At 36.7% G+C, this 288,358-nt stretch overlaps 1 protein-coding gene and 1 pseudogene across 8 annotated transcripts; both read right to left on the bottom strand.

Annotated features, from left to right (window-relative positions):
* Nucleotides 1–51,784: 51,784 nt before the first annotated feature.
* PPP1R12A (protein phosphatase 1 regulatory subunit 12A) lies at nucleotides 51,785–212,444 on the bottom strand. 8 transcript variants are annotated; one of them, XM_019455198.2, is made up of 26 exons: nucleotides 211,959–212,443; nucleotides 159,876–160,006; nucleotides 135,270–135,388; nucleotides 126,162–126,321; nucleotides 121,487–121,631; nucleotides 114,986–115,060; nucleotides 114,234–114,322; nucleotides 113,923–114,080; nucleotides 107,977–108,098; nucleotides 99,529–99,744; nucleotides 97,470–97,564; nucleotides 96,566–96,667; nucleotides 95,506–95,673; nucleotides 94,935–95,111; nucleotides 87,821–87,911; nucleotides 86,335–86,535; nucleotides 85,935–86,103; nucleotides 83,541–83,662; nucleotides 72,457–72,522; nucleotides 67,613–67,629; nucleotides 66,413–66,548; nucleotides 64,391–64,495; nucleotides 58,991–59,038; nucleotides 57,281–57,311; nucleotides 56,501–56,551; nucleotides 51,785–53,975 (listed from the first exon to the last, which is right to left on the bottom strand). In XM_019455198.2, exons 1-25 carry the CDS (start codon nucleotides 212,193–212,195, stop codon nucleotides 56,520–56,522), a joined length of 3,012 nt encoding a protein of 1,003 aa, XP_019310743.1. In that variant the 5' UTR covers nucleotides 212,196–212,443; the 3' UTR covers nucleotides 51,785–53,975; nucleotides 56,501–56,519. The 8 variants fall into 8 exon arrangements, 7 of the variants coding, with proteins under 7 accessions (XP_019310743.1, XP_019310742.1, XP_019310748.1 ...); XM_019455196.2 differs by lacking the exon at nucleotides 57,281–57,311 and adding an exon at nucleotides 55,445–55,614 and having other exon boundaries at nucleotides 53,871–53,975; XM_019455199.2 differs by lacking the exon at nucleotides 51,785–53,975 and adding an exon at nucleotides 55,501–55,614.
* Nucleotides 212,445–266,753: 54,309 nt separating this feature from the next.
* On the bottom strand, nucleotides 266,754–267,061 carry LOC109270279 (small nuclear ribonucleoprotein G-like; annotated as a pseudogene).
* Between the last annotated feature and the right edge of the window lie 21,297 nt (nucleotides 267,062–288,358).

Below are 288,358 nucleotides of genomic sequence, written 5' to 3'. Positions count from 1 at the left end.
TCTTAAACAACACAACTTTATCATTGTATATAGTTCCGTGCCAGATGTCCCACCTGGGTCTCACTGGTCAAAAATGAAGGGACTGGCAGGGCTACATTCCTTTCAGGAGGATTTCTGGAACAATCTATTTCCTTCCCTTTCCAACCTTTAGAACCTCCCACATTCCTTGGCTTCAGGTCCTCTTTGCCCATCTTCAAAATAAGCAATGTTGTATTTCTCTGTGCCTTTCATAATCACAAATCCCTAGGATTCTCTTTTCTGCCTCCCTTTTCCACTTTTAAGGATCCTATGATTGCACTGGAAGCACTTGTATATGCTAGGATAATCTATTTTAAAGTCAGCTGATTAGCAACCTTGACACTATCTTCAACCTTGATTCTCCTTTGCTATAACTTAGTATTTTCACAGGTTCCAGGGATTAGGGCCTACGAACTCTTTGGGGACCATCATTCTTTTTTTTTTCTTTAAGTTTATTTATTTATTTGGAGAGAGAGAGGAGAGAGAGGGCACGAGCAGACTTGGGGAGAGGGCAGAGAGAGACAGCAAGATTCCCGGCTGGTTCCGGGACAGCAGGTTCCCGGCTGTCAGCACAAGAGCCTGCCATGGGGCTCGATTTCACCAACTGTGAGATCATGACCCGAGCAGAAATCAAGAGTCATACCTGAACCCACTGAGCCACCCAGGCGCCCCAGGGGAACCATTGTTGTGACTACCACACCCTCTTAAAGCAAAAAAAAGTTCCCTTGACTCTGGAATCTAATCTGGTCAATGTCTCATTTCTCTTTTGGTGTTTAGTCAAAATTCTTGAAAGGGTCATCTTTACTCACTGCTGCAGTCTTGAGCCTGGGTCATTAACCTGTGGGGTCTGTGCTAATTCCAGGTAGTTAGTGTTACAATTGAATTGTAGGACATCCAGTTGGTATTCAGAGAGTGGAAGAACTGGTTAGTGTCAGAACCCCCTCCCCCACCCCCCCCCACATTTGGTGTCAGAAGTGTTGAGAGTAAAGGAATACACTATTTCCCCTTTTATCCAGTTAAGTTGAAGATGTGATTTTCTGATAATCCAGCGATTGTACTCTTAGGTACCTACCCTAGAGAAACTTTGACATGAACACAGGGACACATGGACGTAAATGTTTATTCACTGCAGCACTTATTGTAATAGTGAAAAAGTGGAAATGTACCTATAGTTAGCAGGATGGTGGATATATACAGTTTATTAGTGCAATGGAACATTTATAACATCTCAGAAACGTCATTAAAAACAGATTCAGGGGTGCCTGGGTGGCTCATTTGGTTGAGCATCTCACTCTTGATTTCGGCTCAGGTCATGATCTTGCAGTTTGTGAGTTTGAGCCCCACATTGGGCTCTATGCTGACAGTGCAGAGCCTGCTTGGGATTCTCTCTCTCTCTCCCCTCTCTCTGCCCCTCACCCACTCTCTCTGCACCCCCCCTCAAAAACAAAATAAATAAACTTAAAAAAAATTAAAACCAGTTTCAGGGGTGCCTGGGTGGCTTGGTCGGTTAAGTGTCTGACTCTTGACGGTCATGATATCACAGTGGTGGGATCCATGCTGAGCATGGAGCCTACTTAAGATTCTCTCTCTCTCTCTCTCTCTCTCTGCCCCTCTCCCCTGCTTGCTTGCTCTCTCTCTAAAGCTAAAAAAAATAATAAAAAACAGTTTCAAATGAATATGTGAAGTATACCAGTCATATACATTTCTAAAATGTATAAGAAGTAAATATATGTATATATTTGACAAATACATACAGTAAAGCCTTGGTTTGTGAGCATAATTCATTCCGGAAACATGCTTGTAATCCAAAGCACTTGTATATCAAAGTGAATTTTCCCATAAGAAATAATTGAAGCTCAGATGATTCGTTCCACAATCCAAAAATATTCATATAAAAGTGATTACAATACTGTACTATAATACAGAATAATAAAAAATACAAAATATAAAGAAAACTAAACGAATTAACCTGAACTTACCTTTGAAAACCTTTGTGGCTGGTGTGAGGGAGACAAGAGAGAGGAGGGTTATTGTGTAGGACAACTTCCACTATCACTGACGGAATTACTGCTATCTATTGGCTCAGGGGAATCTTTTTCTTTTCGTGCAACTTTAACAAGGAACCTATCCAATGACACTCGCTTTTGCCTCCTTTTGAGGATTTTGCAGAAATGTGACAATGCGTTGTCATTAAACAGATTCATCACTCGCACTGCTACAGCCTTATTCAGGTGGTGCTTTTCTCCAAATTTCCAAATGTGTTTCCCACATTTACACATATCCCTAATCTCATTTGAATTGGCGGATTCCTCTGCCTTTTTCGTCTCCTCCTCCTCTGCAGATGAGATGCAGAAGTAGACTTCTTATAAATTCTTGCAATTTTGGCCACTTGCACACCTCATTCGTATTTTTCAATGATTTCCTTCTTAATGTCCGCCATAATCGTCTCCTTCTTACCACCTTTCTTTTCAACCTTTTTCAGCATGGGGGCCATTGTATATGCTTGCACAGATGTTGACTACAGTACAGTATTAATAAACTCTTGTCCTATACTGTATTTAACGTAACTGGCAATAAGGCATCAGAGGAAAGGGTCTATATCTGCAGGCAGCCTGACCTAGAATGAAGCAAGGCATTCCTAAGCTTCCCCTTGTATGGAAAAGCAAAGGACTGTCCATACATGCTTTGAAGTGACAAAAAATACACTAGTGCCAGTTGTGGACACTTGCCAATGTTCTGAAAAATCATTGATTTCTGCCAAACACCACAGCCTGAGAACGAGCATCCGAGCATGGGAGACAATCCCCACAATCCCACAGCAAGAGAGAGAGAGAGAGAGAAAGAGAAAGAGAGAGAGAAAAGAACCAATGGCTCAGTTGTGATCACATGACATTTGCCATCACATACTACTCATATTGCAAGACATCACTCATTTAGCAAGTTAAAATTTATTAGAAATGTTTGCTCATCTTACAGAACACTCGCAGAACAAGTTACTCACAATCCAAGGTTTTACTATAATTTTGTAATATAAACACAAACACACCAAATTCAGTTCATTAGTTACTCCTGACGACAGGTGGGAGGAAAATATAGACGAACTGTAATTTGCTTTATGTTTTATCTCTTTAAAAATAAAAGAAAATCTAAGATAAATTTTGCAAATCATTAACATTTGTTAAATCTCAGTGGGGGTGGTAGGCTCTTTGTTCTATTATTTTCTGCACTTTCGCATGTTTAAAATATGCTAGAATTTAAAGTAATTTGGGGGATGCCTGGGAGGCTCAGTCGGTTAAGCATCTGACTTTGGCTCAGGTCATGATTTGACGGCTTCTGAGTTCAAGTCCCACATTGGGCTCTGTGCTGTCAGTACAGGGTCTGCTTCAGATCCTCTGTCTCTCTCTCTACTCCTCCCCTGCACCTTCTCTCTCTCTCTCTCTCAAATAAATAAACATTAAAAATAAATAAATAGGGGTGCCTGGGTGGCTCAGTTGGTTAAGCGTCCAACTTCAGCTCGGGTCATGATCTCGTGGTTGTGAGTTTGAGCTTCACATCGGGCTCTGTGCTGACAGCTCAGAGCCTGGAGCCTGCTTTGGATTCTGTGTCTCCCCCCGTCACCCCCACCCCCCGCCCTTTCCCTGCTCACGCTCTGTGTATCTCTGTCTCTCAAAATAAACGTTAAAAAAATAAATAAATAAATAAATAAAATAAAAATAAAGTAATTTTTAAAGGAAAATGCTTGGACTTGGATAAATTGTTTCATAAGAAAATGCTTCATTTTAAAGGGCCAAAACTTTAACAAAATTGGACTTGCACATCATGTCTTGGGGCAACCTTAAAACATCCCTGGTTTTTTATGCCAAGCAAAAACACACAAAATTGTAGAAAACTGAATGAAGCCATGTACCCTGGAAATATTTGAAATGGTTTACTGCTTGGGGCAAAGGACGAAAACTGAAGACATGCCAATTTCAAAAGGCATGATCCTCTTTAGGGGACCCCCTGATCTTTCTTCTAATATCCGGAAACAAGTCCGTAAACCGGCTCCTCAACTGCTTTCCTTCAATAGGCAAACAACTGGATGAAACTGCTGATGCCTCTCCTTTCAACCAGCTCTGTCATTCTTTATTTGCACACCGGTACCACTCAAGAAGTATTCCAATTTTTCGGATCCCCTTTTGGCAACTTGACAAGCCATCATCATTTTCCAAATGGTAAAAAAAATGTCTTCGTCAAGGAAAACTTTGTCTCCAAGAACAGAGCGTTTGGTTCTCTGGACTCAGTAACATACCTGGCTGGGCGGCTCTGCTGAAGGTGTACCATGTGTCGTCATGACTCATTGCCCTCAGCATCAACAGGAATTGATATGTGCCAGCAATTCTCAAAGGAGTCTTGTTTACTGCTGTGAGAGTCATCGACTTCATCAGAGCCTGGTCTTGACCTCGGCCCTTTCAAGAAATTTTGACTAGAAAAGAGATCAGAGTAGGAAGCTATCTCTGTTATACCCAGTCCACTAACTTTCCAAAGAACTCATCTTAAAAGTATGTGATTGTGGGGCGCCTGGGTGGCTCAGTCGGTTGAGCGTCCGACTTCAGCTCAGGTCACCATCTCGCGGTCCGTGAGTTAGAGCCCCACGTCGGGCTCTGGGCTGATGGCTCAGAGCCTGGAGCCTGCTTCCGATTCTGTGTCTCCCTCTCTCTCTGCCCCTCCCCTGTTCATGCTCTGTCTCTGTCTCAAAAATAAATAAAACTTTAAAAAAAAAAATTTTTTTTTAAATGAAAAAAAAAGTATGTGATTGAACTTCAAGCTTAAGTTGTTATGTGTGCTCTAAAGAGAGAAGATAGAGACAGAAAAAGAGGGAGAGAGAGAGAGAGACAGAAAAGGAGACAGAGACAAGACTCTTCAGAACAATTTAATTGAGAGTTCATTCCTGGTTGTGTTACATAGGTATTTTTGACCATAAGACTGAAGCAAAAATTTTTTTAAGTTTATTTATTTATTTTTGGGATAGAGAGAGAGAGAGAGAGAGAGAAAGAAGGAGAGAGAGAGAAAGAGCAGCAGAAGGGCAGAGAGAGAGGGAGAGAACCCAAACAGGCTCCATGGTCAGCACAGAGCTGACTTGGTGCTTGATCCCATGACTTTGAGATCATGACCTGAGCCGATATCAAGAGTCAGACACTTAACTAACTGAGCCACCCAGATGCCCCTAAAACAATATTTTAATTTATGGTTCTACATAGGGTATTATGGGTACTGCTGAAAGGAACCCCCCAACTCTTAAGGCCCTGTGCCATTTCATGAAGCGAAGACAGAATGCAAGTAACGATGTAAACTTTTCAGTGAGGATAAGGACTTTCTGTGGTCTAAAGCCCATTGAGAAAGTCTTATTAATTTCTCTACAAGCAGGAATTTTCAAGACCCCAAAACACGAGAGAATTCTTTTGAATGTTGCTTCTGCTTAGATGACTTTAAAATTAAAACATGAACTGGGATGCCTGGGTGGCTCAGTCGGTTAAGCATCCAACTCCTGGTTTCAGCTCAGGTCACGATCTCATGGTTAGTGAATTTGAGCCTGTGTGGGGCTCTGGGGCTGAGGGCACAGAGCCTGCTTAGGATTCTCTCTGTCCCTCTCTGTCTGCCCCTCCCCTGCTTGTGCAATTTTTCTCGATCTCTTTTTCAAAAATAAATGAACAAACATTAAAAAAAAATTAAGACACAAATTTATCATCCTTTTTTGCCCACAGAAAGCTTCAGTAATATACCTAACAAAAGATGGTTCCGTTGTTTTACAGTGGTGATGATGAACCATGAATTCAACTTAGTCTCGGGGTATGTCCTGTGACCTATACAAGCAAATGTTTTCAGTATTTATTGCCATTAAAAGAAACTGAAATCAAGTGGATGACATGTATGACACAACTCATTTTTTTTTAACATAACCCAACTTCTTATTCATATCAAAAGCATCCTTTCACTGGAGTTTACTACTGGGTAAAGTTAAGGTTGCCTTTTATTTTATTGGCATTCAAATAATGAAGACAATATTTTGCTTACTTACATTTATAGCAGTAATTCATTGGTTTCCACACATTAAGGGCTGTACTATTACTTCATATATAATGTCTAATAATTCTAAACAGTCCTATGAGAGGAGCACTAATATTCCCTTTCACAGATCAGAAAACTGAAGCCTAGAGAGAATAAGTAATTTGTCCACTGTCACACAGCTGGTACATGATAAAGCCAAATATTTCAGCACATATCTGTCTGATTCCAGAGCCCATCTTATATTAATTACATGGCAAATGAATTCATTTTCAATGCTATAAAGTAAACTAAATGCAAACAGCCTAGTTTCTGTGCATTTTTCCATGAGAGATTTGTTTCAATTTCATCAACATTTTAGGACTTCATGATCAGTGATTCTTAGAGCTCAGAACAACTGGACTAAAGAAACCACAGAGCTTGGGATGCCTGCGCAGGCCCTTCCCTCTCTGTCTTTGCATCATAGTGTCTGGCATACAGTAGGGGTTCTATGTATAAATATTTGTCAAAGGCATGCAGGCAGGTTGGCTATCCTGAGGTTGCCCTGGAAGTAAGCTGTGTCCCAGGGCTTACTTGGGAGGTGGAGACAGTTCTGGTTGGCGACGTATTCCTTGGTGTACGTACCATAACCAGCCTTTGATCCTCAGCTTTGCAGATTCCAAACTCTGCTTTTATCAGCAATTAAAGAGCATATTAATTTTCAACAACACAGTCACACTAACGTAGCCTGATGTCTAAGCGCCAAGTAACTCATTGATTTATAATGAAAACTATGAAGGTCAGAAACAGGAATGTTAAAGTCATCACCAACAGCATGTGTTCTCCAAGAAGGCCGACCTACATGGGAGTGAGCGCATAACTGAAGGTTTACTTGGTAAATATGGAAAAGGAACAATGGAGGTTAATTAGAGGAATCCAGCGTTTATTGGCCTCTGGTAGGAGAGCCAGAGCACTCATCCCCACAAACAAGGAGAGTCTTGCCAAACTGAAGAGAACAGAATGGCTCTCCCCAGGACCTTTGCATTCCATCTCTTCTTGGTTAAGGAAGTTGTTAAATTGGCTGGTGATGAACACATTCTTTCTTTGTATATACTAACGTTTAATCCGGTTATGGTCACCTTTTATTGGTGAGACCTCTTTCAGGTGAATTTGCATATCTCCACAAAATCCATTTATTGAACTTTTTAAGAGTTTAATTCTCCCCGGGGAATGTTATTGGTGGGCATTCTACTATAACCTGAGTGGGCTAATGACTAACATTCTCTCAGGCCACTCAATAAAAGTCTGAGTCCTTAGATCTTCCAATAGAAATTGTTCCTAATTTTAAAGTGAATATGCAAGCTACATGAAGAAAAGGATTGTGGTCATTCATAAACATTTTGGGGATGTACCTACTGTGTGTCAGGCTTGTTCCATGCAAGTTACTGTGTAAACAATGGAGAACAACGATGAATGACAGCTCTTGCCTTCAAGGAGCATGCAGGCGTGTAAACATACATGTAAACAAAACCAGATACCATAAAAGAGTAAAAAGACTTGTAAACAGGGCACCTGGCTGGCTCAATCCAGAGAGCATGCAACTCTTGATCTCAGGGTTGTGAGTTGAAGCTCCATGTTGGGCATGGACCCTACTTAAAAACAAGCAAACAAACAAACTTGTAAACAAAACAATGGTGTTTAGTTCTAAATAGAAACAAGAACCAATTGTTGTGGAAACACAAACAGGGAAGAGATGGCTTCACCAAGAATGAATAGGTTTTTTAAGTAGACAAGGGAGAAAAGTGCATTCCAACAGCTGGAACCACCTAAGCTAGAGCACAGACATGTCAGGTGCCCACCAGGAATGGAAGGTTGGGATTGGAGACAAGTGGAGATCTAGGGGACAGAGGAGTAGGGATGAGGCTGCTTGAGCTCTTCAGGGCCAAAGGTGCAGGAGACATTTCCTCCCTCTCTGACACTCCTTCCCTCATCCCTGACTCTTGCACCTCTGGTTATTAATTGTCTGTCTCTTTCAGAAGCTTTTGTTTTCTCAGTTCATTCTTTAAATCAGTAATTTTTAAAACTTGGGGCACGTGGCTGGCTCAGTCAGGAGAGCATGTGACTCTGGATCTCAGGGTCATGAGTTTTAGTCCCATGTTGGGAGTAGAGATTGCTTTAAATACATAAATAAAGAATTTTTTTAAGTTTATTTATTTTGAAAGAGAGAGCAAGCAAGCAAGACAGAGGGAGAGAGAGAGGATCCCAAGCAGGGTCTACGTTAGCAGGTAAATATTTACATGGGGGTCGAACTCACGAACCCTGAGATCATGACCTGAGCTGAAACTGAGAGTAGGATGCTTAAGACTGAGCTACCCAAGTGCCCCACTGAGCCACTTATGCACCCCAGTAATTTTTAAAAAATTTTTTTAATGTTTTTATTTATTTTTGAGACTGAGAGAGATAGAGCATGAGCAGGGGAGGGGCAGAGAGAGAGAGGGAGACACAGAATCCGAAGCAGGCTCCAGGCTCTGAGCTGTCAGCACAGAGCCTGACGCGGGGCTCGAACTCACAGACTGTGAGATAATGACCTGAGCTGAAGTCGGACGCCCAACCAACTGAGCCACCCAGGCACCCCTGTACCCCAGTAATTTTTTAAAATGAGTTTTTTAATTATGTAATACGTGTTTGTGGAATAATATCCAAGAACTATAAGGGCAAAGTATGAAAAATCTAGTTTCTCTCCCACCTACAATGACCATACGCACAACTCTGCTCTCTGCTCCCAGGGACAACCACTGGCACCAGATTCCTACATATTCTTCCAGAAAGTCCCTGGATAGGCAAGCATTTGTGTGTGTGTGTGTATACATTTGTGTAAGTATATAATTTTTTACACCAAGAATAGAATACTACTGCATTCTGCTTTCTTCACTTTATTTTTTTTACGTTTATTTATTTTTGAGAGAGAGCGAGAGCATGAGCAGGGGAGGGACAGAGAAAGAGGGAGACACAGAATCCAAAGCAGGCTCCAGGCTCTGGGCCATCAGCAGAGAGCCCGACGTGGGGCTTGAACTCACAAACCGTGACATCATGACCTGAGCTGAAGCCAGACGCTCAACCAACTGAGCCTCTAGGTGCCCCCTGCTTTCTTCACTTTAAAATGGATTTTAGGGGTGCCTGGGTGGCTCAGTCGGTTGAATGTCCAACTTCTGATTTCGGCTCAGGTCATGATTCCAGGGTTGTGGGACTGAGCCTTGTGTGGGGCTCCATGCTGAGCATGGAGCCTGCTTGAGATTCTCTCTCTCTCTGCCTCTCTCTGCCATTCACGTGTGTGCGTGCTCTCTTTCCAAAATAAAACAAAATGGATTTTAGAGATCTTTCCATATCTTTTCATTCTTTGATTCATTCACCTGACAAGTATTTATTCAGTGTCTACCTTGTGCCAGGCACTCTTAGATGGTAAAGACTTGGCAGTGGGCAAAATCTCTACCTTCATGGAACTTACATTCTAGTAGAGGGAAACAGGGAAGACAGACAAATGGCAAACAAGCAATGAAATATGTATAATATGCCAGATGGTGATGAGTGCTGTGCAGAAAAATAAATGCATAGATGCAGAGTGCTGGCATGCTAGAAGTTGGAGAGTGGCTGCAGCCATCTAAAGGAGAGAGAGAGAGAGAGAGAGAGAGAGAGAGAGAGAGAGAGAGAGATTGGGGCCTGGTTCTTTTGTTGGTACAATAGCATTCTGTCAGATGAATACACCATAGTTCCTTTAATCAATCTCCTACTGACATTTACTTTGTTTCTAATATTTTGCTGTTACACTACTGCAAATCTTACACATAGGCCATTTGACACATCTAACAGTATATTTGTTTTTTTTTAAGTTTATTTATTTATTTTGAGAGAGACAGAGACAGTGCAAGCAGGGGAGGGGCAGAGAGAGGGAGAGACAGGATCCCAAGCAGGCTCTACAGTGCAGAGCCCGATGTGGGGTTCAAACCCATGAAGCCATGAGGTCATGACCTGAGCTGATACCAAGAGTCAGATACTTCACCGACTGAGCCACCCGGGCGCCCCTAAAAGTATATTTGTAAGCTAAATTCCTAGAAGTGGAGTTGCCATTTTAAGTGTCTGTGCGGTTTTATAATTTCAACAGATATCGCTAGATTACTTTCTGGAAAGTGCCAATTGACAGTTCTTTCGGCAATGAATGGGAGGCCCACACCTTCACCAATCCTGTGTTGTCAAGATCTGTGATGTTTGCTTATCTGAGGAGAAAGCCATGAAATATTTTTAGAAGCCTAATTTGCATTTTACTTTTTTACGATTGAAGTTAAATGTCCCCTGTGTCTAAAGGCCTTTTTTACTTCTTGTAAATTATCCATGTCCTTTGCCAAATTTTCTACTATGTGTGTGAGGAGTAGGGGTAGTGGTCACTTTGTTTTGCTTATTTCTGATTTGTAGAACTCTTCTTAGTAAAGAATTTACAGCCTTTGGGGATGTGGGTAGCAAATGTTTTACCCAATTTGTCAGTTCTCTTTGATTGTGTTTATAGTAAATGGCTTTTATAATGCAGAAATTTTTACCATTATATAGCCCAATTAAACTACCTTTTTATGGCTTCAGAAATTATTTTTTTTAATTCCCTGTTTTTCTTCTAGTATTTTAACAGTTTGTTTTTTAACTTTTAAATATTTGATTCATTTGGAATTCATACTACGTAAGGTGTGAGGCACAGCTCCAGTTAATTTTTTTCCAACTGGTTACCCAGTTGTCCTAAAACCATTTATAGAATAACTCCTCCTTTCTTTTTTTTAATTTTTTTAATGTTTATTTCTGAGAGAGAGAGACAGAGAGAGAGACAGAGCGTGAGCAGGGGAGGGGCAGAGAGAGAGAGGGAATCTGAAGAATCTGAAGCAGAATCTGAAGCAGGCTCTCCAGGCTCTGAGCTGTCAGCATGGAGCCTGACGCGGGGCTCGAACCCGCAAACCGTGAGATCATGACCTGAGCTGAAGTCAGACACTTAACCGACTGAGACACCCAGGTATCCCACTCCTCCTTTCTCCATGACTTTTTTTTTTTTTAAGATTTTAATTTTTTTTAAGTAATCTTTACACCCAACATGGGGCTCGAATTTCCAACCCAGAGATCAGGAGTCGCATGTTCTACGGACTGAGCCAGCCAGGCGTCCCTTCATGACTTTTCTTTTTATTTCTTGAGAGAGAGGGAGAGAGAGCACAAGTGTGCGAGTGAGCGCGGATGAGGCACAGAGGGAAAGGGAGAGAGAGAAAGGCTCTTAAAGAGGCTCCAGTCTCAGCCCAGAGCTCAATGTGTGGCTTGATCTTATGACCCTAGGATCATGACCTGAGCCAAAATCAAGAGTCAAATGACTGAACCACCCAGGCGCCCCACTCCATGACTTTTGAATCCCACTTTTGCATGTGATAAATTCCAATAAGAATATGGGTCCAATTTGCGTTTTCCAGACAAGCCCATTGATTTCACTGTTCATCTTTTCAACGATGGTCTATTTACATGCCAGGCACTGTTCTATGCAGGCATTAGTAACATTTTTAAATGTTAGAGCTTATGAAATAGATTTTACAACCTATCTTATTTTTCTTATTCTTTTTAGACTTTCCCAGGCTCTTTTTATTTGCTTATTTTCCACTTGAACTTTAGAATCAGTCTGTCTAGTTCCAAAATAAATTATCTTGGTGTTTTTATTGGGATTACACTGAATTTACAGATTAATTTAGGGCAAATCGACATCTTTGTCATGCTAAAATTTTCTGAACAAGAGCATAGCATGTCATTTGGTACATTTTTGTGTGTGTCCCTCAATAGTGTTTTAGTTTTCTTCATATAAATTGTTCACACTTTCTGTATATTTTAACTTTTTTCAGTTTCTTTCCTTCTAACTGGCTATATAAAAGCTTTTATGAATTTTGAACTCTCTTATTGTTTCTAACAGTTTTTCATAGGATTCTCTTGCTCTTTCTGGTAAGCAATCATACCATCAGCAAAGAATGATGATTTTACTTCACTTTTTCCAATTTTTATTTTTATTTGTTATCTGCTTATGTTGGCTAAATAACAGTGGTGAAAAAGAAGACTCTACTTATTCCTGGTATTAATGGGAATGCTAGTCTAAGATAAGCTTCTTTGTCATAGCTAGAAGCAGAAGTCTCCATTCAGAAGGTTTTAATCATAAAACTCTGGGGTGCTTACCAGAGATCAAACTTTTAAGTTTATTTATTCATCTTGAGAGAGACACAGAGACACACACACACACACACACACACACACACAGAGAGAGAGAGAGAGAGAGAGAGAGAGAGAGAACAAGGGGGGGAGGGGCAGAGACAGACGCGGGGAGAGACAGAATCCGAAACAGGCTCCAGGCTCCAAGCTGTCAGCACAGAGCCCGATGTGGGGCTAGAATTCACAAACTGAGATCATGACCTGAGCTGAAGTCAGCCACTTAACCTACTGAGCCACCCAGGTCCCCGCCCCCCCCCCCCCCCCCCCACTTTTTAAGTTTATTTCCAGAGATCAAACTTTTGGAAAGGGAAGAAAGAGGTTTATGTATACATTCTTTCTAGTGATGGGGATTTATCATAAGGATATTTGAGAAAACAAGGGATATAAAAAACCATGTCAGCACAATTGCTAATTACTCTTTGCTTCATTCTTTTTTTGCTAACCTAACACTATACTAACATGTTTAAACACGTGAGGTTGTTTGAAAGTAACCTCCTCAGGGGTCACAGGCTATGTGCAGAGGCAAAATGCCCCAAAGAAAACCTGAGTGATACAAGCTTCAGTGTCTTGCTCTGAAATTGGTAATTCTTTAATGGATGTACTGGAGGAGAATAAAATTGCCAAAGAAAAAGAGTAGGAAGGGAGTATGAGATCCAAATAACCCAACAGGATGCTAACTCATCAGCCTCTAATTAGCCAAAACTTGGCCTTAAATTAGAGACTATTTCTTTTTTTTCCCCTCAAAGGTAAAAAAAATCTTGGCTTCTGCTTATCTAATCAATACTCAAATTTTCCCATTTACAAAAATTGCCTTGAGATTGTTCAAAGGCGTTCATTTATCCTCCACAATGCCTTAAATATAACAGATGTTTCAAAAGATGTGTTGAATGAGTGAATGTTAGGTAATCAGCACACTCTGTGTGGTTTTATACTAGTGATATAACGTAATGTCTGTTGAGCAAAGGAAAGGCTTTAGTTAGTCTGACATAGGCATCAGCTTTTTAAAAGTTTTTTTTTTAAGTTTATTTATTTATTTTGAGAGAGAGAGAGCAGGGAAAGGGCAGAGAGAGGGAGAGACAGAGAGAATCCCAAGCAAGCCCCTCAATGTCAGCACAGCGTGAGATCAGGACCTGAGCCAAAACCAAGAATCAGATGCTCAACCACTGAGCCACCCAGGTGCCCCGGCATCAGCTTTTAAAAGATGATGAATGTAGATAGTTTGAAAATGTCATATTGCTATGCAAATATGTTTATGGATTGCTAACAACTGGATTTTTACTGAGACTTTATCAATCATTATGGTTAAAATTTACCCTATCTTTTGCTATTTTATTTTGTTTTTCTTTAAAACACCCAAAAGCCATTGTAACTCTGTAAATCGGATGTTAATTAACAACATGCATGTTAAGGTAAGGACATTTCTAAAGCCCCCAAATGCTGTCTTTTTAGAGCTTTCAGACATTGATTATTTTTAAGTGGCAATGTAGGAGTTAAGAGTTGAATAATGTATGTACTACTCTACATGGGATAAGCTGAAACCAGGAAAATTTTCATAGTCTGGAAGAGGTTTGTCAAAACAACCCCTTTGTTTTAAGTCCCTAAGCTTTTTTTGGAAGATCTAATTGGTTCAGTTGTCACAATACGGGATCACTGTCCTGTATGGGTTGATTCTTACCTCAAGTTCCTGGCTATCCTGTGGGTCAGCAGCTCTCAAGCATTTTGACCACGATCCACTGTAATAAATGTATTACATCGTGATCCTATGCATACGTGCATATACGCTTATGGCTTCTTAAGATACCACTTAAGCCATCTCCATGTTTTATGGTCTGATCTTTTCAGTTTTTAATCTAGTTTCTCCTATGCCATTCTGCTCTGTTCATTTAAAAGTTTGCTAGCTGTGACTTGCTAAATTGATTTCATAATTCTACAATTTGAAAAACAATGCTATAAATCAGGGCTCCTCCAATTGCAATGCTCATCCAAATCACATGGGGATCTTGTTAAAAATGCAGATTCTCATAGGACTTCACTCATATGAGGACCTTAAGACACAGAACAGATGAACATAAGGGAAGGGAAGCAAAAATAATATAAAAACAGGGAGGGGGACAAAACATAAGAGAGTTAAATATGGAGAACAAACAGAGGGTTACTGGAGGGGTTCTGGGAGGGGGGATGGGCTAAATGGGTAAGGGGCATTAAGGAATCTATTCCTGAAATCATTGTTGCACTAAATGCTAACTAACTTGGGTGTAAATTTAAAAAATAAAATTAAAATACATAAAAAATAAAAAATAAAATCATAACAAAATTGTTAGTCTTTAAAAAATGCAGATTCTGTTCAATAGGGTCTGAGAAGCTGTATTTTATTTTATTTAAAAAAGGTTTTTTTTAACGTTTATTTATTTTTGAGACAGAGACAGAGCATGAACGGGGAAGGGTCAGAGAGAGGGAGACACAGAATCTGAAACAGGATCCAGGCTCTGAGCTGTCAGCACAGAGCCCGACGCGGGGCTCGAACTCACGGACCGCGAGTTCATGACCTGAGCCAAAGTCGGCCCCTTAACCGACTGAGCCACCCAGGCGCCCCTGAGAAGCTGCATTTTAAAGAAATTTTCAGGTGCTGCTGCTGCTGCTGGTCTGTGGGTCACACAGACCCACCACCTCTGGTTTAATTGGCCAAGGCAAGGGTCTTAGGCTCTTAGTCTAAAGCACAGAAACTATGCAACAAGGATCTTTGGCTGCTTAGTTGAGAGAGAGCTGTGGCCACGGTGGGTACAGCAGCATAGACTCTTATCTAGTACAGCGATATTCAGTTCAGATATTAAAGTCTATAGCATGTGTTTAATGAACACTTATTTATTTTATACTTACTATGTGCCAGGATCAATTCTAAGACAAGCTAAAGTGCTTCTTTTTGTACCTCACGTTTTATTAGGTGAGCGGTAAATGTATTAATTTCAGGTTGTGGTAAGTGCCATGAAGAGAAATGAACCATGTGAAGGAAAGATAATGGCCGTGTGGGGCATCTCTCCCTCTCTCTCTGCCCCTCCCCCACTCGCGCTTTCTCTCTTTCTCAAAAATAAATAAACTTAAAAAAAAACAAATGGAAAATAAAATAAAATAAAATAAAATAAAATAAAATAAAATAAAATAAAATAAAATAAAATAAAACAATAAATGGGCACAATCCTATCAGTGGAAACAGCAAGCCATGGCTGTCATGTCCTGGCCAGTCTCCATACCCTACTCTTGTCGTCTGTAGTGGATTACCACATATCCAGCGGTGTGGTCCTCTAACACTGAAATTTCATGTCATTTCTCTGCTCAAAACTCTCCAATGGATCCCATCACCCTTAGGACGAAATCCAAATTTACCTCAGCCAACCACATCCCGTACAGTGCCACCTACCTAACTGACTTGATCTTTGACTCTCCTTTCTTACTCCCCTCTAGGAAGGGTGTGCCTCGCTGCCTTCATGCCAACCCCGGACATACTACCAATGACTTTCCCCTCAGGATCTGTGCCCTCATTTGCTCTGCCCCTGCGGTCCCTCCTCTAGATCTCCCCTTAGCTTTCTCCCTTCTCCCATGTCTCTGTCAAGTGTCACCAACCCGGTCAGGCACTGTCTAAACACCCCATCTCCACACTGTCAGTGCAGAGCTGGATGTGGGACTCAAACCTAAAACCGTGAGATCACGACCTGAGCTGAAGTTGGATGCTTAACTGACTGAGCCGCCCAGGTGCCCCACCCATTTATTTTTTTAGAACAGGAGACAGATTCAGGCAGTTTGCTGAAGTGATACACAACTGAAAATACAGAGATGTGCATTTATATTATGAGCTTTGGTTGATATGTGATAACTAATAATGCAAGATACCAAATTCAACAAAAGATAAGTCAGTGAAAAATTACAATTTTTGCTCCATCCTTCCATAAACCCAGCTTTCCAGGTGAGCTCCGTCCTGCACACCATCACCTGAACCCCTCCATGTCCAGCTACCAGAACAATTCACCTGCCTAGACTAACCAAGCATCCCAGGTGCAGAACCGGAATGTGGCTTTTGTTGTAAATAATGAGGTAAATGTATAATGGTTAAAAGTACCATCTCCCTCATCTCTCATAGGTGATGACCTTTTCCCTCTTAGCCCTCCTGCCCAAATCTGACCTTTCTGCTGTATTCCTGACCTTATTTCCCATATTATACCAAGCGGAAGATGTCATCATGTGGCCAATGCACCATTATTTATTGTATCATGGAGTAAGAACAAAAATACTAAAAACATTAAGTAGACATATAATCGAATACAAGATGGGTCTGAATTTCAGTGATGTTTATATGTGAAAAAAAAATTGTGCTTTTTACAATTAATGAAATACATGTTGTTATTACCATCATCCATCCAGTCAGTTACCTGGAGGTAATTGTGCTCACCTCTCTCAACGTCCACATTCTATCAGTAACCACTCCCTGGATTCTACCTCCCAAATCTCTAAAATTCCTACCCTGGCTCCCATTTTGGAAACTCTTACCTGTTTTAAACTGGATGACTTATTTAACTACTAAGTCATTCTCCACAATAAAAGCAGAATGACATTTTATTCTTTTTTTTTTTTTTTTTGAGAGAGAGAGAGAGAGAGCGAGCAAGCATGAGCCTGTGCAGGCAGGAGGGGGGCAGGCCAGAGGGAGGGCAGAGGGAGAGAGAGAGAAGCTTAAGCAGGTCTCACACCCAGTGTAGGGGGGTGGAGGGCTTGATCCCAAGACCCTAGGATCAGGACCTGAGCAAAAATCAAGAGTCAGACACCCAACTGACTAAGTCATCCTGGAGCCCCCCAGAATAACATTTTAAAACATAAATCTGATGATTACACTGTTAGATTAAAATCCTTTGTTTGTCTCTACTGTGCTTCAAGGTAAAGTTTAATCTTAGCATAGCCTAAACATACTTTGGAATCTTGTCTCTGACTCCTTTTCAAGTTCAGGTACATACAAACAAACTAGCATAAACAAAGTTTATTCTCTCCTTCTGTAGTGGCTTCCTTTGCTCCCTTTCTGCCTTGAAACACCTGCTTATTCTTCATGAATCAGCTGAAATGTCACCTCCTCAGTAAACTCCCTTGGATTTCCTCTGTGTCCATTCTTGAGGAAGCTAAAGTGATTATTCCTCTGTAGTAGATGACTCACAGGCCCCTACTTTAGCTATCATCATATTTTGTAATTGTTTGTACTTCTGGATTATGAGCCCCTCAAGGTCAACCACCACATTTTATCCATTTTCATATCCTTTAGCATTAATCCTGGCATACAAGCAGGCACTTAGCAAATGTTTTCCAAATGAATAAGCAAATGTGAACCTGAAAAAGAACCACCCTTACTAAATAATATGAGATCTCAGAGGTATGAAATATCCATCACTCCAGCTTTGAATAAGGGGGCCAAAGAAAAGGCTTCGCTCTCTTGCCCTCCTCAGCCCCCAATATAAAGTCCACTGGTGTTGCATGGAGTCCCAAGAGCATGATGGAACCTTGATCTTGGGACCCTTTGTGTCTATAGTGTTCCTTGAACCCATGTTTGTGAGGCCTAGCAACCCAGGTGACCAAAGAACGTGGAATGTCTTTTTGTTAGCCATCTCCATATTTAAGAAAAAGGAAGCTACATTGATGGTCTGTTTATCTATATGGCTTATCATCAGAAATTATTTTGCAAAAAAAACATTTTGCAGAACTATCAACCACCATTTCAAAAAAAATCATAATTGGTAATTTGCAAAGTTAGTTAACAATAAGGTGAGAAAGCAGTAGCCCCTGGCAGATTTTTCTTTAGAACTCTCCCTCAAGGGCATATGGTCAGAAACCAGAAAAGTCTAAGAAAACCTTAATGTCTAAGTATATAGGCTCTCCTTTAAATTCATGCAGGACCAGGGGCATCTGGGGGGCTCAGTCTGGTTAAGTGTCTGACTTCAGCTCAGATCATGATTTCACGGTTCATGAGTGAGCCCCACGTTGGGCTCTGTGCTGACAGCTCAGAGCCTGGAGCTTACTTCAGATTTTGTGTCTCCCTATCTATGGACCCCTCCCCTGCTCATGCTCTGTCTCTGTCTCTCTCTCAAAAATAAAATAAACATTAAAAAAATAATAATAAAAAAATAAATTCTTGAGGGACCAATATGATATATATATATATTTTTTTTTAATTTTATATCTTTCTATACCTTAATGTCATATAGAGTGGCAGTACCTTGTGTGGATTTAATACATGTTGATTGAAAAATGTTTAAAAGAGAAACTGACTTTGAAAATTTTTGCAACTTTATTTTGACTTCTCTTGTTTTTTCAAACCCAGATAAATAACAGAGAAAACATACTCACTAGTGTAAACCACTAAAATAATGACCGGTATCCCTATGTCCTATGTTACTCAACATAAACGTTACAGTAAATATACAAAATAATGTCCAAAAGTAGCAAGTCAGAAGGCAATAGGCCTGTATTACAAGGAAGGTGCGGCCCAAATTTCTTATTCTTATATAGTATCATTCTGGTTGTATGTTCTACAGACTTGTAAAAGGATTGAACATTAAGAGGGAGTACATGGATATTTAAGAAGTCAAGGAACATGAAACAAAAGAGCTATATTGAGAAAGACAATATTAAAAATATATATTATGTACATATGACATTGCCATTTTTGTGAATGGTTGAATATCACCGATATCATATGGTTCTACCTAATAGCAAAAAGGAAGGGAAAATGGAGGGAAAGTTTTTTGTTTTTTTTTTTAAAGTAAAAGATAGGTTGATGCCATGTTAATGTTTTGAAGAACTCAACAAAAATGAAGATGGCTTTTCAGTATCAGAATCAGCCGGGAGCTGTGTAGCATATTGGTTAAGATATGAATTTATTTTTTTTTATGTTTATTTATTTTTGAGAGAGAGAGTATGAGGGTGGGGAGGGACAGAGACAGAGAGACAGAGGATCCAAAGCAGGCTCTGCGCTGACAGCAGCGAGTCGGATGTGGGGCTCAAACTCACGTACTGTGAGAGATCATGACCTGAGCCAAAATTGGAGGCTCAACTGACTCAGCCGCCCAGGTACCCCCAAGATATGCATTTCAAAGTCAGACTTCCTTTCATTGAATCCTGCTTATACCACTTACTGTGTGAACTTGGTCAAGTCACTTAAATACTTCCGCCTCAGTTTCTTCACCTGTAAGAGAGAAAAGTAGTAACCCTTCCCTGGGTTTTGGAGTAGAATGTTGTAATTTCAAAATGAGTACCACATAATAACATCAAAAATATTACTCAATGTAGCATAAAATCATAGCTGTAAACTTCTATGTGACAAAAACAAAAAAAGAAATAGAATGAAAGAAAGATGCTGTTTGGGTTTTGGTAAACAAAGGCCTATTTCATTGATCATTGTAATGAATGGAAGGCAAGGAAAGTGCTGACAGACTAGTAGAGGGGCGCCTGTATCTTAAGAGATAGCTCAGGTTCTATCTTCCTTTATCAAATCCCTATACAGCTCTGACATCGTGGTGTTGTCATAGACTTCAACTCTATGGAGATATTCTTCCAACCAGATGCTCTTAGAAGTGATACCATTTAAAAGGCCTGGAAGAAAGACCAAGATCATTTGCTGAAGTGGACTCAGACAATTTAGGAGATAAGCAGACAGAATATGAACAAGAAAAGATCAACTAACAAAATTACAAGAGGCGTTTGTTTAGAAAGACACTCCTAGGGATCCATATGTTCAAAGAGAAAAAATGAATTCAAAGATGCTATCATTGCAATGCAATTGATTAACGAAAACGATGACATCAATCGTTAAAGGAAAAGTACTTTTATAAAACTTGAAAAGGTAGAACTGATACACAACTTCATTGACCAGGAATGTATTTCCCCCTGAGTCTCAAGAGCTTTAAAGCCACATAAAATATTTCATTTTTCCTGTGATTCATAATGCTGGCACATCTTACATCACATTAAATTAAAGAACAGTGTGCCCTTCCCCACATCATCTTCCCATAGGGAAACTGAGGATCACTAAGGCAAGTGAAATTGTCAGGCATACAATGTTCACCTTTAGATTAAATATTTTTATTCATTTCTTGTTTGGTGTCTCCACACCTCACTTTGGAGTGTCTGATCCCAATCATTGTTTGCTCCCTTATTTTTTCAATATTTCAGTAGTCTACAATAGTTTCATTTTGGTTTCAACTAGGCAGATGGTGTCCAGAGGTCCCTTCTGCATGCATTTATTTTGATTCTGAGTAATGAGTCTTCTGTATGGCAGAGCGGTTAAATAACAGTATTTGATTTTGGATAGACTCAGCGCGGATGCAAGACATGGCTTATTCAAGTCTCTAAACCTCACTTTTCCTCAATGGTAAAACTTATGGCTGTAATAATGCTTACAGCATTTGGTTGTTGAGAGCATTAATTGCATATAAGACAACCAACATAGTGCCTGGTGCATGGTAAAAGCTAAAGGCATGATAATTATTTTTGAGCTCTTTATTAGAGAATGTTTGGAGAATTACAGGACTTAAGCGATGGCATTTACTTATTAGGATGGGAACTCAAGTCGTTTTTGCTTCACAAAGTGTCCTTAAGCTGTAACAATCTCTTCTGTGTTTGACACTAATTGCACATTTTGAGATACCTTTATTATTATTTTCTATAGTAAGGTAGAGATTATTGCCTCCACGTATGAAATAAAAAGACTAGAAATAAGACTTCTACTGCTGGAGAGAGGGAGTAAATATACTTTTCCCTACTTCTGCCATTAAATACAACTTATGACTGCACAAATATAAATGACTCTGAAGGGTGGAGAGAAGAAGACAGACAAGCTAGGAACCCGGAGCCCAAGGAATGACATGGTGGTGAATCCCCTGGGTTTCCTTTTTGTCTCGTTTATCCTGGACTGGGTGCTAGAGAAGCCCACAAAACTAGACACATCAATAGGCACAGACCGAAAACAAAAACACCTGCTCTCTCTAACCAAAGAACCAAGAAAATAGGAACACAGTAAGATAGAAAACTTTGAGGGGGCGCCTGGGTGGCTCAGTCACTTGAGCATTCAACTCTTGATTTCAGCTTAGGTCAGGTCGTGAGATCAAGCCCCATGTCAGGCTCTGTGCTGAGGGTGGAGCCTGCTTGGGATTCTCTCTCTCTCTCTCTCTCTCTCTCTCTCTCTCTCTCTTTGTCTTCCCCTGCCCCTACCCCACCTCTCAAGAAATAAAAAAATATTTAAAAAAAGAAAACTTTGAGAAAACCACTCTATCCCAGCCAAACACCAGAGAAAAATCTCTCTCCACCCCTACCTACACCAGGAAAAGCAAAATGGGGAGTCTAGATTTCCATCCTCTTCAGGCTGAAATAAAACACCCCAACCGCTCCAACAGTGTGATAAAAAAGAAAGTGAAGGAGGGAGCTGGAACTTTACCCACATTAGGAAATGATGTGCTCCACAATGACCGTATAAATCATGTGGGGAGCCTGGACTTCCATCCTGCAGTAATGTGATGTTTTTCCCATTTCCGTTACGGTGGTGTCATGGGAGACCTAGTGGAAATACAAGAACTTCGCCATTGCACAGGGACAATGGCTACAAGGTCACTTTCTCCACCCCACCTTGGTGTCAACAGAAGTCACATGGAGAGCAGTAACAGGGCACTCCTCCTTACCCCAGCCATGGAGATTTCAGTGGAGGTCTAGCAGGAAGCCAGAACACATACCCCTGCCTAGCAATAACAAGGAGCACCACGGAGCTGTAAATAGAGAACTCCTACCCCCACCTGAGAATAATGAGGTAGCATTCCCATTTGCACCTTTTCCTTGCTGGAGTGCTATCAGAAGAAGCCAGCTAATTCAGAAGGTTTAAATAAGATTCAGAGTCTTTTTCTTTTTAAAGTTTATTTACTTATTTAGATAGACAGAGAAAGTGAGCAGGGGAGGGACAGAGAAAGAGTGAGAGAAAGAATCCCAAGCAGGCTCCGCACTGTCAGCTTGGGACCTGACACAGGGCTCAAATTCACGAACCAGAAGATCGGGACCTGGGCTGAAACCAAGATTTGGAGACTCAACCGACTGAGCCACCCAGGTGCCCCTCACAGTCTCATAATACTTCAAATGTCTCCATTTCGACTGAAATTCAGTCAACATACCAAGAACCAGGAAGATCTCAAACTGAACAAAAAAACAGGTGCCAACTACCAGAAGAACTAATGCCAATTAGACATAAATTCTTGTTTCTTCCAGAAAATAGAAGAAGGAATGCTTTCTAAGTCATTTTATGAAGCCATTACCGTGACACCAGACCAGACAAAGACAGTACATAAAAAGGTAACTACAGAACAATATACTTCATGAATGCAGATATAAAGATCCTGAACAAAATATTGACAAAATTCAGACATCCACATATATACACATGTAAACATACATCTGCACACATATATGCATACATACATATAGATATACATAGAGAATTACAGACCATACCAGTGGGGTTTATTCCTGGGAGGATGCATGATTGGTTTAATATTTGAAAATCAATGTAATTTGCCATATTAACAGGGTAAAAATGAGGAAAAATGCATGATAAAATCAATTGATGCAGAAAAATCATTTGACAAAATTTAGTACATATTTATGATAAAAATGCTCAGAAAAACATGACTAGAATGGAACTTCCTTCATTTGATCAAGAGCCTCTACAAAAAACCTACAGATAACATTATACTTTTTTTTTAATGTTTATTTATTCTGAGACAGAGAGAGAGTATATGCATGTGTGCTTGTGAGCAGGGACTGGCAGAGAGAGAGAGAGAATCCCAAGCTCTGTTAGTACAGAGCCTGATACAGGCCTCGATCTCACAAACTGTGAGATCATGACCTGATGCGAAATCAAGAGTCAGATGCTTACCTGACTGAGCCACCCAGCTGCCCCTAGATAAAATTAAACTTAATGGTGAATGATAATGCTTTTCACCTAAGATCAGGAACAAGGTAAGAACATCCATTCTCACCATTCTCATGCAACACAGTGCTAGAGTTTCTAGCCAGAGCAATAAAGCAAGAAAAGAAAAAAGCATACAGATCAAGAAAAAAAATGAATAAATAAAACTGTCCCTATTTGCAGATGACATAATTGTCTACATAGAAAATCCTAAGGAATGTACAAAAAACCTCCTACAACTAATAAGTGGGTTCCTTTAGGTCACAGGATACAAAATCAGCATATTAAAGTCAACTGTTTCTATCTACTATCAATTAACATGTGGATTCCAACATGGGGCACCTGGGTGGCTCAGTCATTTAAGCATCCGACTTTGGCTCAGGTCATGATCTTGAGGTTTTTGAGTTCAAGCCCCACAATGGTCTGTCTGCTGTCAGCACAGAGCCTGCTTTGTATCCTCCGTCTTCCTCTCTCTCTGCCCTTCCCTTGCTTGTGTTCCTTCTCTCTCTCAAAAATAAATAAAATTTAAAAATAATAATAGTAAAATAAAATAAAATACCATTGGGGTGCCTGGGTTAAGTGTCTACTCTTGACTTCAGCTCAGGTCATGATCTCACAGTCATGAGGTGGAGCCCCTTGTTGGGGAAGCCTGATTGGGACTCTCTCTCCCCTCTCTCTCTGCTCATTCACATGCTCTCTCTCTCTCTCAAAATAAATTTTAAAAGCTACCATTTATAATCACTCAAAAAATTGAAATATTTAGGTGTAAACATCACAAAAACAAGTACAGGACTTACATGCTAAAAACTACAAAACACCGGTGAAAGAAATATAAGATCTAAATAAATGGAGAGACAAACTGTGTTCATGGATTAGAAGACTCAACATAGTAAAGATGGCAATTTCCCCTGATCTTATATGAAAGTTTAATGCAATTCCTATCAAAATCCAAGCAAGATTTCTGTAGATATAAACAAGACCATTCTAAACTGTATATGGAAAGGCAAAAAAAAAAAAAAAAGAATAATTAAAAAAAATTCTTGATAAAGAATGAAGTAGGAGGAATCAGTCTTTTCCATTTCAATACTTTTTTTGTATACTTTACTAATCAAGACAGTGTGGTATGGGTGAAGAGACAGACACACAAATCAATGGAATAGAATAGAGAGCCAGAAATAGACCCACATAAATATGCCTAGCTAATTTTTGACAAAGCTACCAATGCAATTCAGTGGAAGAAAGATTTTTTTTTTTAAAAAAAACAAAAACAAAAACAAAAACAAAAACCAGTGCTGGGGCACTTGGGTAGCTCAATGAGTTAAGTGTCCGACTTTGGCTCAGGTCATGATCTCATGGTTTGTGCGTTCTAGACCCATATGGGGCTCCCTGCTATCAGCACAGAGCCCGCTTCAGATCCTCTGTCTCCGTCTCTCTCTGCCTCTCCCCTGCTCACACTCTCTCCTCTGTTCCCCAAAAATAATAAACATTTAAAAAAATAAATAAATAAAAAAACAGTGCTGAAGCGACCTAACCCTCAGACCTTACCCAAAAGTTAACTCAAAATGGATCATGGACATATATGTAAAATAAAAAATTATAAAACTTTTAGAAGAAAATATGTGAAAAATCTTTGAAATCTAGAGATAAGAGTTCTTAGACCTTACACCAGAGACATGATCCATAAAAGCAAAAATGGATAAACTGGATTTCATTAAAATTAAAACTTTTGCTCTGTGAATGATTCTGTTAAGAGGATGAAAAGACAAAGACTAATTTTTGGAATATATAAAGATGTCCTAAAACTCAACACTTAAAAAACAATTCTATTGGAAAATGAACAAAAGGCATGAAGAGACATTTCACCAAAAAGAATATACAGATGGCAAATAAGCACATAGGAAGATGTTTAACATTAGCCATTAGGAAAATGCAAATTAAAACCACAATGACATATCACTACATACCTACCAGAATGGCTAAATTTTTTTAAAAAGTAATGAAAACACTAAATTCTGGTGAGGATGGGGACAAACTGGATCCCTCATACATTGCTGTTGGGAATGGACAATGGTATACTTGTTCTAGAAAACAGTTTAGCAGATTCTTAAAAAAACTAAACATGCAACTACACAGTGACTCAACAATTGCACTCCTGGGCATTTATCCCATAGAAACAAAAACTTATGTTCATATAAAATCTGTACACAAATGCTTATAGCAGCTTTCCTCCTAAGAGCCAAAAACTGAAACAACCCAGATATTCTTCAATGAGTGAATGGTTAAAAATCTGTGGTACATCCATAACATGGAATATTCTTCAGCAATACAAATGAATGAACACTTGATACATGCAACGGTATGGATAAATCTACAGAGAATTAGTATGAGTGAAAAACTAAATCCTAAAAGATTATATATGGTACGATTTCATTTATAAATCATTCTTCTTCTTTTTTTAATGTTTATGTATGTATTTTGAGGTGGGGGGGAGGGGCAGAGGAAGAGGGAGAGAGAGAATCCCAAGCAGGCTCCATGTTCAGCGTGGAGCCCAACACAGGGATCTATCTCACGACTGTGAGATCATGACCTGAGCTGAAGTCAAGAGTCAGACACTTAACCAACTGAGCCATCCAGGCGCCCCTATAACATTCTTGACATGACAGAATTAAAGAAATGGACAACAAATTAGTGGTTCCCAGGGGACTACAGAGGGAAGTGTGTGTAGCTACAAACGCACAGCACAGGAATTTCTGTGGTGGTGTAATTGTTCTGTTTCTTGACTGTGTTAGTGTCAATATCCTGGTTGTGATATGGTACTTTAATTTTGTAAAATGTTACCATTAGGAAAAACTGGGTAAACAGTACATGGGACTTCTCTGTGTATTTTTTATAACTGCATGTGAATCCTTACTTTTATCAAAACAAAAAAGTTTAATTAAAAAAAAGAAACAGGGGCGCTGGCTGGTTCAGTCAGAGGATCATGTGGCTCTTGATCTCAGGGTCATGAGTTCGAGTCCCACATGGGGTACAGAGATTACTTAAATAAAACACACACACACACACACACACACACACACACACACACACACTTTAAAAAACCCCAAAAAACAGAAGTCCTGGATGCTGACTCTATGTTGTCCAGGTGATTTTGGAAACACGTTAATTGCTCAGTCTCAGTTATTCATTTGTAAAATGGAATTAATAATATCTCCACTATATCCTGGAATTGAGCAAATATAATTAAAAAATAAATGTTTAAGAAATTGCACCTAGCTATATACTTGGATCAGACTTCTGGAACAGAGGGGACCTTAGTAAATTTCCTGCTTCATTGGTTTCCAAGTAATTTTTTTCTGGACATAGCATCCATGAGTTGGACACTGCAGAGCGATGAGAAGCAGAGCAGGATGTGCTTCCCAAACATCTTTCTCCTTCTCACACTCCACCCATTCCCCCGCCCCAGCCTTGTTTTCATTTGTTTCCAAACAATTCTGAGAGATTCTGCAGAAGTATTTTTTTACTTAAGCCATTTTGATATCAACTCTCTGGTCCTAATCTTTCATTTTACTAACTGGAAGCTGGTAACCAGAGAGGTTTAGTGACTTACAGAAGACGTTAAGTTACTTGGTGGTGGAGATGAGACAGGAACCAGGGCTACTGACCCTCAGTCCACCATTGTGTTACTAAAGCATGGTATTTTGATTGATTGCTCCATATTTTTGTCAAAAGAGCAGTCTCTTAAGCAGCTAGTAATTTGCTAAAGTAATAACATTTAAGGTCGTCTAGAGCTATAACTTTATACAGTCTTCCTTAAACAGATGGGTTGAGTTTGTGGACGTGTTGGTAGTGATCGTATCAGATATTGTTCATGGGTGGATGGAATTCAAGTATCTTCAGCGCACATCCATTACTGTACATATTTGGAAAAAGCTTGTTGGTGCCACCTGGTGGTTTGAGGGATAGATATTATACTGTGGTAGTAATTGAGAAGACATTTTAGAGCCCCCGTTTTGTTAATGCTATTTCAATGAATATACTGGTACTCACTGCCAACTTTCTCAGCCACTTTATTTCTTTGATGTTTTAGGTGAAAATGCTTTTCAAAATACAAAGGAAGAGGCTCATTTTTGGTTTAGTTATCCAGTTTATCTCTACCAATTAAAACCTTTCCTCTTCATAGAGAAAATTACTTAGATGAACTTTTCTCTCTCTCTCTCTCTTTTTTTAAAGGTTTTATTCTTATGTAATCTCTACACTCAGTGTGCGGCTTGAACTCACGACCCCGAGATCAAGAGTCAGATGCTCCACCAACACAGCCAGCCAGGTGCTCCAAGATGAATTATTTTCAAGCCCACATTACTTGTTAACTGCAACTAATTTTCAAATCAGAACAGTGAATTCTTAGCACATATCTTAGTATTCTTGCAAAGTCAATAGTCAGGTTATAGTAGGGGCTGAAAAAGTACTAACATCTTCTTTTTGAAAAATCTACAATTCAGGCTTTTTATGAAATCAAGTATTACTCCGTGTAAAATAAAAATCTGTGACCATGTTAAAGATTAATATCATAAGGGCTACAGTTAGAATTAAGTGCACAATTTAAACATTAGAAGGGATTTAACTCTTTGAAGTTTTCTAATGAACATACATTTCTTTCAGTGAAAACTTAGATACAATCCTTGTCCTGACACCAAAGTAATAATTTGAGCAGACCAAACCCATATCAACAACTACTGGATGTTTAAAACACTTACTTGTTTCTAGTATCACCATAAAACAATTCTCTTCCTTTATATATATAAGGGGTCATGAAAGGAATGAATCATAAAATAATTTGTTTGCTCAAGGTGTTACTAACTTTAGAAATTGCTGGTCTTCTGGGTTGGTCCACTTAACAAAGTTGTTTTTAGAACAATGACAATAATGACTAAACTCAAGTACACGAAAGATATTTGGTAGACAGGATAAGGGAAGTTGTTAACAAGTCTTTGGAGGGAGGGAACCTAAATAAATAAAGACTAGCAGGACACAAAGCAGCCATTGGGAGGAATGGGGTCAGTGACAGAGAAGAAAGTGTTAGGAACAGAGGTGAGGTTCCACCATGGCAAAAGCAAAGAAGGTCTCCAATAATGCTTGAAGGGACTGAAAAGTTAACTAACAGGATAAGTTTGAAAAACAAATTTAAGTTTAAAAGTTTCAACCTGCGCAAATTATGCTTTCCATTGTTCCAGATTTATTTTATTTATTTTAATTTTTTTACCTTAAAAAAATTTTTTTTAACATTTATTCACTTTTTGAGAGACAGAGACAGAGTGTGAGCAGGGCAGGAGCAGAGACAGAAGGAGACACAGAACCCGAAGCAGGCTCCAGGCTCTGAGCTGTCAGCACAGAGCCTGATGAGGGGCTCGAACTCATGAACCGTGAGATCATGACCTGAGCCAAAGTCAGACGCTTAACTGACTTGAGCCACCCAGGAGCCCAATTTTTTTTAACTTTTAAAAACATGTTTTATTTATTTTTGAGAGAGAGAGAGAGAGAGAGAGAGAGAGAGCACAAGTGGGGGAGAGGCAGAGAGAGATGGGAACACAGAATCCAAAGCAGGTTCCAGGCTCCGGGCTGTCAGCACAGAGCCCGACACCCGCTTAAACCCATGAACTGTGAGATCATAACCTGAGCTGAAGTCAGACACTTAACAGACTGAGCCACCCAGGAGCCCCTCCAGATTTATTTTAATAACTGAATATTTTTTAACCACTGACTAGCGGTATATTTTCATATGTCAATACAAAAAAGATTAAGAAAACATGGTGTTAATGTAGCCCATTCCCACGGGCTAGGATCACAGATGAACTTTATGGGTAGCTCTCATTAGTTATGTCAGGCAATATTAAGTTTTTCATGTAAGTCACCCACTGACAAATTGAAGCTATTTCCTTTTTTTTTAAATTAATTTATTTATTTTTGAGAGAGAGAGAGAGAGAGAGCAGACAGAGGGGCAGAAACAAAGGAAGAGAGAGAATCCCACGCAGGCTCTATGCCAAGTGCAGAGCCTGATGCGGAGCTCAAACCCACAAACCATGAGATCGTGACCTGAGCCAAAATCAAAAGTCGGAAGTTTAACCAACTGAGCCACGCAGGCGTCCTGAAGCTATTTCCTCCTTAAAAAAACCAAAAATCTGAACACTTTTGGGATACCTTCAGATCTTTGCAGTTAAAACAGTTCAGACTGATGGAACAAAATAGGTTTTGAAGAAAAGTCCGGGAGGCCTTTAAGGTTTTTTTTTTAATTTTTTTAAAGATTTTAAAGTAATCTGTGCACCCAATGTGGGGCTCAAACTCACAACCCTGAGATCAAGATTCATACACTCTTCTGACTGGGCCAGCCAGGTGCCCCCCAGGGCCTTTTATGTTGACTTCTTAAAGGTACATGAAGTGGAATACTGTTCAGATCCTGGCTTCATCGTTGATGCCCGGAGTTCATGGCCGGTTTCTTGTAAACTGGGAATCATACTGCCGTAATCATAGATATATTGTGCATATGGTACTTATGAACACTTGGCACGCAGCAGGTGATCAAGAAACGTTACTTTCTTTTTTCTTTGAGACTAAATAAACTAGACAATATTTAGTAAAGCAATCAGCAAAGAATTCAAAGTTTTTTCCCACGGTCTTTGGTTTCACTGGCCGCACAGACTTGCACTGGCAAAGAAGTCATGAGCTGTTTTTAATAGGTTTCACATAAAATTCTTAATACCCTAAGAATCTATTAATACACACAATTATAACAAATAGATTCTGTGCCTGGGGATACATATTTTTAAATCTTCTAATAATTACAAGATAGTGAAACTCACTTGTTCCATTTTAACTTGAGACTACAAATTTCTTAGTTTAGAGCCAACATGTAGCTTTTTAAAGAATAAGGGAATACTAAGTATGTAGACTACAATAAGAGCACTTCTATATTTAGGATCAGGATCAACCAAATGTGAAATGGTGCTGGTGTCAAAAGAGATTTTTGCACCAAGGTTTGCGAAAATACTCTTGTTTCTATTAACATTTGCAAAGATGTGTAAATGAACAGATTGTAATTTTAAGGATGTTATTCAAGATTCACTACCCCTTCCAATACTATTACTATCCAATACCCAGAACATAAACATGCTGTAATTGATAAAATGTCACGATTGAGATGCAGGGACCCTTAACAACTGTTTAACATTAACACGCTCTCACATTAATCACTTGTCCTTATAGATAAGTACATTTTTAACTCAGGTTTACGGATGAACTTAGCAAAAGCAAAGGTTGGCATATTGGTAAAGGGCAAATTCAACCCTTTTAAGAAAACCTGGCAATATCTGAAGTGAAATTACAATGAAAATTTAAAATAAACTTTTAAAACTTTGACAATTAGTTATATGTAAGAAATAATCCTTAAGTACACCTAGGTATAGAGGTTTGCCATTTGAAATATTCCTTAACATTTCCCTTATTTAGCCACTCAACGTATTTTGTCTCATTTTTTTCCAACTAGATAATTTAAAATCTTAAAGCACCTCAATATTTTTCTTTGCTTTTTCAAATTTATACTGTTGTCTCTTCAGTTACCTCTACTATTATTCTACCTAGATCTTTGATCATTCATTCGTTCACTCAATTCCGGGTGTGTCTGGCTTTGCCTCTGCTCCTAATGCATATATTCTAGCCAAGGGAGCAGGAGAAGCACTTAGAAGTGCATTTCGTTCTTTCCTTTTCCTTTCTTTCTTTTTTAAGTTTATTTATTTTGAGAGAGAGCGTGAGAGAGCGCAAGTGGGGGAGGGGCAGAGAAAGGGGAGAGAGAATCCCAAGCAGGCCCCACAGCATCAGCACAGGCTCGAACTCACCGACCGCGAGGTCATAACTTGAGCCCAAACTAAGAGTCGGACACTTAACCGACTGAGCCACCCAGGCGCCACAGAAGTGCATTTTTCAAGTGTACTGTCAGCAGTCACCGGAACTTGCCTTTAGCGTAGTCTCGTACTTCTCTCTCTCTTCCTGTCTCAGGCGAAGAAGTACGGCACTGGGGACAGGAGTTTCCAAACGTTCCAACGCCCGCGATCCAGACGTAAAAGAAGGAGCGCACGTAGAGGGGACGTGTACGTGTGAGCTCCCCACATACGGCCACGAGCGTACGCAAGGAGGCTCCTGTGGGGCGCGGATGGAGAGGCCTCGCTACGCCTGTGATCCTAGCTCGCTCACGCCTCCGCTCTTGCTCGTCCTTCCTTCTGCTCTGAGGCGCCCTCGCCCACTCGCCCGAGGATTCTCTGGCCTGACAAGCAGAAGCCGACTGCAAGGCTACAAGATCAATCCTAAGTCTGCCATTCTGTGATGTTCACAAAATCTTTGTATTCAGTTTTATGAATGATACAATGCTTCATTAAACTTACATATTGTTGGGCTATTTTTTCATTAGACTCAAGGAGCATCTTTTTTTTTTTTTTTTTTCCCGCGTCACGGAGCTAGTTTTATCTCCTAGCATAGCATACATATTGTTCTTTTATGCTTAAAATAGCCTCGAAAATGGATTCAATTTATACAAGTGTAAGGGGAAGAAATGACTCATATCAGGGCCTTAGACAAAAATAAGATGTGCTGCTGACTTCTGGTCTGGTGGGAGGAATTGATGTACTCACAGCCAATTATAACTACTGTGGCAGAGGCAGAAAGTAGCGCCGTGGGAGCCCAAGAAAATCGGGCTTCACCAGAGGGAGGCTGTGTTAGCTGAGTCTTGACAGCTGCGTAGCAAACAGTATAGGTCGTGGGCGAAGGCCTGGAAAGTCTGAGGCCTGTTCCAAGAGTGCAAATATGCTAGTGCGGGTGGAGCATGACGAGGGGCAAGTCAGCGTGCGGTCAGAGAAGCGGGCCTGGCACCGTGCGTGGCATACAGCAGGCGCTCAGTCAACGATGGAAGGAACGAAGATGGATTATGCCACTCTCATGCTTCAAATCTTCCCATCTTACTTGTAATACAACCCTGGGACCTTACTGTGGTTCACAAGGCCCTACGTTTCCCGCCTCCTTAACCCCCCCACCCTATTTGTTACCTACCCTGCGTCTTTCTACTCTCTTTTCCCTTCCTCAAGCATGCTAGATCTGTTTCTGGCTCAGGATTGACATCTGCAGTTCCCTCTGCAAATACCACTCTCCTTCCACATATGCACACGGCTCATCGGTCACTTTCCTCAGGTCCTTCCTCAGAGAGGCCTTCCTCGGCCACCTTACCTGGAATAGTCATCCCATGCTCAGTTACTATCTACTTACTCTATTTTGGTTTCTCCATGTGGTGCACACTACTGCCTGGGAGTGCTTCCTTTGCTTACTTGTTAATATTCTTTCTTCCCTACTAGGTTATAAACTTAGTCACTGAGGATTGGGACTTCATTTTGTTGACCACCATATCTCCAGTGTCTCTACATAGTAGGTCTCAATATTATTTGAAGAAGGAAAGGAGAGAACAAGGGGCCAATCGGTGGAAGGCTTTGAATAGCATTTCTAATTATTCTGCAGGCACACTCTCAGAGGCCATACTTATTTATCTCTGATGAATACGTTCTCCTTGTCCTTTTCTTCATTAAATAGGAGTATATTTTAAAAACTGAGAATGTACTTAATATATTATGATGCATGAGAAAGAAAGAAATCAACGGACAACAAATATTTAAGTCAACAAATATTTGTTGGACACTTTTTATTGCCAGGTGCTGGGCTAGGTGGTGGGAAGAGAGCAATGAATAAGCAGGTGCATTCTCATTGATCTTAGAGGCAAGTAGGGAGAGATACAGTGAGGTGTGTTGAGTGTTTTATAAAAGGGAAAGCATAGGTATTCTTGTCTAGTGGATGAAAACTTATAAATAATGTTCAAGTTGAGGGGCGCCTGGGTAGCTCAGTTGGTTAAGCATCCAACTTCACCTTAGCTTATTATCTATTTCATAGTCTGTGAGTTCAAGCCGCGCGTCAGGCTCTGTGCTGACAGCTCAGAGCCTGGAGCCTGTTTCAGATTCTGTGTCTTCCTCTGTCTCTGCCCCTCCCCTGCTCTCCCGCGCTCTCTCTCTCAAAAATAAATAAACATTAAAAAAATTAAAAATTAATTAAAAATAAAACGAATGTTCAAGATGAGACCTGACAGGTGAGTTAGCTGAGGAAAAGGAAAAGGATGAAGACTCTCTCAGAATGTGCAAAAGGAGGTGTGAAGAAATCAAAGAAGTTGATGCCTGAGGCCTTGAGCTCTCAGTTTTCCAGTACTCATGTGCCAAATGGACAGACAATGGACATTTGAGACAGTTGTAAAGAATTCATGAACCTATAGGAATAGGGCCAGTGGTTATAGTACCGAGTGAAGTGGATCTTCAGTCCAATGGAAGAGGAGAGAAATGAGGGCAGAACGGGGGCTGAACGTAACTGCCATCTTCAGGGAGCAGAGGCATCTGAGCAGAACATGGAGAGGTGGTTGGGATGTGACTGGAGGTCACATTATAGGAAACAAATATGAGGTGATAAAAGTATGCAGGATAAACTGGGTAGAAAGGTTAGTACTTCGAGCCAAGAGAAAGGGATACACATGAAATACTATTTCAAAGTGGGGAAAGAAAAAAATAAAAAAACCTTGAGTGGTGATTAAATATGGTGAACAAGGCAAGACAAGAGTTTTGGATCTTTGCTTCATTTATTTTCCTACCTTCCAATCTGCTTATCTCAGTACTGAGAAGTTGGTCTGAAGTTACGACTTTTAAGGAATTGAGTATTGAGTGAGCCTGATAGGTTTCAGGTTATTAAAAAAATCTCAATTTATTGGGGTGCCTGGGTGGCTCAGTTGTTAAGCATCTGACTTTGGCTCAGGTCATGATCTCATGGCTTGTGAGTTTGAGCCCCGTGTCAGGCTCTGTGCTGACAGCTCAGAGCCCGGAGCCTGCTTCGGATTCTGTGACTCCCTCTCTCACTCTGCGCCTCCCCTGCTCATGCTCTTTCTCTGTCTCTCAAAAAAAAAAAAAAAAAAAAAAGTTAAAAAAAATCTTAATTTATTTTACAAACAATGTTATGACAATTTAAGTGATTTAAAACAAGAAATCTCTCTGTTGCCTTACATGGGTGTCTTACCTAAACCAGTCATGAACTGTGTGATCAGTAAGTTGTAGTAATTAATAGTTGAAATAGAACCAGTACATTGTATATGGTAGGTGTTTAGTAAATACCTGTTAAATGACTGAATATTTTCTAATTATTTAAGTTAGAACAGAATCAAGGTTTTCTGGATAATAACATTCTCACTTACTTGAATTCTAATGTGTGTGCATTCCTGAGTGGAAGAGGAAAAGTGGCGGAGGGGAATGTCTTACTGCAGGCCAAAAAAGAGTTTCCCATAATCTCTAGTGTGTTCTTACTTGTGCCAGAGGCCACTATCTAGGAATTCCATGGGAATGTGAAAGTCACCCATTTTGTGTGTCCTGCGGGGAAAAAATTGAGATCTGCTGCATTAAAAAATCACCCCCAAATTTCATTACTCTACAAGTTAGTTGTTTTCCTTTTTCAATAACCTTTTATGATTTGCATGAAGATGCATACAAGTTAGTTGTATATGTCTGTTAATTATTTTATGTAATATTAAGTTGGAAATTTTATTTTTTGATTTTATTTTATTTTTGAAAGAGAGAGAGAGAGAGGGTGCAGGTGGGAGCAGGGGAGGGGCAGAGGCAGAAGGAGAGAGAGAATCTCAGGGCTCAATCTCATGACCATGAGATACTGGCCTGAGCCGAAATCAAGAGTTGGATGCTTAATCAACTGAGCCACTCAGGCCCCTCTGGAAATTTTCAATAAAATGTTTAAGGCTCTCTATGGCAGATTCAGTTATTCTTCTACTACATAAGGTAATCCAGCAGGTTTACAACTCAAGCTCTTTGGCAATGAGTTGAGAGAATTGCCTTTGATATGGCAGAGTTTTGTTTCTTTACACTTCTCCGCCCTTGCAAAACCATCCTGCTCCCACTCAACAGCTGACCCAAAGATGACTCATGTTCTTCACATAAACACACCTTTTACTCTATGTACTTCCTACTATTTGGAATACCTCTCCTTCTCCATGCAAGTTGTATCCACTAAAAAAAAAATGTTTAATTAAAAAAAAATCACATTACAGAAAATTTAGAAAATAGAAGATAAATATTATCTATAAAACTAATCTCTAGTACAAAATGCTATAGTTTGGTCCACTGGTTCTAGTCTTTTTATTTTTTAGTTAATTTTTTTAGTAGCAAAAATTAATTTTGGCTCTCAGTAAGAGATACTAGGGCACACATTAATTAGTCCTACAAAATCAATATTCATTTTAAGTATAGTAACAGAGGAATACAGTTGTCAAATTACAACAAATAATCCTGCAATGGCATAACGATGTTGTAGAAAATAAACATCCTCTGTGTAGAGTGTAATGTAAGATTTGTTAGGTTTGAGACCCTGCTTAGCTCCATTAATGGCACTTGACTCTAACTAGGTCCACATTATCTCATTAAACCCAATTATATAATAGTAGTATATAATATTTTTGATCACTTAATAATTGAATACATGTACTAATTCATTGAATCCTCATAATACTATTAGGTAAATTTTATTATCAGTTGCATTTTATAAATGAAGAAACTAAGAAACAGAGAAGCTTGGTAAATTGCCCACCTCACTCAGCCAAGAAATAACAAAGTGAGGATTCAAACCTAGGAGCCAGAGGCTGACATTAACCACCATCTCTATTTGCCTCAATAATCTATTAGAATAATCCACAGATTATTAATGAGACTATTAGGGACGTCTTGAAGCACAGTCTGACTGTGCTTTTTACCATCTGATACATCAAATGCAAGTGTTCTTCAATAATTTACCAAATTCCACAGTCCACTCTTATTTTCACCTTGTACAGTTTCCATATTAGCAACAGGATCATCTTTGTGTCTTGAGTCCTACACCTTCACAGGTCCTGTTGTGAATACAAGTCAATTGGCAAAATTCAATAGTGATTGATGACATTTCTGCATTCTCTTCCTATGACTTCCTACATACAGAGCGATATTACAGACACTCTAACACTTGACACTGTAACATGTATTTCTGACGTCTAATTGGGAAAATTGTATTTAATATCAGAGATATTACCCATATGTTACTGTCTGACTTGATTTCCAAGTTAATAGGTATACAGAAGAGCCAACAACTGTTCCAAAGTTATCAACAAGGTCTGACTGACAAGGCAAACACAAATGTTACGTAATCCAGATCAGGTCTTATTATCTTTGAGCCTAAAACTAATGTACTATTTATTTAGAATAATATCAGCGTCATCTTAATTTTTATTTTTTTTTCCATACTACCCATTAATTAATTAACTTTTACATTGTGGATGTGCTTTGGGGGGAGGCACTGTTTTCTGAGGGGGGTGTCTGGGAGGTGTAGGTTTGGGGGTTGGACGGCAAATGAATTGCAAGGTTGGAGGGTTGCACTGGCATCCGAGCAGGTACCTGCTGCCCCCACCACTGCCTTCAGTGTGGGACTACTGGTGAGTGTGCTCCCACGTGTGTATGGTACGAGAGTGTGCACCCACCAGGGGCCACTGGGTGCACATGTTTGGTTCAGAGAGAATGAGGCAAAATCTATTTTTCTTAAGATTTTATTATTTTTATGTATTTTTAAAGTCTATTTCTTTATTTTTTAGTAATCTCTACACCTACCATGGGGCTCAGACTCACAATCCTAAAATCAAGAGTCAAATGCTCTACTGACTGAGCCAGCCAGGTGCCCTGGTTCCAGCCTTTTTAAAAGTTACTTTTTAAATTATAAAAGTTATATGGAGGTTTTGCTTCCAGTAAAGGCAGAGTAGTTTATGTTGGACTAAGCCTCCCACAGATAACATTTCTGGGCTCTGGACAAAATGTAAAAAATAGCTGGAGAGCAACCAAAAGCAGGCCTAAACTACAGAGGACTCAACCCTGGAAAAAGGAAACCACACTTGGTGAGAGCCATGTTTAAACAGTTTCACCCCTCTGAGGGCATTGCCCAGTGAGTGCAATAGAGGGTAGCTAGAACTTAAACTGAATTAAGAACTTAAACTGAATTAATCTTACTGGATTAAGGCAACAGAGAACAGAGTTTCGGGCTACCAGAAGATCTGAAATTAAGGGGGGGAAATTCTGGAAATGAGAGTCATAGAGATGGGAGTCCCAAAATCTATGAACAAATTTCCTTCAAATATTTGTATGAATTGCATACACCTGGTTTAAAAAAAACAAAAAAAAAAAAACACCAAGGAAGGAACAGTTAGAAAAAATGGAGCAGAGATTTCAATTGTTGTCAACACAAAAGAGGCAGAGTTTGGATATTGAATCCTACTGTGTTAGTCCAATTTGGCCTACTGTAACAAAAATATCACAGTTCTCACAGTTCTTTTTCTTTCTTTCTTTTTTTTTTTTAATGTTTAGTTATTTATTTTGAGGCTGGGGGGGAGGGGCAGAGAGAGGGGGAGACACAGAATCCCAAGCGGGCTGTCTGTATGGAGTCTGACGCCAGGCTCAATTTCATGAACCTTGAGACCATGACCTGAGCCGAAATCAACAGTTAGATGCTTAACCGACGGAGCTACCCAGGTGCCCCTATTTCTCACAGTTCTGAAGCTAGAAGTCCCAAGATTGAAGGGCCAGCATGGTGGGTGAGGGCCCTCTTCCAGGCTTCTTGTATCCACATCTGATGGAAAGGGCTAAGGAGCTCTGTGGCGTCTCTTTTATAAAAGCACTAATCCATTCATAAGTGTCCTATCCTCATGACCTAATCACCATCTCCGAAAGGCCTCGCCTCCTAACACCATTACATTTGGTGTTAGGATTACAACATGTGAATGTAGGGGAAACAGACATTCAGACAATAGACCTACCAAGTCAGTGGGGCTTGGTAAACATTTCAAGCTTTTCATCAAAACTCAGAAGGGGCTACACCTTTTTGAAGTATTTCCTGGGACTAAAGATTTGCTCTAAGACTAAGAGTAAAATTGAAATAGAGCCATTCTAAAACTATAAAGAGTAAGCTTACACAAGTTCAAAGTCATAAGCCACTAAAGCCATCAATAACTTAGCTCCCTGCTAGAACAGAAATTAGAACCCTTCAGAGGAAGATAAATTCATGTGTTATCCACAATGTCTAGGATAAAAAATATTAAACATGTAGAGTGCCTGGCTGGTTCAGTTCGTGGAGCATGTGACTCTGGATCTCAGGGTTGTGAGTTCGAGCCCCATGTTGGGTGTAGAGATTACTTAAAAATAAAATCTTAAAAAAATAATTAGGGGTGCCTGGTGGCTCAGTTGGTTAAGTGTCTGACTCTTGATTTAGGCTCAGGTCATGATCTCACGGGTTCGTGAGATTGAGCCCTGCTTGGGATTCTATCTCTTTCCCTTCCCAACTTGTGCGTGCATGTGCCATCTCTCAAAAAATAAAAAAAAATTTAAAAATTAAATGTTTAAGAGAAAAAAAAGAATTAAACATGTGGGGCACCTGGTGGGCTCAGTCAGTACAGCATGTGACTCTTGATCTCAGGGTCATGAATTCAAGCCCCATTTTGGGTGTGGAGCTTACTAAAAAATTTAAAAATTAAAAAAAATTTAAAAATTAGGGGTGCCTGGGTGGCTTAACCAGTTAATGTCCAACTTTGACTCAGGTCATGATCTCACAGACCATGGGTTTAAGCCTTGTGTTGGGCTCTATGCTGACAGCTCAGAGCCTGGAACCTGCTTTGGATTCTGTGTCTCCTTCTTTCTCTTCCCTTTCCCCACTCACACTCTCTGTCTCAAAAATAAACATTAAAAAAAAATTTTTTTTTTTAAGTTAGACCTGTAAAGACTTAGGAAAACATGACTAAGATTAGAGAAAAAGTTGTCAATAGAAACAGACCCTGCGATGATCCATATGACTTTAAAGGACTTTAAAACTGTTATAAATATTTTCAAAGACTTATAGAAAATATAACCATAGTGAGTGAGCAGATAGAGGAATTTCAGGAGAAAAATGAAAACTACCAAAAAAATGAAATTCTAGCACTGAAAAGTATAACATTTGAAATGAAGAATTCTTTGGATGGGTCTAACATCAGATTGGAGATGGCAAAAGTATCAGTGAATTTGAAGAAAGATCAACAAAAGTGTCCAATCTGAAGAAAAAGAGAAAAAAGATGAATAAAACAAAGCCTTAGTAAGTTATTAGACAATATCAAGCATGCAATTGTAAACCAAAAGGAAAAGAGGGAAAATATGTAATGGGGAAGAAGAAATAATAGCTGAAAATTTACCAAATTTGGTGAAAACATCAATTTACAGTTCCAAAACTTTCAGTGAACTCCTTGCAGCAAAAGCACAAAGAAAATCACACCTATGTACCACCAAACTGCTGAAAAACAAAAAAAGAGAGAAAATCTTAAAACAACCAAAGGGAAAAAATTATGTAGGGGGAAAATGAAACGAATATTTCTCTCATGAGAAACAATGAGGACCAGAAGACAATTGTATGACAACTTTAAAGAGCTGAACAGAAGGAAATATAAGTTGAACAAGAATTCTATATCTAGAGAAAATAATCTCCATAAATTAAAGGTAAATACAGAAATAAAGATAAAAGAAAAATTGAGAGAATTCATCACTAGCCGGCTTCCACTGCAAAGAATGCAAAAAGATGTTCTTTAAAAGTAAATGACATGATATGACAATTTCAATCTACAGGAAGAAATAAAGAGCACCTGAAAAAGTAAATAAAAAATACTATCTATATTGGTTTCCTATTGCTGCTATAACAAATTACCACAAAGTGGGTTGAATAAGATAAATGGATTGTCTTAAACCGGGAGGTCAGAGGTCTGAAACGGGCTTCACCGAGCTAAAATTAAGGGGTTAACAGTTCTCCTAAGGAGGCTTTAGAGTAGAATCCATTTCCTTGATTTTCTACCTTCTAGAGGCCACCTGCATTCCTTGGCTTGTGACCCACTTCACCATTTTCAAAGTCACCAATGTCAAGCTGAGTCCTTCTCATGCTGCCATTTCTATTGTTTTTTTTTTCTGCCTCTCTTTCCCCATTTTAGGGATCCTTGTAATTACTCTGAGCCTAATTGGGTAATCTAATATCCCTTTCTTAAAGTCAATTGATTAGCATCATTAATTCCATCTACTACCATAATTCCCCTTTGACATGTAACCTAACATATTCACAAATTCTGGGGATTAGGACATGGACATATTTTGGAGACCATTATTCTACTGACCACATCAACTCTTTCCCCTTATTTAAAGGACAACTGATTATTATTATTATCACATAGTCCTGTGGTATTTATAAATAAGTAGATATAAAATGTATGATAGCAATAGCACAAGGAATAGAGGGTGGTAAATGACATAAACTGTTGCAAGTTTCTGCCATTTTACATAAAGTGCTATAATACTAACTTGTAGTGGACTATGACAAATTAAAGATGCGTATTGCAATTCCTAGAGTAGAGTTTCTTCACTGGGGCTCCATGGAACCCAGGTTTCTACAAGATGTGGCTCAGAGTTTTGTTGGAGATCATGGTTTGATGAACTGCCTGAAACAAGCAAAGGCCAAGATGTGTTAAACGTTTGTCTTCATATCTGGAAACAAAAGGTCTGTCTTTAAAAAAAATTTTTTTAATGTTTATTTATTTTTGACAGAGAGAGATAGCATGAGGGGGAAGGGGCAGAGAGAGGGAGATACAGAATCTGAAGCAGTCTCCAGGCTCTGAGCTGTCAGCATAGAGCCTGACGCGGGGCTCGAACTCATGGATGGTGAGATCATGACCTGAGCCGAAGTCGGACACTCAACTGGGCCACCCAGGCGCCCCAACAAAAGGTCTACCTTAAAGGAACTTGTGTTGGCATCTGAACTGATGATGCCCTATCAACAGCTGGCTGCAGCCTCCTGTTAAGAAAAAAAAATCCAGGTGTTAATGATACAGCATCTGTTTTCTTTACAGAGAGACTCTTGTGTCAAAAACTACTAGAGTTGAAATTTGGAAATTTGGAAAGATTGTATATCTAGGTTAAAAAAAACAAAAACAAAAACAAACAAACAAAACCTTGCCATTTTGCAACTGTGGTTTGATGTGGTTCATTAATTTTGAAAAATTCTTGACCATTATCTCTTCTGTCCCATTTATCTCTCTTTTCCTCCTGGGATTAAAATTACACAGATAGGAGACTATATGATATTGTTCCATAGCTCTTGTGTGTTGTGCTGTTTTCTTTTTCTTTCTTTTCTTTCTCTTTTTTTTTTTTTGAGCTTCACTGTGGGTTACTATTGACCTGTCTTCAATTCACTCTTTCTTTCTTTGACCATGTCAAATCTACTGATATGACTTTAGAAGGCATTCTTCCTATCCATTACCATAATTGTTCATTATTATTTCCATTTAAACTTTTATTTTTTCAGGTTAAAGTTTGTTTGTTTTTTTAAAGTTTTTTTATTTTGAGAGAGAGACAGAGAGAGTGAGCAGGGGAGGGGCAGAGGGAGAGAGAGAATCCCAAGCAAGCTCTGCACTGTCAGCTTGGAGCCCCATTCAGGGCTCAAACTCACAAACCATGAGATCATGACCTGAGCTGAAATCAAGCATTGGATGCTTAACTGGCTGAGCCACCAGGTGCCCTACATTTATTTGTGTTTTAAATAAGCTCTATGCCCAACGTGAGGCTTGAACTCATGACACCAAGATTGGGAGTTGCGTGTTCCGCTGACTGAGCCAGCCAGGTGCCCCAGTGTTCATTTTTATTTTTTTTATTTTTTTATTTTTTATTTTTTTATTTTTTAAAATTTTTGTATGTTTATTTTTGATAGAGAGAGACAGAGCACAGGTGAGGGAGGGGCAGAGAGAGGGAGTCACAGAATCCGAAGCAGGCTCCAGGCTCTGAGCTGTCAGCACAGAGCCCAACGTGGGGCTCAAACTCACAAACCATGAGATCATGACCTGAGCTGTAGTTGGATGCTTAACCAACTGAGCCACCCAGGCACCCTTCCAGTGTTCATTTTTTTTTTTTATTTTTAAATTTTTTTTTTTAACGTTTTATTTATTTTTGAGACAGGGAGAGACAGAGCATGAACAGAGGAGGGTCAGAGAGAGGGAGACACAGAATCTGAAACAGGCTCCAGGCTCTGAGCTGTCAGCACAGAGCCCGACGCAGGGCTCGAACTCACGGACCACAAGATCATGACCTGAGCCGAAGTCGGCCGCTTAACCGACTGAGCCACCCAGGCGCCCCCCAGTGTTCATTTTTAATTTATTTTTTTTTATTGAAGTATAGTTGACATATAACATTATAATATTTCCAAGCATACAGCATAATGATTCAACATTTGTATACTCTGTTGAAATGATCACCACAGTAAGTTTACTTACCATTCATCATGATACAGAGTCATAATTTTTTTCATATGATGAGAACTCTTAGGATTTATTCTCCTGGCAACTTTCAAGTATGCACTACGATATTTTTAACTATAGTCACCATGCTGTGCATTACACCCTCCTGACTTACTTATTTTATAATTGGAAGTTTGTACTCTTGACCCTCTTCACCCATTTTGCACACCTCCAAACCAACCTCTCCTCTAGCAAACACAGTTCTATTCTCAGTATCTTTGAGTTTTATTTTGTTCTTTAGATTCCACATGTAAGTGGTGTTTGTATTTTTCTGTCTGACTTATTTCACCAAGCAAAATTCCCTCAAGGTCCATCAGTGTTGTTGCAAATGGCAAGATTTTGCTCTTTTTCATGGCTGAGCAGGATTCCATTGAATATATATTGTGCATATATATATACACACACACCACATGTGTATATACATTTATGTATATTCCATTGCATATATGTGTGTGCACATATATACACACACCACATGTTCTTTAGCCAGTTATTCATCAGTGGAGACTTAGGTTGTTTTCATAGCTTGGTTGTCATCATGCTAAAATAAACATAGGGTTGCATGTATTTTTTTGAATTAGTGTTTTTGTTTTCTTTGGATAAATACCTGGTAGTGGAATTGCTGGATCATATGGCAGTTATACTTAAGTTTTTGAGAAAACTTCATACTGTTTTCCATTCTCACCAACAGTGCACAAAGGCCTCCTTTTCTCCACATCCTTGCTAATACTTCTTCCTTTTTTTTACACTAGCCATTCTACAGGTAGGTGTGAGGTGGTATCTCATTGTGATTTTGATTTGTATTTCCTTGATGATTAGTGATGTGGAGCATCTTCTCATGCATCTGATGGCCATCTGTAAGTTTTCGGTAGAAAAATGTCTATTTGGAGTGCCAGGCTGACTCAGTCAGTAGAGCATGAGACTCTTCGTCTCAGGGTTGTGAGTCCAAGCCCCACATTGGGTGTAGAGCTTGCTTAAAAAACGAAAAGAAAGAAAGAAAATGTCTATTCAGATTCTCTAATTTTTTAACTGGAGTTTGGTGATTTTTTTTGGTGCTGAGTTATATATAAGTGTTATACATTTTGGGTAAGTGGTTTACAAATATTTTCTCCCATTCAGTACATTGCCTTTTAACTTTGTTGGTTTCCTTTGCTGTGCAGAAGCTTTTTAGCTTGATATAATCCACTTATTTTATTTTGGCTTTTGTTGCCTTTGCTTTTGGAGGTCAGATGCAAAAAAAAAAATCATTGCTGAGACTGGTGTGAAGGAGTTTATTGCCTACGTTTTTTTTCTTCTTTTAAAAAAAATTTTTTAAAGGCTTATTTATTTTGGGGGGGCAGGGGAATGGGCATAGAGAATCCCCGATGAGGGGCTTGAATCACAAACTGTGAGATCATGACCTGTGCCAAAACAAGGAGCTGCCACTTGCCACCTAACCTACTCAGCCACCCGGGCACCCGCCTATGTTCTGGGAGTTTTATAGTTTCAGGTCTTGCATTCAACTCTTTAACATATTTTTTTAAAACTCTTTAATACATTTTGAGTTATTATTTGCAGTTGGTGTAATAGAGTGTTCTAATTTCATTCTTTTGCGTGTGGCTGTTCAGTTTTCCCACATTATTTATTGAAGAAACTGTTCTTTCTGTATTTTTCATAAATCTTTTCATAATTTTTTTTCATAAATTGATTGACCATATGTATGTGGGCTTATTTCTGAGATTCCTTTTCTTTTTTCTTTTCTTTTTTTTTTTAGTTTATTTATTTGAGAGAGACAGAGACAGTGTGAATGGGGGAGGGGCAGAAAAAGAGAGAGAGAGAATCCCAAGCAGGCTCTGTGTTGCCAGCATAGAGCCCAACACAGGGTCAGATCTCATGACCTGAGCTGAAACCAAGAGTCAAACACTTAACTGACTGAGCCACTCAGGTGCCCCTATTTCTGGGATTTCTGTTCTGTTCTATTGATCTATGTGTCTGGTTTTATGTCAGTACCATACTGTTTTGATTACTATAACTTTGTAATATAGTTTGAAATCAGAGTGTGTGAGGCCTCCAGCTTTGTTTTTCTTTCTCAATTTTGCTTTGGCTAATGGAACCACAAAAGACCCCAATTAGCCCCCTGAGCTGAAATCAAGAGCAGACACCCAACTGATTGAGCCACCCAGGCACCCCTATACTATCTCTTTTAACTGTTAATACAGGATACCCACATTCGGAGTTCTCAGAAGAGATTTCATTTTCAAATTCTCTATTTCCAGTCAAGAGATGGACAAGTGATATTATAATGCTGTATGTCTCAAAATACATATATCCCTCAACGAGCAGTATCAGCATCACCTGTTAACTTGATAGGAATGCAAATTCACTGGTCCCACTCCAGCCCCTAAATACTGAATTAGAAATAGGAGTGAAGCCCAAGATCTCCAGGTGACTCATATTTGAGAACCACTGTTTTAGAGGAATGATTAAGTTAACTATTCCTGGGACATTCCTAGGACAAGAAAGATGGTGGATACTACTAGTCGGCAGGATTAAAGTAAACTGATCTTTCTTGGAACTATGTCTTAGCAACTATAGAAGCACATTTTACATTCTCGATTTTACTTTTGAAAGCAGAAATAAAAAATGACCATCTGAACAAATGCTACAAAAAAGAGACATAAATGAAGGCAATGCATTAGGTGTACAGACCAATTGTAAAACCAATGGGAAAATTCTTTTGAGAACTGATCTAAAATATCAATTTTGCCCAAAGAACCAGTGTGCTTCTTTTAGGTAGTATTGATGTGTATAATAACCCATTTTTCCATTTCTAACTTGGCTGTCAGGAGTCTTAGCAAATGTTTTGCATTTAATTAATTTTCCCCTGAGGAGACTTGTTTCCTATTCTTCTCAATTAAAAATTTGCAATCTAATTCTTATTTTTAAATAAATAGTATTTGTAGTTTTTATTATAAAGAGCTACAAATTATTATTGGGAAAGGGCATAGATAAAAATAGTAAGGTTGCTGGGGCACCTGGGTGGCTTAAGTCGGTTAAGCATCTGACACTTGATTTCGGCTCGGGTCATGATCTCACCATTTGTGAGATCGAGCCCCACATCAGGCTCCTCACTGACAGTGTGCAGCCTGCTTGGGATTCTCTCTCCCCCTCTCTCTGCCCCTTCCCTGCTTGCACTTTCTCTCTCTCTCTCTCAAAATACATACATACATACATACATACTTAAAAAAACAGTAAGGTTGTTGAAGAAGCAAGTCTATCACTCAGGAGCAAGCATGGTATGTGGTCAATACATATCTAAACGAAGTCCCTAATTTAGCTCTCTGTTGCTTCTCAGATCTCTCCTAATCTTCTTGTTCACATGGCTGTAACATTAACCTTCTGGTTTGTCAGACACTCGAGAATACCTGCATCTCAAGTCCTTTGCTTTCCTAGCTCCCTCTGAAAAAGCTCTTCTCCAGATACCTGCAGTATTTTTCCCTTCTCCTTCTTCCAGTTTTGGCTCAAATGTTATTTTTTAAAGATTTTATTTTTTAAGTAGTCTCTACACCCAACATGGGGCTCGAACTTTTACAATGCAGAGATCAAAAGTCACACATTCTGACTCAGCTAGACACTCCTCAAATGTTACCTTCTCAGTGAGGCCTTCTCTAACTCGCCCTCATCCCTGAAATCTCTTGTCCTACTCTACTTTTTTTTCCAGAGAACTTTATCTTCTACAATAGTGTATTTGCCTACTTTCAATCTTTTCACTATTTGAATGTAACCTCCACAAGGCAGGCTTTTTTTTAATATACAGCTTTTATTTTTAAATTCTGTTTTCATGTTTATTTTTGAGAGAGACAGAGTGCAAGTGGGGGAGGAGCAGAGAGAGAGGGAGACACAGAATCTGAAGCAGGCTCCAGGCTCTGAGCTGTCAGCACAGAGCCTGATGTGAGGCTTGAACCCACGAACCGTGAGATCATGACCTGAGACAAGTTGGGTATTTAACCGACTGAGCCACCCAGGCGCCCCAAGACAGGGGTTTTATTGCTGCCTGCTTTGCTTCTCAGTGTATACCTACCAGGCAGGGCAGTGTCTGGCTTGTAAGGGTTAACAGGAACTTGTTGAGTGACCAAGTCTGCAGGAATCATAATGTTTATGTTCAATAGCTTAACAGACTTAAAAAAATCTAGAAGCCAGCTGAGATTTCTTCTTCCACAAAATGAATATATCACAATTTAATTATTTGGGTTTATTCTTTCCTTTTTAAAATATTCAGCAAACATCTACTATGGGCAAGGCACTGTGCTAAGTGCTGAGAACAAAAATGACAAAGACCCTGTTCAAGGAGCTCAGTAAAACAAACAGCTTAACAAAAATTTTTTTTAAACCAGAAAACCAAGATATGTATAGGATGTGGTACACAGGAAATAGTGAAATTTAGCTGCCTTCCCTCTGGTTTTTCTACTGCTGATTGCAGTAAAGCAGGTACTTGACACAAGAGGTGCAGTCTAGACAGGGAGCAAGAGTGAGAGGCAGGACTGTAAATTTCAGACAAAAGAACAGGGAAGATAATAAAGCTCTTCTGCAGAAAACCATTAGTCACAAGGTTAGTCCGAACTGAAGGCTGGTAAATAACCCAGATGACCCGAGGATATTTTATGAGAAGCATCATGTAACCTTTAAAAGCATCCAAAGCTAGTGATAATCCTGACATTTCAACAGGCATAAATTTTAATGAAAACAAGAAATACTGAGTAATAATTACCACCTATAAGTGTGAAAACATTCACTAGCCCATACTTACCACTTGCCTCTTCTGTATGGCAAATAAATTCTAGGTCACATATATAAATTCTCTGCCACTTTCCCCATCTTTCCTCTGGTAACAGCAACTGGGGTCCATAAGTGGATTAGTCACACCGCCAGAGTCAGTGTCCCTGGAATCTGTTGGCACAGATGTGGCATGGTTACACAGGTGTACCTTTTCCTTCTTTGCAATGGTGGAAGGGAAGTCCTCTGAAATCCACCTCTTATTTCTCTTTCTCCCTTCCTGATCCTAGAGTAAAAAATGAGGTGTTCATGGGAACTGGGTAAATTATTCCAAAATTTTGTTTTAATGTATTTTAAAAAGAAACAAACTTTTTAAATAAACACTACAAGCTTCTTTGGAAACTATCTTGGCAAAAATAAATTATATTCCTAAGTAAATTAGTACTTAAAAAAATCACAAATTAATGTAACTTCTTCAAAGTAATAATGTAATTGCAATTTTGAGCATCCACTGAACTCTAAGTATTCAAGGCATTTTATACAAATATGTCGTTTACCTGAAAACATTGAGCCCAAATGGTTAAGTAGTTGGACTAATGGCACACATAAAGCTGAGATTTACATCTAGATCTGACTGAATCCAAAGCTCTTTCCTCATCATGATTAAAAATATAGAATTAATAAGCAAGTGAGAAAATCATGCTGCTGTCATGCTACTGTCTTAGGCTTATTATTAAGTCTTGAGTAACTTCTTTTGGGGTGAGGTCATAGCTATTGAGTTAACATAAACACAATTTTTACCTGTTATATATCGACAGTCCACATTTTCATTGGGAGAGAAAAATTTGCTGCTAAAACCATAGCACTATCAATATCACCTATCTTACTTGGAGATAAAAAGGTTCTTGGAAATTAAGCTCTAATCATAAGTTAAAAATGTGTATTAAAAAAATTTTTGGGGGGAGGGGCGCCTGGGTGGCTCAGTCAGTTAAGCATCCAACTTTGGCTCAGGTCATGATCTTGTGGTCTGTGAGTTCAAGCCCCACATCGGGCTCTGTGCTGACAGCTCTGAGCCTGGAGCTTGTTTCGAATTCTGTGTCTTCCTCTCACTCTGCCCCTCCACCACTCATGCTCTCTCTGTCAAAAATAAACGTTAAAAAAAAAAATTTTTTTTAATGTTTATTTTTGACAGAGAGAGTATGAGCAGAGAGGCAGAGACAGGGAGTCACAGAACCCGAAGCAGGCTCCAGGCTCTGAGCTGTCAGCACAGAGCTCAATGTGGGGTTTGAACCCACAAACTGCAAGATCTTGACCTGAGCTGAAATCAGACGTTTAACTGACTAGACCAGCCAGGTGCATCTAAAAATGTCTATTTTTTAAGAATGCAGAAGTTCTTTTGCATGTGGGTGTGTGAAAATATTTTTAAAACTATGATGGTCTATTGGACACAGAATTCGTGTCAGGAAATCAACCAGCTGCTTGAGAATTAAAGCCTAAAAGTCTAAAAAAATTCCACTATAGGACAAAATGGTTTAGTAATAACAAGTTCTAAGGAAAGACGGAGAAATTTAGTGAATGCGGGATAAGGATGTGGAATTAGAATAAGTATGTGAAAAAAAAAATCAAGAAACACTACCCCTGAAGTATTTTAAGCCTAGACATATAAAATAGACCCACAGGTAATTTATGCAATTTCATGCAAATAAACCGTCCAACCGACTAACTGATATAGTAGATAAAGTCCTGCATTGAGAGTTGGGAAGAACAAGGACAACCACAACAAAGGTTGGGTAAGAGCTCTGCTTTGTATTAGCTTGGAATGCTAGATCAGTTATCTCCGGTTTCTCACTGAGAAGATGGAGATGGACTTTATTTACCCAGCCTGTTGTAGGTATCCTATTGAAATAGATTTGTATTGAATCAGACCTGTGAGAAATACTGTGTGAGAAAGGGAAAGGAGATAAATTTCTTCTTTTCTACTTTCAGTCTCCCAGAAACAGAAGCACAAAGGACAGGCCCTATTAGCTGTATCTACCAAAACAGAATCTACTAATAGTGATAATTTCTTAAACACTCCCTCCTTTTCATTAGCCTTTTATTATTTTTTTAAGTTTATTTACTTATTGAGGAAGAGAGAGAGAGAGAGAGAGAGAGAGAGAGAGAGAGAGAGAGAGAGAGAGAAACACGAGCAGAGGAGGGGCAGAGAGAATCCCAGGCAAGGTCTGTGTTGTCAGCACAGAGCCCCATGACTTGGGGCTAGAACTCATGAACTGTGAGATCAGGACCTGAGCCGAAACCAAGAGTTGGATGCTTGACTGACTGAGCCACTCAAGCATCTCTTTCATTTACCTTTTAAAATGAAAACATAGTTAATTTTTGTGACCTATATATTTATTGGAATTCAAGCAGTGGCAAGTTGTGACAGACCTGCTCAGAAAAGCTCACTTATAATAAACTTTAAACAACTTGTAATAAGGGCACCTGGGTGGCTCAGTTGGGTAAGTGTCTGTCTGACTCCTGGTCTTGGCTTAGGTCATCCCAACGTCCACGAGTTCAAGTCCTGTGTTGGGCTCAGTGCTGATAAATGCGGAGCCTGTTTGGGATTCTCTCTCCCTCTCTCTGTTCCTCCTCAGTCTCTTAAAAAAAAACCAAAAATAAACAAAAACATCTTGTAATAAAATTTCAAGTTATGGTAATAAGCAAATTATGTTACCTTATTATAATATCTTAAACTCCTGACTCCTCGATGTTTCTATTTTTATTTATTTTCATTTTTTATTTTTTTGAGAGAGAGAGAGAGGGTGCAAGCGAACAAGGAACAAAAGAGAGATGAGCGGGGCTCGAACTCACCAACTGTGAGATCATGACCTGAGCCGAAGTCAGATGCTTAACTGAGCCACCCAGGAGCCCTAAATTTATTGCTGTGTAATCTGGTCATTTTGTAGGCAAAGAACAGAAATAAGACACTCTCCATCACTTACCTCAGAGAAAGACCAATCTGTCATTTCCAAAGCATTTAACTCCAGAGAACCTTTCCAAAATGAGTCAAGCAATGTATTTAGGTATCTAGAGCTATACACAATAGGAAAAACAATTTTATTCTATACTCCATCCTTTTTGGACAGCAGCTTGTGTACACGCACTCATGCACAGAGATTACACGTATACAGTATAACACGTGGACATCACAGAAAAGACTGCTCATCAGTCAGACTTCATGTTTGTGGCCAAAGGTTTTCACCAATGGGTAGTTCATAGTTGTTAGTGGAGTCTGCTGTATTCTGCTTCTAATGATGAAGTGGAAGGCAAACTACAGGACTATTGTGTCCTAAGGGAAACACATGGTCCTGGTCTGAAGAGAACTGGGCTCTGGATGATTTTCTTCTTATGACAACTTATGACATGGAGAGTCATGACTGTTCAGATTGGCCAGGAAAGACTAAGTGATAACAAACTTCTAAGCAAAAGAGTAAAGTAGTCGAGTGGATTGGTAAATACCTACTTTTTGTATGAGACCTCTCTGACACAGTTCTATAGCTGCTTTTCATTTGGCTTTGAAGTATGTGCACGTGAAATTCTTTTATGCAGGACAAACAACAGTAATGTTCTTAGTTCTGTGAGCATGCTTAGGGAAAACAAGTACTGAAAATAGAAAAAATAGAATTCAATTCTTATATTAATGTAAACAAAGGCTTGCCACAAGTCCTTTACCTAAGTTCCCCAAATTAAAAGTGTCTCTTTTATGTAGTTATAGATGTGCAAGTAGATGAGGGGCTGAACTTGGGACAAACCCAGGTTGAGGAATGATGTGTTATTTTACATTTCAATGGAGTATTATCTTTATATGTATTCCCAAGCCTATGTCTGCAGCTAAGAAAAAGCACAGGTTTAATTTAGAAACCACAAAATGTCTATGTGAATGAAATCTCATGCTACAAAGCTACTATCTTGAAACTCGCTATTATTTTTTACCCAGTTATTATCATAAAAAAACTAGTTCTCAGATTCTGCATACAGACAGCTTTATGTAAAATATATAAACATTTGTCGAAATTGGTACACAGATTGCATAAATATGGCAATTAAGATTGCATTTACAGATGTGCATGTACAATGTTGTGCAAATTATCACAATATTACAATTTTGAAAATTATTCAAATTGGAATCCAAGTAAAGCAATTAGTGAAAAAATACCCATGCAGAATTTAAATATCTCAGAACAAAATTTAAGTGTCTTCAGTAAAAGGTCACACATTTAAAATAGTTTTATTCATTTTATTTGTATATGTCAAAATACATTTTTATTTCCAAAATAGTGGGTTTTGCAACTAGTTTCATGCAGAAACAAGGTCTGCTCAATACTACCAATAAAATCAATATAGCACAGTAGCTGTTCAGTTTTAGATACAAAGAATAAATAACCTAAATACAAAACACTAAAATATTAGAAACATGTATTTAATCATTCTTCACAGGCATCCAAACTTCACAAATATAATCCTTAGCATGCCTAACTGTTGTGCAACCAGAACATGTTGCAGTCACTCAAACTGATCAATTATCTGTATATTTTACGTCCACATAAGACCATGGAAATTCTCTATATTCAGACCCACCATTCATACAGTTCAAATATAACCAAAAATAAAATTCCCATAACTATCCTTGTACCTTTAAAAATCAAGAATCCTGAGCTTGGTAGTAAGAGCATAACCTTATATCTTCATAAAACCAATCAAGAGAGAGAGGACTTAAAATCCTGCTTACCAAAACACCCTTTCCCAGCCCCAAAGTAATCTAAAATAGGCAGTAGAACACAATGACCTTTTAAAATGAAGGGGTACAAATTCACATTTAATATAGTATACAATACAATCAATAATACAATTAGCTACTATAAGCTTTACAATGTACAATTTATTCAAATGGCTGAACTGTTCAGTGGTTAAGGAGACAGTTATGTGCCAGAAAGATGTGGTATTTTTTTGCATGGTTTGATGAAAATATAAAAGCTATTTGTCCAAATAAAAGCCATCTTCACTATGTACTTGGTTTTGCTTTTTTTTTTTTTTTTTTTTTTTAAAAAGGCCACTGAAATGTATAAAATGGTCTGAACATGATGGTGGTATCAAAGTCAATGCCTCTTCACATGGCAATAACAGTGCATTTAACATTAACTCACGGTTAAGTCTGCAAATGATTTCATAGCATTACTTTGGCTAGCACAACAGTTTTAGACAGCACTCAGATAAATATAGGTATGTGAAATGTGAAGCAATTATCTTATGCAACTTTAGTTGTGGTTGAATACTATCAAATGAAAACTGAAAATAAAAGTAAAAGCACTTTACAGTAGAAAACTTTTGTAAAGATAGGGCCCCACATAATGTGTTACTTTTTAAGTCTTTATATCACATTGTTAGCAAATTTTGTTTTTAACACTATTATGGAGTAGCCTACTTTGCATTAACAGACATTTGAATTAAGAAAATAGTCAAGCATGCCATGTGGTGGTCTAAAAATCAAAACAATACACTTATTTATATATACAGCATCACTCAGTACCTGCTAAAATGAATGTGAAGATTATATACTACAATAATAAAAAACAAACAAAAACAAAAAAGTGACCAACAAAGGCAGAAAATAGGACTTAAAAGAATCTAATCTCAATTGACTTTAAAGCATTCATATAAGAAATAAATGCATATTGCACAAACAGTGAAAGCAAATGTTCCACCAAGCAATTCAGTTCCAGGCGGAAGACAACAGAGCATTAGCCTAATACATGACAATGATATCAGGAGAACAGGTGTTCTTTTCTGTAAATGAGAAAGCTGTGAAAACATAGATGAGTCTGCCACATGAAGAGTTAGAAGGAAAAAATACAAACCCAAACTTAGATGTAAAGCAAAAAAATATCGAAAAACTGGAAACTGTGGCACATCAAAAAATGTTGAATAACTGTCTTCTGTGAGAGCTGAAAGTTTTTGTTGACACAAAAGTATTTATGTACAACTAAGGCTTACTGGTTAAATATCTCTGAGGCATATCTGGCCTTGAACACTTTCCTTAAATGCTGGAGCTGTAAACAAGTTTTCTCAGTCATTAAAAAAAAAAATCTTCTCAGCAGCTGCATTAACATGAAACAATGGTCTTGATACAAGAAAGAAAAAAAAAAAAAACAAAAACCCAGAAAATTAAACAAAACAAAATTCCTAGATAAGAGGGCATTTGGCAGGATATCCGAAAATGACAGTCTCCCTGGATTCTTCCCAGGCTTCCAGTGACTGTCAATTATGGTCCACTGGGTTGCTCATATGTGCAATTCCATTACTTGCTGCTTTTTTTTTTTTTCCTTTTTTTTATTTGGAAAGTTTGCTTATAACTCTGATCAAGGCCCCATTTTCATCCTTTAGCCTCTGGTTGTCTGCTTTTAGGTCTGGTAACATCTATGAGGGTAAAAATAAAAGAAAAGGTTTTACTTCAATAGGAAGATAAAAATGTTACCCTTAGTGTTTTTATATTTTCACCACAAGACACATGAACAAGCTTTGTCAGTTATATAAATTTCTAGTGGCTAAAACGTAGAAGAAAGAAAAAACTTGATTTGTGACGCTAATTAGTTTAATAAATGATGGAATGAGAAGTTTATTTTCCCAAAGTTATCATTTGGAATGTACTAAATCACTTGATATTATGACTCACAAGCACACTGTATTAGAGCAGCCAAGAAAATGAAGCCTGTTTTTGTTAGGATAGGCTCTCAAAGGGAGTTCCTCTAAGACTTCTATCAGCACCTAAACCAAAGCCTTTTACTTTATTTACATCGGACCTTAAATATTATTCCACAAGAAAACCAGCCTATTTAGGGAAGTTTTGAGGGAGTTAGACTTGTTCTAAATTATTAGAATTCCTTAAAGGATTCAACTGTAGTACTAAGCTTACGCATGTACTACAGTGTCTGATCCAAGATAGGTGCTCATTAAACGATAACAATTATTCCTATTATTGGAATAGTATAAAATAACTTATAAGCCAAAATATATTTATGAAAATATCTAAGCACTGAAAAAACAACCAGTATTTGGAACAAAGAGAAAAACACACGCTCAGGTCCTCAAAGGAAATCTATTTTCTGTTCTATAGACAAACTGAAGGAGGGGGGTGGAAATGTTACAGTAAACTGGATTTTCTACTAAGAATGACTTAAATTCCATGTGCTCTGCCAGATTTGCTAGGAAGTAGAACAGTTTATACTTTGGACACTAACATACTTTGCAAGACACTGGAAATAGTTTTCTACTACCTTTCCTCAGCTTTCAAAATGTACTAGATTGTAAAATTAGACAAAAGTAAAACTTCTACTTGGCAAAATTACCTTAAGCAAAATCTTTATGAAGAGTTTAAATTTATGTGGAATGAATCAATTCTTGTTTTCAGAATATATGGTTATAAAATACAGTAATGTGAAGTTTATGTATCAGGATACCACTGTAAAGGACTAAGTGAATATTACCTGAAGTGGCTCTGAGTGAAAATGACATTATTTTGAAAAACAGATAAAACATGTTTAATCATCACCTTCAACATATTAATTGTATGTAAAATACATGTTACACTGTTTACGTTCCTTTTTCTTTCTAGTCAAGAATTTTAAATGGTCATAGTTTTAATCCATAAATTATCTGTAGAGCCAAAAATGTGCACAAGCTTTTGCAAAAGTGCAGACAAGTCTTTAAATCCCTAAACTGTTCTCTAAATTCACTGTAGGTTATCAGTCAGAATATACAATTAGTGACACTTTCTAACATTCTGAGAAGCCATGCATAATTAACAGTTATATGATAAGCTACAGACACAATGGCATTAATTTGTAAAAGTGAGCTCAAGACACGCTTACTAATACAAAAACACCTGCCTGGCTCTACCAAGAAGAAATGGTGAAACTACAAGTTATAGGTTCACAGACTGCAGTTGCCTACAGAACCCTGAGCGCTTGGCTACCACTCTTGTCAAGGCCCTATTCTCAGTCAGCAGTCGTTCATTTAACTCTCTCAGAGTCTGAATTTGCTTTATTTGGTGCAGGTTCTGCAGGAATTAGAACATAAAGAAATAGAAAATAAAAAAATAAGAAAATGTAAAAGAGGACAATAAAAATACAAAGAATCACAGATAAATGAATATAAGAGGAAAAAAATTAAGAGTCTTAAAAGGATATTCCATGAGATTCACAAAGGTAAATAGTGTAGTCCTAAAATTCCATATCAAACAAAATACATAAACAAACAAAATCCAAAAAATTTGTCTCCAAAGTCATTCAGTAATAATATTCTAACAAAGAACCAAATTCAGCAATACAATAATTAAATCTTGACAGTCTAATTCTATAGGCACATTTTCATAAGTATCAGTTCACTAATTCATAATGTGATAAAGATATTTTATGCAAGACAATATGATAAAAGGTAATCAATTAACTGTGCTATTTTTGTTCCCTCTGCAAGAAGTGTTCCTTCCAACATTCAAAACAAATTGTTACTTCTACAGGTAATTCAGAGTTCCATAAAATACAGCTCTGCTGGCCCACTACCGTAAAGTCCTTTATTTTCAAAGGAAAACACTTTTGTATCGATCCCCACTCCACCATTTACTCTCCAAGAAACAGAGTATGTGAAATGTGAAGAATAAATACTAAATCCCAAATCTTACAGTCATTATTGTCTAATTTCTTCTACACCTGACTATCAAAACAGCCATAAAAATTGATTAACAAAAAGATTTGAATTATAAATGTTCTCCTAGCTCACCTAAAACCTAGATTTAGGAATAAAGAGAAGCACGGCATATGGATAATTCACAAATTACACAATCAGTGTTGAGAACAATTAATGTGAACACAGTATGTTATTAGTTCTGTAAAATTTAAGTTCGTAAACAGCACGGTCTCTCATAAGTAGTAGCATGGTTTACTTACTTTGAGCTCTTCTTCCATTTCAGATATTCTTCTTTCTAGAGCTCTTCGTTCCTAGATCAATTTAAGGTACCAATATTTATCACATAATTATTATATTCTTAATTCTCTAAGTTGTGAAATAGTGACACTTTAGAGTCAAAAATCAAATCAGGAGCAGTGTGGAAAAAGATGTGATGCCAGTGATGTGCAAAGAGCTTTCCAAATTTCTTTCAAGAAATAAATATGAAGATTATTATTTTTATTAATTTCTATAAGCTCTTTCTTTAAAGCTTTGACTTTAAGGTAAGATGCTACATAACATGTTCAAACTGTTTTTTCAGTTCATTTAAACTTAGGCATAGAATAAACCAATACTCAAGACTGAGGATTATGTAGAGAGGAAAAAAAACCCCACACATAGATGCAATTATTCTACAGTGACAGAAGCAGAAACGCAAGAAGCAAACATGCCTAAAATATGTGTAAACTTTCAAAAGGATCTAAGAGAAGTTCATCTCCTCCACCTGCAAGGTTTACTAGCCATTATTTATCCAGTTGGCTTTACAGTTTTGTACTGAGCTTGATACTGTGTGCAGCACTGATGCCGTGACTCTAATGAAGCAGCAGCTGCAGCATGTATTTTCATGTTCCTCCTTTCAAAGAGTGACAGGCAAAGGCAACATACAATACGTTACTGCAGTGTACTGTTTTATTCTGCCTTAAATAATAAGCATTCTAGGGTGTTATGCAAAAAGCAAGCAGCAGTAATTAATGTGCTGTAAAACTTTGGTTAGGTCATACCGCCCAGAAGATACTGACTCTTGCCGGTCACCTTTCAGATACAAACCATTTAAATTTAGTTTAATCACTATGAATTCCCAAGACATTCTTTCCCAGATTAATAATTAATGTTGATATTTAGTAAAGCAGTACATTTACTGTAAATGTTAATGTTTTAGGTTATATGATGTAAAAAAAAAAAAATAGGATCCTACTCATAGTCTTTTAAGTACCATGTTATTCTATTTTTAACTTGTTTAAACACTATTACATAGACAAAAATGTTATTTCCTATGAATAGGACTTTCTGCTAGTTAGTAATACAGCCATGACTAATTCATAAAAACCACTGCATGTCCCAAAACACTAGGATATATAGTGTCATATTTGATCCTCGTAACTTGGTGAAGTATCATAAATAGCCTATTTCCTTCTGCCCCATCATCCTTAATTTTATTAGGTACCTTCAAGATTTTAACTATTTTCTGGTAAAGAAGACAAGAACACTTGTCTATATCTGTCTTATCACCAAAATAGCAATTATAAAGATGCAGGCAATTTCTTCTGTTTGGCAAACTTATTAACATTAAAAAGTATGGTTACGAGAAAATGTATGTAAAGTGCTTAGCCCAGTGCCTGCCTGGTACACTGAATAAATGCTAGCAGTTATTATTAATACTATGATTACTAATGTCTGTTAAAATGGAAGCAGATTAGCTACTCAGTAATTTATCTGCATTTGACAGGCAGGCAAAGGAGTCAGATGAGAATGCCAGAGTATGAATATATGTATCATGTATGTGCAAGCCAAGAATAAAAAAGGACAGACATCATTTCTCTCTCTCTCTCTTTTTTGTTTTTGGTCAAAAAGGTAAATTGGCTATTTTTATAATGGAATGGAAGAAAATGTTTTATCAACTGCTCCTGATTATTTATTCTTTGACTTAGAGATCACAGCTACCCAGGATATAACTTCTCTAACCACAGCTCACGTGAACAGACAGACACTTTTTGGGCATTTTCCTTTAACTTTTGATCATTTATACATTCTGAACTGCTCAAACTAAACTTGTAGAGTTATTCCTATGGCCACTGTAAGACCCTTGAGCAATAACAATAAATGAAGAAATACACGTGACTATTATCACAGCCAGCTAAAAAATTACAGAGAGACAAAAAAGAGCAAAAAGGCTTTTCTAATAATCATTTTTTTGTTTAAAATATCCTATTTAAGTTAAATATTTAAATTCAAAATTAAGTAAAGCATCATTAATTTAAAAAGAATTTTAAAATTTGATGTTCTTAGAATCTTTATAAACTTTAAATTTTGCAAACAATTAAACTAAATGTATACATGATCAAAATGTTTTAAGTATATCACCACAGAAAACCAAAGGAGATAAATGGCATATCAAAAACATCAGATTCATTACCACAATGTGTACATTTCAGAATGAAGGCAAAGATTTTTTTTAATCCATTAAAGGAATAACATGGTAAATTAAGTCTTAACACCTACAGAGGCAGGGTTATTTCACACCTACAGAGATCCCATAGAACTGTATAAAGAAGCTAAACCAGAAAACATTCCTAATTAAATTAACATTAATCTACACTAATTAAAACTATCAACCATAAAGCCAAAACTAAAAGAAAAAAATCCTCCACTATTGCTTATATAAAACAATAAAAGGGGAAAAAGATTACTTACTCAATAAAATGGACACTTACCCTTTTTTCCATTTCCAATAGTGACCGATCAGCAAACCTTTCTTGCCTCTGTAACAAAGTAAGAAATATAAAAGGGATCTAAGTACAGTAAAGGTGGGGGGTGGTAGTGGAGGAGGACCACAGTAGCTCTCCTCTAGTGGTATTCAAATAAGTCACACTATTCAGGTAGAGGAATACACAGGTATAAATAAAAATCAGTTTTGTATTGAAACAATAAAAAGTTAAAGGAATGCTTAGAAACAGAATGGTGTCCACAGCTCTCACGGACTACATTCCACTTTCCTCAGGTCTTTACATAGTATAGTACGGGGTAAGGAAGGAGGAGAACTGTGGAACAACACCAAAAACATCCTCCAGTTTCTCCTCCAATGCTCAAACTCTCTCCTTTCCTACACCACCAGGAGGAGTGGCTAATCCGAATGGTCAAATTCTAAGACCTTGACTGAAATGTAGTTCGGACTAGATTGAGTGAAATATCCATGCAGACAAAACAGTGAACTGGCCTAAATTTTGTTTTCTCTCCCAGCTTAGTCTTGCCCACTCTCTCTCTCTAGAGTTTTTGTTAACAATCACCCATGTTCCAAAATTGGTAAGTAAGGTTCATACTCCTGGTCACTTAGAAGAAATCCTAGCTATATAGCTTTTCTTCTCCTGGTGAACTTAGTACTCATTTTCCTGCTTCCTGTACAATGTGATCAACTCAAAGTTGACAAAGTCCCCTGAGATTTGGGGTATGGAAAGGACCCTTGGGATTTTAAGTCATATGGTGCATGTAACACCACAAAGCTCTGCATATGAATACTGAGTAAAAGACCCAGTTAAAAAACAAGTTCTATCCTAGTTCTTTCTGACTTACACTGACTTCTGTACATTTATCTCCCTTGGGATTCCTGGTCACTTTGCCGGAAAAAAAAAAAAAAAAAAACAACCAACAACTCATCAAATGGCTCACTTCCCAAAAGTGAATTTGCTGAATAATCAATCTTACCAATTAATAGAAGTGTTTTTTGTTTTTTTTTTTTTAATGTTTATTCATTTATTTTTGAGAAAGAGAGTGTACAAGCAGGGGAGGGAGAGAGAGAGAGAGGGAGACACAAAATCTGAAGCAGGCTCCAGGTTCTGAACTGTCAGTGCAGAGCCTGATGTTGGGTTCAAACCCATGAACCATGAGATCATGACCTGAGCCAAAGTCGGCCGCTTAATCGACTGAACCAACCAGGTGCACCCAAAAATAGTTTTTGACAACTTTTTTTAAATGTTTATTTTATTTTTGAGAGAGAGAAAGAGAGCAAGTTGGGGAGGGGCTGAGAGAAAGTGAGACAGAGGATCTAAGTAGGCTCTTCGCTAACGGCAGAGAGCCTGATGTGGGGCTCAAACCCACACACAGTGAGATTATGACCTGGGCCGAAGTTGGATATCTAACCAAATGAGCCACCAAGGTGCCCCTTTGACACCTTTTTTAGAAGAATGATAAGTAACATTTTTTAAAGTTTATTTTTGAGAGTGAGAGAGTGGGGGAGGGGCAGAGAGAGGGAGACACAGAATCTGAATCAGGCGCCAGGCTCTGAGCTGTCAGCACAGAGCCTGACATGGGGCTCAAACCCACAAACTGAGAGATCATGACCTGAGCTGAAGTCGGATGCTCAATGGACTGCGCCACCCAGGTGCCCTGTTTTTTGGCAACTTTATTAACAAGAATGCTCTTTTATGACTATTAACTACAAAATTTACTTAAAAATGTATTTCATCATTAAATGTTTTTTTTTTCTTTTTAAAGATTTTATTTTTAAGTAATCTCTACACTCAACACAGGGATTGAATTTACAACTCCAAAATCAAGAGTTGCAAGCTCTACTAACTGAGCCAGTCAGGCACCCCTAAATGTTTCTTTATACAATTTTCTGTTCTGTCAGCCCTTTCAGTATTCATGCTTTAGTATTATTAAGACTTGCAACCGTTACTTTTTGATCCTTTTATCACAATTTCTTTTTTTGTGGTTATGGTATATAAAATTTAAAGATCTAATCATAGCTGGGTATCCTTCCCTCTCTCTGTTGTTTTAAATGGTTTTATGCTTTTGTGCTTACTCTCTCTGGAAAAAGAAAAGTCGACATTTTCATTACTTATTGTTAGAAATCAAATATAAAATATATATGTATCAAATATAAAAACTTTTCAACTAATTCTGATTTCTTTTTGTTGTTTTTAAATTTAAATTTATATTTTAATTGCTAGAAATACAAAACAAAGGCTAATATAATGTGCCCCTTGAAGATCTGCAAATGAATCCTAAAAATGTTTAAATAACTGAAAGATGTAGGGGCATCTGGCTGGCTCATTCAGGAGAGCATGTGACTCTTGGTGTCAGGGTCGTGGGTTTGAGTTCTGTAGCGATTACTTAAAAAAAAAAAAAAGAAAGAAAAAGAAAAAGACTGAAAAATTTAAAAATGACATTCAAAAGCACCCGAAAGAAATCAGAAATAGCTGAAACAATGCCATTATATGTAAGTTAATAGAAGTTTAGATGGAAAATTGGCATTTTATTGAGGAGTTTTCTTCATATAGGGACATTTTAGCAACTTTATGATTTATGTGCTAATTTCTTATGTTAAAAATCAATTTTATTAACTAGTTAATATTTCTGGTAAATCTTATAGTTAATAAGCTGTTAAAATCATAATTACTAAATCTAGTGAAATGACATTTGACAAAATATTCATCAAACCAGTTTTTGGTAAATCAGCCTATTTCCCTCTGTTGGAGACTACATGGAGGAGGGTGGCTGGACTAAGATGGGACTTAAAGATTCTAGAGTCCCTTGGCCAATTATTATCAAACATATGATTAATAGGATGATATCCCTTGGAAAAAACTCCATGCAACTATCAAACTGCCACCACTATGTTATGGAAGTAATGCTTAAAAAAGAAAATTAAAAAATCAGGTGGAATGATTCATAGTAGACTTAAATATTCAGGATAAATACTCTAGAGTTGAACAAAAAGCTTAATGTTTATCAGTTCTGCTTTTACATATATCCTTAAATTTTACAAATAACATTTACATAGGTTTTCCAACTAAGATAGTAACTCTGAATACTTACCAATGTCTTAAACTCTGAATTACCCTTCCCATTATTCATTCAGTATACTGGGCATGGTACTCAGAATGTCTGCTAAGGCAGAAGCTGTCATACTTTTTAATCCAGTGACTTTTCTGGCCACAGTCCACAGGATCAGAAATTGGTACAGGACCCAAAGGCAACTTGCTATAGGTTGTCCACTGTCCTATGAAATTGGACTTTTCACTAACAAGACCGTGAGCTGTAACAGGCCTGCTCCATGCTGATAATAACTGGCTAATTCTATCAGTTCTCCTCTCTTGTAGAATTCGAATGAGAGACATATAGGAAGAATGAAATGACAACAGGGTAACGCAGAGAGCAGAAAAACAGAGAAGGTAGTAAGCAGTAAAAACACAGATTAGTTGACTCACCAGTTACAGGACACTGCTGTAGAAAGCAGTGAGCTTTTTTTCTTTTTAAAGCAGTGAACATTTTTATTTGGAAAACATTATGATCAAATCTCTAGAGCTAAAGCTATTTTCAGAAAACTAGTTATGATATTTTTATATGAGGAGGCTCACAAAGCTACTAATGCAACCCAAAGAAAGATGACTTTCCAGTTTACCATAAAGCCTAAGCATAAACCAGCAAGTTGTAACTTGTATGACATTCTAAGTTTTTATGACACCTCACTGTGAAATGTGTTCTTGTTCTGACTTACTTCTCTGTATATCCTTATAGTAAACCCTCATCAACTGATGGAATCTGCAGAGCTGAATAAGCTCATAAGGTTATCTTAACTCCTGGAATTTTAGCAAAGCCTCCACTGTGCATTGCCAATTGCTTCACAATGTAATAGTGGTTAACAACAAGAAGGGACCTAGTAACAAGTAGAAGTTCACATAGAGAACTTAAAAAATTACAAAAAAGTATAAAAGAATGACCAATGAAAGTATACAGTCTCATTTATACAACTGGAGATGCCATTTTTAGATCAGTGACTTCAAACTGGATTCCAAAAGTTGTACTGCAGAAATGTGTTTATACTAGAAGGTCTCATGTTAAAATTAAACAAGTTTGTTTTCTTAAAAATTATGGGACCCCTTAGAGGCTTTTAACACATGAATAGTATCCTATAAAACTTCTAAGATGTAGTATAGTATTTCCCAAGATTCTTGGGTTACAAAACTTTTCTCTTTGAATGAGAACAGGTAGAGAATGAGGAAGGAATGTGTCTATCACTATCTCCCACAATTATAGTATTCCATGAAAAAAGCTTAGGAAACAATTCCTAGATCAAATGTATCCTACATCATATATACAGCTGTGAATTTTGTTCAGCTATCCCAATTTTCTTGTCTAAAATGGTCTCATGTAGGGTGCTGCATAGAAGGTAGGTAAAAAGCGTTAACGACAAACTATCTCATCCCAGCATTATTATATCAAATTACTTTTTAAGGAACAAACAGAAAATATTTATAATGAATAAAAGTGATTATAGGGGTGCCTGGGTGGCTCAGTTGGTTAAGGGCCAGACTTCGGCTCAGGTCGTGGTCTCACAGTTCGTGAGCTCGAGCCCCACACCCTGGGCTCTGTGTGGACAGCTCAGAGCCTGGAGCCTGTTTCATATTCTGTGTCTCCCTCTCTCTCAGCCCTTCCCCCACTCTCACTCTGTTTCTTTCAAAAATAAATAAAACATTAAACTAAAAAACAGTGATTACAAAATTATTTTACGGCCTTAAGAAGATTCTGTACAGATGCTTTTAAAACCCTGCTACATTTGGTATTCTGGAAATAAGCATTTAAGCCCTGTATGTATCACAACATAAGCATTAAAAGGCTTAAAAACACCTCAACTTTCCACTACAAGGCTATACATCTGTGTGTGTGTGTGTGTGTGTGTGTGTGTGTGTGTGTGTGTGTGTGTGTTTAAGTTTATTTATTTTGAGAAAGAGAGAGTACACACTGTGCACGCATGGTGTAGGGGCAGAGAAAGAGAGGGAAAGAGAGAATCCCAAGTGGGCTCTGCACTGACAGCATCTGACACGGGGCTCTATCTCATGACTGAGATCATGACCAGAGACTAAGTGTCAAATGTTTAACCAACTGAGCCACCCAGGTACCCCTATACTTCTGTATTGTTAATTCGTTCTAGAAAGAAGTAAAATGAAGTCATCATTAAACTGTATGATCTTGATTCCTTCTTACTGATAAGCTATTATCAGTAACCAAACTTATCTTTCAAAGAAACATCTGAGAATATTTCAGTCCAGTTTTTTAGACAGAATAAATCACAACTATTACCTTCAGGGTAATGAACAGAAAAAGGTACAAACCTGGGTGGCCTTTTCCAATTGTAATTTAAGATCTGTCAGTTCCATATTCGTATCATGTAGCTGTGCTTTCAGCTTTTCATTTTCAGCTAGAATTTGTTCATAAAGCTGTAAAAATTAGGGTAGAACAAATTACTTTTCTGCTCTCCTAATATTTTAAGATTTCACATTGATTATTTGCAATACTGAAACAGAGAGATTAATAAGAGATAGAAGCCATTAAAGGAGACATTAAAAAAGTATTTTAATGCTTTGTGGTTGCAAGGCAGAAATTTTTGGTTATGCTATGCAGGTGTTTGTCCATATAAACTCTTTAACAAATTAGATCATGTTACAAATTTAAGACATCACTAAAAAATCTAACTTTTCTATTTCCATTTAAAAAAATTCAGTTATATGATAAAGAGGGACTACATATCTACAGACCAACGACAGTTACAGCTAAGGGTTGAACAGCTTCCAAGTGATCTTCATTTGGGGTCTGTAAACCTCTCTGCCTACCAATCTCTCTTGAATTCCTGACACTGAGACGGAGCATCAGTTGTATTTATCATTTAATGAATGTATTTTTCCTTTAATGAAATTTAAAGGAAAGTGAAATATTTCTTGAATACTTTCGTAACACTTGAATCTACTACTTCTTTCCCCTTCATCTCTACTACTACCACTACAGATGGCTAAAATCATCTCTTATTAGACTATTTTAATATTAAAACTGTTTTCCTGACCTCTTTCTAATTTGTTCTATTAGCAGCAAGAGTTAACTTTTCCAAATTACAATCTCAATTTCATATGCCAACCATTCCATTAACCCTCAGACATTAGAAACCCTTGAATAGCTTCTCAGGGTCCTCAGTATGAAGATATCCTTAAAACACCCTGTAAAACAGGTATGGTCTGGTCCTGACGTGCACACCTAACTGCAATGTCACACCTCCATCCCTTCTGCTCTACTAGCCATACTGAAAATTTAATTACTTCAATGCATCCTGTGCTGTTCTACCATCAGGTCAATGTCTTTGCAGTTCATGTAGAAAACTTTTTTGTCCCATTCTGCCAGTTTAACTAATCACCCTTCTGGGATTCACTTCGGAAGTTTCACTTCTTCAGAACATCTGTTTCTAGGCCCTGTAACTTTCCTTTGTTATACACTTTTAGAACACAGATCCTTTACTTCAGGATAATTGTTTCTATTTTCAAATTATACATTTACTAGTATGACTGTATGATAACTTCTCTCTCTTCTACTACATGGAAGATATCCATAAGTGTAATGACAGCATCTTCAATCTACTGCTGATAAGTAGAAACTCACCACTTAGCACAGTTCAGGGTTCAATTCTTTATCGAATGAATGACAATCTTATTCATAATGTAAATCGAACTCCCACCTTCCTTCTCTTGCTGACTTAGTTTGTAAGAAAGTGATACAAATAGCTGCCAAATAGCTGGGGAACACATACAAGTATCACAAGGCTTCTTTTTCCCCCAACAAATTTCATCAGGTTTATTCTAAGCTCAAAAAATGTAAGAACTATGATAGAATCCTAGATTGTTGAGTTTCCAAGACTTACTTCCTAAATACTTCCATCCTTAATCTGTAATAGCACTTAAGCTACCACAAGTTTTTTAGTTACCTAGGAAAAACTCTATTCTCCTAGGAAAGCTCTATTCCCTTTTTTTGGCCACCTCTTATTAACAAATAGGTAAAGAAAAATGTGTGCGCACGCACACACAAACATCCCCAATACCCATGCCTCTTTTCAACTCAATCACAGTATCGCCATACTAGCCTGAGACACTTAAGTGTGAAATAGAGTCTCTTTCCTTTAAAAAAACAACAAAACAGCTATTTATTTATAGGCTATCTACCATTTAGTGCCCCAAACTGAAAATTAAGTTATTTCAAGATATTGATTTCATAATGAGTTCCAGGAATAATATCCAAACACAAATATATCAAATATATCAATATATCAACCAACAATTATTTTTTTATTAAATATAGCTGAATAACCCAAGTACCTTTTTAAAGTCAGTTGAGTCGTCCTTTTCTAGCCTGCTACTATAAGGTTTTCTTTCTTCTAAGTAGCTGTATGATCCAGAGCGACCCAATAAGGAATCATACCGATCACTAGCTGATGTGGAACTGGTTTCATATCTTTAAAAGATGAATTAAAGTCAAAATCTTTATTAAAGGCTTTTACAGCTCACATTAACATGCATCCTACTACATTTGAACTTGATATTCCAAAACAGCAGATAACATTCTCCCTCATCTATTATCAATCAACTTTTATGATACATTTTATAAGTGGAAAGTTATTTATAATATTATTCATTTCCATTATTTGAGGAAGAGATTCAATATATCTATATCCAAAAGTCAGAACTGGTTTCACATCACGATAAATTATTTCAACAATTTTAAATTGTACATTTTTTTTACATTTTAAAATCTCTGAAATCAGAACATAGAACATGGCTTATAATTGATGGTGTATTATACTTTTTGGTAGCACTTTTCCTTTAAGTGGCATACAGTTGTCTAAAAATTTTAGATTTGATAAACTAGTCTATCCAAAGAGATAATAGGTCTGCCCTAAACAGAAAGAACATATCTCATTTGTACATAAGAATTCTCTTATTATCTCGTTCTGAATTCAGGTTACCTTTTCTTGATAAAAGCTATTGCCTCCATATTTCAATGGAAATGTGTAGTATACAAAAATTTGTTCTTGGTTTTACAAGGCTTTGGTTAACAATTATGGGCAAGAGAAATGGAATGGAGGTTAGACTCAAGGACACTGTGGAGGTTCTCTAAAAGGTAAATAATTTTGAGCTAGATGACAGTTTTTAGTGTCTTCACGGGTTTTCTTTTGTTTAAAGCAGGGATTGGAGAGAAGATTCAGAATACCTCATCAAATAAATTTATGGTGGGTTTCATCAGCCCCTGCTGTTATTAGGAAAACTTAAAAAGTTATCACTGTTGTAAGGGTTTAAGAAAAAATTTTCTTTCTTAGTGAGTTACTGGGACTATTTAACTAGAAGTAAAGGCTTTGACAAAGAAAGCTGGTAACAGTTATTAGGTCGTCTAAACATCTACAGATTTTTATTATTCAGATAATCTTAATAACTCACAAAATCCATAAGTATCTAAAAGCAACATGGAATAAAAATCTAAAAATAAAAATAAGAAAAAGTCAGTAAAAATATAAAACATACCTAGAAATGGAATCCGTCTAGAAAAAAGAGAAAAACACAGGCATGCTAAATTTCTATACTTTTATTAAAGCAACTTGATAGATCAAGTAAATTTAACATAACATTTATGCTATTGTCACACTACTAAACTTCTCTATTTACTATCTATATGTTTTAACTGTAATGTGATTATTCTTAGAAGTTCTAGAACAGAATCACTGTATTTTTCATGCATAATAGCCATGCAACTAATTACACTTGGCAGTTTATGGTCATCTTTTATGAATTTCTGAAAATACCATCATACAATTTTTTTTTTAATTTTTTTTTTTAACGTTTTATTTATTTTTGAGACAGAGAGAGACAGAGCATGAACGGGGGAGGGGCAGAGAGAGAGGGAGACACACAGAATTGGAAGCAGGCTCCAGGCTCTGAGCCATCAGTCCAGAGCCCGACGCGGGGCTCGAACTCACGGACTGCGAGATTGTGACCTGAGCCGAAGTCGGACGCCCAACTGACTGAGCCACCCAGGCGCCCCCATCATACAATATTTTTAATTAGAAGAAAAAAAGAGAGAGATTAAGACACATATTTATTACTTATACCTACCCTGCAGGAGAAAGTAGTATGTTTATATTAAGAAACATAAAGTTTAACTACATGATATCCCAAAGCAACTATTTTTCTCATTTTTCTGTTTTTGAAGCAATAACATGAGAAGCAAACAAATGAATACTTGAAGTATTTTATGTATAATAGTATACACATATTTTGTTTAAAACTTACTTTTTTTTTTTTTTAACGTTTATTTATTTTTGAGACAGAGAGAGACAGAGCATGAACGGGGGAGGGGCAGAGAGAGAGGGAGACACAGAATCTGAAACAGGCTCCAGGCTCTGAGCTGTCAGCACAGAGCCTGACGCGGGGCTCGAACTCACGGACTGTGAGATCATGACCTGAGCCAAAGTCGGACGCTTAACCAACTGAGCCACCCAGGCGCCCCTAAAACTTACTTTCTAGAAATCTAGCTATAAATTCCTCCAAGTTTAGCAATTAGGGGATAGGAAATTAGGATTTAATTTTCTCAAGTAAGTGGTATGCTATGTCAATGTTTCATAACTTTTCTTATCTAAATAGTGAAATGATTAATAGGGTCTTAGTAGGGGACAAAGCTTTTTTGGTGGTCATCCTTAGCTTTTTTTCCTTTCTACTGAAGCACTAGCTGAATCTATAATTTTCTGTAAGGTAACTATTAAGAAATGGTTTGCTAAAAAAAAGAAAAAAAAGAATGGTTTGTAAAATTTCAGAATTTAGATAATTGTATTTTTCCATTATATTTATCTCTGAATGCACTGTAAAATTATTGAGTTCTTTTGGGATTATTTAAAGTCTAACTTGGACTAAAAATGCCTTACTAGTCTATTGAAATTGAAAACCAATTGTAGGGGGCGCCTGGGTGGCTCAGTCGGTTAAACGCTCAACTTCAGCTCAGGTCATGATCTCATGGTCTGTGAGTTTGAGGCCCATGTCGGGCTCTGTGCTGACAGCTCAGAGCCTGGAGCCTGCTTTGGATTCTGTGTCTCCCTCTCTCTCTGTTCCTCCCTTGCTCATGCTCTCTCTTTCTCTCTCTCAAAAATAAACAAAGCATTTTAAAAAAATTAAAAAAAAGAACCCACCCAATTTTAATTTTGCACTTGCTTCCTATTTTTTTTCACACAATCCTTTACCTCATTGATTTGTTCATTAGTTTTATAACAATTAACAATTCTGAAGTGAAATTTTAATTTTTGAGAGATTCAAATTCATACACTGCTAAGAGAATAGACTTTGTAAGTTCTCATCACAAGAAAAAGAATGTATAACTATGTGTAGGAATGGATGTTAATTAGACTTATTGTGATCATTTTGTAATATATACAAATAATGAATCACTATGTTGAACACCTGAAACAAATACAGTATTATATGTCAATTATATCTCAAAAAAAAAAAAAAAAAAAGAACAGAACCAAAAAAGCCCAAGAGATCCTATTCAAATTCAAAAAAATATCCATGTGTACATATCAAATGAAAACATCACCTCTCACCTCACCAATTTGCACTCTGGTTCACTGATTTAAATTTAAGAAAAAACAAAAACTCCAAGCAGTCACAGAAATCACTCAAATTTCATTTCTTTGTCTTTAAAAATCGTTTGATCACGGTGATTATTTACATTCTTAAAATTGGGATAAAAACCCCATAACACAAAATTCACCATCTAAACTACTTTTAGGAGTAAGGCTTAATAGTGTTAACTATATTCGCATTGTTGTGCAACACATCTCTAGAACTTTTTTATCTTGCAAAACAAACTTTACACCCATTGAACAACTCCCCATATTCTTCTACCCCCAACTCCTGGAAACCAGAACTCTACTTTGTCAGAGTTTGAATAGTTTAGATACCCCATGTAAGTGGAATCATAGTAGGTCTATTTTATGACTAGCTTATTTCAAATGGTAGATGTCCTTATTTCATATAGTAACATCCTTGCTCCCTGTGTTATAAAATTATTTTTTCAAAGTAAAAATACCCTAATTACAGTGCCAGGAGGTCATATAAAAGTACCATAGCGTAGGGGCGCCTGGGTGGCTCAGTTGGTTAAGTGTCCGACTTCGGCTCAGGTCATGATCTCGCAGTCCGTGAGTTCAAGCCCCGCGTCGGGCTCTGGGCTGATGGCTCAGAGCCTGGAGCCTGCTTCAGATTCTGTGTCTCCCTCTCTCTCTGCCCCTCCCCCACTCACACTCTGTCTCTCTCTCCTTCAAAAATAAATAAACATTAAAAAAAAAAAAATTAAAAAAAAAAAAAAAAAGTACCATAGCGTAAAAAAGTTTCACTGTAACTCCCTGTGCCTCCAACCCTCTTAGATAACTACTGTTAACCTTTTTTGGATACACATGTAAGTGAGCTTCTGATTTGTACTGTTAAACTAATCTCAGTAAAGAATGAATTTATTACAGTCCCAAAATCTTATATAAAAATGCCTATTTTAACAGTAATCATACCAAATCTGAGCATTATTAACTTCTGCTAATTTCACTTTTTATTTTAACTGTCACGTCTTTGGTTGTTAAGATTGAATGCATTTTAAAATTTACTGGCCATTTATATTTCTTCTTTTATAAAACTTACTAATTTCATATATCCTGTCTCTCCTTTTAAGTGAGTCTTTTAATAGTACAAATACTAATCTTTTAAATGTTAAAAAGAGGGTTAAGATTATTCACTTTATAAACAGAGTAAATGTGCCTCAACTTTAATAAGGGTATCTTTTCTGTCATATTCTAATTTTACATGTTTAAATAATCAAATCTGTTAATCTTTTCTTTTTCTTGCCTTAGTGTTATACTTAAATTCTTTTTTATGTATTATTAAAAAAAATTTTTTTTATGGTTATTTGAGAGAGAGAGAAAGAAAGAGCGCGCGCGTGCGCATGAACAGGGGAGGAGCAGAGAGGGAGGGAGACACAGAATCTGAAACAGACTCCAGGCTCTGAGCCTTCAGCAGAGAGTCCAACACGGGGCTCGAACGCGTGAACTGCAAGATCGTGACCTGAGCCAAAGTCGAAGGCTTAACAGACTGAACCACCTAGGCACTCCTATACTTAAAATTCTTGATTTATTACTAATGTCCTTTGCAAGGTAAAAGTTTTATTATCTAACAACTTAATGATAGCAAATCACAATAACCAAAGCAACATAAGTCCCATTTTTAGAAATAATGAACGTTATTAATTATCATACATAATTCTATGTAACAGATGTTATGATAAAGTAATGCAGCTTTCTATGATAAAATTTAATCTTAATTTCTTTTAATTTATATACTGAAGGTAGACAGCTTGAGCTTCATATGCAATTGAGAATTTTTAAGAACTTTTTGGCCTTATCCAATTTACTTATCTTTGAGGCAAAAATGTACAGGGCACACACCATTTTGTAATGTAGTTAACTTGGATTCTAGAACCCTAATGGAAGTTCTGTCATCAAACACACTATTGAGGTGTTGATGACACTATTTATTTCAGAAAATGTACAGAAGAATTTTGCTGCTAATACTTTTACACAGAAAAGTAAGGGCTGATGCTACAAGGTTTTTTTTTTTAATTTTTTTTTTAATGTTTATTTCTGAGACAGAGAGAGACAGAGAATGAGTGGGGGAGGGGCAGAGAGAGGGAGACACAAAGCAGAAGCAGGCTACAGGCTCCGAGTTGTCAGTACAGAGCCCGACGCGGGGCTTGAACTCACAAACCGTGAGATCATGACCTGAGCCAAAGTCGGTTGCTCAACTGACAGAGCCACCCAGGCACCCTGATGCTACAAGTTTTAAAAAGAGAGTAGCATAGTGGTGGAAGCACTTTTCTAGTCTACTGTAGAAGATACTGTTAGTGTGTTAACCTCCATTCTTCCTTTTCCTCATGGTGTACCAGTCATTTGGTTTAGGTGAGTAAAAGCAAAATCTGGGTCTGGTAAGGTACCCACCTTCTGGGTATCTTTTAGATACTTTTTGTTTTCAACTTTGAATATTAATTTACATACAATAAACTATCCACTTAGAGTACATGGTTTGATAAGTTTTGACAGTTGTATATATTCAGAAAACAACTACAATCAGGATCCAGAATATTTCTATTGCCTCTAAAATATTCTTTGTGTCCTTTCCAGTCCATCTACCCCAGATCCCAGAGAAATGCTGAGCACTATCCCCAAGCATGCAGGTACAGTATGCAGTAACAGTTTTGCAGGAATAAATACAAACACAAGCAAATAGTAATCCTTGAAAAATATGAATGCTTCTAAACACAAAAAATAATGCTTTCTTACCTGAGTTTCTTTCTTGTTGGATCCTTCTTCTGTATCTGATTGTTGCTCTTGTTCATTTTCATCACTCTAAAATAGATTGTAAATTTGCTTTAGAAAAGTAGAAATATATTTCAAACAGTTGATATTTAAATATTTAAGGGCTTTTCTAATTTAAAATGACCTTGAGAAAAATCTACCCAGCAACAGATCAAAAGGAAAACTGATTTTTAAGTGGGAATTTTCCTACCCTGTTTAGAGGAAGTCTATTTTGTCCGCATAACACAATTTAAGTAGGTTAGCATACATGGTGAAAAAAGACCATCTACCTAAAAACAAAATGTAAGAAACATTCACAATGGGGATGAAGAAACTGGAGCCTTAGCAGAAGAAAGAAGGTATTCCATTTTATATTGTAATGATGCTACATGTGCTTTAATAGTTAAATGAACTATTTAGACACTCAATTATAATGAGGCAGCAAAAATAGGAAGTCCATTGTATTAAGTAAGAAGAGTTAGATTCTATAAGCTTGCAAGATTTATGCAGAAATCCTATCACGTGTAGGTAGTTCATCCATCTGGAAATTTCTTGGAAGTTTACAGCACACCAAATAGAAAATCAAGGTCTCAGATGGCTAAAAGCCTAGAATCCCAGACTATGGGAATATTCTAGTGAAAGGCCTTGAACATCTCAACAAACTTTAAAGGGCTGAAAAAAAAGGAAAGGGAAATTTCCATTCACAGATATCTAGCTCAGGCTCACTATAAAAATACCACAGGCTTAAAAAAAAATGCCACAGGCTTTAAAACAAGATCACCCTAGTTGCATATTGGTATAGCTATATTCAGTGTGACTGAGGGTAAATTTATTAAAATTTTTTGAGCCATACTTACCTTACCCATAGGGGATAAAAACTTTACAGAATTATGGAGCACGTAGGTGGCTCAGCTGGTTAAGAGTCTTACTTCAGCTCAGGTTATGATCTCATGGTTAATGAGTTCAAGCCCAACACTGGGCTCTTTGCTGTCAGCACAGAGCCTGCTTCGGATCCCATCTCCCTTTGTCTGCCCCTCCCCTGCTTGCACATGTGCTCATGCTCTCTCTTTCTCTCAAAAATAAATATACATTAAAGAAAAAAACTTTATGGAATTATTCTAAGGATTAGAGGAAATCTTTGTATATAGGCTATCATATTGTCACCTAGCAAAAATAATGTGTGAAGTTACTAAGTGACCAGGTAAAATCAATGGTGCTGCTGCTAGTATTATTTATTAATATAAACATATTCATATAAAAATATGAATTCCACATAATGAACTGATTATTTTTAAGCACTGCAGTTTCATGGCAAAAAACAGAAACTAGAAATTTACAAAGTGGGGAGGTTCAGAGGTCCAAAAAAGTGATAATAAAAAAAGGGGGAGGGAGCCTAATAATACAAGAGATTAAAAACCTGCCTAACTATGCACCACCCTTTCTTTGACAAAGCCCTTTGTTCTTTTTGTATATGATCTGATATAGGTTCAAATGTGGCTACAAAGGAGAAAGAAGACCTGTACTTGATGGCTGATTAGAATACAATTCAATGTAGGCTTAAGTTAAAAAGATGAATATTGCCAATATGAATCCCAGGAAGGATCTTTACAATGATAGTTAAGGGTAGGATTCCAGAAAGTGAAGTTCTGAAGGGAGAACTGATCTGAATAAAACTGGGGAAGAAGAAATACTATATAATAAACACAATTTTGTCTATGAATCTCCTAATACAGATGACTTATTAAGAAGGTAATTTTAAGTAATAAGAGCTAGTATGTTAGGGTGCTAAGACTGTGAGGTTTTATTTTACTGCTACTAAAATGTTAATGGGCAATCAATTAAAATCAACCAGACATGAGATACTTTCTGATGAAGAAAGATACCTTGCCAGAAGAATTCTGAAACAATCAGATCAGTTCTCTACCTGGTAGCTGCCAAACAGTAACATGGTAGTTATCAATTTAAAGGAAATATAAAAAACCACATTAATGTGTTAAACCACATTTTAGGGATATGACAACCCAGTTCATTCAAAAATAACTGTAAGGAGGGGTGTGCCTTAGTGGCTTAGCTGGTTAAGTGTCCGACTCTTGATATTGGGTCAGGTCATGATCTTGTGGTTTGTGGGTTTGAGCCCCACGTCGGGCTCTAACAGCTTGGAGTCTGCTTGGAATTCTCTCTCCCTCCCCCCCCCCCCCTCTCTGTCCCTATCCCACTTGTGCTTGCTCTCTCTCTCTCTCAAAATAAATAAATAAACAACAACAAAAAATAATTTTAAGAAAAAAAATGGGAAGGAGAAACTGATTAAAAGAGGCTTTAAAGACATAATTAATCACCATGTATAATCCCTATTGTATTCCAATCAAACCAGAAGTACAACAACAAACCATTGTGTATACGAGTTAAATGGACTTTAAAACTGACTGGATATTCAATATTAAGGACTTATTGTTAATTTATTTAAAAAATGTGGGCATGGTTTTGTGATCATTTGTTGTATGGCAACATATATTGTGATTATTTTTATTACTTAAAAAAATACAATTTTAATAATTTTTAAAAAGGAATACTTCCTCTTAAAAATACATACTAAAGTTTTTTAGATGAAATAATCTTCTGCAGATTTTCTTCAATAATATGGGAATTGGTGAGGTGGTAGGGATTTAGCTTAAACAATGGGTGGGGTAATTATACTTCTCTGCTACTTTTGTAGGTTTGAATTTTCTGTAGTAAAAATTAAAAGAGAAGTGCCTGGGTAGCTCATTCGGTTAAGCATTGGATCTTGATCTTAGCTCAGGTCTTAATCTCAGGGTGGTGAGTTCAAGCCCTGTTTTGGGCTCCACGCTGGGGGTGGAGCCTACTTAAAAAAACAAAATAAAAATTAAAAGAAAAAATGGAAAAAACCCCAAGAGTCTAAATAAAACAAAACAACTCAAACAGATTATGTTTGCCCTTCTATAGTTATATGTTCTATTCAAACAGCATAAATTTCACATTAACTGTGCTACCCCAGAGTTCTTTCTCCTGTATAATATGAATAGCAACGTCAGGCATATATACAATCAGGGATAAGGGAAAAAAAATAAAATTTTGTAAGCCAAAACACTACTTCTATCAAACATCACTTGAGATCTGTTATATATATTGTACCATCATATTCATGAAAATGGGTTAAATGTAAAGCATCTTAAGGAGTTCTAGGAAGATGGTGAAGTAGGAGGATCATGAGCTCACTTCCTTCCATGGACACTGAGGCAACAGTTACATATAACTCACTCTGAAAACAACTTGAAAATTAGCAGAACAGGTCTTCCAAAGCTAAAATCATAGAAAAGCCACATTAAGAAGGGTAGGGCGGACAACCCACAAATGAGAGGGATGATACAGGTACAGAGGTCCCACAAGGGGGTCAAGCCTCACATTAGGCACTCCTTACCCTGGGGATCTGCACAGGGTAGATGAGCCTCCGTAACATCTAGCTTTGAAAATCAGCAGGGCTTAACTGCAGAAGAGCCAGAGGGCTGTATGGAAACTGATGCTTTACTTGCAAAGGGACATTGTACTCTGTCATTTGGTCTGAGACTCGGCACAGAAGCAGCAGTTTGAAAAGCACCTAGATTATGAAGATTTATGGACTAATTTTAGGGCATGTGCTTGAGGGGCAGAGATTTATAGGAGCTTTCTCTGGGAAAGAAGGTACTAGCTAGCACCATTTCCAACCCCCTCTGCCTAGCTGGCCAAAGGGGCCAGTTCTGACACCCTCTATCTTACCTTATGCTCACCCAACCCGAGCTTTCCCTGTGGATGGTCCCCATTCATTCCACCCGTATTGGCAGGTACCCCTTCACAGTGACTCCTGCTCTGCAATACCTGGTGGACAGTCGTGGTCAGGACTGATGTCCCCAGAAAACAATTACTGCCCATCACACCTAGCAGGCAGCCTGGTGGTGGCTGGAGCACGTTCAAAGGAGGAGAGCCAGCCCTGTACCTTCAGCCAGCTAGGATGAGGGCCAGCCCACCCACGAACACCCCTGGAGCACTCATGGCCTAGTTAAAACAGAAGGGTGCACCCAGGTCACACAGGGGATACACTGGAGTGTCTGGTTCTGTTGACGGGTGGTCAGAAGGGTCATGTTACAGGGCACCACAAAACCCTTTCTACACAAGGCCACTACTTTCAAGACCAGAAGGCATGGCTGACTTCCTAATTACAGAGAAACAAACACGGAGAGTAAGACAAAATGAGGAAACAGGAGTTATGTTTCAAATGAAAGAATAAGACAAAACCTCAGAAAAAGAACTAAATGAAATGGAAATAAACAATATACCTGATACAGAGTTCAAAGTAATGGTCATAAAGGTGTTCACTGGGCTTGAGAATAATGGATGAACTCAGTGTGAACTTCAACAAAGAAAAATATAAAAAAGAACCAATCAGAGCTGAAGAATACAGTAACTGAAATGAAAAATACATTAACATCAACAGCAGATTAGAGAATGCAAAATAATTAATCAGCCATCTTGAAGACAGGGTAGTAGAAAGCACCCAAGCTAAAAAAACAAAAAGAAAAAATGAGGATAGGTTAAAGGGACCTCTGGGACAACATCAAGCATTATGTGAACTAACATTCACATTATAGGAGTCCCAGAAGGAGAAGAGAGAGAGAAAGAGACAGAAAACTTATTTTAAGAAATAATAACTGGGGGCGCCTGGGTGGCTCAGTCGGTTGGGCGTCCGACTTCGGCTCAGGTCATGATCTCACGGTCTGTGAGTTCGAGCCCCGCGTCGGGCTCTATGCTGACAGCTCAGAGCCTGGAGCCTGTTTCGGATTCTGTGTCTCCCTCTCTCTCTGACCCTCCCTGTTCATGCTCTGTCTCTCTCTGTCTCAAAAATAAATAAACGTTAAAAAAAATAAAAAAAACATTAAAAAAAAAAAAAGAAATAATAACTAAAAACCTCCCTAACCTGGGAAAAGGAGCAGACATCCAGGTCCAGGAAGCACACGGATCCCCAAATAAGAGGAATTCAAGGAGGTCCACACCAAGATATATAATAAATAAAACATCAAAAATTAACAGTAAAGAGAATCTTTTCTTTCTTTTTTTTTTTTTTGAGAGACAGACGGGGGTGGGGAGGGGCAGAGGAAGAGGGAGACAGAGAATCCTAAGCAGGCTCCACATCCAGTGTGGAACCCCAAGCACAATCATGAGAAATCAAGAGTCAGACGCTTAACTGACTGAGCCACCCAAGGGCCCCAATAAAGAGAATCTTTAAAATCAACTAGTTTTGTACAAGGGAAACCCTGTAATGTTATCAGATTATTTTTCAGCAGACACTTTACAGGCCAGAAGGGAGTGGCATAATATATTCAAAGTACAGAAAGGAAAAAACCTACATCCAAAAGCTTACTTTACCTAGAAAGGTTATTAATAATTGCAGGAGAGATAAAGAGTTTCACAGACAAACAAGTTAAAGGACTTTATCACCACTAAACTAGCCTTATAAGAAATGTTAAAGAGACTTCTATAACTGGAAAAGAGATAGCCATAACTAGAAATAAGAAAATTATAAAAGGAAAAAATGTCACTGGCTAATATATGAAGATTAAAAAAACAAAAGTAGTAAAATTAATTATATCTACACACAGTAGTTAAAGGATACACACAGAAAAAGAGAGGAAATAATATGTCATATATATAAATATGGAGAAAGGAGTAAAAAAACTTTTAGAATGTGTTTGAACTTGGGGTGCGTGGGTGGCTCATTTGGTTAAGCATCCGGCTTCAGTTCAGATCATGAGTTTGAGCCCCACATCAGGCTCTCTTCTGTCAGTGTGGAGTCCACTTGGGATCCTCTATTTCCTTCTCTCTGCCCCTCCCCTGCTGGTGCTCTCTCTCTCTCTCTCTCTCTCAAAAATAAATAAACATTAAAAAAATGTGTTTGAGCTTAAGCGATGACCATTAAAAAGATAAACTGCTACATACATAGAATGTTATAAACCTAAAATAGATACACAGAAATTGAAAAGAAAAGAATTCAAGCATACCATGAAAGAAAGCATCAAATCCAAGGGAAGAGAGTAAGAGAAGAAACAGAGAACTATAAAAAGAACCAGAAAACAATGAACAAAACTGCAGTAAGTACATACCTATCGATAATTACTTTAAATATAAATGGACTAAATGCTCTAATGGAAAGACAAAGGATGACTAAATGGTTAAAAAACCAAGACTCAACTACGTGCTGCCCACAAAAGACTAATTTCAGATCTCAAGGCACACACAGACTAAAAGTGAAGGGATGGAAAAAAAATATTCCATGCAAATGGGGGGGGGGGGCAGCCAAGATGGCAATACCAAGATCAGACAAACGAGACTTAATTTTTTTCTTTTGTGTTTATTTTTTTCATTTTTGAGAGAGAGAGAGACAGACAGAGACAGAGAGAGCAAGCGCAAGCAGGGGAGGGGCAGAGAGAGAGAGAGAGAGAGAGAGAGAAGACACAGGATCCAAAGCAGGCGGCTCTGTGCTGTCAGCACAGTCTGATGCAGGGTTCGAACTCTTGAACCGTGAGACTATGACCTGAGCTGAAGTCGGTGCTTAACCAACTGAGCCACCCAGCCACCCCAGACAAAAGAGACTTTAAAACAAAGACTGGTAGGGGTGCCTGGGTGGCTCAGTCAGTTGGGTGTCCGACTTTGGCTCAGGTCATGATCTCGCAGTTCATGAGTTTGAGCCCCGCCTCAGGCTCTGTGCTGACAGCTCAGAGCCTGGAGCCTGCCTCAGATTCTGTGTCTCCCTCTCCCTCCGCCCCTCCCATGCTCAAGCTCTGTCTCTCTTGGTATCTCAAAAATAAATAAATGTTAAAAAAAAAAAAAAAAGAAGAAGACTGTAGGGGCACTTGGGTAGCTCAGTCAGTTAAATGTCCAACTCCTGATTTTAGCTCAGGTCATGATCACATGGTTCATGAGATCAAGCCCTGCTGGGGGCTCCGTGCTATCAGTGAGGATTGGGATTCTTGGTATTCTCTCTCCCTCTCTTACTGCCCCTCCCCAACTTGCACTTGCTCTCACAAAATAAACATAAAAAAAAATAAAACAAAGACTGTAGAAAGAGGCAAAGAGGGCATTACATAATGATAGAGATCAATTCAAGAGGAGAATAGAAGAATTGTAAATATCTACAAACCCAACATAGGAGCAACTAGAAACATAAAGCAAGTATTAACAGACATAAAGGACATAACTGAAAATCATACAATAGTAGGGAACTTTTAGTACCCTACTTATATCAATGGACAGAGCATCCAGAAAGAAAAATCAGTGGTTTTGAATGACACATTAGACAAGATGGGCTTAACAGACACATACAGAACACTCTATCCAAAAACAAAATTCATGGAAGTATTTTCAAATGTACATGGAACATTCTCAAGGACAGATCATGTTAGGCCACAAAACAAGTCTCAATAAATTTAAGATTGAAATCTTATCAAGCTCTTTTCTGACCAAAATAGTATGAAACTAAAATCAATGACCACAAACACGTGGTAAACAGTACGCTACTAAACAACCAATGGGGTCAATGGAGAAATCCAAGAGGAAATAAAAAATTGCCCAGAGATAAATGAAAAGGGAAATAATGGTTCAAAATCTTTGGGATACAAAAGCAATTCTAAAATGGAAGTTTATAGCGATACAGACCTACTTCAAGCAACAAGAAAAGTCTCAATCAAACTTTACACCTAAAGGAATTAAGAAAAGAACAAATGAAGCCCAAAGTTAGTAGAAAAAAGGGAATTATAAAGATCTGAGCAGAAATAAATGAATACAGACTAAAAAACAACAGAAAAGAGCAATGAAACTAAGAGCTGGTTCTTTAAAACTCGGCCAGCCTCATCAAAAAAAGAGAACTGAAATAAAATATAATATGAAAGAGAAGTTACAATGGACACTACAGGAGTACAAAGAATAAGAGACTACTACAAACAATGACATGTCAACAAATTAGACATTCTAGGAGAAATGGACATTTCTAGAAACATATTATCTTCTAAGACTAAATCAGGGAGAAGTAGAAAATCTGAACAGACTGATTACTAGTAATGAAATTGAATCTGTAATCAAAAAATGCCTGGTAAAGAGTGAAGTCCAGGATCAGATGGCTTTATAGGTGACCTCTACCAAAGATTTAAAGAGCTGATACCTATCCTTCCCAAACTATTCTAAAAAACAGAAGAGGAAAGAATGTGTCCTTACAGAATTCATTCTATAAGGCCAGGGTTACCCTGATACCAAAATCAAACAAAGACACTACAGAAGAAAATTATAGAACAATATCACTGGTGAACATACATGCAAAATCCCTCAACAAAACATTAGCAAACCAAATACATCAAAAGGATCATTCACCATGATTGAATGGCACTTATCTTAGGGATGCAAAGGTGCAATATAAAAATCAGTCAATATGACACAACATATTAACAAAATGAAGGATAAAAATCATGATCGTCTTGGTACAGAGAAAGTATTTGACAAAATTCCACATCCTTTCATGATAAAAATTTTCAACACAGTGGGTTTACAGGAAACATACCTCAACATAATGAAGGCCATAGATGAAAAACCCATAGTTAACATCATACTTGACAGTGAAAAGCTAAACACTTTTCTTCTACGATCAGAAACAGGACAAGGATGTCTATCTACTCTCACCACTTTTATTCAATATAGTAGTATTGGAATTCCCACCCACAGCAATCAGACAAGAAAAGGAAATGAAAGACATCTAAATTATCAAGGAAGAAGTAAAACCATCACCATTTGCAGATGACATACCATATATAGAGAACTCCGAAGATGTCACCAAAAAAATAGAGTAAATGAATTCAGTAAATTGCAGGATACAAAATCAATATGCAAAAATGTTGCATTTCTATACATTAATAATGAACTAGCCAAAAGAGAAGTAAAGAAACTATAAGATATTGATGAAAGATAACACAAAGAGATGAAAAGATATACCATGCTCATGAACTAGAAAAATACTGTCAAAATGTCCATCCTATCCAAAATATTATGGTACTGTCACAAATACAGACATACAGATCAACAGAACAGAAAAGAGAAGCCAGAAATAAACCCACGTGTATGTAAGTTAATTAATCTTCAACAAAGCAAAAAAATATATAATAAGGAAAAGACCGTCTCGTCAATAAATGGTGCTGGAAAACTGGACAGCTACATGCAAAAGAATGAAACCGGACCACTTTCTTATACCATTCACAAAAATAAACTCAAAATGGATTAAAGATCTAAATGTAAGACCAGAAACCATGAAACTCCTAAAAGAAAAGATAGGCAGTAAACTCTTGGTTATCAGCCTTAGCAATAGTTTTTTGGATCTGTCCCCTCAGGCAAGGGAAACAAAAGCAAAAATAAACAACTGGGGCTTATCAAATTAAAAAGCTTTTGTACAATGAAGGAAACCATCAGCAAAATGAAAAGGCAATCTACTGAATGCAAGCAGATACCTGCAAACGATATTATCTGGTAAGGGGCTAATATTCAAAAATATAAAAACCTTGTATAACTCAACCAAAAAAAAAAAAAAAAAAAGCCCAATTAGAAAATGGGCAGAGGACTTGAAAAAACATTTTTCTAAAGAAGACACATAGAGGGGCACCTGAGTGGCTCAGTCAGTTAAGTGTCTGACTCTTGGTTTTGGCTCAGGTTTGTGAGTTGCAAGTCCCGCATCAGGCTCTGTGCTGACAGCGCAGAGCCTGCCTGGGATTCTCTCTTTCCCTGTCTCTCTGCCCCTACCCTGCTCGCTCTCTCTCTCTCTCTCAAAATAAATAAGCTCAAAGAAGACACATAAAGAGCCAGAAGACACATGAAAAGATGTTCAACATCACTAATCATCAGGGAAATGCAAATAAAAACCACAATGAGATAACATCTTTCACCAGTCAGAATGATTAGCATCATAAAGAAATAACAAGTGCTAGCAAGGACATAGAGAAAAAAGAACCTTTGTGCACTGCTGGTGGGAATGCAGATTGGTGTAGCCACTGTGGAAAACACAATGGAGCTTCCTCAAAAAATTAAAAATAGAAATACCATGTGACCCAGTAATTCCCTTACTGGGTAATTTACCTGAAGAAAACCCAATCACTAATCCTTAAAGACTATTCATCCCCATGTTCATTGTAGCATTATTTACAATAGCCAAGGGAAGGAAGCAACTTAAGTGTTCATCTACAGATAAATAAAAAAGATGCGGAAATAGATACAATGGAATATTATGCATCCATAAATAGAAAAAAAGAAATCTTTCCATTCACAACATGGATAGACCTAAAGGGTATTATGCTAAAAGAAATAAGTCAAACAGAGAAAAACAAATACCACATGTTTTACTTTTATGTAGAATCAAAAAGCCCCCAAAATTAACAAACAAAAAACCAGAAACAGACTCATAAATACAGAGAACAGACTGACTGTTGCAAAAGGGGATAAGGGTGGGAGATAGGTGGAATAGGTGAAGGGGATTAAGAGGTTCAAACTTCCAGTTATAAGTCAAGGTGATGAAAAGTACCACATAGTGAGTGAATATAGTCAATAATATTGTACTAACTTTGTATAATGAGACGGTAACTATACTTACTGCAGTGGGCATTTTGTATATAATTGTTGGATCACTATGTTGTATACTTTGAAAGTAATATATAATAATAATAATAAAAATATGTAAAGCATCATTCTTTCAAAAATCTCCAAGATAAAGCAGCACTTCAACCACTATACACTAATATATATATTACTTTTAATAACAGCCATTATTATTTTTATTCCAAAATTGGGACAGAACTGCTTTTTAGTAATACCAAAAATCTAAGTACTCATTAACTATCCTAATAAAGAAGAACTTTTCTGATTTAATAACCGGACTCAAAATTCAGTGATGAGCTAAAAGCACACGTAATCTGAGGCATGTAAGAAATTGTTAGTATGTACTTCTAGAAAGATTAAGTATACTATCAAGTAGCTATATTTTAATAGGTTCTCACATCTTGTGTCCAAAATGAAACTCCCGTAGATCTCCTTTTCTCTCTTGGTCGTCGTCGTTCTCGGATTGATTTAGGTTGTGATTTATCTTCTCCTTCTTTTTCCTCTTCTTTCTTTTCTCCCTCTGTTAAGGATTATAATGAACCACATGGTAGCAACGTATTTTGACAGTACTTTATAATAAAAATATAGTAATATTTCAAAATCAACCTCCTTTATAAAGGCTTCTAAAATTTTCCAGTCAGAATTATTTTTGCCCCCTCAGCATTCCTATAAAACACTTGGTTTAGACATGTATTTGTATCTCCCATTAGACAGGTTCTTGATCAAGACAAGAACTAATTTTTATTATTCCATTTTCCTAGTGCCTGAAACAAAACATCTGCCAAAAGACATATTTAATAATATTTGCTGAACAGAAAATAATTGAATCCTATGAAGAAAACAGGGCTCAAGTTATTAATGTTTGATAGGGGGTTACTATACCCAAAGTTAACACTTCGAAGAAAACAAACAGTTGTTAATGATGGAACAGCTAGCAGACATAGAACGAGTTTTTCAGTTTCTGTTTCTACTATTCCCAATCCTCATTCGGTAGCAGAATAAATACAGTATTCATTTCATTTCTATTAGATAGTATCTAAGAAAAAACTCTTTTTTTCTGGAAAAAATATTTATCTTTTAAAACACGTCAACATAAAATATAGTCTTGGGGTGCCCGGGTGACTCAGTTGGTTAAGGGTCTGACTTTGGCTTACGTCATAATCTTATGGTTCATGGGTTTGAGCCCCACATCAGGCTCTGTGCTGACAGCTGAGAGCCCGAAGCCTGCTTTGCATTCTGTGTCTCTCTCTCTCTCTCTCAAAAATAAATAAACATTAAAAAAAAATTTTTTTTTATGGGGCGCCTGGGTGGCTCGGTCGGTTAAGCGTCCGACTTCGGCTCAGGTCATGATCTCACGGTCCGTGGGTTCGAGCCCTGTGTCGGGCTCTGTGCTGACCGCTCAGAGCCTGGATCCTGTTTCAGATTCTGTGTCTCCCTCTCTCTGTGACCCTCCCCCGTTCATGCTCTGTCTCTCTCTGTCTCAAAAATAAATAAACGTTTAAAAAAAATTTTTTTTAATAAAAAAAAAAATTTTTTTTTAAATACAGTCTCAAAATTTGTTTCCTTCTTAGTATAGTTAAAATAGCTTTAGACTTATATTCTATAAAGGGGCCTTCAAATAGGTTTTTAAAAGTAGACATCTATACGGAACAAAGTAATGTTAGAAATTATTTCTAAAAGTCTCCTTCCTGTGCCATTAGCAAAGAGTCACAGCAAAAGAAATTTCAAAATTATAGTGCCAGCAAGTTTTTTTAGAATTGTTTTTGGAATTGGTTTAGAGCAAAGATCGCAAACTCCAATGCATATACTGGCCATCCAGATAATATAAATGGATAAAATGGACCAGGAGGGCACTATTCCAAGGGGTGACGGGCTGTAACTTACTCCTTGGCTCTAGCCAATTGTTGATATGTGAGAATTAGAAACAGTGTTGCTAAATCTTCCCACTTTTCAATAGAAGATGAAAATCTAAACTTTTATGCAAATATCCCTAATTTTCAAAGTTGGCTCAAGGTTTTTACAAACCATTATGTGAGCCTCATGCTTAGTATTTTAAAGAACTGAAATATCTCAATGACCAAAAAAAGAAAAGTCAGCTGAAAATTGGGGAAAACTTAATTTTTCTGAAGTTTACCCTTCATGATTACTGATATTATCATGACTAATACTGTAGGATTTTCTTTTAAAATATAAAACGCCTACAATTAGAAATAATTTTATTTAGTACCAATCTCTTAATTAAAGTAGGAATTATTAAAATTTAAATACGAAGTTTATATGAAAAAATAAGAAATGTTAATAGTGATTATCAATATGCCAACATATCACTGAAAAAGAAATCTATTTCTCAAGAAATAAGCATAAAAACCATTTTGTTTTAGCAAGGACACTACATGTGTTTTAAGTGATTTTAGTTTAAAACAATTCACATATAAAAAATTTAAAGATATGATCCAATAGGCAAGAAGTAACTTCAGGCACTATAAACAGCTCCTAGAAATAGTCTCCCACCAGTTCTTCTATGCTGACTTTTCTATGTTGGTGTACATAATGCTTTTTGTGAAGTCTTAAATTATAAAGATATATGTAACAATGCCAGACTACATAATTTCCTATTTTTATTTTCTACTCTTATTTTTCTTACTCTTCTTCTTATTTTTGACCATCATCTTCTTTTTGAAAGAAAAAATGGAATGACTCCCAGTTTAGAAAAGTTGTTTCTTTTCTGTAGAACTATAAATTAGAAAAAAAAAATTCAAAGGATTATTTGAAGGAAACAAAGGTCTTCTTACCTCTTTCATTTTCTTTTGTTAATCCTCTGGAGTAAGCGGAAGTTATACCTACAAGACTATTTGGCCTGTTTAGTTGACTTGAAGCATAGAGTGAACTGCTCATGGTAGAAAGTGAAGAGGATGGGGTGGTAGAACTTGAAGTGGATACTGGTCTGTAACGCTGGTAAGTCTGTGAAATATTAAAATTAATTCCCACATAAAATATTTAACAGTTAAAAACATCTAAACACAGGTTCATTTTGAAAGAAAAATAACATTCTAATCATCTCAAAATTATTCAGATTTCTGGTCCTTTGGAGTATTTTGTATATAGTTTGTCGGTATATAAATCTCTTGTACATTGAAAGTCACAAAACTAGTCATACCATTTGACCTAGCTGTGTTGGTGGTACACTATTACCTCATCGTATGTTCTGGAGTACTTTTGTTTATATTCATCTTCTCTAGATGTTTCTGACTCCTTCTTTTCTTCTTGCTTCTCTTTATCCTGTTTTTCTTTTTCTTCTTTTTCTTTTTCTTCATTTTCTTGTTCTCTGGTTCGGGTAGAACGACTTCTTCCTATTGTTTTTTCAGCTTCCTGAAGATCAGTCAGTGTTACTCCCTGTACATTAAAAAGGTAAATTTAAGAATGAGAAGCAGTATAGCTTGTTTCAAAGAAATATTTTATAAGTAGACAAATTTAATATGAATGTATTGGAAGTCAAATACACGTTTGGAATTGGTTTGCAAATTCGAACAAAATTTTTAGTGGGCAAGTCACATTCATTCTATGAAGAATCATCATGAGCAAGCACAGTAATAGGTACTGGAAAAGACAAAATACATGTAAGAAATAGTCTCTATATTAAAGAAATTTAAAAAAGGGGAGGAGATGACAGTACTATCACATGAATATGAATATAAATATTCCTAAGAAGTACAAAGAAGGAAAAGCTGACATATACATTGTTTATACACTGAATTTACATGTACTTCTGTTTTATATGTATATGTAAAAACATAAATATATACATATAACATGTAAACATATATATGCATATATATGTATAATATATATGCATAAACACATAAATATGTATTTACTGAAAAAAATTTCAGTAAAGAAATAATTTTTAAAGGATAAGCCTTAAAGAACAGGTGAGATTTCAAAAAGTAAAGGTACAAAGGCAGGAAGAATATGTTAAGATCTTAACAAACAGTTCAGCTTGAAATGAAATACTGATAAAAGTAAGGATCAAGGAGTTGAATCTGGACTTTGGAGCGCCTCAACTATGGGAAAGGATAGACACAAAATGATATATTAGATATAATTAGAATGGCAAGGAGGTTAAGGAGATGCTAACTACACTGAGTGACATTTTCCTGGTACTTGCACATTAGCTGTTTGAAATATCTAATACAATAGACCTATTCCCCACAACTCCAAATATTTACAGAATTCTTTATTAATTGTTAGACATCATATTGATTAATTCATTAACACGCATTGAGTACTCTGTGCCAGACACCATCTAAGAAACAAAAAGTAAATATGCAAAGAGATACAAAGGTATATGCCAATTAGATTAAATCTAATACTAACATTAATTAGATTAAATCTAATATACAAAAGGCTAGGAAAGAATTACTAAAGCAATCTAAGATTTCCTCACATTATATACTAACATCAGTGTTTTCTTTTCTTTTTTTTTTTTTAAGTTTTTAAAAAATTTCTTTAAATAATTTCTACACCCAACATGGGGCTTGTACTCACAACTCCAAGAACAACAGTCACATGCTCCTCTGACTGAGCCAGCCAGGTACTCCAATGACATTAATATTTTCATAGAGAAGTGAAAAAGAGAAAGGCAATTTGAAGCTTTATATATTATACACATTAAACATACCTGTGTTGATCTTCTAGACTGTCTTGCTTGTCTAGATCTCGCTTTTCTTTGGGATTCAGACTCTTCATCTCTAACAGGAGTGAGGTATGATCTACAGTAATAAATAAAAATTGTTAGTTGGATATACAGTATCTGTGAATTACATACGAATGTATGAATCAATACACGGTAAGCATTTTAGTTTAAGAAAAAGTCTCCAAAAATGGTTTCATTCATCACGAAAATTCAACAATGCAATCTGATAAAGTTTTAGATTGAAAATAATCAGTATTAACTTATATTTTTCAAGTTCTTCCTAACCACAGTTTTTTTTTTCTTTTGAAAAGCCATGTGATGAGTCCTCTTAGTCCCTTTGCTGATTCCCTGCAATACCATGCTAGATGATACGTGAAGGCTAAACTCTAGACTGTCAATGTCTTTTCATGGTTAGAATGATTAGGAGTGAAGGCAACATTTAACATATGGGATGACTAGTGAGCAAGCAACACTCCTTGCACTCCTGTCACTACATTTATTAATGATGTTTTTGGCAGACATCATACTCTTGTTCACACTTTGAGTTATCTAAAAATTCAAGTATTTTTATTCATAAACTGCTTTAAAATCAGCATCCTACTCTTGGTTACTGATTTTCTAATATAAAAAGAACTTGACCTTTATCTTCACTATATCTGATCTTATCAATTATCAATCTTATCAATCACTTCACTATATTTTTTTTTTCACTTCACTATATTTGATCTAAGCCTATGCCCCATGCTAAGGATATGCACAATTTCAAAAGCATATGTCCATGTCAAGAGATTAATAACTAATTAAAGGGTTGAATAAGAAAAGACAGAGCCGTGCAAGACACAGAAAATAACTTCCCTCCAATGATCAATGTTACTTGGGAAGTTCAATTGTTAATACTTTATTTAGTTATATTACCATCTAATTCACATTTCTCATACAATACTCAGAAGTAGAATATTTCTATTGTCTATGCTGTTAATTAAATTTATCTAGTTTATATCACCTGCCTCTCCCCTTTAAAAAGCTCAACTTTTTAAAAGGGTTCTTTTTTTAGATTTACTATGCTTTCCAATTTGTAACTCATTCTGTTCTTTAAACTTCCTGAAACTATTCATATATCCATAACAAACTTTAGAATTTATTCTTGGTTTTATGCCTTATCTTTTATTCTTTCTATGTGTCCTTTAAAGCTCTAGGTTCAAAGAACACAACACACCTCCAACTCCTTAGAATCATTTCAGTTTCTTCACAATTCTTTTAGAGAGCCCCATTCCTTTTGATTTCTCTGTCTTTTGCTTCACACTCTTAAGTTTTTAGAAATCTGTCTGAAACTAGAATACATGATTTATTATTCCTAGGATTCACCTCCTTGAATAATTAATCCTAAGATGACAAGGTCACTTGTCAACCAAAATCCTCGTTGCCTCAATTCCATCAATTAACTCTTACTTATTGGTTAAAGTTAGTACTAGAGGACAGGTTCTCTGTGTTGCTTCTACTCTAATTACAGATCAACTTTAAGCAAGGTAAGTCAAGAACTTCTCAGGAGGGTATTTTTACTTGACTGAGACATCCAACAAACTTAGAGAAAGATGAAAATCCTCTCACTACTTTGACTTAAGTTGTTTTTTTCATCTGGTTTGAGAAAATATCACCTATTTTCTTTATTTGGTTGAAAACCTAGGGCACTATTTCATAATGACATAACTTATTTTTTTTCTCTTCATCCATATGTTTTCATCTCTAGGTTTCTAGAATATCCTGGGGGTGCCTACGTGGCTCAGTCGATTAAGCATCTGACTTAGGCTCAGGTCATGATCTCATGGTTCATGAGTTTGAGCTCCACGCTGGGCTCTGTGCTGACTGTTTGGAGCCCAGAGTTTGCTTCAGATTCTGTGCTTCCCTCTCTCTCTGCTTCTCCCCCGTTTGTTCCTTCTCCCTCTCAAAAATAAATAAACATTAGAATATCCTGAAAGATCGTCTTTTTGCTACTATACTAGCACTACATATATCTCACAAATCGGGCACACCTCACGATTCAAGCATTGAAGAGTTCTATTTTACCAAATTTGGTTTCTATGAAAATACTGGTACATATTTAAGTTTATAACCTTAAGTTTCATTTTTTTTTTAAGTTTAATTATTTATTTTGAGAGAGAGAGAGAGAGCATGAGTGGGGAAAGGGCAGAAAGAGAGAGGGACAGAATCCCAAGCAGGCTCTGCACTATCAGCACAGAGACTGAGGCAGGGCTTCAACTCACAAACCATGAGATCATGACCCTAGCCGAAGTCAGACACTTAACCCATTGAGCCAGCCAGGTGCCCCTAAAATTTTAATGTTTTAAAAAATTATATTTCTAATTATTTGGTCTGTTGCTTTTAATTTGTCCTCCTAAAAGTGTAGGGCAAGAAAAAAATTCACTATATACAACTTTCTTTCTTTTTATTTTTATTTTCAGAGAGAGACAGAGAGCAAGCAGGGGAGAGGCAGAGAGAAAGGGAAACAGAATCTCAAGTAGGCTCCATGCTATCAGTGCCGAGCTCAATGCAGGGTTCGATTCCACGAACCATGAGATCATGACCTGAGCAGAAATCGAGAGTCAGATGTTTAACTTACTGAGCCACCTGGGTGCCCCGGGTACATAAAGCATTTTAGTTACCAGCATTTCTTTAGTTTGACTTTCTTTTAGAGATTCTGCAACATATGGCTTCATCTGTACCAATGCACAGATCCAGAGAGATGAATACAACTGGTTAGGATGTCTGCCCTCTTGATGGCCCAGAATCCTCAAGCTACACTAAGCTTGATACTTCTCTTTCTCCTACTACTTCTTAATTTTCATCCTGTCTGTATATGAACTCTTGTGAATTTTAAGCTTTTTATTTAGATACAACCATTATTCCCTACTTTTGTAACAACTCCAGTGATTTCTCTGGGACAAGTCATTTTAAAGGTGAAAAAGAGTAACAATAAACTTGTTATTACAGGTTTACTTTAAGAAAATTAATTCCAGAATAGAGTGAGGATCTTGTTTATTCTGGAAGTTGGTTATACATATTTGGAAAATGCTATACATTCTAACCATCTCCAGGAAAATCACAACATGTTAAAGGCTCTGAGAAGAACCACGGAAGAAACCTGTTTAACCATAACTATGTATTTCCTAAGATTATTAATTAGAACATACTTTTATGGTACACCTGTTACATGTGGAAAAGTGCTCTGTGAAACATCAATTTGGAAAATATGGCCCAATGGCCATTTTTTTTTTTAGCAATTCATTTGGTACTTATTTATGCATCCACTGTCCCTATGCAATGTATTGCTTTTTGGACTTCTCTCAGACGAGGAGAAGAAAAGAATAAAAGAAGATGAAACCTTAATGTGGTAGCAAATCTGGTTAAACAGAAAAACTTTAGAACAGCTCAGATGGCTGCATGTATCACTTCAGTATTTCAAGGGCTGCTCTGAAAGTAAGCATGAACATGGACTACTGAATCTGACTCCTCTATGTAATGGTCAAAATTTTCACATATAGTTTACGACAGGGAAATCTGCATTGCCATTTGTTCTTTTAATCCCCATGTTCTGCAAACAGAACTAATCAACCAGCACACTCTCTTCAAATGAGCCTCACTACTTTTTCAACAGTTTCAAGTTGCCATAAAAGTTAAATCTACCTATCATATCTGGTTTAACATATGTAGGTTAAGGGGATAAAAATTACTAGTCAAAAGACTTATAATATCTGTTTCTGTTCATTTAAATTTTCCTTACATTTGCCCCAAATCAGCATAAAAATCTAGCCTATCAATTTGTAATGTACAATATGTTTCCTATTATTTTAAGAGTCCCCATCTGGCATTCAGTTCCTTCTCCCCTCTCTCAGGGTTCCTGTATAGAGCAGACCTCTGTGAATTAAATGTAGACAAGAAAGTTAATTCACATATTTTGTGTTTAATTAAAAAGAGCTGATCAAAAAGTAGCAGAATATATCAAACTCTACTGCTGCCTCCCCTCCCCCCCCAACCGTTTATTTATTTTGAGGGAAACAGAGACAGTGTGAGTAGGGGAGGGGCAGAGGGAGAGGGAGAGAGAATCCCAAGCAGGCTCTGCACTGGTAGCCCGACGCGGGGCTCGAACTCATGAAACTATGAGATCATGACCTGAGCCAAAACCAAGAGTTGGACGCTTAACCGACTGAGCCATCTAGGCCCTCCTCTACTGTTGCCTTAAAAAAAAAAGAAAGAAAGAAAGAAAGAAAGAAAGAAAGAAAGAAAGAAAGAAAGAAAGAAAGAAAGAAAGCTTATTTATTTATTCTGAGAGAGAAAGTGCAAGAGTGGGGGAGGAGGAGAGAGAAAGGGAGAGAATACCAAGCAGGCTCTGCATTGTCAGCAGAGCCCGATGTGGGGCTTGATCCCACAAACTGAGCTACCCAGGTGCCCCTCAAACTCCACTGCTGCCTTAACTTACTATATCATACTACATCTCTTTCTTAAAACTATATAAGGTACATAATTTTACTCCTTAGTAGTCTTAGATGGCTTACAATTTTCTGAGCTACTGAAAGGTTATTATTTTTAAAATAAGGATTTTCTAATAATTCCAATTATTCTATTTATTATTTCACTGATTTATTGGTTGAAATATATTTATTTATAATATTTATATTTTGGGAAATCAACAAATAACATCTTTAAAAAACTGAAAACAACCCTTCTTTTTCATTCAGCTTTTTTCCTTGCAGAGGGAAGATAAATGAGCAAATGCAAGCTGGCTGAGCCAAGGGAAAAAGGTGGAGGAGAATAATTATACAAAGCAACAGTTCCCCATGAATTTATGTTTTCATTCAAAGATATTGCTTTGTATTTTGAAAAGACTGGAGCATTAGAAACTTAAAAAATGAAAGAATTTGCTATCATGCTATTTAAAACTAACTTTTCTTCTCTACTTCCCACTCTGCTACCACTATTAATCCATTGGAAATCTTAACAAAAACAGAAAATCCTCATCCAATCCTGATCAATAAAAAAAAAATTCAAGAATAGAATAGTGGAATTTAATAGTGAGTTTGGTAACTTTGCATAACATCTGAAAGTATATATGTGAGGATACCTAAAATAGCATAGATGTATTAACTTATCTTTTTAGACACAATATATACTTAAATCATAATATATACATTTTGAGGACAAATATTCAACTATACACATTTCAAAACCATTAACAAAATTTAATTGAAAGACAAACAGAAGAGGTCAACAATGTATTCAAAACTGCAAACAATTACTTGACGTGAAACAAAACACAAACATTATTATTGCAAACATCACTGAAAATGAGTAAGACAAACAAAATTTCTGTAATATACACCAGGGAAAATGTTAACAGATACATTTTGTTTCTTATGCTATTAAAATTTGTTCTGTTCTATTAATATCTCCAAATATTTAATTCTCAATCTAATGTCTTCCAGGATTAATTCTAAGAAGCTGAAACTCAACTTTCTCCAACAATAAGTCTAGAAGTTAAAAATTATATAAATAAAATACTTATGTTACCGAAGAAGAAATTCTGACCTGGAGAGCATTCTAACCTTAGGATTAAAGGAGTAAAAAACCAAGGATTCCTAACCTTTTCCCCTTAACTTCCCCTACTCCATAAAAGCAAAGTCCTCAAATTGATTTTCACTCAAAAATAATGATGGCTGCCTATGATCTTCTAATTTCTGTTGGCTATATGGTCTGACTTGAAAACACCTCAAAAGCCTAAAACTAACATTAATGTATAGAAAAATGAAGAATTATTAAAATATGGTATGACCTATACTGGTGTTCAAATCACAAAATGCTAACTGCTTATAATGGTTTTATAGAACTATCACTAAATCTTACCATAGAAACAGTAATAAAACATAATCATGCTGACAAAAAATAAAGATGCAATGATAGGAAAGAAAATGTTTAACATTAAAAAATTTAATGTTTTGTTACTTTTCATATATTCACCATGAATATTACTGTAAGGATATTAATTACTTACTACAGGCCATGTACTTTGATAAGCACCAGAGACAAAGCCTGTATATGAACACTACATGCCAGAACTATGACAAAGTTAATCTGGTTGGTATTTTAGTAAACAAACAAAACAAAATAAAAACCAAAACACCAGTTATGTAGCTAATTTAATCTCAAAGGAATAAAATACAAAAAAGGTCACATTTAGTTTTTTAAGATTTTTTTTTTCTCAAGAGGAAAAACAAAATTCAAAGCTAGTAACTATGCATGCTATAGCAGGAAAAACACTTGACTGATTCTCCTGTAATCTTGGGCCTCGCCTTAGTTCTCATTAAATAAAAGTGGAAAAGTCACTTAATATCTCTGGGTCTTAGTTTCTTATGTAAAGCAAGGGTTATCACAAAAGAGGTAAGTTCCTTTCCACATCTGAAATTCCAAGCAAATTAGCAGCAGCATGAAGAAGTGAGCAACGCTCCTAACATTTAAGCACAGAAAATAAATTCATAAATCCTTTAAAATATTTAATTAATGAGTCCCTTTTATGTACTGAATTAAAACTAAGAGAACGTATTCAAAGTACTTAAAAATGATTTGGTTTACACATATGCCCAATAAGCCTTTCTTCAAGAGAATCTTAAAATGAAAAGTCTCGAAAGTAACCAAAACAGTTTAACATCCATCAAATTTTTTAATAATAGGAGGAAACAGAAGAATGAAAAATCTGTTTCTGTCATGTTACATCTAGTCTTCCATAAGTGTGACTGGGTGTGTTTAGATCTTCACCACAAAACCATCTTGAATGAAAACAACCACTAAAAAAATGAAGATGGCTAAGAAGACAAGTGTCTGGCTCACTTCCTTGAAACAAAAACATCTATTCTGTCAGAGGGAGTCACCAAGCCTAAATGCTAGTAACTGCCAATTACATCAGTTCATGTAGTTCTGAGCTGATACAGGTTATTTCACTTATTAACCTACTGAAGAGATGGTCACCAACTTGACAAGGTTAAAAAGCAAAACAAACAACTTTCAGCACTGGGCAAGATACATCAGCAGTTCTATTAGGACCTTTACACACCTGCGTCTCTCCCTGACCTCTGATGTGGAGGAGACAGTGCCAGCAGTAGTTGTAGTCAGGGTTGTGGTTGAGGCTGCAGCATTTACAACAGTTGGAGCAACAGGGATGGTCACTGCCGTAGGAACACTGTCCTTTTCTTTTTCAGTACTATCCTCAGCCCACAAACGATTTGAGGTACTATCGCATCATAAGCAGCAACACAAAAAGAGAAAAGGAAAACAGCTAAACAATGAAAGCACTTTCTAGCAGCTGAAACATGTGACTACAGGGATGGATTTTTTTAAAACATGAGGCAAGACATCTTTGAACTATGAACCAGAAATCTCACCCAGAGCTGTCAAAGGGAGAAATTTACATTTTAAGCAGCCTGATTCAAGGAAAGTTAATAATTCAAGAACTTCGTTTTTCCCCAGACATGCATAACTGCCTCTTTTTGGAACCAATTTTTGCTTGTAAATAATTTTAAAAGGTAAATGAAAAAATCCAGAGCCCCACAATCTTCTAAACAAAAATGCATGCACATACATAAGCACACAGTAGGCCTGAACACAAAATGTTATCTGTGACTCACCTGCTTTGTGTGCCTGTTGAGGAAGAACCCGTTGTAATCTTTGTAGTAGTGCTTGTGCTGGAGAGCAGGCTTTTCTGAAGCCCAGCTGCAGAGGTAACTGTTGGTGTTGATGTGGTGCTTGGAACACTAGAACTAATCAAATCATCTTGTCTTCTACCAAAGGAGCAACTGAAGGAAAGAGTCATATCTATATAGGATGTGTCTGTATGTGTAGTCTACAGTTAATGTCTATACATTACACAGATACACAAGGCTAGGAAAAATCTAAAAAACTGTGTTCCTAAATACACCACCGGCCCCAGCACCAAGAGTTGCATCTACAACTTGCTAGAGTCTAGATGATTTCACTAATTTGGTAGTGTATCATTTTACTGCCTCCCACCTCCCTGGACAGGACTCAAACATGTTCTGATCTGATATTTTACGTTTCTGGAACTATTAACAGACCATATGGTCATGCCAGGCTGGGTCTGAGAAAAACACTTAGGTCTGGTTTTACTCAGGGAAAGTTAAGATCAACCTTTTTGAAGAAAAGTATTTCAGCAATGAGTCACATCCTTAGGAGTGACCCATGCCTATATTATAATTGCTCATCTTTTACTCTTCTTTTTTGTTGTTTTTAACCGAGAAAATATTTATGGTTTTTTCCCCCCTCCTCTCCAATATGACATTACCAACATTTCAATTCAAGAAATTACCATCTCTCCGAGTTCTAAGAAAAGTGGAAACTTCCAGGTCACTAAATAATGCCCAGATCAATTAAGACACTGATCTATTTCAACTTCTCTAGTCAATTATATAAGGAGTTCCTTCTAAATATGCTACAATCTAAAAGATGCTTCCTAATATATCAAATCTAATTATACATAATATATATAAAAGTAAAAACAAATTTTCATCTACCTCTAAATATATATTCTGGACTTTTAAATGACGTTTTATTTAAACAATGAAAGCACGTTAATATCATTTTCTTAATGATACTAAATTGAGGGCTCTAAACAAACTGCCTCATATTTTTATAAAAGAATGCATAAAAGTTACTTAAGAATTATATTACCTTTTATGGTAAGCTGATCCTTCATTAACTGAGCTATTCTTTTTGAGATCATCTTCCCATTTTCTTCTTGTGTAGGAGCTACTCGTTCGTAAACTTGAGTCTCTGTGAAAAGAGTATCTTTCAAATTCTGGTATATAATTTTAAAACAGGATTAAGAAAGCTGTCTATTAAAAAACATCAGTAGAAGCAGAAACTAGTAAAATCCCTTAAGAAAATGCTTTGGAATATTTACTAAGAAATGAAAGTAATTCCAGTTCTAAGATTCTATCCCTAAGGTATAATCCTAACTACAGTGGGGAAAATTAAGATATTTACAGAAGTTTTACTTATGATCATAAAATACCAATTTAAATCTCCATATTTGGAGAGGGGAAATAGTTACTTAAACCTCAACAGACCTACTCTATGGAACATAATGCACTGATGAAAACCAATGCTTACTGAAGGTATGTATGAACACATAAGACTACGTATGAGATGTGAGGTAAAAACAAACAAAAAAGTCAAGACACAAAACTGGATGTTATAACATGACTACAACTATATTTAAAAGTTCTCATACCCCATGTGCTGAAAATAGGAAGAAAGAAACTAAAATGTTGACAGTGATTAAGAGCTTTTTCTCCTTTCTTTCTCCTTTTCTGTAGGTTTCAACTATTTGGAGAGTCTGTACTAGATTAGTTTGTGACCTCATCTGGCACCACTGTCCCAACCACAATGTGTTTTGTTTTGATTTTGCCATTTCATCAATATCCAAATCTGCATCTCCTCAGGACCTTCTATTTGGTGTTCTTCCCACAATCCATATATCCCACAGAGTTACAACAATGCTCATGTTTTCATTGTCATGCTAGATAATAAAGATTTCATAGTAAAAACATAAAGCAAATCATAATGAATCCACCTGTTTTCTTTCTCTTCAATGTCAGATGTACTGGCTAGTCGTCTTGGTATTGTAGGTGCAACATATGCAAGCCTAGTTCCTTTACTATCTTTCTCCTACACAACAGGAAAAAAAATGAGTGAAAAATAAATCTGTGATTACAGGAACCGCTAAAAGTACTAAGGAAAGAGTATTCAACAATGTACAATTATACAATTACAATTATACAACCATAACAGTTTACTTTATAGTATTTCCACAGCTCCTACCTATACTCTTTAAAATTAATGTCTATTAATATTTAAATACTTTAAGTGCCAGAGGACAGCCTGTTCAAACCGATTTTCTTTTCTTTCTCCTTTAATCTAGAATTAGACAATATTTTAATATAAGGAAAAAAATTCCTCATTTTAATGACTTTTTCTAAATTTCTATAACAGATTATGTAAGGTAATGCAGTATAATATAATAAAATATTCTTATTTTTTTCCAGAGAAATAAGGTCTCAAATATGGTTAACTGGTAAGTCCTAATTATTCATGCTATGTAAGTTATTCATTACTTTGATATAACGTTAAAATATTCCGAACAAAAAAAACTTAAGTTATATTTATCCAAATCCAGTTGAGAGTGCAGGAGCAATGGTATGGTACATTCCCACTGTACTGGCATCAAGTACTTGGAAAATAATTAGGCAATCAATTTATACAAAATAAAAAACTTTAAAATTACTTGATGAGAAATTCTATTTCTTATTTCTGACACAAAGAAACAAACACTTTAAATAGAGGGACGAAACTATATGAAAAAAAAGTACAAGCGCTGAAAATGTAGAAAAGAAATAATCCAGCAATATAAAATATATCTGAATAAACTGCATACATTCTATTTGATATAATTTAATACTATCCTTCAAATACAGTTATTAAAACTACTGATTAAAAGGAGGTTGCTTTTGATGTAGCAGATATAAAACTGCAGATGCTAGATAAATGCAACTTACGAGTATAATTACATTACAGAATAAATTCTAGAATAAATGCCCCCCAATATATTTTATTATAAACTGTCTAGTGGAATAAAGCATTTGTTTAATTAAGTATAGTTTCATAATTTATTTTTTGAGCAAATCTGATCTTCCCAGTACTTACAGAAGCATACTTCATTTTATTGCACTTAACAGATACTGTGGTTTTTACAATTTGCAATTTGTTGCAACCCTGCATCAAGCAAGTCTATCCAAGCCACTTTCCAACAGCATTTGCTCACTTTGTGTCTCTATGTCACATTTTGGTGATTCCCACAATATTTCAAGGCTTTTCATTATTATCATATTTGTTACAGTGATTATAACTTGCTGAAAGCTCAAATTATGGTCAGCATATAAATATTTTTAAATTAAGGTATGTACATTTTCTTTAGACACAATGCTATTGTATACTTAGGAGGCTACAGCATAAATATATATAAAATTTATGAGTATATATACGAGTATAAAATATACATAAAATTAGAGTGTATGTGTGTGTGGAGATATATATATATACACACACACACATATATATATGTGTGTGTGTATATGTATATGTGTATGTGTGTGTGTGTGTGTGTGTGTATCCACACACATATACATATGGGAGAGAGAGGGAGGGCCTAAAAAGAGAGAGAATCTGAAGCAGGCTCCACACCCAGCACAGAGTCTGACGTGGGGATCAATCTCACAACCATGAGATCATGACCTAAGCCAAAATCAAGAGGTAGATGCTTAACTGACTGAGCCACCCAGGTGCCTTATATAAATATATTTCTTATATACAGTGGGAAACAAAAAATTCATTTGACTTGCTTTATTGCAGTGGTCTGGAGCCAAACCCACAATATCTCTGAGGTATGCCTATAATTCCATATTGACATTTAAGGTAGGTCTATTTGTATTATCATGTAAAATTCATTAAGTCAGGTGAATTAAGTTGATACACAAATTTAATAATGACACAAAGTAGAAAATCTATCAGATTTCATGTTCCTGGAAAACAAATGATTAGAGTGTTGATAGAAACCAGATGATGAAATAAGTCACCTTTTCTTTATTATCCAAAGAGGAGGAGAGTCTGGGACTCGAAGCTGAACGTATAACACCTGCAGTGTCTTTTTCTTTCTGAGCCTCTTTAGATGCTGTGATTTCTGCAAGTGCGCCATAACTGCCAGTCTTTCTAAGTCCTAACCTCCAAGATGCAGGAGACTCGTCTTTTCTCTCTTCTTCTTTGGGAGAAATTTTTGTAGCTGAGGTTGGAAACTGTTATTTTATTTTTAAGGAAAAGAAAAAGTAATTATCAACACTGATCAATCCTTAAGCTGGAAATAACAAATTTATAGATAATATGTCTGAAATTATAGTTAATAGTTTCAGGAGAAACACTTTTACTAAGTAGGTTAATGTCTTAGTAAAAAATGTAAAGATCTAAAACTGGAAAAAAAATAGAACTACCTTTCCAAAAGTTAGATTTAAGAAAACACACTCCACACTTTATAGCACACAGAAAAATTATAATGCAAATACAGAGGACAGAAATGAGCACACCATAAGGACTTTAAAACCATGCATCTCTGGAACCAATATTCATATTAAACTTGTTATATTGTAACCTCATAAATCCTTGCACATAGGAATGCCTCACCATGGATTTTTCACCCTTATTGGGCACAAGAACAATGCCAGTTTTGCGCAAGCCCTGCCTCCATGATGCAGGATCTACTGATTCCACCACAGGCATGATAGGAGCAATGAAATCATACTAAAGCCAATTAAAATAAGACAGGTAAAGAGATAAAGATTGAAAGCACAAAACAAAAAAGGAAGTTATAAACAAAACATACTTTTTTCTGTTTAAAAGAATTTTGTAACAAAACCCAATAACTGGGTAATGATCCAATCTTAAAAGTAACTGGGAACAAATCTAATTTTAGCATAAGAGAAAGAATCTGAAAGAATCTAATAAAGAAATTTCTAAAGCAATTAAAGGCACATGCAGCAAATACTATAGTACTTGAATGAACAGACTACTGCATTTGAATTTTTTATTCATTTATATACTTGGGTTAAGAATTTTTTTTTAATCCAGCATAATCAACAAAAAGTAATAAGTGATGTTATCTTCCACTTAGAATATTTAATTCAGTATATTTTTAGTATCATAGCCTTAAACTTACTTTTTGATTTTACCACCAAATATTAATTTTAACATTTCAACTAAAAACTATTCTTTTGTACAAATATTTATTTCATTTTCAAGGCTTCCAAGAGCCCTAAAAATGAAACATTTGTTGTCTTTAACTAGTTCATTTCATGAACTTCACTGTTTAAATATTTAACCACAGTTAAGAACAGATGGGTGAATATAGCAACTAACTAGTTGCTATAAGCATAGGATATGGGTAATTAAAAAAAAAAAGAAAAAACACTTTTCCATATTTATTGCCAAAGTTTGATATAATTAGCATTTCAGAGTGCTTGCTTGTTTAAGCACCCAGAATGTCAGAGGGCTACTTCATAGACAAAACTATTATGATGGTAAGATATCTCTGGTACTTCTAGTAAGTAATTCCTATCAATAAGGTCATAAATAGCCTCATGATATACAGTGCACTGAGGCATTCCAGGGATGCCAGAATAAAATCACAAGGGCGCTGTGGTATACTTTCAAGTTTTGAGAGAAAGCACAGTGACATCTGTTGGACATGGCACAAATTGCCACTGTTAACTTACTTGCACTTAACTATTTAATAAATGAAACAAATACTTCTTTTGGCCAAGTGGCACTGTGAAAAAAATTAACAAAACATTAAGGATTCCACTGACTGAGAAAGTCCAAGAACCTCTGTAACATTTTATACAACAATACAGACACTGAGATGACAAGTTTTTGATTTCTGCGTCTAAACTCATAGGGACCATCTAAGAATAGAGATTGGCCAACTTTTCTGTAAAGGACCAGACTGTGAATTTTAGGCTTTGCAGACCACAGAGTCACTGTTGTAACTATTCATCCACAGTGTTGTACAAAAGTAACCACAGGTAATACATAAGAGAATAAATGTGGCTGTGTTTCTAATAAAACTTATTTAGATATACTGAAATTTAAGTTTGGGTTACAAAATATTCTTTTGATTTTTCCCCTCCAACCATTTAAAAATATTAAAACCTTGGGGTGCCTGGGTGGCTCAGTCGGTTAAGCATCCGACTTTGGCTCAGGTCATGATCTCACAGCTTGTGAGTTCAAGCCCCACGTTAGGCTCTGTGCTGACAGCTCAGAGCCTAGAGCCTGGAGCCTGCTTCGGATTCTGTGTCTCCCTCGCTCTCTCTGCCCCTCCCCCACTTGCTCTGTCAGTCTCTGTCACTCTCTCTCAAAAAAAAGTAAAAACGGGGGCGCCTGGGTGGCTCAGTCGGTTAAGTGTCTGACTTCAGCTCAGGTCACGATCTCGCAGTCCGTGAGTTCGAGCCCCGCGTCGGGCTCTGGGCTGATGGCTCAGAGCCTGGAGCCTGCTTCCCATTCTGTGTCTCCCTCTCTCTCTGTCCCTCCCCCATTCATATTCTGTCTCTCTCTGTCTCAAAAATAAATAAACGTTAAAAAAAATTAAAAAAAAAATAAGTAAAAACATTTGGAAAAATTTTAAAAATATATATTAAAACCAGGGGTGCCTGGGTGGCTCAGTTAGTTAAGTAGCTGACTCTTGATTTTGGCTCAGGGCAAGATCTCACAGTTCCTGAGTTTGAGCCCCGCATCGAACTCTGCACTGACAGCGAGGATCCTGCTTGGGATTCTCTCTCTCCCTCCCCCTCTGCCCCTCCCCTGCTTGCACTCCGTCTCTCAAAATAAATTAAAAAAATATTAAAACCATTCTAACTTGTACAAAAACAAGTAATAGGCCAGTTTCACTCGACTACGGTTTGCTAATCCCTGCCTTGGAACCTCCCCAAAACTGGAAACAAAGTTACTCCTCCATGATAAAATAGATAGCTTCTCTTGTAACATTCAGTAAATGTTAAGTTAACATTTAACAGATGTTTACTCCCGCCAGTCCCTAAACTAAGTGCTTCACAGGAGTTATCTCGTTTAATCCTTACAACCACCCACTGAAATACTATTAATACTGCTATTTTAGAGTTGAGAAAAATGAAGCAGTATTAGCAATTTAAAATGGACATTTCTTGCACTGTAATGACTGATCTACCCCCATTCTGCCTAGTGTGAATTTGGATTTATTGGTTTATGTGTTTAAAAGAACCTTTCAATTTTACTTGGTCTGTAAATGAGTATCTCTGAAATATTCAACTATACCTATTCCCTGAAACTCTTCTTTTGGCTTTTGTAACAGGACACTGTTTTGACTTTCTTACTCTTTTGCCTACCCTCCTTCTTGGCCTTGTTGCTTTTGTCAGCACAGTCCTGCAACACAAGCATTTCAAGAGCCTGTTCTCAGATCTCTCATCTTCTCTTTCTACTTTCTTCTGAGGGCTGGGAACAGGGTCTTTTCTACTTCCTCAAGCTCAATATGAACTGTGCTCAGCTTATTTTCAAATTTATTATTTCTAGTTGAGTCTGATTCCTAAATTCCCAGTCCTAAATTTCTAATTACCTGGAGAATGGACCATCTAGAACTACAACTGGAACCTGAAACTCAACATACTTAAAATCAAACACCTTTATTTCCAAACTGGCTCTCCCTCAGTTCCCTATTTCTGTTAGTAGCACCAATAAATTTCTTCAATTCCCTATGTTTGAAACTTCATAGCCATGTTAGACTTCTTCTCTGTCATCATCCTTCATTTATAAATTAGCTGCCAAGTCTCTGAAACTCCTCTCCTTCTGAAGAGAAACTCTTCTCCTTCTAAGAACTGCCACTTCTCTATATTTTTTTATCATCTTGGGCAACTTCAATGATTTTCTAATACATCTTCTTTCAATTAGTCTCTCACCTTCAAATACACCTGTACATTGCTACCAAAATTATATTCTATAAAGAATAATTCTTTCACGGCCTTGTTTAAACATCTTCTGATTCTCTACTATCCATCAAACTAAAAATGTTACCAGAGAAATGAAGACATTCCACAATTTGGCTTTACTATTCCTGTTTTACTTTGTATATGTACTCTAGATATCAAACTAAACAATTTATTTTCCTGCAGAAGATTCTACATTGTCCCTACTTTGTTCACATTGTTTCTTTTTTTCCTTTCAGCAAACTGTACAAACTCTCCTGCTAGTTGAAATACTACTTTACTCATTCAAGATCTCAAATGTTCTAATTTTATTACCTCAAATCAAATAGGATCTCTTTCATTTTTAAACCATCATTCTGTATTTGTACACTTCTACTGGCATACTGCAATATACCACACTACAAAGTAGTTTTTTATTAAATTATTATTATACTTAATTGGATTCAATTAACCAAAGCATTTAATTCCAAGAAAATTCTGAATTTTTACCATCTAGTAAAGTAAATACAGTTTACCCTATGAGAATTTATGTGCATACAGCAAAGTAGGCAATCTTTTTCCGAGATCCCAAACAATATTTATTTTTTTAAGTTTTTTATTTTATTTATTTTGAGAGAGAGAGCAAGCAGGGAGAAGGAGGGCGGGGGAGAGAGACAGAGAGAGAGAAAATCTCAAGCAGGCTCCATACTCAGCACGGAACCCGATACAGGGCTCAAACTCATGAACCATGAGATCATGACCTGAGCCGAAATTAACAGTTGGATGCTTAACTGACCAAGACACACAAAGGAGCCCCAACCAAAAATATTTATTTTGACAAAAGAGGGGTATATAAACTTACTGTTACAATTTTAAAGATTAGAGATGCTTGAGTGGCTCAGTTGGTTGAGCATCTGACTTTGGCTCAGGTCAGGATCTCACAGTTCATAGGTTTGGGCCCACACTGGGCTCACTGCTGTCAGTGCTGAGCCTGCTTTGGATCCTGTTCCCTTCCTTCTATATCCCTCCCCCACTCGCACTCTCTCTCAAAAATAAAAATACTAAACAATTTTTTAAAGATTACTTATTTTTAAAAATAATCTCTACACCTATCGTGGGGTTTGAATTCATGAACCCAAGATTGAGTCACATGCTCTCCCAACTGAGCCAGCCAGGCACCCCTACTGTTAAAATTTTAAATCATAAAACCAAACTGATGGTATTATAGAAAACATCTCCACAAATCATAAGCCTGATCTTACTGCTACAGAAATATTCTTTAATTTTAGCTGAAGAGTTAAGAACTTAAGGGAAAATCATTTAAAGCGAATATATCTATGTTTCTCTGTAACTGCCACCCTGAGTTGTTAGAAAATGTAAGTGATATTTAATACTGCTTTAGAGCTTCTGTTTTGTGATCTATTCCTTACCATGAGTGTATGAGTGTGTATTTATATATAGTTTATGCAATGGTGGAGAAAACAAAACTTAGCATACCTCTGTGCAAATATCGAAAGCAGAGTAGTGAGTGAGAATCTAAAAATAGAATTCTTAACTGCAAAATCTTTTAAGATGCATTTACAGATTAACAATTCATCTAAGGCAATTCATCTGTTAGGTCTCTAAGTTACAGGAAAATTCCTGAAACTAACTTAGAAACATTAAAATGCTAAATTAACATTACAAAGTATCACTGAACAAAATAAAAGGCTTTAAAAAGTCATACAAAATAAGTAAGATTGCTCCATCCATTAAAATAATACTTCACATTTTCTATATACCACAACTCTGATTTGAATAAAATTTGGCTACAAAACCCTTAAGATTTTAAGACTGAAATAATATAATCTTCCAAGTAAGTTATGATGCTTGAAATTGAGAATAAAGTGGAGTTTCTAAATATGCAAATCATAGAAAACACTTGTTATTAGATCAATTTAATTACAGAATCAGAAGTAATTCTGAACAAGGATTTTTATAGCAAAGAGGTTAATCTAACAGATATTAAGAGCAATTAAGTTATTAAATTTGGGGCTATGCTTGAGAAAAATATAGTTGATTGAAAGAAGTCCACTGTAATTGTTTGACTACAGCAGGAAAGAGACTGCTTAGCTAAATACTCAAAAGAATGAGAGCCAGTTTTTCTTGGCCAGATATTTCAGAGGGATGGAGCTTCTTGTGAACTTCTGATAATCCTATAGTTTTAACAGATAATAAATCAAAAAAGCTAAAGTTTGGTAATCACTGAATAAGTATAGAAGGACTCTAGAATTAAATAAAGTTTAGTTAAAGCAGCCTATGTTGACTCCAGTTATACCATGATAATCATGTTGAAAATTCTGCAGAGAGATTGCCCCTGAAAAATTTCATTTTTAAGCATATATAATTATGATCTTATGAACATGAGTTCTACCTAACTTCAAGAAGCCCTCAGCTCTGGAATACAGAAGGTAAGATAAATCATTCATATAGTTTCCTGATATTCAAACTGTACCAATGAAATCCATGCATTTCTACTACTATGAACCCACAATACCAATTTCCTTAGGAAGAGTTTTAGAAGAGGATCATTACTAGTGGTATGGATTTTCTCTAGTTTACTATTCTAAAGGGTTCACATTTTGATCACTTGAAGCCAAATCCAAAATTAGCAATACTGACAACATAATAGAAACACTATGGGAATTTAGAAATCAAACCCACACAAATCAAATAATGTCAGATAAGCAACAAAATAAGAAGCCCAAAGGCACAGACATGACAGTTAAACACAATGTACAATCCCTCAGTGGACCCTTGATTTGAAGAAAAAACAAACAGAAAAACATTAGTAGGAGGACAAGTGAAAAAATCTTCACTATGGTTTGTATATAACGATCACAGATCAGAGTATTATATCAAAGTTAAATATCTTAAATAGGATCATTTTAGTATGGGAATGAAGGATAATGCTTTTGTATTTAGGAGATACATATTCAAGTATTTAGGGGTAAAGTGTTATATTGATTGCACTCAATTCTTAAATGTTTCCACAAAAAAGTGTGTGTATGTGTGTGCATATGTGTGTGCGTGTGTATGTAAACAGAGAGGGAAATGAATACGCTCATTAAAGACAAGTAAGGGTTGGTGGGGAGAAACCTTTAAAAAGAGAGAGCAGTGGTAAAAAAAACCAAAAACAAAAAAAACCCCCACAAAATAAAACAAAACCTGTAATCTTTAATTTGGGTCAAATGAAGTACAGGTTCTGGAGTAGCAGGGAAAAGCAAAATCTTTAAAAATATCAACAAACTAGTTGGAAAGCACTGTTTGGTGGAGAAAAGGAAGCAAAAGGACAGAGCCCACATGGAGAACAGAATAAAGGAGAAGAGGAAGAAATGAAACTAACATTGTGGGAGTACTTTGTCACTAGCCAGGCTCTCTCTCAACCAACACTTACAATGCTAACTTACTCTTTTGTTTTTGTTTTGTCTTTCTTTCTCCTGACAGATAAGGAGACAGTAACTTGCTTAAGGTCCTTACAATTAATAAAGGGGTAAAGGGGTTCAGGTGTGGATCTCTGCTTTGTCTGACATCAGAGATCATGCTCTTAATGGCATACCATACTTACAAATCTAGTGCTTTGTAGAGTTAGAAAATCTAGATTCCATGTAAGAAACACAACAGATGAGGGGCACCTGGGTGGCTCAGTTGGTTGAGCATCTGACTTGGCTCAGGGCATGATCTCGAGGTTCGAGAGTTTGAGCCCCACATTGGGCTCTGTGCTGATAGCTCAGAGTCTGGAGCCTGCTTCAGATTCTATGTCTCTCTCTCTCTCTGTCCCTCCCCTGCTGTGCTCTCTCGAAAAGGAATAAACATAAAAAAAAAAAAAAAAAAGAAACACAACAGATGAACAAGGGGAAGGGAAGGAAAAATAAGATAAAAACAGAGGGAGGCAAACCATAAGAAACTCTTAACTACAAAGAACAAACTGAGGGTTGCTGGAGGGGAGGTAGGTGTGTGTGGGGGGGGTGGGCTAAATCGATGATGGGCATTAAGGAGGGCACTTGCTGGTATGCACACGGGGTGTTAAACGGAAGTGATGAATCACTGGGTTCTATTCCTGAAACCAATACTGTACTGAATGTTAACGAACTTGAATTTAAATAAAAACAAAACTAAACAAAAAGGAAAATCTAGATTCTAGCTCTGTCCTTGACTTGTGGTAGTACTTTTTGTGCTTAACTCAAACACATGTGAAATTAACAAAATGTACCTTTACTTATCAACAGGGATAAAGGATACAAAACCCATGTTTCTCAAAAATTCAGTACAAATAAAAAATACAAAGCCATTAGTTTTTATATGCAAACTAATACTTTAAAAATTATATTAAAAAAAAAGAATGTAATATGGTTCAAAGAAAATCTTAGTCAAATTAAAAAGGAAAAATACATTCTTGTTCTAAACTTTACTTTTGGAATAAAGTATACAAATTTAAGAATTGTCTTAATGCTTTAGTACTTAAACAGAATAGATGTATTTTTAGCAGACAAAAATTTGGCTTACCTTTTTAATAGGTGACGTAGGTGTGGCCTGACCAGATGACACAGGTGTTGTAACAGCTACAGGAGCTGCTTGTGTACTAGATGTATTGGCATTAGTTACAGAAGCCATAGGTTTTGTCTTATCTATCACAAAAACACAAAAAAACATGGAGTCAAGAGTTGGTATGGACTACTTCAATGTCTAGATAAACAGTATTTTATATTCATTTTTGCTTAAGGTTTTGTTAATTCAAGTCTTTTACCATTTTTATCCCTTTTAACAAGTGAATTTTTTCAAGGAGTTCCTAGAAATGCCTCAATATGTATGCTGAAATACATAACAGAACATGATGACAAACAACAAAGCTTCTAAGAATAAAAAGCAAAAACGGAATCTGACTTTTGTACTTTTAACACTATAAAAATACAAAAAAAAATTTTAAGTTGAATGCATGAATACAGTGTAAGTATAAAGATTAAGTACATAAAATATTAAGTGTAAGTAAAAAGATTACAAGAGCTATGCAATTTTTCTAATACATCTACAATTTACCTTGCTTATTTAAAACTCATAGTTCCTCTTTATTCCAAGAAATTTAAAAACTGCTTTTTGTCAATAATCAGCTTATTTTCCTGTCAAATAGTATGCGTAAGTGTCATAAGGAGCATGCCTGCTCACCACTAAAAAGTCTACACTTAAATGAGAATATCAGCTGAATTAAGATTTAAATCTCTTTTCACAATGTACTGAGACAATTTCTAATTAACAATGAATTACTTAGAAAAAGATTTTTGAAAATTTAATGAAAATCAATCTGATGCTAGAAAAAATTCCGACTGTATTTGAAAAATTCACCTATAAATTTAAATCTATAAATTAACAGTAATTTATAAATGGGGCAGAAAGGTTTACTTTTCAAATGGTCAAAAATCATGTATCTAGTTTTAAAGCATTTCTTTAGTTTCAAAATGGGGGAGGACAGGTGGTATTCTACACTTTTGGGAAGAAGTATAGTACATACTTTAAAACCCTAAGAGATACTCATTTTCATTATACCTCTCTTCCTCCTTTAGGTCACTTTTCCAAAATAATTTTCTTTTTTTTTTAAAAGCAAGGGCATTCTTTTTTTTTTTTTTTTTTTTTTTTTAACGTTTATTTATTTTTGAGACAGAGAGAGACAGAGCATGAACGGGGGAGGGTCAGAGAGAGGGAGACACAGAATCCGAAACAGGCTCCAGGCTCTGAGCTGCCAGCCCAGAGCCCGACGCGGGGCTCGAACTCACGGACCGCGAGATCATGACCTGAGCTGAGGTCGGCCGCTTAACCGACTGAGCCACCCAGGCGCCCCCCAAAATAATTTTCTACCTTATCATTATTTTATGCTGTTACACTTTATAAGTAGACAATATTAAAATATTCTTATCTTTAGGGCAAGTATAAACTTTCACTAAATAGTTCTGATTTGCACTGATTCATTCAATTCTATTTGTGACTAGGAAAATATCCACAAGAGGTTAATAGGGTGAAAAGCATCATATCTCAAACTATACCAAAGGACAAGACCAAAGTGACACATTTAAAAATCACTAAAGTCTTAGCTTTTCGAATAAAGTGAATGAGCTAAACTCAGTCTCATAAACTTTATTCTCAATGCTAAACAATACCTCTTTATTCAACAGAAGCCAAGCCTATTCGGCATAGTTAAGTACAAATCATGCATAATCTATTAGACCATCATCCTGGAAAACAGTCCACCTAACTGGAGAGTAACTCAACAAATATTTATTAAATGTTTCCATATTTCAAGTGCTAGGTACTGGGTCCTTAAGTTACTGTCCTACGTACTGGGGATATATCAGTTGATGAAAAAACCAAGTATCTTAACTGCATAGAGCTTACAGTCTAGTAGGAAGAATAAATAATAAACAAGATAAAAATTCAATGATTTTTTTCTCCTTTTTTCTTTTGGTTTAAAAATTTGCTTTCTGATTAGTTAAATCTACACATGAAAGTTAAAATGGATATACATGTATGTAAACATTTAGGCTTCGTTTAAGAATAATGAAACAAACCTCAAGTGCCCACCATCCAACTTAACATTATTAATATTGTTAAAGTCCTTCTATAATTTGATTTCATTGAAGAATAAAAGTGTCAAGTTCTAGAGGAAAACAAACAAACCAACCTGAAAGCAAAAATATGCTTCCCTCCTCATTCCCTCAACTACCTCTAAAATTTATAAATCATTTGGAAGGAAATTAAACTTTTGGTTGAGTTCCTAATTTCAGCTGATTTATGAGGAAAAAAACACTCATAAAAAACAAACTCAGTAAATAATTTATGAAAGAAAATTCAGCACAATAGTTATTTTACATCAAATAGTTTCCCAAGGAAATAACCTTACAAAAAAGTAGAAAAAGAAATAGTTTAGAAATTGTCAAATCAAGCTGTAGCTCTACAGGGAAATGACTGCTTTCTGAAGCTTGCCAAATAAAGTATGATAAAACCTTGTTGATGTTAAAAGAGTGAGACAGAGCAAACCATACAGCATTTACAAGGATTAATTCTTGAGATAGAGTCAAATTTTCCTGGCACAACCAACCACTAGCAACAGGAAGAACAAAATTATGATAGTACAATACTTCAGAGGGATATTTAAAGTTAATTCAGTGAGAAACTGAGCAGAGGGTGATTGGTATGCTTAAACTCCAAATGTAGAATACAATGCAATTTGATGGCAATTAGTTCTATTTATAGTTACAAAATAGTACAGTTTAAAGAACTATCCGGATCATCTGGTCTAATTCTTATTTTACAAGAAAGAAAATTTCAACCAAAAGAGGTCAGACATGCTTGTTAATGGCAAGACTGGCCTAAATCTGAAGTCTTGTTTGTTTTAAATAGTTCCCCAATGTCCAACACGGAACAGTAAATTGTATAGAAGGGGCCAATTAAGAATGTATTAGATAACAAAACCGCAGAAATTCCTGTGAGATGCTTGGATTCTTGAATTCTACTATGTAAGTAGTTAATAGACCTCACACATTACTTAAAAGATCTGCGTGCTAGTTCTAGTTTTCTTGTGCATATGTACATATACTTAGTTTTGTAATGATGAATTTTACTACACTGGGTGCCAAAGCAGATCTCAAAGGGGGTAGATTAACCGTATAAAAATAATTTTAAAACTTGTGAAATATCTGAGTGAATTTAAATATCAATGATGTCATTTCATTTCCTAGTTTTCATAAAATAAGGGAAACAGAACAAATTTAACTGAAATGGTATTAAGCATTTATATTGATCATATTTAAACTAGTAGAGTTGAATTTTATAAAATTATTATGCAAAGCTAGCATTTATTATGGAGCACTCTTAGAGAGTATCCATATAAAGTATTATTATCCTATTTTTATGGAGAAATCTAAGATCAAATAAGTTAACCACAAATACAATTACACTCATGAATCAGCCTGTGTTCTTAAACACTGTGCATGCCCATTCTCATATAATTTGCTTTTATAATTACAAACATTTTAATTAGCAGGTTATAAAAATGAATTATAATACTCAGTGATTACCTGTTGCTTTAGTTTCCAATTTTACCCAGACTGTCACCAAGGCAAAAGATATGCTGACTCACCTGACCAGCAATATGACAGCAATAAATTTAAAAATTATATACCTGGGGAATAGAATCTAGCCATTTATATAACTAAAAAACTCTTTGTGTATTACCAAAAAATAATTTTCCTGTAGGATTAGTAAGTTTCAAAAAAAAAAAAAAAAAAGGAATTTAAAACAAACAAATGGAGTACCTGTATGGCTCAGTTGGTTAAGTGTCTGACTTCAGCTCAGGTCATGATTTCTCAGTTTGTGACTTTGAGCCCCACGTCAGGATCTGTGCTGACAACTTGGAACCTGCTTCAGATTCTGTTATTTCCCTTTCTCTCTGCCCCTCCCCTGATTGCATTTTGTCTCTCTCTCTCTCTCTCTCTCAAAAATAAACAAACATTAAAAATAACTAAATAGGGGCTCCTGGGTGGCTCAGTCAGTTAAGCGTCCGACTTCAGCTCAGGTCACGATCTCACGGTCTGTGAGTTCGAGCCCTGCGTCGGGCTCTGGGGCTGATGGCTCAGAGCCTGGAGCCCGCTTCCCATTCTGTGTCTCCCTCTCTCTCTGCCCCTCCCCCGCTCATGCTCTGTCTCTGTCTCAAAAATAAATAAAAACGTTAAAAAAAAATTTTTTTTTTAAAAATAGCTAAATAAATAAGACAAACACACTACCTGGCGACAAAGCTGGCCTTTATCTGCTTAGCAACATTTTGGTTTTTTGTTTTTTAATTTTTTTAGTGTTTATTTTTTTCAGAGAGAGAGAGACAGAGACAGAGACAGAGAGAGACGGAGAGACAGAAAGACAGAGCACAAGCAGAGGAGGTGCAGAGAGAGAGGGAGGCACAGAATCTGAAGCAGGCTCCAGGCTTTGAGCTGTCAGCACAGAGCTGGATGCAGGGCTCGAACCCACAGACTGGGAGATCATGACCTGAGCCAAAGTCAGCGGCTTAACCGACTGAGCCACCCAGGTGCCCTGCAACATTTTGCTTTTAATGAGAAAAAGGTAATCAGTATCTTCTTTGACATGTGTTTATTTAGTAAACTTTAGCTTCCCACATTTTCTCAGAGGAAATATTTTGCTCAGTGAGTAAAAATAAAATGATCTAAAACTGTTGTTTTGTCTAGAGGAAATATAGGGAACCCAAGAAATTTTAGGGCTTTAATTTGTATTTACCGATGATGACCATTAGGTCCTGATAATGATAATTCTTCCTGTTTTGTTTTTTTTTTAAAACGTTTATTTATTATTGAGAGACAGAGCATGAGCATGGGAGGGGCAGAGAGGGGGAGACACAGACTCTGAAGCAGGTTCCAAGCTCTGAGCTGCAAGCACAGGGCTTGACGCGGGGCTCGAACTCACCAACTGCAAGATGATGACCTGAGCCGAAGTTGGACGCTTAACCGACTAAGCCACCCAGGCGCCTGATAATTTTTTCTTTGATCAAAACATCTTAATGGAAATGGAATATTTTGTGTGTGATAAATTTACAGGTTAAAACGGCAGGTTATACAACTCAAATACGGCAATACTGGAATTTCATGGTGCTCAGAAGATTTGAGTGATTAGCTGATGCAGAGTAAGTCATTATTTATTATGCAGAGTAAGTTATTTATTTTTGTAAAAGCATCTGGTAATTACTTCTGAATGTGTCAGTGTGTAAAAATAGACTGGAAGATAAAATGAAAATACTCAAGATAGTGACTGACTTTGGAAAGAAAGGAAAGGGAAGTAGATTAGGGCTCCTGGTTAAAGACAACTGTAACTTTTTAAATTTTATTAAAAGAAAAATTTGAAGCAAATATAACAGTCAACAGCTGTTCATTCTTGGTAGTTGGAATATGAAGGTATACTTTCCTGTATCTTTAAAATTTCTCTAAACAAAGCAAATTTCCCCACATCCCATAGGAAACTATCTTGATTCAGCCTCAACTTTCTAAAACTTTACTCTTGTTTAGGGAATATTTGGGAAGATATCAGGACCAGCTTTCTGGACTTTTGGGCCTCAGAAAAGTATCAGGAGCATTAGTTAATTGTTGGGAACCCATTTACACCCTACCTGCACCATCCTAAGGAAATCTTCACCTTCTTCAAATCTAAAAATACAGGTCAGCAAAAAAACCAAACCAAAACAAAACAAAACATAGAGGCGAGTAAGAGCCTCCAGGTCATTAGACAATAAATTCACAACCATACTCAAGTTTTTAACACTCCCTGAAAGGTAATTTACTGGCTTCTCAGGTATCTGAAGAAGTAGCAAGTCAATCAGAAAAGCTACAAAATTAAAGCCTGATCTTACCTTACTTTACAGTGCATCAAAATTCATAGAAAATCCAGTTATGCTTCAAATTTTACCTGTTTCAGCTTCTGATTCTGAGTCGTCTTCCTCATCTTCTTCACTAGAGCAGCTAGACTCATCTTTCTTTCCTTCTTCTTCATCATCAACTTTTTCTTGTTCCAAAGATTCAATACGGGATGCATTTTTCTCTGGCTCAATAATCAATGTCTCTTTGCTGTGCAAAGAAAATAGCTTTCAAATGAGTATAAACACAAAAGGCCAAATACGTTAATTTTTCTCAGATCCACAAAGTCTAATAATCACGTTCATGGCCATGATGCCAATTCATTCATGACATTAACAAAAGTGACTTTAATATTTTACTTACTTTTTAAAGGTCTTCTGTGACTGATTATTGTCCATATTGGCTGTTGATTCAATTAATGGAGATTTCTTCTCCCGTTTTTCACTATGGAGCTTTATAAAAGTTATGCAAAGGAAAATAAGAATAGTATTAAAATAGTATTAATGAGTAAAATACAGAATTTAGAATAAAGTAGTTTTCCAAACATGAAACAAACCCAAAACAAATAAAAGATTTAAGTTTTAACTGAAAAAAAAAGGAGGGGAGGGAAGGCAGCTCGGATAAAGAATAAAAAGGACTAGATAGTTAAAAAGCTAAGTGAAGAACAAAGTTGAATTTTCTAGATCTCTCCAACTGTTAGATCACTGAAAAAGTCAGGCTCCATCAGCCACTTAATATGCCTGATGATATTTTACTTAAAAATGTTTCCTACTTACATAACTTCTTCAATATCTAGGGCCTGCTATTTTAGAAATCTGAGATTTTCTTCTAAGCAAACTTTGTTATGAAATTACAAAAACATGTTATTCTTGAGTAGATACATTACAGAAGTATTCATTTTGTGAAAGGGAGATAAGAGAAATGGGAATAAGCAATACAAAAGACTGAACACTACCACTATTCCTTTACTCTTTTTCACTGTCATTTAGTTTGATTGACAGGACTAACTTAACATCACAAAAATACTTTAACTGTCTGAAAGTTAAGGCTTTAGAAGAATTCTAATTAGAAGAATTCACTAATAGAGATAATATTTAGATCTTCATCAAACATACCAGATTTTGTTTCTTTTGCAACTCTTCCAAATATCCTAAAATATCTTCATCTGCTACATCAAATGCTGTCTGGCCCTAGGTAGGAAACAAAGAGGATTGGTAATGGTAAAAAGTCAACAAACTATAAAACACCTCCGGTTGACTCTGTATAATTATACACAAAAGTTAGAAAACATTTGTTACATATGTAGTTTGTTATGTATGTAGTAATACAACAGCATACGACTTAACAGAGATGTATGAGAAACCCATTGTGAGAGAAAAGCAGCTGATACACCACCCCTTACTTTTGGTAACAGCTTTATTGAGATATGACTCACCATACAGTCATTGAAAGTGTAAAATTCAACTGTTTTTAGCATTCACAGAATGTTACAACCTTCACCATAATCAATTTTAGAATATTTTCATCATCCTGAAATGACCTCCTTACTTTTCTCATCCCTCCTCCCGGCCTTCCAGCCCACGGCAATCACTAATTCTGTTACTACAGATTTGCCTGTACCGAACATTTCATATTAATGGACTCACACAAAAAATCATTTGTGACTGACTTCTTTCACATTGTATGTTTTCAAGTTTCATCCATGTGCTGCGTGTAGTACTTACTACTTCAGTCCTTTTTATTGCTGAATAATATTCTACTGCATGGCATACCACATTTGCTAATCTATTCATCAGCTGACAGACATTTGTTTTTGCTTTCTGCTGTTTAGCAAATAATACTTCTATGAATATATGTGTACAAATTTTTGAGTGAACATATGTTTTCATTTTCTTGGGGATAGAGCTATAAGTGAAATTACTGGGGCATGTGGTAATTCCACATTTAACCCTTCGAGGCTTTTTTTCTTTTAGATACCTCCATAAAAATTAAAGTCTTGCTACAGTAACAAAAAATATATATATTTCTAAACTGCTTAAAGTCCAGCCAGCCACAGGTATGACTTGGTTTCAAAATTAGTTCAGATGAACATATGTCAATCTATTTTTATTCACTGTGGAAAAGAAAATTTCAAAGAGCTGTTGACCAAACATAGTAAGGTTTTCTCCAGTTGACTACATTTGTCCTTATAATAATAACTGAATGGGATAAGTTTCTAGAATGTCAAAAAAAGTTCATTATTTAGAATACATTCTACTTTATATGTTGGCCAATATATGATCCTTTCTCAGAAGAAAATTCAACTTTTTTTTTCAACTAGAAAATATATCATTCTGAAAGGCAACTGAAATTTCTTTCATATCAGGGGTCTCACAGCTACAACAAAACCAGATTGGTAGATAATAAGTTCTAAGATTACATAAACTCTTCCATTAAAAAACAAACGTACAACCTTCAATTCTGTAACAACATTATGATGTTGCCATCTACTTGGATAGGAATTACATTTTCTGGCACTATAAAATGAAGTATTAAGCTACCTAATATCTGAGCTGGTTTTCATTATCTGTTTATAAAATAAAAAATACGGTCTATGAAGTATGTCATAAAAGTACATGAAATGCTACTTTATCAAGATACAGCAATATATGTATTTAAAATTTACAGGGTTCAAAAACACTTGTATATCTGCCTTTTCTTGTTGCAAAGTCTTCCCAGCAGGAATTTAAGAGGCAATCTAGCCTTTCCCCACTCAGTCCAGGAGACAGATTTAGCTTTAATAAATCTTCCCCCACTCCCCCACTTTCAACCTTGAGTATTAAATGTAAGAATTAAAGTCCTGAAGAATAAGTGGCTCTGAAACAAAGTGGCTCAAATTTTGAAGGTGCCCTTTAGATATGAAATACAGACACGTTAATCCATTTTGCTATATCACAGTTTCTTTGTTCTACATAGTTCTACAATGTTACACATGTTATGCTTGTTAAGCAAATTGTTTTCAAGATCATGTTGGGTGAAAATAACACAGTGGCTTCTTTTTAAGTATCGTTTTAAGTATTTATCAATCCTTCTCATGAATGAAATACTGCACCTTAAAAATTTTTTTGAATTGCAATTAAATTTTAGCAGCAGTTAAATGCAATGGGGTTATTTTAGTAACTGAGGAATTTTCCTTTACAAGAATAAGAAATTGGATCACCTTACTAACCTTTCTTTTCACTTTCTCCCTTGATAAATGAGTCTACTTTGCAAACAGCAGCTGATAGAGAATAAAAACTGGAGTAAAATGCAGGCTATAAACAGAGAAAAGTTTCTAATTTCAGAAAAGCACACCCCTCAACTTAACCATGCTCATTAAATAATATATAGGACAGTTATGAAGCTATCCAATTGTAAAGTTATAAACATGACCTGGATCTATGCTTCATTAATGGGGTGCTAACTAACAGTAGCACACATAAGCAGAATCACTCAAAGTAACCAAGAAGCAACTGAAGACAGCACAATGATGACGTATGAAAAAGTAAGACTCAATCAAGAAAACAATCTTAAAAAAAAACTACTACTTAATAAATCAGTTTGTAATACATCTGTAAATTACCAGAGTCACACTAGAGCCACTGTCTAAGTCTAATTTTCAGGACTCTTCATTCTTTCCTCACTTATTCTAACTGAATTACTTCTGCAAGTGTGATCTCTCTTCATTTTCACAACAATCAGTGAAGTAGTCAGGACGAGCTTTATGGCTCCGACTGTACAGATGAGGAAACCTAGACTGTGAGTATATGGTATGTGCTCAAGCTCACGCAGGTAATGAAGGGAAAGTGGGAACAGAATCTCAGTCTCTACTGCTCCATTGTCTTTACAGAAAATAAGAATAAGCTCAGATAAACTCAGGGGAAAAATATCCTTGTGCCCATTAACAGCAGAAGCAGTTTTGTTATTCATTTAAATCTTTATAATGACAGCTATCAAAACAAAAAAAAAACAACTGTCTACAAATCATTGTAAGATTGCATAAAGAGAAAATTCCAATTAGAAAAACATCTTAGTTAATATTTCAAAAGGGACAATATTTGGGTACATTCTAGTAAAATAATTATTTTAAAACTTTAAGGAAGCAAAAGAAAAATCTTTGTATTTAAAGTCTGTATATTTAAAATCTTTATATTTAAAGTCACATAATTTATGAGTTAAAATGAGAGGAAATGTCTTTACAAATAAGTTAAAGAAACCAGACCAAACTCTCTATTTAAGAACATGTCTCCCACTTTTATGTAGAAAGACTTTCAAATTTTCTATATGGTTTGTTGCATTTTTTTAAAGTTTTTTAATGTTTCTTTTTTTGAGAGAGAGAAAAAGAGAAAGAGAGAGAGAGAGAGAAGTGTGTGTGAGTAGGGGAGGAGCAGAGAAAGAGAGGGAGACACAGAATCTGGAGTGGGCTCCAGGCTCTGAGCTGTCAGCACAGAGCCCGATGCTGGACTCAAACCACGAGATCATGACCTGAGCCAAATTGAGCCACCCAGGTGCCTTGATTTGTTGCATTTTCTACATTACACATTTACCAAAATTTTATTTCCTATTAGTAAAGAATTCATCTAAACTCTAAAGTTTAGTTGTAAAAATATATTTACATTTCTCTGATATCATTTTAAGAAATCTACTAAAAATCTTCAATCTATAAGTACTGAAAAAGGTATCAAATGACAAGATAAATTCATTTAAGCAGGATTACACAAAAAAGACTAATTTTGATTAAACATGAAATATGACATAGTTTTAAAAATGTAGCCAGTGATAACAGAGAGAGCCTAACTCACACAGGCAAAATTATAAAATTAAAATAAAAAAAAAAGTCTTGTAAAAATACCTTCCATTACTGTAGAATATAATCTCCCTTCCCACCCCACAAAAAGCTTACATTTGGGTATACTTATGGCATACAGGTCTTTAAAATGCTGTATATATTAGGTAGCTCCTCACTATCAAAAGAAGTCTTTAAAAGCTTGATATTTTAAAAGAAAAATCCAATTTTGATAAAAATTTTAAAATCCTGTTTTTACAACTCTTGAGTTAGTATCTGGAAAAATAAAGCATGAGAAATAAAAAAACTAAGTAAAAACTGCAGAGAAACACAGCAGGTAAATTATTCTTAATTACACTTAATTATTAGGGCTTTAGGAAAATACTCAATTTCTCTGATCATGTTCTCAAATCTGCATAACTCAGATAACTTTATAGGGTTGTTTAAAAGGATAGCATTAGATAATAATATATGTGAAAACAAGTTTAAAATTATAAAACTCTAAGAAATTATGAGGCATTAATTCTTTTAAGATATAAAGATACACTGAAAAGATGAAATAAGGGGATAATACATTAAAATCCAGGATGAAAGTGCTATCATACTGGGGCACCTGGATTGCTCAGTTGGTTAAGCGTCTGCCTTTGGCTCAGGTCAGGATCTCATGGTTTGTGAGTTAAGCGCCATGTCGGGCTCTCTGCTGCCTGCATGGAGCCTGCTTCCGATCCTCTGTACCCCCCCTCTGTGACCCTCCCCCACCTGTGCTCTTTCTTCCTCTCATAAATAAATTAAAAAAAAAAAAACTTAAAGAAAAAAAAGAAATTGTTACTATAGTAACACAGAAACAAAAAGAGATAAAGCAAAATGATTTATATGCAGTCTTTCTCCTAGAGCATAATTATGATAAACTGAGGGCACAGGAATTAGACACTTATAGAACAGATGCAAGATAAAATAACTTTTTTCATACATACTATATATATTTTCTATGTATCACTACCAAAAAATAACATATTTAAACTAGAAAATGATACAATGTTCTCAGAAAACCTTTCCATTAATAAGCTTCTCTCTTCTGGTCCTTATCTGGAGGCCACTATCAATGAATGAACCAATTATCAGCACTGCCCATGTCAGTGGACAAGTGGCCTTTAAGAGACACTGTTTGGGAGAGAGACAGGAATGCAGAAAAGAGATTAGAAGATAAGAGATATTTACTAATTTCTTCAGAAAAATCCCAACTGCTGGGGGAATTTCTACATGGAAGGAGAGGAAATATGAATTGTCAAACTAAAATTAGCTGGCCTTTTATACTTAAAATTAAATAGTATCAACATTTACTTGTCTTCTAATGCTGATAACAAAACGGAAAACTGTTATAAATAAAAAAGGGCAAATTATCAAAGTTTTGACTAAAAATTTAGATAGAAGACTTTTATACTTCTGTATAAAACCAAACCTATACTTAAACTCTCAAACATTTTTTCTCTTGACTTCCCTGAAGATTTTCACCACTTCCTATGACTTTCTTGCCTGTACATTTCTTACTTAAAATACATTTACAGGTACATATATGAAAATACATTTATAAGCACATATAAGTACATATATGAAAAATACATTTATAAATACATATATGGAAAGCACATATCTAAATACATATATAAAATACATATATAAGTACATATATATGAAAGGAGTTCAGAGGGCTTCTTTATCACTTTATGTCAGCAACTAGAACATGAATTTCCACTAACTACCTCAACTTCCAAACACTTAGCCATGGGGAAATCTTGGGCATATGGTTATCATTTTTGCTCTCTTCCCTTTGCAGATTCCCAAGTAGAAACTGCTGTTATCAGAATGTAATCAGCACCAGCACTTATATTAATGGACACAACAGAATCAGATGGCACCATCTGAATAAAGAGGCGATCGTTTTAGGAACCTCTGCTAAGTAATCTACCACATTATCCCATAAAATGCAATATATAAAGGATATTCTATGGAAGCTAAAGGTAATCAAGCTCACTAGAGGAAATGTCTTGAGCTCTGCAACTGTTGGTATATAAGAATCATGAATACGAATAGGAGGAAAACTAGTAGGAATACTGGTGACACTGGTAACTGACAGTGCTTGGAAGGGAGTACAGAAAAAAAACCAAACCCTAATCTAGTAAGGAATCTGACAACCTGAATCTGTTCATGATTTGTAAAAAACACTTATGTGATATTCACTCCTTCCTTCCCTCTACCTAATTGGGTGATATTAAGTGAATCTTCTACCTCATAAACTGTTTTCTCACCTGCAAAACTAGGAGACTACATGTTACATCTCAATAATTTTATCTGGAATAAAACTTTATGGTTTTTCTATATTCTCACCTGCTTTAAGACCTCACTGTCCGAGCCATTTAAAAAGCTACTGTAAGCAAGCTGTCAAGACCACCAGCTAAAAAGAAATAGAAATATACTTCTGTATGTGTTCTAACCCATAGTGATGGGAGAAAACATTCACAGAGAAAAGCAAAATTTTCTTAATTTATGAATTCTGAAGTACCCAAATCTACTCTATTGCATATGGTAATAGGATTACTCAAAGAGTAATACTTCTTTCTTTGAGGAACAAGGTCAAACCACCTTGTAGGTAGCTGAGAAATAATTAATAATAAAAACCAATAAACAGCTGATAAAATGTTGTTTTGTATGGTTCATAAAACTTAATTATAAAATTTACATTGCAATATTTTTGAGACTTCTAAAACACTTATTTCTAAAAGTTAAATATTTAAAATATATTTAAAAGGCCTACCACTTTGTTGACCATCTCCATATCACACAGATTGTCCACTAAAATTCGACATGCTTCTTCTTTACCCCAGTGAGCAGCAGCATGAAGAGGTGTCCAGCCATCATAATCTTTAATATTAACATCATAGCCTGCCTGTATTAGAAGCCTAAAGAAATTATAGTGAATTAGATAATCATTAAAAAAATCTAAATGTGAGCAAACATAATCAACAGCTTTATACCATGCAAGCTAACAAAAATCTGTGATATATTTCTTTTCCTAGTTCCCATCTCCTTTCCCTTCAATGAATTAACTAGGAGAAAAGAAAAGAATTCTCAGAAAACACTGGTAAAGAGGATCTTGAATTACTGCCATAATAATGCATTCAGCTTTAACTAATTCCTAATAAGTGTAATGGTTTGGTGGGACACTGATTAATTCTTGTTAATATGAATTGTAATTGAAATTTTCACAGGAAAGCCAATAATTTTTCAATGTGAACTCAAAAACCCCTGGATCAATTTGTGTATTAAACTAATTTATTGCAGTGAATGTCTTCAGGTGTCCATATAATATGTTACCCCAGGCTAAATGTGTTCTAAATATATACTGGGATCAAATAAATTTCTTTTGAAGTTTTTCTGTGGTCTTGCAGTTGAGGAACTAGTTTGTGAAAGCTTTCACAAACTTAACCTACCTACCATGGGTAATTTTCATAGGAAACTGACAGTCTGCTAGGAACAACACAAAGCAGAGGCAGCGGGGCGGCTCAGTCAGTTAAGGGTCCAATTCTCAATTTCGGCTCAGGTAATGATCTCATGGTTCAGGAGATCCAGCCCCAAGTCAGGCTCTGCACTGACAGCATGGAGACTATTTGGGATTTTCTCTCTCTGTCTCTCTCTCTGTCTCTCTCTCTCTACCCCTCTCCCCACTTGTGCTCTCTTTCTCTCAAACTAAATAAATACACATTAAAAAGAACAAGGAACAAAACAAAGCAAAACAAATATTCCAAGGGATTGAGTCTACTTTTCTGCAGCAGTAAAAAGCAGATATTCTGTCAACAAAGCTAGAAAAGAGGAATACATTTTAATACAATGCAAAGACTTTTATAAATTGTTAGTATGCCCTCCTAGCTGTATATTCACATCGACCTTTATTTTATCTAGAAATTAAGCTCAGAGAACAAAAATTGGGTCTATAAATTGCACACAGCACAGTCTCACACGCACAAAGAAGAACAGTAAATACTTTATAACTCATGAAATCACTTACTCTCCAAGAAGTTGAGCTTGAGAAGGGCTTCTTTTTACCTACGAGAGGTGGCAGTGATAGCTAATACATAACCCTTCATTTATTTATATTTCAAGAATTGATACCCTATTTCCTCAGAATATTTAATGCAGCTGTTTCTAATTCTGATTCTAAAACAAAACCATCTGAAGAGCTTGTTAAAAAAAGATTCCCCAGCTCCACCCAATCCTATGCAATTAAGCAGCATATTGGGAGACGGGCCCTGTCAACCTATATTTTTAGTAAGTCCTGTGTCATCTGCCTGCAGACCAATATTTAAGAGCCACCAATCTAAAGAACGAGCTAACTGGGGCGCCTGGGTGGCTCAGTCAGTTGAGCATCTGACTTCGGCCCAGGTCATGATCCCGTGCTTTGTGGGTTTGAGCCCCGCATTGGGCTCTGTGCTGACAGGCTCAGAGCCTGGAGCCTGCTTCAGATTCTGTTTCTCCCTCTTTCTCTGCCCCTCCTCCATTCTGTCTCTCTGTCTCCCAAAAATAAATAAACATTAAAAAAAATTTTTTTTAAAGAACAAAGCTAACAGATATAAGTCTAGAGATTTAAGTTAAAAAACTCCATTAACATATATATTATTAGAAACTTTATTAATAGAGACAGAATACTGGAAGATAATGAAAATAATCTCCCATTAGAAAACAGAAACTATAATAATGTTAAATATTCTGAGAAACATAAAAATTAGAAGTATTTGGAAGTCTATGTGGAAAGGGAAGACAGAAAGGTAGTTACATTTTATTCCCCATAAACATATGGCTCTCTGTATATGCCAGGCCACATAAAACTCAAAAAAATAAGACTGTACTTATTATATTCAAGGAGATTCTAGTGGAGGATGAAAGTCAAGTAAAACAATAATCAACCCTCAAAGACAGGTTCTGTGATGAAGATGTAATGGCAGTACAGAACTGAAAAGTATCAAAATCAATTGCAAGGGGTTATGTATTTGTGGGGAGCGGGAGGGGGTGATGGGTAGGGTTACATTTGAAACCAGTATCTTCTATTTATTTCTCATGTCATATACATATTTTTACTTATTTTTTTAAGTAATATATTTAGAAAGTTCAAAAATAAAAAAGACTAAATGGCTACATAGGGAAGTCACTCCCACTGCTGACCTTTAGCCCAACAGTTCAACAGGTTTTCCCCCCTTAGATAACCATATTACTAATTTTGATTAGATCCTTACAGAGAGATTTTATGTATATATCAGCAAATAACAAAAAAATATTTTTTCTTAAAGATTTTATCTTTAAGGGGTGCCTGTGTGGCTCAGTCAATTAATCATCTGACTCTTGATTTCAGTTCAGGTCATGATCTCACTGTTTATGGGATCGAGCCCCACACCAGGCTCTGTGCTGACAGCATGGAATCTGCTTGGGATTCTCTCTCTCTCTCTCTCTCTCTCTCTCTCTCTCTCTCTCTCTCTGCCCTTCCCTTGCTCATGTGTGCACGCGCACACACGTGCACACATGAGCTCTTTCTCTCTCTCTCAAAATAAACATTAAAAAAAAAAGAGATTTTATCTTTAAGTAATCTCTACACCCAACATGGGGCCCAAACCCTCCACTCTGAGACCAATACTCCCATACTCCACTGACTGAGCCAGCGGTTGCCCCTAAAATTTAAAACAATAACACTACCTATTAGTGTTTTAATTGGTACAGGAGTATTCCAGTCAAAGGATGTATCACAATTTAGTCAACATTCTCCTACTCCTAGTATAAACAATGCTATTAGCACATACCTTATTTCCTGTGAGAATATCTGTAAAAAAAAAAAATTCTAGAGGTAGAGCTAACTGTTAAGCCAAAGAATAACTGATACTTTGATAAAATCTGCTCAACTGTCATACTTTCACCAGTAATGTCAGAGTGCCTTTTCCCCAACCTTGCCAACAGTGTGCCAAACATTTTAATCTTTGCCAATATGATATATGAAAAGTGGTAGTAATTCATTGTAGCTTCAACTGCACCTATTATGAATAAGGTTGAGTTTTTTTTTTCATAGGCTTAAGAGCCTTGAACTTAGTCAAAGGATCGAATGGAATTTGCCTCCAAGTTGAAGAGATGGTGAATGAAGGTATCTAAACAGAAACAAAGTAGGCATTAAGACATCATGACAGAACTTCAATTAGATATATATAGTTGGATAATGCATGCCTGAGGAGCAATGGTAGCAGCTTAGCTTAAAAGAGGATGACTAATGGTCTTATGTACTAATTTGAGGAGTTGAAAATATATCCCAATCCACATTGAGAGTCTTCACAAAGAATTTTAAGAGCCTAGATAACCTAATTACAAAGACCCCTTAGAGCTGTCTAGAAAACTATTTTACGGTGCAATCTACTACTTAAAAAGTATTACCTTTACTATTTGTAATATTCTTAATGTTTTCAATTTTTCCTTTAAAAAATGCTGTTGTCAAGTCACTAAGGTTCATTCATGACCTGCTATTGGGGTCTGAAAGTTTGCTACGTTTTGGATTAGAGAGAAATACACAGGGGGACAAGAAAAGTAATTAAAAGTTAACTTCACTATTCTAGAAGGCTTCAGTTATTGAAGTCAGTAGGGATTGAAAAAAGGAGGAACTTGGGAATAGCTGACCCACTTACACTTCATTGTTTTTACTGAGCAGGGGGAATAAGAATAGACTGATATTAGAAACTCTTGTCAAACATAATATAAAGGGTGTAGAAGATTTTGCCGAGGGCTAGTCTTACTTCCTTTCACATATATCTAATAAAAGTTACACACAGCATTATTTTTTTCATATAGCTGATAACACCTTTGCATTGCAGAAGTAAAAAAAGGAAAACAAAAAAATTTATTGTGACATAAAGGAGTTTTGTTTCAATGAAATTTGCTGACCAGTATATAGCCCTGTAAAATCTCAGTTGCTTAGGTCTTGATATTTAATATTATGCTAAAAGCACTCTGAGCCCCAGTGTTACGCAGTAAAAAGAAAACTGCATTTTAGATAAATTACATGTAAATAGTCACCAGGAATCAAACTTTGTGAATTTGATATGTTTATAACATAACACTGTTCTTAGTCTCAGTAACCAGAGTTAGCCACTCTGGGAACCTCAAAATGACTCTGTAGTAATTTATCAGCTCAGAAGTTAACACATAATGGTTGCCTGATGCTTTAACTTATTGGGAAATTACAACCAAAGAAAAAAACAGTAGAATAATCAAAATTCAAGAGAAAAGAAAGGGCTTTAGAAACAAAACAATAATGTTCAAGGTAGTTTTCTCTTTTTCCTGTAAACAGACATTAAATAACTTTTATAAACTGTTTCAAAATAATGTCTGCAGGTATCTTAAGAAAAGGAACAATGAAATAAGGAAAATAAAGTAGAAATAGGACTGTGAAAAACAATACTTACTTTAAAACTTCTGTATAGCCTTTCGCAGCTGCAACGTGAAGTGCCGTACCTCCAGATTTTGCATGCCGGACATCATTTATTTGACCACTATTTAGCCATTGTCTTGCATCTCTAAGCATTATCCGTTCTTCTTCCTTTCGTGCTGCTTCTATATCAACCCCTGATAAAATAAAAATTGCTTTTATTTTTTTCTTTATAGAATGTTCTTCCTTTGTGGGAAATAAAATTACCCGAAACATTTCAAGTTTTAAATAAAAATTAAAAGTGAAAGTATATTTTTTCAAAAATAGGCTGCTAATTAACAAGCTAGTTAAATAAAGAAATGTGGGAAAGCTGTAGATATTTTATTAGCCTTCTCTACTGATTATTTACTTTTTGCCCCACAAATATTATTTTGGCTTTCCTTTTACCAACAAATCCTTTTTTAAAAAAAAAATTGAATATTTCCTTAGGTATATCATCCTTTAGTTTTAAGAAATTAAGAAAAAACCCATACATAATTAAGCCTTAAATTCCGATCTATCTGCTTTGACCAGTTCTCTAAACTCTACCCTACTAGGTACAAATGTTGACTGAACACTTCAACTTGGTGGTCCTGTTTTTACCTAAAATTTACCAAACTTTGAAACAGATTCTTTATAAAAACTCTTTCCTTTTCCAGCACAGTTCATTTTCACTATTAGTATCAGCATTATAATTTTACTAAGTTATATAGATGTTCATTCATTCAAAAGCATTTATTAAGCATGAAGTTAGGTTGAGATGGGAAGAATTCAAAAAGGAATAGGACACTCTACTTCTTTCTTAGCTTTAAAAAAGCTCAAAATCCTGACCAAAAAAATAAAATAGAAAAGATAATCTTGAAATTCCTAAATTATCTCATGTTGTCTCATAGCTTCAACTGCCGGCTAATAAACAGCACATACCACAATGTGTTTATAGTATGTCTTGCTCCAGAAGTCTATAAACTTATTAAAGGTAAAAATACTATTTTTTTAATTTTGTATTCTCACTGTCTAGATGGGCACCTAACACAAATTAAAAGGGGTCAGTAAATGTACACTAACTAAATAATGAATAAATGAGTAAAAACAATCTCACACACACCCCACACCCATACACCTCCTTAGCTAAGAACTCTCCTGTAATTCATATCCATGTATCCAACTGTCTAGTCAGGACTTTTTTCTTTCATTGACCCCTTTATCCATTCACCCACCCATTCAAAATGCACTGATTGCCTACTAGATGTCAGGTGCTTTTATAAGATTCACTGGGGATAGAAGTGAACTCATTATACTGAAGGAGATATACACATGTGAAGAAAAATAAAGCACAGTAAAGGGATAGAGGGTCATGAGAAAAAGCTGTTATTTTATAAGGTTTGGTAAAGAACACTCTCTTTGATAAGGTGACATTACACCAAAAATAGAGTTGATAGGTACACTATATAATTTGGGCGACATTCCAGGCTGAGGGAAGTCCTAGTAGGCTCAACACAGAAGCCCGATTGGAACATTCTTCTGTTTAGAAGGCCAGGATGTCTACAAAGTAATGAGAACAAAGAGCAGAATGATATAATCTGACTTAGTTTTAGAGGATCACTTAAGCTGAAAAGCTAAGAGAAGAAACTGAGGTATTAAATTGGAGGATACTGCAATAATTCTGTCAAGAGATGACAGAGTTTAAACCAGGGTGGTAGCAGTGAAGGTTAGTAAAGGGGTTAGATCCTGGATTCTTCAAGGTACACCAACACAATTTGTTGTTAGTGTGGATGTAGGAAACAAAGAAAAGTCAAGTATGAATCAAAGGTTTCCCACCTGAGCAACTGGAAAAACTAAATTTTAAATATAAGAAATGTGAAGTTTAAGATGCCCTAACAGACATCTAATTGGAGATATCAAGTTGTCAGTTGGATTATCTGTGCTTGGAGAACAGAAAAGAGCCAAGATGGGCAAATACTATAATAAAATTATATGCCATAGGTATCTGAAACTTCATGCTAAAATCTTAACTCAATTTCCCTAGCCAGTCTGCTTGCTCCGTCTTATATTTACTATACCAAGTACCACTACTTACCTAGCACTTTACCACTTTACCAATTAGTTCAGACTGTCTTCTTGATGGTATCTTAGTTCATCACCATCTTAGTTCATGTCCTATATCCCACACTTTACTACTATTACTGACCTGTAACCATCTTATTTAAGATGCCTTCTACTGTTATTCAGAAAAGAAATTATAAAGTTGTAATTATGATACATTAAATGTAAACTTTTTAAAGTTTATTTATTTATTTTGAGAGAGAGAGAGACAGAGACAGAGAGAGACAGAGGGAGAGAGTCACAAGCAGGCTCCACACTGTCAGTGCAGAGCCCGATGTGGGGCTTGAACCCAGGAACTATGAGATCATGACCTGAGCTGAAATCAAGAGTCAGCTGCTTAACTAACTGAGCCACCCAGCTGCCCCTAAATATAACCTTTTTACTAAATGATTTTCCTCATGCTTTATTCTTTTACTATGTCTTTTAAAACATGAACCTCTTATATTATCTTTATCATTTTTGTCTTTGCCATCTTGAACATTTATATTATCTTTTACTATTCTAAATTTCCTCTGAACTTGAAATTAAAAAATATCTTTCTCAATTTATCTAATTTCATGCTATCCTTAGCTACTTGCAAAGCAATTACCTTTTTTCTGCTTCCAAATATGCTGTTATATGAATATTATGTAAAAACAAAACAACTCAAGTTTAAAATTAAAGTATGTGTGAAGGGAAATTTCTTATGCTTAAGAAAATCTAGTTAGAAAGAAAAACTCTTCTGTCATATTAAAATTTTTTTTTAAAATACTACTGATATAGACCCTGCTTTAGTTCATTAAAATTTAGAAAGAAGGAAAAAAAGAAGCCCTTATTATAGTACATATTACTTGTTTTCCAGTTCCATTGTTTTAAGTAGCTAGTGACCTTGAGAAAGCCATAACTTCTTTGAATATTAGTAGAATGGGTTAAGAACACGGATATTGAACCTAGACTGCTGGGTTTCAATCCCTTATCTGTGACTTACTAGCTCTATTATTTGGGGCAAGACACTTAAATCTATGCTAATATTCAGTTGAATTGTAAAAAAAAAAAAAAAAAAAAAAAAAAAAGAGGTAATGAAAGCACCTATCCTATAAGGTTGTTGTGAGGATTTAATTAATATATGTGAAATGCTTAAATCAGAAGTAAGCACCCAGGTGCTTCGCTAGCAGCTATCACTAGCAGCTCTAAATGCCTATGATTCTGCTCTCTTTCCTTGCTTTATGGTCTAACAGAAAGAAAATCCTATAATGCATTTACCTGGTCCTTAGCCCACCTACTATAAATGCAAGATTTCTGAACAATGAAAACAATATGTATCAAAACTAAATTGGATATAATATAATATAATAAAGTGATGAGATTAACATCTGTCACTACTATTGAAAACCAGTAAATGTAAGACTGAAACGTAGCCAAATCTCTTGGTAAGAAAAAATAAGAATAAACTGGAGTTTGGTCACAGCTAAGAGACACAAGACTGACTTGTGTCCCAAGCTAAATACAGACAATTGCATTACAATATAAACCAGAAATACTTTTAACTATTGTTCAATCTTCGAGATCAGGAATTGCATGCTCTGACTGTGCCAGTGGGGCACCACAAATCATTTCTAGTTTCAAAGGCAATTTCCTTAAGGATGACTAGTTACTGATCAAATATATTATATGAGAATTAGAGCTGGAAGAATTAGAAAATTTAAAATATGAAATAAAAACATATCAGGATAAACAATTTGAGTAATCTTATCAATGCAAGAGATATATTTAAGGGGCTCTTTTTAAAATTATTAAAATCTATCAGAGATATCCCTTCATTTTGTTTCTCTGAAATAAAGTTATGCTATAGAAATTCATGTATTCCCATTACATGAATAAAATGAACATCATGAAGTACTTCTAGGAGACACTCTTAATAAAATGCAGTATGCTAGTGATGGAGAGTGTGGGCTCAAGATACCTGTCACACTATTTGGGACTAAACTACAGTACTTACTTCCCACCCATATGATCTTTGGCAAATCACTGAGCCTCAATTTGTCATCTGTAAAATGGGGGTAAGAGTAGTAGTAATCTCTGAGAATTGTGCAGATGAAATGAAATCAAGCCCATTGCTCAATTTCTGGCACACATAATCAGACTTATTAGCGTTAGCTTTTCACTGTTCAGTTCCAGGGTCATCTCATCTATTATTCTCCCAGATTTACATTTTTCCATCCTGGTATCTCCTGAGTTCCAATAATGTACCAAACAATGTAATCTGGATGTCCTTTTGCTGCCGCAAACTCAATATATCCCCCAACTCACATACTCTCTAAATCTGTTCCTGCTTTGTCCCACATTTTCCCATATGAGTTTAGCCATCATTAATTCTTTTTTTTTTTTTAAGGGGGGGGGTGTCTTTTTAAAGTTTATTTTGAGAGAGAGAGAGAGAGAGAGTGAGAGAGAGAGAGAGAGAGAGAGAGAGAGAGAGAGAGAGAGAGAGAGAGAAAGAGAAGGCAGGTGAACAGGGGAGGGAGAGAAAATCATAAGCAGGCTCTGCATTGTCAGCATAGAGCCCAATGCGGGGCTTGAACTCACGAACTGAGAGATCATGACCTGAGCTGAAAGCAAGAGTCAAACGCTTAACTGACTGAACCACCCAGGTGCCCCTAACTATCATTAAGTCTTAAACTAAAAACTTCAGGATGCAAACAGGTGGCCTCAATTCTTCCTTTATCTCCACATTCAATTCTTCATCAAACTGTTTTAATTTTACCTTAATATCAAGACAGCCCTGCTCTTTTCTATCTTAAATGTAATTGCTTTGTTCTTATCATCTTTCAGCAGAACCAATTTAAGAGCCTTCTTCAAGGAAGATATGCCACCATGTACTTCCCATTCTAAATCATCCTCCAAAGTGCCATCAGCTGTACTACTAACAACCAAATCTAATCAGGCTCATTTCCTTCTTGGAGATCTTGGATGCATCTAATGCCTATAAAACGGATGTCCTTCGCCATCTGGCTCTAGCCCAATCTTTTCAGGTCTCAACTACTACTCATCTACTCCATTCTGACTTTCTATCTCCACTCCAATTCTAATGTGTTCTCTGCATATGCTATATCTCCAATTCCTTTTCTTTTGCACATGTTGATACTCCTGCCTGACATGCCTTTTCTGTCCACCAACTCCTTTCTCTGCTAAGCAAACTCATTCTCAAATGTCATCAATCTGAAACCTTTACTATTGAAAGTAGTTACTCATAGACTTTTCTGTTCTCCCACATTTTGTCCCTATCTATATTTTAGCACACAGCACACTACATTGTGAAGCTGTTTATACATCTGACACTTCTGCTATACTGTGAAATTCTTAAGAGTAAAGACTGTCTTGGGGCGCCTGGGTGGCGCAGTCGGTTAAGCGTCCGACTTCAGCCAGGTCACGATCTCGCGGTCCGTGAGTTCGAGCCCCGCGTCAGGCTCTGGGCTGATGGCTCGGAGCCTGGAGCCTGTTTCCGATTCTGTGTCTCCCTCTCTCTCTGCCCCTCCCCCGTTCATGCTCTGTCTCTCTCTGTCCCAAAAATAAATAAAAAACGTTGAAAAAAAAAATTAAAAAAAAAAAAAAAAAAAAAGAGTAAAGACTGTCTTGTTTCTTTATTTGTTGCTGTTTCTTGTTTTAATTATTATTTTTTTAACATTTATTTATTATTTTTTTGAGACAGAGCAGGAGCAGGGCAGGTTCATAGAGAGACACAGAATCTGAAGCAGACGCCAGGCTCTGAGCTGTTAGCGGGCTCAAACTCAAGAACCATGAGATCATGACCTGAGCCGAAGTCAGACGCTTAACCAATTGAGCCACCCAGGTGCCCCTGTTATTTTTCAATACCTAGCACTCAGAACATTTGCTGGCACATTCATCAACGCTGAAATCACTGTAATTAAAATCAGTCTTTGCAAGCAGCTTCCTTCATATATAAGGAAACCAAAGGCAAGAAGTTTTCAGTACATCTCCATGCCTTTCCTAGTTCATAATAATTACTAACTAATATTAGTATAAAAAGATTTATTTTAACTACGGTTTCCTTCATATATAAGGAAACCAAAGGCAAGAAGTTTTCAGTACATCTCCATGCCTTTCCTAGTTCATGATAATTACTAACTAATATTAGTATAAAAAGATTTATTTTAACTACGGTTTAACAGGAAATGGTGAGCTATCTAACTAGGCATTCATCACAGCCAGGTGGGCTGATAAGGTAGTATTTCTTTATAGGTTGTGATGCTTGTCTCTATTTGTCCAACTTCCTCAAGTCCTGAATATCCCATTATTCCAGAACACTGCCTAGAATAGAACATGCCTGTTAAAAGCTCTTCTGTGTTCTTATCCAAGTTCCAGTTTATAATTACTTATCTAATGTGTGCCCTGTTTCTCCTGGGCTCCAGGGGATCTTCAACTGCTTGTTAAAATGCCTCAAGTATATTTAGGCACTTAAATATCCTCTCAGCTTCAGTGTCTTAAGATTTTTTTAAACATTTAGTAGTTACAAATTTTCATAATCCCAAGGAATAAAAATCTCTTTATCAGAGACTAATTTAGCTTCTACTCCTTTGCTTCTATTTCATGATGAACGACACTTCAGTACAAGCCAACCTTCTAAACCAATATCCCATACTTTTAACACCTTAATAAAAGAGTTTTTGATAATACTCATTTAACCACTGCCTAAACAATGGAATTTGGTGGAAATCACACTAATTTTATTTAGCAGTACATATTAATTTTTTAAAATTTATTTATTTTATTTGGGGGGGGGGGGGCAGTACAAGCAGAGGAGGGGCAGGGAGAGAGGGGGAGAGGGAGGAATCCCAAACAGGTTCTGCACTTCAAACTTCCACACATGAACCGATCATGACCTGAGCCAAATTCCAGAGGTGGAAGCTTAACCAACTGAGCCACCCAGGTGCCCCCCATACATATTAATTTTTAATTGTGGTAAAATACACATAAAATTTACCATCTTAATAAACAATTTTAAGTATGCAGTTCAGTAGTGTTAAGTACATTTACATTTTTGTGCCATCTCTAGAACTCTTTTCATCTTGCAAAACTGAAATGCTACACCCATTAAACAACCACCCCCATTCCCACCTTGTGACAGCCATCATTCCACTCACTGTTTCTATTAGTCTGACTCTTGAAGTACCTCACGTAAGTGAAATCATAGTATTTGTCTTTTTGTGACTGGCTTTTTTCTGCTTATCATAATGTCCTCAAGGTGCATCCATACTACAGTATGTATCAGAATTTCCTTTTTAGTGAATAATAGTCCACTGTATGTTCATAACCACATTTTGTTTATTCACTTACCACCGAAAAGACACCTGGTTTACCTCCATCTTTTGGTTATTTGAATAAGACTGTTATAAAAATGGGTGCACAAGTATCTTTTGAAACCTTCCTTTTAACTTTCTGACTATATACCCCCCCCAAAAAAAAAAAAAAAAACAAAAAAAACCTGCTACATGGCACTTGGGTGGCTCAACTGCTTAAGTGTCCCACTCTTGGTTTCGGCTCAGGTCATGATTCTTACAGTCGTGAGATCAAGCCCCACGTCAGGCTCCCTGTGGAGGTGGAGCCTGCTTAGGATTCTCTCTTCCTCTCTCTCTGCCCCACCCCTGCTAACTCTCACTCTCTCAAAAAAAAAAAAAAAAAAAAAAGGATTTGCTAGATTATATATAAAGATATTATATATACATATAAAATATACATATTATATATTATATCTCAAGATACAATTCATACACCATTTACAGGACACCATTCAGTGGTTTTTAGTATATTTGCAGAGTTGTAAAACTATTACCATCATCAGTTTAAAACACTCATTATTCCTAAACAAAACTTTACCCATAAACAATCATTCTTCATCTATAAACTGATGTCTCCTACTAAATTTATATTTTTAGCCTATCTCTCTCTGTTCACATATTCAACTGCTTAAATATCAGCAAAACAAACTTGGCACATCTGAAAATAAAACCCTAAACTTTTCCCACAAACCCTACTTCCCCCACAATATTCACATCTCATTTACCCCTTCTTTCTTGCATACCAGACCCCTTAATCACTCAATATTCCTTAGCCAAACCTTCAAAATACATCTAAAATCTAACCTCTTCTCTTCACTTTGTTCACTACCACCTACTTCAGCCCTTACTTTCCTACAATCTATTCGCAACACAAAAGCCACAGAGATCCTTTCTAAAATAAGTCTGATCATAACCATCTACTTCTGCCCTTACTCTCCTATAATCTATTCTCAACACAACAGTCACAGAGATCCTTTCTAAAGTAGGTCAGATCATGTCACTCCTTTACCTCAATTCCTCACAGGCTCCCTACTTCACTCAGACTAAAAGCCAAAGTCCTTCCAATGGCCCACAAAGCTTTATGTGATATGGTTCACAGTTACCTCTGTGACATCATCTCCTTCCAGCCTCTTCCTTGTGCTGCTTGCTTCAGTCATACTAGCTTACTTGTTGTTTCTCTAAATATACCATACACCCTCCCCTCCTTGCACTTGCTGCTTCCTATCTGGAATGTTCTTTCCCAGACTCACATGATACATTCCCTTACCTATTCAGATCTTAGCCTAACTACCCACTCATCAGTGAGGACTTTTTGACCGCTCTATTTAAATTTGCAATGTATCTCATCACCCTGTGCATTTCCCTACACTCTTTGCCTACTTTATTTTCTCTCCCAAGTTTTTATTACCATATAATTTTATGTCTGATCCTACACCTTATGATATTTTTTCAGTTTTAACAGTATTAAAAAGATGTACAGTTGAGAATCATTTATTTTTTCAAATAGACTCACACTACATATATTGTTATGGAAGGTGATTTTTTTACTACTAAAACTATGATTTCTCCTTCAGTATCAAAAATTATTTTATTGAAAAAGTCAAGTACCATATTCTTCCTAAAACAGTTTTAAACATTTCTTCCATTTAGGTTGCTTTTATATTTATTACCTTGCCGATTAACTTCATTTTGAAGTAGCTCTTCCATTGCCTCCTCCTCAGCAATATCTAATGGTGTATCTCCTTCACTGTTGACAGCTCCTACATGTGCTCCCTGACCAATCAAAAATCTGTAAAATCAAAGAGAAGACAGTTAAGCAATGATGGTATCATTAAGACCAAATGCATAACCAATGAGGAAAATTCCTATGTAAGAGCAACAATAAGAACCAAGGATAGTAGATATACTAAGTTTTAAAAAAGTACCATAGAAGATGTTTTCCTGTTTTAAATTTGTATTTCCTAATATTTATATAATGTACACACATTGCTTTACTAATACAAAAATGTTAACATTTAATGATAATTAGAAAGTCTTTCGTAAGATCAGTTCAGATGACCTCCACTAAGATTTTTCATGATCTCCATATCGACTGCTTTCCTAACTGATCTCCATTTTCCCAGTCTCATGCCATATCCCACAGTTCTTAACCTGGGGTTGACAGACCATCAGAAGGCCACTGAACTGATGCATACATCTTAAAATATTGTTTATGCTCAACACAGTTTTGAAATTAAAGTATCGGTCTCTTTGTTTAATGTGTTACTAAACAAGCACATATATAACTATACCATAAATGTGTTTTTCTAATATTTTGATAAATGAAATCCAATATAATTGGTTTTCAATGTACTTTGTATTTTACTTTATACATCCAAAATACAATCTTGAGAAAAGTAACCACAGGCGTCATCAAATCTGACAAAAGGGATCCAGATATAAAAAGGTTAGGAATCTCTTCCACTGTGTCATCTATATACATCACCCAGAGTCACCTATTTAAAATGACTGGGGTCAATATCCTACTTAAAAGATTGTGGCATAGTTGTACCATACTAAGAGAAAACATACATGGCCCTCAATGATCTGGTTTTGTCTTCTTTTTCAGATTCATTTCTCTTCCATACTGTACCACATGTCAAGTTCCAACAATATGGAACTGCTCATAATGCCAGACTAAACTATGCTCCTTTGGCATTCCTGATTTTACGTTTCTATATATGAAGAATGGGCTTTTTTTCTCTATGTCCCTAACCACCTTAACTCTTACTCATATATATATTTTCATGACTATAAAAATATTCTCATTGTAAAAATAGTAAAACAAAAAAAATCCAGTTTTAAAAAAGGAAAAAAAGAACTCATAACTTTATATTTCTCCTTCTACTATTATGTTCCCTCACCAGAGATAAACATTATCTATAATATTTTTCCCGTAAGTTTACTATGAGTTGATATGTGTGAATGTAAACATATATACAGAGTCACTTTTGAGGTTCTTTTTGTAAGACAAAAACTAATGAGATTACTTTCAATGCACAGGAACCCGATGCATTATAACAGCTGAAAAATATTCCGCAGTATGGCTGAATCATACTTTTCTTTCATACTGTCCTCCTAATGGACATGTTCTTGAATATACACTTAACACTATCAATCTTTAAAAATTTTCCCAACATGATGGGGACCAAACTATTTCCTGATCACACATGAGGTTGAAAATATTCGGATATGTTTACTGGCACTTGTATTCTCTCCTTTTGTGAATTTATTTACATCTTTTGCTTGTATTTCTAATGTGTTCATTAATTCAACAAATACTTATGGGGTGTTTTTATAGACTGAATGTTTGTATCCCCCCAAATTTCATGTTGAAATCCTCACCTCCAATGTGATGGTATTAGCGGGGTGGGACTTTTGGTAAATAATTAGGCTTAGATGAAATAATGAGGGTGGTGCACCCATGATGGGATTACAGTTCTTACAGAAGAATAAGGGACTACAGCTCACTGCTTCTCTGCCATAAAGGACACAGCAAAATGGCAGCCATGTGCAAGGCAGGGAAAAAACTCTCACACCAGACACAGAATTGGCCAGCACCTTACCCTTGAACCCCGGAGTCTCTAGAACTATGAGAAACAAAGGCCTGTTGTTTATGCCACCTAATCTACGGTATTTTGTTATCCCACCCAAAGCTAAGACAGGTGTCTAGTAGGTGCTTGGTACTATATTACATGCCAAGAATACATTCGTAAGCAAAAACAGGCCTTTTCTTCAAAGAGCTTACAGTCCAGTAAAAGAGATTATTCAAAGAGTTAGATTACTGTAAAATTTTGGTAAATCTGATAACAGAGAATTTTGTGGTGTCTAAGAGTGAATAATAGGATAATCTGATTCAGTGAGATCAGGAAAGGATTCTCTGAAGAATATGTACGTGTACGGAAGGAAAGTGTGTTCCAGGTTAAGAGAGAATAAAAGGCACCAAATAACCCTGTGACAGTAAGTATATATGGTCTACAACGGCCTGGTTCATTTTTCTGAAAGAATGTATCAATCTCTATGTACTTCTTAAACACACACACACACACACACACACACACACACACAGTCAATGAGTGTCTATTTTTCTAAGATGGTCTATGATAAGGAATGTGTTTCAAAAAGATCACTTTGTGCAATACGAAAAATGAATTAGAATTTAGTACCAAAGTAGGCAGATCAGTTAAGGAGCTACTACAGTTAGTACAAAAGAATTATGTTGGAAGCTTGAATTTAATGGAAGAAATGGGTAAATTCCAGAGATGCCCAGGAGATACTGAGAGATCAGTTGGAAATGAGAAGGGAGTGTGAGGAAGGTATCTAGGATAAACTGAAGTTCTTGACTAGTATGATATGATAGATGGTGATGCTAATTAATGATATACAAAAAACTAAGTTACTTCCTGCATCCGATTAATAGATATGTTACAAATATTTCTTCCATATTGTCCCTGCATTTAAGAAAATTTTTTTTACAGTATTTTGTATATTACTAAGTTTAAACGTTATGTAAAGTCAGGTCTGTCAAACTTTTGCTTTAAGAGGGCTTTTATCATCTTATTACACTGATCTATGTAGAGATGTAATTTTTAGACACACAGAGAAAAATGAAAGAATATATACTATAAAATTAACAATGATTGTCTCTAAGTGGTAATTAGGAGGGATTTTTATTAGCAGGTTTTTTTGGGGGGGGGGTAAGGATTTTTTGTTATCCAAGTTTTCTGCAGAAAGTTTATTTTGTATATGTGTATCAGAGCACAAAAGTAGCTACCATACCATTTTGTAGCCTGATGATTTTACACTGAATAATACATTGTAAACATTTCTCCCTCTACAAGGTAATGTTTCAATTTTTATGATCTTCATGGGACTTCTACAAAAAAGTCATACTTGAATTGAAGCAACTTTTTACGTTTCAGAGTTTTAAAAAAATGTACTAAAAACTAAATAATATATACTACGAATAAGTAAATGAATCTGGAGCAAAAGAGAAAAAAAGATATAAGTGGTATAATAAACTATGCTATATGCGCCACGAAAATATGTAATTAATCTGCCAGGCAAAATATCAACCAAACAATCAGGCAGATTTATATAAAACCACTCTGTTTTGCTTAGGGAGAAATCACTCACAGGATATAAAGAATGAGAATAAAGGAGCACCGCAGAGTAGCTTCAGTGCTTGCAGCAGAGGGAGCTACAGGGGAAGCAGAGTCCCAAGGAAGTATCAGGTCAAAGCCAAATACAGACAACCCCAAATTTATATAAACAGGAAGGATGTTAAGAGACACTAACAAGAGTAAAGTTCCATAACTACTGGCAGGAAACTGAGAGCCTGGAGCAATCCCTGAGCCAAAAGATTAGGTGTATGTATATGTACTCACACAATTCACAAAAATCTGTACTCTAGCACTGTCATTTGCAGATATAAACTTTAAAAAAGATACACAAAAAAATAAATCAATCAGATCCCATAGCGTTAATTCTTACCTACCGTGAATAATCTCAAAAAGCCATTCAAAGATTGGTTATGTGGAAAAAAACAAACAAACATAAATATTTAAGTTCTGTAGACTTGCAGATAGGCTCCCAACTCTGCCTCCTGACAGCTGAGTGTGACACTCACTAACTTAAAACATTTGAAGACAAGACATACTACAGGGCTGTGTGAAGTTTAAATGAATTACTAAAAATAAAATTAAAACTCTATCTTTTACTCCATCTTGCAAAATCATCACATTTAGAAAGCAATGTTTAAGATAAAGTGAAAATAGTACAGGCTATCTGGAATACCAGAAATTGAATTTGAGGGGCCCTGGAGATACTGAAAACAGATGGCTATATTTCCTTCAGGAGAAAAAAAAAAAAAAAAAAAAGCTGGAGTACTATAAGCAGTTCATGTGACTGCTAATTAGGAAAATATATATTTACTTTAACATGTCTTGCTAAAAAAAGAGCAGATTTCACATAGAAGTCCCAAACTGAAAATCAGAAAACTGGGCTGTTTCTCAACTAAGTTTTTTTGAATGCTTTAGAATGAAAAAAAATTTTTTTTTAAAAAAGGGCAAGGTTTTATTGCCTTAACAATGTTTAATGATTTCCTCAAGCAATACAAAGGAGTGCAACATAGGAGATGCCTATAAATGATGAAATTCTTTATAAATGGTTGAAGTGAAAAATGTTAAACTGCCAGGTTTATTGAGATTCATAATCTAGCAACTGAGTCAATAATTTTTTTTTTTTTTTGAGAGAGTATAAGTGGGGGAGAAGTGAGGAGGAATGGAGGGGGGTGGGAGGAGCGAGGGAGGGAGGGTGGGAAGGGGGGGAGAGAGAAAATGAGAGAGAAAATGAGAGAGAAAATGAGGGGGGGGGAAGGGAGAGAATCTAAAGCAGGCTCCATACTTAGTACAGAGCTTTGATTCGGGGTTCAATCCCATCACCCTGGGATCATGACCTGAGCCTAAATCAGGAGCTGGACACACAACTGATACTCCAAGTTAATTGATAATCTTGGACAAATAAATTAATAGACCTCAAAATCAAGACATGATCCAAATGGAGTTTGACAAAATTATTCGTACATGTCCTAATTTAAAAATCTGACAAAAGGTGTAAAGTTGTTAATCACGTTATTGGTTCCAACTTGAATATGGTACATTAGATAAATTTGCAGGATTCTATTCAGGTTAAAATTATTCAATGTTAACTGAATTTGGAAGATAAATGTTGACAGTGTCTATTAATTATCTTGGTTTATGAGTTTTGCCAAAAACCATCCATAGAAGAGACTGAGAGAAAGGGAAATAGTTCATTTGAAAATTTTGAGATTTTAATTAAAATTGCCTTTAATTTTAGAAGCTAATGAGAACACAGTGGTCAGAGACAAGGAGGAAGTAACTCTATCAGCAAGAGCTGAATATGTACTGTCCAAATTTAATGTATATTGACTTTATTCACTGTAGGAAAACTAGTATGAAAGAGTCATTATAACTTATACATCAACTTTTCATGTATTCAATACATGAATCTTTAAAAAGGAGAGAGTTAGTTCAGGCTTAAAAAGGAAGGAAATTCTATCACACAGATAAACCACAAGATCACTGTGCTAAGCAATATAAGATAGTCACAAAAGGACAAATAGTGTCCTTTTAAAAGTGTCAAAATCACAGAAACAAAATAGAAAGTTGGTTACAAGGGCTGGCAGTCAAGGCAAGGGGGAATAAGTGTTTAGTGTGCAGAACTTCAGTATTACAAGATAAAAAAAATTCTAGAGAGCTGTTGCACAACAATGTGAATATATCTGACACTACTGAACTGTAACCATTCAAAATGGTTAAAATGGTAAATCTAGTATTATGTGTTTTTACCACAATAAAAAAATTTTTTTTTAATCAGAAAGTTGGAAGGATATCACTGGAGTAGTTGTTTCCTGAAAAGTCTTTTCAAAAGGAGTTACTCAAGCTATCGAAATTATGAACTACCTGAACTTTTCAAAGATTAGTAAGTAGAACATCACACTATTAACTTCAGAAATAAATGCTATTTCTTTTGGAAGTCTCTGAGCAACAAAAATCCTAAAATAAGTATAAATAGCCTTAAGTGTTTTCAGTGGGAATGCACTTTGCTATTTCATTCTTGTAGTTCTATACCACAATGAAAAATAGTTGAAAATAGTGGTAAGAATCCAAAGAACAGTTCTGACTTGGGACTTCTAAGTTTTTTTTTTCTTTTTTTCTTCTTTTTTGGCTTAAATAGTTAGGAACTTTATTGGTTCACACAATTGGAAGTTCAGAGGTAGACTGAACTTCGGGTTTGGTTGAAACTCACTTCAACAATGTTATCAAGTACCCAGAATAGTATTAGTTCTATCCCAAGGTGATTTCCTCATGGTTATAGGATGATAGTAACAACTAGAGCTACGTGCTTCTTTGTCTAAAAATAAAAAATGTCTTTTTTATTTTTCTAACGACTCTCACTTACGAATGAGAAAACATTTCCCAGAAGCCTCCAAGGAATCTTATTGGCATGTCTCATTGGCCTAGATGCACAGTTATGTGCCTATTCCTAAACCAGCCTATTTCTAAAGGAATGCCATATGCTGACTAGTTAAGCATTGGTTCCTAGACTAATTATAGGCAAGAAGGATCAGATTTTCTTCATTGAGTTAGATTTATCAGGTTCTGCCTCAGTTGCCCAGGTTAATTCCTTAAACTACATGACTGATGCACAATGTCAGGAGGTGGGATGTTGAAGAGATGACCTCAGTGTATATTGCACAAGTGGAAACCAACATTAAGGGATAAAGGACAAATGTTAAAATACAAACATGAAATAGGCCAATTCAGAGCTGGACTTTGGCTGGAGTGCGCCTTTTTGGTACAATCTGGCCAGCATGACTCCATGTGAAAGAGAAGCTTCATCAACCAGTAGCTCACATTTTTGACTTAATATTTCTTCTATATGTATGATTCAGCAGATCCCCTTATCTAAATATTTCTTTTCCTTATTTTACAATCATTTCTCAAAAATTAAATTTCCTGCCAGCATCCTGAAAATGGAAATATCACACATTCATATACTTTGAAAGTACTAAGTATTTTACAAAATTAAGAATTTTAAATTTTAAACTGTCAATAATATTTACAGAGTTTGGTTTAGATATAGCTCTACACTAATCCTTGGAAGACTAAGCATTTCACATTTAATACAATTTCCATTTATTTTATTTTTTAATTTACATCCAAGTTACTTAGCATAGATGTGCAATAACGATTTTGGGAGTAGAATCCAGTGATTCATCCCCTACATGTAACACCCAGTGCTCATACCAACAAGTGTCCTCCTTAATGCCCCTTGCCCATTTAGCCCATCCCTCCTCCCACAACCCCTCCAGCAGTTTGTTCTCTATATTTAAGAGTCTCTTATGTTTTGTCCCCCTCCCTGATTTTATATTATTTTTGCTTTCTTCCCTTATGGTCATGTTTTGTATCTTAAATTACACGTATGAGTGAAGTCATATGATACTTGCTTTTCTCTAATTTCACTTAGCATAATATACCCTAGTTCCATCCACATTGTTGCATATGGCAAGATCTCATTCTTTTTGATTGCTGAGTAATACTCCACTATATATATGTACCACATCTTCTTTATCCATTCATCTGTCGATGGACATTTGGGCTCTTCCCATACTTCGGTAATTGTCGATGGCACTGCTATAAACACTGAGGTGCAAGTGCCCCTTTGAAACAGCACCCCTGTATCCCTTGGATAAATACCTAGTAGTGCAATTGCTGGGTCGTAGAGTAGTTCTATTTTTAATTTTTTGTGGATCCTCCATACTGTTTTCCAGAGTGGCTGCAACAGTTTGCATTACCATCCGCAATGCAAAAGGGTTCCTCTTTCTTCACATACTTGCCAGCATCTGTCATTGCCTGAGTTGTTCATTTTAACCATTCTGACTGGTGTGAGGTGGTGTCTCATTGTGGTTTTGATTTGTATTTCTCTGATGATGAGTGATACTGAGTTTTCTCATGTGTCTGTTGACCATCTGGAAGTCTTCTTTAGAAAAGTGTCTATTTATGTCTTTTGCCCATTTCTTCACTGGGTTATTTGTTTTTGGGTGTTGAGTTTGATAAGTTATAGATTTTGGATACTAACCCTTTATCTGTTATGTCATTTGCAAATATCTTCTCCCACTCTGTCCGTTGCCTTTTAGTTTGGCTGGTTGTTTCCTTTGCCTGCAGAAGCTTTTTATCTTGATGAGGGCCCAATAGTTCATTTTGGCTTTTGTTTCCCTTCTCTCTGGAGACATGTTGAGTAAGAAGTTGCTATGGCCAAGGTCAAAGAGGTTTTTGCCTGCTTTCTCCTCAAGGATTTTGATGGTTTCCTGTCTTATGTTTAGGTCTTTCACCCATTTTGAGTTTATTTTTGTGTATGGTTTACGAAAGTGGTCCAGATTCATTCTTCTGCATGTTGCTGTCCAGTTTTCCTAACACCATTTGCTGCCTTTATTCCACTGGATATTCTTTCCTGCTTTGTCAAAGATTAGTTGGTCATTCATTTGTGGGCCCATTTCTGTATTCCCTATTCTGTTCCATTGATCTAAATGTCTGTTTTTGTGCTAGTCCCATACTGTCTTGATGATTACAGATTTGTAGTACATCTTGAAGTCTGGAACTGTGATGCCTCCAGCTTTGTTTTTTTCAGAACTGCTTTGGCTTTTGTGTGTGTGTGTGTGTGTGTGTGTGTGTGTGTGTGTGTGGTTCCATACAAATTTTAGGATTGTTTCTTCTAGCTCTGTGGAGAATGCTGGTGTTATTTTGATAGGGATTGCGGTGAATATGTAGATTGCTTTGGGTAGTATCAACATTTTAACAATGTTTGTTCTTCCAATCCATGAGCATGGAATATTTTTCCATTTTTTGTGTCTTCAATTTCTTTCATAAGCTTTCTACAGTTTTCATAAGCAGGAAAGAATATCCAATGCAATAAAGACAGCAAATGGTGTTGGGAAAACTGGACAGCAACATGCAGAAGAATGAATCTGGACCAGTTTCTTACCATACACAAAAATAAACTCAAAACGGATGAAAGACCTAAACACAAGACAGGAAGCCATCAAAATAGATTTTTCACCTCTTTGGTTAGGTTTATTTCTAGGTATTTAACGGTTTTTGGTGCAACTGTAAATGGGATCGATTCCTTGATTTCCCTTTCTGCTGCTTCATTATTGGTGTACAGAAATGAAACCAATTTTGGTGCATTGATTTTATATCCGGCAACTTTGCTGAATTCATGAATCAGTTCTAGTAGTTTTTTGGTGTAATCTTTTGGATTTTCCATACAGAGGATCATGTCATCTGCAAAGAGTTAAAGTGTGACCTCCTCCTTGCTGATTTGGATGCCTTTTTATTCCTCTGTGTTGTCTGACTTCTGAGGCTAGGACTTCCAATACTATGTTGAAAAACAGTGGCGAGAGTGAACATCCACGTCGTGTTCCTGATCTTAGGGAGAAAAGCTCTCAGTTTTTCCCACTGAGGATGATATTAAAGGTGAGTTTTTCATATATGGTTTTTATGATCTTGAGGTATGACCCTTCTATCTCTATTTGCTTGAGGGGTTTTTAATCAAGAAAGGACACTGTATTTTGTCAAATAAGCATTTTGTCAAATGCTTTCTCTGCGTCTATTGACAGGATCACGTCATAGGCCTCATAGGATGAGTTTGGAAGTTTTCCTTCCATTTCTATTTTTTTTGGAAAAGCTTCAAAAGAATAGGTGTTAACTCTTCTTTAAATGGTTTGGTAAAATTCCTCTGGAAAGCCACACAGCTCTGGACTCTTGTTTTTTGGGATGTTTTTGATTACTAATTCAATTTCTTTACTGGTTATTGATCTGTTAAAATTCTCTACTTCTTCATGTTTCAGTTTTGGTAGTTTATATGTTTCTAGGAATTTTTCCATTTCTTCAAGATTGCCCAATTTACTGGCATACAATTGCTCATAATAATCTCATTATTGTTTGTATTTCTGCTGTGTTGGTTGTGATTTCTCCTCTTTCATTCTTGACTTTATTTATTTGGGTCCTTTCCTTTTTATTTTTGATCAAACTGGCTACAGGTTTATCAATTTTGTTGATTCATTCAAAGAACCAGCCATGGGTTTCACTGATCTGTTCTAGTGTGTGTGTGTGTGTGTGTGTGTGTGTGTGTGTGTGTGTGTGGTCAAGCATTGATTTCTGTTCTAATCTTTATTATTTCCCATCTTCTACTGGTTTGGGGTTTTATTTGCTGTTCTTTTTCCAGCTCGTTAAGGTGTAAGGTTAGGTTGTGCATCTGAGACCTTTCTTCCTTCTTAAGGAAGGCCTGTATTGCTATATACTTCCCTCTTATGACTGCCTTTGCTGCATCCCAGAGCTTTTAGGCTGTTATGCTACCATTCTCATTGGCTTCCATGTACTTAATTTCCTCTTTGTTAGTCCATTCGTTTTTCAGTAGGATGTTCTGTAAATCTGCAAGTATTCATTGTCTTTCCTAATTTTTTCTCGTAATTGACTTCGAGTTTCACAACATTGTGGTCTGAAAATATGCATGGTATGATCTTGATCTTTTTTAACTGTCGAGGGCTGATTTGTGACCCAGTATGTGATATATTCCAGGGAATTTCCATGTGCACTTGAGAAGAGTGTGTATTCTGCTTTAGGATGAAATGTTCTGAATATATCTGTTAAGTCCATCCAGTCCAGTGTGTCATTCAAAGCCATTGTTTCTTTGTTGATTTTCTGTTTAGATGATCTGTCCATTGCGGTAAGTGGGTGTTGAAGTCCCTTACTATTATGGTATTATTATCAATGAGTTTCTGTATGTTTGTGATTAATTGATTTATATATTTGGGTATGAAGAGTTTTCTTAAAAACAGCAGCTCTTCATTCGGGACTTGACAAATGTTATTCCACATCCATGGTTTCTGATGAGAAATCTGTTGTCATTCAAGTTTCCCTCCTTATAGTATCGTTTCTTTCTCAATGCTATGAAGACTTTTTTCTTTAGTTTTCAGAGGTTTGTATAGAAGATGTCCTTGTGTGGAGTGCTTTGTTTTATCCTGTCTGTAATTTTGTTTTTAATGTTTATTTATTTTTGAAAGAGAGGGAGAGACAGAGCATGAGTTGGGGAGGGGCAGAGAGAGAGGGAGACAAAGATTCCAAAGCAGGCTCCAGGCTCTGAGCTGTCAGCACAGAGCCCGATGCGGGGCTCGAACTCATGAACTGCAAGATCACGACCTGAGCTGAAGTCAGACGCCCAACTGAGCCACCCAGGCAGCCCTGGAATTTTTTTTTAATGTTTATTTTCTTTTTAAAAAGTTTTTTAAGTTTATTTTTGAGAGACAGTGAGCACGGGGGTGGGGGGAGCAAAGAGGGAGACAGACACAGATTCCAAAGCAGGCTCCAGGCTCCGAGCTGTCAGCACAGAGCCCAATGTGAGGCTTGAACCCATCGAGCCATGAGATCATGACCTGAGCTGAAGTTGGACACTTCACCGACTGCACCACACAGGAACCGCATTTTATTTTTGAGACAGAGACAGCATGAGTTGGGGAGGGGCAGAGAGGGAAAAAGAGAGAGAATCCCAAGGAGGCTCCACATCACCAGCACAGAGCCTGATGTGGGGCTTGAACTCATGAACTGTGAGATCATGACCCGGGCCAAAATCAAGAGCTGGGTGCTTAACCAACTGAGCCACCCAGGCACCCCTATCTTGTCTGGAATTTGGTGGCTTCTTGAACCTGTAGGTTTATATATTTTGCCAACTTTAAGTTTTTAGCTATCACTTACCATTTCATGCAATAATTTTCCAGTCATGCCTTGTTACTCCTCTTCTGGGACTCCAATGGCACAAATGTTAGCTCTTTGTTATAGCCCCACAAGTCCCGAAGGCTTTATTCATTTTATTTTACTCCATTTCCTCTCTGTTGTTTAGATATGGTAATCCCCACTTATCTATTATTCAGTTTACTAATTCTTTCTTCTATCACCTCCATTCTACTCTTGAGCTTATCTGTTTTTATTTTGGTTGTTAGATTTTTCAGTTCAAAAATTCCCATTGGATTCTTATTTTTTTTTTTTTTGCAGATTTTCTTTTTGCTGAGACCCTTAATTTTTTTGTTTCAAGCATGCTCATAATTGGCTTGTTGAAGTATTTTTATGATAGCTGCTCTACGATCTTTGTCACATAGCTTTTTTTATTTTTTTAAGTAGGCTCCACACCCAATGCAAGGCTTGAATTCATGACCCTGAGATCAAGGCCTGAGCTGAGATCAAGAGTTGACACTTCACCTACTGAGCCACCCAGGCACCCCTTTGTCAGATAATTTTAAGAGTAGTAGCTTTGTCATCTCCATGTTGGTCTCTACTGGCTGTCTTTTTTCATTCAATTTGAGAATTTCCTTTGTATGACAACTGATTTTCAATCAAAATCTGGACACTTTGGGTATTATGTTAAGAGAGACACTCTAGATCATGCTTAAATCTTCTATGTTAGCTGGCTTTGTTTGGCTCTGCTGTAGCAAAGGAAGCTGGGAGGTACTATCTCATTACCATGAAGTGGGAGCAGAAGTCTAGGTTCCCCACTCAGCCTCCACTGACACCAGAGATGAGGTGGTGGCTTCTAGCCTAGCCTTACTTCTAGTTCACCATCAAGCCTTCACTGACATCTCCCTTGATGAGAAGAGTATGAATGCTTCACTACTACTCCCCATGTGGCCTCCAGTGACAATATATAAGGGGAGGAGGTAGGCATCTTTACTTGTGGGTGATGGTGAAAGTATTCATTCTCCACTAGGTCTCTTCTGACACACTCCAAGATGGAACTGGTTGGTATCTACTACAGTGTGTGTTGCGGGGGTGGGGGGGGCGGCGCTAGTTAACCATTTGGCGGGGATTAAAGTCTTGGCTGGCTATGTATGTGGCCTAATCTGACATTACTGCAGGAGGGGTGTTGGTGCACATCAATATAGTCTGGTAAGGGTGGAGGTCTACACTCCCTACCTATCCTTTGCTGGTGAGATCGTGTGGGAGAACAGTTTTTTTCCTTTGGACTTTGTCTGATTAAATAGAGTAGTGGTTGTTGTTGTTATTACAAATTTTCTGTCTTGCTAATGTGCCCCTCTATTATGATGATGATGATGATGATGATGATGATGATGATGATGATGATGTTTCTGTTTTGCTAGTGTGCCCCTCTCCTAGTATTTGGCTAAAGAAATTAAGCTTTTTGTTGGGACTTCTTTTTTTGGGGTGCCCATTGGTGCTTCTGGGTTATCAGCTTCTCCAGCTCAAAGTGTGGGATATATGACGCAACATGAAAAGCCAGAAAATTCTCTCCTATGTCATTCTTTGGGTCCTGTGATGCCTAGCCATTCTGCCTTCTCTCGACCTCTCATGAGCTTATGTTTTATATATAATATTCAGGTTTTAGTAGTTCTTAGAAGGAAAAACAAGGGAAAACTGTGTCTAGTCTATCTTCTCAGAAGCAGAAATTCTCTCTCATTTTTAATTGTTGAATTACGATGCTTAGAACATTACCAATTTTAACCTTAGTTTTTTATAATTTATCAAAACCCTAAAGGCAAAAAGTATTATTTTTGTATATAAGTCATGTTATCAGTCCAATTGGTTAGTACTGATACCTTGCCAAATACTTTGCTTAACTTCTGACATCATGGTTCCATAATTCTGCTATAGATACAATTACTTATGCCAATAGCAAAGACCAGGCTAATACTTGTGAGAAAAATGAATCTGTGACAGTGGGGTCTATCTTCCAGTTGTCTAGGAACCTGGATTGTCATTAGTTTAAAAAAAAAAACCCTCAAAATGTGGGAAAGTATTTAAATTCCTCTATTCTCTTTGCGAAGCCACCTTTAAATACAGGAAGTCCTCAAAGTTCTCTCTTTAGCATTTCCTATTTCTCTCAATTACTCCCCAGACCAATGACTCTATACTGCTTTGATAATACACTAAGTCCTGAAAAGGCATATTTATTTAAATTAATTATATATACTCCTGTCTTACTTTATTAATGCAACTTTCCATTCCCAGAGGCAAAATTCCTACTCATTGTGCAGCAATTCTAACATGCACATTTCCCTCACATTTTAATATCACTGAAATCTTCTACAATCGATCAATGTTACAATCCATGATGCCTTATAATGGCTATCGGCTAGGTGGCAGACACAACATGGTTGTGATTATCTGTCCTCATGTGCCTTCAGTCACAGTTATTCATATGCTTTTCACTTCAGTCAATTCATGTGCATCCTTGTTACCTTATTTATTGAACTTAACTATTGCTTAAAATGTTTTCCTGGATGTCGTCTGAAACTTGTTGATATCTATCTTCTGGTAAGATCAAGAAAGCATCAAAATCAAAACTTGCAGAATGCACACAAATGATTTAGAATATAATCCCAAAGGCAATAAGAGAACATTCCTTAAATTTTTTTTAAAGTTTATTTATTTTTGAGAGAGAGAGAGAGAGAAAGTGAGAGAGAACGTGAGCGAGAGTGGGGGAGGGGCAGAGATAGAGAGGGAGACACAGAATCCGAAGCAGGTTCCAGGCTCTGAGCTGCCAGCACAGAGCCTGACATGGGGCATAAACCCACGAACCGCAAGATCATGACCTGAGCCGAAATTGGACGCTTAACTGACTGAGCCACCCAGGCATCCCATACGAGAACATTATTTTTTTTTTTTTTAAACATTTATTTATTTTTGATAGAGTGAGACAGAGCGCGAGCCAGGGAGGGGGAGAGAGAGAGTGAGACAAAATCCAAAGCAGGCTCCAGGCTCTGAACTGCCAGCACAAAGCCCAACATTGGGGTCAACCCGCGAACCATGAGATCATGATCCGAGCCAAAGTCGGACACCCAACTGACTGAGCCACCCAGGCGCCCCAAGAGAACATTCTTTAAAAACGTTGCATCAATAAAATGCTAAATTTAGAAAACGATACTGTGTGAAAAACCCAGGTGATTAAACATACACAGACACAGAAAGTACCATAATTTCACTTTTGTAAACTTTTAAAATTGGTATATAAAGTAATTACACTGTGTTACAACAATGGCATCTTAATTAAACTTCATGAAATCCAGTATATGCATTATAAACACTCCCAATATAGTCCTGGCTTCCTACTGCATCATTTCCATTAGCATCTCAAATAGGGCCTATTTAAAACCACATTCCTCTACAGTCTCTCCTCTGCTTCCCCCAATCTTGCTCTTTAGATCTCTTAATAAGTTTAAAGGCATCACTGTCCCAGTTACAAAGGTTAGACAGGGAGGTAGAATAGTGTAACAGCTTAAAGTGCAGACCTGAAAAGTTAGACTAGGTTCAAATCCTAGCTCTGCCACTTACTATGATTACTTTTTGACTCAAGTTTCCTCATCTATAAAATAAGAATCATAATACAGGGCCATCATCATTCACCCAAACCCAAATTTCAAAATTTTTCATATTTTAAAAAGGTACCGTTGTAGATTATGTAACACCCCCACTGAGTCTGAGGCAGCACTTTATATTACCAAACACATTACTGTTTTTGCAAAAAAGAAATGTACAGTACATTGTATAAACAGACTATAAATAGCCTCATATCAGTTCAGGTCATGGTTTGTTGACAAATGAGCCTACACCTAAAGTTATAATTAGTCTCTCATTTTTCCAAGTTTTTGGGGTTTGGAATTGTGCATATAGACCTGTGGGGTGGTGGTAATATTTTCATGTGACTGTTAGGACGACTGAAATGACATATACTTAAAGGACTTAGAGCAGTGACTAGTACAAGTTAAGCACTCAATGAACATTAGCTATTATTATCAAGCCTTATCACCACCTTGATTCTTCCTCCTACCTTACTACCTAGATCCAATGAATCACACCAAGCCTTATCAATTCTATTTTCCAAATTTCTTTCAAATATGCACCACTTCCAATTTCATTGCCATTGCCCTAGCTCTCTTGTCCAACAATACTAATCTGTGAAGAACAGTCTTCCTAAAATACAGAGTGAGGATCATCATGTCCCTAAAAATGCATCACCACTAAAGGTCAAACTTAGCAACGTACACTAATTCCTCTATGCTGTAGACTCAGTTCATTTTCCCAATCCAATCTGCTACCTTCCATATACCCCTAATGCTCTTCTCCCTGAAATATGGCTCCAAAATCCTCTTATCCAATGGAATCAGAACCAGTATTTGCTTGGTTAACCATAAGCTCTAAATAAGGAATAACAGGGGTGCCTGAGTGGCTCAGCTGGTTAAGCAGCCAGCTTTGGCTCAGAACATGTTCATGGGTTTGAGTCCAGCGTCGGGCTCTGTGCTGACAGCTCAGAGCCTGGAGCCTGCTTCGGATTCTGTGTCTTCCTCTCTCTCCACTCCTCTCCTGCTCATGCTTTGCCTCCATCTCTCTCCATCTTCTCCATGGATAAATGTTAAAAAAAATTTTTTTTTAATTGGAAATAAAACAATGAATATATGAAAATAAATGTAAATAAGACATTTATTTCAACATAGAAGATACTGGAGAATGTCTCCAATGACTTAAGTCCATGATACTTTTCTTGCATAAAGCATACTCATAATGCATTTCCTAAGACTTCAAAGTGTCTTTTAAAAAATAAAGGAATGATTGGGGTATCTGGCTGGTTCAGTTAGTTGAGTGTCTGTATTCCACTCAGGTCATGATCTCACAGTTCATGAGTTCGAGCCCCGTGTCGGACTCTGCGCTGACAGCCCAGAGCCTGCAGCCTACTTCATATTCTTTGTCTCCCTCTCTTTATGCCCCTCCCATGTTTGTGTTCTGTCTCAAAAATAAATAAACATAAAAAAAGTAATGATAAAAAGCAGCATTATGAATAGTAACAATTAACTTAGCTAACATTTACTGAATACTAAATATGCTGTATATTGTGCCAACTGTCTTATATATGCTATTTAATCTTCTCAATAATCTTATAAAGTAGGGATACGTATTAATACTTTCATTTTATAGATATGGAAACAGAGGTTCAGAGAAGCTGGTACCAGAGAAGCTGGTAATTTGTCTAAAGTTAATAGCAATTAATTGGCAGAGTTAAGATTATAATGGAGTTTTTGATTCCTAAACGTTAGGTCAGTAATATAATAACATTTTTCACGGGCATGGTGGTGAAGTTTATGTATTTCTTAAATTGGTTAAGAATTTGATTCTTTTACCCAAGATAGCAACATTACTGAATTCCAGACGTAGGATTCAACAGGTGCAGACTGTGAAGCAAGATGTCTAGTTTGTCGAAAGGCTCAGCAAGGGGATCAGAGTGGCTAAAAGAGACAGCCTGAGAGGAGTGAAGAATATAAAATCAGAGGAGTAATATGAGGTCAAACTATAGCCTTGTAGGCTATCAGAACTCTGGCTTAAACTCTGAATGTATTATGAACCCACTGGATGGATATGAATAAAAATGCGGTATTACCCCACTTATAAAATATTATTTACTTATTTTATTTTTAAGATTTACTTTTAATTTTTTAATCCCTATACCCAACACGGGGCTTGAACTCATGACCCTGAGGATCAAAAGTCACACACTCCACTGACTGAGCCAGGCGCCCCCTGCCCCATTTGTAATATTTTAAATGGATCATCCTGGCTGCTGTGTGGAAAACAGATGGTGGGAAGAGGATGGTTATGGTTAGAATAACTGCAACTCTAAGTCCAGTGAAAAATGACAGTGTGCAAGATTATGAAGAAATTAAAGAGGTGACAAAAATAGTAAGATACTGGATATATTTTGAAGGGTAAGCCAAGAGAAATCTTGAGGATGTTTATGGAATAAAGGTTATAATGAAGAAGAAAAGCCAAACCATAAATAAGCCACCACAAATATTTAAAAGTTAGCATATCTTTAAATAGCTGATTCTTTAATGATCAAATGACAAATTTCATGAAACTTTTTCCATCCTGCAAATAAGACCATGAGAATGTCACTGAATGTAATCCTACTTGTATTTTATAATGATATAAAATCTTCTATAGTGGTGGCTTTGAAACGACTCCAAACACAAAGAAAAATATGTGAAATATACTAATTAATCAACATTTCATTGTATGTACTGTAACACTATGTACTATAATTTTTCTCTACTACTGAAAAATTTTATGACAAACACCAAAGCTACTCAAGATAAAAGCACTTCCTTTTTTTTTTTTTAATGTTTATTTACTTTTGAGAGAGAGAACAATCCAGAGAGAGAGCAAGCGCACAAGCAGGGAGGGACAGACAGAGACAGAGACAGAGACAGAGAGAGAGAGAGAGAGAGAGAGAGAGAGATGGAGAATCTGAAGCAGGCTCTAGGCTCTGAGCGGTCAGCACAGAGCCTGATGCGGGGCTTGAACTCACAAACTGCGAGATAGTGACCTGAAACGAAGTCTGACGCCCAACTGACTGAGCCACCCAGGAGCCCCCAGATAAAAGCACTTCTTTTTATTTTATTTACTTACTTATTTTAACGTTTATTTATTTTTGAGAGAAAAAGATAGAGCGTGAGTGGAAGAGGGGCAAAGAGAGAGAGAGGGAGAAACAGAATCTGAAGCAGGCTCCAGGGTCTGTCTGAGCTGTCAGCATAGTGTCTGGCGGCGGGCAGGGGGGGCTCAAACTCACAAGCAGTGAGATCATGACCTAAGACGAAGTGAGATGCTTAACCGACTGAGCCACCCAGGCACCCAAGATAAAAGCGCTTCTTAAACATCTGTGGTGGGAGCTTAATAAAGGAAAAGTGGTAATGAAACTAAAATACCAAAAGATATCAGAAAAATAATCACATCAATAACCAAATATTAATAAAACATATTGTTTATGGAGTACAACTCTGCAATCCAAAAGAATGAAATCTTGCCATCCGCAACTACCTGGATGGAACTAGAGGGTATTATGCTAAGCAAAATTAGAGGAAAACAAATATATGACCTCACTCATATGAGGACTTTAAGATACAAAACATGAACATAAGGGAAGCAAAAATAATATAAAAACAGGGAGGGGGACAAAACATAAGAGACTCTTAAATAGAGGGTTGCTGGAGGGGTTGTGGGGGGGGGGATGGGCTAAATGGGTAAGAGGCATTAAGGAATCTACTCCTGAAATCATTGTTGCATCATGTGCTAACAAACTTGGATGTAAATTATAAAAAATAAATAAATTATAGATAGAAAAAATAAAGTTTTATTATTAAAAATTTTTTTCACATAAATATACAAATACCTATGATTTGCAAAAATAAAAGGGCAATTCCAAGGCTAAAACTAGAGTCATTCAAGTAAACGGCATTCACTGGTTAATCACAGGGACAGGCTGAATAAACTACTATGACTACGTCACAATGGAGTACTACACCTAAATAGAACAATGAGAGATAGCTCTCTACCCCACTACATAGCCATCTCCAGACCAGACTTTTTTCACTTAATAGTGAAAAAAGCAAGTGAAGAAGTATGTGTGTGGTATTCTATCATTTAGCTACAAGAGGGAATATTTTAAATGATGCTTACATTAAAAAACAAACTGGGATAAAATATAAAATTTGAAAAATAGTGTAGAAGGAAATAGGATGGTAGAGCAGGAACTGCCATTAGAACATGGTATTTTATGTAAATTATAAAACAAACTGAAGTTAAAAAAGCAAACTCCAAACAATAAATAAAGTTAAACAATCAACCTAATAGGCATATCTAGTTGGTAGCATAACCACAAAGAAAAGAACTATTTCAAGTGACTTCAATACATAGTTATTTGATGGTATATTTGAAGCGAGATACCTTAAGTACAAAAAGAAATGACCTCCTAACCTCTGCCAAAAAACAAACAAAACACAAAACTTCAAACTGCTTCTGGTAATCCTATTGTTGTTGTTAGTGGTATTGTTGTTATAAGTAGTCTAATGTATGTGTAATATATAATAATGAAGCAAATTAGTAATTGTGTGTTATTTTAATCTTACAGTTCCTGGCAACAGAAGTATAGGGAGAAAGGAAATACTGATACAAGACAGAAGAGGTTAAAGGAAAACACCTTGGTACCAAATCTGAATCTGAAGCAATGACCAACTCAGTAGCAATGAGTACTTCTAGCACCCATTACAAGAACAGGGCTCTTTGGGGAAATGGCAATTCCAGACCCAGGGCAGAGGGAAAAAAAATGAGTCTGGAGCACCTTGTAACACTAGAGAGCAAGAAAGGTTGAAAGATCGTTTTCTCTGGTCATATCCCAAGGTCTTAGAAGCCAAGAGGAAGAGATTCTTGATGACCAAAGATACATAATTTACTAATCAATAAGGATGGTAACATCATTAACCACATTAAGTATATTTCAGTGTCCTCATGTGGTCTCTTCTGTGTGCATGCACCAGATGTCTCTATTTTTTGCATCCAAATTTCCCCTTCTTTTAAGGAAATCAGTAAGACTGAATTGCCCCCTCCCCCCTCCCCCCAAGTGCCTCATTTAACTTAATTATCTGTTTAAAGGCTGCATCTATACAGTCACATTCCAAGGTTCTGGGGGTGTTAGGTAGGGCTTCAACAGCTGAATTAGGTACAGATACAATTCAGCACACCAAAGGAAAAGAATGATGTTAATGCATACATTTCAAAACCGACTCATCAGTATTCAGTAAAACAATACATATGCTGAGCATTAACATAAAAGTCCCCAAACTCACCACCTTTATTGTTCCTCTAATCCACTCTGGAGAAGGGGCATTATTAGACAATCTCTATTTTTGGTTTTCCCTAAGAATTCTACCTTATTCAAAGCAGGGAGAGGTTGAGAATAATTATTTTGGTGAAAAGGTAAGACAATTGAGCCAGAATACAAAGAGCTATCATTCATCTATTCACTTGGCTCCTGCTAGGCTACAAACCAGATGTTAAATTGTTAAATGTCTAGAAACTAAACTGTAATCTCATATTCTTTGTGTACTATCTCCAACAGAGGTCGAAATTATTTATTTATTATCTATTTATTTATTTATACACTTTATTTTTAAGGTAATCTCCACACTCAGCATGTGGCTTGAACTCGTAACTCTGAGATCAAGTCGCATGCTCCACCGACTGAGCCAGCCAGGAGCCCCCAGGGGTCAAAAATTTAAAACTCACTGTATCCAAATCATACTTAAGGCATCAGAGTAAACTATGTGTGCTTCATTGTTTGTTTCATCTCTCATTTCAATAGGGATGAATTAGAACTATTCTGTGCATAAAGCAGTTCCTAAAGAAGCATGTAAACATCTGATACATTGTAGAGATGCCAGGAATTATCAGAAAAGTTTCTGGAAGAAATGACATACAACTGCATCTTGAGAGTTTGGCAGGAGCTGGTAAAGTAAAGAAATAAAGCAAATGAACCACTATAAGCAAAGACTCATTAACGTGAACCAGCAGTGAATGTTGGGAAATTAAAAGTAGTCCAGTATTAAGAGAGTGAAAAATATCGAAAGCATTATGAGAAATAAGAGGTAGGAAGAACCCAGATCCTATTTTATAAATAGTATTAATCGTTGAGGCTAAGTAGCTTGGCCAAGGGCACATAGCTTGCAAAAAACAAAATCAGGATTTACAACAAATTTAACTTCAAATATTTCATTTGGCAGAGTGACCCAAATTTCCTAGGTCTTTCCTGGCTTATAACTGTTATTATTTTTTTTTTTAATTTTTTTTTTAATGTTTGTTTATTTTTGAGAGAGAGAGAGACAGAGCATGAGCAGGGGAGGGGCAGAGAGAGAGGGAGACACAGAATCGAAAGCAGGCTCCAGGCTCTGAGCTGCCAGCACAGAGCCCCATGCGAGGCTCGAACTCACAGACCGCGAGATCATGACCTGAGCCAAAGTTGGACGCTCAACCAACTGAGCCACCCAGGTGCCCCTCTACATCATTATTAATAGGGCCTTCTTTTACTCTATAAATACTCTGACTTGGGGGTATCTTTACCCTAGCTCTTAAGCCACCATGCTATTTTTTTCTAGACCAAAGAAAAATAGGTTTTCATTAACTTCTCATATTAGTGAGATTAACTGGTAAAAAAGATAATGCTGACAAAAATAATCATGTATTTGGAAGGGCTATGGACTATCACCTTAACGAATAACCCAGTCAATATTTATCAGAGTTAAATTGTCTTTTATAAACATTCTTATTATTTAATAAAAGAAGGCAGAAAGAGCAACAAGGAAAAAGTCATAATTCTTCTAATTTTGTTCAAAGTATGCATTCAGATACTCTAGTTATACCACAGCCATAAATTCAAACTGCCTAAAGAAAGGTAGATCACCACAACTCTACTCAATCTTGGCTAAACCAGGTCATTTCTGTTTGTATTAAGTCCTATGAAGCACTTGTTCCATAGCCTACCTTCTAAAAAATGAAAAGCTGTGGTTTTTCTACTGAAAATATTAACACCTGCAGCAGACTGCTTACTCCCCCTCATACTTATTTACTGACATGCAAAACACTGAATATGCCAAGTACTTGCTTTTCCCAGGGTAGACATGGGCAAGTGACAAGACCAGACCAACACAAATCCCTAAAGCGGAAATCTGATGCAGTCCGAGGACTCTCTTGGATAAGTTCCCCTCTTTGACATACACAAAATATGGAGAAGATACTTTTCACACTCTACCCACTTTTTATTTTGCCCTCTGATGTGCATATGTAATAATACAACTGAGGAGTTGTGGCAATCATCCTGTCACCAGGAGGGGGACAAGGCTAAGAATAAAGTTCATATTTGGGGAAGACAGAAGAAAAAAACCTGAGAGACGCCCTTGGAGGTTTCACCAAGCAGTTTAATTAACTTGAATGCTCTTCCTCTAAACTGTATCATATACTGTAGCACAAGGATGCTTACTTTTTTTTTAAATGTTTATTTTTGAGTGAGAAAGAGAGCATGAATGGAGGGGCAGAGAAGGAGAAACATAGAATCTGAAGCAGGCTCTAGACTCTGAGCTGTCAGCACAAAACCCCACGCAGGGCTCAAACCCACAAACGGCAAGATCATGACAACCTGAGCCGAAGTGGATGCTTCACCACCTAAGCCATCCAGGCGCCCCAAGGACTCTTACTCTTTAGGTCATTTTAAATTTGATACTATTTAATTGCAGCTAAAATCATCCCAACCAACACAATGGTTTATCAATCAAGTGGAAGAAATTATTCAGGGTGATTATTATTGTCTTTTCAAACTCAGAAGCATGAATTACAAAAAAAGAAACACAAAGATTAAACATCTTAAGAGAAAAAAGTTGGGTTTTCATTTCCCCAGAGACAGTGTAACGGTCAAAAGTTAACACACATTGAGTATTTCCAATGTGCCAATTCTTTGTTTGATGGATTACTCAGTTAACCCTCACAACAATCCTAAGCAATATTATTCCTTTTTGAAAGAGGAAAAAAACAGAAGCATATAAAAGTTAAGCAACTTGCCCAAGGTCACACCCCGAGAATGGCTAAGGAAACATTCAAAATTCACATCATTTGACTCCAGAACTTGAGTACCAAATATTTACAGACAGCTTAAGATAAATGCACATTAGCTATTTTTTCTATGAAGAAGAGATCCAAGTCCTCTGTTGAGCATGAAAAAAACAGACAGGAATTAAGGAACTTGAGAACCATGATTATAATTATGAACGAACATTACTGTTTTTGCAATGACAAAAGACTTCCTCATTTTGCACATAAAGAAATTAAGGCCCAGAAAGGAAAAGATGAAAATAAAGTGTAATTAGTGTTATACGCAGTAATAGAACTCAAGTAACTCAGATTTTCTGATTCCTAGGCCAGAGTACTTCTCATTTACCAACCAATGCCTCCCCTTTAAAATGATGTATCCTATCTCCAATACACATGGGGAGAAAAATGAAATAAAGGTATAACAATATTTAAGGCTTACTGAAAGAGATTCACAAAATAGAACTCCCATATTTGATATTATCAGTTGATAAGTTTTGATGTGAGCAGATAGACAATAAAACCTGTTTATGGTATTGGACACACAGTAACACAAAATGAAATAGTTCAGTGAAAATATTATTTTGTCAGGATAACTATACTTCCTTGTTAACTGTTTGAAGAATCAGATTTTCTTGGAAAGTACCTGCCCATTAAAGGTAGGTAAGAATGATGACCATTTCTCATTGAATTTTCTAAAACACGTATTTTTAGAAAACAATCTTAATAGCAACGAAGTATAAATGTTTAGACTAATTGGAGAACTCTGTATCATATTCTCCTTATACCAAAGTAACTTAACTGAGAATTATTGTTAATTTCTCCTAACAACTCAGATTACACAGGGATAGGCTAGATTGCTAAATTTAACTTTGAATCATTTGACAATGCTCTACATGTACTCAAAATAAAAGGAGATGGGAATGGAGAAGTGTACCATTACTCATATCAATACAAAGTACCAAAAGCCAAAGAGGGTGGGAAGACAGGAAGATAAACTCCCAATGAGAGACTCAATATATGAATTCCCAAGAACTGCTTATTCTTCTTCCTGGGAAGAATAGTTTTCATGAATTAAGGTAATATAAGAGCTCACTCATTTATCAGTAACACCAATTTCTATAAAATCTCAGGTCTCTAAAATAGTGTTTGGATATTTGGATAAAAGTAAACACAGAACTGGCTTACTCTGCAATATCAAGATATCCACAAGAAGCAGCTGCATGTAGTGGTATCCAGCCTTCATTATCAGGTTGATTAATATTTGCTCCATTTTCAACCAGAAACTTCACCATATCAACATTGTCATCAATGCAAGCCTAAAAACAAAACAGAAAGCACAATCAGAAAAAATATGAAGCAATGCTCCTAATAATACATCCATAGAACAAAATCCCTACTTTGCAACTTTTATAACATAAATATTCTCTGTCAGTGTGCTGCTATTTTGATTGTATTGCCATCAAACAGGTCAATGGTACTAATGTGACTAGACAGTGCCAATCTCACGATAAAAATAAGTACATATTAAAATGATAACAATCAAAACATTATATAAGTACCAGTAATAAAGCACTGGCTTTATAGCACTGGCTCCCAAAATGCAATCTGTCGAGGGGGGAGGGATCCTTTCAGGAAACTGACAATGCCAAAACTACTCTTAAAATAATACTAAGATGGTATTTCACCTTTTCATTGTGTTGACACGTGCACTTGAGAGTGCATAAAGCAACAGTGGCAAAACTTGCTTGTGCTTTAGCACAATCAAGACAGTGGCCAAAGAAACTACACTAACAAGTCACTGTATTCGCCACTATGCACTCATTGTTTTTTTTTTTAAGCTATTTTTTGGGGAGCTTGAGTAGCTCAGTGGTTAAGTCTCCAACTCTTGGTTTCAGCTCAGGTCATGACCTCACAGTCTGTGAGATCAAGCCCCACATCAAGATCTGTGCTGACAGCAGATTCGCAGATTCTTGGGATTCTCTCTTTCTGTCCCACCCCCAAAATGAATAAACTTTTAAAAAGCTATTTTTTACTTATGAATGTCCTTAAAGTAGTATAAAATATAAATCTTATTAAATCTTGACCCCTGAATACACATCTTTTTAGTACTCTTTGGAACAAAATATGAAGCATGCAAAAAACACTTCTTTCAAGTATAATGACTGCCCTGAGGAAAAGTACTTGTGCAACTAAGATGCAAGTTGAACTAGCCACTTTTTCCATGGAATACAATTTTTACTTAAACGAGAAACTATACTTAGTCCAACTTGGATTTGTGTCATACTTTTTCTTAAAAATGAACAAAATCTGTCAAGAAAAACAACAGTATTTGTTGTCCATGATAAACTGAACCCTTTAGGAGCAAGTAAACCAGTTATTTTAACTTTAAAATGTTATTTATATAACACAGGTACAGTAATTCTATTTTAAAATGAATTAATAAAATACTTAAAATCCTCAGTGTTAACCTCTAGTATCACCAAATAGTAATATATTCACACTACGGAAACAAAAGTTCTTTGGGATCTTTCGATAACTAAAATTGTTTTAAACATTTATTTATTTTTGGCAGAGAAAGACAGGACACCAGTGGGGGAGGGGCAGAGAGAGAGAGGGAGACACAGAATCCGAAGCAGGCTCCACACGCTGAGCTGTCAGCACAGAGCCCTACATGGGGCTCAAACTCATGCATCGCGAGATCATGACCTGAGCTGAAGTTGGATGCTTAACCGACTGAGCCACCCAGGCACCCCTCCAAAAAATTTAAGAGTATAAAGTGGTCTTGAGACAAAGTTTGAGAACTTACAGTAAGTAAGAAGGAACTTTTATCAATGTTTACTTTGTGCCAGTAAGTACAACAAGTACTTTATTTTACTGATGTATATACATTATCCTCACAAAAACCCTCGTAAGAAACAAGAATTTTGCTTTACCTGCAGCACCTTAATATGGTTCTTGGGTGTGGTAGGGGCTTAACAGATGAATGATGAGAAAGCTAAAATTCAGAGATTAAGTAGCTTGAATAAGCCAGACAGGTGCGAGATGACAGAGCTGGCACTCTTAACAGTTGTTTAGATTCTAAAAAATATAATCTTTTTCCACACTTAACACTGCTTTCCACAGATATTCATAGTTTATCAACATATTTCTTGCCTATCTGTAATCTCAGCAACAGGATATCATAAGTTCTAGGCACTTACACAGCGTGCTGTATGAATGAAACCAGTTTTTCTTTGCCCACCATAGAAGCGAAAGAAAACACTTTTATTTATTTTTAAAGTTTATTTATTTTGAGAGAGAGAGAGAGAGAGAGAGAGAAAACAAGCAGGGAGGGGACAGAGAGAGGGGGACAGAGGATATGAAGTGGGCTCTGCACTGACAGCACAGAGTCCCATGCAGGGTTCAAACTCACAAACCATGAGATTGTGACCTGAGCCAAAGTCAGATGCTTAACTGACTGAGCCACCCACGTGCCCCCCAAAAACACTCCTAAGTAGCACTTTCTTAGGGGAAAAAATGACAGAGTTGGTGTCAAGAAAAGCAATACGGACAAAGTACAAAGTAGGAAAAGCACTGACAGGGAATCATAGCTTTTGGTTCTAGGCTCTAACTTTGGCAATGCCACAAATTTTATAGTGTTAGACAAGTATTTTAATCTTTCTTTTCAGGCTCTGGTATCTTTATTTATCAAGTGGACAGAAGAAGCTGGTAGGTTATATATCTCTAAAATTCCCTAACATGTTTAAGATTATTTTTTTTAAAAATGTTTATTTACTTATTTTGAGAGAGAGAGAATGTGTGCAAGCAGGGGAGGGACGGAGAGTGAGAATCCCAAACAGGCAGAATGCTGTCAGCATAAAGCCCAATGCAGGGCTCAATCCCACAAACTATGAGCTGTGAAGATCATAACCTGAGCCAAAATCAAGAGTTGGAGGCTTAACCAACTGAGCCACCCAGGCGCCCAAGATTATATGTATCTGATTCTTCCCCTTGGAACAAGTTAAAGGATTCTGATGGCAAGATTTCATAGTGCCCAGAATAGTACCTTACACATAGCAGATATTAAATGAATATACATAAGTAACATTCATATGGACTTCAAGTATATACTGCTTGGGGAAAAATCTGTTTTTCAAGAAGCAGGGGTTTAAAGAAAGGGTTGGAGAGATTTGAGAACCACAGCTATCTAGTAACAAAACAAGAAACATCCATATTCTATTTATTATATTAGAAAGTAGTCTATAAAACATTATTTGAGATAGCTAATGACCCACAGTGGCTTGAATTAATATTAGATCTATTTGAATGCTTAATCATTAAATTTCCTTGAGACAAGACATTGATTTTTTGTTTTTAATGTTTATTTGTTTTGAGGGAGAGAAAGGGTGGGAAGGGAGGAGCAGAGACAGAGGAGAGAGAGAATCCCAAGCAGGATTTGTACTATCAGTGTGAGCCCAAGGCAGGTCTTAATCCCACAAACAGTGAGATCATGACCTGAGCCAAAATCAAGAGTTGGAAGTTTAACCAACTGAGCCATCTAGGCACCCCAAGAAAAGATACTGATTTAATTCTATCACCCTTTTCATTCCGCCTGCTTTAATTTTTCCAGACTCCAAAACAGTATTCTTTTATCATCGATTGAAAAATATAAAACTCTTATTTGATAAATACATCTAATACAAATCTGATTATTTATTTTAAAAGAGAGAGAGAGAACGTGAAAGCATGTGAGTTGGGAAGGGGCAGAGAGAGAGAGAGAGAGAGGGAGAGAGAATCCCAAGCAGTCTCCTTGCTGTTGGCACAGAGCCAATGTGAGGCTTGAACCCATGAAGCCGTAGGATCATGACCTGAGCCGAAACCAAGAGTGGGACGCTTAACTGACTGAACCACCCAGGCACCCCACAATCTGTTAAATTTTTAAAACAGGACACAAAAACAGTTTACCTAATATGATTACAATTTTACTAAGAAATATGTACAAAAAGACTAGAATATACACTGAAGGTTAACAGTCATCACTGGCTGTGAGACTAAGACAAATTTTTATTTTCTTCTTTAAATTTTTCCTTATTTCCAAAATGTTTACACTGAATAGGCAGTATTTACATAAGAAAATTTAAGACTTCTTTTTTTTGTTTTAAGATTTTATTTTTGGGGTGCCTGAGTGGCTCAGTAGGTCGAGCATCTAACTCTTGATTTCAGCTCAGGTCATGATCCCAGGGTTGTGGGATTGAGCCCTGCACTGGGCTCCACGCTGAGCATGGAGCCTGCTTAAGATTCTCCCTCTCTTTCTCTCCTCCTCTGTCTCTCTACCCTGTTCGTGTGCATGCTCTCTCTCTCTAAAATAATTTAAAAAGATTTTAAGTAACCCCTACACCCCACATGGGGCTCCAACTTGACCCAGAGATCAGGAGTCACATGCTCCACTGACTAAACCAGTCAGCCTGTGCCCCAAGACTTGATTCTTAAAAGAAAAATGCTAAATCTACTGTATTATAATATGGAGAAACAACCAAACCGTCGGTTAAAGTGTAAAATTCATACAACTTCAAAAAACCATTTGACAATATCTACTCTAGTATAAAAATACAAAAGAATTGATAAATAAACGGAGTGGAGTGTATGTGTGTGAGGAGATTCTATTCATAGGATCCTATACATCAATGAGAAAAGAACATCAAACTAAAAGAACCACTGCTACCTTCAACAACACAGATGATCTTCACAGACATAGATGAGTGAAAAAAGGTAGACAGAAAGGATACATACTGTAGGTTTCTAGGCAAAACTATCTCTGGTGTTGAAGTTCAGAAAAATGGTCAAATTTGTGGAGAAATAAGAGGAGCATGGGGGTGCTTTCTGGAGGACTGGAAATGTTCCCTATCTTTCTGATTTTTACTTAGGCATATTCGTATGCAAAAATTCACTGAATTGCACACTTAAAAGCCGTGTATTTTACTGCAAATTATATCTCAGGTTAAAAAAAAAAAATTAACAGGCTACTATTTTTTGAAAGCCTACTCTATGTATTACCTCCAATATAAGACACTTTACTTATCTTTCTCTAAATTGTACATGCTAAAATAGATCTTCCTTTAATTTCTATCCCCTGGTCCCTGAAACTCCACAATCAAATGGAATCTCTCTTTTAACTGATAACCTTTAAATATGATGAACACCCTCACCCCAGAATTCTCACATACTCTCTTTTGGGCTAAATATCCCCAATTCCTTTAGCTACTCTTCTTATCATGTATACTAAAAAGTATATATGCCAAAGCCCTAGAAATACAGGGAAGCCGGAAGGATCACACTGCAATATGGCAGGCTTGCCCATAAATAACAATGATCATATTAGGGCATAACAGCAGTAGATAGAGAAGTACTACAATATCATTGGGACATAAAGATAACTTCTCAGGACTAAGATGGTCCATATAGGTCTCATTAAGAAGTATATGTCTGGGGCACCTGGGTGGCTCAGTCGGGTTGAGCATCCGACTTCAGCTCAGGTCCTGATCTCGCGGTTTGTGAGTTCGAGCCCCGTGTTGGGCTCTGTGCTGACGACTCGGAGCCTGGAGCCTGCTTCAGATTCTGTGTCTCCTTCTCTCTCTGCCCCTCCCCCACTTGTGCTCTGTCTTTCTCTATCAAACATAAAAATTAAAAATTAAAAATTAAAAAAAAAAAAGAAGTATATGTCTGAGGGGCACCTAGCTGGCTCAGTAGGTACAGCATGTGCCTCTAGATGTAGGGTCAGAATTTGAATCCCACATTGTGGATACAGTTTACTTTAAAAAAAAAAAAAAAAAAAAGGTATATGTTTGGGCAACGTTTTGAAGATTATATATAAGTTGTTCAACTAGCAACTCAACTAGAAGGAACTTCCCTGTGCAAATGCACTGTGATTTTAAAAATGCGTAGAATAAACTAAGTAAATCATCCAGAGGTATACACAGAGTATTAAGTTATAAAACAGGATAAAGCTATGTGCTAAAAGGTCTTTTCCAGGTAAAAGATCTGAACATAATGCAGAGGTGACAGGATTTGATGCTAGAGATGGTTTTCATTCCACTTTCTACTCCCACACATAAAGGGAAGAGTACAACACATCCCATCAGTAATAATGGCTCAATTCAGCAGTACAGAGAAAAGCAGGAGAAAACATTTTATAATTTTAAGTAGATAATGTTTGAAAAGAGTTATTAAGAGTTTTTAAGCAGAGGAGTGACATGATCAGAACAGTATTTTAGAAAGATTATTGGAAGCAATATGAAAAAAGAAGGGCCTGAACTGAGTCTTACCAGTTATACAGACTGATCTATGAGAAACTTAAGAGAAAATATGCAAGGTTTATTTGGGTGAGGGACAGGGAGAAGCCATTCACGAAAATAGATACTACAGGTTCAAGAAGCAGGTTGAGGAAAGAAAATGATTTCATAGCTTTGGATATGTTGAATTTATAGGTGTCTGTATACCTATCTAACCATGCATATCTAGTGGCTAGTGGTCAACTGGATATGCAGACCTAGAGCTTTGAAAATAAAATGTGAGATGAAATCATCAATTTGGGAATTATCTGCATTAAGATAATATTACAATGGGGCTTGAAATCACTCAGAGAGAGGATGCAGAGAAGTGATTATGAAAACAGTAAGAGAAATGTTAATATTAAATTATCCGTATATTTTACTTGGAACACAAAAGTATTTTATTCAGTAAGTTAAAGAGAAAATTCTCAAGAAGATTACCACTAGTACCAGAAGATGAATACACAACTAAATGATTATATTAAGAGGAACGTGATATAGTTACAGGGCTGTGCACTACTTATTATGGGAGCTCAGAAAAGGAGAACTAAGAAGGAATAGTGATAGTCTGGGAATATCTCCTGGAGGAGGCTCTATCCCAGAGCTTAACATATGAACAAGTGACAAGTGGTGTATGAAGATGCCAAATCACATATAGTGAGGATGAAGGTAGGCAGGATGTAGAATAAAGTTTATTTTCCACCTTATGAGTAAACCTTTGATATTGAAGAGAAAAGATTTTCAAGACAAATGGTTAATTTTTAAAGCTTCTCTATTTTAAGAAGGCAACCCCCCTCCGCCAGCTCTTTGAAAAAATTAACCTATGGGTATAGGTGATTCCTGAAAATGAAACGTTGTTGATTCTGATTTAAAATACTTAAAGTCAGTATAATGTAAGAAACACCAATAAACATACTAAAGCAGTTAATGTTAAATCTGCTTTTTCCTTTGTTTATAATTTACTAAGTTTTTGAAATGTTTTAATATTAATTAAATGCTAAAAACACTGTCACAAAATATACATTACATATGAATCTCAAGTTTGTGGTACAAGTTGTTCAAAGTGTTCTCCTGAACATTTATAAAGCATACACAAGAAACCCGTGAAGTACACCCATAAAAATACTGTCGCTAAGAGAATCAAAAGCTAACACATGTAGCACATTAAGAGACACATGACTTGCTGACTTTAAATATCTGACTAAAATGTAGTCAGTTTATTAATAAGCCATATATATGGAAAGAAACAGAATGACTCAAATATACCTCCAAAATATTATCGAACATAGCTTAAGTTTTTGGTGAATACATATTCAGAGTAATTGCCAATAATAAATGGCTGCGTGAAGACACTTTAGTCATTTAGTCCAGGTTCAGGCAGCTTTGCCAACTTGAGCTGTAAACTAATTCAACAAACTAGTTCAAGTACATAAAACATCTGTTTTATCTCAGCAAGTTAGCTCAAGGACAACCTTTGTTTCCCACGTTTTAAGAAAAAAGTTGAAAAGCCTAACAACAAAGAGATGAATAAAGGAACTACACAATGTTGGCTGAAGGTAGACAAAATCCATAGCTTAAAGACAGATTTTGGGTGGGGCATGTATAGCTTGAAAAATCATTAAATTTCATTCCTAGAGAAATAAAAAATATGTTTAGCAACTATGTAATTCAACTGAGTAAAATCACAATTATGAAATTAGAAGCATTTGAAACAAATTCTAATACTATAATATTCCTTTTCACGAAAGTGGTTTTCTTTAAAGTATGTACTCTATAGACAGGTTGTGCAGGATTAACCCAGTTCTGCCACTTATTAGCCAGGTGTTGCTGGGTAAATTACTTAACGTCCTGTGTGCCACAGTTTACTCTGGAAAACGAGGATAGTAATAGTACCCACCTCAAAAGTTTACTATGATAGGTATATGAATTAATATAGAAAGCACTTAGAGTAGTACTTTTATGTTTGCAGATACATAATCCACATGCTAAATCACCCCCATTTAAAATTTTTTTTTAATATTCTTATCTATAATTTACTTTTTCATCCCTCTGTAAATTATAAAACAAGGTTAAATGGTGGAGACTTGTCAAATATTCCTTTCAGTACCAGTTTGGTAAAAGTCCCAGCCACAATTATTTCTAAGATGACGATTAAATTATAAAAGATACACAAAGGATATCTTGGGATTTCAGGCTTCTTTCAAACTTTCATATGTGAAAATTTTTTTTAATTAATTTCTTCTAATGTTTATTTTTGAGAGAGAGAGAGAGAGAGAGAGAGAGAGAGAGAGAGAATATGAGCGGGGGAGGGGGAGAAAATGAGACACACACAGAATCTGAAGCAGGCTCGAACTCACAAACCATGAGATCATGACCTGAGCCAAAGTCGGCCACTTAACCAATTGAGCCACCCAGGCACCCCTAAAAGTTTTATATAAGCTCATTCATACAAAGTATATACAACTCAGAGAAAAGAGAAAAGATTTAGTTGTATAAATGTCATTAGAGAACTTAAGTGAAAATGTAATTAGTCAATTAGTTGAAACATTTACAATTTGTGCCTAGTCATTAGTAATACAGTTAACAAATGAATTTGAATATGGAAGTTCTCTAAATCATTTCCTTGACACAATTCTTTATGACTCTTACTAAGGAAGACTTGATTCTGTACAACTGCTGGGAACAGAAATTTGTAGATATACTAGAAAATAGTCCATGCCCTAAGCATTCAGTGACACAGATGTCAGGTGAGAATGCTTAAAGAACTGAACTGGAGATAATCCAATCAAGTTTTTGTTTATTTTAAAAGAAAACTAAATTTGGACTATCAAAGGATGAATTACAGACGTGGTTTAAGCAAGAAAAACAATGAGGGCACCTGAGTGGCTCAGTCAATTAAGCGTCTGACTTCGGCTCAGGTCATGATCTCACGGTTCATGGTTCATGAATTCAAGCCCCACGTTGGGCTCGTGCTAACAGCTCAGAGCCTGGAAACGGCTTCAGATTCTGTGCCTCCCTCTCTCTGCCCCTCCTCCACTAGCTCTCTCTCAAAAATAAACAAACATTAAAAAAAGAAAAAAGAAAAAAACAATGAAGAACTCTATGCAGTACTCCATTACTGAATAATAAAAAAATAAATACCTTGGTCTTGCATTAAGACTGGCAAATAAATGAGCATGTATAATCCTAGGAGGTCAATTGTATTTAGTTTTGAAAACAAATAAATTTAGCACTGCATTTAAGTTTCAAATATTTTTGCCCTTTCTACTCTTATCATACAAGCAGGTAGGAAATCTAGATGTAAAAATAAAAACTTATCCTATGTCATAATAAGTCATATACTCAAATGATAAAATGATTGGGATAATAAATTTAAAACACAGATTGTACACAATGCTGGACCATAGGAAATTCTTCATTTGGATTAAGTAAAGTTGAGGTTTATGTACATACAGTATTCTAGAGAGAATAAAGGAAGCACATACCTGATGAAGAGAAGATCCAATATATATTTGTGGATTGAATAAATTAGACATGGCAAACAGACTATTCAAAAAATCTGAAAAAAACTTCTTTGAGACTAAAAAAAAAAGTTTTCAGGGGAAAAGTAATCTAAGTATTGCTTCAACATTCATACTTCAACAAGTACTACATATTTGAAAGACAACACTAAAAACTGGGAAATATAAATATTCAAAGACTGAAATATATCCTTTATCTACTTTATTACACAGCTCTGTATATTTCCTTTACTGATAAAGATCTATAAAGTAGTAAGTGAAACCTAGATCTTTAGAGGCTCACATTTTTATTTGGGGACTCAGGAAGGGAAGAGCATTTCTTCTAAAGTTTAGAATCCTTAGGGATCTAAAAAGAATTGAACTTCAGGATCATTCTCTCACTAATAATTTTTATTGATTATTCTGGTGAATGCAAGGAACAGCACTAAAGAGTATATTCTCTTTGTCTCCTTTAAGCACAGTGCCTGGCATATAGGAAATATGAATCAAAACAAAATGCTAACTTCTTAACAAGTAGACATTTATGGCGTAGGGCATGTATATGTACATAAAACTATACTAAGTACTGTGTGAGGCTTGCTGTTTTTATTGTTTCATGTGTTCAAGTATTTTCTACGAATTAGATGACAATCCCTAAGAATAGAAAATACCTTATATACTTCACAATACCTAACAGGGCTACCCAATAAATTTTTGTTAATGAGCAATGTAATGATCTTATACTGTTCTCAGGATGCTTATAATCTAATTAGGAAAATAAGATAAGCAGATAAGGCAGAAAAATAATAAGCAATTTTCAAAGAAATATAGCATTAATCAAGAAAAAGAAAACTCAGTATGGGAGTAGAGATGAGTTGAAGAAAATTTTTTGGAGAAAATGAATCTTTTGCCAGGTTTCATTATTGTCTGAGCTCTAGAAATAGAAGGTAGCCACAGGTTGCTGTTTTCCTTGTTACATTCTTTTATCAGAAGTGATCGCGCAACTGATCCAGAGGGGTTTAATCAATGTATATATTAACAAGGAAATAATTTAGTTTCATGAGAAGAAATAACATCTACTTACTATTTGTATTAAATTAAAAAAAAAAACTAGGTTACAGAAATATGTAGAATAGGATACCATTCTTGCCATTGATATGCCTAATTAAAAGTCTGGAAGAATATATGGCAAAATGTTAATTAACAGAAGTCAAAGTCATTGAGTTATTTTCCAAAAACATCTCTACAGTGAGGACATAAAATCCGTATGGCTTTCCAAAACAAAACATTTTACACAGTTGTTAGCTGTTTCTTGACGAATTTCTTGAGTATCCAAGCAAAGTATGTGGCTGATAAAGAGCAGATTCTTCATTAACTCAAAAGTATTAATATATTGAGTGTCCACCTCAGCCAGACACTATGCTAGATGCTAGAAATGCCCTGGTAAAGGACATAGACCAGATTTCTGTACCCACAGAGCTTAGACAGAGCCCAGCAGGCAAGACAGGTAACTAAACAAATAGCAAAAAGAGGTATGATAAATGCTATAAAATTTGAGTACTTCAACTGAATTTGGAAGAAAGCGAGAAGAAATCAGAATCTGAGAGTGGTGCCCAGGAATTTCCACTTTAAAGAAATTCCCCATCCAATTTGTAAAAACAGACTAGATTGAGAACCTCTGATATCCATGGTAACTGAAACTAGACAAAATATATTCAGAAATCAAGACAAGATGATCAAAGGATCAATAAAAAATAATCTAAATATTATAAATTCCAACAAAGTAGAAGTATTAATATAGCTAACAAAACAAGATGAGGGGAGAGAAGACAAAAATGGATTAGTAATGACATCCTAATCTTTCTTAGAGAATAGTCCAATCTTTCTAAAATTGTGATGTGGTCTTTAAAAAAAAAAATCCTGTGTCACTGTATTCATAGACTATTTTCTTAGTCTTAAAGGAACATTTGAGTATCCAAGCAAAGTACGTGGCTGATAAAGAAAATTTAACCTAAAATTTAACCATTACTTCAGTCTTCAGTCATTTTCTTTGGTAAATTAAAGCAAAACTAAATTTAACACTTTTTAATTAAAACAGTATATGTAATATGTATTCTTTTTAATAAAAGTATGTCAAATGGTCTGCATGGAGAGGTCCTAAAATAATGTTCCCTAAATGATGGTTAGTTATGGATAATCAACATCCGTCGGGCACTTATTATTATTAGCATATAACACAGTGCCTCGTTCAAAATTAAAGAGCCAAATCCTGCCTGCAACTCAGTCTAATTAGAAGTAAACATATACAGGGGTGCCTGGGTGGCTTAGTCGGTTGAGCATCCGACTTCGGCTCAGGTCATGATCTCATGGTTTGTGAGTTCAAGCCCTGCATTGGGCTCGGTGCTGACAGCTCAGAGTCTGGAGTCTGCTTCGGATTCTGTGTCTCCCTCTCTTCTGCCCCTTCCCGGCTTACGCGCTCCCTCTCTCTCAAAAATAAATTAACATTAAAAAAAAAAAAAAGATAAACATATACATAGATAAAATCACAAAACAACATAACCTCTCTGTATTTTAGTATACTTGGATTGCTGCAGTATACCTTTTATGAAACCTCAAAAATGTTAAATTTTAAAAACGATAGCTAGATATGATAGATAGATAGACAGTTATAAACTCAAATTGAGGAAAGGGGGAAAGATTTGGGAAGATATGTGTAAGACTACTTTTTTGGTTATGCCCCTGTGTCACACAGATGGGGGAGAAATTGCAGGGAAGAAATAGACCAAGGCTTGAAACCATATCCCTGCATCCTTTTCAAAAAGGAAAAAGCAAAGACATGTCTGACAGGCTGAGAACCTAGTAGTTCTGCTATATTCAGATATGATTTGGCAAAAAGTATCAAAGATGAAGTTAAGAATATATAATTCTGGGGCCAAGGAAAGAAAAAAAAATCCTATTTGGTTATTTAAAAAATTTTTTTTAATGTTTATTCATTTTTTGAGACACAGAATGAGTGGGGGAGGGGCAGACACACACACACACACACACACACACACACACACACACACACAGAATCTAAAGCAGGCTCCAGATTCTGAGCTGTCAGCACAGAGCCCAATCAATGCAGGGCTGGAGCCCATGAACTGCAAGATCATGACCTGAGCTGAAGTCAGCCGCTTAACTGACTGAACCACCTAGGGGCTCCCTAGTTGGTTATTTTAATGAACTATTATTTTCCATTTTAGACTACCAAGCTATTCTGTATTTCTGGGACCACTGATGGATGAGTTAAGGAAGTAGGAGTTACTATTCCCAAGTCACAAAATAAGAGGGGCACCAAACATTCAAATGGAGAGCAGAGTGTGAAAAACAAAAGCAAATGAGCAAAGATATAAGCAATTTTCAATTACTTTGTTCAACAGTAAGAGAAATAAACAGTTACTAGTAAGCAAAGTAGTAAGCATAGTAAATAGGAAGCAATGGTTAAGTATTTACTAATATAAATTGAGGGATGTAAAATGCCATAAACATTTTATTTTAGCTTGCTAGTGTTCTAGGTTGCCTCTAAGATGGCAATGATCTCTGCCTCATGGCAGTCCCACCCTTGTGTAAATTCCCCTCGAGTGTAGACTGAACTTGTTTCCAACAAACAGAACAGGGCAGAAGTGATGGGATGTCATATATACTCTCTTTCCCTCTCTTGGATCACTCACAACCTGGAAGAACTCAAATGCCTTGTCAAGAGGCAGTCCTGCGGAGAAGCCCATGTGGCAAGCAAACAAAGCTGGTCAATAACATGAGTAAGTTCTGAAATGGATCCCTACTACTTACCCACCCCCCCAGCTCAGTTAAACCTTCAGATAAGACTGTGGTCCCAGCCAAACTGCCTGAGGGCAATCTCATGTGCAATCTTGAGGCACCTAGATAAACCACAGCCATTATTTTAAGTTTGGATGTAATCTGTTATATAGCAATAAACAGAGGCTGCATTACTAGATTTTGGATCAAAGTAGAAGGCATTTATATCAATTTTCATTACTTCAGTTTGTGTGTATCCAAACATCATGCTCCCTTCTCTACTTAATCTCTAATTTGTCTTTTCTCATATATTTCAACTCCTTGTAAATGCCATCATTGGTCCTTTAAGCTAGGAATTATAAATTACGTAGGCCTATCCAGTTATCTAGATCTATTTCCACAAATTCAAAGCTCTAATCACACTGGGCCACCCTTCATTTCTTGAGTATGTCAGAACAATCTGAAATTACACCTTTAGAATAAGTAAATAACAATCTCCTGGTAATGTGCCAGTGAGTACATGTTTGATGAGTAAAAAGGTATAAAAGAATAACCTTCTAACTAAGCAGAGCGATCGTAAATTTAAAAACCCTATTATTCCTTTAATATTTACTTTCGAAGGAGGGCATATGAACAAAAGGAAAAAAATCTTTTATACATTCCTTTACATTGAGGGGAAGGGGTATGTATGATTTTCTATTGCATAATCTATTTAAATAATTTATCCCCAAAATGTTAGAAGATGCTAGTACTTTTACATTTACATATAATAAAGTTTTTACATTCCTTTAAATGTAGATCTCCATCAGTCAAGAGAAAATAATATGGCAGAAATAAGAATACCTAAATTTTCAATATGCCTCCTGAAACAACTGTCATTATGGAGCCCTTCTTAAAGCAACTTATCACAAAAATTTACTGTTTCCATGAAACTACTGAACTGAAAAAGTTAATAAATGGTTTCTGACCAACTGTTCTTAAAAACTTCTAAAAATTCAGAGAATACTAAACAGATTTCTTTACTGCAGAACATGTCAGAAAGTCCGTTTTCCCACTAAACTCCATTTTTATCACCACAATCTATTTTTACATCCAAGCTGAGGCACTCAGTCTGGGACCACTATCCCAAACAGACACAATCCCTTTGTAATGTAATAAATAAGCATTACCACTGCACTGTAACTTCCAAGTCTCTTTCAGATACAAATAATCAATATGAATTGATATTTCATAACTTTATACTATTTTTCACTTTTATGGGAAAACTATATATGCAGATTTTATGTACAAATAACTACATGGAACCAGAAACTTCTGAAAGATCTTTTTATTATTTATCTATACTATACATTCAACGATTAACATGGCTGACTCAATACATTACACATCAGATTTTCATCTTTGGGGATGATTCTCCAGTTATCTAAAAGACTTTTTAACACATAGGTAACTTTGCCAGAAAGACAAAGGCTACAAGATTTTGTTGAGGTAAACATGACAATAAAGGGTCTTTAGATAAAACCCAGTGTTAAAAATTCTATGGAAGCATATTCTCAGGCCTCATCACAAAAAAGCTGGTTGATGGGAGGAGGGGATTGAGTCCAGTTGCCAAGAAAAAGTAACCCTAGAATGAAATTTCATTTCTTTCTGATCATAAGACTTAAGGTAGTTTGGGATGTTTAACTTCTCTGGAAGATAAAGGGTACCCCTGAGTAGTAGCTGAGGCATTGCTGGACCCTACAGATTGCTCCTCAATTCAGTCTTCTTTTAACCATCTTTAGCTTTTATTTTTTAGGCTTTCCCCAGCCTATTTCAATGTAACTAGAGTTAAATCACTCTCTCCTTCCATTTTCTGTAACACTGTACACATATCTGTCCTAACACAGTTAAAACATTGTGTTACAATTATCTTCCCATATATACTATCTTTACATTCATTTTTCTCTCCTGCCTCCACTACACTATGAGCTCTCAAAGCCAAGGATCCCATTAGGTATTCATAACACCGTGTCTAGAATATATCAGTAATCAAATGTTAAATGGAGGAACCTACAAGTAGGATTTAGCTTCACTGGTAGGATTCAGAAATAGGTTGCTGATGCTTTGTTACCTATAGTTGAATGTATCGGAGAAATTAATTTTTCCATGTCATATCTGACTTACTATGGGAAGATGGAGAGGTTGCAAAACATTTTGAAATTTCTAATGTTAGGGGGAATAATACCTTTTCGTACATGAAAAATGTGTAACTATTGATACTAAGAATTTTAATATCTATAAACTATTAAACTATCTTGGAGTTAAATGTATGAATGATATTCATGATACGACCACTCAGAAAAATCACATTCTTCAAAGCAAAAATGAGGATCAGAGCTAAAGGAGATCATACCAGTGTAGAAATAAGTTATTGTTTTAATAATCCTTTTCGCCAACACTGCTGTTCTTGAAGGTTCACACCTTTTTCACATGTATCCCCTAATCAGAAGTTCCAAGGAAGAAAAGTCTCTAAGCAAATAATTTCACTTTCACTTCCCTAATACCTGCCAGTAATCAAACCTACACTTTCCAACTGCACTACATGCACATCTTCTCCTCTCCCCTGTAGTGAGATAAAATAAACCAGAACTGCTTTTAAGTTTCCTTAAAAAAAAAAAAAAAAAAAAAAAAGAAAATTATATAACAGCATGTAATACTTTGTTAAAATAACATTAGCATTCTAGCATAAAACTACTGCCACAAAAGGAATTCCTTCCACTAGTAAGACAGACTCCCAATGCACATAAGGTTCTTAGTAATTTAGGTACTGTGGTAATAAAAGCAGCCAAGAAGACAGTACTGAAGACAAAGTGAAAGTCAGCTAGTTATGTTTTTTTTTTTTTCTTTTTTTGGAGTGGTGCCTTGCATTTCACTGAAAGTCTAAAAGCTAAGTCTTGACCATATAAGGCTTTGGGATTCCCATGGATGGAAATGCCTAGGCAACAGTCAAATCTAATAACCCTAAAATACATGAAACTTAGGTACTTAGCTAACATGAGAGAGTTTTGCTTTGTTTTCTAGTTTCACTTAAATATATTCTCACAGAGAATGCTAAAAGTGTTCCTACAAAACACTATGATCAAATTCAAGTGAAAATATATAATAAAGAGTATATAATGAATTATTGAAATTTCCTTAAAAAATACTTTTGATGGAAATCTTTCTCTAAAGTGTTACACTTTCCTTTATCACTTTAACAAGCACAAAAATTATAATTTTATTTTCCTCCATCAACCTACTATGACACCAACTATTAAAATCTGATGTTACACAACTATGTCCTTATAGCCAATAGTTAATGCAGCTATAATGCTACCTAAAATGCTTTTTGGAAATCATGTTTCCTTTTAAGAGATTTTCTACCTTCTATCTTGCTTTGATCTATTGCCTCTTAAAACTATCTGATAGCTTCTTATCTTCATTTTAATTTGTAGCTCTTAATTTGTCAAACATTAAAAAAAAAATTAAGCCTAAAATAAGAGCACATAGAAACTATGTGAGAACTTCTCCTAAGTAAAAATAGCTGTGGCTTAAGTGTGTGGATTCTGCAATGTCTGTTACAGTTCTAGAAGTAATGCTTATTTTCCAGGGTTTTTTTTTTTTACATTATGAAGTTTCCAATATAAAACAAATGTATTATACAAATGATGACCTATAAAACGTAGAAGGCTGACCTATAACCACATGACATCAAAACTGACAACTACTGAAAAAAAAAAAAAAAACAACTAATAAATGTTACTGGCAATCTTTTCTCTGCATGGATGTGATTAAGAAGAACAACCAGGTAGGGGCGCCTGGGTGGCTCAGTCGGTTAGGTGGCGACTTCGGCTCAGGTCATGATCTCACGGTCCATGAGTTCGAGCCCCGCGTCGGGCTCTGTGCTGACTGCTCAGGGCCTGGAGCCTGTTTCAGATTCTGTGTCTCCCTCTCTCTCTGACCCTCCCCCGTTCATGCTCTCTCTCTGTCTCAAAAATAAATAAACGTTAAAAAAAAAAATTAAAAAAAAAAAAGAACAACAACAACCAGGTAACACAACTAGTGTTGATCCTTTCAGAGCCCCTGGAAAAAATAGTGGTGACCCTAAGAAAATGAGAAAGACCCTGAGATAACAGTTCACTTTTATGTTATTTATATTTGATTTACAACCTTGGACATTCATGGTCTTTAAAATAATAAAATGTACTGATGATGTACTTTATGATTTAATTTTCAAGAATCCAACAACAACAACAAAAAGGAAAAGTAGAGGGGCGCCTGGATGGCTCAGACTATAGATTTTGGCTCCGGTCATGATCTCAGTTTTGTGAGATCGAGCCCCACCCAATTGGGCTCTGGGCTGACAATGTGGAGCCTGCTTGGGGATTCTCTCTCTCCCCCTTTCTCTCTGTCCCTCCCCCACTTGTGCTCTTTCTCTCTAAATTAATTAATTAATTAATTAATTAATTAATAATAAATGAATGGAAAAGTAGTTCATTTTATAGAGCCTAGCAATATGTAAAACTCAGTAGAATGCTAATGTCGGATACAAATGGAAGTATTTTCTGATACAGCTATTTCATGTTAATAAGAGAACAGATTATATAAATAAGGCATGGAGTTAAACCCAAAAACTCTTATTTGGTCATAATAATAAACTTCCTTTTCCTGAAAACATCTTTCAGAAGACCAAAACCAGTTTGGGGACTTTCATACCTCTCACCAGCACTGCTACACTACTCAGATCTTTTCCCAAACTACTGAATATCTATCATTCATTAGGTACAATATGCTTGGCACATGAAGCTCACTGGACACAGATTATGAAATATATGGTTATTTGGGGATCCAAACAGGAAATAAGATGATCTTTATTTAAGATGGAAGTTTCTAGGATCTCAGAAGACAAGAACAGCGTAGGGAGGAGTTGGCATCTAGGAGAAACTTAATCTATGTCTTTAAGGTTAAGAAATGGCGAAAGCTGAAACAATTTCCCTAAAAAGGGAAGCAGCACTTGGTATTTGTTAAGGATCGTACAGTACAAGAAAGGATGGTAGGTGATTGGGGAGAATTAACTAGAAATGAGAGGGGAAGCCTGTAACCGGCCCCATAGACCAGGCTAAGGAGACTACATTTACTAAGTACAACAGTATTTGTCAAAAATGATTAACATAAGGGGATCCCTCTAAAAGGAAAAAAAAAAATTCTCACAGACTTCCCTAAAATTGACTGAAATTATTTTTATTATGTTACTTATAAATAACTGTGAACATAAACCTAGGCCTTTATACATGCTGTAGTAAATACATAAATCAAAACAAATTTATAAATTTCCTCACTGTTTTTTTCTTTAGTCTATAAAGAGGGCTGTGATGTTATCTGGTTAGGAACTGACCCTCCCCCACTGCAAACATGACATTTTCATTAAATCCATCTAGGTCTTTCCTCACTTGTCTATGATTGTTAAAGGTTGCATTTGGCACCAAACGCAACATAAATGCAAGTGTACGCAACTACAACTAAGAAGCAGTGTTCAGTTGAAAAACAGTCATTCATCTGTCTGTCTACCCATCTACCTAGCTACTCATGTTCATACGTTTTAGATTATCTTCACAATGGAAACTCAAGAATTAAAATGCTCTTGTTGAGAAAGAGATTAAGAGTTTTAAGAATGCCTCAAATTTCTGGCTGATAGGATGAGGTGGAGGATGATGCCATCACTTCCAAATGTCACTCACCTCTAAGATCTCAGAACGATGGAATTCCCAGAGAAAAGCACAGTACCCCGCCCACCATCTTCCTCCCTCTTTTGACCGATTCTCTTTTTTGGGGTCCTCAATGTGAATTCCTGCCTCGTGACCCATTTTAATTATTTCTAGTCCACCGTTCACAGGCTTTACTTGCCTATTTTCTATTTTAACTATCCACTCACCAGCCCAGAATCCCTTTTAACTCCTGCCAATCTCCAGGGCTGAACAATACCATCCACTTGCTTTCTGTGCTCTTGTGCAGATACTGTTGAGCAATGCTAGAAAAACATGAAACCATGTTGTTTGGTCCCCTGTAACTTGACCCTAACCTCACTGTAATGTTCTACTAACACACTGGTCTTTTCCTTGAATTCCCATCATGTTGTATTTGCCACTCTAAATCTCCTCCAGTCCCCTTAAGATCCCACTATTATTAAATCCTACTGATATTAAATCCTACTGCTCCACGACACAACTTAACACTATCAAGAAAACTGAAATGGTCAAAGGCAATTTTCTAAGGATAGCACTTTTTTCACATTAAAAGTTCTTACATCTTCATATCCTTCTTCTTTCTTTCCTTTGGTTTAGGGGAAGGAATGGTTTGTCCTATCATTCCCGAATGAAATTCCTAATGACTTCTTACTTTTCTATGTTCATGTATTTTCAATATTTTATCCTACACTTCAGCCAAAGTGAACTACTTACTAGTCCAATTCTTATCCTGGTATTTCTTCTAATGTTGCATCTTGCTCCTAGAATGCTTTCCTTACACCTCTGCCTAGACGACTCCTCATCCTTTCTATTCTTCTGTTTCCTAAAAGTTACATAAAACATATAAATATATCTTGAAACTATCTTCCACATACAACATTGTCCCTCTTTTCCTCCACATTTTTATTATGAAAATGTTCAAACATACAGCAGTTGAAAGAATATTACACTGAATACCTATGTACTCACCATCTAAAGTCTACTATTAACATGCTACTACCTGCTTTGGCACATAACTATCTACCTAGTAATTCCCTTATCCACCTATTAGTCCAGTTACTTTGAAATGTACCAAAAGGGGTGTCTGGGTAGCTCAGTTGGTTGAGCATCCGACTTTGGCTCAGGTCATGATCTCTCAGTCTGTGAGTTTGAGCCCCACGTTGGGCTCTGTGCTGACAGCTCGGAGCCTGGAGCCTGCTTTGGATTCTATGTCTCTCTCTCTGCTCCTCCCGGACTCAAGCTCTCTCTCTCTCTCTCAAAAATGAATAAACATTAAAAAAAAAAAAATTGAAATGCACCAAAAAAGCAAACCTGTAGAAATCAGTATAGATAATTGGTAAATTACTTCCTTAAATAGTTCAGCACGTTTATCATTAAGTAGAGTTTAATATTTGTTTAGTTCTCTTCTGATGCAAAATTTACATACTATGAAATGCAGGGATCTTAAATTGTGCATTTGTTGTATTTTAACCAACGTATAAACCTATGTAACCCAAACCCCTATCAAGATTTAGAATCTGTATCACTATAGAAACTTTGTTCATATCCCCCCACTTTGTTTATTTACTTTTGAGACAGAGAGAGACAGAGACAAAGCAAGAGCAGGGGAGGGGCAGAGAGAGATGGAAACACAAGATCTGAAGCAGGCTCCAGGCTGTCAGCACAGAGCCTGTCGCAGGGCTCAAACTCACGAACCAGGAGATAATAACCTGAGTCAAGTCAGACGCTTAACCAACTGAACCACCCAGGCACCCCTTTCATGTCCCTTTCTAATTAAATTGCTCTCCGAACCCTCAGAGGCAATCATTTATTCTGGCTTTTCTCCTCTCACCATAAATAAGATGTGGTCATTGTAAAATTCCATGTAAGTGGAGTCCTAGAGTAGATAGATCCTTATTTTGCGAAAGGCTTTTTTAAACAAAATGTTTATGAGATTCATTCATGTAGCTGTGGGTATTAGTAGTTCATCCTTTTTACTGCCAAGTAAGTATTTCCTTTTTTGGCTATATCATAGTTGACCCATTCCTTTACTCATGACTACCTGAACTGTTTCCAGTTTTCAATTATTAGGAAGAATAAAACTGCTGGGTTGCCTGGGTGGCTCAGTCCATTAAGCGACCAACTCTTGATTTCAGCTCAGGTCATGATCTCACTGTTGTTAGATTGAGTCTTATATAGGGCTCCACACTGGGCATGAAGCCTGCTTAAAATCCTATCTCTCCCTCTGCCTCTCCCCACTCATATTCTCTCTCTGTCTCTCTCTTTTTCAAAAAAAGAAGAAGAAGAAGAAGAAGAAGAAGAAGAAGAAGAAGAAGAAGAAGAAGAAAGCTGCTATGAACATTAAAAAAGAAAAAGACTTGTACATAAAGTTTATTTATTTGAGAAAGAGCATGAGTGCGCCTAAGAATGTGCAGGAGGGGCAGAGAGAGAATCCCAAGTAGGTTCCACGCTGTCAGCACAGAGCCTGAAGCAGGGCTCAAACCCCTGAATGTGAGATCATGACCTGAGCCAAAATCAAGAGTGGAACGATGAACTGATTGAGCCACCGAGGCGTCTCTGTACAAGTCTTTTAAAAAAAAATGTTTTTAGAGTGCCTGGGTGGCTTAGTTTGTTGAGCATCTGACTTCAGCTCAGGTCATGATCTCACAGTTGTTGAACTTGAGCCCCACGTCGGGCTCTGTGCTGACAGTTCAGAGCCCGGAGCCTGCTTCAGATTCTTTGTCTCCCTCTCTCTCTGTCCCTCCCCCACTCAAGCAAGCGTGCACACATGTGCACACACTCGCTCTCTCTCAAAAAATAAATAAATGTTAAAAAAATAATAAAACATGTTTTTATTCTTCTTGAGTAGATATTAGGAATGGACTTTATCTGGGTAGTTGTATGTTTACTATTGTCAGAAACTGATAAACATATTTCCAAAAGTAATTGTACCAATGTACATCTCCACCAATGAGAGTTCTAACTGCTCCACATCCTCATCAACATTTGATGATGTGAGTTTTTATTCATTTAGCCACTGACTGGTGTAACATCCCCCTTACTGAACATAACTGGCATCTCAGGTGTACTCGTCTTGCCTCTATTAGAATACATACTTCCTGGGGATAACAATTGTGTTTAGCCCTCTTTTTTCCAATACAAATGTATTTAATAAAGCAGAGTGCTTTGCACATGCTGTAACACTAAATATCAGTTTAATTGAACGGCTTAATAAAGTTTGTCCTTCTTGTTCTGGATAAGCTATGAAAAAAAAAATCTGAAAGGCAGATCTGTGAAATGAGGCTACAGAAATTCAAGGGCTGGTACCCTCCTCCAATTTTATCCTAGTCCTCTGCTAAACTATGAAGTAACCTTAAAACCATTTATTATGCTGTTTATCCTACAACAGTGTCACATCTAGACACATACATAGAGAAACATACAGAAATAGAATGCAAGTTTCATGTAAACTCCACAAGTGAAAGGATTTTCGTCTGCTTTGTTCACCAATGTGTCCTAGTGCCTACCACATAACAGGAACACAAGTATTTAAGCAAAATGTTTAGGTCAAATATGCACAACATACACGTTTCCATAAATGTACCTCTTAAATTAATGGCAGTGAACTTACATAATGAACAAAGCTTCTTACAGCTACAGCTTTAACAGTTTTAACCATAATACCCATGAACATATCCTTCCAGATATAAATTTAGGTTTCTATCTGGGATTTTAGAATATTTTCCAAAGTTTGTTTTCATACAATCTGAAATGGTTATTTTCTTTAACTTAAGTATATGACTCCAGAAAGCATAAACATTGAGTTTTAAGGGAAGGAGAAGGCTCCTGAATAGTCACTGGAGACGTACCAAATCAAGTTGGCAATTAATGAGATGTCCTGTACCATAGTACATAGAAAAACTGTCCACCTATTAAAATTCTTTTTTTTAATGTTTATTTCTATTTTTTCAGAGAGAGAGAGAGAAAGCACGTTAGTGGTGGAGGGGCAGAGAGAGAGGGAAACAGAGACTCTGAAGCAGGCTCTATGCTAACAGCGCTGAGCCCAATGAGGGGCTTGAACCCATGAACTGCAAGATCATGAGCTGAGCCAAAGTCAGACACTTTACCAACTAAGCCACCTAGGTGCCTCTATTAAAATTCTTAATTTAACTATTCACCTGTGTATCTATACACCAAATAAATTAGGGAGAGAGATTTCCAAATGTTCACTTCTATTCAAAGCCCTAAGATGAAGTTTTGAAATGGGTCACTGTGCAAATAATTCTTCAGACCATTAAACATTTCCTACATGTCTGACCATCTGTATCCCAGGTACTGTGCTAAGTGGTAGGGCTACAAAGACAAAATTAAAAGACTTATATTTTAGTGGAAGAGACAGTGAAGTAAATAAACAACTACAGAACTGCAACAGAAATGTGCAAGAGTTCAAGGACAATACACAAGAGTGCTCTATATCAAGAAAAAGTTAGGATAAACTTCTTGGCAGGAGTGACTACTTGAGATACCTAATCACATGAGCTAGAAAAAGAGGGGTCATCCCCGAAAGAAAAACTCAGTAGTAATCGTGCTCAAGAGCCAGTTTTCTCTAGAGCAACTGGTCCTCTTCAGGAGGATTCCTATTAGTTATTGAAGGACAGTTGAAGGACATTTGGGTTCTTGATATGACATCTGAAGGGCATTTCATTTGTTTTCAGTTCTTGGTGATTACAAATAAAGCTACTATAAAAATCTGCATACAGGTTTTTTGTAACCGTATGTTTTCACTTTTCTTGAAGAGGCAAAAAAGTAAGCCTGCTTTAACTTGCTCCTCACTTCTTAGGAGTCATTAGTAAAAAAAATGTATAGGACAACTGCACAGCTTCCTTAAAGGTAACTATTACCAGGCAGTAATAAGTTATTTACTACCTGAATCTGCCAAAAAAAAAAAAAGTAAGCAAAATAAAAATTACATTAAGATCTAAAGAGAAGCTACTCAATTTTTAAATTCAATCATTCAACAATTATTTACTGAGAATTCACTATGAACAAGGCACTCTGATATGTGATAAATGCTTGGGCTTCAATGGCAGGCAAATTCATAATTATACCCAAAGAGAAGTATGAAAGAATAAGGTGCTAACGGGAAAAGGCAGGCTTGAGGAGAATACAAAAGTCAGTGAAGGTTTCCAACAGGAAGTCACAAACCTTAATGAATAGGAGTTAGCCAAGGAGTGGAGAGATTCATACAGGCAAAGGGAAAACATAAATGGACTGGAAGCATGAAAGAGCTTAGTGCGTCTATTTAAGGTATGAAGGAAGTATAGCTAGAATACAGATGAACAAGGAGAAGGGATTACCAAAGTCAGCAGATCCTGAAAGATCTTGAGATCTTATTCCCTACCAAGTTTGTTCAACCTGGATCTACTACTTTCTACACCTGATAATTCCTGAAAATTAAGAGAGATATTCAAAGCAGATTTCAATTTCAAGTCTGTTAAGTGTTCTCTAACAAGGAACATCATTTCCTCTGAGCTTCAAATGTTACTTACTAATAATATCAGTACCAATGTTGAAGGTGAATTTTTGACATTTCCTCTTAAGCCTTTTTATTAGTATTGCATTTAAAAAAAATGTATTTATTTTGAGAGAGACAGACAGCACATGCAAGTAAGGGGTAGAGAGAGAGAGGGAGAGAGAATCCCAGGCAGGTTCCACACATTGAGCCTGCTGCAGGGCTTGATCCCACAATCCTACAATCATGACCTGAGCCGAAATCAAGAGTTGGACCCTTAACCAACTGAGCCACATACATCATTTTTATACCTTCAGTATTTCCTCTAATCCTCACTATCAACTGGTCCAATTCTTTTTTGTTGTTGTTGTTTTTTAGCAAAGACTAGATTTTTAAAATCTTTGATTCTCAAACTGAAAAACAGTATTATTATTATTATAAAATTCAATTCAGCTAGCATTTATTTACCTGATAAAAGATGGTTTGCAAACACACAAAAAAACGGATGTAGAATTTTCAAAGTAACTTACTCTTTTTTTTTAAAGTCTTGCTTCCATGCCGTTTAAATTATGAGTCATTTTAAACAGATACTACCTGAAACTCCAATCGAACAGAACCTAAATTTTGTATTATTCTAAATACCACAATCTGGATCTTGATAATTTAAGTCCAAATTTCATGCATATTTGCGATCTTTTATCTATTTTGCTTATTACAATTGAGAAAATGAAGGTAAATACCAAAAATTCACAGCTCTTCAAAAGAGTAAATGTAAAACCATACTACAAACTACTACTGTCTAGCTAACTCATTTCCCCCCTTGCTCAATAACTCTGCTTCTCCTGCACAACATCAGATTTTTTTCCCCTGAAAATCTGCTTGTATTTATCATCTACAAACAGGAAAGTAATTTAACGTAAAAGCTCTTCCTATTTCTTCTCAATTCTCCTGGAGTAGAATAAAACACCATTTATGTGTGGTAATTAAACAGAAAAAAAATGTTCTAAGTGACTAAAGTCATTCAGATACATTCATTCTGTATCCCCAGATTATAAATTCAAGGGCAGATACCTCCCATTTGTTCCCTGATAAGGTCTGAAACTAAGTACTCAAATAATTACCTCTCTTTCCCTTTTGGTGAGAAAAGCTATGCTAGGTACTTTCACATATACCATCGCACTTCATAGTGAGAACCCCGCTGCAGAATATGATTACCCTTACATAACAGACTCTGAAGGGGAAAGGACTCAGATGAAGTAGCTCATTCCGGTGACAGAAGTTCTTTCCTCTACACTTTACTATCTCTTAAACACCTACACCACTGTGTAACATTTTATTAAGCAACTGGCTGTTTAATAAACTTGAAGACATCTGTAGATTTCACCTGCTCCATATTCAACTTTTTGAAAAGGCAACAGCTCCAGATACTTAGAGGGGCCAAACAAAAGTGTATGTGGTATAGAAGTAAAGCAGAAAGCGAGGTTGAGAGAACTATTTAATTATTCCAAGACACACTGAAACATCTTCACTCTGCCTGAAGTGAATACCGAGATCACACATAAGTTCGAATACAAACACAAAAACATTTTTCCAAAATCTAAAACAGCAAAATTCATGTTTGAAAATCCCCTTTAACACTTAGTACTGTAATTCAATTCACAGATGGTTTGACTAATCTTTCTTCCAGCTGCCATGTTCCTAAAATAATCTTTCTTTACTAATTCTATTCATGATTTACCATGGCTATTATTTTTCTGCTTAGTTAGTATACTTAAAAAAACCTTCAAACAATTTTTTTACAGGCTGTTATGCAAAATTCTGTGTAAACATTCTAACAAAATAAAATTGAAAAGCCTACTAATTTAAAGATAGTATCTAGCACTAAAGTTTAATAAAACACAATGGTAACAATAACAGAATCAGAGCTACATAAAGTTTTTCAAATATTTGATTCTAGAATCATTTTTCTTTTTCTTTTTTTCCCTCGGAAGGAGAAGCATATAGTACCTGTGTATTCTAAATCTTCTTCTGTACCTTCCCAGCAATCATTTTCCAGGCTTACATCATTCACATTTTATAAAAGAGGAAACAAGCTTAGAGGAGTTATATAAGAATAGAAAGCTAATAAATGGCCAGGAAAGATTTAAACCTAAGAAAGAACCAGTGTTATTTTCTAGTTACCATCCCTCTTCTTGTAGTGTTAAACCTGACTCATTTGTTATCTGGTATGTTTGTGTAGGTTTTTGCTTCATTCTTAACTCTTGTGCGTGTGGAAACCACCAAAATAAATTATGAAACAGATTTCATTTACACATATTTTAAAAATGTATACTCCACCTGTACTATAAATGCCAAAAATTATCCATATCACTTGCAATCAACTGAAAAGGGCAGATGATATATACATATACATATACATATACATATACATATACATATATACACACACACACACATACACATATGTACAGGTCAAGTGAGGCTCCAGTAAAACAGAATCCCATTTCAAGTGGACAACAGGGTTGGGGCAACCCTCTGGGAGCAATTTAGAAATGTTTATATTAAGTGGTTTAAAATATTCCTTCATTTTTATCCAAAAGATTCAGTTCTAAGAATCTATGCAAAAGAAACCATCCTACTTACACAGAAAAAAATTCTTATACATTAAAATGCATATCAAAAAAATAAAATAAAATGTGTACCAAAATATGAATGCCAGAATAAGCACACAATAAATATTTGGTGGTTGAATGAATAAACGAAAGAATGTGAGTTATGAATAATGAAAACCTGGAAATAGAACTAGAATGGTTAATAAAATTATAAACATTCAAATAAATATTATTCAGTGATACAAATAAAGAAAACTTAACTACATGGTAAGTGGCATAAAAAATATCTGTAGTACAATCACAAGTCTAGAAAAAACACATAGGATACAGACACACAACTATGTAAGGTAGAGTTCTTCTTTCTCCTTCTCCTCTCTCCTCTCACTCTAGTATTTTCCAAGTTTTCTTTTTTTTTAATTTGAGAGAGAGCACACAAACAGGGAGAAGGGCGGGGGCGGGAGGGGGGTAGGACAAGGAGAGAGAGGGGGAGGGAGGGAGGAGAGAGACAGAGACAGAGAGACAAAGAGGGAGAATCTTAAGCAGACTCCATGTTCAGCAGGGAGCTGGATGCAGCATTCGATCTCATGACCCTGGGATCATGACCTGAGCCAAAATCAAGAGTCAGAGACTCAACCGACAGAGCTACCCAGGTGCCTCCTGAAGTTTTCTTTAAAGAGGCATATATATAACCGTTCTAAAAGGGAAAAAAAAGCTAAAAACTTTGGACATTTAGCAAGTATCAGTAGAAAAAAAAATCAGCTTGCTTTTTCACTAATTTCATATAAAACTGATTATACTTAATAAATTACCTGTTTCTTTTCATCTGTGCATAAATTCTAAAATATATTTCATTATTATATAAATATAAACTATAATTCTCTAATTACTCTCACACAGTGGTCCCTTAGGTGTATTAGTATGAAAGAGAGGTAGGTCAGAGGAATGTAGATGACATCTAGACGACAGCCCTTGTGAAAAAGATCAAAAAGAAAACTAAAATGTCTTTTGATAGAGGTCCCTGGTGGCTCGGTCAGTTAAGCACCAACATTTACTTCAGCTCAGGTCGTGATCTTGCAGTTTGTGGGACTGAGCCCCCCATCGAGCTTTGTGCTGGAGAGGCTGCTTGCGATTCTTTCTCTCTCTCTCTCTCTCTCTCTCTCTCTCTCTCTCTCTCTCTCTCTCCCACCCCCTGTCCCTCCCTCAAAAAAAAAGTCTTTTGATAAACTTCCTAATTACCCTAGATTATTAAGACAATCCACATCCTTTCCCTAGTTCTACTAGAACTCATCTGCCCTTATTTTTAATTTACAATAAACATACTCTGGCTTTCACAGACAACTAAGAACATAAAACTCAACTCTAGAATTACCTTCAAAATTGAGGGGAAAGGGGCGCCTGGGTGGCTCAGTTGGTTAAGCCTCCGACTTCGGCTCAGGTCATGATCTCACGGTTTGTGAGTTCCAGCCCCGCGTCAGGCTCTGTGCTGACAGCTCAGAGCCTGGAGCCTGCTTCAGATTCTGAGTCTCCCTCTCCCTTTGCCCCTCCCCTGCTCACGCTCTGACTCTCTCTTTCAATAATAAATGTTAAAAAAAAATTTTTTTAATTAAAAAAAAAAATTGAGGGAAAAAAAAAAATGAGTGCCCAAAGAAAATTTGGCTTATATTAAGAAAAAGATCATCAAGTTAAAAAAAAAAAAAAAAAGCTACAGAAAAATAAAAAACGTAAAGTGCAGAGAATTTCCTTTGGAGGGGATGAAAACAAGAAACTGGTAACCAGAGCAAGTACCTTCAAAAGAAGATGAAAGTTGGGATGTCTGGGTGGCTCAGTCAGTTAAGCATCTAATTCTTGATTTTGGCTCAGGTCATGATTTTATGGTTTGTGAGTTCAAGCCCATGTGGGCTCTGTACTGACAGTGCAGAGCCTGCTTTGAATTCTCTGTTTCTCTCTCTCTCTTTCTGCCCCTGCCCATCTGCTCTTTCTCAAAATAAATAAACATTAAAAAAAATTATTTTTTAATGACTAAAGTTCATTCTACTAATGTCTACTTTCATTTAATGGTGGGCTTAAATACCTAAAAATACATCTATTTTTTAAAAAATTGTGACGACTGCTATACTTATGGTGTGTAAGTCAGTACGGATTCACAGTATTTTAAATGGAGTGATCTTCATTATTAGCCTAAGGAGCAATCAGATTGCTTGCCACAGTAAATTTCTGAAAGAGTTCTTCATATAGATGGGTCTCTGGGACTGGAAAGGTTTAGTTAGGATACAGACTCATAATTCATTTCTCCTATATAAAGCTTTCTTTAATCAATGTTACATTTTATAGTATCTCACAGAGTAATTAAAGAGTAGACTCTCTGCTGAAAATTCAATTCTATTTCAAATAGCGGGATGATCCAAAGCATTGTATTTAATTATTTCAGATCTTCAAAGAGCATACTGATAACTACCATACCTAAACCAGGCTCTAGTTTTACTTTTATTCCAAAATAGAAGAGAGCAGTTAATAGAAAAAACAACAAACAAAAAAAGAGATGTCTTTGAATTTTCTGCTGAAACTAGGAAGTGCTTTTCTTGTAGTCTTTTTGTTTTTTATCTATCATCCACAGTCCTGTAAAACGCAGAAGTTCTAAACTTGGAATCAGATTAGCCAATAAAAACAAACAAGCTTTTAGTAATGGAAAAAATGACTTAATACAAGAGCAGAAGCTAGCAGAAAAGCAGGTATATGATCCCATATATGTAAATTGAAAACGAAACAAGCATTTTATAAGCTTTTACTAGTATTTCCCAACAAAAGGACATTTTAAAGAACTTAATGGAAACCTAAGATACTAACATAAGATCCATGACCTGCTAGTTCTGTGTTGTACTTTAGCCATTATATGTTCAGTTAATATTTTTCAGGTAAAGGTATTTAGACCCAAGGGCTGATAATACAGAAATTAACCATACCAAACGGGATCCTAAATTTCTTGTTCAATAGTACCATCATAAACAGTGAGCCCTGGGACAACAGAACATGTTAGCTGGAAAAAGCTAAACCTTGATTTCTCTGGCTGTATCTAGAAAGTTTCTTGGAACACACCATGATACAGCTTCAGGAGATAATTGACCTACTGGATCTGTTCTGGACTATTGTCCTATATTTAGTCCTAGGGATTCCTGGGGATATCATATGGATGGAATCCGGGGATTCAAGTAGTACAGAAGCACTATAACATAACGTGTCCACTCACACTGTCCAGGTTCAAATCCCAGCTCTAAAATTTATAAACATTGTTGTGACTTTGCAGTTAAAACTGTTACACCTTGTTTTCTTCACTGGTATAAATGGAAGAGTAAGAATAAAAATACCTCATATGGCTGTCATGAGAAAATTAGCTGCTTAAGATAACATCTGTTATATAATTAAACACTATTATATGTTTATTTAGTATTCCAATGAAATAGTGTCTTCTGGAGATGCAGAGATATTAATTCCCACAATTCTTATAAGAACCCGTTATAAACTAAAAGTTCCATACCCTAACTATAGCCTCTCTTTAATGTCATATTGTTTTCACAATAAAAAGAGGAAGAATCATTTTATAAACTGACAAGTATTAATTGGTTAGGAGTAAAGAAGAGTTTTCTGGGTAAGAAAAGGGCTTATGTGAGTTAGTCTGACAGACCTAAATGGAACAGAATGGAATAGAATAACTATGAAATTTAATTAAAATGGACCTTAAAAGTATATTTCAAAACATAATCTCCATGAATTAGTCTGTTCTTAAATTTTTTTTCTGATCTTCTAAGAGCTCCACAAAAACTAAATTCTTTCAATCTAGTTTATTATACAAAGAATTTCACTTCTGAACAAATTAGAATACAGTACTAGAACACAAATCAAAAATAGTCATAGTACAAAGATAAATACTAACAGTTCAAATTATTGAAATTATATTTGTCAATATAATGTTAAGTATATGAACTCTATTAAAAACAGAGAATGTAGCTAGTGGCTAAGAAAGTTGATATTACTGACTTGAAAAGGGAAAGCAGAAAAAAAGTACCAATCAATTCCTAACTCTTAGAACTTCTAATACAAATCACCCTGTAACTTAAACACAGAATTCTAAAGATTAAAATTTAAAATGCTGATTCCCCAAACAATTCTTTTTCAGTAAACAGGAAACTTAACAGTATCAAATAAAATCAAAGGGTGACCATAAGGAATATTTTCATCTCTGAACTCAACAACTGAAATGGTTTCCCAGCTGCTGTATCCTAACCTATTTTCCATAACCATTAAATGAATTCTCCTCCTACACAGACATTAGTTTAGTCACTCTTTAGGTTCCTCAATATTATTTCACATTAAAATAAGACAAAAATTTAAAACATAATTTTTTGAGACAGTTGTAAGATTATAGATTCACATGCAGCTGTAAGAAGTAATAGAGATATTCCTTTGCCCAGTTTCTCTCAATAGGAAAATTCTGCAAACCTACAGCATAATAAACCAGGATACTGACATTGATATAATGGATCTATGTTATTCACATTTCCCCAGTTTCACTTATAATCACTGGTTTAGTGTGCCTTTAAGTTTTAAGAGTATAAAGGGGGCCCTGAAAAAACCAAAAAGTTTGAGAACTGCTGACTTAAGATTTAACATTTTTTTATCCTTTTGGTTTTTACAGATTGTGTATTTATACAAATATTTGCATCTTTCTGAAATTGCTTATTAATTCTTGTTTTATGTCTTCTTCATCTCCTCAAAATGCACTGCAATCAGAATCACAATTAAGAGTAGGTAGGTATACTTGTTCAGAGGGGCCTAGCCTCACCAGCCACTGTTGATGACCTAAGATGACATATGAATAACCTAAGGTGGATCAATTGGTTCCTTTCCTGGGAATCTGGAACTAGAACCCAGAAGGAGATCGAAATATCAAGATCTAGATAAAGATCTCTCTCTAGATGTCTAAACCAGAATATAAACTCTGAAATTATTGGTGTTGTTATTTTGCCTTTTGAAACAGGAAAACAAGAAATCTAGTTTGCTATAAAAGAGAATAAACTGGTCTGTTAGAAACAATGATGAAAAGTTTAGAGTACTTCCTGGGTTGCATATAGTTGCTCGTCGTAATTCATTCCAGAAGCCCAGATTCCATGATATGTATCCATAATCTCACAGTGAATTACTAAACTTCATTCAGACTAGTTCCAATGAGCTTTTCTTAAAGAATCTTAACTAATATGTGCAAGAGGTCCTTCTACCATTTTCCTACTAGTGGTTGGTCTAATACCATAAGTAGGTATATGCCTTTGAAAATTAGCTCCTTCCTTTTTTCACCGGGCTCGAAAGAAAATAGCGTTGCTCATGGTTCCAGGGGTGAGTGTCTTATGGCATATGAAGAACCTCAAGTATGTATGTGTAATTATGTATAAATTTGTTAACAATTCTATTAAAAGGATTGGAACATAGGTTTGCTTTTCTCTGTAGAACTTTGCTACACAAAGCTTTCTCCTGGTGGGTGATCAAAAGAAGTCTGTAATTGGTAAGATCTGCTGAAACAGTAGACAAATCTCAAAACTACACACAGTTCTACAGATGTGATCCCAAAGCATAGAGAACAGATTTTTTTTTTTTTTAAATCTAGGTAAACACTAATTTTGCTCCATACTGAATTAGTGTGTTTTAAAATTATTACACTGGTGTCAGACACTAGAGTTGCTGTAGCCACTAGGCTACTCTTTGGTAGCCTTCTTTTTCACGTTTGTCAAAGATGATCTCTACCAACAAATACTCATCAATAGATCATTACAAATATTTTACAATAACCAGTATCTTTTCATCTTATTATTTTTTTAAAATTTCTTTTAATGTTTATTTATTTTTGAGAGAGACAGAGACAGGATGCGAGTGGATTGGGGGCAGAGAGAGAGGGAGACACAGAAGCCAAAGCAGGCTCCAGGCTCCGAGCTGTCAGCACAGAGCCCGATGCAGGGCTCGAACTCACGAGCTGTGAGATCATGACCTGAGCCGAAGTTGGATGCTCAAGTGACTGAGTCACCCAGGCGCCCCTCATCTTATTGTTTAAAACAAACTATTTTATGGTTTGTTTTTTTTTTTGAAAGTTCTGTCTCAACTCCTATAGTTTTAGCTACTAAAAATGTTGAATACGCTAGGGTCAAGATTAGTTAAGAATATAAGGACCACTCACTACTTTAGTCTTCCCGCTGGGTTGGCACTGAGTGACTGATTAATCACTAGGCTGACTTGCATATATGGTTCATCTAGCGGTTAATCCATCTAATCCTAATATTCATGCCAGTTTTTTGTCACATTAACCACAAAGATTTAACAAGAGCCTCTCCAAGTGGTTTACTAAAAAAATCAAGCTATACGTGGTTTGCAACATTTCCCTTATTTAAATTTACCAACCTTGTCAAAAAAGGAAGTAAGGATAAAAAATCAACATAACTTAGTTTTCAGAAAACTCAATCTGGCATCTAGGGATCAACACAATCTCTTCTAAAACTATCTGTTTAATGATGGATATCAGAATTTTGCCAGATAAGAAGACCATTCTAAACAAATGGACATGCGACTTAAATGTCATGCCATCAGTTAGTTATTCCTATTCTTGCTCCAGGTTACAACTCTTAACGGTCCTCCTTTTGTACAGCGCAGGGAATGTAGTCAATAGTATTATTATAACAATGTATGATGACAGATGGTAACTGCACTCATGTGGTGAGCATTGTGTAATACACACAACTGTCAAATCACTATGTTGTGCATCTGAAATTAATATAACATTGTATGTCAACTATACTTCAATAACAAAACAATTTTTAAAGACCTCTTTTCACAGTCTTCAAAAATACTTTCACAAAACTCAGGTAATTTGGGGCTTAACATTCTTGATTCTATCCTCAGAGATCTGAGGCCAATATTCAATTCATTCTTAAAACATATTTACCATTAAATGCTCTTAATATTCATATAAAACAGGGCAAAACAGTTCACTGTATAGATTGCTTTTCTAGATATTTTCTCTACATTTCTCTCACTGGAATTGTTTAAAATTCTAAAATCTAATTCTTATTTTTTTAAATCCCTTTATTCCTCAAAAACTATCTGCCTTTCTGGGAGTTATGATTATCTCTTCTCTGAATTTTCTGTAGTCCACTTGCCAAAAGCTTCAAAATACATTTAACCAACCCCCTGATTAATTTTCTTACTTATTTTAAAAACTCTCCCAAGGTGTCCGTCCATCACATTGCCAATGAGTCTTTCCTTTATAAATAAAAAGGTTAAGAGAAAAAGCAGGCATAAATGCAGAAATAAACAGTTAACCATCCACACCAGCTTCCTTAGTGGCCAAAGACTAGCAAACTACAATTCTTAAGTTATGTCAATATCTCTATATTTGATCCTTAATACATAACTAGAAGTAGTTTTTTAAACATTTTTCTCCAATTCAGATACATCTCCATCATTTTTTCTGCTTGCTTTAAAAGACTCAAAAATATGGAGCACCTGAGTGGCTCAGTCAGGGGAGTGTCCGACTTTGGCTCAGGTCATGATCTCGCGGTTGATGGGTTCGAGACCTGCATCAGGCTCTGTGCTGACTGACAGCTCAGAGCCTGGAGCCTGCTTCAGATTCTATGTCTCCCTCTCTCTCTGCCCTTCTCCTGCTCTGTCTCTCTGTCTCTCTCTCTCTCTCTCTCTCTCTCAAAAAAAAAAAAAAAAATTAATAAACATTAAAAAAAAGATTCAAAAATGACAAACTTTGAAATCTATTATATTTCCCTCCCAGAGATAACCACTGTTAACAGTTGGGATAATTTCCCCAGATTTTCTTTTTTTCAAGTTTATTTATTTTGAAGGCACGTGCATGCACACATGCACGCACACACACACACAACACACACACGCTGGGGAGGGGCAGAGAGAGAGAGGGGGAGAGAGAATCCCAAGCAGGCTCCACACTGTCAGTGCAGAGCTTGGTGTGGGGCTCAGTCCCACTCACCATGAGATCATGGCCTGAGCCGAAATCAAGACTTGGATGTTTAACTGACTGAGCCACGTAGGCACCTCACCTTAGATATTTTTCTATGCAAACTTTCCCCCCTAAATGGAATCACACCATATATACTGTCTGGAAACTTTTTCATACTTAAATATTCTTTGAAAGAGAACAATTTATTTACCATCAGTCCATTTTATACACAAACACACGTACCTCCTCCTCCCACCCCCAATCTCGGATTGGCTTTAAATGTCAAGGGTGGGTTGAAAGGGGAAAAAGATGCCATGTTAATTTTATGTTAAAGTTTAATATATAATAACCATTTCCTGTTTAGTGTAAGCTGAAACAAGTCTAAAGATGCTTCCTCAAGGTCAAAATAACCCACACAACCTTTTTGTGCAATTGCTACTGCAGCATTATTTGCAGTAATCAAGATATGGAAGCAACCCAAGTGCCCACTGATAGATGAATGGATTAAGATGTGGTGTGTACACACACACACACACACACACACACACACACACACACACACACACAGAAGGATATCACTGAGCCATAAAAAAGAATGACACCTTGACATTTGCAACAACATAGATGGACCTAAAGGGTATATTGCTAAGTGAAATAAGTCAATCAGAAATAGACAAATACCACATGAATTCACTCACATGTGGAATTTAAGAAACAAATGAACAAAGGGGGAAAAAAATCAGACTCTTACAAAGAATAAATTGGTGTTTGCCAGAGGGGAGGTGGGTAGAGAGATGGGTGAAACAGATAAAGGGAATTAAATCTTGATGAGCACTGAGAGATATACAGAATTGCTGAATCATTGTATTATACACCTGAAACCAATATAGCACTGTATGTTAATTATACTTGAATAAAAAATAAACAAAAGAATAAATATATCAGGTTATAAGTTTCTTCTTTATAACATATTTCATCTTTATTTTCCCTGGAAACACTTAGTAAATTTAGAAACTGAGCAAAGTTAGAGATTGTTGAATCTTTCATTGTACCACTCTGAGCAAAATCCAATATGCTCTGAAAAAAAAGTACTCTCATCTCTCATTTTAACCTATGACCTTATTTTCACAATGCGTTATCTCAGGTAATAAAAAACTTTGACTGTTACTACTACTAGTTTATTCCTAACAGTTTTGTATTCCACCCCTCCCTGAGACCTCTAAAAACACATATGCTGCCCTCCCCTACAATGTCATCAAAGTAAATTTGGCTTTACTTAGAAGTTCTTAATGAATTCTTCTGAACTTGAAAGGCACAGAAAAATAAACACGAAATTTTGCATGTATTTTTAGATAGTTCACCAAAACCCTAAAAATCTAACCATGAATCCTTATCCTCTGGTTTTTCTAAAGCCTCATAAATTGTTGTCTGTGTGGTATTCACACTTCCAGAGAACTAGGGAGATATAAGGAAAAAGGCTAAGTCCAAAACAAACAAAAAAGAAAACCTCCCAACAAGATTCTGATTTATTATTTATAGTTAAACCACCCCACCTCTGTGTTAGCTCAAGATCTAGTATATCCTTTAAACATACATTTCACACTTCATTATGATTTGTTATTCATTGCTAGTCTTCCCCAGTATCATTCAAATACACTCTGCACCTGACCTATACAGTAAGCACACAGTTATTTCCTGAATGAATGTATACTGTGCAAAGCACATTCACTCACCTAGTTGTCCAAAAGAGAAACCAAGTGTAAAATCAAAAGAATTTTAGGATATTCAGAGTTGTGTAACCATCACCAGAATCAACTTTAGAACATTTTTATCATCCTAAAAAATGCTATACACCTTAGCAGTCACTCCCCTTTTCCCCTCAACTCTAGCCTTTGGCAACCATGAATCTATCTTCTGTCTGTATATATTTGCCTAAACATTTCATATAAATGGAATCATGTAATATGTGGTCCTTTGTGACTGGCTACCTTTACTTAGTATAATGTCATTGAGATTCACCTATATTATATCAAGTATTAGTACTATTTATATTGCCACATAATATTCCACTAATTCCAGTAACATAATATAGGACATTTTATTTATCCTTTCAACTGATGGACATTTGTGTTTTTCCCACTTTTGGCTTTTATGAATAATGCTGCTATATGCATTAATATACACATTTTTGTGTGGACATCTGTTTTCAATTCTCTTGGACATAGACCTAGGAATATAATTCCTGGGTTATATGGTTAACTCTATCTTTAGTCTTTTGAGGAACTGCCAGACTGTTCTGACAGTGGCTGCACCATTTCATATACCATCAAAGGTATAGAGGGTTCTAATTTCTCCAAACTTTAGTCAATACTTGATATCATCTGGTATTTTTATTCTAGCCATTCTAGTAGGTGTGAAATACCCTTTTGATGTGCATTTCCCTGATGGCTAAGTAATTTCCTTCTGTAAACTCCATGAGGGTAGTGCTGATATCTGTTTTGCTTAAAAATGAAATCCCCCCAGGGCACCTGGGTGGCTCAGTCAGTTAGGTGTCTGACTTCCACTCAAGTCACAATCTCACAGTCCATGGGTTTGAGCCCTGCATCAGGCTCTGTGCTGACAGGTGAGAGCCTGGAGCCTGCTTCAGATTGTGTGTATCCCTCTCTCTCTGCCCTCCCCCCCCGCTCCCCACCGCCACTCATGCTCTGTCTCTCCTCTCTCAAAAACGAATAAATATTAAAAAAAATTAAAAAGACAAATGAGGGCGCCTGGGTGGCTCAGTCGGTTAAGCGGCCGACTTCGGCTCAGGTCATGATCTCACGGTCCGTGGGTTCGAGCCCCGCGTTGGGCTCTGTGCTGACAGCTCAGAGCCTGGAGCCTGTTTCAGATTCTGTGTCTCCCTCTCTCTGACCCTCCCCCATTCATGCTCTGTCTCTGTCTCAAAAATAAATAAATGTTAAAAAAAAAAAAAAAAAAAGACAAATGAACTCCCCCCCCTCCCCCCCCCCCCAGCATTTAATAGCATATGGTACAGAACAGGCCTTTGATTCTGTTAAGTGAATGTATAAAAGCTAGTATGGATTTGGGAACATTTTTCTTTCAGGTGTGCATGTAATGGGAGATATTAATTGTATGTGGGAAGTAAAGGAGAAAAGATAAGATGGCCTTCAGATTTCAGTTTAGTAAATGGAAGACTGATATATCGTCAAAAAATGTGGATTACATTCAAAAGGAAAAACAGATCATATAAAGAGAAAAACTGAAATAGGAATGAATGATATGGAAATGAAAAAAGAGAGAAACATGAGAACCTTGGAACATTCTTCTTTAAGAAAGGAACAGATAAAAAAGGGACACTGAACAGGGATATTCAGAAGACAGACAAGAAGGGAGCAGAATCATAAAAGGCTCAAGACATGTTACCTATAACCTATACATAACTTTCTCAGGGACGTCTTTCCCGATATTCTAGGTTAAGTTCTCCTAATAAAAATTTTCATCCCACCCTGTATTTCTATTCTAACACTTACTAAAATTGTAATCATTTGTTCATGCTGCCACCCACTAGATTATATACTACATTCAGGCAAGGAACATTGTTTTTAGAGATTTGTACAATGCCAGGCATATGGACAATAACGCTTTATATATTTATTGTATGAATGAGTTAATCACTAATTTAAATGAGTATCAACATCATGTATTTGTAAAATACAAATACTGTTTAACATTTTAAATAACATATACACAAATTTTATTAACACACAGATAAAACAGATTTTCCTATGGGTGATTTAGAAAAGAAAGATGACATTATCACATTATGAATGTTTAACAGATGTATGTCAGGAGCACTTTCTTTTTTTTTTTTTTTTTTTTTTTTAACGTTTATTTATTTTTGAGACAGAGAGAGACAGAGCATGAACGGGGGAGGGTCAGAGAGAGGGAGACACAGAATCTGAAACAGGCTCCAGGCTCTGAGCTGTCAGCACAGAGCCCAACGCGGGGCTTGAACTCACGGACCGCGAGATCATGACCTGAGCCAAAGTCGGCGGCTTAACCGACTGAGCTACCCAGGCGCCTGTCAGGAGCACTTTCAAGGTTAGTCTTCTATGTTAGATATACTAGAGACTTTACTGAAAATGTCTTTGCACAATGAAGCATTAAACAGTATGTTATTTTGAGCAAAACATATAAAACTTCAGGTGAAATTTCTAACAAACAATCCTAACAATACACTGTCCTGAGCAAAGATGTACATAGTATGATATCCACCGTATCATGAAAAATTGGAAATATACAAAATATTCATCATTAGACAACTGGGAAAATAAATTTGGGGATGTACACATGCACAGGTGTGTACACACACACACACACACACACACACACACACACACTGGAGTACTATGTAGCCATTAAAAAGGAAAATGTGTACCAGTATTCATTAACATAGAAAAAATTTTAAAAACATATAATTTAAAAAGCAAGTTGTAAACCAGAAAATTAAATGTAACCCCATTTATAGAAAATTATATACTGGGGGGTGCCTGGGTGGCTCCGTCCATTGAGCATCCAACTTCAGCTCAGCTCAGGATCTCACAGTTCGTGAGTTCAAGCCCCGCATCAGGCTCTGTGCTGACAGCTCACAGCCTGGAGCCTGCTTTGTCTTGGTCTCTCAATAATAAAACATTAAACAAATTCTTTAAAAAAAAAACAAAGAAAAGAAAAGAAAAGAAAAGAAAAGAAAAGAAAAGAAAAGAAAAGAAAAGAAAAGAAAAGAAAAGGAAAAGAAAAGAAAATTATATATTGGATATAGACAGATAAAGGAGAGTTTACTAAAGTTTTAAATGGAATTACCTCCAGGCCTGAAAATCTGGATAGTATTTCTTTGTGTGTTTTTTTGTTTTCTTAAAATAGGCTCCACATCCAACATGGGGCTTGAACTCACAACCATAAGATCAAGTGTGACATGCTCTACCAACTGAGCCAGCCAGGTGCCCCAGTATTTGTTTTTCCATGATGCTTTAATTACTTAAATAATTATTCTAAAATGTTTATTTGGGATAAAATACATATAGAACAGTAAACACACTTGAAAGTAAGCTGTGTTCAAAAGTAAAAAGGAGATGGGGAAAATTAAAAGCATGAGTAGACAGAAGACACTGAGGGCTTAATAATTACTTAAGGCTTTTCATATATATCACAGGATAAGTAAAAATGCTGAGATGCTCAGAAACATAGAGGCATTTTATGATGGCTGAAAGAGTTAAATAGCAACAGACATTTTGTAATGAAAAAAACTTGAATATGAGACAAAGTTTTTATGCGGATTGTTCCATGTACTCGGAAAAAATATGGAAATTACTGAACATGTCATCTGTCCTAATCTTTTAAGGAAAGCTGTACAAATTAACATACCTTTGAGAAAAACAATAGCTCTTAATGAAATACAGTGTTATAATCTGGCAGTAGTGGCATCAAAATCTTTTGCGGAAATACAAACAAAAAAGACTATGTTCAAATCACAAGCTAAAATACTCACTTATTTCTTGCAAAATCTAGAACACGAAGAGTACACTAGGCTAATCAGAAAGAAACTCTGAAACATACCCAAGTCCCATATAATAAGAGTTAAATAAAATCCAATAAAAATAAATTCCAATTAAAAATAAGCATTTTAGGACATATCATCTTATCACTGACAGTACTTATTAACTCTGATTACCCATGTTCACCAGACAGATCTCCAAATGACTATCAATTTCAAAATTTAAAAACTCTCCTGAAAGAAAAAAAAATCCTCAATACTAAAGATATTCAAAAGAACATTCTCGGGGTGCCTGGGCAGTTCAGTCCAACTTCAGCTCAGGTCACCTTGGGCTCTGAGCTGACAGCTCACAGCTCGGAGCCTGGAGTCTGCTTGGGAGTCTGTCTCCATCTCTCTGCCCCCCCCCGCAAAAATATAAATAAACATTAAAAAAAAAAAAAAAAAGAACATTCTGGAGCTGAGGAAGAGTTACAGAAATGTTCCAAGCAAAAATATAAATATTTGAATACATTTATGACCATCTAAAATAAGACTGAATGAAATGTACGTACTTTAGTATGTTTCCCATAAAGGTAATTGGTATGCGTGTATGTGCATGTATGTGTTTTGACAGTTAATCCAGGAAAATACACTTTTCCACATGGTTAACTTCTAAGAAGGTGTCAATTCACATTCTCACAAAATTTCTCCTTTGCACTATGCAAATATTCAAGAAAATGACACAGACTTTCTACAACCTTGTTTTTTTTGTTAGAGAACATGTTAAAGAAAAAAATGTAATTTCAGCTCAAATATGACTTAATAAGCTAAAGTAATGCTTTTTAAGTGAAGCTCTCCCTGCAGAATACCTCACACTTAATGCACATAAGGCATTTAAACAGATTACTAAAAAGGTGACAGCTGAGGAATGCCTTCATTTCTTTCCATGGTTTCTACTGAATGTCATTTCAGAAATGCCTATACAACACATGACAATGTGGAATGTCTCCACCCATGAAAGAGCATTTGAGTTGGGAGCAAGCACACTTAGGGCAGTAACACAGAGCTCAAGTTTGTCTTTTTATGGTTAGCTTAACAATGAAAAGATAAACAACCAAAATACTAATAAGGTCAGAAAATACTGGCATACGGGGAGATTCACAGTGAAAGTGTTATTCAGAAAACAAAAGCTGCGATTAAAAATCATCTGAAAATATAAATTAGCTTCTAATGCCAGTATGCTAGCGATTCCTTTTCTAAACCAACAACCTACAACTTGTTTGAAGGAATTCATTTTTAAAGTATGTTGCATAAACTGAGCAAAATTCTCCTTGTGTTGGTAATCAGGAATATATTCCATTTCAAAAATAAGTCTACGATCCTGTTAAATTTTGACTGTAAAAATGACCGACTCCCTTTGCATGTGAAACATTATAAAAGTAAGTTATTGGCATAAGCACCTTTACGACAACATTTTTAATGTTTGTTAGCTCTGTTGTATTTATCCATGCAAACTATCATCGTTCTGTTTCTATGAACTCTACTCTTCACAAAATTGGGTCTAGAGTGTGTTCCATTTTTCTTTTTAACCAATAAACACTATGCACCTGCTAAAAGAAAAGTCAGATACCAAAGGGGATTTAAAGAAAAATGAATCAAAGTCTCTATTTGAAAGAATCCACCTATTTTGTCTGGAGAGAGATACTAAAAGATGATAGTGTAGAGGTGCCAAACTTAGAGTTTAAACAGTAGAGACTCACTGTGTACCCCAGTGGTCAAGCAAATCCACACTGTGCTTTGAGCTGTGCTTTAACATAAAAAAACTGGAAAATATATTCCAGAGGAAGATTACATGTGCAACAGCTTATGGAAATATAAACATGAAGCTGGTGGTTCCTAAAATATGAATTGGTGGATCACTTTCACTGATCTCCTGAATCTCTTTAGGTAAATTCTTTTCTGTTCCACATTGGGTAATCAGGGGCCAGGCACTTATACCCTGATGGTGTGGTCTGCCATCATCTGCATGCTATCATATCAAATCCTGCCAGAAGGAGGACATACGGAATAGAGTCATGAAATCTGAATTACCCTCTCTACTTGCATGAAAGACTATCAAGAACATCTGTGGTCAGCACAGCAATAATTTTATGGACTGACATGAGTCCCCAGTGTCTTTTATTTGAATACTATATACTTTTTTGTTGTTAAAATATGCTTTTTCTTTATGAAAATGATGATAGTATAAGTGATCAAGTTGTTTTTAACGTCCTAACAAAAAAATCAGGCTATCCTCTTTTAGTCACTAAAATTTAAGAAAACATTTTATTAGTCTATAAAATGTAAAATTCTGGGAATCAGTGACTGGATGGACAAGTAAATCACATGTCAAATGGTGCTCTCACTTATTAACAACAAGGAAAAAAAATTCTATTGCCATTTCTAAGACCTGAAATATAATTTGTCTAAGTTTTGCAAAATGAATTTAAAAATTGAGTACTTTTATAACTTGCATATTCTTACTAACAGAAGACTTCCAATTAAAATCAAACATGATTGGGGTACCTGGGTGGCTCAGTCGGTTGAGTGTCCGACTTTGGCTCAGGTCATGATCTCGCAGCCCGCGGGTTTGAGCCCCACGTCGGGCTCTGTGCTGACAGCGTGGAGCCTGCTTGGAACTGTGGGTCTCCCTCTCTCTCTGCCCCTCCCCCACTCGTGCTCTGTCTCTGTCAAAATAAATAAACATTTAAAAAATTATAAAAGAAAAAAAGGGGGGGCGCCTGGGTGGCTCAGCCAGTTGAGCACCCGACTTAGGCTCAGGTCATGATCTCACGGTTTCTAAGTTCGAGCCCTCCATCAGGCTCTGTGCTGACAGCTCAGAGCCTGGAGCCTGCTTTGGATTCTGTGTCTCCCTCTCTCTCTGCCCCTCCCTGGCTCATGCTGTGTCTCTCTCTCTGTCTCTCAAAAATGAATAAACGTTAAAAAAAAAATTTTAAATCAAACATGATTAACATTAAAAAGTTTGTTTTACTAATTCATAAGTTAATTCAGGTAATTTCATTAGCATTTCATGTAATATCTCAAGCCCTAATTATGAATACCAATAATCACTGTATCAGGTAGTAAAGTGCAGATTAAATGGTAGTGACAAGCTCAAGGTTGTTTTCTTTCTTTTTTTTTAAATTAATATGGATATGAGTTTACCTATAATTTATCTCTTTTCATTAGAAGTTAAATATGTGTGTATATATATAAAGTGTATACTGTAAATGCATACATAAAAATGCCTAAAACATTAATATAAATTATTATTAGGATAAAGGAAAATGAAGATGTTTAAAGACTAAACTCTGTGTCCAAAAAAAAAGGAGTTTTTGTTGCAAGTTCCTTTGCAACCTCCCAAAGCACTTGATCAAATATTCTGTACATATGGGGCACCTGGGTGTGTCAGTCAGTTAGGCATCTGACTTCATGATCTCACAGCTTGTGGGTTTGAACCCCGCATCAGGCTCTGTTCTGACAGTTCAGAGCTTACAGCCTGCTTCAGATTCTGTCTCTGTCTCTCTCTGTCTCTTTCAAAAATAAATTTAAAAAAATTTTTTTTAATTAAAAAAAATATTCTGTACATAAAGGCCAGTCAAAAACAATCTTTGAAGTTCCTAAAATTTAGGACAGATTCTGAGGTCTTTTAAAAAATACTTATTTTGAGAGAGAGAGAGAGAGAGAGAGAGAGCGTGCACACATGTGTGTGTGTGTGAGACAGAGAGAGACAGAGAGAGACAGAGAGAGAGAGAGAGAGAGAGAGAGAGGCAGAGAGAGAATCCCAAGCAGGCTCCGTGCTGTCAACACAGAGCCCCACATGGGGTTCAATTTCATGAACCTCGAGATCATAACCTGAGCAGAAATCAAGAGTCCAACGCTTAACTGACTGTGCCACTCAGGAACCCTTGCTCCTGAGATTAATTTAGATATAGTACTACTATTTCAGTTACCACAGAAAGCTCATAAAAGTGTTGCCCAGCTACAGAAAACGTACACGAAGAAAAAATTATATATATGTGTTGTGTTGTTTATATATTTTATATATTATATTATATAAACACATTATATATATATATATGTGTGTGTGTGTGTGTGTGTGTGTGTGTGTGTGTGTTTAATTCTCTGCTGATTAACAAAGAAAGCTGTAACTACTAATCATCAAACATAATGACTAGATTTAAGAATACTTTCTTCTTCAGATTTAAAAGATGGGGCACCTGGGTGGCTCAGTTGGTCAAGCGTCAGACTCTGGATTTCAGCTCAGGTCATGATCTTACAGCTGGTGAGACTGAACCCCACGTTGGGCTCTGTGTCGATAGTGCAGAGTCTGCTTGGGATTCTCTTTCGCTCTTGCTCTCTCTGCCCCTCCCCTGCTCATGTGCACGGATGCATGCACATGTTCTCTCCCTGAATTTCTCTCTCACAAAATAAATCAATAAAAATCAAGAAAATTAAAAAACACACAAAAATAAGATACCTATCATAGTTGTAAGTTTGAGCTTTGGAATCAGATAGACCTGTATGTTAGAACCCCAGCTCTGTCGTTTATTATCTTGGTAATCTTGAGCAAGTGAAAAGGGATGCTGTGAGAATTAAATAAAATATTGGTTGTAAAAGCATGTACCACAGGATTCCACATATAACAAGTCCTCACCAAATGTTCACCAACCAAGTCTACTTCTTAATAAAACACTGTGATAAGCCATGGCTAATATATATCCAATTCCAACACAGAATAAACTCAAAAGACTGTTGGAGGTCTTCAACCCTTCAAAGAGGTCTACCAAAATGCCAATACTCCATCTTTTCAAAATGATTGTGGAACCCCATAAACTTTCAAAGGAAAAGTAGGGGTGAAAACAGTATTTTTCAGGCAGAAAGGAATGAAACTACCAACTTCGGGAACTCTCAAGAAGTAATATAGTAATGCTATAGCAGTAACATATTTTTCTATATCCACTATCTCCCATAAAAGTCATCTTTCGGGACACCTGGGTGGCTCAGTAGGTTAAGCATCTGACTTCAGCTCAGGCCATGATCTCGAGGTTCATGAGTTCCAGCCCCGCCATCAGGCTCTGTGCTGACAGCTCAGAGCCGACAGCCTGCTTCAGATTCTGTCTCTCCCTCTCTCTCTGCCCCTCCCCCATTGATGCTCTGTCTCAGTCTCTCAAAAATGAATAAACATTAAAAAAAAAAAGTCATCTTTCTACTCATCTCTAAAAAAATCATCTAACTAGACTTTTTTTTTTTTTAAGAGATTTTATTTTTAAATAATCTCTATACCCAGCACGGGGCTTGAACCTACAACTCTAAGATCAAGAGTTGCATGGTCCACTGACTGAGCCAGCCGGGTGCCCTTAGACTTAAAATTTTAAGTGCAAGTACTTTTACTATGTGAACAGCATTTGTAAAATGTGGTAACAAATTTCTTCTATTGCATCTCGTGCTTCTACCTGGCTGTACTAGAAAATGCTCAGTCACTGCTTGCAATCACACTAGCTGAAGCACATGAAAGATGGGTCTTGGTTATGACACTTCAAAGTCAGACCACAAAACTGTTGCCAGGAAGCACAAAGGCAGCAACGGCAGAGAAGACATTGTAACAGTAGCAATGTGGGCACTGGTGTCCTACCCGCACACTCCATATATGGCTAGGGTTGTCCATTTATTTGCAGGAAATGAGGGGCCAGTTTGGGGTTAGAAGTTTTGTTTATTTAGGTGGGTTTTTTTTTTTCCTTTTAATGGATTTAGGATGGTTTCAATAAAAACTTTTAAGAGCCATCAGCATAAAGTGTTACAGTCTTTCTAATAAGAAAATTATGTAGAGAGAGTAATTTATACTACACATTCCTTAAAATAGATATTATTTATAAGTGATTCAATAGATTCTTCTAAGATCTTAACATCCCTACCTCAAAAAAACAAACAATAAACTCTATCTTCAGTTTTAAACAGATTTCTCATATATAGCCATTACACTATTCTCTAACAAGAGACTCAGTATCAGCTGCTTCCAATCTCTCTTCCTTTTGGTTGGAAAACACTTTAAGTAGCCCTATTAGAATACTTTTAAAGAGAGTTACATTTCAGATTACGATTCAGTGAAAATGCCTTGGCTGAGAAGATTGAGCACTTAAGAAAAGACTGCACAAAAGTACTCCTTTTACTGTCAAGAGGGGAACCACATATTTGTAGAAAGAAGCTTCAAATGACTTCCTTAGAAGTTGATAAAATTTGTATTTTAAGAGCAAAAGGACTGAATACTAAACTTATCTGCAAGTCTGTCTTTTGAAAAGTAAAAGGAGAACTTCATTTTAAAATTATAATAGTCCAGAATATGGATCTAATTCGATTTGTATTCTTCTGGAGGACCTAGTTCAGACTCCTATAAAGAAGGTGACAAATCAATTAATGACTCAACTCAATATTTTTCTATCACTTAACCAAGATTTAAACTGATTTAAGATTTTTTATTACGAAGGAGGTTAATATTAAGAAATTCTTTAAAGCTCAAGATACTAAAAAAATCTGCACAGAATATCCACAACAAAGATTTTCATTTGTCTTATAAACATGTAAGTTCTACTGTGTGTAAAACAGTAAGTAGCGGATGTGAAGTGTTTTAAAAATTTATCTTACAATATACGGATAAGTACAAAACTTCCTACTTATAATACAAGCTTTGTATCTTGTATAAAATACAAATGAAAAAAATCTTTAGTGAGTACCTACAATGTGCCAGGCTCTGGAAATACAAAAATATGGGAAATTGGGGCCTTATAGTCTATCAGGAAAGACAAATTTAAAAACAAACACTATTCAGCAAGAAGCGTTTCAATAGCAGCAGAAAGGCAAAATATAAGGAATAATGAGCACCCCAGAGAAAAGAGTGCCATAGTATTATACAAATTCAAAGGACAGAAAGATCCCTACTGGCTGGCAACTCCATTGAACCCGGGAGAATAACTAGGATTGTGAATGGCAAAGAAGGAAGGGAAGATATTCTAGTGGCAGAAAAAGTATTTCCATAAGCATGGAAATAAAAAGGTAAAGAGTAAAAAAAATGGGACGTCTGGGTGGCTCAGTTGGTTAAGTGTCTGTCTGACTTCAGCTCAAGTCATCATCTCACAGTTCATAGGTTCGAGCCCCGTGTCCGGCTCTATACTGACAGCTCAGAGCCTGGATCCTGCTTTGGATTCTGTGTCTCCCTCTCTCTCTCCCCACCCCGCCCCCCCAAAATAAATAAGTAGGCATTAAAAGAAAGTAGAACACAATGGCGATATATCAATTATAAGCTAAATGATGAAACACTTTGAGCTTAAGGAGAGAAATGACACAATCAAAATGATACTGTTAAAAAATTATCCTGATGAATATGAATATGCTGGATTGGACCAGAGAGCCAGGGGAGGCAGATAAAGCAATTAACCTATTATTATACTCTAGGGATAAAATAAAGGTATGAACTAGGTTGTTAATGAGAGTAGAGTAGCAAGGAAAAGAACTAATTGGATATATGTAGACAAAGAGATAAGTAAACAATAACTGAATTTTAAGCCTGATCCAGAGATTAATGATATCACTGTAAGAATCAGAGGCATTAATAAGAAGAGTAGGCTTGGTAAAGAAAGATTTAACTTTTATTTCAGGCTGAATTCAAAGAAATTCCTGACATTGATGTAAAACTGTCTAACAACAGGTACCTGGATACAGGTAATGTCTTAAGATATGGAAAAAAAAAAAAACATATAATATATATATATATACACACACACTAATGTTAAGTGATAAAAGTAGATTATAAAACTGTATTTCAGCTATGAAAATCCATGTGTGAATAAGAATTCTTTGAAGAAATCACAAAGGTAAACGCAAATACAGTAGTTGCTATCCCATGACAAAGGGGGTGAAACTCTATTTACTACATTACTACTTAAATATATATTTTTAAGTAGAGAATCACAATATATTGAGTAATATTTCATTTTAAGTCAATACTTCATTACTAGAAAAATGGAAATGAGGGACTGGAGCTCTGCAGAAATGTGAAAACTGGAAACTGACTTGGAAGTTACTGGCACAGAGGAAGTAGATACAATTTTAAGGTAAAAATCAAAGGTTAAACTCAAAACTGTTGGAAGAAATCTCAGTCCTGCATTTTATGCAAGTATCAGTAGGACTCAGCAATAAGGCATTTTATAGAAAACTCTTTACTCTCCTAAAATCTATAATGTATACTGAAATACACAGGTAGAAAACTGTACTAGGTACCTATAAAATCAGAGCAGATTAATGCCCACCAATAAAAATAAAAATCTACTCTAGACTTCAGTTCTAGAAAATCAGAAGTTTATTTTAACTTCAGTACTATTTAGTATTGTTTTCTAGCTCTGGGAGTCAGGGGGAGGAAGGCTATTCCAGAGACCAAGACAGGAAATTTGACACGAAACACTGCTTTTTTCCAATATGGATGACATACTTCTGTACAAAAAGAATAACTGAAAATTCAGTATCTTTTGTAACTTTCAATGAGAAAGGACATTCAACCAACAAATTTTTAAATATAAGATGCTAAATATTAGATTAAGTATATTTAAGGGTTGTGAAGTTTCTAAAACTATCCTGACAGTGAAACTTAAGACACTTGACTAAAACCAAAAACATAAATATTCCAAAAGACTAACCGATAGATAATCTAGCAAAAACATTTTAGGTATTGTATCATCTTTTGAGAGGTTAAATTAAAAAAAATACTATTGTAGGGCTATTATATCAATGGGTCAATTTTAGGTTTTTTAATTTAAGTATTTAAAAAAAGCACCATTCAAGGTATTTCTTGAAGCTTAAAATTTTCTTGTGATTCTTTTTTTTAAAAAAGTTGTATTTATCACCTTTGCACTGTTGTTCTGAATTTGCCCAAAGCGAACTCCTTGTTCTCACAGTCACAATGGGAAAAAAGTACAAGAGTTGATAAAAGAGAAATGAGAGTAGAGAAAACACGATAAAAATTTTAATGCTTGATATTTTAAAGACTTTGGCTTCACTGACATAAGCAATGTGCAGATAAAATTACAAAAAGATACTATGCAAATGATTATGCATAAACTTCGAAATTTCTGCTTAACAAGCTTCTCAGCTAAAACAAAATACCCAATAAAGACTACACCTACATGTTGCCGAACAACTGAATTCAGTTAATCAGGAAAACATTGATAAGCCTGATAATTCTTGCAACATGTCCAAATTGAGAGGGGGAAAAAAAAAACCCTTAAGAAGTCTGTGATGAGTATTTTCTCTTCCTACCTAAGCCAATATTAATATTACATTAACGTAAGTATTAGAAAATTTCATCTTCCTCCAAGCAAATACAATTGGGTTCCTCCACAAATATAATAACTTTAAATTTCTATTTGACAATTTTAATAAAACATATTGATGTAAACCATTATCCAATTGTACCCTGACCTCAAGCATACAATAAATGTCTTTCAGAATCAATTCTGTACTAACACATGCAAATTACACTTGAAAGATACTTAAAGATTCTTCATCTTACATAACTACATTTTTATCATTTTTAATGGCAAAAGTTTCTTTCATTCCCAACACCATGTTTTTAGAATCTAGAATTTGCTATGCTTTAAAATAAACCTCAGCCAAATAAAAACCATGCTACACATTAGAGATTCTAATGACACAGAACTCAAGACCACACTATATTTTTACTCAGTTCCACACTCTGAATTCCAGATTTGTCCTGCAACTTGTCAGTCATTTCATTTCATCCAGTCAACTTTGTAAACAAAGGCTATAAGCCAAGTTTGATATGAGAATTCAATTAAACTTAAAACGGTCATCATTCACCAAACAGGAAGCAGCAAAAGGAAAAATGCCATCACACACCTCTTTTAAAAAGGCAGTGGGGCAATATGCATATAATACAAAGCCTTAAGTTTCAACCTCCCAAACAAGTTTTTGTTACAGTATTAAATAAAACACAGTGATGATCTTCCACACATAACCAAGGCAACTTTGAGATAGTCTACAAATCTTTTCACCGTAAGGGGAAGTTATTGCTGTAAAGTCGTTTTCTACGTTAATTCCAATTGCTCAGTAAGAAAATGGAAAGAGTGTATGTCCTGTCACCTATTACCATCACTTAAAAATTGTTTTTTTTATGCAGAACTCTACGTGGTTGTGTTGCTTTTGGCCTGTTAAAGGCAAAGCAACATTATCTCTGGATTGCCAATAGTTTCTCCTTATTTGGCTAACATTGAGAGATCCCAATCAGACTACTATAAAACTTTAACATGCACAAAGCATCCATTTTGAGAAAAGTTTCTGACCAGCTTTCTTTTTATTTTTCCAGCCCCAAAAGGAAAATCAGAGCTTGGTAGTCGGCTCTGAAAAGAGTGCCCCGTGTTTATTTCTCTCTTTCTAAACCCCAATGCACACCCCAAGACGTGGGGCTCAAGGATCTCTGACACTGCGGCAAACTCTTCTCGGAGAATACACTAGTACGTTCGGGTCCGGCAGTGGGCAAGCCCTTTTGAACCCTTCCTTACCGTACGCACCTCCCTCCCCTCCCTTTCACCCGGTGCAGATCAGCTAATTACACCCCGTCTCCCCCCTCCCCAATGACCAACAATAATAAAGGAGAAAACAGGAAATCGTCCGCTCAGGCACTCCGCTTAGGGCTCTTGATTACTATTATTATCATCATCATTTGTAATCAAGCCCTAAAAACTACAGCAAATCCAATGCCCACCTACAAGCCAAAGACGTCCATCTGCTCAAGTGTCCCTAATGCCCTCGTCGGTTGTTTTCTTTAGCATCCCCCGTCGTGCAAGTATATCATTGACATCGGGCCCAGGTACAAGCCCAGTACACCCCTCCCCGTCTCGACCCCAACTCGCAGACACACGTCCACAAATAGACCTGGGGCCCCAAGCCGACCACAGTCCCTTTTTCCTCTGCCCCGGAAATCACCCAATTTCCAACTCCAACATCAACTAGTCTGAAGGGGGCCTCACGCCAGAAGCCCTCCCTCCACTAGTTCTATCCCTCCCACCCTCCCTCCCTCGCGGGAAGCCGCCCCCTCACCCCGCAGCAGGGAGTCTCCCGCCGCCCCCAGCCTCCGGAGGCCGAGAGCCGAGAGAAGGCCCCGGCGGGAGGCCGACGAGAACCCGCAGGGTCAGGACAGCCAGCGGCAGGGTGCACAGACCTGGTGCAGGGCAGTGAGTCCGTCCACATTGGCGTAATTGATGTCGGCGCCGCGGTGCAGCAGCTTGAGGACCTCGTCCGTGTCGCCGCTGGAGCAAGCAGCCAGGAAGACGGCGCCATCGTCGAACTTCACCTTGGTCTTCTGGCGCTTCACCACGGGAGGCTCGAGGTCCGTCTCGGAGCCGATCCAGCGCTTCAGCTGCTCGTTCCGCTTCTGCTTCGCGTCCGCCATCTTCATCCCCTCTCCTGCCGCCGGGTCTTCTTATCGCGAGGGGGAGGGAAGGGGGAGGCGGAGAGGGAAGAGAGGGAAGGCAGGGGGTGTGTGACTGTTTCTATGAGTGCGGGCCAGAGGAGGGCTGGGAACCGGGAGGAGACGCTCGAGACTTCCAGTATCCCACAGAGCACTGGGGCGGCGCGCCCGGCCGAGCGGACCTCCCTTCCTACCTCAGAAGCCCTCCCGCCCCCAGCCCGGCCACCCGTCACCGGCGGCCAATCTAACGTAACTTCGCGAGATCCGGACAGGGAGGCGCCCTTCGACCAGCGCGCATGCGCCCTAGGCCTGTGCCCGCTCCAGGAAGAGCGCTCGCGCGAACTGCGGCGGGGGCGGCCAGGCCACCGGAGGGAAGCGGGTGTGGTCCAGCCCGCCTGGGCGGCGGGGGCTGGGACCAACCTGGAAGGGCGGAGACAGGGAAGGAAGGTTGTCCCGCCTGGCTGAGGGCTCCTGGGTTCCGGAGGCCAACAGTCGGTCTTTACGGCCGAACTGCCTCCAGGGCTGTCTGAGCTCCTCGGAGTCGTTAGCTCTGGGCGGAGGATTTTCCTATTGGCTGCGTTATTTGAATGGAATGGAGGATAGGACGTGAATTAGGCTCTTGTAATTTCTCTTTTTGAGGGACTCGGGTGAACTTGGTCATGTCAGTATTGATAAGAAGCTCTTAAAAGCGGGGTCTGTGTAGCCGAGGGCTTTGGTGGTAGTTACCCCAGATCTCAGCCCTTGGTGACCGCCGGGTAACAAGGGTTGACCTGTGGTAATTGCGGTGGCTTCCTGCCAACCTCCACTGTGAAACTTCTTTCCCCTTATGCTTCTCTTTTGTTGTTTTGTTTTGTTTTGTTTTTCTCTCACGCGTATTTCGGGTTCTCTTACCCTTCCTTCAGTGCTTTAAGCCTCCCTTGTACTACCAACGGGAGCTTAGATCAGCCTAGTTACTGGCCCTGACCTTTTAAGGGATTTCTGGTTCCTGCTCCATTGCTTTCTAAGGATGGGTAAAGACCCAGCTGCTTTTAGAGTTCAAAGGAATGTTAATATTACGCAATTAATTCAGTTGGTATTTATTGAATATTTACTATGAGCCAGTCATTGTTCTAGGCACTGGCAATACATTGACCATAAGGACATATTTAAACCACTGTTTGAGGTCACATATTTAAAAAAAAAGATTTTATAATTCATTATAATCATAAAAAAGGGACTTTTATCGTTGTCTGACACCGAGCATACGATTTGTAACAATAGCTAAAGTCTTTGAAGCCATCCATTTGCAATCTCCACCAACTGATATTTTTCTAAACACCATTGTTTTCATTCATTAAAGATTTTTAGAACATTTAGAACCAAAGCAACAAAAGTCTTAACTCTTTACCATTGAATGGAACTTTAAGGAACATCTAGACTGAGTCCCCAAAGAACTAATTAATTTTACTCAGCAGCAGGTTTAGGATTCCTTCAGCAAATATGCACCTGTACTGGGGTCAGGCGTTTTCTAGATACTGGGGGTACAGCAGTGAGCAATTAAGCTTTTCTTATCCTCTAGTAGACTACATTGCAGCTTTTCATGTTGAGAAATAAAATACTTGAGTAAAATGCAATTAGGAAGCCACCTGCCCGGTAAGACTGAATTTTCTGAACTGCAATTACTAGGACAGTAATAAAAACTCAAATTAGGGCAAAATAGTTCCTCTGAAAATATTGTAGAAATAGAAAGTGAGTGTAACATGCAAAAAACACACCATTGCTATTATCAGATCTTTGAATAATGATGGTTTCAGGTGCTGAAGAACTGTAGCGCTAAAATACAAAATTTGTATTCATTTTAAGAACTCTAGAATACGGCTCTTATAATAAAGGAATCTGAGGATTGCTTTGTCAGCTTCCCTGTCTACCTAGACAAATTGACAGCTTATCCTTACTGTTTCCCAAGAATGTTATCGTCTTATTTGGTAGCACTTAAAAGTGTCCTGGAATACAGATTGGTATCTCAAGTTTTCATTTGGACAAGAGTTTGGTGGGAGGTATGCTATTTCTGATTCAAGCACTTAAAAATGTAAAATAAGGCAGTAGTTTATTAATAAAACATAAATAACTAAGTATCAGTTACCAAAGGCTACCTGTCAAAAACAAAACAACAAAAACTTACTTGGTCTATTAATGTATGCAAATTTCATTGAATTTAGCTTTCAGTCAGCAAGCTCCATGTTAATCTCATTGGAAGTACTCTTAAACTGCTACCTGCTTTGCATTTGTAGGGAGGATTTTTTTTTTGATGCTATTATTGAATTAATAATACTGAAGACCTATGGCTAATTCCAGAACAGACAAAACTTCTTGTTTAAAAAACAACACAAAGCAATCACTTCATAATACTTTAGTAGCTGAATTAACTTCAAACTTTAAGCAGCAGAAGAAATGTAAAAATAAAAATTGAACTATATTAATTTGCTAACTGGTTTTATTTGCTCAGCAAATCATTAATCATGTTTGGGGTCCTTATTACATGTAGGAGGCTGTCAAAAGAGAATATGTACCTTTTTTTAAGATTTTAATTTTAAGTAATCTCTACACCCAACCCCGGCTCAAACTCACAATCCCCAAACCAACAGTCACATGTCCTAATGACTGAGCCAGCCAGGTGCCCCCAAGAATATGTATCTTTTTAAAAGCTTAATTACACCACAGATATCCCCTACTAACCATTTATTTATGATTGATTGATTTGAAGAATTTTTAATTAAATCACTAATTTACTTTAAATACACACATGAAGCTAGATATTTCTCTGTGCTCTCTCTGATGTACCATCACCTAAAGAGTCCAGCAATAATATGATACTACACTTACAGTCAAGTTTATTAGAAAAGCAACTAGAGAATGTAATAACATAGGCACCAACGCTTGTGTCTGTATGGCCTTAGCTTAGTACCAACCTCTATGGTGTGGAGATTTGTTTATTTATTTACTGATGAATGAATCTAAATTTGAAAATATATTTGATTATTTGTAATATGTGAACACAGAACAAGAAAAGGAAAATTTTAAAGTCAACCCAAGCCAAAAATACGAATTTCAGAATTAGCCTTTTGTTCAGTAAAAGATTGGTTAATTGCCAGATGGTAAAAAGCTCGTTTACATGTAAAAGGAAGTTAGTCTGTAACTATTAAAGAAAATAATTAAGAACTCTTGGGATGTAGGTTGTTTCTTTGCTTAATTGATAGCTCACTGTTTTGCCAGCCTTTACAATCTTTGTAATAGTGAAGGTATATATCTCTAATACTATGTAGCATACTAAAATATTCCATAAACCAACTTTCTGTTCAGTGAATCTTTTTCCCTGTTAACCTTTATTATACAATTGGAAATGTACTTTGGTACAAAGTGTACATAAGATATTGATAAGTACTTTTAGTCATACATTTAAATTCTCATCCGTAATTCACACCTAAAATTCTAATTTTATACAGTTGAGAATAGAATGGTCGACAAGGCAGTTTGGTCTTATCTCCTATACTCTATACCTGGTCTAGCCTCTCTTCCATTGTATAATAATTTGTTTCAAATGTTGTTTTTAGGAACTTGAAGTAAAGTTTATAATCTGCCAGCATCATAAGATATTTAGACCCACCTGGATTACTGACTGGGACCAACCCTAAATCACCCTAAGTTGCTTCAGACTCTACTTTTAGGCCAAACCTGATTTCTAGATCATAGCATCTAACCCCTTCCCTTGAGTCTGGGTTACAAAGTCAGCCTCACTCCCCAGACCCAATGGTTCCTTCCACTGCTCTGAAAGTCATCTTGCTTTTAACTCTTCAGGGTAAATGCTCTGTCACATCTGGCTTCATCCCAAGAACCTAACACTTACACAGTTACTTGTGGCTGATATTCCCATAAAACTCCTCTTGTCCCTGCTTGTGGGGAATCAGATGAGTATCTGGCAACAATTCAAGGTACAGAAATAGTGCTAAAGAGATGGTGACTTGCCTCGAATGTACGTGACTTGCAACCTGTATCATGTTCAGTGTCACGTCACATGGCCATTCATATGAATTGCTTAATTTCGTATTCCCCAATTTGTCATGATTTTTGCCTGATCCGGGCACCTATTAAAATGCTTCTTTTAACCTTTAAAAAAAACTTAAATAGATTTATTTATTTTTAAAAATAGATTTATTTTAAAAGGAAACGTCGTTTTTGCAAGTGGAAAACATTTCTAATGGACATAAATAAAAGTTCTTAAAAGCAAATGCAATGAAAACAACACGTTATTCTAGTTAGGTTACCTATCAGAGATCTGAGCCCAAGGCCGCCTCCTCTCAATTTGTTAAAAAGGGAAGATTGGCAAGGGTTGGACATATTAGCATCAGCTTGTTATTTTTCTACTTAATATAATCATAAAGATTAAAGTATATTGAAAAGAGAATGGCTTCTTTGCTGCGCACTTCACTGGTATTTTAATTTCCATCCATTTAAATTACATCAAATACTACCAGTCTACATGTCTCACACTTTGGGGAACACTGGCTGACTTTAATTACCATGTATAATAATAATTATAATTAATTTAGTAAGGATTACAGGAAGTGCCTTTGTGACACACTCACCTCAGGGTGTCAAGACAGGCTGTTGGAAGGCCAATTTATATGAAAGCATCTATGAGCTCCGGGAGAAAACATGACAGGAAATGCACAACTAAAGGTCATCCTCCGTAACAATGAAATTACAAGAGCAACTAAAGGCTGATGCTCCAACACCTGGAAGGAGAGTTTAGGTGCACAAGCTCTATCTTGGAACACTAGCATTTAGTTGAGGGATCTATGCAAATGTCCTTCAATTCAAATCCAGGGAAAGTTTCTAAATTCCTTCAGAGACCAGAACGCAAAAAATGTGCAGAGTGGAATACTAGTGGGAATGAACACGCACAGCGATAACAGATACAGCATCACTGGTAATGACTATGCTCATTTGTGGCAGGCGGGAATAATATATCAGCTTCATGTGGTTGTTTTCAGATTAAGTGAATAATATATGTAAGAAAGAAAAATTGAGATTTGTTTCTTTTCTTGTATTTGCCTCTTTTCCTTCCCTCACTTAAGCTCTCTGCTTCCTTGTCTCAGGGGATGTTTGTGACAGGGAAGAAAACAGAAGTTGCTTTCGAAACACTTTCCTTCCTAGCTTGAAACGGCCACCCCCAAATTACTATTTAATAAGAGTTTGAGGCTAGTAGTCTGGTTGGAATTAGTGTACCAGGTGGCTATGAAATTTACTAAAGCTACATTTACGTGGTGTCATAGATCAATATAAACATTTTTCTAAGTTTTATCCTCTAAGTGAGGATAACAATGTTAATTCATAGTATCATGAATTATTATTTTTATTTGGGGTGGAGAAGAGGAAACCAGGCAGATGGGTCATCCCCATCTATCCCTGGGTACTACCATGGAAAAGAAGGACCTCACTGAGAATAAAAAGTGGTGCCTAGGCTAAAAGGATGAGAAAGAAGTCGGTGGGTCTCTAGAGCAATGGGCATTTACTACCTGATCCCTGGAAGTGTCCCTGAGTTGTGACAGGATCTGAGAGTGAATGGCTGAATGCTGCACTTGAGAGGCTGGAACCTGTGCCTGGGACTCTCACTAGCCGAACATAGCTGTGCCCCAGACTTGGCAGGCACTATTGTCTGAATATTTGTGTCCCCTCAAAATTCATATGTTGAAATCCTAACCCCCAAGTGATGGTATTAGAAGGTAGGGCCTTTAGGAGGTGGTTAGGTCATATGTGCCCATATTAAAGTGGCCCCAGAGAGCTACCTGTCCCTTTCTACCATGTGAGGGCACAATGAAAAGATTACCATCTATGAATCAGGAGGGGAGCTCTCACCAGACACTGAAACTACTGGTACCTCACTCTTAAGACTTCTCAGCCTCCAGAACTGTGAGAAACAAATATTTGTTGTTTTTTAAACTTACCAGTTTATGTTTATGGTGTACTGTTATAGCAGCCCAAATAGACTTAGCCAGAATGGAGCAGTTTGGTAGACCTGAAGTTGATCAGTCAATCATTATTTGAAGTTCTGGGGACACAGGAATAAATAAAACAAATCAAGTGCCTGCCTCCTATAAGTTTATCATTCTATGGACAAGGACAGAAAATGAACACATTTTAAATGAATAAATAGAGGGGCGCCTGGGTGGCGCAGTCGGTTAAGCATCCGACTTCAGCCAGGTCACGATCTTGCGGTCCGTGAGTTCGAGCCCCGCATCAGGCTCTGGGCTGATGGCTCGGAGCGTGGAGCCTGTTTCCGATTCTGTGTCTCCCTGTCTCTCTGCCCCTCCCCCGTTCATGCTCTGTCTCTCTCTGTCCCAAAAATAAATAAAAAAAAAAAAGTTGAAAAAAAAAATTTTTTTAAATAAATGAATAAATAGATTCACATATTGCTAAGTGTAGTGAAGAAAAAAAATGAAGATGAAGGAGAAACTAAAAGACAATGTCTGAAGTTACTGTCAGGGGAATGTGGGGTGGGGAAGAAGGGATTACATTAATTAATCAGAAGGTTTTGAGCTGTAGGGGTTTCCAGGTTTTGTGGTGCTTCACATTTATGCATTCTGCTTATTCCTTTTTAAGAAAAAAACTGTAAGGGGCACCTGGGTAGCTCAGTCAGTTAAGGATCTGACTTTTGATTCAGCTCAGGTCATGATCTCACAGTTCATGAGTTCAAGTCCATATTGGGCTCTGCGCTGATGGTGTGGAGCCTGCTTGGAATTCTCACTCTCTCTCTCTCTCTCTCTGCCCCTGCCCCCTTTCTCTCTCTCTCTCTCAAAATAAATAAATAAAATTTAAAAAGAAAAGAAAAAAGATATAAAATTTCAAATACTCAATTAAGTATAGGGCCTTGGGAGGAACCCATTCAAGAGAGAGGTCCTGAAGTATCACAGGAAATCTACCCCAAGCTGGAACATGAATGTCAGGAAGACACCTGAAGAGATCATAATCATGCAGGTTAGGACAGATGTTCCAGTATTAACCGGTGTGCAAACAGGACTGATGACCTGTGTAGTCTCATCTCACAAACTTGACACACAACTCTGGTGGAGGGGAAAGACCACCAAGAATGACCAATATAGAGTTTCCAGCTGTTAAGTTTGAAATTAACTTCTTTATAGAAAATTAGAAAAGAGGAGGAATTTTTTTTAATGTTTATTTATTTTTGAGAGACAGAGCACGAGCAGGGGAGGGGCAGAGAGACAGGGAGACAGAATCCAAAGCAGGCTTCAGGCTCTGAGCTGTCAGCACAGAGCCCGACATGGGGCTCAAACTCACCAACCATGAGATCATGACTTGAGCCAAAGTCAGATGTTCAACTGACTCTGCCACCCAGGTCTAAGAAAGGATGAAAAATCTTTAAGTGAGATTCACTCTTGATACTTGTGTAAAAAGTCCTGCATATAGTTCACATGTACTTTGTTTTCTATTGGTGCCATAAGAAATTATGACAAATGTAACACCCTATAACAATACCCATTTATTATCTCACAGTTCTGTAGATCGAAAGTCCAGGTGGGCTCAGCTGAGTTCTATGCTCAGGGTATCACAAGGCCAAAAGAAAGGTGTCTACTGAGCTGGGCACTTACCTGGTGGCTCCTGTGAGCTCTTACGAATTGCAGTTATAGGACTAAGGTCCCATTTCTTTGCTGGCAGCAGACTACGCATGGTCCTCTCCATCTTCAAAGTCAGCCACAGTGTGTCAACCCCTTCTCGTGCTTTGCTTCCTCTCTCTCTGGCTTCCCCTTCTGCCACCAACCTGAGAGAGGTGCCTGCTTTTAAAAGTTGCTGAGATGACGGGCTCCTGGGCGGCTCAGTTGGTTAAGCAACTGACTTCTGCTCAGGTCATGATCTTTTGGTTCATGGGTTCAAGCCCTGTGTCAGGCTCTTGCTGATAGTTCAGAGCCTGGAGCCTGCTTTGGATTCTGTATCTCCCTCTCTCTGTGCCCCTCCCCTGCTCATGCTCTGTCTCTCTCTCTCTCTCTCTCTCTCTCTCTCTCTCTCTCTCTCTCTCTCTCTCTCAAAAATAAATAAACATTACAAAAAATTCGTTTTAATTGCTGAGACAGGATAATCTTATTTTAAGGTTGACTGACCATATAACAAAGCCTAATCACAGAAGCAATATCCCATCATATTTACAGGTTCCAAGGGAACCCTGTCTGGGTGGCTCAGAGTGATGATCTCATGGTTCATGGGTTTGAGCCCCATGTTGGGCTCTGTGCTGACAGTGCAGAGCCTGCTTGGGATTCTCTCTCTCCCTCTCTCTCAAAATAAATAAATAAACTTTAAAGATTAAAAAAAGAAATCCTCTTGACACAGGGCTCAATAAATAATAGTTCCTTACCATATTACATTTTAAGGAACATTCCTTGATCCTTTACTATAATTTAAGAGCTAATTTAAAGGAAATGAATAAGATATTATCTGTTAGGTTAAGGAGTTTACACATTAGTGGAGGAAACTGATATTGAAACAGGTAATTTCAATATGATCATAAAAGCTAACACTTTTACAGAATTTACTAAGCGCCTATTCCTGTTATAAGCACTGTGTGTATATATTACTCTATGGGGTAAGGGAGGGGATACAGATAAAGCAGCAATACTGTAGAAGCATAGAGGAGTGTACTTTAGTGGGGACTGAGGGGAGGGACAGATAGCCATGGTCTATCAGGGAAATCTTTGAGAAGGTAATTCATCCTCAAGAAGGATAGAAATTGGCTAGGCACAAACATGACGTGTGTGTGTGAGGAGGTGGGGCTATGCAGAGTGGTGTAGGGACTGGGAATTTTATATGCATAAGGCAGAAAGAAGGACAGGTTAATAGTATCAGAACACAAAACATAAAGAAAATCATAACATGCAAGGCTGGAGAAGGAGAGTGTAACCTTATCACAAAAGGCCTTCTATATAAACAAGGAGACATACTTACCATAAAAACAATGGGGACGAGGGGTGCCTGAGTGGCTTAGTGGGTTTAAGCCTCCCACTTCTGCTCAGGTCATGATCTCACGGTTCATGGGGTCAAGCCCACATTGGGCTCTGTGCTGACAGCTCAGAGCCTGGAGCCTGCTTCAGATTCTGTGTCTCCTTCTCTCTCTGCCCTCCTCTGCTTGTGCTTTGTCTCTTTCTCTATCTCTCTCTCAAAAATCAATAAACATAAAAAAATTTTAAAAAATCGATAGGGATGATTGAAGGATTTGAAAAAGAATCACACAGAATTATTCAGAGTAGCTCAGATAGCCCTACATAAAATGTGAAGAAGGCTTAATTTATCTGTGAAACATTTCTCTCCTCCTCAAGCATTTATCCTGTGACTCATTCTTGCTATTAGCAGATTTAATCAACCCTTGGTATGAACTGAGAATTAGGATTTTGGCTAATTAAGGCTTAAAATATGGCCGGTCTCATTTTAAGAGAAAACTCTCAAAAGACTGAAAAGTCATTAGTGCAAAGACAAACCACCCAAACCCTCATATATTTAGACTGGAATGGCCACTGCCTTTTCTTTCTATTTGGAAGGCTAGTTTGAATGGCAGCTGGAGTTGTAGAGGGAATATAATGGAATGGTGAGAACTGTGTGTCCTGATACTTTCTTCCTCTACTCGTTTGTCCATTTGGATTGCGTCTTTGAGCATTAGGCATGTCTTACTGGGTTGTCCCCAATTACACATCTGTCCAGTAGTCTGACTAGTCTAAATGACCTCACAGTTCCTTAGAACTTACAGAGAAAGTCTATTTCTACTCCACCATCATAACTTAAAGGTAACAAATCAATGAAGACTTGGAACACCACTATTAAGACGGTGGAAACTTGTGGTTAAAAATTAACACTAAAAAATTCTAAATGAAATATATATAGTGTGTGGTGAACATCTTTCCTTTTTTATTTTTTCAGCTTCACCTGTCTGGCCTGCCTTCCTTCTTCTGTTAATAGTAATGCATAGCTTTTTGGAAGGAAAGGAGTATTGTTTATTTCATGGCACAGAGTCTTGGAATTATCCATCATGGTCCCCTGGCTAAGAGTGAATACATGAACTAGTCAGGATCCCTAACTACAAAAAACAGATTGACACTGCCTATTTGCATTAGTTTTCTATTGCTATGCATGACATTACAAAAACTTTAATGGCTTAAAACAACACAAATTTTTAAATCATAATTTCTGTTGCTTAGGAGTCTGATACATTTTAGCTGGGTCTTCTGCTCAGGGTTTTGCAAGGCTGAAATCAAGATGTGGCTGGCTGCATCTTCACTAAGGCTTGGGTTCCTCTTCCAAGGTCTCTAGTTGTTGACAGCATTCATTTCCTTGTGGTTGTAGGTCTGAGGTACCCATTTTCTTTCTGGCTATCAGCCAGAGACTGGCTGTCAGCTCCTAGAAGCTGCTCTCAGGTCCTTGCTATATGGCCTTCTCCATAGGCAGCTCACAGCATGATGTCAGACCAGTAGGCGAATTTCTCTCCAGGACAGTCTCAGTCCCTCTTTTAAGAGCTTTTCCTATTGGGGTGTCTGCGTGGCTCAGCTGGTTGAGCGTCCAACTCTTGATTTCAGCTCAGGTCATTATCCCAGGGTCATGGGATCGAGCCCCATGTCGGGCTCCATTCGTGCTGAGTGTGGAGCCTGCTTAAGAGTCACTCTCCCTCTCTCTCTCTCTCTCTCTCTCTTCCTCTGCCCCTCTCCCTGCTCCTCTAAAAATTAAAATAAAATAAAATAAAGAGCTTTATTAATTCCAGCTCACTCAGGATAATCTTAAAGTTTTTTTTTTACATTTAAAAATTTTAAATTAAAAAATTAAATTGTGTTAAAATATATATAACCTAGATTTCATTATTTTAAGTGTAAAGTGGCATTAAGTACATTCACACTGCTGTGCAACCATCACAACCATCCATCCACAGAAATTTTTTTCATCTTGAAAAACTGAAACTCTGTACCCATTAAAGAATAATTCCATCTTTCCACACCTCAGTCCTTGAAAACCATCATTATACTCAATCTCTCTATGAATTTGACTACTTTAAGTACCTTATATGAAAGGAACCATACAGTTTGTCCTTTTGTGACTGCCTTATGTCGCTTAGCATAATACCCTGAAGGTTTATTCATATTGTAACATGTGTCTGATTTTTTTCCTTTTTAATGCTGAATAATATTCCTATGTGTGTGTGTGTGTGTGTGTGTGTGTGTGTGTGTATGTATGTGTGTGTGTATATATCCATACATTACATTTTGTTTATTCATCTGTCATTGGATATTTGGGATGTTTCCACCTTTGTACTGCAATGAATAATACTACTATAAATATGAGTATACAAATATCTTTTCATGCCCTTGCTTTGAATTCTTTAAGTTTATATTAGGAAGAGGAATTGCTGGATCTTATGGTAATTCTATTTTTAATTTTTTGAGGAACAATCATACTGTTCTCCATAGCATCTGCACCATTTTATATTTCCACCAGCAAGATAATCTGCTTTTGATTAACTAAAAATCAACTGTTTGGGATATTATTTACATTCTTCACTTTTTAAATGTAATAAAACCTAATCACAAGAGTGAAATCCATTATATTCAGTGTCTCCTGACATTCAAGATGAATGGATTACATGTGGTGTGTATACCAGAGACAAGAATCCTGGGTGCCGTCTTAGAATTCTGCCCACCATACCTCCATAGGCAGAAAAGATATTTATGGAAGGGATGTTGAGTGGTTCCAGAATTAGTGGGAACACTGGAGAATGAACCCCCTAAACAAGCAGGCAATAACAGACACTAACAAATGTAAGGCAGGCAATAACAAATATAGCTTAAGATCATACTATGTGAAAACTTTAATAGAATAATATTATTGGTGCCACCACCACCAGATAGTAATTATTGTAACATAGTAATATGTAGCACAGTAATTGTGGCCACTAGTCTCCAAGCGGGCCCCCTATGATCTTCACCTCATGTATTCACAGTCTGTGTAGTGCTTACACATTGTCCCTGTGTTGTTTTGTGTGACCAATAACATACAGTAGAAGTGACGATCTGTCACTTCCAAGATTAGGTGATAATAGACACTGTGCCTTCAGTCATGGTTGCTCTCTTACTCTTCAGAATCACTCACCCTGTGGGACTCAAGTTGCCATGTGTGAAGACACTTAGGCAACATTATGAAGAGGCGCACATGGTGAGGAACTGAGGCCACCAGCTCAGTGAATGAGCCTTCTTGGAAGCAGATCTTCCAGCCCCAATCAAGCCTTCAGATAAATAATTGTAGCTTTCTCACCAGCAAGCTAAGAATGACTTTTACATCTTAGGGAGTTTTAAGCAAATGAAGATGAATATGGGAAAGATACTATATGTACATGTAATATATAAACCATTTACCATCTAGTCTTTTACAGATAAAGTTTGCTGACCCTTCTACACCACTGCTGAGAAACATCATGAACTTTTCTTTCAGCTTTACAAAATTTTCTCCATATTCAAAGCCCTTGGCTTGAATGCCAAATTGGTCAAGCCTAGCTCTGGTGACCAAGATTTAACTGCTGAAGAATCGGAAAAGAGAATGTCTAGCATCATGTAGCTTCTGTAATGGGTGGCATGGTCTTTTCTCCCAACAAAACTCACAGAATGGGAATTGTCCTCAATTAAAAAGTGTTCAGGAGCAGCTAGCTGGCTCAGTCAGTAGGGTGTGTGACTCTTGATCTCAGGGTTGTGAGTTCAAGCCCCACATTGGGTGTGGAAATTACTTAAAAATCATAATAAAATAAAATAAAATAAAATAAAATAAAATAAAATAAAATAAAATAAAGTAAAATGTGTTCAGATGCCAGATAACAAATAACAAACAGAAAAATGACATAGTTCCACTTAAACCAATCAGATTAGCTCTCCTTTTCATTTAGCAGACAAAATTAATTTGTCCAGATGTTGGAACCCTAAAGAGACTAGTATTCTTGTCATCACCTACCTCATTTTCTGTACTCTTGGCTTTTTGGCCTTTTTTTTTTTTCTTTTTCCAATTTTGGGAACTTCTCATATCCTTCCAATTAATTAATTAATTAGTTAGTTAATTAATTTTGCTTAAAGCTAGAGTCAATTTCTGTGCTGGCAACAAAGAACCAACCCTACCTGATAACAATATTATTGTTATTCAGTGACAAAGATCATCAGATAGAATGTCAAACTTGTTAATAACATTTTATTCAAGATATTTTGTTACACCAAGTGAAAATATTTCCCCATAGGAACTATCTCATAATTACTTCACTTTTCATGGCAAATGACATCAGGGCACGTTTCTGAACATGAGCGTAGAAACAAGAATGAGCAAAAAAAAATTATAAGCTCATTATAAAACATAAGATTTAAGACAATAAAGAGTAAATGCTCAATAATTTCTTTATTCAGTTAGATCTGTAACCATTTATTCTAGAATTTGTGTGTCAGAACCCTACTCCTTCCATTTTGTTAGCTATCCCTCAAACTCAGTTTATATCATTCATTTATTCAGTTGTTCATTCAGCAAATATTTATGAGCACCTGCCATGTACCAAGTCCATTTGGTGCAAACGTTATAACAATGTAAACATATATTACCTACAATCAACAACTTATAGTGGGCAATAATTCAATTCCATGATCAAACATAATATCATGAATAGTAGAAGAGCTTACATTATGTTCCCTTGCATTATCTGTGGTATATTTTTGCCAAAAATGAATAGCATAAGTCAAGCTAGGTATTTTAGACCAAATATCATTCTATAACAAATAAGGGGGTTAAAATGACATATTAGATAATATCATAAGGATTTAATGATAAAAACTCAAATGTAGGATAGTCTACTGGACAATTGGCCTGATCTCTTAAAAAAATTAATATTGCAAAAAATATAAAACTGAGGATATTTTAGAATGAAAGAAACTGAAAAGCCTAACAGCCAAATTAAACATGTAAATTTTCATTAGGTTCTGGTTTGGAAAAAATTTTTTATAACTGATTATTCAAAAAATTTGAATGTAGATTGGGTTTTAGATTGATGTCAAGGAATTTTTTGTTATTTGTGTTCTAAGATGTGGTCGTAATGTTGTGATTATAGAACCAGTCCTTAAGGAGATGCATGTATAAAGTGTCATGATGTTGACAGCTTCCTTTCAAATGGTTCAGCAAAATAAAAAATAAATATAAACACACACACATAAATCAATAAAGCAAATATGGCAAGATGTCAATAACATCTAAATCTAGCTAGTGGGTATTCAAGTGTTTATAGTAACTATTCTTTCAGGTTTTCTGTTTGAAATTTTTCATAATAAAATGTTGAGAGAATAAAAAAACCTATTGGTGGAAGGCCATGCTGTGCTTCTCTAATAGGACCGATACCATTGTCTCAAAGGCATTTGGAAATATGGATGGGGATGGGGATATTTTTGTTTATCAAAATAACTGGTGAGCACTACTGTGATTTAGTGAGGAGAGAGGTGGCAGAAATGCTAAATAACTTGCAGTATGAAGGAACTCATATAATATTGAATTATCTTTCTCAAAATGCAAATTAGTCCCCTATTGATAAATACTAAAAATAACCAAAAAATAACTCTTCCAAAAAAAATTCCTCCTTACCCCACATACAATTTTAGTGTCTCTTCTTCAATCCACAAAAAATAATCCTGACAGATAATCTTTATTCATGGTTTCTACTTCCTTGTTTTTATTCATTCCTTAATTCACTCTAGTTTGGCTTCACACCCACCATTCCTTAAAAACTGGTCTTATTGGGGTGCTTGGGTAGCTCAGTCAGTTGAGAGTCTGACTTTGGCTCAGGTCGTGATCTCATGCTTCATTGGTTCAAGCCCCACATAGGGCTCTGTGCTGATAGCTCAGAGCCTGGAGCCTGCTTCAGATTCTGTGTCTCCTCTCTCTGCCCCTCCCCTGGTAGCACTCTGTCTCTCTCTCTCTCTCTTAAAAATAAATAAACATTAAAAAAAAAACTGGTCTCGGGGGCCTGGGTGGCGCAGTCGGTTAAGCGTCCGACTTCAGCCAGGTCACGATCTCGCGGTCCGTGAGTTCGAGCCCCGCGTCAGGCTCTGGGCTGATGGCTCGGAGCCTGGAGCCTGCTTCCGATTCTGTGTCTCCCTCTCTCTCTGCCCCTCCCCCATTCATGCTCTGTCTCTCTCTGTCCCAAAAATAAAAAAAAAAACAAAAAAACAAACAAACAAAAAAAAACTGGTCTTATCAAAATGTCTACTGATGTTATTGCTAAATCCACTGGACATTGTGCAGTATTTGCCCATGATGAATATGTTTCCTCCTCCTTGAAAATTTCCCTTCATCTTCCATGACATCACTTGCTTCTGGTTTTCCTCCTAATTCTCAAACTACTACTTTTCTTTTTTTTCAAGATTTTTATTGTTAAATAATCTCTACACCAATGCAAAACATGAACTTAACAACTCTGAGATCAAAAATTGCATGCACTACTGAGTCAGCTAGGCGCCCCTCAAACTATTACTTTTAAGACTCCTCTCACATAGTCCTTTTTCTCTGCTTACACCTATTTCACAGGATTTCACAAGGTTTTTCTCAGATCCCCACCTCAAGGCCAGATATTGCATCTAAGTTCCATACCTGTTGATACACTTGCCTACTGACATGAAATATATCCAATCCTTACAAACATGAAATGGAACTTAGCTCCCCACATATGCTTGTTTCTTATCTTAGAGTCTTTATTTTAAGTAATGACTGGGAATTACTCAGTGCTTGGTGACCCCATTGTAAAGACATCTATCCTAGATGGCCAGGGAGGGGAGGGGTAAAGACAGGATAGCTTCTAGGAGGAGATGATACTTAAGCAAGATGATTAATCAAAGAGGGATTGGATGAAGCGTTTGGGAGTGATGCAGTGTGAATTAAGACACTCCATCAGAGGAAGAGAGGAGGAAACACAAAGGCAAGTAAAACTGCATTTCTCCTGGAAGTGAAGGTAACTTGCAATTAATGAAGCTACATGCTTTTTTGGCTAGAATGGTCAAGAGATAGGGTTGGAAAGGTAGGCAGGAAATAGAACATGAAGAGCCCTTCACGCCACACTAAGGAGTTTGGATTTTATCCTATCAGATTAGAGTTGGCGAACTGATTATCCACAGGCTACAGAAGTTGTTTGTTTGGCTCATGATATGTTTAGAAAGTATTGAACTAGTTGTTACATTTACAAATTGAGAAATTTCACATGTAAATCTGGTCTTCTAGCCTCTCCTGAAAACTGGGAATTCTGGTAACATTTTCCCAAATTTGATAGACTCTGCTGTCACCACTCTGCAATAGTACCCAACTGATCCACTTTATTCAAATGTCACTTATGCCACCTGCATGGCCCCTGAGGGCATTGGCAATTGCTACTTTTGCTTCAGATGATGGGAGCCATTGAAGAACTATTAACAGGGGAGTAGTATCATCAGATATTTGGGTCAGAAAGATCAGTCTGGAAAAAAAGAGAAGTTAGATTCTGGGGAATAGAAAAGGGTGCTGTGAAGAAATGAATCTGTAAATTCTAGAGCAACAGTGGGACGTGGGTAAGGAGGGAGAAGACACTCATCACATTGACCCCAACACCATTTACCACCCCAAACTGCTGGTTAGATCAGAGGAGGCAAGACCCTAACAGTACCAGAGTGACAGATGGAGACAGCCTCAGCAGGGCGGTGATAGTACAGATGGAGAGGAAGGGCCAGAAATCAATCAAGCTGAATGATTGATTGCATGTGGGTGTCAAAAACGGAAAGAATGTAGGCTAGTTTCTGAAAGGATGATGAATAACAGGGTCTAATTTTGCTAAAAATCCTCATTTATCACACTGCTAACAAATAGATAAGTTTTCTTGCATTAATTGAATAGATTGGCTTTTCCTGGTGATCAGTTCACTAAATGTATTTTCACATTTCCCTAAATAACTATACATCAATAAGTTATACATTGTTTCTGAGTAAAACTTTAGGAAAGACAAACATAAAATGAATGCAATGCATTGCACATTTAAAATTGGCTAAGAGACTTCGGCTCAGGTCATGATCTCACGGTCTGTGAGTTTGAGCCCCGCATCGGGCTCTGTGCTGACAGCTCAGAGCCTGGAGCCTGTTTCAGATTCTGTGTCTCCCTCTCTCTCTGACCCTCCCCTGTTCATGCTCTGTCTCTCTCTGTCTCAAAAATAAATAAATGTTAAAAAAATTTTTTTAAATTGGGTAAGAGCGGGGCGCCTGGGTAGCTCAGTCAGTTAAGCATCCAACTTTGGCTCAGGTCATGATCTCATGGTTTGTGGGTTTGAGCCCTGCTTCGGGCTCTATGCTGACAGGTCAGAGCCTGGAGCCTGCTTCGGATTCTGTGTCTCCCTCTCTCTCTGCCTCCCTCGCTTGTGCTCTGTCTCTCAAAAATAAGCAAAAGTTAAAAAATAAAATAAAATAAAATTGGTTACGAAGTTCTCATCACAAGAAAAAAATTTGTAACCTTATAGGGTGACAGACAGCAACCTGACTTAATGTGATTATTTCACAGTATATACAAATATGAAATCATTATTATGTTGTACACCTGAATCTAATATCATGTTATACATCAATTATACCTCAATTTTAAAAAGCCTAAAAGGAGCGGAAGCTTTGAGAAGAGTTTAGTGATCACTAGGCACAACTAAAGGTTCTTGAAAAATGAGCCATACTACAGTAAGGTCACTGGTGTATTGTTTCCCCGCTTGATTGTTTGTTTTGTTAAGAATGCGAACGAAGGGGGCGCCTGGGTGGCGCAGTCGGTTAAGCGTCCGACTTCAGCCAGGTCACGATCTCGCGGTCCGTGAGTTCGAGCCCCACATCAGGCTCTGGGCTGATGGCTCGGAGCCCGGAGCCTGTTTCCGATTCTGTGTCTCCCCCTCTCTCTCTGCCCCTCCCCCCCTTCATGCTCTGTCTCTCTCTGTCCCAAAAATAAATAAAAAACGTTGAAAAAAAAAAATTAAAAAAAAAAAAAAAAAAAAAAAAAGAATGCGAACGAAGCTAAGTCAGGATAATGTAGAGAGTCCGAGAGAGTAACTGCAATTTGTAAAGTTTTTGTAAGCTGTGTTTGACTTGACAGCTACATGGTAAACATTGGATTTCTTAGTCTGAACAATTTCTCCAACTCGATCATCTTTCTATTTTTCCACATACTCTCCACATTATCCTAAACTTTTCCCCACTTTTTAACCCCTCCATTTTCCTTTCAGTCACCAATAGTGTTTTTTTCTTGTATCTGTTGGGCTTTAGATACTTCTAGCTTTCCCAAACTATATGAATTTTATTTAAATCTCCAATATTATTACACCTATTGTACCTATCTTTACCTCCGATTCATAATCCTTCTCATCGTTGATACACACACACACCAATTCACATATTATATGTAAATTAAATGTAACTCCTTTGATATTTCTCAAATTACCTTTTTAAAAAAAATTTTAATGTTTATGTTTGAGACAGAGAGAGAGAGAGAGAGAGAGAGAGAGAGCACAAGCAGAGGAAGAGCAGAGAGAGAGGGAGACACAGAATCTGAAGCAGGCTCCAGGCTCTGAGCTGTCAGCACAGAGCCCAGCGCGGAGCTAGAACTCGCAAACCATGAGATCTTGACCCAAGCCAAAGTCAGACGCTTAATGAACTGAGCCACCCAGGTGCCCCTATTTCTCAAATTATCTTAATTTATTTCCCTTAAATCCTATTTCAGATTCATCCTTGTGAGTTCTATCTTTTTTATATCTTATTTTTATAGATAAAAGTCTATCATTCTTTTTATGCCTTTTTAGTACCTATTACATAGTTATCTGAGTAGCTAAGAATAAAGAAGAATATATGCTCCATTCACACTTATGATTGAAAAAGGATGTGAAAGATATGCTGAGAGGGATAAAAGTTATATCAGCCAGATATATATAGATATGCAAGACACAAACGCATTGAAATATGAAAAAAAAAGTCTTTACTCTTATTTTTATTTTTTAAGTTTTTATTTTAATTCCAGTTAGTCAACACAGTGTTATATTAGCTTCAGATGTACAATATAGAGATTCAAGAATTCCATATCACCCAGCGCTTGTCACAAGAATGTCTCTATTCTTAATTAATTTACACCCAAGTAGGCAATCAGCTAAGATATTTCTATCTGGGAAGGTAACTAATTTTCACTCTTCTTTTAGTACAGGTTAAAAACAAACCTTTGAGTAGGTAAGTCCATTCTTCTGCACGTATCCATAAAAACTGTTGTTAATGTTCTGCTTCTTCAGGTACAGGAAATATTGGTGTGGCATCAGATTAGTTGACATGAAATGAAAGCTTGAAAGTCTGTCCCTATAGTCTTGGTCTTGTACTTTTACAGCCATTCTTGTGTGCTTACTGTGACAGTCCCTTGGGCTTCCTTTATCTCCATCACTTCTATCATACTTCAAACCTACATACCTCATTTCTAGAGATGAACTCTGACATAGCGTAGTTTTCTTTATTATAAGATTTCTGGTACATTATTGACTTAATTCTGGAGACAAATTCTTGCCTGAGGGAAGAAAAGGAAGAAAATAGAAAAGGAGTACTAATATTTTGAGGTGATGGAACTGTTCTCTATTTTGATTTATGGTTATCATAACATAATAGTACCTTTGTCAAAAATGATAGAACTATACATGAAAATGAGTGAAGTTTACTGTAGGTAAATTATACCTCATTGAGAGAGAGAGAGAGAGAGAACCTTAGAACCTAAGTTCTAACTGTCAATATTGCAGCCAGAGAAAATTATGCCATGTTCATAAAGTCACATTTATATTCCCATGATAATTTTCCTGTTAAGATAGTAAATATTACTAACAATCTTCAATATTGTTTAGTTGCTCTCCTTTTAATTTTTTAAAATTTAATTTAATTTTTTTAAATTTAAATTCAAATTAGTTAATATACAGTGTAGACTTGGCTTCAGGAAGGAACCCAGTGATTCATCTCTTACATACGACACCCAGGGCTCATCCCAACAAGTGCCCTCCTTACTGTCCATCACCCATTTTGCCCATCCCCACACCCACCTCCCCTCAAGCAACCCTCAGTTTGTTCTCTGTATTTAAGAGTCTCTTATGGTTTGCCTCCCTCTCTGTTTTTATCCTACTTTTCCTTCCCTTCCCCTATTCATCTATTGAATTTCTCATTCAATGAATAGATTGAATTCAATGAATAGATTGAATTCATCTATTGAATTTCTCATATTCCACATGAGTGAAATCATATGATCTCTTTCTCTGACTTCTTTCAGTTAGTTACTCTCCTTTTTAAAACTTCAGAAGAAAAGGGTTAAGTTCTCAAAAGCCATCTTACACTCTTATCATTTGTTTTTCAGAAGTTTAAATTTGAACTTCAGTTAATATCAAACTGGTTAAGTGGTGGGGAGCCAGCCTCTAAGATGGCCCCCAGTGAGTCCCAGTGGTATATCTCTCCCTCCCTCCTTTTCTCTCTTTTTATCTCTCTATTATTCTGTCTCTATGCCTCTTTTTTTCTACCTCATTCTTCCTATATCTGTTTTTCTCTTTCTGTCTCTCTCCACATCTGTTTCTCCTCTTCCCACTGCTACTTTAATTTTCTTTCCTCCTCTAGTCCCTCTCTCTGCATCATTTCTTCCCCCCCCCAAATCTTTTCATCTCTCCTTCTATTTTTTTTTAATTTAATGTTTATTTATTTTGAGACAGAGAGAGAGCAAGTGGGGGAGGGGAAGAGAGAGAGAGGGAGAGGGAAAGAGAGAATCCTAAGCAGGCTCCATGCGGTCAGTGCAGAGCTCAACATGGGGCTCTAGCTCATGGACAATGAGATCATGACCTGAGCCAAAATCAAGAGTCTGATGGATGCTTAACTGATTGAGCCACCTATGTGCCCTGTCCTTCTGTCTCTTTTTGTCTATCATACCCTCATCTCTCCTTGCCTTTCTGTCTTCCTTCCCTTCTTTTTGTCCCAACTTTCCTCTCTTTTCCTTTTGTATCTTTCTCTTTTTTTTTTGTTTTTGCATCATTTCTCAATACTTATTCTATATATCTTTTTTACCCTTCTTTTCTGAAGGAGGTCTGCCTTCAATTCTAAGATTCTAAGATCAATTTAACGGTTAAAGTCAATTTAAAAGGTCCCATCAAAGTTTTTTTGAAATACAAAACATCTCAGAAATCTAGAGGTTATGAAAACCTCAGCAATCAATGGCAGTATTGAGAATCAGGAAGACAAGAAAGGCCTCAGAATAGCCAATGTAAATTTCTCAAAGTCTATGAGCCCGTATACTTTACATATGAGAGCTCCTACCTTCTCCATTCATTTGGAGGAGTGGTCTTATTCTTAGCCTGCAGTAAATTAGAGAGAAAAGAAGAAAGAGGAGGAGAGGAACATTGCTAATGTCAGATTCTTAGCAGCAAGTGACAGGTGACACCTGAAGAACAAAAGACTATATAGTTTAAAAACTATAGCAGCAAAAAGCAGACACGAGACCTGAGAAACCACAACAGCTTAGACCCAGTCAACCAATGGGCAAAAAGTCATACTTTTCAGTAGTTTGGGACAAATTTGTATATAATAGTGAGTATTCATTGTAATAAATTCTGGAGAAAGTATCACATTTTATTTAGCGACTTAAGAAGGCAAGAACATAGTTGTGAATATTTGGGTAAAATATTAAAAAGTGTGACCCTTAATGTGTAAGCTCTAGACATTAAGAAAATTAGGTATGAGGAATATCACATTTTCAGATGATTTCAGATAATACAAAGTTAATGATATTAAATAAAGCCCAACTGTTAGTTTTTTTTCATTGTTGTAGGAAAAAAATTCACAAATTCATAAATTTAGCTTTTGGTACAATAGAGTACAATAGATCCTAATACACTAATGGCTTTGAAATTAGAAATTTAAAATAATACAAAAAATAATAGAGGTCTGCCTCAACCTCATCTTAAGCACAAGCATGAACCAGGTTCAATAGGTGGTTAGGAGATAAATTTTCTTCTGCCCGTGAACATAAGTCAGCGAGTTTTTACACTCTTTACTAGTTATTAGTAAAAATGGATCCTGTGGATATGTTTTCATCCTCCAGCTAGTCTAAGATCCTTTAAGGTACATTGAATTTCTTTTTTCTCTTACCCTATGAAGCATCAAGTCCCTTACATTGTGTGTGTTTGACAAATGCTTATGATTGATTAACTGAGTAATCCTGGAGTTTCCAACACGGGCTGTGACAAATATAATAGACTCTTTTTAAGTGTGTTTCATACATGGACACTGTAAACATTTCTCAGGGACCATAGATTAAACTTCCTCCTAATGCTTATTAGAGATGTTTTAAATAGCTTTTGTTGTCTGATTATAAAAGTAATTTTTTCTCATTGCAAAATTATCAGGAAACAATAAAATATATAAAGAAGAAAATAATGCCACCTGTAATTCCATTACTCAGAGATCTGCTAACATTTTGGTGCATAGAATATCTTCCAGATTTTTTTCTTTTAAATACATTCATGAATACATACACATGTTTATTTATTTATTTAAAAAACTTTAACTGAGGTATAATTGACATATAACGTTATGTTAGTTTTAAGTATACAACATAATGATTTGATATTTATGTATGTTATGAAATCATCACCACAGTAAGTCTAGTTAACATCCATCACCATATATACTTACAAAATATATATTTATTAATGATGAGAACTTTTAAAATTTACCCTCAGCAACATTCAAATATGCAATATGGTACTATTAACTAAAGTCACCATGTTTCACATTATAACTCTATAACTTTATAACTGGAAATTTGTACCTTTTGATCCCTTTCATGCATATTTCCCAGCCTCAACCCCTTGCCTCTATCAGGCAACCACCAACTGCTCTCTATATCTGTGAGCTGGGTTGTTTTTTTTTTTTCTGATTCTACATATAAGCAAAATTATATGGTATTTGTCTTTTCCTTTCTGACTTATTTCACTAGCATAAAGCCCTCAGGATCCATCCATGTTATTATAAATGTCAAGATTTTCTTCTTGGGGCGCCTGGGTGGCTCAGTCGGTTGAGGGTCCAACTTCGGCTCAGGTCATGATCTCACAGTTTGTGAGTTCGAGCCCCGCGTCGGGCTCTGGGCTGACAGCTCAGAGCCTGGAGCCTGCTTCAGATTCTGTGTCTCCCTCTCCCTCTGCCCCTTCCCTGCTCATGCTCTGTCTCTCTCTGTCTCAAAAATAAATAAAACATTAAAAAAAAAAGATTTTCTTCTTTATTGTGGCTGAATAAGATTCTGGTATATTTATATAAAGTATTCTATTATATATATAATATTATGGTATGCATATATCTTCTTTATCCATTCTTCCATTGATGGACACTTAGGTTATTTCCATATCTTCGTTATTGTGAATAATTCTACAGCAAATATGGTGGTGCATATGTCTTTTTGAGTTACTGTTTTCATATTCTTTGGATATATACTTGGAAGTGGAATTGCTTCCACTAAAATCTATTTTTAGATTTGTGAGGAACTTCCACACTATTTTCCATAGTGGCTGCACCAATTTATATTCCCACCGACAGTGCACAAGTGTTCCCTTTTCTCCACATCCTCACTAACACGTGCTATTACTTGATTTTCTGATATAACCATTCTAATAGGTGTGAGGTGGTGTCTCATTCTCGTTTTGAACAGGTTTATTTGTTTTGTTTTGTTTTTTTTTAGAACGTTTACTTATTTTGAGAGACAGAGAGAGCAAAGGAAGGACAGAGAGAGAGAGAGAGAATCCCGGGCAGGCTCTGCACTATCAGTGCAGAGCCTGATATGGGTCTTGAACTCACAAACTGTGAGATCATGACCTGAGCTGAAACCAAGAGTCCAACGCTTAACCAACTGAGCCACTGAGGCACCCTTGAACAGGTTTATTTTTAATTTATTTTTATTTTTTTTTACATTTATTTTTGATAGACACAGAGAGACAGAGCACAAGTGGGGGAGGGGCAGAGAGAGAAGGAGAAACAGAATCCGAAGGAGGCTCTGGGCTCCAGGCTCCCAGCTGTCAGCACAGAGCCTGACTCGGGGCTGGAACCCACGAACTGTGAGATCATGACCTGAGCCAAAGTCAGACACCTAACCAACTGAGCCACCCAAGCGCCACATTTTTTTTTTAATTTTTTTTTTTTTTTTACATTTACTTATTTTTGATAGAGACAGAGCACAAGTGGGGGAGGGGCAAAGAGAGAAGGAGACACAGAATCCGAAGCAGGCTCCAGGCTCCCAGCTGTCACCACAGAGCCCAATGCGGGGCTTGAACCCATGGAACAGGTTTATTTAAAAAAAACCAAATAAACAAAAGCAAGATCACTTTACATAGAATTTAATAATCATCTTTTTCATTTAGCTATACATCATGGACATCTTCCCATATCAATGAATATAGGTCTACTGTATACAAATGTACTTTATTTTATTTAATCAATCTTCTTTTGATGACTTTTCAGGCGTTTACAATTTCCTACTAAAAACATACACAGCTAAACATCTTTGACTAATCCTTATTAAGGAAAAATTCTTGAAATGTAATTACAAAACAGAAGTTTGAGCTCCAAGCATGAGATCAGTAAATATTGATTGACCATCAAACTATATGACTGATTATAGGGGCACAAGTATTGTTTAGCTAATTTGGAATGGTTAATCTTTCAGGCATATAAAGGTATATTATAAATGTATATTTTTGAGGTATTTCTAGATAGCTCCACTGACAAGTATTTTGAAATGATTATTTAGTAAGGAAACTTCTGATAATTTTTTTGGTCTAAAGTTTTGGACAAACTTAATACACACTTAACTGTTGAAGTCTTGATATCAATATCTCCCATGGGGAAATACTAAACCACAGTTGTTTTAGTGGTTGATATTCTCAGTGATGTTAAGCATTAATAATGTCCCCTGCCAATGATAGGGTGACTCTTTATAACTGTAGTTTGATTATCACATATCAGAGGAAGTGGTAAATTCATACAAGAAATTAAAACTTTTTTTGTTAACTCAAGGATCTTGGGCAGATATTGACCTTTATGTGACTATCTAGTTAGTTGAGTTTCAGAGAAAGATTTTTGTTTTTATTTTTTAAATTTTTTTAATGTTTATTTACTTTTGAAAGAGACAGAGAGAGATAGAGGGAGAAGGGCAGAGATAGAGGAAGACACAGAATCTGAAGCAGGCTCCAGGCTCTGAGCTGTCAGCACAGAACCCAACACAGGGCTCGAACTCACAAACCATGAGATCATGGCTTGAGCTGAAGTTGGATGCTTAATTGACTGAGCCACCCAACTGCCCCCAGAGAAAACTTTTTGATGAAATTCTAGTTAGACAAATTCATGAATTCTTGAAAGAATTATGTAAGGCAGTTACTATAACAAAGTAAACATAACATAGCATTTAGGTACATGCATTGGCTTTGATATTTGACAACTTGGGATGGAATCCAGTTGTTTTCTCTGGAGCAAGTAACAACTTCTTTAAACATTAGTTTTCTCATTTTAAAAATGGAAATGATAATAATCTTAAAATAACTGACAAGGTCAAATGAATTAATGCAAAGTGCCTGTCATATGGTAAGCAGTCAAAAAAAATACATCAAATATCAATCCTTCTTCCTTGTAATGATACTCTACTTCCAGCAGGTACCATTACTACTGTTGAGAGATCGGTGTTCAACCCCAATATGTTAACAATGACCATTAAAAGTAATTCCATGTTAGTATAGAGTTGTGTATAATTTGGAGGGTAATCATATAAATATGTACAACCACACTAATTTTATTGATTGTTATGAAAAAAAAAAAACCTTGAATTAGTAAAAAGTGTGAATTACAAATTTATGGAGGCACCTGGGTGGCTCAGTCAGTTAAGTCAGTTCGGCTCAGGTCGTGATCTTGCAGTTCACGAGTTCGAGCCCCAGGTTTTTTTGGATTCTCTGGTCTCCCTCTCTTTCTGCCCACCCCCTCAAAAATAAATAAACATTTAAAAGAAATTGCAAACAAATTTTTCTTCTAATTTTTTTTTTTAACATTTATTCATTTTTTGATAGAGACAGAGTGTGGGTGGGGGAGGGGCAGAGAGAGAGGGAGACACAGAATCAGAAGCAGGCTCCAGGCTCCGAACTAACAGCACAGAGCCTGACGCAGGGCTTGAACTCACAAACCCTGAGATCATGACCTGAGCCAAAGTCGGACGCCCAACCGACTGAGCCACCTAGGCGCCCCACAAACACATTTTTTAAAAAGTAAAGATATTTATATTACTTTGAAAGTCATTTGATAACTATAAGTAAGCTAGAGGTTTTCAATAAGTTCTTTGAAGGAATACATTTTGTTACAGAAATAAAACTACCGCTTTTTCACTTACAGATTGTTAGTATGTTATTGTGTGTTCTCAGAACTTCTTGAGTAACTGCACTAACTGCACAAGTAATTTAAAATATTTCCCCCTTGAAATCTCATTCTCTTAGAGAATGTTGTGCTCATAAAGGCAAAATTTGTCAACTTAGATTTTAAAAAGTACAAGTTGACTTACTGTGATTTTCTCATGGTGTGAGTGTTCATATATAAGCTGGATAAAGGAAAAATGAGAGGAAAATAACCTTTTCGAGAAACAATTTTGATTTTAATTTTAAAGTTAACATTGAAAGCAATGTGAGGTTTAAACTAAAACATTGTGAAGTGTTAGAGACCCTAAGACTTCAACTTAATTCAACTAATAAATATTAAACTCATAATATAAGTCCAGCATTGTGTTAGGAACACAAAGCTGAATTTTAGGTGGACGTTAATGCTGGTAGAGAATTTAGAGATAATTTAATACAATCCCCTTAATGAACAGAAGAGGAAATTAAGGCCCCTGAGAGATGAAGTGGCTTTCCCATAGTTAGTAGATTAAGTAATAGAGCCCAGATTAGCACACTACCAATTTGGTATTCCTTGCATAGCCTCACGCTAACTGCCCCAAGGTTTTACAAAGCATACTTGGTACAGTTTTTACATTGAGTAGAGCTCTTGTGGCTGGGCTATCCCAACAAAGCAGGTTGGGAAAATTTCCATGATAGTCAGCATCTCAAAATAGCAGCAGGTCACTGCAGTTTTGTTCCTAACTCTGTAAGAAAAAAAGAAATTCTAATTATACAACTGGCACTGGACAACCAGTCCCTCTCAACAAGCATTTAAATGCTTAACCATGTGCCTGGCTCTGTGTTATGCTCTAGGAATATAAAGTAGACTCAAACAGTTTTTGTCCATAAGAAACTAATAATATAATGAAGGAAACAAACCTATAGGGAGATTAATTTCAGTAACATTACACAGCCGAAACCAAAGCCTAGGAAAATGCATTTCGATTTTTAAAAATCATTATTTGTTAAGATTTTGTTATATTTTTAGGGTGTTTTGGCCAGGCACAAATGCCCAAATCCTACTTCAATACCCCTCTAAGAAGTTCCTGTGGCAGGAATATATAAATGAAACAATGACAAAGTAAAGCAAAGTTAGCACCTTGGCTACTAACCTCAATGCAGAGGAATATGTTATAACGAACTGTATTAGGGGAACAACCATTTTTCTAATCTAATTGGATTTAAATTAGCTTAGGCCAAAGTACCTTTAACATTCAAACTCACATTTTAGCTCTTATTCTGGTCACATGGAACAAAAATGAATGTGAGATTGAAGGTAAGCTAGCTAATTAGGCTTCTGACATTCTGGACCAGCCCCAGTCTTAATGTTCTGATAGCCTGGAAGAAAGCAAATCAGACAGAGTCCCTACCTCTGATATTTCACACTTGGAATCCCACCCACTGTCAAATATGGCCTAATCGATGGCTTTAAATCTGGTGAACCCTTTCTCTCTACTTGGGGTAGTTTGGTGCCCTTCATAAGGCATTATTTCCTCCCTAGAATATTCTTTTCCTTTTATTCTGCCAAATAACCTCCTTAAATACTCCATTTATAAAACCTTTTTTATGGAGCACTTAGGTGGCTCCGTTGGCTAAGTGTCTGACTCTTCATTTCCACTCAGCTCATGATCTCATGGTTCCTGGTATTGAACTCCACCTCAGGCTCTGTGCTGACAGCAGGGAACCTGCTTGGGATTCTCTCTCCCTCCCGCCTCCTGCCCTTCCCTCACCACCCCCCCATTAAAATAAATAAATAACATTTTTAAGAAATAAAACCTTCTTTTTAAATGTTAGTGTATTGGGTCAATCCTTTCCATTGCACCATATCACCTATTATATTTATGAACATATAGACACCTAAGATTGTTTAGTCTTAGTTTGCTCTCTCCTGAGTCAACAGAAGAGTTGAGAATTTCAACAGAGGAGCTGGCAAAGCATATAGAGCTTTAAATATTTTTAGCTAGGTGTTGAGAAGTGATAAACATTTTGAATGATTACAGCTCTACAATTCTACAGTGAGCCCATTTTTATTTTTGAAACTCATTTGCCAAGTTAACCTTGGCATTACACAAGAAACAGACACTCTGACAGAATCTGATGATTATCTCATGAGGAAGTGCAGCTATGGACAACAAAAAGCGACAACATGGCAACTTTGGTCCAAAAAGCTTTGCCTTTAATTTTATATTTTCATAAACACGATCTAAGCAATTCATGCTAGGTGTTTGGTCTTTCATGTTTATCACTTTTGAGTGACATTGGTTGCATAAACTTTTCATGTCAAACCTCAATGTTTGCCCCCAAAACACATTTTTATACTACCATTAAAACAATGATTTAATTAGCTTGTTTTTCAGATTACAATCTGTAAGAGAATTAATCATTCGATTTAGGTATTCAGTTCAATTGAACACACACTGATTGCATGACTTCTATGTGGCAGGTCTTACCTAAGGGGCTAGAAATACAAAGATGGGGAATTCACAGTGTGTAAGGATAGATGGACTAGACAGCTATGATCAAATATTGACAAATGCTATAGGAACAGTAGGAGCACTGCTAAAAGAAGGCAGAACATGGAGGCCTAATTCTTGGGTGAAAGGAAGATTTCAGTGCTGGAGAGAAGCAATGACTGGGATCGTTGCCACCACAATATGGCATCCAGTTTCAGCTTCCCCTACAGTGCTCCTTGACCTTCTGCCTGTATACCGTGATCCAGCTGCTTCCTCCATTCTCTTTTCTAACTATTCCAACATTCACAACTCTTTACGTAACTCAACCCTTTTCTTGTATTTCATCTTCCTTTGCTTCTTGCCCTCTTCCTTCTGGCAAACCACCATTCTTCCTTGTTCAGAGAGCAAGTAGTTTCTTTTACATGAGTTCCCTCAGCTTTGCTCTTCTCCATTTCCCCCACCCCTAGTGTTTCAGATGGTACTTTTTTTTTTTTTTTGAGTGAATGCATGCATGAATGAATATGTCAGTCACCATTTGTACTCAGGTGCTGGGGATACACATGCCAGTAAGATGGGTTTCTCTCTGTCCTCAAGCCAGTCACAGTGTCATGGAGTCACATCTGTTACTCCAACTATTCTTTAGTCCTGAGTTCCAGACCTATGTAGTCATCTCTTTTCTTAGTATTCCCATCTATTTGTCTTCCATGAACCTCAAATGTAAAATGTCCGATACTGTATCCCCTTACTCCCATGCTATGCACTGATCGTTCAATTCTAGGACATTTGCCCTCTCCTAGAATAGGAGTGGGGGTGGGTACAGGACTGACAATGCAGGGAGGATGGATTCCCAATGAGAGTCAGGGTGCTGTTACTCAAAGAAATGTGAAAGATTTGGCAGACAAAACTTAAGATGTCCACTATACACTAAAAACAAAATCTTTGTGTATGTGCAACTTGATGGAAGACCAGCTTGTAATCAAGATACTGAGTTTTTTTTTCTAAGTTTGTTTATTTTGAGAGAGAGAGCACAAGTGGCGGAGGGGCAGAGAGAGAGAGAATCCCAGGCAGGCTCCGTGTTATCAGCACAGAGACCAATGTGGGATCGATCCCATGAACAATGAGAAATGACTTGAGCAAAAATCAAGAGTGAGATGCTTAATGGACTGAGCCACCCAGGAGCCCCTTAAGGTACGGAGTTTTGAATGACTGAGTTTGCTGTGGTCCAAATGGTCTGAATGGCATTCAGTAACTCACATTCATCATTTCAAGCATGTATGTCATGACAGAGTGAAGCAGTATATTATAGAAAGCATATTAACTTTCATTTATTCTTTAGAGAACATGTGAAAAAGTCTAATTAAATGGATTCTGCAGGTGCAATGATAAATATATCTCTTTCACCAAAGTCCGAAAATCAAAGCTCATGTATATAAGCTAGTTTAATGGAGTAGCCAGTGGCTAAATTGTTTGTGTACAAGTAATAGGACTTTGTTCCCTTGTTCTAGCAAAGCCTTGGTACCACTGAAATTTTGAAGTCCTATGCCTGATTGCATCCTCCAGTGTATCTTCGGGCAGAATCACCACTTTCTTGCATTAGGAAATGAAAAATCATTTTAAGTACAAGGCGTGTTTTGAGAACAATATACTTCACAGCCAACAATCTTTACTAGACATGCTGAGATAAAAAGAATTACTAAATTTACATACAAATACTCATAAATACAAAAAAAGACATCCAAATTTATTATCTCTATTTTATAGACACATTTAACTTTGCTTAGATGGTACATAAGTCAAAGAGGAAAGCCTGGTGATTATCACTATAAAAAAGTACTCACTGAAACTGCCTATGATAGATACTTGAAGAAATAGTGAACATAAATAAATGACATAAATTAGTAGACATTAAGTGTAAGCAAAGATAAAGTGCCTATTCTGTAGGGTTGCCAGTAAAACACAGGATACCCCATTACATTTGAATTTCAGATAAAAACAAATAATCTTTTAGTATTTCACAGGAAATACTTATAGCAAAAAATTTTATTTTTCTGAAATTCTACTTTAACAGGGCATCCTATATTTTTACTTTCTAAGTCTGACAACTCAGCTCTCATAGCATAATGACTTAATTTCATATAGGTTCACAAAGGTTATCACAAACTCTCTGTTTGTGGAAGTTGAGGCTGGAGGAATTTGCTACCACATTTTCAATTGGTCAGGCCTCATTTCCATGAACTGAATTCAACTCAATTTAAGCAACATTTGTAGAGTATCTCCCACCCCCCTGATAGAGTTCTAAGTTCTGGCTATGTAGAGATGAATAAATTATTTTCTCAAGAGTCTCAGATCACTACTGAAGATAGTTTCAGGTCTCTGAGACAGGTGGTCCAGAAATAGTGTGTGAAAGGTAGAAAGCAGGACTATGACCACTGAGCAAATGGATATTTGAGCAAATGTGACTGTGAGGAAACAGTTGGGTGGAAAAAATAATGTAACAGATGATGAGCAAGTAGAAATATCACTTTAAGACTATATAGCAGCAGATATTAATAATGTGCTATGAGAGAGAGAGAGAGGCTCATGTGTCACTAGTGGTCATGACATTATATCAAAAATTTACTCTGGAAATAGGTTAAGAAATTATTTATCATGTCATTTTTGAAAGCAGTGTTGAAACCAGTTAATGTGTAAAAACTCCCCTCACTTTTTTTTTCAGTTCAAATTTTTATTTAAATTCTAGGTAGTTAACATAAAGTTCAGTATTTGTTTCAGGAGTAGAATTTAGTGATTCATCACTTAGATACAACACCCAGTGCTCATCACAAGTGCACTCCTTAATGCCCATCACCCATTTAGCCCATCCCCCCACTCACCTTCCTCCATCAACCTTCAGTTTATTCTCTATCTTTAAGAGTCTTATCAGTTGTTCCCCTCTCTTTTTCCCCCTTCCCATAGGTTTTGTTTCTTTGTTTATTAAATTCCACATATGAGTGAAATCATATGGTATTTCTCTTTCTCTGATTGACTTATTTCACTTAGCATAATATACTCCAGCTCCATCCACATTGCTGCAAATGGCAACATTTCATTTTTTATGGTGAGTAATATTCCATTGTGTGTGTGTGTATATATATATATATATATATATATATATATATATATATATACCACAACTTCTTTATCAATTCATTAGTTGATAGACATTTGGGAACTTCCCATTATTTGGCTATTGTAGATAGCCAACTGTAGATTATTGTAGATAATGCTGCCATAAGCAGTGAGGTTTATGTGCCTCTTCAAACCAGTATTTTTATATCCTTTGGGTAAATACTTAATAGTGCAATTGCTGGGTCATAGGGTAGCTCTATCTTTGACTTTTTGAGGAAACTCCATATTGTTTTCCAGGGTGGCTGCACCAGTTTGCATTCCCACCAACAGTGTATGAGGGTTCCCCTTTCTCCATATCCTTTTCAACATCTGTTGTTTCCTGTGTTGCTAATTTTAGCCATTCTGATATGTATGAGGTGGTATCTCATTGTGGTTTTGATATGTATTTCTTGATGATGAGTGATATTGAGCATCTTTTCATGTGTCTGTGGGCCATCTCAATTTTGGAAAAGTGTCTATTCATGTCTTCTGCCCATTTCTTAACTAGATTACCTGGTTTTCAGGTGTTGAGTTTTCTAAGTACTTTATAGAATTTGGATAGTAACCCTTTATCAGGTATGTCATTTTAAAATATCTTCTCCCATTCCATAGGCTGCCTTTTAATTTTGTTGATTGTTTCCTTCACTGTGCAGAAGATTTTTATCTTGATGAGGTCCCAATAGTTCATTTTTGCTTTTGTTTCCCTCAGGCAACATGTCTAGTAAGAAGTTGCTATGGCTGAGGTCAAAGCGGTTGCTACCTGTGTTCTCCTCTAGGGAGATGGTTTCCTGTCTCACATTTAGGTCTTTCATCCATTTTGAGTTTATTTTTGTGTATGGTGTAAGAAACTGGTTTAGTTTTATTCTTCTGCATGTTGCTGTCCAGTTTTCCCAGCACAATTTGCTGAAGAGACTGTCTTTTTTTCCATAGTGTATTCTTTCCCGCTTTGTCGAAGATTAGTTGACCATTATTGTGGGTCCATTTCTGAGTTTTCTATTGTGTTCCATTGATCTATGTGTCTGCTTTTGTGCCAGTACCATACTGTCTTGATGACTACAGCTTTATACTATAGCTTGAAATCTGCAATTGTGGTGACTCCAGTTTTGTTTTTCTTTTTTCAGAGTTTCTTTGGCTATTTGGGGTCTTTTGTGGTTCTATACAAATTTTAGAATTATTTGTTCTAGTTCTGTGAAAAATGCTTGTAGTATTTTGAATGGGATTGCATTAAATGTGTAGATTGCTTTTGGTAGTATAGGCATTTTAATAATGTTTGTTCTTCCAATCTGTGATCATGGAATGTCTTTACATTTCTTTGTGTTCTCTTCAAATTCTTTCATAAGTGTTCTATAATTTTCAGTGTACAGATCTTTTACTTCTTTGGTTAGGTTTATTCCTAGGTATCTAATTGCTTTTGGTGCAGTTGCAGATGGGATCGATTCCTCAATTTCTTTTTCTGCTTCTTCGTCATTGGTGTATAGAAATACAACAAATGTGTGTATATTGATTTTATATCCTATGATTTTGCTGAACTCATGTATTAGTTCTTGCAATTTTTTGGTAACTCCTCCCACCTTTTAAACAACAGAATGCCAGCTCATTACTATAAAAGAAATGGTAGAATTAGAAAAATCACTGTTTGGGGAGCCTGGGTGGCTCAGTCGACTGGGTGCCCAACTTCGGCTCAGGTCATGATCTTGTGGTCTGTAAGTTCAAGCCCCATGTCAGTCTCTGTGCTGACAGTTCAGAGCCTGGAGCCTGCTTCAGAGTCTGTGTCTCCCTCTCTCTCTGACCCTCCCCCACTCATGCTCTATCTCTCTCTGTCTCTCAAAAATAAAAATAAACGTTTAAAAAAAAGATTAAAAAAGAAAAAAGAAAAGAAAAATCACTGTTCGGAACCCTAAATGTAAAATTGATTCAGGCAAAGATAATCAATACAGCCAAAATCATTAGATGAGAAGCTGAAAAGGAAGAATATATTTGTGTAATGTGTCCAGGTATCACACCACAAATTACTTGTTAATTGCAAAGGGGGAAAAAAACCCCAAAACCCTTACTTTTACAGTGGAAGCACCTGATCACTTAACAGAGCTATGAAACCTAGTGTCACAACAGACAAGCTGAGGTATGTGGTTCTGGGTGTGGTCACAGGATTATAGTGTCAGCATGACAAAAATGTTTAAATCTAATCAAGCTTTTAGACCCAATTCCCAGGTTATAGGAAATGGAGAGAGAGAAAAAAAAAAATAACAAGTTTAGTGACACCAGAAGGCAGGTCAAGTTGCTAAAAGGCAGTGTTTTTGTATGTGATTTGATCAGAGAAGCCTGAAAAACTCTAGTTTTGAAGGTAGATAAGCAGAGGCTTCTTCCCTCAGCTTTTATTAAAGCCCATATGTTCATAAGGATAACATATTGATGCTGTTGGCCCAAGTGTTTTATCCAAATGTAAAGGAATAATTTTATGTTATATAGAAGAACAACTCCAACTTCAACGTGAGGAAGCAATGCAAATTTAAGAAACACTGAGCTTTACTGAGAATCAGAGACCTTTTTCTAAATAAAAGAAGAAACTGTTCTTGTCTAAATACGGGCATTTTGATTGCTCGGTTCCACTGATCCCTTTTTGCTGCTTGCTACATTAAGTTCTCGTTCAATGTGCACTTGCCTTCTTTGCAATGAAAGCAAATTAATCTCTAACATTGATTTTTAAAATGTGCTTTAGACTTTTAACTGGACCATTTCTTGTTGATGCTGTTACCCTGCCATGACATTTTGGACTTAGTGAATGACATTGAAAATCTCCATATTTAAGTTTCATTTAAGCTTAGGTGATATAGCAGAACATGATATATTCCTTCCCTGTAGAATGCAAAAAGGTTAGACTATGGGCTCTTGTTGATTCAGAGGAGAGGATTGGGAGATGGCAGAGCACTACGTCCTGTTTTTGAGAGAGGAGAAAACTCAGGCTCACCATTTCGGGGCTGCAGGACAGCATAGCTTCTGAGCAGAACTGCCCTATTTTTTGCTACCGGCATCTCCACCCTTGCTGCTCCCAGAAACAACTTCCAGTTTCTCCTCTTTCAACTCTGCTATTTTCTTCCCCTACTGGTTAGCACTCATCATCACTATTAAATAACAATCAAAGACATGTTTTTTGTATAGTTGAGAGAAATCAACATATTTTGTAGTTTTGCTCCCTTAATGTTAAACTTTAGGCAGTTTTTCTATCTTGTATATGTGAGTGCATAAGCTAGGTTAGTGGTAGAAAAATGGTTACTTTACTGCATACATGGCTAGAGCATTTTAAAGTCTTACAATAGCTACGGACAATGTGTAACTTCTAGACTTGCATCAGCAGCAGCATCTGGAAACTGGTTAAAATTGCAGAAATCTGCGCCCAAACCCAGACTTACTGAATCAGAAACTTTGAGGACAAAGTACAGTAATCTGTGTTTTAGTAAACCATCCAGGTGATTTCTTACACATACTAAAATTTGGGAACCAGTCTAAGCCATGATATTCCCTATGTTCCTTTATTAAGTCAGCAAACATTAAGCATCTTTTGTGTACTGTGATCCTTGAAAATGTAATGTAACAATCTGTCCTGAGAGTGGTAATATGGTACATAAGGAGAACAAAATTTACATATAAGGAGCCTAGAACAGGCACTTATTATAATCTGTCTTTCTAAATTGTGGGTGTCCCCAGGTTAGAGTGGGAGTGGGTGAGCCATGTTAACCAATGGCAAAGAGGTTAAATTGACATATGTATTTGTAGAAAAGAATAGCTCCTGATGTGATTGAAAACCAAGAGTAAGTCTTAAGACTCTGAAAGTAGAGAGGTTGGAAGATGGTGGCAGAGTAGGAGGATCCTAGGTTTGCCTAGTATCAGGAATACAACTAGTAACTACCAAATCATCCTAAATATCCCAGAAATTCACTTGAAGACTGACAGAACTCCACAACTAAAGGTAGAGAAGAGGCTGCATTAAGGAAGGAAGAAGTGCAGAAACATGGCTTGGGAGAGAACAGATCATGGCTGCTGTAGTGGGAAGGGAGCCAAGGTCCCAGAGAAGGGCAAGAGACAGATTAGCACATAGGGGAGTGCCCTGGGAAAACAAATCCCATAGCAATTGGCTTGGAGAGGGACAAATTGTGTGAGTTCTTGCAACCAGTGGGGCTTAAAGCCTGGAGTGTTAAATGTCATTGGGTTTGGCTGGGATAGAGCCCTGAGAGCATTGCACTGCTCTTGGAGAGAAGAAGGGCAAACAACCTGCAGACATGCTGCATGGAAACAGCGATCCAAAGAGCACCTGGGGCACACAGCGGGGAGGTTATTCACTCACCTTGGAGTGTGTCCCAGAGTGACAGTATTCATGGAGAAACCCTTCCAGGAACAAAGGAATCGGAAGGTGCCATTTCTTTCTCCTGTCCCTCAGCATAAGCACAGAGCCACCGGTGGGAACCGGCACAGTAGTGACAGTCACTACCTAACTTGCTTACACCAAGCCCCACCCCCTGGGTTCCAGAACCACCCCTCCCAGTTATACCCAGTCCCAGAGTGGCGAATCTCTCCCCAGAAGATCAGGCCAAACCCTTGCTCACACCATGTCTCCTAATGCTGGAGTTTTGTGGAGCCTCAGTCCTGGCGGTGGTGGCAACAGGTCTTATTTCACAAACAGACCAGAGCACACCTAGTTAAAGGCACCACATTCAGGCCAGGGACCAAACACTGCCCACAATCGGCAAAGAACCTCTACAGATGACTGGCCTGAAGGATAAAGCAGCCAGGGCAAAAACAGCAAAGCCCACACGGCACACATTGGAGCTATTCCCAGAAGCTCCGGGGCTTGGAGTACAGGGGACAGTATGTGGCAAGGCACTAGAACACCTCTTCTTTATAAGGTCATTACTCTCAAGCATAGGGGATGCAGCTGACTTTCCTAACACACAGAAATAGGCACAGAGTCAGAGAAAATGAGAAGACAGAGAAATTTATCCCAAATGAAAGAACAGGATAAGGCCACAGCTAGAGAGCTAAGCAAGATAGATATAAGTAACACACCTGACAGAGAATTTAAAGTAATGATCTTAAGAATACTCACCAGACTTGAGAAAAGAGTGGAAGACATGAGTGGGACTCTTAACACAGAGGTAAGGAATAACAAGAAAGATAAAGGGCTTAATAGTAAACAAAATGAGAAACAAGCTTGATGGAAAGAACTGCAGTGGAAAGTAATAAAACTGAACAAAAGAGAGAAAAAAGAATTGTGCAAAACGAGAATAGACTTAGGGAACTCAGTGACCCAATCAAATATAATAATATTAGTATAATAGGAGTCCTGGAATAAGAGAAAGAAAACGGGGCAGAAAGTTTATTTGAAGAGATAATAGCTGAAAATTTCCCTAACCTGAGGAAGAAAACAGAAATCTGGATCCAGGAAGCACAGAGAATGGCCATCAAAATCAACAAAAGTAGATTCATACCAAGACATATTATAATCAAATTGGCCAAATACAGTGATAAAGAAAATATTTTTAAATCAGCAAGAGAAAAGAAGACAGTAACTTACAAGGGAAGCCCATAAAGCTATCAGGGGATTTTTCAGCAGAAACTTTCTAAGCCAGAATGGAGGGACATAATATGTTCAACACGCTGGATGGGAAAAATCTGCAGCCAAGAATACTCTATCCAGCAAGACTATCATTTAAAATAGGAGATAAAAAGTTTCCCAGCACACAAGAACTAAAGGAGTCACAGGGGACTCTTTGAGTGGAGAGATCAAAAGTCACAGTATAAAGGTAGGGAATACAAAAGTAGTAAAAATGAATATTTCTGTAAAAAATCAGTCAAGAAACTCACAAAATGAAAGGATGTAAAATATAACAACATACACCTAAAATGTGGAGAGGAGAGGAATAAAGAATGGGTTCAAGCTTAAACAACCATCAACTTAATATAGACCACTATATGCAGAAGACAATTATGTACAAACATAATGGTAACCATATATCAAAAACTATTAATAAATATGCAAAGGGGGCGCCTGGGTGGCTCAGTCGGTTGAGCGTCCGACTTCGGCTCAGGTCACGATCTCGCGGTATGTGAGTTTGAGCCCCACGTCGGGCTCTGTGCTGACTGCTCAGAGCCTGGAGCCTGTTTCGGATTCTGTGTCTCCCTCTCTCTCTGACTCTCCCCTGTTCGTGCTCTGTCTCTCTCTGTCTCAAAAATACATAAACGTTAAAAAAAATTAAAAAAAATATGCAAAGAATCAAAAGAAAGAAATCCAGATATATCATTAAAGAAAATCAGCAAACCATGAAAAAGAGAAAGACAAGACAGGATTAGAGAAAATCTTCAGAAATAACCCAAAAACTAATAATAAAATGACAGTAAATACATATATATCAATGATTGCTCTTTTTTAAATGTTTATTTATTTTGAGAGAGAGAGAGAGAGAAAGAGTGCGAGTGGGGGAGGTGCAGAGAGAGAGGGAGACATAGAATCTGAAATAGGCTCCACGCTCTGAGCTGTCAGCACAGAACCTAATGTGGGGCTTGAACTCATGACCTGAGCTGAAGTTGGATGTTTAACAGACTGAGGAGCGACCCAGGTGCCCCAATCAATGATTACTTTGAATGTAAATGGACTAAATTAAAAAAAAACATGAGCCATCTAAATGCTGCCTAAAAGAGACTCATTTTAGACCCACAGATTAAAAGTGAAGAAATGGAGAAACATCTATCATGCAAATGGATATGAAAAGAAAGTACAACACTTATAGCAGAAAAAGTAGACTGTAACAATAGACAAAGAAAGATACTATATAATCATAAAGGGGACAACCTAACAAGAAGATACAACATTTGTAAATATTTATGCATTGAACATAATTGTACCCAAATACATAAAAGTTAATCACAAACATAAAGGAACTAATCAATAATAATACAATAATAGCAGGGGATCTTACCCCACTTACATCAATGGACTGATAATCTAAACAGAAAATAAACAAGGAGACAGTGGCTTTGAATGACACAATGGAACATATGGATTTAACAGATATATTCAGAACATTCCTTCCTAAAATAGCAGAATGCACATTCTTTTCAAGTGCACATGGAACATTCTCTAGAATAGATCACATATTAGCCCACAAGAGAAGCCTCAACAAATTCAAGAGGATTGAAGTCATACCATGTATCTTTTCTGACACAAAGCTATGAAACTAGAAGTCAACCACAGTAAAAAATCTGGAAAGACCACAAATACATGAAGGTTAAATAACATGTTACTAAACAATGTTGGGTCAAACAGGAAATAAAAGAAGAGATAAAAAAAAATACATGAAAACAAATGAAAATGAAAACATAATGGTCCCAAACCTTTGGGATATAGCAAAAGTAGTTTCCAGAAGGAAGTTTATAGCCGTACAGGTCTACTTAAAAAAAAAAAAAAAAAAAATCTCAGAAAAAACCCTAACCTACACCTAAAGGAGCTACAGAAAGAACAAGAAACAAAACTAAAACCAGCAGAAGGAAAGAAATAATAAAGATTAGAACAAAAATAAATAAATGATATAGAAACTAAAAAAACCATTAGAACAGATAGATCAATGAAACCAGGAACTGGCTTTTTGAAAAAAATCAATAAAATTGATAAACCTCTAGCAAGACTAATGAAGAAAAAAAGAGAACGGATCAAATAAATAAAATCAAAAATGAGAGAAGAGAAATAACAACCAACACCACGGAGATACAAACAATTATAAGAGAATACTATGAAAAACTATATTAACAAATTGGGCAACCTAGAAGAAATGGATAAATTCCTAGGAGCATATAAACTACCAAAACTGAAACAGGAAGAAACAAAAAATTTAAACAGACTGATGACCAGAGGCATCTGGGTGGCTCAGCTGATTAAGCATCCGACTTCTGCTCAGGTCATGATCTTGCAGTTCATGGCTTCGAGCCTTGCGTCAGGCTCTGTGCTAACAGCTTGGAGCCTAGAGGCTGCTTCAGATTCTGTGTCTCCCTCTCTCTCTGCCCCTCCCCACTCACACTCTCTCAAAAATAATAAACATTAAAAAAAAAATTTAAACAGACTGATGACCAGCACAAAAAATGGAATGTTAACAACAAACAAACAAACAAAAAAACAAAAAAAACCCTTCCAATAAACAAAAGTACAGGACCAGATGGCTTTACAGGTTAATTCTAACAAATATTTAAAGAAAAATTAACATTCATTCTTCTCAAACTATTCCAAAATTATAGAAAAGAAAAGAAAACTTCCAAATTCATTCTATGAGGCCCGTGTCACCCTGACACCAAAACCAGAGAAAGATAATGCTAAAAAGGAAAATTATAGACCGATATTCCTGATGAACATAGATGCAAAAATTTTCAACAAAATAAATTCAACAATACATTAAAAAATCATACACCATGATCAAGTGGCATTTGTTGCTGAGTTGCAAAAATGTTTCAAGATTTGTAAATCAATCAACATGATACATATGAGAGAAAAGATATGATCATTTTAATAGATGCAGAAAAAGCATTTGATGAAGCACAACATCCATTCACGATAAAAAAAACCCTCACCAAAGTGGGTTTAGAGGGAATGTACTTCAACATAATAAAGGTCATATAAGAAAAACCCACAGCTAACATTATCCTTAATTGTGAAAAACTGAGAGCTTTTCCTCTAAGGTCTGGAACAAGATTCTCACCACTTAGTGAGAATTCAACATGGTATCGAAAGTCCTAGCCCACAGCAATCAGACAACAAAAAGAAATAAAAGGAATCCAAATCGGCAAGGAAGAAGTAAAACTTTCGCTACTTGAAGATGACATGATACTATATAGAGAAAACCTGAAAGACTCCACCCAAAAACCTGCTAGAACTGATAAACAAATTCAGGAAAGTCCCAGGATACAAAATCTGTTGTATTTCTACACACCAATAATGAAGCAGCAGAAAGAGAAGTTAAGAAACCTATCCCATTTACAATTACACCAAAAATAATAAGATACCTAGGACTAAACCTAACCAAAGGTACGTAAGACCTGTGCTCTTAACTCTGTAAAACATTCGGGCACCTGGGTGGCTTAGTTGGTTAAGCGTCCAACTTTGGCTGAGGTCATGATCTCGTGCTTCGTGAGTTTGAGCCCCGCTCTGGGCTCTGTGCTGACAGCTCAGAGCCTGGAGCCTGCTTTGGACTCTGTGTCTCCCTCTCTCTCTCTCTGCCCACCTCCTTCAAAAATAAATAAATATTTTAAAAAATTTAGAAAACTCCAAAACTGTAAAACACTAATGAAAGAAATTGAATACATCACAAAGAAATGGAAAGACCATGCTCATGGGTTGGAAGAACAAATACTGTTAAAATGTCTATACTACACTAAGCAATCTACACACTTAATGCAATCCTTATCAAAATACCAACAGCATTTTTCACAGAACTAGAACAAGCAATTGTAAAATTTGAGTAGGGCCATAAAAGGCCCTGAATAGCCTTTTTGAAAAAAGGCTTTTTGAATTTTGAAAAAGAAAAGGAAAGCTGAAGGCATCACAAATTCAGAACTTCAAGTTATATTACAAAGCTGTAGTAATCAAAGCAGTATGGTACAGGTACAAGAATAGACACATAGATCACTGGAACAGAATAGGAAACCCAGAAATAAACCCACAATTAAATGGTTAATCTTTGAAAAGCAGGAAAGAATATCTAATATCCAATGGAAAAAAGAGTCTCCTCAACAAATGGTGCTGGGAAAACTGGACAACTACGTGCAAAATAATGAAACTGGGGAGCCTGGGTGGCTCAGTTGGTAGAGCATCTTACTCTTGATCTCAGGCTCATGAGTTCACAGCTCCATATTAAGCATCAAGCCTACTTAAAAGAATAGAATGAAACTGGACCACTTTCTTGCACCATACACACAAATAAATGTAAAATGGGTTAAAGACCTAAATGCGAGGCCTGAAGCCATAAAAATCCTGGAAGAGAACACAAGCAGTAACTTCTTTGACATCTGGCATAGCAACTTCTTTCTAGATATGTCTCTTGAAGCAAGGGAAACAAAAGCAAAAAGAAACTATTGGGACTAGAGCAAAATAAAAAGTTTCTGTACAGTGAAGGAAACAATCAATAAAACTAAAAGGCAGCCTAAAGAATGGGAGAAGGTATCTGCAAATGACATATCCAATAAAGGATTAGTATCCAAAAATACTGAAAGACAAATAATACAGTAAAAAATGGGCAGAAGGTATGAACAGACATTTCTCCAAAGAAGACATACAGATGATCAACAGACACATGAAAAGATGCTCAGCATCACTCATCATCAGGAAAATGAAAATCAAAACTACAATAAGGTACCACATCACACCTGTCAGAATACCTAAAATCAACAACATAAAAAGGGCACCTGGTGGCTCAGTCAGTTATGAATCTGACTCTTGATTTCAGCTCAGGTCGTGATCTCATGCTTTGTGGGATCGAGCCCTGCATTGGGCTCTGCGTTCACAGCTTGGAACCTGTTTGGGATTCTCTCTCTCTATCTCTCTCTGCCCCTTCTCCACTCATGTGCTCTCTCTCTCTCTCTCTCTCACTCAAAATAGATAAATAAACATTTTTTAAAAAAGAACACAAGAAACAATAGGGTGTTGGCGAGGATATGGAGAAAAAGGAATACTTACACGCTGTGGGTGGGGGAAGATGAAAACTGGTATAGGCACTGTGGAAAACAGTAGGGAGTTTCCTCAAAAAGTTAAAAATAGAACAACTTTAGGATCCAGCAATCACACTACTGGGTATTTCTCAAAGAATACAAAAACACTAATTCAAAGGGATGCATGTACTCCTATGTTTATAGCAGCATTATTTATAATAGTCAAATTAGGGAAGCAGCCCAAGTGTCCACTGATTGAAGAATGAGTAAATAAATAACACACACACACACACACACACACACACACACACACACACAATGGAATATTATTCAGCCATAAAAAGAATAAAATCTTGCCATTTGCAATGACATTGATAGACTTAGAATAATGCCAAGAAAAATAAGTCAGAGAAAGAAATACCATATAATGTCATTCATATGTGGAATTTAAGAAACAAAACAAATGGTTAAGGGCGGGGTGAAGAGAGAGACTAATCAAGGAACAGACTCCTAACTATAGAGAGAAAAGTGATGGTTACCCAGAGGAAGGTGGGTGGGGGGATGGGTCAAATAGGTGATGGAGATTAGCACTTGTGGTGATGTATGGAATAATTGAATCACTATATGTACCCCCAAAACTAGTAGAACACTGTATGTTAACTAACTGGAATTAAAATAAAAACTTAAACTTAAAAGTAAATAACGTGTAAAAAAAGACTCAGAGTATTAAAAGAAGCATTAAAATAAAGTACTAAAGACTCAAGTATTAAAAGAAGACCTCATTCTATTTTATCAGGAAGAAAAAAATCTATTAAAGAGCATTGAGAAATGGTGGGAGAGATGGTAGGAGAAATGAGATGATCCAGTTTGAGGAGAAAATTGAAATAAGGCACCATCTGCATAAACAGCGTCCTCTGTCCTTGTCCTCTTGATTCAGCTGGTTGGAGTTCTGTCACAGATTCAGTTCCCTACTGAGACTGGATAAATTCTTGTTCTTGGCCACACTCTACATCCCACTCACGATCCAGGGCATCAAGTACAGGTAGAATGGGGCATTAGGGAAAGATGGTGAATCATTACACATTCACCTCTAGTCCTAGGTCAATAACTGAAGGCTACTGAGAATGGGTAACAGTACCATTTTTGTAGGAGGTAGTAGACGATAAATGCTAAATTTCTCAAATTCTTTCCCAAAGCCTTAATTGGTACAGAGAGCTGTTGTTTTTGTGGGTTTTTTCCCAGGCAAATTTACCTCTATGAAGAAAAAAATAATAATTTCTCAAAGAAAGTTAGTAACGTTTAACTTAATGCCGTTGTAATTTTTATGTTATATAACTTCCAAAATGTTTCATTTGGTAAAATTAGTTCATTTAAATATTTATGTCAGCACATAAACATGTAGCTCTCTTTCTGTGCTCATTAAATAGATCTTGAAGATATTAAAAAAACTAGAGGTTAATCTCTTGCATCCATTTAAGGAGACAAAAAATAAATGCCTCACTTTTAAATATAGAAAGCTCCATCCACCAACATCAGCTAAGATGCTTCAATGTTTCCATGTAAAACTTTGTTCCTAACTCAGCCCCTTAGGAAAAATGCCTCAAGGTAAAACTTGAATAATGTATCTGTCTTTCAGCACACGTTTCATGAAGTTTCTGAGTTTAAAATTACTATAAATGTGGACAGTGTGTTGGAATATTCATACGCTTGGTTTTTCCCTGTGTCTAATGTTTGAACAAGTAGAAAAAGTTTGTAGTGGCCATCATCATAACAGTTCTGAATGTCAGTGGGAAAAAATAATTTTTAAAAATAATTTCCCATCATCATTTAGTCCCAAGAACCTCTCCTACATGTTTTAAGGAAAAATCTGTTTCAAAAAATATCACTTAAAAAAAAATAAGAGTCAGTATATCCATATATACATAGATACTCCCACAAGCTGATGGGTGGGTGCCTTGATCTTGGGCAACCTCCATGGACATATGCCATGCTTTGTGTATGAAGATAATGTTACTTGTCAACTACCATTGAGACTGATTTTCTAGTAAAGAGGTAAATAATTACATAGAAATATGAACTTACAAAAACATATTGTTTCAAAAACTGACAATTCATTGAATAGAAAGACTTGACTTTCTTGTTTTAGAATAACCAATGAAAATGATTTTGCTTTGTTTAGTTTTGATTAAAGGATCATAAGGTGCTTACAAAGGATCATTTTGAAGCTAATAACCAGAATACTTTAGATAAAGGGTCAGTATTCGTTACTATCGGGTGGGAAGGAAACAGAGAAAATAAATGTTTAATTAACCCATTTACCAGATAATTAGATTATGCTCTCTATGAAAATCAGGAATTGCAACCTTACATGTTTGCAGGAGCCAGGCAGGTAATGTGGATGATGAAGCAGACGTGCATGGAGAAAATTCTTACACTGAAGATTCATATCCAGTCTAAAGGAAGTAATGGTACTTCACTCAGCCCTCATAGAAATGAGAATCCAATATTTCCAGATCTTTTGATTGTCAAGAGAAACTGCGATGTAGAATTTTTACAAAATCTCCCAATCACTGAATGCTGGAAGTTAAATAGCTTTTAGAAATGTTATGTTTGTCAAATAACATACACCAGCTGGGTCGATTCGTCTTGTGATCTACTAGTTTAGGACCCTTCATTTTAACCTCAAATTGTGGTATTTTCATCCATCTTTCTCTGCCACATAAAACATTGAAGGTCAGATGCACATAAAAACACATTTTTGTAAAAAATAAGGGAAAGACTCACAATTAGTTAATATTTTTTTTGGAAAACGAATACAATTTGTATATTTTGGGCAAAGGCTTAGCCATTATCAACACACACACCTACTAGCATGGGAACTTATTTCCACATAGGAATAGGAGATAGGAATGTTAATTTTACTGACCCAATACCACTGACTCACAAGAGGAAAAGAAAGCTGCTCTCTCTCTCTCTCTCTCTCTCTCTCTCTCATTACACACACACACACACACACTCACAGAAGCACTGAGTAACAGAATATGCATTGGTAGAAGTCCCTGTACAATTACAAATCTAACAGGCCAGTGTCTCTATCTCTACTGATAAAACTCTAATATATCTTCAGCCTAGTGCTAGGTATCTAATAACTCATGTGTAAATATTAAATGACTGGTGTTTCCAGAACTTATTACAGCAGGCCATTTGAAAGTGATCTTGTCTCAACAATTCTTGTCTTCATTTAACTTCTTAACACATAGTAGCATAATATAGATCATTAATAGAAACAGGCAGTCCTTGGCATGAATGAATGAGCTTGTTTTACAAATTAAAAAGACGCATGTTGAGGAAAGGATGAAGAATAGCAAGTTTTCTCACTATTGAATATGTATTGATAGCTTAGAATTGTCATCATCTCAGGTGCTTATTAAGTATGTTAGAGGTTGTGCATTTTTAAAGTAAGCTTTTTACTTACTTTAAATCATAAATCATTAAATAAGTTACTGGGTATTTATGAAGCAAACACAAGGTTGTTTTTTATTTTCAAAGACCCAAGCTTTAAATCTTTTGGAATGACTTGACAATGCATTTTGCATATTTAGTTACCTCTGAAAATAACATTATCTCTAGCTTGTGTTATTTGTTTCGTTTTGTTTTTTTGCCTTTGACTCTTCGGTTTAGACTTTAGATCAGTTGTTTCTGTAAGCATTAACACCTATAGCCTTTTCATCACATAGCATGAAAGCTGTGTCTGGAGCAAATTCATTAATATTACTTCTAAGTTATTCACTGGATTTACAAGATAAACATTCTCCAATATGACACTTATTTTTTTTTTAAAGAAGGGAACTTAGTTATGGTATCTAAGAATGTATAAATATCAGTAAGTACTTCTACTTTTTCAAAATGATAAAAGTTTTGGGGCACCTGGTTGGCTCAGGTACCTAAGTGTCTGACTTTGGCTCAGGTCATGATCTCACGGCTCATGAGTTCAAGCCCTGCGTTGGGCTCTGTGCTGACAGCTTGGAGCCTGGAGCCTGCTCTGGATTCGGTGTCTCCCTCTCTCTGTGTCCTGCCCCCGCTTGCGCTCCGTCTCTCTTTCTCACAAATAAATAAACATTAAAATTCTTTTAAATGATAAAATTTTTAAAATTTCTGTTGAACTTTCTTGCAGAGATGAGTAAGAAGGCACTTAAAGTCTTGTTAGACTCAGAGCCTATCATAGATTCATCTAAGCAATTTTATATAAAGCATATACCTATAAAATAAATACCCGTAAACATATTATGTAATGTCTCTTGTCTGAATAGTTAAAGCAGGTCACATATCGTAATCAAAACAAAGATAAACACACGTGGTAACCTAGAAACATACTTAAAAATTTCATTATCTTACATAATCAAAGCATCATTTAAGTAGGTGAGCCAGAATGATTACATATAATCCAATCTATTAGTCAAAAAATTCGGAAGAAAACTGACTGTCTGCTCATAGTAAGATTTTTTATGTCTCTATGTCTACTTGGAGTTTTCGATTGATTATTTATCTGATGTTACACTATTATAGTGGAGTTTTCAAACTGATGCCCAAAGATATTTTGTATCTTATCCAAAAGTAGGTGCAAAGTAGGCTATCTATAATTATAATTGAGGGAGACAGCCCAAGGTTGGAATGTTTTCTTTCATCTTCAAAGATATAATATGCATATTACAGAAGCATAGGCCATTGCATCTGTAAATTGCTGGTGAAAGTAAATCATGTCATCAAAGCAAAAGATTCCAATAAAGTAGAATTTTGTCTACTGCACTGTACATGCCAAAGAAAATTATTTTACACAGTGGCCCCAAGACAAGGCACTGTCAATCTTTTATGGTAGTCATGTGATTAGTAGAGAGCTAGAAATATCTATTGATTGGGGTGCCTGGGTGGCTCAGTCGGTTAAGCGTCCGACTTTGGCTCAGGTCACGATCTCACAGTCCGTGGGTTTGAGCCCCGCGTTGGGCTCTGGGCTGATGATGGCCCAGAGCCTGGAGCCTGCTTCCGATTCTGTGTCTCCCTCTCTCTCTGACCCTCCGCCGTTCGTGCTCTGTCTCTCTCTGTCTCAAAAATAAATAAATGTTAAAAAAAAAAAAAAATCTATGGATTCAGTCTTCTCTTCAAGTATGTAAGTACTCCGTGATTTGGTCTACTTCTATAGATCCTATGTTAGGTACTGAGGATTCAAAGATGAACTCTCATGCTTGAGAAATTCAGCATCTAGTCAGGGTGACAGACACAAGAACCCATAATCAAAATATGATATTGTAAATATTAAGAAGGAAGCAGGCACAAAATGCTATGGGGACACAGAGGAACTATGTGGATTATGGTTTTCAGAAATGTGTATCTCAGGGTAAGCAATCCAGCTAGGGAGCAATTGAAATACTTTCTGCAAAAGATGGGCCTGAATCAGGGCAACAGTTTTTGGGCTAGGGGAAAGGGGACAGAGTCAAGCAATAAGTAGGAAATATAAGAGATAGGATTTAATGATTGATTAGGTAGGAGGAGAAATAGAGATGTAGAGAAAGATGGATAGATAATAGCTAAGAAGACAGGTAGGAAAAGAGAAAGATCATGGATGGATTTCTGGTTTAGATGAGGGTGGTATTCATTGAGACTGGCAATATAGGCAAAGAGCCAGATTTGGAGGAAAATATTGTATTGATTGGGACAAGGAGAGGTGGGAGATAAAGTAGGAAGTTGAAGTTGGGGTACCTGTGGCACATCTTTGTAGATAATGTCCAACATGTAGTTTAATATGAGTCTGAAACATGCCTAAAGGTAAAGTGTCAGTACTAGAGGAATAGTTAAGCCCTGGTAGAGTAAGAGGATAATAAATAGGTCCCCATGTGAATGCTATCATCTCCTTGGCTTCACTAAAGCCAGCCATATTCTCATTCAAAGGAAGCTTTTGAGAGCTTAATATTAAAGCAGCTGAGACTGGTCTCATTTTAATTTCCCTCACAGTCTCACTCTTCCCCTAGGTTGTAGTAGCAGTTCCTAATCGGGCTGGCTCACGACTGAGTCCCACTTCTGTTGTTACTCCAATGTATACTTGAAGTCCTCCCACATTGCTTTACTCCCATCAGTGCTCCCAGGGACTTGGAACCTTGTCTAGACCTCATGTTTGGATCCCTGCTGCAAGACTCCCTTGCCTGGGCCTGCTGCCTCAGTGTGGACATTTGTTGTTTATGGATCCCAACACTTACTCACACTCCTTCTAAGAAATAACCTTAACCAGATTTCCCTTTGGTGAATCCCCTGTCTCTGTCAGCACAGGTGGTCATTGTTAAGCTGACCCTATGCTATTCTTAAAGAGGCTTCAGAAAATCAGCGCTTTGCATTTCCTTAACTCCAGTGATTGGCTCAAAAATGGTGTGTGTTCTAAGCAGAGGCAATGCTTTATGCTCTCCACCTCCTTAATTCACATGTGTGAAAGACTTCTTTCTCCTCCTGGATGAGACTAAGAAAGCATGTAGCCTTGGGCAGTGCTGGTGGTCTGAAAGTGGAAAGACAGACCACATGTGCGGATGATAGTATTTGTGTCCTGCATTCAGCTGCTTCTGCAGTCAAGTCTAAACCAGGACTCTTCGGGTTTGTTATTTTGCTTGTTGGTTTGTTTAAGAGAATTTGTGTTGAGGCTTTTTGCTTTAACTAAAAAAAAGACCTTAATTTATTGATAATTTATTCACTCATCGCATAATCATGGAGCACGCACAAGTCAGGAGTTAGCTAGGCATTGTGGATATGGAAGAGAATAATCAGAGACAGTTCCCTGACTCACTGAGAGTTTCGTGAAGCTCACAGTTGACCAGAAGACCACTGTTAGATTTCCCTGACATTGACTTTATGCTTGTCAGGACTTCTTCCAGGATTTCTGTTGGCAGATACCTTTGAGCCTGGGCTTTGTTTGTTAGGTCTCCCAGAGTGTCTACCAGTGGACCTGCAAAGAATTCAATTTCTTGTCTGGAGCACTTCATAGTTATGAGCCGTTAGTTATATGGGCCATCTTACTCTGATAGGTCTTGCTAGACTCTGGGTCTCAGCTATTACTTGTCACATATACCAGTGCTATCCTAGCTTTAGTATGTTACTTCTCATGTTTTACTTTTTTTGCTGGTTTTTAGGGATCTTAAAAAATAAGGATTGAACAACGTTAAGGAGTCAGAAGGTAAGAAGGGAGATGGGGACCTCTTATGAATTAGGAAAAGGTAGGTGCGTATTCATTTATCATACACAAATTCTTTCATAGAAGTATTTCAGAGGCACATTAGTGGAAAAAAGTAAAAAACAATGATCAGAAATTAACATTGATCCATAATTGTCCTCTCTGCTTCCTTCCCTCTTCATCTCTCCTCTCCTTCCCTCCCTTTCTCCTTTCCTTCCTTCTAAATGTATTTATTAAACCAATTCTTGGTACTGTTGTGGGTGCTGAAGTATAGCTCTAAACCTACAAATCCTTGTCATTATGAAACTTTGCATTTTAATGTAATAAGCATTGAATTCAGAGCTTTTACATGTAATTCCATTTGAACTTTGCAATAATTCATTTTTATGAATAATGGAAATGGAGTATAAGGAGTATGAGTATGTAGTTTGTTAAGGATCAGAGCAAGGGCAGAGGCAATATTCTAAGCATGTCTATAGCAGAAGAAATCAAGCTAAACACAAGTGCTATGAGGAAAAATTGAGCAAGGTATATGGAATACAGAGTGATGGGACTGAGAAAGTTTGAGTTCCAGAGGTACAGCAGTGATCTGAATTACGCCATGCAGAAACCAAAGGACAACTTTTGCAGGCAGAAGGAACCGCGTGTGCAGCAGGAACATACTGGATGTGTTCGAGACCAGAAAGTAGGGCAGTGCAAGCAGGGGCAGGGTTGCAGGAAAGGCGGTCACAGGCAGACAGAAGCCTCCTGATGAAGCATCTTATGGACCACAGTAAGGACTCTGGATTTAGATGATACCTGTCACTCTGATCCACTTCTAAAACACCAGCTTTTTCTGTTCAAGGTCCAGAGGGTTGAGAAAGAGTGAAGCAGTGATAGGACTTTGAGAGCTCAGGGATTGGGTAAAACAGATGAGATAACAATGCTTGGGCTCTGGCCAAACTCACATCCCACAGTGTAACCACACCCTGCTTGGATTTCATTTCTATCTTTGAACTGGAGTCAGAGCAGGGCGGGAGTGGAGGGTCAGACTGCCTCCCTGTGAGAATTCTGTTCTGATCTCTTTCCACTCTCTGCCTGGGCAGAGAGAAAGGAAGATCAGCATGAGTGGGTGTGAGATCAGAGAATTATGCAGCTGATACTGTGTTTAAAAGGAATTCCAGTGGTCACCCCCACTTCAAAATATCAGTGGGTATTTCTGCCAGCACAAAGGCTGACACTGCAATTTTATACTGGCTTGCTCTTCATTTTATCAGGGAGTACCTTTATATAAGTCTCTATAACTCAAATATATAAACCAAGTCCCTATATAATGTGATCTCTAACTTGTTCTTGCAGTTTAATGTACATCTCTCTGAAAGTATTGGATAATTTACAGTGCTTAGAAAAATCTTCACTATTTGCTTTAAATGTTAGGCCTAAGAGTGATTTTCCTTCTTCTACATTTTCTTTGTTAAATGGGAATTCATTCTGTAGTAGAAAAAAGAAACTTTGTTAAATAAAGAAGACATCGTAAATTCTCTTTGTGAAAAACATTTGATACTAGAATTGGGTAAAGTTGAATGACAATACTCAGATTGGGGGTTGGCAGAACACAAGAATGGAATAGAATGGAATACAATAGAAAAGTATTCTGAAGGCCTAGAAGTTCTTTAAATCACTCCTGGTTGTTTTTTTTTAACATGAGAAAATTAAGTTTGGAGAAGTTAAGCTTAAGTTTTAAGTTGTCTTCCAAACTTTAAATAACCTGTTCCCTCTGTTTTAACTTTTAGTTATGCTTGGTTTTGCCAAAGATAGTCATTTTGTTATGATTGTATTTTTGTAGATGCCTATGAATATTATGGTGGAGAGTGCCTCCCATGCGGTTGGTGATAGTATTTTGGAGAGATTTTCCCAGCTATTTGTTTTACATGTTTCTTTCTCCATGTTTATAGCTATATCTATGTGTAAGTCTGTATCTACTTTTTAAGCTGGAAGCCACAGAGAGAAATGTATTTTATATTGGAACTCAGCACACACACATATACACACACGTGCACATACAACTAAAAGCTTTTTCTTCTCTTTGCTTATCTTCTCTACTCTTTAGTTCTATTTTATTTTTTTCTATATAATTTAAGACCCTAGTCCCAACCCACTGAAATGATTTTACAACCCACTTATGGGTCTCAACTCATAATTAGAAAAGAAGGCATGATTTTGGGGAAAAAAATATATATTATTGGCTAATGAGGAAAACCTATAATTGCTCCAGGCACTTTGGTGGTTACTGTCATAGATTCAACCCATTCTCTACTCCTCAGCTAGATAGGCAATGACCCTGGGTTTGATCTCAAATAGCATTTGTTATCTCCTTATCTCTTCATTCTTTGTGTCACTAATTGGCTGGATTAAGCTGATAGTACCAGAAAAAATAGTCACAAGTTCTTGAAGCCCTCACTGTATAGTATAAGCTGTAAGTATATGCTTATAGCTATATGACTCTAGGTTTCAATAGCCAGAGAGAGGGAAATTAAGAGAGAGCCAACCAAGTCCCATACTTCATTCACCTGTGAGGTTCAATCATCAGTCCAAAGTTCTCTTAGAGATTTCAACAAACTGTAAAGGACTTAATCCTTCCACTACATTAAAGTCACAGGAATCCTTCAGAAGTTAATGGTTTTAGATGGAACTATAGCTTAAAGTCTTTCAGAATACATACCATAGTTTTCCTACTATTTATTCATTAGACAGCATCACTATGTTGAAATTCACAGTAGGGAACGGCTCTTGTTTTTGCCAACTCAGTATCTATGAAATCTTCCTCTGGTAATATAGTAACTCATGTTTCTTCTTGGGTACCATCTTTCCTGTTCCCTCTGTTCTTGCAGTGTGAGTCATGAAATCGGGGACCAATTTCCAGCCCTGTTTGCTGGATTTTGCTATACTTTCCTCCCTACTGCTGATTGCAATTGAACCCCAAAACATATGCAACCTCACGCTAACCTTCAGGACCAATACTCAGGAGACGTAACAGTAATCTAAAGAATTCTACAAGGTAACATCAGGATTTTTCTCCAAATTGGTTTCTGACATTGTGCCTCTCTTCTTTAAAAAAAAAATTTTTTTTTACATTATTATTTATTTTTGAGAGACAGACTCACAAGAGAATGAGACACAGAATCCGAAGCAGGCTCCAGGCTTTGAGCTGGCAGCACAGAGCCTGATGCAGGGCTCAAACTCGTGAACTGTGAGATCATGACCTGAGCAGAAGTCAGATGCTTAACCGACTGAGCCACTCAGGCACACCACCTCCGTTCTAATAATGGGCCACCCACCTTAAAACCTGGGCCCTGAGTCACTGCATGTAATTTGTCCCTGAATATCTGACGCATTACCTTCTTGTTTGGTCCTGGAGACTTAGCTTGTGACTGCATCACTTGTCTGTCTACTGCTGACTTGACTTAACGGCCTCTCTTAGCTTTTCTTTAAGCTCCTGGAGGACTGGTCTGGACCCATTAGGCATTTCTTGGTTAGGAGTGTTCCTATTTCCTTGAAAAGGCCACCTGATGGACTACTTTCCCGGGCTACCACCTACTGTTTGTTGCAATGTTTCAGATACCCAGCATTGTCTTCTCACTGGGCTCTCAGAATCTGTTCCAAATGTCTGCCCCACTCCCATGGATGAGTCTGTTATCAGAGCTGAGACCCTCTTTTTTTTCCTTGCTCTTAACCATATCTGGTGAATTCTCAAGATAGATGAAACTAACTTTTTGTTATCTTTCCCCATGTCCAACATAGTATCTTGTTCAGGAAATTGTTGAATAAGCATGTGCATATGAAAATTAGTATCACTTATCACAGTTGTCATTTTGTTTAGGGAGTCAGACTCACAAAAGGAAAATGTGTACCTTGGAAACTTCTCTGTGGGAAAAACTTGGGAAGAATGAGTCTACTTCTTCAAGATTTATTATGAAATAATAAAATTATGTAGCAAGAGAGAATGCAGGACAAAATACTGCTGTAATTGCTTTAAATGCAGCATCATGGGCTATTTGCATTTTTGCCAATTCTGCTTAAGCACCAGAATATTGAAACTAGCTTTCAAGGAGCTCCCTGTCTCAGCACAAAGGCAGGCATGCAAATAAATAATTGGAATATAATGTAATGGTGGAGAAGTGGAATGAGAGACAAACTATCTGAGTAAGTGAGCCATGAAGGCTTCACAAATGGGGATAAGAATTCACTGGATGGAGAGGAAAAGAGAGGCATTGCAGGCAGAGAATAGCTTGAGCAAAGGCACAAAGTTGTGAAAGTGCCAGGCATGCTGAAGGAATTAGCGAATGGCCTACTGTGGCTCCAGAACAACACATATTGGGAAAGGGGTGCTGGGGTAAAGTGACGAGAAACCTAAGTTGGGACGAAGTGATGGGAGAACTTTATAGGTCAGGCAGAGGATTTTGGACCTGATCTTAGCAGAGTTTTAAGTGTTTCAATTTCAATAAAAAATTTAATATGACAAATGTTCACAACCTGAATTTTTATGTCCCTGTGAAACAGGCCCTTTGTAAAATAGACATGTGGAAATGATTGATTTCTCTGCTGAACACAGCCATTATTTCTACTCGTTCCAATGTTTCTCATGTGATAATACTGCTTCCTTGTATTACCACCTTTCCAGTGCTGTTCAGTTGCTTCAAGTTGTGATCACTACACATTCATCTATCACAAGACCCATAAAGAAATCAAATCCCCTTGGTATTCCTTGGATATGTCTGCTACTGTTCAATTTTAACGATAACTTCTTATTCTTAAATTTTTTCAACTCAGAAGGGTGGGTTTTGCTCATGGTGTCTGTTTAGTGGGCCTAGAGCGGCCTTGAAATGGAAATCATGGTCTCCTTCACACGCCTGCAGCAACATCAGAGTTTTTTAGAGGAAAGTGGCTTGGATTCTTCCAACAATCTTCCTTCCAGGCTAATCTACCTGGGACACTCAGCCCTGGGTCTTGTTAGAGGAAACTGTTGCCCTCTGGGTCATTGCCACCTCTCACTCACGCTCTTCAACCTTAGCTAAATCATTCATCACATGCCCCCCCTTTTTTTTTAAATTTTATTAAAAAAATTTTTTTTTTACATTTTATTTATTTTTGAGAAACAGAGTGAGACAAGCGTGAGCGGGGGAGGGGCAGAGAGAGAAGGAGACAGAATCTGAAGCAGGCTCCAGGCTCTGAGCAAGCAGTCAGCACAGAGCCTGATGTGGGGCTTGAACCCACAAACTGTGAGATCATAACCTGAGCCGAAGTTGGACGCTCAACCGACTGAGCCACCCAGGCGCCCCTCACATGCCCCTTTTAGATTCCACGTCAGAGATTGCATTTGAATCTGTAGACCACTTTGGGTAGTACTGACATTTAACAATATTAATCCCTGCAGTCAGTGAATACAGGATGTCTTCCTATGTGTTGTGTCTGTTTAATTCCTTTCAACAATGTTTTGTAGTTTTCAGTATAAAAATCTTTCACCACTTTAGTTAATTTACTCCTAAGTATTTCATTCTTTTTGGTTCTGTTATAAATGGAACTATTTTCCTAATTTCCTTTTCAGATAGTTCACTGGCCGTGTATAGAAACACAAGATTTTTGTATGTTGATTTTGTATCCTGCAACTTTACCAAATTTATTTATTAGTTCTAACAGGTTTTTTTTTTCTCTTTTTAATAGGGTCTTCAGGGTTTTCTATTTATAACATCATGTTGCCTGCAGACAGGAGCCATTTTACTTCTTTCTTTCCAAATTGGGTGCCTTTGATTTCTAGTTCTTGCTTAACTTCCCTGGCTAGGATTTTCAGTTCGATGTTAAGTAGAAGTGGTGAGACTGGGGGTGTTCCTTGCCTTGTTCATGATCTTAAGAGAAAAGCTTTCAGTTTTCACTACTGAGTATGATGTTAGCTGTGAGCTTGTCATATATGGCCTTTATTATGTTGAGGTACATTCCTTCTACACCTACTTTGTTGGGAGTTTTTATTATAAAGCATTGTTGGATTTTTTCAAATGCTTTTTCTGCATTTTTTGAGATGATCATATGCTTTTTTATTCTTTATTCAATTAATGACTTTTTAATTCATTAATTAATTCATTAATTGACTTTTGTATATTGAACATGCTTGTTTTCCAGGGATAAATCCCACTTGGTCATGCTGTATAATCATTTTAATTGCTGCTGGATTAGATTTACTAGTATTTTATTGAGGGTTTTTGCATCTGTATTCACCAAGAATTTTGGCATGTAATTTTCTTGTGGTGTTTTGTCTGGCTTTGGTATAAAGGTATTGATTGATAGCCTCTTGAAATGAGTTTGGAAGGGTTCCCTCAATTTTTTTTGGAAAGGGATTGGCATTAATTTTTTAAATGTTTGGTAGAATTAATCAGTGAAGCTATCTGGTTCTGGGCTTTTCTTTGTTGGGAGGTTTTTGATTACTGATTCAATCTCTTTACTGGTTATAGGTCTGTTCATACTTTCTATTTCTTTATGATTTAGTCATAGTAGGTTGTATGTTTCTATGACTTTGTCCATTCTTCTAGCTGATCCAATTTGTTGGCATATAATTGTTCATAGCAGTGTCTTATAATTCTTGTCATTTCTGTGGTATCAGTTGTAATGTCTCTTCTATCATTTCTGATTTTACTTATTGAAGCTTCTCTCTCTTTTTTTTTTAGTCTAGCCAAATGTTTATCAGTTTTGTTTATCTTTTCAAAAAACAACACTTAGTTTTGTTGATTTTTTTCTTATTGTTTTTCTATTTTCTATTTTGTTTATTTTTGCTCTTTGTTGTTTCCTTCCTTCTGCTACCTTTCGATTTAGCTGCTTCTTCTCTTTTAGCTCCTTGAGGTATAAAGGACATTGTTTATTTGAGATCTTTCTTCTTTTTTAATGTAGGCATGTATCATTATGAACTTGTGTTTTAGTAATGCTTTTGTGGTATCCCATAAATTTGGTGTGTTGTGTTTTTGTTTTTGTTTGTCTCAGGTATTTTTCTAATTTCCTTTTTGATTTCTTCTTTGAACCAGTGGTTGTTCAAGCGTATGTTGTTTAATTTTCACATTTGTGAATTTTCCAATTTTCCTTTTTCTTTTGATTTCTAGTTTCATTTCATTGCTGTCAGGAAAGATATATGGTATGATTTCAATCTTCTTAAATTTGTTAAGACTTGTTTTTGACCTCACATGTGATCTAACCTGGAAAAAGATTTGTGTGTGCTTGAGAGGAATGTGTATCTATTGTTATTGGATGCAATGTTCTGTACATGTGTTAGGCCCACTTGCTCTATAGTGTTATTCAAGCCTTCTATTTCTTTCTTTATCTTATGTGAAGATGTTCTTGTTCATTATTGAAAATGGGGAATTGAAGTCTCCTACTATTGTTGTATTTCTGCTTATTTCTCCCTTCAGCTTTGTCAATGTTTAGTATATATACTTAGGTGCTCTGACATTGGGCACATATATATTTCTAATTCTTGTATCTTCCTTCTATGATTGTATAATGTCCTTCTTTGTCTCTTGTGACTATTTTTCACTTAAAGTCTACTTGGTCCGATGTAATATTGCCATTCATATTCCCTTTTAGTTATTGTTTGTACCAACTTCCTATCCTTTCACTTTTGGCTTCTATGTGTCCTTAAATCTAAAATGGCTTTCTTGTAGACAGCATATAGTTGGGCTTTATTTTTAATCCACTTAGCCACTTTATGTCTTTTGATTGGAGGCATAGTCCATTTTATTTAAAGTAGTCATTGAGAGGGAAGGCTTTATAACTACCATTTTGTTAGTTATTTTCTTTTAAGATAAGTTAAACAGTTACAAAATCAATGGAGCGGACACTTTTGTGAGTTATAATAAAAATGAATTACTAGGGAAATGAGAAAAAAACCAAACATGAAAAATATAAGCCCTAATTGCTATATCAAATTAGTATAAAAGTTTTTAAATACTTAATCTTAGTTTCTGTATTTATCTCTTAGAGGATGAGTCGTAAATAGTTTGCAAACCAGCACTGGCCAGTAGACCATATTTTGAGTAGTATCAGTCTAGAAGGGAAGATAGAAATCAATCAACTAAGAACACAAATAATGACCCTAGATCTAATTTTACTAAGAGTTTTGATTAAAAACCATAAAATCCTTGCAGAGGAGACCAAGATAGCATTTCTGAAGAGACGAACTCTAAGCTGAGTGTAATGCATGAATGTGAATTAATCATGAAAAAGTATATTTTGACTAGAGTCTAATGAGAGGAGGAAACCATTCACGGAAATAGAACTACATGTGCAAAAACCTTGTGGTGAGGAGGAGCTGACTATGTGTCTGGAATTGTGTTAAGCACTTTGTGTGTTTTCTCATTTAATCTCAACAGTCCTATAAGGTCATTCTTATCTTCCCACTCATGTTCTCTCTCTTAACATGTCTCCTTTATCTGTATTACAGATGAGGAACCTGAGGAGTAGAAACGTGAAATGACTTACTCAAAACACATTGCTAGCTAGTAAGGCATAGAGTTGGACTTGGATTCCAAGAGTACTTCAGGCCACCATCTTTCTTTTACCCACTGTGCTATGCTACTATCATATTTAATCCAAAGAGTGCATTTTTCAACCCTGTAGCCATTTGCTTCTTAGCAATCCTCAAGAGCCACCTTAATTTCACTGTCTTCCTTGGTAGAGCCAGAACCTATAATCAGCTTTGTCACACTCTCAAACATTTCTACTGAGAAAATGGATACAGAACCAGAACATTCAATGAAGGCTAGTAATAGACACCATAGCCATTTGTAGTACCTCTTAGAAGGAGAGGTATATGGCTTGTATCAGAATTAGGTTCATCTGTAAGTAATAAAAAACCTCAAAACAGTTGTTTCTTCAAGATTAAAATTTGTTTCTTTATCTTGTAAACTCCACAGACAGGTAGTCCAGAACTCTCTTCCATGAAGTCATCAAGGCCCCAGGCTCCTTCTCTCTTGCTGTTCTGACATTCATAGCAAGCCATCTCATGATCCAAGATGACTGCTTAGGCTCTATATTAGCTTCCTAGGGCTGCTGTAACAAAGTATAACAAACTGGGTGGCTTACAACAATGGAAAGTTATTGTTCCACAGTTCTGGAGGCTAAAAGTCTGAAATTAACAAGTATGGTCATATTATCTCTAAAAGACATAGGGGAGAGAATCCTCCTTCGCTTCTTCTAGCTTCTACCATTTGCTGGCATTCTCTGGTGTTCCTTAGCTTGTAGATGCATCACTCTGGTCTCTGCCCCTGTCATCACATGGGTGTCTTCCCCTGCATGGCTCTACATAGTCTTCTTTCTGTGCCTGTTGATGTATCTTCACATGGCTTCTCCCTGTATGTCTATGTTCAAACTTTCCTCTTCCTATGAGGACAGCAGTCACACTGGATTAAGGCCTAACCTCATGACCTTATCTTCACTTGATTAAAACTGCAAAAAGTCTATTTCCAAACAAGGTTTCATTCACAGGTACTTGAGGTTAGAACTTCAACATATCTAATTATTATTTTTTAAAAGATAATTTATTGTCATCTTAGCTAATATATAGTCTATACAGTGTGATCTCGGTTTTTGGAGTAGATTCCTATGATTCATCACTTACATACAGCACCCAGTGCTCATCCCAACAAGTGCCCTCTTCAATGCCCATCACCCATTTTCCCCTTCCCCCACTCCCCATCAACCCTCAATTCTCTGTACTTAGGAGTCTCTTATGGTTTGCCTCCCTCTCTGTTTGAAATTATTTTTTTCTCCTCCCCTTCCCCCATGGTCTTCTGTTAAGTTTCTTAAATTCCACATGTAAATGAAAACATTGGAAAACTGTCTTTCTCTGAATGACTTATTTCACTTAGCATAATACCCTCCAGTCCATCCGTGTTGTTGCACATGGCAAGATTTCATTCTTTCTCATTGCCGAGTAGTATTCCGTTATATGTGTGTGTGTGTGTGTGTGTGTGTATACACACACAGATATATACACACACACATACATACATACCACATCTTCTTTATCCATTCATCATGTATATATATATATGTCACATTCATACATCACATGTGTGTATATATATATACACATACATATATTATATTATATATATACATACATACATACCACATCTTCTTTATCCATTAATCAGTTGTTGGACATTCGGTCTCTTTCCATAATTTGGCTATCAGTATATCTTATTTTTGCAGGGAGGTACAATTTAACTCATAACAGGCTCCAACATCGTATTTACATTCCATCCTACAGAAGTAGTAAAGGAAGATGGAAACTATGCCTCTTTCCTTGAAGGGTTCTTTCTATATGGTACACAGAAATATTTTGCTTACACTGGTTGTATTCAGGTTCAGTGGAGGTTGGCCATCTTTGTGTACAGCTAAATTGGAGGGTCTTTTATTAAGGAAGAAGGAATAAAACTGTATTGAGTGACAGTAAGCAGTGTCTGCCATCTGGTCTAAAATTGCTCTGCAAATTAGTTACACTTATTAGTTTCTTTGTCTATTGGACTGCAATGTTTGCTATTGTTACATAAAGTTACATATGCATATCACCTCTTCTAGACTGGGACAGAGATATATGGCTTCCTGGAAAGTTCTATCAAACCACTCTCATAGTGTGGTTGTATAACTTAGTGATGTGATCTTGAGCTAGTGAGTAAACTTCCCCAAGTCGCAATTCCCTCATTTATAAATTAAGGATAATACCTACCTCATATGAATGTTACATGGCTTATATAGTATATATGTGAAGCTCCTGGCATAAATAAGGTAGTTTATATCTACTTATTAAATATGAACCCAAGAAGGACAAGGTGGAGGGACAGAGAAAAGGAAGGAAGAAGGGAAAGAAAAAGATTTTTTCTGGATATAACATTCAGATGGAAAAAAATAGGCCTTATGTGGGGAAAAATTTTCTTCAGTGTCCTTTTAAGCGAGTCATGGTTCTGAGAAAATATTGATCCATTAGCTCTCAGCAGTTCTTTTGATCCGATATAAATCCCACACAGTTTGAACTATTATTTGAGAATAATTCTCAGCCAGTCAAGCCAGAAAATAACCATTGATCAGATAATCTCACGTGACCATGTCAGGTGGCCGCTACTGCTATGGCAGTTAACTCAGAGGAGTGGCCCAAATGACCCCTGTGTCGTTGTGTACTTAGTGTGCTCAGCTTCTCCAGTAGACATTGTAGCAGATTCTGCTAGTGGCCCTCCATATCCAATCCTCTCTCCTTTTCCATGTGGTTGAGTATTTAGCTGGAGCACATGACCAATGATTGCATTTCTCAGCCTCTCCTGCCACTGGGTGTGGCCATAGGATCAAACCAATGAATATGAGTGTAAGTAACATGTGCAACTTCTGGGTCATATACATATCTTTCCATGCATCTCCTTTCTCCTCCTGCTATCTGAGATGTGGAAATGATGTGGAGACCTCTTTGATGAGAGCAATTACAGGACAGAACACCAGGAGAACTTGAGCCCTGGGTTCCTAATACTATGGAGTTGCCACGTCAGCCCAATTTGGCTAAAACTTGGATTGCTACATGACTGTAAGTTATTTTGTTTAAACCACTACTATTCTGGGTTTCATTATAGCCCTTGAACCTGTATCCTAAAAAATGAAAAATTTTGGGGTGCCTGGGTGGCTCAGTTGGTTAAGCATCTGACTTCAGCTCAGGTCATGATTTCATGGTTCGTGAGTTCTAGCCTCACATAGGGCTCTGTGCTGACAGCTCAGAGCCTGGAGCCTGCTTAGGATTCTGTGCCTCCCTCTGCCCCTACCCTACTCACAGTCCATCTGTCTGTCTCCGCTCTCTCAAAAAAATAAAAACATTAAAATAAAAATAAAGAAATAAAGAACTAAAAATGCAAAATTTGTTACCTCAAAGTGGGCATTGGCTAAGTGTTACAAAGACATGCTGGAAAGCTGACTACCATACTATGCTGTGGAAGAATATTTGGAAAGCTGTCATCCGCAATAATTTGAAAAGTGGACTAAATGCTAATGGAGACCATAGCTCTACAAGAAAAGGTAAAAAAAAGAAATCAGGATGTTGGAATGTATTAACTGCTTCTTTACATCCACCAGCAAAATTTGCAAGACAGATATAGATTCAGGCTGGATTGAGTCGATGACCTGCAGAAGTGGAATATAACTTTCCTAAGAGATCTGTCCACCTGGACCAGCAAATGTAGGTTGACTAAGCATGGAGTAATCTAGGAAAGGTTGAAGGAACCAAGTGCTTCTGCAGGCCAAACTGTAATAGTGATAAAAGGTGGCTATCATCAGCAGGAGTGGCAAAAGTTGGTTTTAGTTCCTTATTAGTCTCTACCATGCCTCTTAAGCAAGTCCAAAGAAAAATAATAATGCATTTTCAGGTTGATTTTTTTTTATTTAAAAATTGTTTTTTAATGTTTATTTATTTTTGAGAGAGAGAGAAGGCGGGGGGAGGGGCAGAGAGAGAAGGAGACACAGAATCTGAAGTGGGCTCCAGGCTCTGAGCTGTCAGCACGGAGCCCGATGCGGGGCCCGAACTCATAGACTGTGAGATCATGACCTGAGCTGAAGTCAGATGCTTAACCGACTGAGCCACCTAAGTACCTCATGGCTGAATTTTTTCAACATTCAATAAAAGCATTATTACAAAACTTTAACAGTTTTTTTAATTGGCACACACAGTCTATGTAAAAAGAATGTGCTTACTGTGTAAACATAGCCTCAGGTCAATTCTCCTGGTTCAAAGATCTTTAAACCCAAGGGTGCAATCCCTAGGATACAAGAAGATGTCCCTGTGGGTACCTGGATTTTTATAACTTTAAGAGGGTCAGTGTATAGATCTTAAACTTTCATGTTTATCCTTTCTGAAAACTCATCTCCATGGAGTCATTGTACTTCTCCTTTGCTACTTTTCTTTTCACTACCCTCTTTACCTACAACCCTAGCATACTGCAAATGTATAATACTTTATGATGCTTACAATAACTGTTGACTAGCACTAATGATAATCAGAAAACTTGTAATGAAATAGTTAGACCATGGTGATTATAGGGGAAAGAAACATTTAATGTCAATGTATATAGTCTTATTACAAAGAAATATTATAGAGGTGATTGATATGAGATGAAAAACATGAATTATATTACATTATACAATTCCACGAGGGAAGTGACAAAAAATAAGAACTTAAAGAGAAAAAGGAAAACATGAAATATATTACATTATACAATTCCACGAGGGAAGTGACAAAAAATAAGAACTTAAAGAGAAAAAGGAACTGCTAAAGACCTTGTTCACGTTTATTTTTGAATGAGTGATGGTGGCCTCAAATCATTTATACTCTTTTTGAGATATTTAAAAGAGCATTATACCCATTTTATTTTTAAAATGTCAAAATATAAAATAGGTTAGAATTGCATCTTTTGCTACTTAGATTTTATGATGCAGATAATTTTTATATTTAGATTTAACAATGTTGGAGGGGCTTCACAGTATGTAAATGTTCTTGAATTGTATACTCAAGCAAAAATGTTTGAAGACCCCACTTCTATTCTCCATTGTAGTTGGATTATTGCCCATAAGCTCTTCCTATATAGCTTATGGACCCTCTGTTGCTCCTGAGCAAATAATGCCTTTGTTTGGAATTGCTGATGACTTCTGGATGGTTGCATATTGTCTATGGGAGCCAAATGAAATCAGCAGAAGTTTTGTCTGCATGAAATGTTGAGAAAATTAAGTTTCAGACTTGGGTAAAACTATAGGCCTTTTAGTTTAGGTGCAAACAGTAACATTAGGTTATTTGAGGTGAAGAAATATACATAGAAACTAACAATGTATGCTTGTCTTTTTTCTTCTTTTGATGAGGCTTTCCTTTTCTTTCAGAAAAGGTTGAGAGTATATTTTCTTATTCTTTCCATATTTGATACTGTCACATGGAGATAATCTTGGTTAAAAATTGTTATTCCAGATGCTTTTCATGTATCCAAAGCAAATACTAGTTTCCACTCCTTTGTATTTTTTCAAATAAGACTGTTGGAGTTCCCAAATATGAACTGTATTCATTCTGCTATAGCTAGAAGGCTTGGCAAGTGTTTTCTAATGAAACATTGTATACCTTATTAGGTTTGTTACTTTTTTTTTTTTTAACAAAGGAGATTGGGAAGAATAAATCAATGGAATGCTTTTAAAAACCCTTAGCTTGATATTCTAACAAGGCAAAAAGTATTAGACTTGTACTAGCACACTGATTTTCTTTTTAAAATATAAGAGGATAGGGACTGAATATCATTTGAATAAAACTTTAATTTCTCTTTAACAGAAATTTCCTCTCCACCATTAGTTCATATTAATTATTCCTATTAATAGCTGAGAAAAAGACTATCAAGGCATGGTATAATTTGTCTTCTGACTGGAATATATTGATTTTCCACATTTTCTGCCAATTTGTTCTATTGAAATAGAAGGATTAAAACTTGCATTTATTTTACCTGTGAAGTTGGATTCTCAGTGAGGAATCCACCTAGCTAAATTTCTCTTGGAATTGCTTGTTCTACCCCTAGGAGATCTAGGGGTAGACATCCCCTCATGGTCTTATTTCTATAGAAAGGTTCACTTAAAAAATATGTTTATTTATTTATATTTAGAGAGAGAGCATGTTCACAAGTGGCAGAGGGGCAGAGAGGGAGGGAGAGAGAATCCCAAGCAGGGCTTTAGGAAGGAACTGGCTTTTCCCTAACATTAATGGGGACCAGGAGCAAAAGTGCAACGGTGGCCCTCATCTTGTGTGTTTAAATATTGGAAAAGCACAAAATAAGAAAACAAACTATTAAATAAAATATTTTCTATGTTCCTATCTTGACAAGTATAATTTACAACAACCTAGGGGATGAGATTTTAAGTTTTAAAATACTAGAACTCCTCAGAATTCCATAATGAAAACTGACTTTGTGGGGAGAGATGGTCTGTATCCTGTCCCTTTTCCATCAAGTACCACAAAGAGCTGTATATTGCATGTACATGGACGCTCCAGGAACTCATTTTCTCACCATCTGCCTTGAGCATGTTTGGGATTAGAGGGGCATATTTGCAGAACAGTTTGTCCCTCAGAAGACAGACCCAGGAATGAGGCTGCTGCAGGGCCTGGAAATAAACTCAGGCCCACTGAGGGTGGGGGTAGGGAATTCTGGGGCCTCAAGTGCCCCAACCATGTTCTAGAAAGGTCTATGTGGGCTCTGGAAAGGCACAGCTTTTGTTGTTGTTGTCGTTGTCACTATCACTGAAAATACACTTTATTTTTTGGAGCAGTGTTAAGTCCATAGCATTGCTGAGCAGAAGGTACAGTGAGTTCCTATACACTTCCTGCCCTCACATATACATAGTGGAGGCAATGCATGTGTGGGAGCATTTCTTTTTAACCTCAGACTCCTTGTCTCATGGGGAAGATTGCAGTTGGGGAAGGACAGGAGTGGGGCCTTCTAAAGTTCTGAGTCTAGGAGCACCTGGGTGGCTCAGATGGTTAAGCATCTGACTCTTGGTCACGATCTCGTGGCTTCATGGGTTCAAGTCCCACATCAGGCTCTGTGCTGGCAGCATGAAGCCTGCTTGGGATTCTCTTTCTCCCTCTCTCTGCCCCTCTCCTTGTCTCTCTCTCTCTCAAATAAATTAATAAATTTTAAAAAATTAAAAAAAAATAAAGTTCTGAGTCTAGGGCAGATGTCCCTCTTGCTCGGGTCTAAGGACAGTATTGAAGAAGAATAAGGTAAATTAAACAAGAAACAAGAGAGAATGAATACCAGGCATCTTCAGTTCTTGGTTTTAGTCTCTTCCAAGGCTCTGTTATTTTTCTGTGCTCATTTTTGTTTGTTTATTTTTACACTATGGCATTCTTATAAAACATTTCCCCATTTTTCTTAAGCTAGTTTTATATGATTTGTGCTGCTTGTAATCAATGAGACCTAACTAAGGAAACAAGGATATCCAACTAGGAGACTTTGGGCTGCCAACCCAATTAAAATTTTATTACCTGAATTTTTGTATTATAATGTGGTTACTTTACAAAGTGATTTTATATCCATTTGGTAATCTCCACAATACCCTGGGAGGGAAGAATCACTGTTTCCATTTTGTAGATATAGGATGAAAGCTCAACTAACTTGTCCAGACTTCCAAACAAGATTTCCATGTGGTGAAGTAAGGAGACTTGTGTATATTGCCCTCCAGACATTGGTGTGCATGAGAAAGTATATCAGCAGGTGCTAATAGTAAAATCAGGGGGACACGTCTTCCCACAAAAACTGTTGGGAACAAGGTAAAGTACATCAAAACATCATTTGTATTCATTATTAAAACAAGTATGATCCTTTTGAAATTTCCCTTGAAAAGAGTACAAATGGCAGGGGTGCCTGGGTGGCTCAGTTGGTTAAGCATCCGACTTCGGCTCAGTTCATGATCTTGCAGTTTGTGAGTTCGAGCCCCACGTCGGGCTCTGTACTGACAGCTCAGAGCCTGGAGCCTGCTTTGGATTCTGTGTCTCCTCTCTCTCTGCCCCTCCCCTGCTCATGCTCTGTCTCTCTCTCTCTGTCAAAAGTAAATAAACATTAAAAAAAAAAAAAAAGAGTGCAGATGGCAAGAATAAGAGAATTTGATTGTCGACATCTCTTCATTTGGCATCTTACACCAGGTGCTCAGCCAAAGGTACACTCTCTAAGTGTGAGTGTGCAAGATGGAAATGCAAGAACTCTTTTCTAGACTCAATAGGAAGTTGGGATGGGGAAGAGAGCAGGTATTAAATCTTTAACTGAGGTATGTGGGGATTCCTCAGTTTTGGGAATCCACAAGTATCTGGTACTATTTCTGGTTACAGAATAGAAGCAATGGTATGATGTGTGAGCAGGGAACTCTTCTCTGGTTTTGAAAAGATGCCTCCCTGAAAATGGAGCTTTGCAGGTGCACAGAGAATAAGTCTGCTGAAAGTTAATAGCTCTTTTAGATAGCCCAAGAAAATATGTGTGTGTGTGCGTGTGTGTCCCTCAAGCTAACTAATATAGTAAGTTTGGTATGAAAAAGGAGAGACCCCAGAAGGATAAGCACCAATGAAATAAATGGATAAAATTCAAAATTTGAAATTTTATTTTATTCTTAAATAAAATAAGAATTATTATAGTGCCTGGATACAGGCTAAGGAGGTTGGGACTCTGTTGGTGGGAATATGAATTGGTGCAGCCACTGCGGAAAACAGCTTGGAGGTTCCTCAAAAAAAATGAAAATAGAAATACCGTATGATTTTTCACAGAACTAGAACAAACAATCCTAAAATTTGTGTGGAACCACAAAGACCCCAAAAAGCTAAAGTAATCTTGAGAAAGAAGAACGAAACTGGTAGTGTCACAGTCCCAGATTTCAAAATATACTGCAAAGCTGTAGTAATCAAAACAGTATGGTACCACTCTTAACTATAGAGAACAAAACTGATGGATACCAGAGGGGATATGTGTGTGTTGGGGGGGGGAGGGACTGGTTAAATAGGTGATGGGATTAAGGAGTACCCTTGTCATGATGAACACCAGATATATGTAAGTGTTGAATCACTAAATTCTACCCCTGAAACTAATATTACACTGTGTTAACTAACTGGAATTTAAATAAAAACTTGGAAAGAAAATAAATAAATACATAAATAAATAAATACATATATACATAAAAACAAGCATCAAATAAACAAACAAACAAGACCAGTATGGTAGTGGCACAAAAATAGACACAGATCAATAGAACAGAACAGTCCAGAAATAAACCCACAATTTTATGGTTAAATAATCTATGACAAAAGAGGCAAGAATATTCAAGGGAGAAGACAGTTTCTGCCACAAATTGTGTTGGGAAAATTGGGCAGCTACATGCAGAAGAATGAAACTGGACCACTTTTTAAAAATAGGTTTATTTATATATTTTGAGAGAGACAGAGAGAGAGAGTGTGTGTGTGTGTGTGTGTGAGCAGGAGACAGGCAGAGAGCAAGAGAAAGAGAGAATCTCAAAAAGGCTTCACGCTGTTAGTGCAGAGCCCGCTGTGGGGCTTGATCCCACAAACCACAAGATCATGACCTGAACTGAAATTCTGAGTCAGACGCTTAACTGACTGAGCCACACAAGCACCACTGGACCACTTTCTTATACCATACACAAAAATTAACTCAAAATGGATTGAAGACTTAAATGTGAGACCTGAAACCATAAAATTCCTACAAGAAAACATAGGCAGTAATGTCTTTGACATCAGCTGTAATAACTCTTTTCTAGCTGTGTCTCCTTTGGCAAGGGAATCAAAAGCAAAAATAAACCATTGGGAATACACCAACATAAAAAGCTTTTGCATAGTGAAGGAAACCATCAACAAAACAGAAGACAACCTACTGAATGGGAGGACATATTTGCAAATGATGTATTTGATAAGAGGTTAATATCCAAAATAGATAAAGAACTTATACTACTCAACACCAAAAAACCTCACAAATAATTCAATTAAAAATGGACAGAGAACATGAATAGATTTTTTTCCAGAGAAGACATACAGATGGCTAACAGACAAATGAAAAGATGCTCAACGTCACTAATCACCAGGGAAATGGAAATAGAAACCACAATAAGATATTGCCTCACACCTGTCAGAATGGCTAAAATAAAAAACACAAGGAACAACAAGTGTTGGTGAGGATGTGGAGAAGGAAGCCTTATACACTGTTGGTGGGAATTCAGATTGGTGCAGCCACTGTGGAAAGCAGCATGAGGGTTCCTCAAAAAATTAAAAATAAAATTACCATATGATCCAGTAAATTCTACTACTGGGTATTTACCCAATGGAAAAAAAAACAAATTCAAAAAGATATGTGCATATGTACATATACTCACATATATGAAATTACATATAATGGAATATTACTCTGCCATAAAAAAGGATGAGATAGTGCCATTTGCAACAACATGGATGGATCTGGACTATATAATGCTAATGAAATAAATCAGAGAAAGACAATATTATACGATTTCACTCATATGCGGAATTTAAGAAACAAAACAACTGAACAAAGAAAAAAACAGACAAACAAAAACCCAAATACGTAAATATAGACAACAAACTGATGGTTGCCAGAGGGGAGGTGGGTGGTGGGATGGATGAAGTAGATAAAGAGGATTAAGAATACACTTCTCGTAATGTGCACTGAGTAATGTATAGAGTTGTTGAATCACATTGTACACCTGAACTAATGTAACATTGTATGTTATTTATACTTGAATAAAAAAATCAAACAAACAAAAAACTTCAGTCGTAAACATGGCATCACAGACGTGGCTATTGATTAAATAGCAAAGAGCAGCTTCCTTGGAGCCCCTAGGTGAGGGTTCAGGAGCCAGCTTTGTGGTGTTAAGGGATGGAGAATGAAAATGATGGGGAAAGGGCCTGATAAACAGGCTTTGCTTATTTTGGGAACTGAAATTGTATGTGCTGAAGGAAGGAAGCATACCAGTCACTTTAGTTTGGGAGGAAGGGAAATGGGAAGATCAGGCTCACATACATCAAATGTTACTCTATAAAGTAACTACCACTTACCTTCAAGTGTATGGTGGTAGGTGGGTTACTTCTCATGGTCTTAGGGATTTGTATTTTTGGTGGCTTCCTTCGATCTATGCGGGGATGATACTGGTAGCAGCCCATTGCAAGATACTTACATCCAGACTCATCCATCATAGGCACTAATTGGAGCCTTTTCAGGGTTCTGCACCCTGCACTCCTCAGCTTTCTAAATCCCATTCTCTACAACCTTTCAACACCATTATTCCTCCAATTCTGTGAGGGGCTCTAGACACTGGAGATAACATCAATTGGGTTGTGACTCTTGGACTTTTCAGTATAAAACCAAGAATACTCTCAAGTGGGCCATTACTCCTTTTCATTTTATCACCAGTCAAAAATTTCTCAGTCTTCAAGGCTGCAGTTAGTGTCAACACAAAGGCTATGACCAAACTGTTAATTATGTTTTTTGTTTGGCTTTGTTCACCTTTTTATTGTCCCCACTAGGATATGAATTAGAAATTTGGAGTCAGACCTTATTTGCTGTCAATTGCTCAAGTAACTTGTTAGTCTATTAAAATAACTCAAACTAAGCAGATTTTGTAAATATTTAAGAAGATGAAGATTATCAAAGACATTCAAGAGATTCCCTATTGTAAATGGTACATACTAATGTGCTATATGTAATATATATATATAATGTACTATATAAAGATCCATGTAGACCTTGTTCCTTATTTTAGGAGGTTGTAATCACAGATGGACCTGAAAGAAATTTTCAATTTTTATAAATTAATACAAACTAGAGAATATGGGCTTTGAAAAAAAAAGTTCTTTAATCTATCAAAAAGACACTGAGATTTCAGGGCTTTGTTTGATGATAAGAATAGAATTACACAATATTGTATGAATATGTGGATGTGTGTGTACCAAGGTATTTACTTATACTTAAATACCTTGTTCAGGTATTACTTATACCCTCCGATAATAATAATCAGCCTTAATTCGGTGTTCATTATGTGTTGGGTAGAATTCTAAATGCTTTATTTATATTATCTCATTTAATTCATACAACACAAAAGTTGGGCATTTTTTTCTCAATTTAGAGATGAGGAAACTGAGGTTCACAAGGACGAGATAATTTGGCCAAGATTAGATAGTAGATGATAATTAATTTTTTTTTTTTTTACATTTATTTATTTTTGAGACAGAGAGAGACACAGCATGAACGGGGGAGGGGCAGAGAGAGAGGGAGACACAGAATCGGAAGCAAGCTCCAGGCTCTGAGCCATCAGCCCAGAGCCCGATGCGGGGCTCGAACTCGCGGACCGCGAGATCGTGACCTGAGCTGAAGTCGGACGCTTAACCGACTGAGCCACCCAGGCGCCCCGATAGTAGATGATAATTAATTGGTAGGCTTCTTAGACCTTCAGACAGAGGTCAAGCAGACTCCAAATTCCTCATATAACGCAGTCCAACTGTCAAGTATAGATGTATTCAATACTAGGTAGAACTGTTGGATGCAAAGGTGATACTTTAGGCTCATTTTTGTCTGAGCCTGCTCTGGCCTTCTTTAGTGTTTCCTTCCAGTTCTGTCACCCTAGGCCAGTATGGGTCCTCACCACCTTGAACTGCCTGGCCTGCATCTATGTTTCCCAGATTGTGTGCTATTTTCCACTTGCAGCAGATTCGCCTGGACAGTTTGGAGTCTACCACAAATCTACTGAATTTTAATCTCTAGGAGAGAGATCTGAGAATCTGCATCTCATTGAGTCATTCCAAATGATTCTTATGCACACTAGCTACTGCGAGTCTTCAGGTAGATGTTAAATTTTGCCACACCTAACTTGCACAATATTTGAGGAGTAAGAGCTAGGAATGGGGATAAGAGGATGAGGGGGTGGAGATACATTACATATTAAATGTACATAAATGCATACAGAAGCACCCCAGATTTCTCATGTTCATTTTGTCACACCCTTAGCAATCTGGAACCCAGATGCAGAATATAAATTAGAAATAAATTAGAAATAAATAAATTCAGAAATAAATTAGAAACCCGACAACAGCAACAAACCAGAGTTTCCCTAGTTGGTAGCAAGGCTGACCAAAGTGAGCCCAGATACTTTATTTCAAATAAGGGTCTGGAGCCACCCTTGAAAGAGAGCCTGCCTTTTTAGAACTGTAAAATCCCATTTGTAAAATTTCACAAACTAGGCTACTTAGTGTCCTCTGCAAAACAGCAGCCCTTTGCATGTTGACAATGATACAGATTAGAAGAAGTTAAGAAGAAAGATGGTGACCTGAAGAAGGTTGCCTGTGCAGAGAAAGCAGGCAGCAGAAGTAGGGGCTTCACCAAATAAAGAGGTGTTCAGTTAGGTCAGCAAGAAGAAAAACATCCTACTTGTCTCAGCGATCACTGAGGGAAGGCACACAAGAGTGGATGCTTTACAATAATGGTTCCAAATCTCAGCTGCCGTTTGGTTGAAACTTTGGATGCATCTTTGACTTGCGTCTTTCTCCCATACCATCTGTGTATTCTGTCAACAAATCCTCCCATTGCTCCTGCCTTCAACATATATCTAGAACTCAACTACTTCTTACCACCGCCACTACTGCCCCAATCCATGTCACCATCATCTCTCTCGGATTGTTGAAACAAACTGCTATATGGTCTTCTGGAATTTGTCCTTGACACTTAAAGTCTATTCTCAATATAGCAGCTGCAGTGATCTGGTAAAAACAAAAGTTAGATTGCATTACTTCTCTGCATAAAACTTTCAATGGCTTACCATCTCTTAGAGAATAAATTCAAAGTCCTTCCTTTAAGCTAAGGCCCCTTACAACAATCGAAGCCCCCATTATCTCCTTCAGCTAATCTCATTCTACTTTCCTACTTGATCCCTCTGACCTTATACAGTAGCCATCCTGCTGTACCTTGAACCAGGCACCTCAGAGCTGAAGCACTTGTTTCCTTCCTGGAACGTTGGACACCTATTTTTAGCTTTACTCAAAATTTTCCAAGTGAAAAATTCCCTGACATCCTATTTCAAATGACAGTCCTCTTAACACATCTTATCCACCATCTCTGCTTTATTGTTCTGCATGATACTTATCTAATTACTCCGGATGAGAAATGAGGCTGGCCTAGGAGTCCTGACTTTTCCTCTTTGTGACCTCTTTGTGATCACTGTGTACTACCAGGCCGATTCAGGTGGGACCTATTGGTGTGGGGACGCTTTGAAGGATTGCTTTATGGAGTCTCAATTGGAGGTAGGAGGCAATAGCCCCCTGCGGAGGTCATTTACATAACAATACCTCTTCATTCACTGAACCAGAGTTTGAACAGAGAAAAATTGAGAAACACGCATCTGATAGCTTCACTCTCCTCTTCTTCTCCCCCCTTCCCCCCATAATTTCCCAGGCCAAAGAAGAGGATGGCTTCTTTATCTTCCCTATGTAAAACTCTATGGTCAATCCTTCAAACTCTATGGTTTACCCCAAATCAGGCCTACCACTTGTTTTTGTATGGCCCATAGGCTAAGAATGTGTTTTTCTTTTTAAATGGTTGGGGAAAAACTCCAATAATAACATTTTGTGACATGTGAGAATTGTATAAAATTCAAATTTCAGTGTCCATAAATAAAGTTTTATTGAAAAATAGCCATGCCCATTCATTATGTATTGTCTATGGCAGTTTTGTCTCATAGTGGCAGAATTGAGTAGTTGCCACAGAGACTGTATGATCTATAAAGCCCAAAATGTTTACTCTCTGGCCCCTTACATAAAAAATTTGTTGACCTCTGATATAGTAAAACATCTCTCTGACTCAGGATAGAAACAATTTCTTAAGACATGAAAAGCACTGGGGGCGCCTGTGTGGCTCGGTTGGTTGAGCATCCAACTTCGGCTCAGGTCATGATCTTGCATACGTGGGTTCAAGCCCTGTGTTGGGCTCTGTGCTGACAGCTCAGAGCCCGGAGCCTGCTTTGGATTCTGTGTCTCCCTCTCTTTCTTCCCCTCCCCTGCTTGTGCTCTGTCTCTCAAAAAATAAAATAAAAAGCGTTAAAAAAGAAAAGGCATGAAAAGCACTAGTCAGTCACAAAGGAAAAGATTGATGAATTAAATTATGGTAATATTAATTCTGGATGGAGATTAGGACAGGACAGGGAAGAGAGAAAAGGAATAACCAAATAAAGAGATGATATTTAAACTGAACGTTGAAAATTTTTAAGCACACATAACTGTTTGTGCAGCTCTTTAAAAGCCCAAAACACATGCAGAGTATAGATGACAATTTCTTTCTTAAAAAGACGATTTAAATGCATAGTTAAAGCTTTTCTTTTCACTTTAAAGAAAGAAAAGATCAGAAACTTTTTCTACATAAAAATCATAGCAATTGTCAAATTTTTCAGAACTTAAGAGCAGATTTTATATATCTGCCATTAACACTACTGTGGGCACTGGATTGCTCTTTCCAAGTGGGATATATTGCTGCCTGGTACTTTCAGGAACTGACCTGGGGGTTCCCCAGTATGACCTCAGGAACTACATCTTAAACCTAGAAAGAGAAAAATTGCCAGGAAATATTGTCAGCTTGTTCAGGAATTTGGAAATACTTGGGGGTTCCTTATGTAAATAAACCATGATCTATTTGTTTTTTTTATTTTTTTATTTTTTTTAACGTTTATTCACTTTTTGTGAGACAGAGAGAGACAGAGCATGAATGGGGAAGGGCAGAGAGAGAGGGAGATACAGAATCCGAAGCAGGCTCCAGGCTCCGAACTGACAGCATAGAGCCTGACACGGGGCTTGAACTCACAGACTGTGAGACCATGACCTGAGCCCAAGTCAGATGCTTAACTGACTGAGCCACCCAGGCGCCCCAACCATGATCTATTTGTCATGACATATGTCTTCTAAAAGGTTTATAGTTTTGCCTTCCACCTTTAAGATTTTTACCTAATTTGATTTTGTGTATAACTAGATGACCAATTTTCCTAGTGGCGTATATGGAATAGTTCATCCTTTCATAGCCTTCTCTAAAGTCTGCTCTGCCATAAATTAAGAATCCATTTTTATATGGAATCTATCGAGTCCTTTGACTCTGGTGTATTTGTCTTTTCTTATGCCAGCATCTCACTGTCTTTATTACTACACCATTATAATAAATCTCTAGATTTTGTAGGCAGTTCTCTCTGATCTTTTCTTTTTTAGAAATGTCTTGGCTCTCTGTGATCCTTTAAGTTTCCATATAAGTTTTAAAGTGATTTTGTCAAATAGTATCAAGAACATGTTTGGGGGGGTTCCTGAGTGGCTTAGTCAGTTAAGCTACTGACTCTTGATTTTGGCTCAGGTCATGATCCCAGGGTCATGGAATCAAATCCAGCATTGGGCTCCATGGTCAGCTTAAGATTCTTTCTCCCCCTCTGCCCCTTCCCTGCTCCCATGGTTGCTCTCTCTCTCTCTCTCTCTCTCTCTCTCTCTCTCAAAAAAAAAGGAAAAACAAAGAAAGAAAGATGAACACATTTGGGATTTTGATCACCATAACTTTGACTTTTAAGAGGAATTTGTAGATGTTGGCACTTTTATATTAGGACTTCCTGTTTCTTTTAAACTTTTTTATTATGAAAAATTATCCACCACCCAACTTTAATGAACATCAACATTTTGACATGTTTGCTTCATCAATCCTGTGATTACTTTTGCTGAAGTATTTCAAAGTAAGTCTCAGAACCACATCACTTCGATCCCTAAATATATCAATATCCATCTCAAAAAAGGAGAAGTATATTCTCACACCACCCCATGCCATTATCGTATCTCATATAATTGTAAATAAATTTTATTATGACCTAACATTCAGTTCACATTGAAATTTCCCCAATTATCTAAAAATGTCTTTTTGCAGTTGATTGAATTAGGATCCAAGTAAGTTACTCTCACTGTATTTGGTTACTAAATCTTTTAGATTATTTCTTTAAATTTTTTTTCAAGTTTATTTATATATTTTGAGAGAGAGAAAGAGAAAGAGAGAGGGCACAAGCAGGGGAGAGGCAAAGAGAGAGAGAATCCTAAGCAAGCTCAGTACTGTCAGTGCAGAGGCACATGTGGGCTCAAACTCATGAACGTCGTGGTCTTAGCCCAAACCAAGAATCCGCGGCTTCACCAACTGAGACACCCAGGTGCCCCTAGGTTATTTCTAATGTAGAACTGTCCTCTCACCTTTGTTTTTTCCTGCTATTGACTTGTTGAAGAAACTGGACCAGGTGTCCTGGGGGATTCTGCATTCGACACATTTCTTCCTAGGATGTCCTTTAATTTGTTTCTCTATCTGTAGTATTTCCTACAGAATGGAATTTAGATGTAGAAACTTGGAATTCGTTTTAAATTGAATTTGTCAAGAATATACCATAGATAATTCTGCATATTTCTTTCACATGTGGTATTTTCTATTACATCCCATCAGATGACATATAATGCCAGGCCATTTCACTTTAATATTATTAAGACTGCTCTATA

The sequence above is a fragment of the Panthera pardus genome, unplaced genomic scaffold (assembly GCF_024362965.1).
Source record: "Panthera pardus isolate Hobbes unplaced genomic scaffold, ASM2436296v1 HiC_scaffold_6, whole genome shotgun sequence".
Taxonomy (NCBI): Eukaryota; Metazoa; Chordata; class Mammalia; order Carnivora; family Felidae; genus Panthera; species Panthera pardus.
Note: the sequence above shows the minus strand (reverse complement) of the source record. Positions and strands in the feature narration are given on the sequence as shown.

Coding starts and splice junctions, on each gene's coding strand:
- PPP1R12A (XM_019455196.2), bottom strand. CDS start 212,195: ATGAAGATGGCGGACGCGAAGCAGAAGCGGAACGAGCAGCTGAAGCGC. Junction 114,323..114,985: donor TGCAAAAGAAACAAAATCTG/GTATGTTTGATG, acceptor ACTTTTATAAAG/CTCCATAGTGAAAAACGGGA. Junction 87,912..94,934: donor GAGGTCAGGGAGAGACGCAG/GTGTGTAAAGGT, acceptor TTATTACTGTAG/ATCATACCTCACTCCTGTTA.